This window comes from Acartia tonsa, chromosome 5 (genome assembly GCF_053477335.1).
Source record: "Acartia tonsa isolate MP-2025a chromosome 5, ASM5347733v1, whole genome shotgun sequence".
In the NCBI taxonomy this organism is placed as follows: domain Eukaryota; kingdom Metazoa; phylum Arthropoda; class Copepoda; order Calanoida; family Acartiidae; genus Acartia; species Acartia tonsa.
In genome coordinates this window covers 42,048,940-42,337,297 of record NC_137264.1, presented here as the reverse complement: position 1 = coordinate 42,337,297, position 288,358 = coordinate 42,048,940, and the positions used below count along the sequence as shown (strand labels likewise).

Below are 288,358 nucleotides of genomic sequence, written 5' to 3'. Positions count from 1 at the left end.
CTACCCTTTCAGTGCTTCGCTTTTATGGATGTTGTCATCCTTGTTTATAAATGTTTCCAGAAGAAAGTAGTCTTACAGTTCAGATTGTTGTACCTTTATTGAAAGTTATTGGTATTTCTACATTCAATGTAAAGATTTTTTTTGAAAGATACCAAAACTTGGGATAATTAGTGACACAACCAAAAAGATTTCACCCAATTATCTCTAAAACTAAGGGAGTAGCACCCAAAATAAAATTGCTGGTATGTCGTGTCACGTGTGACGAGTCACCACATTTCTCCCCCCCCCCCCCCCCCTTTTGCAATTGATTTATCAATTACATAACACTTGTTGCTTCGCCCCTCGCCTCAGGAAAATAGCTTAAAACCAACCAAGTTTTTTATGAGCTTAGCTGAAAAGTATAACCGATTAGGACCAACATACTTTTGGCTTTGGAAAAACAAACTTACCTACTACTTATATTATAGGATAAAAATTAAACTAAAAATAATCGTTCATAAAATTGTGGCTAATCTTCCTTTGAATCATAATTAAATCATACTGACAATAATTATAAAGTATCTAACGGTTTCGGACATCATATAATGCAGTTTGAAAACAATAGGACAACTTTAACATACCTAAATTATCGTCAAGAGCTATCCGTTACGTACGGACGGACATATATGAGAACCTATTTACAGAAAAGCAGCACTTAAAAAAACTCCCAGCTGTAGTAAAGGTAAACAATATACTGACACTGAACATAACCTGTCGCGACAATATATTGACGTAAAAAGTATAAATTGAACATACACAACTTGAAATAGCGCAGCTACTGTCTATATGAAAAATGTTAAAAATGCTACGTACTTTCTAATCATAGATAGGCTGGTTTTAAGAATTTAGAATCAATCGTATACTATTGGAATGTGTCGATCTACTTTAAATAAATATGCCATATCTAGTATATCAGTTTTATTTCAGTATTTAGTGTTATCGCTGCGCTGCATACTTTTGGACCGGATTGTCCTATATATGAACAACAAGGATGACAACATCCATAAGTAGCGAAGCACAAACAAATAAATAAGAATTTAGATATTAGTTGTTTAAAGCATGTATATTAGGAAAAAATCACGAAACCTTTTCAACATTTGTTTTTAATTTCTTAATATTTATATTTCAGTACTATGACTAACAGACTGACGGTCAAAGTAAATTACACACTGGATGCTTAAACCAACGGGAAATTTAATTTTGATATATTTAACTACAAAAATTTTTAAAAACGGACCATAAACACCAAAGATAGGAGGAAAAATGTGAAAAATATAAAAATAGCCAAAAACCTGCAAAAAGGCAGTCTGACCGCTATTGATGTTTTCTTGAAACGACAGGAAATTTAATTTTGATATATATAACTGAAAAACTTCGGAAATCGGGCCATAAACACCAAAGGTATGGAGAAAAATGTGAAAAATACAAAAATAGCCTAAAACCTGCTTAAAGGCAGTCTGACCGTCATAATTGTTTTCTTGAAACGACAGGACATTTAATTTTGATACTATAACTGAAAAATTTTTGGAAATCGGACCATAAACACCAAAGATATGGAGAAAAATGTGAAAAATACAAAAACAGCCTAAAACCTGCTAAAAAGCGGTCCTACCACCATTGATGTTTTATAGTTAATTGTGCTCCTTAATAATGGGAATGTTGTCTAAAAATTTCAGCCTTTTATCTTTTATAGGAGCCGAGAAAATCACGTTTCCTCCAACATGACATACGGACAGACGGACATTTCAAATTACTGATAGCTAACCAACATTTTAAGGCCCTATAGTGTTTTAAATGCTTGCTATTTCATACTATTTTGTTTAAAATGCATACTATTTCATACTATTTGAAATATACTATTTGAAAAGTTGAGTACGAGACGCCAAGAAGGAAGGTGTTCTGTACACCTCTCCTGTCTTTGCGCAGTCTCGTACAAACTGGTTTATACCCTGTTGGATCACCGACACGCATTTTATAGGCGGACACCGTCGTGTTAGGTTATACAAATTATTTGTGTGTGTGTGTGTGATAATATTTATAGTAATCTCCTTATAAAGTTTTGTCGCTTAAGTTTTCTTCATAATTCAAACATTTCTTCTCGTCTTTATTTCTCTTTTACTGAATTTATTTTGTCCGCAGGTGGTTTTTGTACGGAATTTGTTTTGTATGGAGTTATGAAACAATTCCTTAACTTATACTTGTTTTTGATTGATCCAACATGTAAATAAGGTGTCATCGTGATTTTTATAAAATTAAATGTTTTTCATCTACCCCAAAATTTACATTTTTAATCCCCCCCCCCCTCCATATTTCAAGTTGAATAACCAGCTACAAAATGTACTTTTTATTCGATACCCACGTGTATGCGTCACCTTATACTAATGTTATTAGGTTTTTACTGGATTTTCTTACTCGAATGCTTAAAGTTTTGAATGATTTTTTAATAGTCTATGCTGGCTAACAGCTGTATTTAAATAATGAGTATTAGTGGATTACCACGTGCAATGCAAATAAATATCATGGACGGATTTTATTAAATATCGGTATAATTTTTTATTTATTTGCTAAGTTTTCATTAAATACTTTTTTTCTAAGTTACTTAATTTAAAACAATTATTATATTATTACTGGTATAAATTGAGACTACATATTTTCTTACTATTCAGTGGTGCTACAAATAATGCTAAAGTTAAAGTTTGCGAGGGTAAATTTGTGAAAGTCTGTGTTGTTTTAAACTCTTACATTAAAAGTTAACATATTTGTTATACTCTTGTGCTGTTAAGAATAATTATTACCTTATATCATGTCATTAATGTGTGTTATCTACAAGAGTGAGAAGGGGGGAGGTCATTTTCTAGTAAATTCCGTAAAAGTGTGTAAGGGTGTGTGTGTTATGGGGCCTAAAAATAGTAGTAGAACGATAAGGTGCTCCCTATTGTTCTATTCAATAGGGAATACAAATATATAGAGCACCTTGTCGTTCTACTGCTATTTTTGGGCCTTATAACACACACACCTTTGCGGAATTTACTAGAAAATGACCTCCCCCTTTCTTGATTATTTTTTATGGCTTGTACATAAAATTATTATACCTTCAGATGAGTTAGTTCTAAACAAAGAATACACATTATTTTATATAAATTAGGTTATGTTATTTTTGTTGTTAATTTGTAGCACTACGATTGTGTATGTGTGTGTGCGTGTTTTGGTGTTTTCTTTTCTTTAAATCTAAAAAGTTAGGTTTCGAACTTTAGATACATTGATTCGATTATAGTTATGGACCACCATTTGTTAAATAAAATGCACATCTTATTAGTATAAAAATGAAACTTTACCTATTTTGATATGTTCAGGAAACATCCTTAACTTACTTTAATTATAGGCCTTAAATTTAAATCTGTAATCTTATGTTTAACTACGAATTTTCTTTTTTATTAGCCTTTGTTTTAAATTGGTCTTTAATTCACTTTAGGAAGGGCATTCATACTTTTTAACGTAATCGTTTTAGTTTTATAAATGTAGGTATTTAAATTAGAACTCTATTTTTTACTTTGTACTGTCGGTAAAAAGAGAATTAATAATTATTGGTAATTGTTTTACAAATCACTGGTAAACTACAATTCAAGGTAGATCTGGAATGTAAAACAAAATGTCATTAATATTTGGTCACTTAGGCCTTTCATTCTCTTTCATTTTTGTTTCATTAGTCTCTTTAGACTATAAAATCGGCCAATAGGCCTAAAGAAAGGACTGATTTTTGGCAAATTTGATATTTAATGTGACTTGTAATTATTTAATGTTATGATATATTTTAAAAATGAATTGTAATTTTTGGACACTTTTAAGTCTTCAAATAAAGTTTGCTTTTCGGTATTTTTGTTACTATGGTTTGAAAACTTTAGAGTGTCCTTTATTATTATTTACAACTTTACCGAAATAATGCCAAGAAGATTGAGGATTCCTGAAATCAAGATTTGCTGGAAATAGTATTTAGAAGAAACCGTCGAGTGAATCATGTTCTTATTTGATATACCTATTAGATCTATTGCTATTATTACATTTTTCTATGCAATATTTGTTTATTCTTCTTGAGAATAGCTCTGTACTTTTTTGTTACACTTAATAATTTTCGACTTCTCCTTCCCATCCCCATTTACTTGTGTTACTTTATTTTATAATTAATTGATTAACCGTGTATTCTTATTTTATAAGATATCATTGTAATTATTGCTGTTATTGGATTATTTGTATGTTCTTTTCATTTTTTCAGGCATAGTTATACCAGTTATACCCTTATTATTACCTCGTTAAAACGTCATTCTTAAAAATATTGTTAAAATATATATTTTGTATGCATAAAACTTAAAAAACCCAATAAATAATTAAACCTTATTTCATACTATTTCATACTATTTTTTAAAAATTTGCATACTATTTTTAAAAATTTTACATACTATTGCATACTATTTACTTTTTTTTGCATACTATTTTATGCTATTTTGAAAAAAAATCTGTGGCCACCCTGAAAGTAGGAAAAGTAACGGCTGGCGTATCAGCCGTTTAGCCGGCCATTTTTTGGCTATTTTCAATGCAAATCCATCACGACATCTATCTCCACATAATACTCTTTACTGTTCCAATACGTTTTCAAGCGATTCTAGCCGGTAGTTGCTGGTACTAGAAATCTCAAAAAATGTTTTTGTATCATTTCACAAGATTTAAAGCAAAACTATGTTTCAAAAAGTTGATTTCTACGTAATTTTTGACAGATTTGCCTTAAAAATAGCCAAAAAAACGGATGAGCCGTTAGCCGTTACTTTTTCAACCTTTGTTCGATTTTGGGAAAAAAAGACCTACCAAGGATTACTCATGCAAAATTTCAGATCGAAATACGAATTACCCCCTCCCTTATTGTGCTCTGTTACAATACTTACATAATATTTTGTAGTTCAAATAGTTGGTATATTATTATTCCCTGAAAAGTTTAACCTTATTGGTGTCGTATTTACCCAGATTTTAAGGTATTAACAATTATTCTACTTTGTAACAAATCTTACTATTTTGTAGATCTGCTTGACGAAGCTCTGTGCAGTATTCCCGAGGAGGAGGAATGTGAGGACAAGGAAGAGTTCATGAAGGAGACCATGGAGGCTGTTGAAAGGGCTAAGAAACTCTTACCAAAGGTATTAAATACAACATTTCAGCTGTTTTATAAAGTGTTGCCTATATAGAATATTATAAGCGGATACGCCCCAAGGTGTAATAAACTGTGTTTGATCAGTTTATTAAATTTGCAGGAAATTAAGATGCTTTCTAATGAATTTTTTGTATACACACACACTGTTTTTTTTTAAAATATACAGACTGATTTTGTATTCTAGATAATCCACTCCATTCACTATTGCAATGCCTAGGTATATCAATTACCTTACCTAGAATGAATACTTGCACCTAAATTAACTTTGGGTAAAACCACTTAACTTCAAGAATTAAATATAAAAATACTATAGCTGTAAACCACCTCATGACCTATGTGAAGCTTCCCTTAAATGGAGAAATCAATAGGTTCAATAGGTAGCGAAATTATAAACAGACAAAACACCTTACTTCGACATTTAAAAGGATATATTACTATTTTAGGAATTCCCATTCACAGCACACATGAGTGAGGATGAATCTGTTCTAGACAAACAAGTTTTCAAAGATTATACTGGTAAATATTACTTACGTATTTTACGTGATTGTAAGTCGGGAAATGAAATGGCATTAAACGTTAATAATAAGTCATTAAATTTTTTTTGATTCTACTGTCATGATGGTAAAAATATATTTTTTCACTTTTCATAGTAGCTTCTTCCATGGCCCCTAGGGCTTTTAGTTTTGACCCAAGAGATTTAGATGACAGTCTCCCATATAGTTATTTTGATAATTAATTTTCTCAAATCAAGAGGAGCATGAATTATTTAACAAGAAATTTTTCTTATTTTTTTTTTTGGGGGGGGGGGAATTAGTTAGTGTCGGGATCAGCATGCATTCCCTGTAAAGAAGAATCCAATTGGGTCAGCAGTTATCAAGATCTTAAGGTTCATCCGGACACGTCTAGATATTTAATATGCTCTACTTATTTAAATTGTAGGTGATGTTTACTGGAATGAATGTGGCAGAGACTTTATTGTTGACCCCAACCAGCCCAAGGAGAACTTTAAGCCTGAGAATATGGCCAACCTTGTGTATCGCAGCCTTAAGCCTTTGAGGTATGTACTGTGTACTTAACAACGTAGCTTCTCCATAGGTACTTTGAAGTTGTTGTTCAATTTTCATACATCATAATGTCATACAAATGTAGCCATCCCTCTCAATACTCGTAGACTACACATACATTTTTAACTATTAAAACTATGCCCGAACATGTATTTAACAGTGTCCAAAGTTAAAAATGTTTTTTTTTCTCAAACTTTAGTTCTTATTGAATATAGTTCTTAGCATTTAGAGACTCTGCATTCGAAGTAGGCATTAAAATAGCTTAAACCCAACCTTCGAAGTATACTAAAAATAACTTCCTATCAAAACCATTATTTTTTAGAATTTTCGAGGGTGGAGAAAAGGCCATGACTGTACGCAGCATGTGTGAGGGTATTGCCAAGCTCAACTTTAAAACTGGCGGCTGCAACTTTTTAGAAAATGTGGATGTTCAGGTGAAAATTTGTTTTTAATATAGAATGACTATTATGCCATAATGCAAGCTAGTAATCTTAGGGATAAAGCAAAATTTACCCTTTCTTTAGATTAAAATTATTGGTTTAAAAGTTTAAATATTAGGTACTAGTTTAGAACTAATAAAATCAAAATCTTTAAGTACACATTTTTTTGACCAACAATCAACATAACGTGGTTATTAAACTTTTGGAACTTTGTAATTTACTGCCTTTTCTCTATTTCTTATGATAGCGCAGCTAAGACAAGCTAACAAAGGACAGTAAGGAGTTAAACAGTAAAAGTGATTTTTAAAATATCACAAAAAATATATAAAACTGATCTTTCTAATACCTTTTTATAGAAAGTTATATATTAATCTATAACCTGCTAGGATGTTTATGAAATCTAAATTAACTTAATTTATAAAATTTCAAAGTAGACCCCTTACCCCTCCCATTTTTTTTTGTAATAGTTGATATATTTTAGTTGCGCGAGATTGACGGGAAGGAAGTGATGACAATTGTATTTTTCTGTGGATTTCCTGACGACAATGAAGCTGAATAAAATATACCTATAGTTTATTTTCTTTGACTTGATCAGTATTTTTTTATTTTTTGATAGATTTTTATTTTTATACCTTAATATCTAACTAAATAGTACAAATATATTTATGCATTTAAAAAAATATATTATACTAAGAAATTTCAATCTTCATTCGATTTAAATATTTTGGTAGGGTAGCGAATCTACTCTATACGAAAAAGAAACCGTACAGGATTCTGGCAATAGAGTTACTCAAGAAACATACTGTCTGATTCCACCAATAGGAGAATACAAAAGGAACATACAAGATATCTCATTGGTTAAAATTATGTATACATTATATTAAGTAAGGGCATAATTTTTTTTATTTAGCTTGTATTATAAGTCTACTATAAATTGTCGCATATTTTAGGATTAGGCTTTTCCTGGGTAAAATTCTTCCCTCGCATAATTTGAAACGTATATTAAGTTAGTAATAAAATTCTTTTAACAAAGTTAGATAGCTTTCTTATACAAATTATATCGTCGAATAAATTCATCTAAAATTTCGTCGCCCGTATCTAGTACATAACAAAATGTAAACAAAAGGTATATCTGCAAAAATTCTTTCTAATTTTGATGAAAATTGGGTCAGTTGGACTATCTAGATGTATGATGTCTTTTATTTTGGCAAATATTCAAAGTAAAATATTTCTCCAAATAATAGAAATATAAGAATAGAAGCATATTCTGAACCCTTTTTTCGTCAAATATAAGAAGGAACATTTTTAGCAGACAAAAGTATTGTTTACTTTCGACTCAAGTTGAAGTGGATTCTTAAATGAGAGACTCGCTACTCGATAGTGAGGCAAAATTATTTTTGTGAAAAATCATCCAAAAGCACATTAAAAATCTACTAAAATTAAACAAAATCATATGTTAATAACCCTTTTAAAATTTTATTTAATTTTGTAAATTTTTTTATTCGATTTTGGAGGATTTTACACAAAAATAATGTTGCCTCACTATCGAGTAGCCAGCCTAACTTTTTTTTTAAAGAATCTACCTCTGTTCGAAGCTTTCAAAGGGGGGGGGGGGCGAAAATGACACTTTTTGAAACCAAAACTAAAAGTCAACAAAGGAACTCAGCTAAAAAAAGAGTTACAGGTCTGAGATTTTGCATGGCAGTTGCTTTATAATGGTAAAATATGGAACTGTGAAGAAACGGCGGCTTAACCGCCGTTTCCCGCCGAAATTTTTTTTGCCTTTTCTCGGCGGTTTTCGGCGGTTGCGACGCCGTTTCTTCACAGTTCCATATTGTACCCCTATAAAGCAACTGCCATGCAAAATGTCAGACCTGTAACTCTTTTTTAGTTGAGTTCCTTTGACTTTTAGTTTTGGTTTCAAAAAGTGTCACTTTCACCCCCCCCCCCTTTAAATGAAATTTTTGGGCAATTAATTTTGATTCCGCAAAGCTTTCTACTAAGAAACTATACTGTTTACAGCTGACTTTTATCTATGTATGAAATAAAAAAAAACACGCGTTCGTAACAAAATGTGTACAAAATTTCAACCAATGAAATTAAATGTATGTACCGATGTGATTCTCTTATTGGCTCAATCAGACATTACCTCTCTTTCTTAGTACCTTTATTCTCCAAATGTACTTCCCATATTTTCCCCCTTCATTTATACCCACTTTCCTTTTGGTAACATACCAGAATTACTTCGAATTTGTCCTGACAATCCTAATATTCAGGTTTTTCCAATTTATAAGTTATTTATCGCATCGTAATATAGACAGCTTTCTGCAGATATTAAAATGAACAATTAATGGATTTAAACCAATTTTGTTATCCGTTAGGGTCCAGTCTAATAAAACTGGTAGGATTATACTTGGATATTGTGCTAATTTGGAAGCCATTTATTAATCAGGGAATGGGGGTATCGTTTATTTTAGCCCGCTGCATGTTAAACTTTATTAGAGAACATGAAAATCTGATGCAAGATCCAAGTAGTGATAATCATATCCACTGGAAAAAAGAGCCGTTGGCGACTCCAAATTCATTTGGGGTGGTAATCACCCCTTAACCCCCACCCCCCTTGGACGTCCTAGGAGGCATCTCTATATTAAAATCCCAAAAATGAAAGCATGTCCCTTTTACTGTATCCTGTTTTTTCGCAACATTGCAACAAATATAAGTACAATTTAGTTTAGACTTTTGATTGTAAGGCTTCGCTTTTATGGATGTTTTTAACCTTGTTTAACAAAAAAATACATCGGAAGTCACGAACAATATAAACAGTAAAATGTTTTATTACATGTAATTGAAATAACAAAAGAAAATTAACAAATATTTGGTTTTATTAACAATTTATTTTAACAAAGTCACCAGGATAAGTTACTTGTATAGAGATAAGTTGGAAAATATTCGAATTTGTTATGTTTGTGCTGTTATAATATCAACATAAGATATTTAATGTCTTTAAGATTTAAGTGTTGGTCTTATTTTGTCGATGTAAATATCAAGAAATTTTTCCTGAAAGGGGTAGTTTCACGAAATGCATTTGAACTTAATTTAGTGAACCGCATATTTTTTGCTAGTTCATGGGTTTAACTATATTTATATGCCATTTAATAAGACGATTTTCAAGTCTTGATATTTTAAAAACTACGTGGTAGAAAATTAAAATTCTTTCAAATATATGCCATATAAATGTAGTTTAACCAATTAACCAGGAAAAAAATATGCGGTTCACTAAATTAAGTTAAAATGCCTTTCGTGAAACTACCCCTTTAAGCTAGTGCAGTCAACTTACAAGTCATTCATGTCAAAGTCAGTAGTCTTGGGAGATAAGACAATGACGATAAAGGAATAACGCTACATCCCTATTATTTATGAAAAAATACCCCCTTCAGGGGATTAATTAATTCGTGGAAAAGTTTGAAAACTGTTAGTTAAAGAATTTAAAAATTTCTCGTATTCATTCGAATCAGGTGAATAGGAACCGGTTTCATCCATACGAAAAAACTATGTCTAGCATCGTATTATATCCAGCTTTCTATGAATATAAAAATGTACAATCATAAAATTAAAACCAGTTTTTTTAGTCCCGAGGTGCAAGGGCTAAAAAACTGGTTTTAATCTTATAATTGTACATTCTATATCTGCGGAAATCTGTTTATAATACGATGCGAGAAATAACTATAATCCAACCAATGATACATAATTTTATAAAACTTTGGGTACCAGTAGAATCTATAATCCAATGTCCCCTCCCTCCCTGAGTCAATGTATTGTAAGGTATAAAAGCACAAATAGATCAAATTCGAATCACAATAAGTGGAATGTGTAAATTCATAGAAAAAATGCAAATTAATTTTTATGTAAATTTAGCTGTGTTAATTAATAAATATTTAAAACTAACACAACATGTAAATTTTTGTTTAAAAGTAAACATTTATAAAAATAAGGGAATAAAGAAAATGACTTAAATTTTTTTGAGTAAAATAAAATGTAGCTAATAGATGGAAAGAAATTATAATTTTAGCATTGAAAGGTTTAAATCAAATAATATTTGCTTGTTTTTTAACTCCTAAAATACATAAAGAAGATATTTAGCTAAAGAAGTTGTATCAACTTTTTTTTTTATAGCTAGCCGGTTCTTTTAGTAAGCAGTAGATGTAAAATTTTTCATAGAATTCAAATATGCAATCGGTTTTTTTGTAGACCTCTTATTTTTTAAGTAATTTAAGTTTTTAAAAAAATAATTAAGTCGGTTTTAAGGTACTAAAACGCAACAAAATAAAAGAAGAAAATGGTCAGTAAGAACAAAAATAGTAAGATCTTTAATTTGACACCTTACTTTTAAAATTCTGTTGAGTAATTATTGAAAAAATCTATTTTTTTAACCTCGGTATAATAAAAACTTTAGACCTAAATATTTTCTCAAACAGACATAAAAAACATGGGTTCATATATACCATTAGAATCAGAAAAATATTACGAATCCATTGTAAGCAAAATTGAAAAAAATTAAAAAATTACAGAAATGGCCAATTATTTTTTTTGTTCAGACAACACTATTGTCTTCCCTTTTTTACCCCCTCTTTACCCCCTTCCCATTTTTATACTCAATTGAAGAATTAAGACGTTGCCTGTACAACATAATATGATATTTTCATATAATTCCTTTTATTGTAGTTTATATACTATATTGTAAACTTTTTTTTCAATTTTGCTTACAATGGATTCGTAATATTTTTCTGATTCTAATGGTATATATGAACCCATATTTTTTTATTTGTGAAATAATAAAATTAAGTTCAAAGTTTTTATTCTCGTGGGTTTAAAAAAATCGATTTTTTCAATAATTACCTGACAGAATTGAAAAAGTAAGGTGTCAAATTAAAGATCTTACTATTTTTGTTCATAATGACCATTTTCTTTCTTTTTTTTGTTGCATTTTAGTACCTTAAAATCGACTTAATTTTTTTTTTTTTAAACTTAAATTACTTAAAAAATAAGAGGTCTACAAAAAAACCGATTGCATATCTGAATTCTATGAAAAATTTTACATCTACTACTTACTAAAAGAACCGGCTAGCTATAAAAAAAATAGTTGATACACCTTCTTTCAAACAAACATAATATGATCTAAATTTTTTTTTAAAAAAGCTAGGATCTAAAGTATCTAAGTAAATTTTGTAACATAGCATTGGTTCTATTCTATATTTGTAAAAGATCCAAAGAGCAGCCAGGATCAAGTGGTGTGTCTATGTGAAGGTCCCAACAGAAGGAGGAGAGAAGTAACATTTCCATATCCTGAAAAATAATAAATTAATTACTTCTTAAGTTAAATGATGCAAAAATCTTTTTTCCAGTATGGCTTTCAAACTGATTAATATCCGCCGAATTAGAACCAGTACTGAAAAATTATAAATAGCATCGTATTACATCGACAATTTTCCACGAATATTAAAATAAAAATAGTAAGATTATGCCAGTTTTGTTAGCACGGGTCATTAGAACGTCAATATTGTATCAACCATGGCCACTTTTCAATAAAGCCATTTAGTCGATTAACCCTTAAAATTGCATAACGATAGAATGTTAACAGTTTTGATAGGGATATTTTAGAAGGTTCCTCCGTTTTATGAAAATCCAAATCAATTGATTTTTAAATAAATTGATTCCTAGGACCATCTCTATAATCAACTCTTAAATGTAAGTATGTCTATTTTAATCATCATGTGTAATTTTGGGATACATTTATATGAAAGTTTTGTTCAAACTTCTAAGTAAGTTTGTCTGATATGTATAGAGCTTCGCTTTTATATATAGGTTATAATTCTTGTTTTTTTATATATTAACTAAATTTTGATGATAAAAGCATTACATTGCATTTAATATAATTTCTTTGTATATATTCTAAATGCATAAAAAAAGTATAATTTCAAGGATTAATGGATAAGTTAATGAAAATAAATTATATTTAATATTTAAAATCTATTATTTTTTGCATTTAATACAGGGATCTAAAGGGATAAGACATTGAACGATAAAGTGATGTACATTACCATTGATGATACACAAAATTACCCCTTCTGTAGCGTAAAATTAGTGGTTGAAACGTTTGAACACTCAACTTAATAAACCAACCAATCAAAATTCACTAAAGTCCCAAAAGTTTTTAAGCCAACGAATTAGAAAACGTTAATATACAACTTTGGGGACAAGAGTAATAAATAGTCTATTGTCCCTTCTCTTTCTGATTCAATAGCTAAGAAGGATTTATTTATTATTCAATAACTTATCCCCCAAATCCCTGGTTTGGTCCAAATGCATGCGGCCCGACTTTTTATAGAGCTGACGCTTTTTATGCCTATATGAAATATATGTATAAAAAGGTATCTATGTTAATACATAAATCTTATCATAAAACATGACAGAACACTTTTTGTTAACACAAAATACAAAAAAAAGGGGAGTTTATTTAAAACTACGTTTTGTGTAAAATTAGCTTCTTGACTAGGGATATAAAGTGATAAGACAATGGCCGATAAATTGATGTATATCTCCAATGATGATACACAAAATTACTCCTTTTGTAAACTGAAATTAGTTATTGAAACGTATAAACACTCAACTTAATAAATCAACCATTTAAAATTCACCTAAGTCCCCAAATTTATCATCCGACTAAGAAAAAGTTATAAAAAACTTTGGGGACTAGTGTAATAAACAGCCCATTGTCCCCTCTCTTTATATCTTACAAAGTTATAGTTTCTTTACAAGTGGTGTATTATTCTTCTAAAATTCAATAAAATCTGCTTCGTTATAGAAGCACCCTGTGAAAAAGAATATATGTATTTAGTTAAAAGGTGGGAACACCCTGTAAAAAATTGGTGCATTGAACGAGCTGGCTTTTTTGCTCAGCCTTTGTGTCAAACTTTATTTAGAAGGACTCAGTGACATGTAATCTGAAAATAAATTTATCTTCTTCCCCATGACAAAATTAAGGGGAGTGGTTACACCCCCCTACACCCTTAAGTCAAAATATTCTAATAGATTTAAGGGGTATAGTCCTTTTCACGACATCCCTCCATAAGGAGCGATTCTTCGTATTTTTAAAATGGCTTTTAATAGGTTATTTTAGGTTAGGTTAGGTTATATTGTGTTATGTGATTGCCCCACAGGGTTAGGTAATTGGCCCCGCAGGGTTAGAGCCCCCCGCAGGGGCTAGAAATAGGAGAAAAGCTACTGTGAAAAATACGAAGAATCGCTCCTTATGGAGGGATGTCGTGAAAAGGACTATACCCGATTTAAGATATGTAAAAAAAAATTATAGACACTTCCATATTATATGTTATAAAAAATTTTTTTTGATTAAAAAGTACATTTAGTAAAGTACATTTTAGCAAAAAAATCATTTATGAAGCATTGCTATTGAAAAGCTCGTATATCTTAAATCATTTATTTATGTAATAAACACCTGTCAACAAACAAAGACTCTCCGAGTAACAACCTAACGTACAAATTTAGATATTTGGAGTAGCTGCGCTACTTAAACTAGTCGTCTGAATAATGTTTCCCTATTGGACGTTAATTAGATGAAAACAAAAAGATGATTAAAATGTCATTAAAAAGACATAAACTTTTTGTTTCTCTATTAGAGTTAATCACTTTTCAATTTTAGGAAAAGTAAAAATGTGGAAAACAAATATAAATTTAAAACAAATTCATATCTATAATACAAAGTAAAAAAAATGTCCGTCTGTCTGTCTAAAGCTAAATATCTCGGTAACCGCTGAACCGATAGTGCTTTACTCTCCAGGAAAATAGTTACTGGCATTGTGGTGGTTTTAAGCTATTTTCGTGAAGGATGGGATGCCTTTCACTTTCTTGTAAAAAAAACTTTGGAGAATGATGTGGTCTAACTTCCGTTAATTTATCCTCTCATGGGGTGAAGCCACTAGAGGCTAGAGGCGAAGCTAGTAGTATATTTATAAGTAAACTTAATACAGATAAAATTATTTTTTGGGAGTTGGGGTAGAGTTTAACACGTCTCTATAATTATCCGAAACCTTCCTCGATTAACATGAAACTTCTCTGAAAATTAGAACCAATATAACATCTTTTATATTGGCAAATAAAGATTAACATTGTTTGTAAGATTAAATATAACAAATAATAATAAATTAAATCTGTAACAATCCTGCCTTTTTTTTCTGTTGTCCATTCATCTGTAGATCGATTAGTTTCTTGATGTTGTATTATTTTTATGTTTTTAAATAACAAACATATACAAGAGAAAAACTTCCTTTAAGTCTATGTCAGGCTAAGGCGACCCTAACTCCTAGGATACCCTAAAAAGTTTTGCAGGATTTGGTATCATAAATGATTTTTTTTGTAAAAATAATGCCAATCAGTAATAACCCTCAAAATTTGGCATTTAGTGATAAGTTTTTACATTTTATGTGTATAATTTCCAACAAAAAATGTTCTTTTAAAAAAGTAAGTCAACGGCCGTCCTTATTTCTTGCTTTCAACACACACACACACACACACATAGAAAATATCTGGCACAAATATTGATACAAAAAAACTTTTCTACACTTTTTACCCATCTCCAGCGCTTTTTTCCCTCCTCTAGCTGTCCAACTTTCCACACTAATACATTATGCTCCTCTCAAGTTCCACAGGTTTTTTTTGTCGCACAAAATTGGGTTAGATTCATGCATGGATTAATTTGTTTTGGCAGTGCTAATCAAATTTGTAAATTGGTTTTGTATTTGATTAGTATCTACTCTTATTCATTATTAAAATGAGAATATTGCTAAATAATTTTTAAAAACATTTATTTAACTTTTGCATGGTTAAATACATAAGGTAAAAGGATGATAATTATCTATCGTAACACAAAAGTAAGGTATCAAAAAGTCAACTGGGCCGTACTAATGCAAAATCCCTAATTTGTTTTTAAGAATAGTTATTGGTAAAAGTTTTTAGATTATATTTATTTCAATGTTTTATTCTTAATTTAATATACTAAAAAGAAACCTAACCCTTGCTTTTCAATTAAAATAATCCTATAATATAAAGTGGTAAGGTTTTTTATCTGAAGCTAAATCTCGGCATACGCTAATCCAAATTGGTCGTATTGTATGGGAAGATTGAGATTCAAAAATATCTTTTATCTTCCTCCCTTGGAGGCTGGGGGCGAAGCTAATAGTACTTATAATAATACATTTGGAAACATGATAAATAAGAATCTTTTTAGTGACAGAGTTCTACCAATTCACAGTAATCCAAACATGTAACTAACCCCAATTACTTTTTCTCAATCATGGTGCTAAAAAGTTAGCCGCGTTTTTTACCAGATATTTTCTTTTCCAACTTCTTATAGCGTCTTTGTTTTGGATTATATATATTTAGATGTGTGTGTGTGTGTGTGTGTGTGTGTGTGTGTAGAGTTGTGTGTGTGTGTGTGTGTGTATATGTGTAGGGTTGTGTGTGTGTGTGTGATGGTGTGTTTAGTTATAAAAGCCTCATGGTATTAAAAACAAGGACATTTTTATCTCAAAAATAACCGAGCAAAAAAATGGGTCATATATCATTGGCAAAGAGAATATATAAGCTAAATATCTAGAAAATGGCTGGTCTGATTATTATGTTGTGCCTTTCTGAGAACATTTATTAAAGACTTGGAGTGGTTTTAGGCTATTTTTTGCTTCAGGTCCCCTAGAGTTGAGGGGCGAAATAGCTTTTGACAATTTTTTTATAACCTTTACTTGAGAAAAAGTAACAAATAAACAAAAATTACTGACGTACAGACTGTTATAATGATGTGCAAGCTTCGCTCCTATTAAAAAGTCTGGTTCTTGACCGGATATAAAAAGTCTTTTATCGTTCACTCTCCTGGAACGTTATAAAAATGTTCAACAAATAAAAAGTATTTTTTAGCAAAAATTTATAAAAAACGAGATGGAATTTTTTTAATAAAGCTAAACAACCATAGCATTAGAATTTTTAAGAAACAATTTTTAAGGATATTTAAAAGATTTTTAACTTAGAGATTAAAGTTTTGAAGATCTCATTATTTACGTCTTATTTCAAATTAATTTTCAAGAAAGAAAAAAATTAAATACGTAAAGTTTCTTGTTTTTAAGAGATTAAACTTAAGTACCTTTATAAAGACTTAATAAGAATACAATTCTGAATTTGAAGTACCTTTGTTCAATTATGAAATTAGAACACGTACTTTTTACTTATTGAATATTTTTTTGTGATAACATCGTGTAGTTTATAACCAATGACATCGTGTAGTTTCCTGACCAATAACATCTTGTAGTTTCCTGACCAATAACATCTTGTAGTTTCTTGACCAATAACATCTTGTAGTTTCTTGACCAATAACATCTTGTAGTTTCCTGACCAATAACATCTTGTAGTTTCTTGACCAATAACATCTTGTAGTTTCTTGACCAATAACATCTTGTAGTTTCTTGACCAATAACATCGTGTAGTTTCTTGACCAATAACATCTTGTAGTTTCCTGACCAATAACATCTTGTAGTTTCCTGACCAATAACATCATGTAGTTTCTTGACTAATGACATCGTGTAGTTTCCTGACCTATAACATCGTGTAGTTTCTTGACCTATAACATCGTGTAGTTTCTTGACCAATAACATCGTGTAGTTTCTTGACCAATAACATCGTGTAGTTTGTATGTGACCGAGCAAGCGCTGTCTATCATTTGTCAGTTCAATTATTGACAAGAACATAACTAATGATAGACGGCTAGCTAGGTAACTATATGTTTTCCTGACTGGCTAGATGGCGGAATAACTTGCTGAACATGGACATCTAGGGTAGATAATGAAGACATCCAAAGTCAAACTGGTTCAGTTACAGATTTATTTTATTGCAAGAACAAACATAGGCAAAGTGTCGAAGCTAAAAAAGTGAAAAAAATAACTCACCAATAATTCAGGTAGCAGAAGTTGATTGTCCGAGTACTCGATTAGTTTCCTACTTTTGAGGCTGCAATTTGAACAGATCTTGGAACTGAAATATGAAAAAATAATCATCTTTTATAGACTTTAGAGTTCTGGCTTTTAAAAATAAGCTTCGTCTACTCGAAGGATAACTTTAAAACGGCATTCTGCGCTTGTAACTAAAATTTTAAAAGTTAGCAAAAATAAGAAAAGTTTCAAAGCTTTTAGTACCCAAAGTCAAAAAAAAAGACTATAATTTAGATCTAATAAATTCCTATATTTTAAACCAGAATAATTATGTTCATAAACAGCGAAGCAATAACCAGCGATAATTTTCGAATTTAGAAAACAAAGCCATATCAGATAATATAATCAGAAAAGACTATCTTGATGAGACAATATTATACAAATGATCTGAAAATAAAAAGGAGGTCTTCCCTAAAGGCTAGTAGTGCAGCAATTAGAACATTAAATTAAAATATAGCATGTCCTAAATACTTAATTCTCCAATAAAAAGTCTTATAAAACAAAAATCCATAATAATTCATCACAAAAAGTAAAGCAAATAATTTTTTTCTGATCTTTTTACCGCTGAAAAAAAAGTTTACACTTTTTGTACTCCTAATAATGGAACATATATGTGAATGTGAGTGTGTGTGTGTGTGACTGGGTGTGACTCTGTGTGTGTGTGTGTGTGTGACTATATGTGTGTGTGTGTGGTCTAGTAAACCATTTGGTTAAGCACTTTTTAGATAGAATCAAGGGTTTTATCATTATTATAAATAAAATCATGTATTATTTTTTTTTAAATTTTCATAATGTTTCAACTTTTCAACATTGCCATTATAAAGAGAGGGAGGGTATAATGAACTTTAAATGATTTAAAGTTTCTGCTATTCGTTGACTTCCATAATTTTGAGGTTTTTATTGAATCTGATTGGGTGGTACAAAGTAACAGTATCCAATATCTAAGCTTTTCGAACGGCGGTGGGAATTTGTAACCATAATCGAGGGTAAATTAGTTCAACGTCCATTGTCCTATCCTATAAGATCCATTTACATTTTGCTTGTTATATTCGCGACTGCTCTGCCTATGGAATTAATTATCCTTGTGAAGATTTAAAAATTTATTTAAAATTGTAATCCTTATCCTTACTTCCTGAATCTTATTTACTTTTGCAACAATAAGGAAAATTGTTTGATTAATTGTCCGAACCTTTTTAGTTGTACAGCTACTCTATAATTTTAGTCTATTGGTCACAAGGTACGAAAATTGTCCGAATTCAGATTGATTTCAAAAAGAATTGAATTTGCAAGAATTTGACGCACTATTCCTGATAAACAAAATATTTTCTGAATTGTTGCTGTGCTACTTCTGGTGGATATAATTATTCTTGAATCAAAAAAATCATTGAAACTATTAAAATTAATTGTTAAAATGTAACTTAAAGTACAATAAAGCATAAATAATGTAAAATATAACATAAGTTTCATAAAAATTGAATTTCACATATTAAAATTTTAATTAAGTTAAAACAGATTTAGAAGAAAAAAAAATTTTCAGGATAAAAACAAATTTGGTTTTATAAAGTTTTTTAATTTAGTACTTAGAATTTTAGTTTTTATTTGATTAAAAAAACGTAATGCTGGAAATCTTTCCAGTTTTTTTAAACATTGAAAAACTAAAAATATCAAGCATGCAATAAGTAATTTCATAAAGAGCATTCTAAAAATTGCAAATTGAATAAGATGAAATTATCAACCAAAAATATTTTAGCTACTAAAGACAGAATTTCTGACCCAGGCAACGTTCATTAAAAGATAGAATTAACTTTCTCGTATTCATTTAAATCCGGAGGATAGGAACCGGTTCTCATGAATACGAAAAAACTATGTCTAGCATCGTATTATATCCAGTTTTCTACGAATATAGAAATGTACAATCATAAGATTAAAACTAGTTTTTTTAGCCGGTGCCTTCGGCACCACGGGGCTAAAAAAACTAGTTTTAATCTTATAATTGTACATTCTATATCCGCGGAAAGCCGTTTATAATACGATACGAGAAATAACTATTCCTTAATATAAAAGGTAAGAAATTGCTGGGAAGGAGAGGACACTAGGCTGTCTATTACGCTAGTCCCCAAAATTTTATAATAACATTTTCTTCTTCGTTAACTTAACAACTTTGGGGACTTTTATTGAATTTTGATTGGTTGGTGTATTAAGTTCAGCGTCAAAACATTTCTACAGAAGGGTTAATTTTGGGTATCATTATTGGTTATATACATCAATTTATCAGTCATTGTCTTATCCCTTTAGATCCTTGAAGAAATTGTGTATCCCTTTTCCCTGGATTTTCTAAATATAATTTAGTTTCTGGTCTGATGGTCAACAGATAGCAGATACACAGTTAGTGACGTGAATGGATTTATGTGAATTGGTAAAGCTTATCACAAGTCATGCAAGGGTTAATACAACCGTAAAAATAAAGGTGTTATTGTAGGGTAGATGTACCCCTCTCCCCTTCCTTGAAGTGCCCCCCTAGAGGCCTCTAGGGGCATATCGGCTAGCATTTATAATCTATTTGAGTATCTAACTGATACAAGTATGTAGTGAGTCATCAACCAGTTTAAACTGAATTCTGTAATATTTATGGCTAACCATTACGAGGAGGGATAGGCAGCTGCAAGATAAATTTTTTTTTTTTGACATTTAAAGATAGAATTTAGTACTTTCTTATCAAAGAAAAGAAGGAAATTATTTTATGTATCTATGGACAAATAAAGATTATGATCATATCAACTATGATCACTGTAAAATCTCCATCATAGAAGCTAATATACATCTAAAAAAAAGTATTTCCATACGTCTCATGGTAAAAAAAGTTACTGGATAAAACTTTTCTCTTTTCTACTTCATTTTGATTCTACTTTGCTACTTTTGTTGATTTAGGATTATTCTTGTCTAATTTTAGATTTAAAGGAAATAAAAGAGAAGAATTTTAATTCGTGAATTAATTAAATCTGTTAAAATAACATGGGATTACCAGAGTTTTTAGCAAGGCAATATAAAATGTCTAAAATCTTTAAATTTATGTTGAAATAAATTTTAATTTCTTACAGGCGGGTAAATTAATCTCCCCCCCCCCTTTGTCCTTATCATTCATTTTCTACTCCAGACGGTATAATTTTAAAAATACGATTGGTGGGGGGGGGGGGTGGCTGAAGATTGATTTATCCGCCTTGTATGTATCACTGAATAAAATGTTCAAGCTCTTTACAGTGCCTATAAAATGACGTCTTACAATACATATGACCGATGATAGGCCAATACACAGAATATATTACCAATGGCGGGCCAGTATACATTTTAATTGACCAATGGTATGTCAGTAGGAAGTCATTTTTTGTAGACACTATAAATAGCTTCCTGAATAAAACTATACCTGAGAAGAAGGCAGGCAGCGGCCAGCAGCTGGAGCTGGTTCCTGTTCACCTCGGTCATGGTCAGGAACCTGGTCAGGTAGTGTGAGCCAAGATAATATACTCGTTCATCTGCACCAGTAGTACACACTTTTACAGTCAGTTTCTTTCAACTTAAACATACTTTTTGGCGCGAAAAAAAGTTTTTTGTTCAATTACTTTATTATGTTTTAGGGTAATTTTAATGTGGAAAATGCGAGGGTTTCGCTTTTTAATAAACCCCGTATCTGTCATTGTGGATTTTTTTTTAATTTCTGAAATATTGGATATTTTAACAGTTTGAAATGTGATTCAAACTACTTTTTAATAATTTTCTGATAGAACTAATAATAAATATTTCTCGTATTCATTCGAATCCGATTAATATCCGGTGGATAAAAACCGGTTTTCATCCATACGAAAAAAATGCATCGTATTCGTATTATATCCAGTTTTCTACGAATATAAAATTGTACAATAATAAGATTAAAACCAGTTTTTTTAGACCGTGCATTCGGCATCTCGGGGCTAAAAAAACTGGTTTAGATCTTATAATTGTACCTTTTATATCCGCGGAAAGCTGTTTATAATACGATGCGAGAAATAACTCTTAACCTCTTAAAATCTGAAAGGGAGGGGGGAGAACAATTAGAAATGTTTACCAAACTTGGTAATATACAAAATGTAAATTTTAAAACAAGTAAACATAAATTAAGCAGCATTACCTATCAAAACAAAGAACCTTAAAAATTGAAGGCCTTTTAATGATATGTTAATTATGTTTGATACTTACTATAAAATTTAAGGTAATCCTTGAATATAATTATTTCCTATTTAGATTTTAAGTAGCGCAGCTTCTCTATATAACTAGTTTTATATTCTAACTATAAAGACACAAAGTTACTTTGAAAATTGAACTGAAGAAATTTTGTGATTTTTAATTTGTGCCGCCTTGACGAGCTACAAATTTTGACTACATAAATTTCCCCGTGCGCTAAGAATATATTCTATATGAGCGTGTGTGTGTTTGTGTGTGTGTGTGAGTGAGTGTGTGTGAAGCAGCGTTTTTGTCTCTTTGTTTTTGTTCCATACACCTTACTTCCTCCCCACTCCCCCTCTATCCCAACCCTCCTTTCATCAACGCCCCTCCTTTTTCTAAATACGGATTTTACCGTAATATTTTCCCCAAGGTGAATTACTAATCAATCCCCCCCCTCCCTCCCATACCTCACCCTTTTTAAATTTTACCACCACCGCCTTCCTCCCCTAGTTTTTTTTGCCGCCCCCCCCCCCTCTTTCTCTTCCGTTGACCTTCCCCCGAGTTATATATTCTAGTTTCCATTAATACAAATCTTTGTTTGGAAACAAAGAAAATTTTTCCGGAAAAAGGTTTCCAGCACGGCTTCGAAACCGATGAATATCCGGTGGATTAGAACCGGTCCTTAGCCATACTGAAAAATCATGTATAGCATCTTATTACAGACAATTTTCCACGGAGGCTAAAACAAGAATCATAAAATCAACAACAGTTTTGTTAGCTCGGGCCTTCTGCCCATCGGGACTAACTAAACTGGCGTAAATCTTATGATTTTTAATTTAAATATCCGCGGAAAGCTGTCTATGACACGATGAGATAAATAAATATTTTAATATCTAGTACATGCTATGGTATATATTTATACTATGGCTGGTTAATATGTTTGCGAATAATGATAATTTATATATACTAGGGGTGCATTATTCTGACTATTAAGCAAGGGTAAAGAGATATGAAAATGGGCTTAAAATTCATTATTCAAATTTTCTAATTTTTAAAGCTACATATGTTCCTAGTATTCTAATATCTATATATTTTTTTGAAATATTATAAGATATAATATTACTTAAATTAAGTATTTAAAAGCTAATGATCTAAAATTATAGTTTTTTATTGATGTGCTACTTATGGACAAAATTATTCTTGCTTAAACATTACATTTAATAAATATTATCACATCTTATAACAGTTTAAATTACTATTTGCGTAACTTTTGTACAAATTACTTTGTGCCTGAATGTTGCCACCTTCCTGCTGCCCCTGTGCTAATTATATACGCTGACACATCATTAACACTTTCTATACCACTAGCGGATACGCCCCTAGAGGCCTCTAGGACCACATAAAGGGGGGGGGACGATGAACCTCCAGCCCTTTATTTTAGTTCAAAATAAAAAGTAAAAAAAAGTAGGGGGCTGGGTAATTTTTCTCAGGGGAATTATCTCTCAGGAGGGTGTTGGTACCCTCTCCCAAAATAGTTTTAAACCTTCCCAAGATCTCTGAGATTCTTTATGGTAAAGGAGAACCATATCGGATAAGCGGTCAGCGAGATTCTTCGGTACATATAGACAGACACAAATACGAACTACTTTTTAATATTCTCTACTATGGAAAATGTAATGGTATATTCAGTGAAAGTAATGATAATTAACGGAAGTATATGTTAGTTGCACTACTTATTTAGAAGGAAAGACAAAGAAAATGCGGTGAAATGCTGATAAATAATGTTAGGTGTGCAATTACTTCCCCATATGATTAACCCATAAAGCATTTCCTTCGCGCAATAATAAACAAAGGTGGGAAATCTTAATATCAAACTAGGTGTATTTTTGTCAGGTAAAATATGTTTATGCTAGTTATAAAAGTGTAATTTTAGTAGTGATTGTACTTTTGTAAGTTGCATAAATGGCAGCACCCCGAGTAAAGCAATCAGAGAGGGCAGTTTATGTAATAAATTGCGGTTTTGATCATTTGTTGTAATTTTGTTGTGTAAATGAACATACACTATTTATTTATTGGTATGACTCATTTTCAATATATCATAAAATAAATAAAGAAATATTAATATAGCATTTATTTGTTAAATGTAACACTTTGAAACCAGAAAAAGAAGGAGGGGAATATGTGGTCAAATAATTTACATTCCTATTTTCCCCTAAAATTTAAGAGATTCTAAAGGCAGAATTTTTTAAATATAATTTTGAGTGGGAAGATATTTTATTGTCCATTGTCCCAGAGAGAGAGAGATGGAAAAATTGGCTGTTATTACACTAGTCCCCAAAGTTTTAAAATGCCGTTTTTTATTCGTTGGCTTAACAACTTTGAAGACCTTTGTGAATTTTGATTATTTGCTTTTATAAGTTGAGTGTTCAAACGTTTTGACCAATAATTGTAATCTAAAGAAGGGGTAATTTTGTGTATCATCATTGGGGATGCACATCAATTTATTGGCCATAGTCTAATCCCTTCAAATCGCTTCCATTGTCCCATCTAAGAATCCCTGCATACACATAGAGCAAATAAGCATTTATTTCAGTAAGACAAAAAATATCAACAAGAAATAAACTTTGTTTTATTATCAACAAGAGTGGCCTATTCTGCAGGGAGGGAAGGGACATTAGACCATATTTTATTCACACCCTCTCATTCGTTGGCTTAAAACTTTGGGTACTTTTTAGTTTAAACTTGTAGTCCAAACTTTTAAACCAATAAGTTTAATCTATATCAGGGAAAATTTTGTTGTTATGTATTTTTTTAGGCTACTAACTTAATTTATCATCCATTGTCTTATCCCTCATGATTTTTTTGTAAAAAAAAGAAAAAAATCAACTTTAGATTCGTTCATATTAGTGATTTTTCCCACTTAACGATTCTACAAGAAATTGTGGTATGAAGTGTTTTTGGGATTAGCTGCTTTTTGTCAATTTCTTTACTTTGTTTAAAATAAAGTAATTAGTTGAAAAAACCTTTTTTGTATTCTATCTTTTTTATATTAAACTAAAAGTTTTCTAATCCAGTGCTATAGGATATGTGTCTGTTTTTTGTCCAGTAACATCCCGTAAACGGATGGACTGAGCATTCAAATTTTTTTCGGAAGTTATGTATTAATGAAGGTTTTTGGCTATTTGGGGATAGAAAACGCCCCCCCCCCCCCCCCCCACCTATTTTTTATGAAAAAAATAGTTTTTGAGAACAAAGTCTAATTGTCTAATTTGATTCTGCTAAAAAAAAATTAAGTTAAAAATTTAAAAATCCCCAATTTATAAATTTTAAGTATGTTGTCCTTAACCTTTTCTTTATTTATAAACAAACTAAATTAGGCATACAGGGATAGGCAAGAAAAATAAATTAAACTTTCCTTTAATAATTGTTTGTAACGATTAATAGTTAATATTCTTTTTGGGGTGAGATTAATTTTTACGTCTCTAAAGTTAAAACACAATACAAAAAATTGCTTATGTTGCTTTGAAAGAAATACAAAATATTATAAGTTGCTTTTCGCTAGTCCAATTTACCTTTTTGTTTGCTATAATTTTAAGGGAATATATTAAACCGACGGAAAACTTACAGGCTTTTAGTAGATGTAAATATATTTCGTTTTAAAACTAGATGCATTATGTCGACTTAAAATTTCAATGATTTTTTATTTTAAAGTGGTTTTTGCTGACATATTTGGAAAATGTGAAGCTTTTTATAGTGCCTATAAAAAATGACATCATACAATACAAATGAACAATGATAGGCCAATACACAGTGAGACTAAATTACCAATGGCAGGCCAGTATACATTTTATTTGACCAATGGTAGGCAAGTATGAGGAAATTTTATATGGGCACTATAAAAAGCTTTTGAACATCGCATTGTAAAGCTTATTTATTTATCGACAATATGACCAAAATGAATTTATTAATAATTATTAATACATCCCAAATCTATCGTATAACAATATTCAATACTAGCAGCTACGCCCCTAGAGGCCTCTAGTGGCACTTTAGATGTTTTTGCTTGTTAAAGTCTCTACGTTACTTCTTTATGTTACGATACCTCTTTATGTTACGTTGAAGTCTCCGATATATTTTAAAATTTTTCGATTTTTTTTGTCATTTCTCTTGGGAGGGTGGTTGTACCCTCCCCCAAAATAGTTATAAACCTTGCCAGAACCCATGAGAATCTACCCTGTTAAGGAGAATCCGATCGGTTCAGCGGTTAGCGAGATCCTTCGGTACAGACACACAGACAAACAAACAGACAAACATCCTGTTACTTGACCCTTACGTTGATATGATAACAGTACAAACACTAGACAGGGTAAAACTAAGGCAGAGAGAGAGAGAGAGGGGACAATTGGCTGTTTAATGTTTATTACACTAGTCTCCAAATTTTCACCCTATAACGTTTTCTTATTTGTTGGCTTAACAACTATGGGGTCTTTTTAATGGATTATGATTGGTTGGTTTATTAAGTTGATTGTCCAAACGTTACAACCATTATTTTTTATCTACAGAAGGAGTAATTTTGTGTATTAACATCAATTTATCGGCCATTGTCATATCCCTTTAGATCCCTGAATTTAAGGACACATATAAATAATTATTTTCCCATGAATGTGAAAATAATTGTATTACACAATAATAATAAAAATGAAAACAATAGAAAAAAGTTTTTTAATACATAAATTAGCACCCCTCGACAATTAAAACTTTGAAGGAAAAACACTTTGAAAATATTTCTATATTCAAGCACGAGTCAGCTGCTTTTAAAAATTTTCCTTTGCTAGTAGAAAACAAATCTTAATTATTTCTTATAGTTATCAAAGATAGCCTTCTAATATTTTTCAAGATGGCTGCAAACAAATGCTTCATCAAATTTCCTGCAATAGCTTTTTAACAGTTTATTAAATATTAATTTCTACTTTTTATTAATATTTAATATTACATTTTATTAAGTTTCATCTTGTACTACATTATAGTTTATGCCTATACTTTTTCAATACAATATTTCCTGTCAAATACACTCATGAGTATTTTTATACTGTTATTGCTGCGCTCCTTTTTAGACAGTAATATCCTTGTATTAATTAATCATATTAAGACTGTAAAAGTGCCTTGCCTATGTTTTCCATGTGAATAATATCCTTCATCCAGGTATGTAAGGAGTCCACATCTGACAGTAATCTAACAAAATAACAAAAATCCGTCAAACAAGAAAAATAAATAAAACCTATGTAGTGAAATTTAACAAACTGTAAAAAAATCACGCTACCTTATAAACTAAACTGTAAGTCAAACGACCAACAAAAAATCACGAAACCTTGTAAACTAAAGTAGTATATATTTTGTGACGGAGTGACATACGTGCTAACATGCCCTAGTTATAGAGTGGCTGTACAACTAAATAAGATCTGAGTGGATAAAGGTCTAGGGATGGGAAAGGCTCTCAATGAACAAGAATAATTGCAAGACCTTTGTCTAGGATATGTTTTGGGTAATTGGTATTGTTACGCGTCTGACATAGCAGCCGAAGAAACAATTTTTAACGTCTTCTGTTATAACACGGTCATAATCAGGCTAAAGTGTTTGGTCTATAAAGATATGAAAAGCTGTAATAATATAAAAAGATAAAAAGCTTTATTAAGATAAAAAACAAGAAGATAATAGGTCATAGACGTCCAGGGGGGGGGGTAAAGTGGAGATTACCCCGAGGGTAAATTTTTGGGGGGGGGGGTAAACAAAATAAACGATTTCAGGGGGGGTAATTACCCTCCCTCCAAGCAAATTTTACGCCCGGGGTAAAAATTTTGGGGGTGGTAAAACGACATTTTACCTCCCAAAAAACGAATTACCCCCCCCTTAAAAAAATTTCCCCTCCCCCCCTCAAAAAAAAAAGGTTGGACGCCCCTGTAATAGGTATATCATATTATTTAATCAATCCTAATTTTTACTTTTAAAGCTTATAACAATTTATTTCAACTAATCTTAACCCTCTTCACTTCATATTTTAACAAATATCACTTATTATGACCTAGATAACTTAATCTGTTTACAAGAAAAAAGATTATTTAATTTTTTTTTAAAACAGAAAAGTTACATTGATATTTATATTGAGAAATATTTATAAGGAACAAGGATGATAACATCCATAAAAACGAAGTTCTGAAATGGGAGGTCAAACGAACATATTAACACTTGTAGAGTGTCAGAACTGAGTAAGCAGAATTTTAATTCAAAAATCTAAACAAAATTTTAAGTAAATTTATTGCAAAACTGCTTAAATACATGATACTGGTTTGAGGACAGACATACATTTTTCGGACTTGATTATAGAGATGCTTCGCTTATAAAATTGTACCCAGTTGTAATAGGAATCAGTATACCAAAAAATCAAACGATTATTAAACGGACAATTTTAATATACAAAAAAAATTTGTCAAAAAAGTAAAAATCAGCATGTTTTAAATGGACGTACGTACTTTCTGGTAACGATTATTGTTGCTGCGCTTTCTAAGTCGTACCTAACTGTTAAAGAAATCACCATGCAAAGTTTGAAATTGATAGGACAATTCTAACCTGTTTAAATTAACGAAAAGAGCTATCCGTAACGGACGGACCGAACCTAATTATAGAAAAGCTTCGCTTTTAATAATATAGGTAACCTTTTTTTGGGAATATTTATACATTTATTATATTTTGTATATCTTTTGATAACAATTCTACTAAGATAACTTAATCAACCTATGTTATAGTGTATTAGGAAAAACCTCTCTGGGAGATAGGTATACCATCCATTGAGATAGAGATATACCTAAATATTTGGCGCCGAGTATAATATAATTTTACTTTATTGTAGGTTGTAAAAAAGTTATTTTATATTAAGTGACCTGAAAAAGGCCTAAAAAGGGCCCATAAATAAAGATTACCTTTTTGGTTGTTCTCTGTGCTGTTTTTTGGCCAATTCTTTACTAGATCTAGGATCTAACATTATTCTCATCTTATAGATTCAGAATTATACAATGTAAATTTATTATCACTCAACTTTTTGGTAGATTTTTTACATTATCATGTCTTAGAGATCCGTCTTTTCACAAAGACACGACAAAATTTCTTTTACTGGAGCAAAAAGTAGCTATATAGCTCCCCTCCTTTTTAGAAGCTTAACTAAGCTTTAAAAGTACATATATTACATACACACACACACACACACACACACACACACACACACACACACACACACACATGCACACAAACATACACACACACACACACACACACACACACACACACACACACACATACTTCCTCTCTTTCCTATAATAAAACGGTTTCATTCCATATATGATTTTGAGGGATAAAAAAACTATTTTTCAAAACTAACTTCAAATTAAAATTCTAATTATTTTTCTAAATCATAAAGTCATATATATTTTTATTGGGGGTTAAAATGCAATATTTACCCTCATGTATACAATGAACAACAAAGAAAACGCACAGTTTACGTGTAGGTGCGTGCGCGTATGTGTGTGCATGAGAGTGCGTAAGTGAGTGTGTGTTAAAAAGCGAAGAGAGAGTTTTTGATAATCTAGTCTTCAATGTATACCTACTATTGCCAGTGTTAATGTCCTATAAATAAGAGATAGTACATTACAATAAAGCATCAAAGTAAGCTGAAATTGTATTGTTATTTTAATTTTAAAAGCAACTTCAGAAAGTATTTTAGACGCGCAGCGCTCAAGTCTGACCCACATTTACCCTGGGGTGAAACATTTTCCCCCGGTGGACTCTCCCGCCCGTCCTCCCCATTTTGGGGGCTCTCAATGTCCTAGAAGCCCATTGTCCCCCAAATTATTTTTTTCCTCCTTTAAACTCCTTTCTGTCTGAAAGTACAAAACAGGACTCCTCAATTTTGATAAGAAAATGTCCAAATAGAAATTTTTTTCTAATAGATTTTAAGGACTCTAAATTTAAAGGAGAAGAGAAAGGGGTAAAAATAGCTTAAAACTAAGACTTAAATTTAAAAATAAAATAGTCGAAAACCAAGTCTTATGTAAAGCTTCGCTAAAATTGAGAACTCATTCAATTCATTGTCTAGCGATTTCTTTTCAGACAAAAAAACCTTGGCCTTACAAGTAGGAAGTAAAACTAGAATTTGAAAAAAATACTCTAAAAATCATTGAAATCTCTTAATCATACAAAGACGGAGCGTGATGCTAAGATTTAAAGAAATGGGGAAAAAGAAAACCATTAAAAAAAAAGACTTTACTGAGCAAAGCTAAGCATCACATTTTAAGGCCTTTGTTTCACTAATTATGCCAAGATAATTATTTCCTAAATCTATCTATCTATTCAATGTTAATTATACCTATATAGTGAATACATATCTGTTATATATATATATAACTATAGCGGCTTCGCCCCTAGCCTCTAGGGGCTTTGCCCCAAGAGGTATAATTACATCTTTTATTACCTGGAGATCCCCCACTCCACCACTATTTTATTTTTTTTTTTTAACAGGACCAGTAGGTATATTCCCTGAAGAGTAGAATCCGATCAGTTCTGTGGTTACCGAGATCTTAAGGGACAGACGAAAAGACGGACAGACAGACAGACATCGTTCTACTTTGTATTATAGATACTAATTAAGGCCTCTAAGAGAAAGTTTAATGTATATGGTCCGTGTACTTGAATAAAGAATTGAATATTCGTTTAGAAGCGCAGCTAGTCTACGATATTCTATGTACGCAATAAAATGACTTATAGCAAAAATGAACATAGTGTCCATTTGAGGAATTGATCATAGTATTGATTATATTAGGTTGTTTTAGTATCATAAGAAATTATTATAAATCTTGATCTAAAAGTCCTAACTATGTGAGTTAACCCCGTTTAAAGGCCATGACGTTCCTGCTAGTCTAAAATATAAGATGTACTACTCTAAAGGTGTTTGTGGCCTCTTTAGCTAAAAAAAACCATGCCCTTCCGTTTCCAGGATAGAAGAAAATGAAAAATGCTCAAGATGAAATGCAACAAGGATGACAACATCCATAAAAGCGAAGCACTGAAACGGTAGGACAAACGGACATTAACACTTGTATAGTTTTAGAACTGAATAATCCTAATATAAATGTATAAGAGTCAAAGCAAAATTGTAAGTAAATTTGTTAAAAAACTGCTTGATACAGGATAATGTTTATGGACATACTTACATTTTTAGGACTTGATTATAGAGTTGCTTCGTTTATTACATTATACTTTGTTGTCCCAGGAATCAATGTACCAAAAATCAGATCAATCCGATGATTAGATCACATAATAATTTGATGTTAAAAAAGTAAAAAAATCAACATGTTTAAAATGGACGTACCGACATTTTGGTAATGATTATAGAGTTGCTACGCTTTCTAAATCGTACCTACCTGCTAAAGGAATCACCATGCAAAATTTGAAATCGATAGGACAATTCTAACATGCCTAAATTAACGAAAAAAGCTATCCGTTACGGACGGACGGACGTACGGACGGACCGACCCTAATTATAGAAAAGCTTCGCTTTTAAAAAGGGTTACATTATTAATAAAAAGAATACTAGAAAAAAATGTCAGTTTTATTTCATGAGGAATATAAAATTATTAAACCAATTGATCAGGGATCTAAAGGGATAAGACAATGGCCGATAAATAGATGTGCATCCCCCATGATAAAACACCAAATTACCCTTTCTGTAGATTACAACTGTCGCCCCAATTAAAGAACAGCGTTGCAAACTGTAAAGATTTTCAAGGTTCTACCTTATAATAAAACTAGCGGCTACGCCCCCTAGAAGCCTCTAGGGGCACTTATAGTAGGAGGGAGAAAAGTTGACCTCATACTGTTCCATACCATCTTAAATTTGAGCTTCAAAAGAGTAAAAAATATTTTTTTGGGGGGATGGGGGTGAATACACCCTCCCCAAAAATGGTTTAAAACTTTCCCAGGAAACATAAAAAGCTTCACTGTAAAGGAGAACAATATCGGTTCAGCGGTTAGCGAGATCCTTTGGGACAGACAAAAAACGCTTACTACTTTATATGATAGGATTATAAAAGAAAATGTAAAAATTCCCCTTTTTCCAGTAAAAACTAAAAAGAAACCCGAAAAATATTGCCATATGTAAAATATAAAAAAAGATAAGTTCTGACAATGTGACAACAAACAAAATATACAATAATTGGGTTTTTGTCAGAGTATATAATAATTGCAAGAAGTTCTTCATTTATTTATTACGTAAATATTTAATTTTTGTCTAAATTTATTTAAAAGTTAGTATGTTTTTCATCTTATTTTTTTCAAATGCACTATTTTAAGACATTAAGACATATTTCGATTTCAGCAATCATTTTTGATTCATTATGTCTAAAAAATATGGATATGAGACAAATATGATTAGATTTAAAGGGCGAATATAGGTTTGATATGATATGAGCTTATATCAAAGGTGCCATTGCATAGTTTTAGAATATCTATGTTAAATTTAAAAATTCAAAAAAATCCTTAAGTAGATTTTACAATTTTCGTGTTTTCTTCAACATATAATAAATGAGATGGCCTACAAAATCTTTTATTTTAGCCCTTTACAAGACTTTTTTTGACTAGTTTTCTTAAGTTTAATTGATTATTTCATTGGCATGCATCTTAAATGATAATTAAAATGTTTATTTTATTTAATTATATAGTATTTTATTCAAATTTTAAATAGCGTCAAAAATTTTGCTTCATAGTGCATCATAAAGATAAATATTAAGTTTTTAAATTTATTTTCTCTACTAAGATTTTAGATTTATTTATGATGAATACAATTTATTAATATAAAAATATATAATATGTAAAATATATTTACCCTTTGTAGCCTGGGTAAAGACACAAACATGATGCAACTTTTAGCAAACAAACATAATATTTTAACTTTGAAAATTTTTTTTAAAATTAGATTTCAGCCCTCCCTTTTTCAATGTACTTTTACAAAATTATGTTATGAAAAATTTATTTGATCAAAAGTAAAAGTTGCAGCATCCTTTTTTTCCCCATTCCTTTCATCTTCATTATGACTATGATTGAACAAAAGCTTTATAATACAACCTTCCGACGCAGCCTTGTGTGATGCAGGGATATTTGGATTTCTTAGGGAACCACACAAGTTACGCGAAATGGCGTAATTATATCAACGAATCAGTTCGGTTTTAGGCTAGAAACGGACTTATACAGTTAAATATGTCAATGTCTTTAAGTTACTTATAATCTATATAATTGCACGCTTGAAATAAGCCCATATCATATCAAACCTATATTCGCCCTTTAAGAATCTGTAATTGAATCATAATCATATAATTTTTTATGAAAAATTAATTTTTATACTTCAGTATCTAGGAATTGTAGTCATAATAGCTTCAATAGGCGTGTGCACAGAGAATTTGCTAGTGGATTGTCAACGATGGCGTGCAAAGGGATTTGAGAGGGATGAAAAAGGGAAAGGCAGGACTTTTTAATTTGATTGTAATAGGGGCGTCGACACACACCTTTTTTAAGCATGATAAAAAAAGGGCTAAGGCTGCTATCATCTGATTATTTTGGGTGGTGTTGACACCCCCCTCTCACATTCCCCTAATGAAATGCAGCAATTCCCGCAAGACTTTAAATTGGGTATAAATTTGCAAGTGGTAATTTCGTCCTGACAACACAGAAATGCACGTGGCTGTCCACAGGAACACAAAACAAGCAAAGGGGGCAGAGGGATAAACTCATTTATACTTTACACATTTGGAATACATGCCACTTGGTGTGTCCATCTGATTTGGATGTGCAAGAAGGGAGGTTACATTCGACTGTTTATTACACTAGTACCCAACGCTTATAATAACATTTTCTTATTTGTTGAATCAACAACTTTGTTAACGAATTTTTATTGGTTGGTTCCAAAGAAATAATCTACATCTAAAGAAGGGGTCATTTTGTTAATCATCAATGGGGATGTACATCAATTTATCTGTTTAGATTCCTTCTTTTAGGGTTACTTCATAAATGTCTTAGGGTGGTGTTAAAAGTATAATTTTTAATTGTGTGTTTTAATTAAAACTTGCCACGAAAGACAATTTTTTATGTTTCCGAGTTAGATAAATAATCAATGTGCTTAGAGAAACTTAGTAGTGAGAAAAACATCGATATTGTTTACTTAACTTTATCATTGAATGACATATGAAAATATCACAGCATTAGAAAAGTTTCGCCACTGAAAGTCCAAAAATGAATTTCCGACACATTATTTAACGACTCTAGTATGACAATATCCAACCTGGTGCCGTCTATATGTCTGTACATTCTTGTAAAGTGTCTAATGTGTTTATCTAGGGCTGAGCATAGCATGGAGGGGTGTCTCAAGGTCGTTCTGTTCTTCATGCCACATTTAATCTTTCAACCCCTTTCAATATTTAGTCTGGACTTAGCATACAAAACAACGGAAAATTTGCAAAGATTTATTTATTAAAATCTAAAAGGTAGTACAAAAATAACAAGACAACAAAATATTTTACAAAGTAGAACAATGTCTGTCTGTCTCTCCGGCCAATCTTTATATCTCTCTAATCGCTGGACCAGTTTGGCTCTGTTTTCCAAAATAGTTTTTTGAAAAAAGATTGTAAGTAAAAACAAAAACAGAAAAGCAAAGAATACAAAATATGATAAGTAAGTGTTGAAACTGAAATCTTTGTGCCGGCCTAGAATCTTATTAGTTATCTGGCACATCTATTGAAAGTGGTCATAAATGAAAAATAATGACCAGTGGTTAATTCTAAGCTTATGCAAGCAATAAAATATTTTTTCTCTTCAAATCACGACCTTTTATCTTCCCCCCAAATATTATTTTAGATTTATTTCGCTTGTTGGCTAAACCTTATTCATGAGTTTTTCTTGACATTATAAATGTTAACGTAGAATTAACCTACATACATATAATGATACTATGACAATGTTATTTTTCATTTTAAAAAATTCTATTAATAATTTTTTGCTAATATGAAGGAACGCCAGAATATATTTTACATCTTTACAAATTCAAAGCTTATTTTGTGTGTGCAACAAAAAAGCGGTAAAAATGGGCAGCAAAAATATACGGACCAAGTAAAAATATGTAAAGGTAAACTCTAATTGGTAATTACCTTCCAAAATAAGTAAAAAAGAATTGGGATAAGTATTTCGTTTTTTCGTTCAAAAATAATCGAATTTAATCTTTAGGTGATTTACGGTTTAATTAAACTTTCAGCTGCGCCCCTAGCCCTGTATTCGAAGGAGTAAGAGGGGACCAGAAAAGTAGCCCAAAACCAATTTATATGAAAGCTCCCTATACTAGAGAACTCGGACCTGTCGTTGGCGAGATCTTAACTTACGACGACAAAAACGTTATTATCTTATATAATAGGATAGGGAGATTTTTCAAAGGCTCCTCAGTGGCCAATCGTTAGGGCAGGCAGCTAACTTTATTGGCAGTATATAGTGCAGCTTACTTGTCATATATTACTGACTTAAATAACATACACGACGTTGATTGGGTTTATACAAATCCTCGGTGCACATTTTTTCTAGTGAATAAATTTATCGTCCGTTGTCTTATCCCTTAGAAAAGCTGAAAATGTTAAAACAGTTGTTCAGCCGAACAAGAATTTAGATTATAAATCGAACATTTCCAATGAAGGCTAGCTTAATTTGACTTTACAGAGTATCTTCGCTATCCTTTCGATAAAGTAGCATGTTATACATGTGTCTTTGTGTGTGTACCAAAGGATCTTGCTAACCACTGAACCAATATGGTGCTCTTTTACATGGCAACTTCTCATAGGTCCTGGTAAGGTTTATAACTATTTTTGGGGAGAGTACCACCACCATATCAAGAAAATTCACCTCTAGAAAATAATAAACCCTCCCCCCAATTTAAAAAACCTTTTTCTTTAAAAAACTGTAATTGCAAAAGGGGGTTTCGACTTTCCCCCCAACATAAGGGCCCCTAGATGCTTCTAAAGGCGTGATCGCTGCTAGTTTAAGATAAAATAACTAATGAATATTGAAAAAAATTTATTTTTCTGTCTTTTGTACTAAATTTAACCTAACAAGACTTCAAAATTGTGCAATAGTAAAAAAGTACCTTTAGTTTCATTTTTATTAGTACAGAATTTTTTAGGTTAACAATTGAATTATTATCAATTAAATTCATTGTAAATCTAATGAGGTTTTTTTATTTTATTAAATATGATTGAAATGAAACTAAGGCACTTGCAAAAATGTGCATTGATAAAGGCAAAAGCTAAACATTTAATAATTTATCAGGTGCGTGCGAAGGAATTTCTTAGAGGGTAAAAAAGCTTCTGATACAAACAACGATATTAATTTTTGGGGAAAAATCACGAAACCTATACGTGATTTTTAGGTGATTTTTATTCCTGGTAAAAAAGGATTACTTTCCAATTTCTATACTTAGGGACTGCTAACATCCCTCCTCCGCAACGCACGTCCCTGATCGATTTAATTACTGTTAATCATGCATATATTTAATTTCCATTTATTGTTAACATTTTATTTTTTCCCCTGATTAGGGAAATTGGAAAAGTATAGATTAGCAATATATTTAGATTATTTATCATTTCTATATATTGTTTATTAAGTTAATTTAATAAAATAAATAAAAGTTCTTAAATAAAAATATTAAAATCAAGGACGTCCAAGCTTTTCTAAAAGGTTTAAAATGGACGTGGAATAATTCAAGTTTGAAAAGAGGGGAGGGGAGATTGAATTTTTTTTTAAAGGGATGGTGGGGTTGTACAATACATCCTTGAATAAGATACTAAAAACAAACTAAGAGAAAATACAATAACTAATACTTAAAGTAAATAAATCTGACCATTTTAAAGGATTTTTAGGTTATTATTTGTAATATAAAAAAAAGGATTTTAAGATATTTGGATATGTTTTCTTCTAATTTGGAGTAATTTTAATTTTTCACTGGGTTTAGGTGTTGTTACTATCACAAAACTAAGAAAGAAATTAGGGGTATAGTCCCTTTCGTGGCAACGCTCCTTAAGGGGCGATTCGTCGTATTTTTAAAATGACTTTTGATAGGTTAGGTTAGGTTATTTTGGGTTAGGTGATTGCCCATAAGGGTTAGGCAATTGGCCTCGCAGGGTTAGAGCCCCACACAGGGGATAGAAATAGGAGAAAATGTACTGTGAAACAACGAAGAATCACCACGAAGGAGCGTTGAAACGATAGGGACTATACCCGAAATTAGTTTTTAAAACAATTTAACAGCAGCATTAAAAGAAATAACAAATTAATTATAAATAAAAAAAGCATATTTAACAAAAATTCCATTTCAATTTGCGCGCTCAGTTTTGCCGCGTTACTTTTTCTCCATCATTTCCCGCCTCTTTTCAACAAGAACCTGAAATGGTACATTTGTAAATAAATTTATTTTATATCTTCATGTGTTGTTAATTATATCATTAAATGGTATAAACAAGGATGCGGCATTCCAAAGTAGCGAATAACAGCTAAACAGTCAGTCAATAATGCCCATTGTTCAGGGGAATCTCACACGTAATTTTAAACATCTTTCAGTTCTAGTGCATATCACCCTTAAAATTCTATGTCAGACTGACAGACGGATAAAAAGAATAAAAAAGAGTAGAAGTTTATTTCTTGTCGACAAAATAAAAGTGTAGCAGTTTTTCTCTGATGACAGTTCAGTAAATCATATATTTCCTTCAGACATACAGACAGACGGTAAATGTCGTGTGTTATAGAGTAGCTTCTCTGTTAAACAGAAACAAATGATATTGAGAGAGGAAAATAACATGGAAAATCAATTAATTAGCGGAAAACTTATTTAACAAATTACAGACCATGAGATAGCACTTTCTTTTTACCAAATAAAGATTTCAAAGTTCAATCTTTATGTAAAAAATGTCTATTTTCGCAGCAATTAACTATATGGAAAACAATTACAGAATTAGGAGGAGACATTTGACTGAAAAATCTACTGTGATACCCACGTTTTTAACACGTTCTTAGTTCGTTTGCTTAAAAACTTGGGTACTTTTATTAAACCTTGATTGATTAGTTAAAACCAGCAGTGTTTAAACTTTTCAATCAATGATTTTAATATACAGAAGGAGTAATTTTGTGTAACACACCACATATCGTTCACTATATTATCCCTATAGATCCATAAAATATCATTTCTAAACATTGGAAGATTTTTACATTTAACATTTGGGTGATTTTCAAGGAAAAAGAAGACTTACATTGAAAAAGAAGACTTACATTAATAAAGAAGAATCTGCCATTGAGCTGATATCTCCCAAATCTTTGTCATAATTAGTAAAACGTAAAAGCGGCTAAAAGCAGTCAGACCGCTATGGATGTTTTATACTTAATTATGCTCCATATTGATGGGAATGTTGACAAGAAGTTTCAGTCGTCTATCTTTTATAGGAGCCTAGAAAATCACGTAATATTGTTAATCCAAAAAAATATCTCACATCAACAACGGAAGAATCTGCCATGGTGCTGATATCTCCCAAATCTTTGTCGTCATTGGCAATCTTCTTCAGTACACGACGCATAATCTTTCCAGACCTAAGATAAGCATTTTGTTAGTTAGAATGTGCACAACTACATCAGGAATAAGGTATACCCAACATGCGAAATAAATCTAAAATAATATTTGAGGGGCAGATAAAAAGGTCATCAATTTTACTTTGTGCTACCCCCAACGACAGCTGAAATCACGTATAGGTTTCGTGATTTAGTAAAGAATCTTTCGTAATTGGTATAAGCGGCAGCTAAATTCATTTGTTTTAATCTTTTTAATCGCCCCCTTTCTCAACAAGAGGGGAAAGGTAGAGCTCGACCTATTAAAATGAATTTTTGTTTTCAGAAAAATAAAATTTTCTATTTTAAGATTTTTTTTCTAAGGGCCATTTTTCATGGGACGGTGGAAGAGGACGGTACCCTAAAAAAGTGGTATTTATAAAAAAAAAGACCATCTAAAATGGTGAGAAATATCGATCAAGCGATTCGCGAGATCTTTCAGTACAAACATCATGTTACTTTTACATAAGGTATAAACTTGAAAGAACTTTACCTAGTTTTGGGAAGACCAGGTGCTTCTTGGATAAAATCAGGGGAAGCAAAAGGAGCAATTTTTTCTCTAAAATATTATTCTAATATTTAAGGTACAAAGGGTTTTTGCCAGCTTAAGATCTCAATAACTACTGAACTGATTGGGTTCTCTATTTAAGTTAAGCTTTACATAGGTCCCGAGATGGTTTAAGGCTTTTTTATTTTCAGATTTAAGTCTTAGGAGGTTTTAAAGGGCGAATATAGGTTTGATATGATATGAGCTTATTTCAAGCGTGCAATTATATAGATTATAAATAACTTAAAGACATTGACATATTTAACTGTATAAGTCCGTTTCTAGCCTAAAACCGAACTGATTCGTCGATATAATTACGCCATTTCGCGTAACTAGTGTGGTTCCCTAAGAAATCCAAACATCCCTTCATCACACAAGGCTGCGTCGGAAGGTTGTATTATAAAGCTTTTGTTCAATCATAGTCATAATGAAGACGAAAGGAATGGGGAAAAAAGGATGCTGCAACTTTTACTTTTGATCAAATAAATTTTTCATAACATAATTTTGTAAAAGTACATTGAAAAAGGGAGGGCTGAAAACTAATTTAAAAAAATATTTCAAAATTAAAATATTATTTTTGTTTGCTAAAAGTTGCATCATGTTTGTGGGCTCCATAGGGTAAATATATTTTACATATTATATATTTTTATATAAATATATTGTATTCATCATGAATTAATCTAAAATCTTAGTAGAGAAAATAAATTTAAAAACTTAATATTTATCTTTATGATGCACTATAAAGCAAAATTTTTGACTCTATTTAAAATTTTAATAAAATAGTATATAATTAAAGAAAATAAACATTTAAATTATCATTTAAGATGCATGCCAATGAAATAATCAATTAAACTTAATAAAACTAGTCAAAAAAAGTCTTGTAAAGGGCTAAAATAAACGATTTTGTAGGCCATCTGATTTATTATATGTTCAATTGAAACAGAAAATTGCAAAATCTACTTAAGGATTTTTTTGAATTTTTAAATTTGGCATAGATATTCTAAAACTATGTAATGGCACCTTTGATATAAGCTCATATCATATCGAACCTATATTCGCCCTTTAAGCTATTTTTTTAGCGCGTTTGAATACAAAACCCCTAGATGCTAGAGGCGAAGATGCTAGTCTAAAATAATACTAGCAGCTACTCCCCTAGAGGCCTCTAGTGGCACTTAAAATGTTTTTTTTTATATTTCAAATATGTTTATGCTGCGTTGATGTATATTGTCAATGTATATGTTGCGTTGAACTCTCCACATAAAATCAAGAAAAGTAATAGTTATTTCTCGCATCGTATTATAAACGGCTTTCCGCAGATATAGAATAGCTGGATATAATACGATGCTAGACATAGTTTTTTCGTATGGATGAGAACCGGTTCCTATCCACCGGATTTGAATGAATACGAGACAATTTTTTTGTGATTTCTCACATTATCCTGTATTTATGCAGTTTTTAACAAATTTACTTTATTTTTTTCGACTTTGATAATTTAGAAACTGATTAATGAATTCTGACACTCTACAAGTGTTAATATTCGTGAAAGTGTACATGCATTAGCGTACATGACACATACCGTTTCAGAGCTTTGCTTTTATGGATGTTATCATCCTTGTTATAAAATGCAAAGCTTGTTATTTCTGAGCTACGTAAATGTATGAATCTGGCCACTAAAAGCCAGACTAAAATATAACCTGATCATATTCCTAAGCTTGGTAACCAGTTCTTGTGTAAACTCCGCATTTTGATTCAATGTAACAAAGCAGTACAGAGCCTCTCCCTGCACAGATATTAGTAAGAGGACGTGTGTCTGTCTGTGCTTAAGAATTCGCTACTGTGAACTTTATAGGTCCAGGGGTTAATGACTAAAATCTCCACTGAATTTAAAAAAAAAAATTTTTACCAAAGAAAATGAAATTTGGAGGCTACCCCCTTACCCCCCCCCCCCCCTTCAATGTGCATTTTTTTGCATTTTCTTTTTGAAACCTTTGTGGTTGTTTAACCATAGTTTGGAACCAAGTAACTACTAGTAGGCATTGAGTAGGAACATAAAAAAAGTAAAGGGTCGAATCCCTTCCCCTTTTCTTAAGTGTCCCTAGATGTATCTAGGGAAGTAGCCGCCAGTATAATATCTGTATTCCTTGATGTTATGAGGAATGGGAACGACAGCTGACTCTGCAACATCGGGGTGCTCAACAAGCACGCTCTCAATCTTAACATTAAGGCGAATTATTTACTATAGTTATGCCAATAGATTTATTATTTACTTGGATCTTACACCAGATCATCATGTACTCTCTAATAAATTGAAACTTGTAGCTGGATAAAAAAAATTAAGATACTACTCATACCCCCTTTGACCCATTTACTTTTCTGGGTTTTCTGTGCTCAAAAAACAATTTAAAAGAAAACGCCAAAAGACGAAAAAACGTACGGTTTTAAGTTTGATTCCTATGTGTACAATTTAACAATTCAGAGAAACATGTATGATGCGGGGCCAATTTATTGTTTAAATGTTTTTTTTTTTAAAATAATTATTGAATGTTTATACCTGCGCAGTTGACATAAGATGACCAGAGCAATTAAGCATATCATCAATTCTTCCAGTTATCCAAATATAACCATCCTGAAATTTAAAAATAAAGACAATCTAACATTTAAATAGGTAACTTTTCACAGGTATCTATTTTAAAAAGTTAATGACAGTATCACAACAAGATAAAATAAACTTGTGTAAAAGAATTTGTTTTGGACAATAATGTAACACACTCATTCACGACGAAAAAACAGCCTAAATTCTTACTTGTAAAGTTTCACTATATTAGACAGTTTTTTCTGCAGAATCGTGTAAAATATTGCTAGGCTCAAACCCTATTTTTTTCATTTTTAATATAAAATAGCCAGTGCCTATCAAGGATCTCATGCTGGGACTGAGCTTTTCAGGGAATTATGCGGGAGTCCTGGGGTTGTTATAGGCTGAAAATATTCCTTGAAACTACTTAATAACAGGGAGGAAGGGGACATTGGGGCGTTTTATTATACTAGTCCCCAAAGTCTTTTCTTCATTGTTTGCTTAACAACCCTGGGGACTTTTTTTTTGAATATTGATTGGTTGGTTCATTTAGTTGGGTGTCAAAAAATTTTAACTACTAATTTAATCTATAAAAGATGTACTTTTGTGTATCATCATTGTGGATGTACATCAATTCATCAGCCATTGTTCTATCCTTTTAGATCCCTGACTTAATAACCTCATAAGCTAAGCTTCTGGAAGCTTTAGTCGTAGAAGTCACATAGAATGTTAAAGTCTACCTTATCTCTCTTAGCTCCGTCTCCAGACATATAGTATCCAGGAAACTTGGAGAAATATGTCTTCTCAAACCTGTCATGATCACCGTACACAGTTCTCATTATACCTTAACACAGAATTTATGTAATGCAGCAATAACAAGTTGATAACTATGTGATATATTTAAGGATAACAAAAGAAAATAAAAATAGGAAAATTTTACCTACTGTAAATAAATGTCGAAATATGACATATTCGATAACATATTAAATCTAATCTTAAGCTTTTTTTGAAAACAATCATTAAGCAAAAGTAACAAGCAGTTTTTAATATGATTGGGGTGGTAATTAGACAGTAGTACACAAGCTAGTTATAGAGCAGCTGCAATACAAATAATGAACTTTACATTTCTCTACCTGGCCAGGGCTGTTTGAACACAATGTAACCCTCTCCCTCGCCCTCTATCACCTTCCCCTCCTCATCCAGAATCTCTGGCACAACCCCAAAGAAGGGGAAGCAGGCCGAGCCTGGCTTGGTGGGGGTGGCGCCAGGTAGAGGGGTGATGATATGACCGCCAGTCTCTGTCTGCCAGTAGGTGTCAGATATAGAACATTGGCTGTTTCCCACAATTCTGGATAAAAATTTATTAAAAATAATCTATTCTTTGATATATTGTTATTTAATCAAATGATTTCTCTTTAACATTAACATAGTTAATAAGCTAAACTTACTTATGGTACCATTGCCAAGCCTCAGGATTAATTGGTTCTCCAACAGTACCCAACACTTTCAGGCAACTCAGATCATAATCCTAATAATAAGGGAAAATGAATTTAATGATCTTAATAATAATAAATATCAAACCTGATTCACATCTTTAGTCCAGATTTTGCATAATAAAATCCGTATTATATACGAAAGTAACAGGATGTCTTTCTGTGTGTCTGTTAGTTCCTTGATAATCGCCCCTAGAAAGAAATGATCTCCCTTTTTTTACTTAAAAAAACTAAAATTGAAATGGGGGGATGGTCTGGTCGACTCCTACCCTCCTTCACATGAAGTGCCCCTAGAGGCCTATAGTGCGCCTTTAGAAATGCAAATTGGATAATCTTACTATAATAAAGTAACATTATCATATCTTAATATCTTTTGTATAGGTAATAAATACCAAAATCTTTAGTTATGACACGGTTTAGGCAAAGATAGCTCTGTCAGTCCATTTTTTCAAAATTTTTTATCTGCTTTCTAATATCTAATCCTACCTTAGTTTGGTCATCGCCAAACTTCATCAGGGCTCTAATAGCAGTGGGCGCGGTGTAGAATTTGCTGACTCTATACTCGTTCACTATTTCCCAACATCTAAACATCATAGGTAATATTTCAGGGATCTAAAGGGATAAGACAATGGCCGACAAATTGATGTACGTTCCCAATGCAATGTTAATACACAAAATTACCCCTACTGTAGATTACAATTAGTGATTGAAACGTTTGGATACTAAACTTATTGAACCAACCATTCAAAAATTCACTGTTGTGTAAGTCCCCTAAGTTGTAAAGCCAACGAATAAGAAAACGTTATTATAAACCTTTGGGGACTAATGTAATAAACAGCCCATTGTCTCTCTCTGGTAATCTCTGTTCCAGATTATTACAACTTTCTATGTACACATAATGTCTCCAGGAGAACTTGATGTGAAGGGAGGAGTCGGACCTCCCCATTCCTGTGGTGTTACTCTCCCCAAAATAGCTATAAACCTTTTCAGCACTAATGAGAAGCTCCACTGTAGAGAAGAACCATATCGGTTTCGATGTTAGCGGGATCCTTCAGTACAGACAAGATAGACAAAGATCCTATTATTTTTATTAATTTTGTTTAACATTATTGGTGACCACATGCACATCAATCTATCATCAAGTGTCTTATCCCCTAAGATATATCCCTACCTTGTATCATAAAGGATAGGTCGTATGTACGAACATAAAGACCTTCATTTTTATTAATGTTCTTTATAATCAAAACTATTATTTTAAATTACCTTTTATGAGTTGGATGAAACGGGGTTCCCTCAAAGAGCACAGAAGTAGCAGCATTAAGAAGAGGTCCGTACGTGACGTACGAGTGGCCGGTGATCCAGCCAATATCAGCTGTGCACCAGTACACGTCATTGGCGGGCTGGTGGTCGAATGAGTACTTGAAGGTTGTGGCGGCATACAGCAGGTACCCAGCCGTGCTGTGTAATACTCCCTTGGGCTTTCCTAAAAATTACGTAGATTTATTATTCCTTTATTCTAACTACTAGAGGTTACGCCCATAGGGGCACGTAACATTTTTTTTAAATTTATGTTCAGATCAGCTGTTTACCAAAAAATATTTTTTCGGGCCCTAGTTAGGTATATTTGTTGGTTTTTTTTGCGAGGAGGGCCGGGTGGAGTTAGCCTACCCTAAAATTGCTATAAACCTTTCAGGGATCTATGAGATGCTACCTTGTGAAGGAGAACCATATCGGTTTAGTGGTTAGCGAGATCCTTTGGTACACACAGACAGACACACACATTCTTTATTATAAGGATTGAAAGCTATCAATTTATTTAGCTATCCTCTTTTTAACTATCTATCTATCTAGCTATAAACTATCTATCTAGCTATCTATTATCTACCTGTAGAGCCAGAAGTATAAAGCATGAAGAGAGGATCCTCCGCATCCATCCAAGCACACTCATGCTCAGTGCTGGAATCTCTCATGACTTCGTGCCACCAGAGGTCTCGCTTGTCGTTCCACACACGGGCTATTGTCTCCTCGTTCTTCTGCTGTTCTGCATCAGATCCTGAAAGGAAAGCCTCTTAATATCTTCCCTTTTTATTTTAAGCTTTTGCAACGGCCAACCCAGGTTATGAAAGTACCAAACCAAGCATAAAATTATGTATATATGTGTAATACCAGTATTTTTTTTAAAAGCGAAGCTTTTCTATAATTAGGGTAGGTCCGTCCGTCCGAGATAGTTAGCTTTTATTCGTTAATTTAGGCATGTTAGAATTGTCCTATCGATTTCAAACTTTGCATGGTGATTCTTGTAGTAGTTAGGTACGATTTTGAAAGCGTAGCAACTCTATAATCGTTACCAGAATGTCCGTACGTCCATTTTAAACATGTTGATTTTTTTTACTTTTTTAATAACAATTTTTATGTGATAAAATCATCCGATTGATCTGATTTTTTGATTACTGATTCCTATTACAATAAGGTACAATGTTATGAGCGAAGCATCTCTATAATCAAGTATTAAAAATGTCAGTATGTCCTTAAGCAGAATTCTGTATTTTTGGAAGTTTTGTAAATTCAGTTCTGACACTCAACAAAAATTAATGTTCGTCTGTCATATCGTTTCAGAGCTTCGCTTTTATGGATGTTGTCATCCTTGTTTTTGTATGCTTATACAGGAATCTGTATTACCTACCAGTCTTCGTACAAAAGCGTCGTAGATAGTGGCGTTTTCCCTCAAAGTATCTTGTTAAGGATCAACCACCCTCCATCCCTCCCCTATTTTTAAAATAAAATGAAAACGTGGAGCGTAGTTTTCGTTTATCACTGTAGATAAGGTTAGGTTAGGTACAGGCCCCACAGGCGTTAGTTATAGAGAAAAAAAACTCTCCCACTCATTTTTTTCATTATTTTTAAAGAAATATGGGGTTGGGGGGGTTAGGAGGGGTGACAGTGCTCGAAAAGAACTTTTAGGGAATGCATTGCACAGACACGGCATTGCCTAAGAATTATACCTGTTATTCTAGGAATATGAGATACACAAACATGGTGAGTTACTACTTGGCCTTGCTCTGCTGACTAACAACAGAATTATACCTGTTATTCTAGGAATATGAGATACACAAACATGGTGAGTTACTACTTGACCTTGCTCTGCTGACTAACAACAGAATTATACCTGTTATTCTAGGAATATGAGATACACAAACATGGTGAGTTACTTCTTGACCTTGCTCTGCTGACTAACAACAGAATTATACCTGTTATTCTAGGAATATGAGATACACAAACATGGTGAGTTACTACTTGACCTTGCTCTGCTGACTAACAACAGAATTATACCTGTTATTCTAGGAATATGAGATACACAAACATGGTGAGTTACTACTTGACCTTGCTCTGCTGACTAACAACAGAATTATACCTGTTATTCTAGGAATATGAGATACACAAACATGGTGAGTTACTTCTTGGCCTTGCTCTGCTGACTAACAACAGAATTATACCTGTTATTCTAGGAATATGAGATACACAAACATGGTGAGTTACTTCTTGGCCTTGCTCTGCTGACTAACAACAGAAAATAATATTGTAAATAGATATACACATGAAAATGATTATGTTATAAGGGGGGGTTTTAATGCAACCATCTCGTAATCAGTGAGCAAATGGCACTTAGAATTCGAATTTTGATCTGGAATTTTGCATGAGTAATCCTTGGTTGGTCTATTTTCCCTAAATCGAACAAAAAGTTGAAAAAGTAACGGCTCAGCCGCTTAGCCGTTTTTTTTTTGGCTATTTTTAGGGCAAATCTGCCACAAATTATGTAGGAATCAACTTTTTGAAACATATTTTTGCTTTAAATCATGTGAAATGATACAAAAAAAACATTTTTAGATTTCTAGTACCAGCAACTAGCGGCTAGAACCGTTTGAAAACGTTTTGGAGCAGCATAGAGTATTATGTGGGGATAGGTTTCGTGATGATTTCCCTTGAAAATAGTTTTAAAAATGGCTAAACTGCTGAGCCGCCAGCCGTTAGCCGTTACTTTTCCAAATTTTTGTTATAGACCTACCAAGGATTACTCATGCGAAATTCCAGATCAAAATTCGAATTCTAAGTGCCATTTGCTCACTGATTACGAGATGGTTGCATTAAACCCCCCCCCCCTTTAAAAATCAAAATTAAAAATGATTAGTTATAAACTTTTCTAATTAGGTAGAAGGTTAAATAAACTCCTTAGAAATTTTCTTTTTGCCTTATGCTAACAATTTTTCATATACAGGTCATTTGTTGCATAAAAATCCAGGTGTGGAAGAAAAAAGTTTAAAATATAGAATAATATTCAGACTTTAAATCATGAAAATTAGGTTACCTTTTCCATTGCAGACACTGCAATTTCTAACAGTTTGATCATCTTTGTCCCTCGGTAGACGCCTAAAAATTTTCAAATTTAAATAAACTTGTTGGTGGTTTTCTTAAAAGGGCCTGTCGAAAAAAAGGGGGGAGAGTATTTTTCCTCTATGCCTAACCACTGCAGGACTACCCAGTGCCCAATGTAACCAGACCTAAGGAAATGAACAAACAAAAAAACTAGGGTTAGCAATCCGGATCCGGAATCCAGAATCCGGAATCCGCCCAATTTTTGGGCCAATTTTGGAATCCGAATCCGGAATCCGTTTTTTAATAGCGGATTCCGGATTCTTAATTGGTAAGCTAAAAATTATCATCTTGAGTTTTTTCTTTCAACTCCCTTTTTTTGAAGTCAAAGATCACCCCCCCCCCCCACACACACACACCACCATCCCACCCCCCATCTCTTCGCACATATTCCACAAAGTTGAGAGATCAGCTGGTAACGCAGAGCTCTCATTGTCCAGCCAACGATCTCGTGATGAGCTGTTGAATCCAAGAGCTCAGATTGGACAGCCAACAATCATGTGATGAGCTTGTAATCTACTCACCGTCAACTAAGCCCTCTAATTGGCTGTACAGTGTTCACATTACATCAAAATATATTTATTTTCATTTCACAGCTTTTCATGCTTCATTTATTTTTTTTAAAAAGCCTTTTAAAATACTGCTAGAATCCGGAATCCGAATCCTGAATCCGCCCAAAATAAGAATCCAGAATCCGCAAGAAATCCGCCACTTTTTTGATGGATTCTTTTAAGAATCCGGAATCCGAATCCGGCCCAAAAATTTGACGGATTGCCATCAATAAAAAAAACCTCAAAAAGAAAAAATGAAAACACCGATTTATTAAACTTAATCTTTCCTTGCTCAAAACAAAAAAAAAACGGTAGAAAAATAAACAATGAATATTAAGAAATGTACCTATCAAAAATAGGAGTATAAGAATACAATTATTATTTTTTTATCATTGAAAACCTACCGTCAGCGGAGATCAAAATTTTAGCGCCGGCGTCACATATTCTCGTGGCAAGGGAGTCGGCGGAGTAGCCGCCAAATACGATGGAATGTACAGCACCAATCCTGAATAATAACAATAGTCAGCTGATTTGTAGCTATGCGTGAGACAACGTCGCATCGAGTCACAAAATGATAACTTGTTACAAAAATGGATACACAAAAAAACAGTAGTATCTCTCTACAATTCCCAGGGGGGGAGTGGACATTGGACTGTAAGTTAAACTGGTACCTAAGGTTATCTTATTCATATGCGTAAAAACTCTGAAAAGTTTCATAGCTAGTATAATGATTAATTGAGTCTAAACTTTTCAACTAATATTTTTTATCTACAGAAGGGATCATTTTGTTTATCATCAACTCATAGTCCCATAAAATCCCTGGCAAATCCTATTAAATATATCTCTTTCTATAACCTAATTACCTGGCACAAGCAAGCATAGCGACCACAAGCTCTGTGATCATGGGCATGTAGATGGCCACACGGTCACCCTTCTTCACCCCGATATTCTCCAGGGCGTTAGAGAACTTGCACACGTCGGCCAGCAGCTCAGAATAGGTGATCTTAATATCAATATAAATTAGATGCTTAAGAGTTGAATTTATTTTTCATCCTATCCTATTACATACCTAAAGTAGTAAGGTTTTTATCTGAAACTTAAGATCTCAATAACTTCTGAACTGATGAGATATTAGGTAAGCTTCACGTAGGTCCTGTGATGGTTTTAGGCTATTCTCGAGACCATAGCCGCTAGTACTACATATAAAGTAGTATGTTGAATATGATATATTCTAAAAAAAAACGGCTAAATCGATTATTACACAAATTATTTGACAAAGAGATACAAAAACAATCCCATTTCCAAAAAATGGTTCCATTAAATAAATATTCTTCTTTATTTAAGACAAATATAATGTTGGGGTGAAAGCTCCTACAGGTTAATAGCGAAAACTTTAGTATTTTTTAAAATGATATAAAAAGTATATCAAATATTTTAAGATTCCAATCAATGTCTCAGTATCCCAATAAAAGTTTATTTCCATCACTTGATTCATTGAATGTGCTAAAATCCTTATTGCAAGAACAATTAGGCTATAAAAATGCCACGCTTAAGTAATTTAAAGGGATAGTTGCACGAAGTGCATTTTACGAGTTTGGGTAATTAAATGCAAATGTAACTTTTACGAAGCGTTTTTCATCTAACGTCCAAAAATGTCTAAGCTGTGATGAGAAAAGTCACATTCAAATATATAATATACTCTATAGATGTAGTTTAAACCATTGAACAGGAAAAAATATGCCCCTAACTTAATTAAAGTTAAAATGCAATTCGTGCAACTACCTAGTTTAAAACACACACACAGACAGTGTCACACACACACACACACACACACAAAGATTTTATACCTGTCCCTTGTCTTCGGGGTTATTGCCAACCCAGTAAAAGGCAACTCTGTCCCCAAGACCATTCTCTACGTTTCTGTCTACAAATTACAACAAAAATATGACAAACAAGGACAGTTATTTCATATAGAGCATAACAAGAATATTTTATACGAAATAAATAACAACTAAACCTTATGTCAAATATTTGGTCAATAAAAAACTACGCTAAAATCAAATATATTCATTGATATAGTACCTCCCCCCCCCCCCTATACCCCCCTCACCTCCATAAAGAGATTGGATAAACTTTCATTCCTAAGTATGGTCATAAATAGAGCTAAAACGTCCCCAACTTTATTATAAAAATTTTAGGTAGGGGATAAAAAAATGGATGATAAATCATTACCTAAGTATACAATACACTCTCAATAATGACAAACAAAATTACCACTCCTGTATTAAAAAAATATTGGTTGAAAAGTAACAGTTTTGTCACGGCCAATTTAACCCAGCAAATAAAAGAATTAGGTAATAAATGTTTTTATGAACAAGAATGAGAAAACGTATTTTAAAAAACTTTGGATACCATTATTATTTACAGTCTAATGGCCACTTTCAATCATGATCGAAACGGACCATTTAACTTTTCGACAACAAGCGGATGTCTTCACATGAATAATATGTTTACCTAAAGCGTTGTAGCAAATATTGGTTTGAGCTCCTGACATCCATTCAATCTTGATGGGTCCTTCAGTCACGTTGAAATTGTACTTCATAAAGTCATTCAGATCTAAAATTTGTTTGAAACATTATTCTATCTAATTTAAAGGATTGAACCAATAAAAGTACCTTTTTTACCTAAAATTTTTTTAGCCTTTTAGAGGAACCCTGCAAGAAATACACCGATCTAACTGCTGAAAGACTGCCACAAGTGAACCCAATACCCGAAATTTGAAGCCTTCTGCTTAATAATAAAAAAGTTGTTGGCATTTTAAAATGACATTTTAGGTATATGAAACTTTTGAAAGTTTTTTCAATCCTCATGATAGAAAATAAATAACGTAGCCTAAGAACAAAATTATTTATTTTCAGCATTACAACAGTTAAAGCGGTGTATTTCTTGCAGACTTCTTTAAGGGGACCCTAAAGGGTGGCACAAACGAGAACAAGTGATGTTTAGTATTTATTTTGGATAAATATGCTTAGTTATATTAACGAGAAAATATAAATTTGTCTAAAAAATACATATCACATGTTTTGTTGAGTTCAAAGTGTATTACAACGAAAAATCACTTAAAAATACAAAAAGAGGAAAGCAGTACCTAATCAATGTAACGAATATGTTTACAATTCGCATTAATAAAAATATTACTATGATCAGGAATGCCATTTTATTCTATATTGAAAGGGCATAGAATGATGTACAGGTAGGAATTTAAGGTGAAACCGAATTAAGACATTTCAAATCTAAAACTACGACACTAAAGAAGTCAACAATAAGTCATAATAAAAAAAACACTGATTAGACAATTTTACATAACATGATCAATATATTGGTAAATTAAACTCTAGGTAAGTATTTAGGTTCTTACTTCAATATTAGAAGCGTTTTTTCTATATTTTTACTATTACCTGTAGGTAAAGGCTTCTTCCAGAAAAACTGCTCAGCAATTCTGCCCCAAAACCTAAACAAAAAAATCATTTATTTATTTGAAGTAGAGAACATACATAGAGCGGGGATGGTTATTTTTTTTTTTTTTGGGGGGGGGGAATGGAGAGGTATTTTTTCCAGGGAGGTTCAAGGGACCCATCACCAAAATAATTTTAAACCTTCCCAAAGCCTCTGAAATGCTTCATTGTAAAGGAGAACCAAATCAGTCCAGCGGATAGCAAGACCTTCAGTACACAAAGACATCTTGTTACTTTCATAAGTACTAGCGGATACGCCCCTAGAGGCCTCTAGTGGCACTTTGAATGTTTTTTTTTATTTAAAATATTTAATTACAGAAATGATTGGTTTATGTTTAGTTCAAGTCTCTTTTTCGAGAGGGGTAATTTTTTTCTAGGGGCGATTTCTCCTGAGAGGGTGGTGGTACCCTCCCCCAAAATAGTTATAAACCTTCCCGGGACTTATGAGAAGCTACCCTGTTAAGGAGAACCCGATCGGTTCAGCGGTAAGCGAGATCCTTCGGTACAAACACACAGACAAACACACAGACATCTTATTACTTTAAAAAGTACTAGCGGCTACGCCCCTAGAGGCCTCTAGTGGCACTTTAAATGTTGTTGTTTGTTAAAGTTAATTTTTTATGTACGATACCACCTTATTTGACGTTGAAGTCTCCTCTAAATTTGAAATTTTTTTGTCATTTCTCTTGGGAGGGTGGTGGTACCCTCCCCCAAAATAGTTATAAACCTTCCCGGGACTTATGAGAAGCTACCCTGTTAAGGAGAACCCGATCGGTTCAGCGGTAAGCGAGATCCTTCGGTACAAACACACAAGAAACACACAGACAAACACACAGACATCTTGTTACTTTCAAAAGTATAAATGATCAAAAAAGCTTACTTGTGTGGTTCCTCCACACTCTCCTTGTACATGGCCTTATATGTCTCCATACCCCTGCAGTGGGACTCCACAGCCACCCTCTCGGGCGGACTGTACACGTCAGACATTGCAACAGCTATGAAAATAAAAATATTTTCTTCATTACATAAATTACATAGAATTGCACCCATACGAGATTGCATTCATAAAATTCAAGAGCCAATACGTAAGTTTAATGAAAATATGTTTAAAAGTTTAATATCCCGGCCATGCATTTGGGAGTAGGTGCAAACTCGTGTGTGTGCTATTGCAATAAAAATATTAACTATTTGAAAAATAATTACATATAATAGAATCATTCATAAAAGAATTCATATCACATTATGCTTTTAAATAAAATAATTTTGTACTTTTATGTTTTATTTATACTTTTAAAAAATATATAGAAAGGTATACAGATTTTTTAACATTTAAAATTATTTATTTTATTTTGCTTTCATTATCCTTACAAAATTCTGAAGCTAAAGTAAGTTTTAGATTAATCTGGTAAAAAAGTAGTAAGCGTATCGGTAAAAAATATCACATGTCAATTTGAACATAATTAAATTTTAGTCATTCAAGCGTAAATTAATGAAATCACAATGCCCTATTTTTGTTATTATGAACAATAAAAATTATTTTGTTATCTCAGGAATATTGGCATGAAGCATTATATATTAAGAATTGAATATTTTAAAATCAGTCTTGTCCATTTTCCCTGATATTTTTCATCGGGGAATCAGGGATAAACCAATGAAAGATAACAGCTGCAAAAATACAAAAATCTAATGCTTGAGAATAGGGAATAGAAGTTACCGTGAAAATCTGTGTTGTAAGGAAAACAGGGATAGTACAATAGACGGTAAAATAATCTTCTGTGTAAAATTCTACAATAAGCAGCTTGAAAATAAAAAAAAGAAAGAGCAGATTAATTTGACTGCAATTGTCTTATACCTTCCTCTATGTAATATTTTATAGAAAAATTGATAAAATTCAAATTAATCACTAGTTAGGGATTTTTAGACTTGAAAAACTTTCTGATATCGGCCAGCACCGGACCAAATTTTGGTGGAATTTTGACATGGCGGCTAATCCATCCTGGCAGCTGGCTCTGTACATTTGGACGGCTATACCTGCAAAAGGAAAACAATTATGTCTTTAATAATAACAACAATTATGGGCTATTTTATTAGTAATAAAAAGAGGCAAGGTGCATGTTTGTCTGTCTGCACTAAAAGATCGCGCTAACCGTTTATTATGTTTTCTATTTATGGGTACGTCAACGAATCATGAGACTTTTTCTTCGGCCTTTCTAGGATTTACAAATAGATTTTTAATATTCTCAATTAAGTAAATACTTTAGGTATATTAATATTTTCGACTTTTTTTCTGGATTTTGAGAGAAAGGAAGAGACATAAAAATAGCATAATACCATCACAAGACTCTTTGATTTAGATTCAAATAGCTTACAAGCACTCGCTAATTCGGCGAGAAATGCAATAATTTTTTTGCGGCGGCGGCGGTAGTGGCGGTCGCGAAAATTTTAAAAGTAACTTTGGCGCTATAGAAGCTTAAATCCGAAGTTGGCTCAATTTTGGTCAAAGGATTTTCGAGTCCCCCCCCCCCCCCCCTGTCCAGACCATTCTTATTCACATCCTCCTTCCTTTTATTAACCAATCAATAACCAAAGTTAGGTAACTTGTTCAAACGAATATACCTAACATATTTGTAGATAAGATGTGTTCCTAATAACTTATTAAAATAGATATATTTTCATATAAGTAGAGTTTTGACAAACGTGACACTTAAAAATTGCAAAATAGTGCAAAAATAAATTCTGCAATTAATACGCATTTAATGTTATCACTTAAAACATTGTAATAATACTAATACACTAAACAGAATTAGCTTACATAACATTTCATTTGTTAGAGTTTAAAAATAATCACTGAGAACTTTTTTAACAGGGGGGCTTTTAGAGCTAATTTATTCTCAAACAAGGATGACAACATCCATAAAAGCGAAGCTCTGAAACGATATGACAGACTAACATTAACTTTTGTTAAGTGTCAGAACTGAATATACAAAATATGAAAATATAAGGTTTGACAAAATTATACGTAAATTTGTTGCAAAACTTCTTAAATACAGAATTCTGTTTAAGGACATACTGACATTTTAATAATTGATTATAGAGATGCTTCGCTCATAATATTGTACCTTATTGTAATAGGAATCAGTAATCAAAAAATCAGATCTATCGGATGATTTTATCATATAAAAAATTGTTATTAAAAAAGTAAAAAAATCAACATGTTTAAAATGAACGTACGGACATTCTGGTAACGATTATAGAGTTGCTACGCTTTCTAAATCGTACCTAACTACTACAGGAATCACCATGCAAAGTTTGAAATCGATAGGACATGCCTAAATTAACGAATAAAAGCTAACTATCTCGGACGGACGGACGTACAGACGGACGTACGGACCGACCCTAATTATAGAAAAGCTTCGCTTTTGAAATGCTACTCAATTTTCAATGGCAATTTCTCCAAAAGCATTTCTGTGCATCCTTACTTAAATATGTCATAAGTAGATAACTCAAACAGATTTACTCAGCTGGTATGTAAAATATATGTTTTAAATAAGAGGCTGAAACGGCAATTTAAAGTATTTTTAGTTACTTAAAAAACATAAAAAAAACTTTTTTCATCTATAGATGAATTTTTATTAAACCTGTAGTGTTTTGAAGACTTTTTAAATGTGTTAAGTCACCTAGAAAGCACTAAATCATCATGTATTAATTAATAATGAATTCTAAAGTATCAAATAAAAAAGGATTTATCACTATGTAGCATCTAGGGGCCTTTAATTCAAAGGGTGAGAGAGAGAGAATAAAATTAGCCTAAAACTAATTATAACTTGATATAGCTATCCTATAAAGATAGTTAGTTCCCAGAGATTTTAAGAATTAAATAAGAATTCATAAATAGCAATCACTTTTTAATTATTTAATAAACATAAACTTTAATGAATAAAATAATTTAATAATCAAAACTTTTTTATCATTGTCTTAATAAAGTTTTAATTTCTAATAACACTTTTAAAATCCGCAAATAAATGACTAAAACTTAATAGGTACTCTTTTTACACTAGTACCTATCACAATTAATAAAAACACTATTTAAGGCTCTAAATCAACTGTGATTTTAAAATATTATTACCCAAAGAACCACCTTTAACTAGATGTGACAAGGTAGAATTATAAACTGAATTGTAGAAAATTTCAAGTGGAATGGAGAGAAACTACAAATATATTTGGACAATGGTTTTGTCAAGGATAGGAGATAGTTTTTATAAAAAAAAAACTCATTTTTTTTCGAAGATAAGGGTCGGGGTTGTTAACATGTATTACTTTTTGGGGGGTTGTGCAAGAAAACCTGCCTCAGGCCAATATAGAACTACCCATAAAATTGCGGAACGATCGGCTTAACGTTTACGAGATCTTACTTGAAATATTTTATATACAATAAATTTTTGTTAAGCTTAAACAAAATTGACCTTTTTAACAGCAGAAAACTATATTTAATATTACAATATTAAGCTTAGCCTTTCTTTGTTACTTCGAAACTGTATTAATTCTTTATACAAATAAATTGCCGTGTCAATGTTTTTAACCTAAAGTCACAAACAAATACATAAATAACAAACAAAAAACTCACCTAGTACGTAAAATACTACTAATTCAAAGAAACAAATAAGCTAAAGAAACTAAATTAGGTGCTAAAATTTTTTTTTGATCAAAATTTATAAACTCTTCTTGAATTTAATCCTTAAAAAAAGCCCTTAATGCAAAGCCCACACGTGTGTAAGATAGTGTAACTCGGGCATTGAACTAACTGGTTGGAATTTGAACGCAAACTTTTACCCGGCCTTATCAAACCATACCATCAAAGCGTAAGCCTTCAGGGATGGAAGGGACATAGGACTGTAAATTATAATGGTACCAAAAATTTTCTTATTCTTTCAAGACTTTTTATTACATCTTGATTGGGTTGTAAAAGTCTTAAAAGTGTCTGACATTCTCCACCAATGATCCAACATAGGGATATGAGAGTGTACATCAATTTATCATCCATTGTCTTATCCCTTGAGATCCCTGGTAAGCTTACAAGGCCTACATGTAATTCAGTGCTAAAAGGATTTTAAAAGTAGCGCAACAAATATACGCTCTAACAATCTTACGTATCCTATATTAATATAAGGTTTAAGTCCCGGGATGGCTTTAAGCTATTTTATTTCAAAATTTTATATCTTGGGATGGTTTTATACTATTATCTGCATCCGTTTAATTACCCCTTTGAATTAGATCAAGACAATAAAAAAATTCAAAGCTAGCATTAGAGGTTAGTTTGTATCCTAAGTTAAGTAAAGAAAATGTGCCTTTTTGGGGTGTGAGGCGTCAATTTTTTTAATTTCCATACTTATTGAATGCAAAACAATTGAATTAAAACATGTTTAGAACTGGTCATTTAAAATATTAAGCCTTGAAATTAAGTTTAAGTTACAGTCTATAATACACATTAACGCACAGTAATTCATTTTACTTAATGTTTAAGAAAACCGTCAAATTTACTTGACCTACCAACTTGCCAAGGTCGTTAACTCTTTGAGATTTCCTGCTACGCAAAGTGAATGCTCCATTAAGGGTATTTGGCAATCTACCCTAAAAGTCTTCGTTGAGCATAGAACCCACCATCCTTCCTTATTTAGAAATAATTTGAAAATTAGCAGGGTTGGTTAGTTTTTCGTTCGTTTGTTTATTATTTAGGTCAAGTGAGGTTAAGTTTTACTAGCTTCTTGGTAGTTCCGCAGGGTTGAGGCACCACATGGATAGGCAAAGGAATAAAAACTAACCCAACCCCTTATTACAATTTATTTATAGCACCATTAAATCGTATTATCAAGTTTCTAAAGCACCTTTTCACGTAACTTTAATGCACAATTGTATGGTAGATTATTTATAAAAAAAATCAAAATAAAAAATTAAATAAAAGATATAAAATATCAATAGTCAATTAAAAATTGTTTATTTTGAAACTAAATACACACAATTGCTTACATACTTTTTAATATTTAATTGTTATTTTTAAACTTTTATCTTTATTGATTGAAAACACACAAGAAAAATGAAATCACGTTTTATATGATTTCAGTAGTGCAGCCACTCTCTTATATTGCATGTCCGTCCGAGGGTCTGTTATTACAAAAAATTAATACGTCTAAACAGTAACCAACGTCTATATTATTCTCTTTTTATTGTTATTGCTGCGCTTTTTTTGTAATAACTGTTTTAGTTTCATTAACAACATTTATACATTTTAGATGGTTCCAAAAATTAAAAGCAACCTTATTCCAGAATATTAGTAAAGAAAACGTACAAAACTTAGGTTTTCACTTTTGATCATTTAATTATCATTTTTAAATTGCTAGGGCAACTAGTTGTGTACTAAACTGATACTGATAACAAACTGAAAATATATTTAGTATTTATTAAATTATTTTTATTGCCCAGAGGGAAAGGAACAAGCATTATAAAAAAATAACAAGGACAATAATGTTCACTAGCGAATTGTCCCTAACATCTAAGTGGGATGAATTGGGCAGTTAGATTATATAGCTTGAAACCACCTTGGGTCTATATAAAACTTCAAATTCAGTGAATAGCGAGATCTTGACGGAGAAGCAAAAAAACTTATTATTCTAAATAATAATAGGAGTATAACTAACACAAATATGGGAAGCTAAAAAAACCTGTTAAAATAAAACAATAATTTGACTTATATTTTCAATAATGAAATTTGCCAATAATATCATTTTTAAATGAAGATAGGTAGTCAAATTTGCGCAAAATATAACGGACGGTTATAGCTTAGTTAAAGAGAAACTACGCCAATAAATGTCATTTTCAGTATCAGTTGTTTAAAAAAATATTCTACTTGTTGAATGTTCTAATTTTTGTTTTCAATTTGTGTAAGCATATTATGATCTACTAAAAGCTGTAAATTTCGTAGAGATAAAAAATACTGAATTTTATATCTTAATATGTGATAATACTCAAGTAAATAAACTACTAGGGTTACTTAGGCCGAATATCCGGCCGTTTTAATAGTATACCAGATATTGATACTATCCGTCCGAATATCTGGAAATATAATCTTTTATATTATACAATAAAAATTTCTGTTAACAAACAGCAACAAGCATTATTTCTTAAATTCTTGATACTAAATGACAATAAATAAATAACTCAAGTAAGTCAAATAGTTGTAATAGTTCATTAGATTTATTGCATTGATGTAGGATCAACTTAATAAATACTTAATTTTTTTTGGTTTTAACCTCCTTTTATATAATAAAAAAAACATCATTTTATAAAGAAATTTTTTTTGCTATTTCAATATCCAGCCAAATATTTATCCAGCCCAACCCTATAAACTAAACAATAAAATATAATCATTGTGCTACTTTATAGGTAAAACTAGCGGCTACGCCCCTAGAAGCCTCTAGGGGCACTTAAGGTAGAAGGGGAAAAAGTCGACCTCATCCCATTTTAAATTTGAGATTCAAAAGAGAAAAAATAATTGGGTGGGGAGGGGGGTGAAGACACCCTCAACAAAAATAGTTTAAAACCTCCCCATAAAAGTTTAAAACCTTCCCAGAACCTGTAAAAAGCTTCACTGTAAAGGAGAACAATATCGGTTCAGCGGTTAGCGAGAACCTTCGGGACAGACAAAAAACATTTACTACTTTATATTACAAGACTAAAACCATCTCAGAGCCTATAAGAGGCTTCACTGTAAAGAAGAACTATATCAGTTCAGCAGTTAGTGAGATCCTTCGCTACAGACAAAAAAAATCTTGTTACTTTATATAATAGGATAGTTGCTGGGCCCCAAGCCTTTAGAATTATAATGAAAATGACGATACAATTCTACCTTGGACATATAAAAGGCTTCCCTTAATAGGACAATACATTTCAAAACTCAAGTAAACCCTTTTAGACAAATTTACAGATTTCTAAACATCCTATTTCTTTTGTATTAAGATTCTCAAAAGTAAAGGCATTACAATAAAATGTCCAAGAAAAAAAGTAGTCAAATACAGGGATCTAAAGGGATAAGACAATGGCTGACTAATTGATGTACGTACATCCCCAATGCTAATAGACAAAATTACCCCTTCTGTACAATTAATGGTTGAAACGTATGGACACTCAATTTAAAAAAACAACCAATCAAATTCATTAAAAGTCCCCAAGATGTTAAGATGTTAAGAAAAAGAAAATATTATTTTAAAACTTTGGGTATTGGGGTGCAATAAACAGCCCATTGTCCCCTTTCTCTCTCTCTGAGTCAAATACCTGTGATCAAGAAAAACAATGGCCGCATAGTCCCCTTTGTGTCTGATGGCTCTTCCAACTGATTGGTTCACTGCTTTCATGCATAGGTTCTCATAGTGCACTTGTCCTTAACAAAAATATTGTATAACAACATCTTGGAAACTTAGGACTATGATTTACATTTTATCCATTTTAAGGTAAAATTTCGTTAAAGTTATTTGGAATATGAAATCGAATTCCAAGGGGATTAGACATGTCGTCGGCAGTTTGCCCTGTATCGCATGTGGACCAAAAACAAACAAAAAACGATCATGTTGACGTTTAGGTTAACAGAAGGTACCGCATGGACAGTAACACGTAGAGATGGGACCTAAAAGGGTTAAAATGCTAAAATCATATCATTAACAAAATCTAAATATGCGAGAGGTGGATTTCGGTGGTCCTCCCGTAGATACGAGTGACAGCACTGTTTTTACCTGCTTGTTTTCCATCAATCATACCCACATGGGTGTTGAGGAAACTCATCTTTTCCTTGAGCTCTGGCGTGTTCATGTTGGGGTAGGGCATTCCTACCATAATCACACAGCGTCCAAGTTCATCACTATATTAGTTAACATATTAAATTCAGGAATATTTTAAGATGGCTCATATAAGTCTATCATAAAGATAATATATTAGTACGGAATCAGAGGGTCCATCCCTCAAAAACGGTTAGCAAGATTCTTCGGTGCATAGAGAGAGACAGACAAACATTCTGTTACTTTAATAGAAGTAAAATATGTAAAATAGAGATGCGACTAAATCTGTTTATAAATTATGTGTATTAACTGAATAGAAATTAAACCAGACTCCGTCTGAAGAATTTTCAAACAATTACCTACACATATTACATTTTTGCAATGACCCGAATAAAGCAATCCTTGTAAAGTAACAGGATGTTTGTCTGTCTATCTGTTTGAGTTTAATTTAGAAACTCGCTGGTTCTCCTTTACAGTCAGTCTCATATAGATCCAGGGAAAACTATTTGGTGGGAGGATAATTTTGCCCTCCAAAAAGAATCGCCCCTAGAAAATGACGTATCCGCTAGAAATAATACAGAACACCTAAGGTCATTCTTACCTGAAATTAATGCCTTCAGACATTTTCCCCCCGACCACGGCCATAAGAATAGCACCAGTCTGCTGTCCGTTTGTACCATCTTTACTAATCCTAAAATGAATCATAATGATATCTAAAACAAGAAATACAATGTCAAATAGAAGCGAGACTGTTAAGCACACAAGTGGGAAAGGAAGAAAAAAAGAAAAAAATCCGAAAGAAATTAAGTGATGTGGAATTGAAGGAAAGCACCCTATCTGCAATAATCTTAAAAATTAGGGAAGGCTATCATAACTCATCACTGACGTAAAGACAGAAGGACAGTAAGACACGCACACTCGCAGAGTAGCTTTGCTGTTATAAAACCAAACTAATCTAAGGCAAATAATCATCTCTAAAGGTTTTAAGAAATGTGTTAAATAACTTTAGGTAACAGTTCATTTTAAGGCATCAACAAAAGTTTACCTGACCGCCCTTGTGTATTCAGCCAGAATCTTATCAGAATCTCCGGTACCTTTTGGCTCTCGAAATATGCTTTTCTTCTGCTGTAGTCTGTAACATAAATACATGATAATTGAAGGGAAGGAGGGTACATTGGGCTGTTTATTACACTAGTTCCAAAGTTTTGTTTTAAAGTTTTCTTATTCGTTGGCATAACAACGATGGGGACTTTTGTTGAATTTTGATTGGTTGGTTCATTAATTTAAGAGTCCAAACGTTTTAACCAGTAATTATAATCTATAGAAGGGGTAATTTTGTGTATCATCATTATGTGATGTACGTCAATTTAACGACTAATGTCTTATCCCTTTTGATCCCTGTGATTATTGGCACTTGATAACACTGTTGTCCGCATATAAGTATATAAAAAAACAAAAGTTTAATGAATTCTCCCTGAAAGATCATCCTGGGTTAAAAAAATTATCGTGTCTTGTCCATGCCCTGCCCACCCATGAAATTAAGTTTCTGTGGACATTCTGTAAAACAAAGGAATAAAAGCATATCTAGGCCGTAAAACTGATGTCATTATTTTACCGAAAGTTGATAAGAAATAACATTTTAAATCAAGGACGTCCAAGCTTTCTTAGAGGGGGGTAAAATGAAGTGTTTCAAGGGTTTCAGGATGAAGGGTAATAGATATCTGAAAATAGAAATGACGCAAATGAGTACAAATGATACGCAAATTTTGATCACAATTCTCACGTTTATCTAAAAATGCAACATATAATAATAGCTATTAAAACAATTTTCAAGCACAACTTTTATCTTATTAGGATAACAATTGATTGATTGATTGATTAGCCATAGTTTCTTAGGGTTTGGGCCTAAGTAGTCATGGAGTAGGCTGAGACACTTTTGTCTAGTCACTAGGGCTATCAAGCTCCACGTTCAAGCACTTTACGACTTGACCCGCTGTCTCATGAGAGCTACTCATTATTACCTCACCCTCGCCGAGTATGGCAGGTGTCCCAATTTAAGTCACCGCAATGAATGACGCTCTCCGCAGAGGAGCTTGGGATAAGGGTAGTACTGATATTATGTACGTGACTATTGAGTATCCAAACTTACTCAATAATCCCCTTCTAACACAACCAGGGGAAGTTGCGTGATTTGCGAATGAGAAATTCAAGTCAACACACGGGGAATTGAACTCGAACTCTCACCACCGTAGCTCAGTGTGTTACCACTGAGCCACGGCGCCCCTTTAGGATAACAATTAAATAAGAAAAATATTTTTATCATATGAAATTCGTGATCGCCAACTTCTAACATCGGTTTCAGGGGAGTAAAATGAGGGGTTTCAAAGAATTGAAGGGGGTAAAATGAGAGGTTTCAAAGATTTAAAGGGGATAAAATAAGGGTTTTCAAAGTTTGAGGGAGATTAACACCCCCTTACCTCCCAATGACGTCTATGTTTTCAATGACTTAAAATTCGGAGGGGACATTGGGCTGTTTATTGCACTAATGCCCAAAGTTTTATAATAATGTTTTCTTATTTGTTATCTTTTCAGCTTTGAGATCTGAAATTAATTTTGATTGGTTGGTTCATTAAGTTGAGTGTCCAAACGTTTCAACCACTAATTACAATATACACAAGAGGTAATTTTGTGTATCATAATAAGGGATATACATCAATTTATCGGTGTTTGTCTTATCCCTTTAGATCCCTGGAAATTACTTACTTTTCTAGAACTCCTATCTTCTGTAAGTGTCCGTAAACCTTCTCTTCATAATTGTAGGATGGAAAGAAAATTACTATTCCTATAATAATAAATTAAAATCAAGATATAGATATGTTTTTAAAATAAATTTCTTTTAGGGACTGTAAATTATAATAGTAACCAAAGTTTTACAGCTACATTATCTTATTTGTTGGCTTTAAAACTTTGGATACTTTTGTTAAATTTGAATTTGATTTTTTAAAACTAGTAATGTCAAAAACTTTTAACCAAAAATTACAATCTTTAGAAGGGATAATTATAACACTGCGATTTCTATCCTTTTATCGTCCATTATCTAATCCCTCAAATCCACAGTGAAGACAGTACTTAACTAATCTAAGGTAAATATTAAGTAGACAAACTGTCGGATAGGGTCTGAGACATTAGTTTTACAGGAGCTACGTTGCTAAATCTCCACTACATTTTAAACCTTCTATGTATAATTAAATATTGAGTTTTGAACATTAAACTTACCCGCTGGAATTACAGAAACAAGGTTTTGTAAGACTCTTCCAAGTTCATCTAATACCTTAATATCAAGTTTAAAAAAAGCATTTTTTATTTCCTGGAAAAAGCTAAATTCTTTAGGGAAGCTTTGTACTTGATTATGATAAAAGGATATTTCATTGACAATTAGGAAACCATACAATGCATACAATAAGATTAGTTGGCATTAAAATAGTTGCCTTTTAGAACACTGCCGTTTCGTGTAGAGACATACAAATCTCGTACAAAAAGCCTTTGAATTATTTTCTAACACTTTAATTCAAAAACTTGATTGAGATCATTGTTAGCGAGGTCCCTAGAACCATTCAAATGACGAGAAAGTATTAGAATAACTTTTAATTGGCGGAAAAGGTAAAAATTATTATTTTCTCATAAAAATCCTTACCTGTGGTGTATCTCTGTACTGAAAACTGAAATCCAGCTTTGTATTTGTAGGTCCCTGACCAATGACCAGGGGCAACAAGTGGTCTCCAGGTACCACGTGGTCACAAGAGAAATGCATGATCCGAGATTCTTTAGCGCCAGCAGCTAAACCGGTAAAATTGCATTAATTAACAAGAATGATTAAATTCGAATTATAAGTATAAAATGAAAAGATTATGAGTCTTAATAAGGCTAAATAGGAAAAAGGAGAGGCGATATTGAAATATTTACAGAATGCAGAAAAAATTTTAGTCGCTTCGCGCAACCATATAAAAAACGTTTAATTTTTTTCAAAAAAAAATCTATTTTCATTTTACATTTTAAATTCGTATACCTACGTATTTTTATTGTTTAAAGCAAAGGAATAAAATGTAAGGCTTACCAATAAAAAGTTGTTGTTTGAATTCATCAATGGGCTGCATGGTACCTCCTGCCACTATTACACTATGGGCATCACGAACAATCTCCTAAATATTAGGATTGGCAATCCGAATCTGAAATCCGCCCAATTCAAATTGCGGATTCGGGTTGGTAATTTTTATGACTTTTGTAACACTTATATTTTAGGATAGGTTAAGTAAAGGTTAAAAATGACCGCTGTAGGGACTAGAATTTTTTATTTATAAAAAAGACCTTTAAAATACTGCTAGAATCCTCAATCCACAAGCAGCCATCCGCAAAAAAAAACAAGAAACCGCCATCCATGGATCAATCCCCTTTTTTTTTGGGGGGGGGGGGCGGATTTTAGTAAGAAGATTGCCAACCCTAGTTTTAATATTCCTATAGAGACGGATATAAAATGATTGTTTGATTCATAAAGTTAAGCGTTCACACGTTTCAACCACTACTTTTAATCTACAGAAGGGGTAATTTTGTGTATTAAGGATGTACATAAATTTATTGGCCATTGTCGTATCCCTTAAGATCCTTGGAAAATAAGGTTTTTAATTAGACAAACACATAAGTGGATGCCAAAAAAACACGTAAACAAGGATGACAGCATCCATAAGTAGCGAAGCTCAGAAATTATGAATATATATTATGAATATATTTACAATATACCAGTGTCATCCTATATATTTGATGAAATAGGGAAATGACAAAAACTTCAAAATCACGCAACCTTTCAAGCACGAAAAATGAAAAATCTAGGAATCGATCTAGCACCACAGTTTATAAACAAATCTATATGAAACTTGATGGAAATATGTAGAATATGAGCATATTCATTATTCAATCTCTAATAATTTTAGCCGCAAATCCTGAATAGGAATTGAGAAAAGAATAGAAAACCTAAAAATCTAGGAATCGATCTAGCACCCCTATTAATATAAAAATCGTAATAAAACTAATGTAAAATATGTAAAATGTAAATTTAAGCAATCCCTGAAAATTTAAGCCCATTATCTTAAAAAGAAGTTGAGAAAATCAGAAAAACATGAAAATGTAAGAATCGATCTAGCACCCCAAATAACAGACGGATGGACAAAACAATGTATAGATTAGATGTGCATATGTTATAAGAATCTTCACTAAAAATTTCAGCTTTCTATCTTTTATAGGAGCCGAGAAAATCACGTTTCCCCCACTTTGTCTCAGACGGACAGACGGACGGACAGACGGACGGACATTTCGAATTATAGAGTAGCTTCGCTACTAAAAAATATTTGAAAACTACACGGTAGAAAATATGCTTCTTTTTTATAATATCAGGGGTGTATTTTCAAATTTGACCCTGCTGAGGGAGGGGGGGGGGGGGAATAATGTAAAAATTAAGAGAACTGAAAGCTTTTTTTTTCTTATTTTCTCACCTTTTTGGTGAAAAAAAACTAAACGAATATGTCGGAGGGGGGGTAATGTGAATAAAATAAAGAGTTATTAAAATATTTTTCCATTTTATTTCCTTCCTTGCTGGAAAAAACTTGGAGGGGAAAAAAATAAAAAATTTTGCAGCAGGGGGAAAAATGAATCTTGTGCAGAATATACACCCCTGTATAATATTTTATTGCTAAAGAGGATAATGCTATATACATAAACTAGACAGTCAATAACTTGTCCTACCTTAAATTGAGAGGCAGGGTCCAGAAGTAGAAATCTAATATTGGCCCCAGATAAAGTTGGCGTTTTTCTAACCAAAATCCTGCAAAATAAAATAAATTAACAGATAATCATGACATATAATATATAAAAGGCATTTTAAAAGTTGATAGAGTAGACTGATTTAAGAAGTATGTTTTAAATATGTATAGGTAGATGTGCAGCCATATCTGAGAATGGTTGAATTTTTTTGTACAAGTTTTTAAGTAATAATTCTCTATTTTAAAAAGCGAAGCTTTTCTATAATTAGGGTCGGTCCGTCCGTCCGTACGTCCGTCCGTCCGAGATAGATAGCTTTTATTCGTTAATTTAGGCATGTTAGAATTGTCCTATCGATTTCAAACTTTGCATGATGATTCCTGTAGTAGTTAGGCACGATTTAGAAAGCGTAGCAACTCTATAATCATTACCAGAATACCCGTACGTCCATTTTAAAAATGTTGATTTTTCTACTTTTTTAACAACAAATTTTCAAGTGTTCTAATTATCCGTTTGATCTGATTTTTGGTATATTGATTCCTGGGACAACAACGAACAATATTATAAGCGAAGCAACTCTATAATCAAGTCCAAAAATGTAAGTATGTCCATAAACATTATCCTGCTTCAAGCAGTTTTTTCAACAAATTTACTTACAATTTTGCTTTGACTCTAATACTTTTAAATTCTGATTATTCAGTTCAGATACCATACAAGTGGTAATGTCCGTTTGTCCTACCGTTTCAGTGCTTCGCTTTTATGGATGTTGTCATCCTTGTTCAAAAATCTTTCTCATGTTACTCCCCAACCCCCCTATCCCACCCACAATTTAATTGTCAGTCTCTAGCAATGAATTATATCTCTGTTAGAAGTCACCAGGGGGCACCGTAGCTCTGTGGTAACGCACTGAGTTACGGTGATGAGAATTCGAGTTCAAACCCACTCGTGTTGCAATCACAACATGTTGTCTCAAATTCTCCAATGTGTATTCACGCAACCTCCCCAAGTTGCATTAGAAGGGAAATTGTTAGGTAGTTTGGATGCCTGATAATAAAGTGTATAATACCAACACATCCCTTAATCCCAGGCTCCTCTGAGGAGAGTGTCATTTATTACGGTGACTTAATTTGGGACACCTGCCATACTCAAAATCGGCGAGGGTGAGGTAATAACGAGAAGCTCTCATAAGACAGCGTGTCAAGTCATACTTGAACGTGGAGCTTAAGTTGGCCCTGGTGGCTATACAAAAGTGTCTCAACATACTCCAGGAGTCTTAGGTCCAAACCCTAAGAAACTATGGCTAATCAAACAAACAACTAGAAGTCACCATGTATTTTTCCCTTAGCCTGAAGTACACATTTATTACCTAGTATGTTAAAAAAAGATTTACTTACTTTGAATCCGCAAAATTAGTTGCCAGTGTGTTTAAGAACTCCACAACACCCATCAGAGGACTTGAACCAGGTTTTCTAACATACAAATAACATTAGAAAAAAATTTTTTCAATTGTTTTAAGCGCTGCTACTCTATAGGTATCTATTAAAATATTAAAGAATAATCGTTATTGCTAAGCTAATTTTCTATACAAAATATTTCTTGATTTACTGCCTAATCTTTTTAAATAAAAAGTTTTTATTAAAAGGAATTAGAGCTAAATTGTTTTAATTCAAGTATTTTCAAAATCTTTTAATTAAATAAAAGTTTTAATGTTATTCTGCCTGTTTTCATCCATAACTTGTTTGTTTGTTTCATTTTCTTTTGTGTTAGTATTTTCATTTTTCTTGATATTTTGTAAAAATGCGCTAACTCCAGTTTTTGGTTGATCCTTATTTGCTCCTTCATCTGTTTTGTACTTTTCAGAGAAGCCTGAATAAATATCACATTTATTTTCATGTTAAAACATTTGATTTTACTAATTTATAAATTTTTTAGTATCTTAGCCACTCCATTACAATGTTATTTTCAGGCTGGTATGGGACATTGGACTGGGAATTATACTAGTACCCAAAAACTTTCATTTATTTGTTAAAAATTTTGAGAACTTATATTAAATCTTGCTTTATAGGTTTATACCAATTAGCAGTGTATAAACGTTTCAACTAATAATTTTAAATACTACAAATGTGGCAAATTTTGTCTAGCAGAATTAGGTGTTTACATCTATCTATTTGACTGATTTGACACAGACACAAACAAGTGACAAATATAACAAAATAACACACACCTACCTTGAAGTTTAAATGGTATTTGGCTAGTGTTGCAATATTTCACTAGCTTTATAAGGTTTTGGTTGTATACATCTGTGTCCACTAAGAATTCAGAAACGTCCATCATTTTTGTCTCTTCCCTGAATTAAATGGTATAATTAATATCTAATTCTAAATTAAGAAAATATAAAAATCTCATTTATTTTGCTTAAACCTTAAAATTGTCTAGTGCATCTAAAATTGTACCTCCAGCTTCTATATCAAGTGCGTGAAATTTATTATAAGAAACATTGTAATGCCTTAAGAAACTAATCACAATCGACTAAATACAAAAAACATCCAGACAAAAGTCTTGAAATCAAAAAATATTTTAGGTGATAAAATAGCAATTCCACCTGACATAAGAGGTGGGTTGTCCAGGTTCTTTACCAGGGGTACCACCCAAATATTTGATGAAACTAGCCAGCACAAATTGGATTTGCTTAATGTACAGCAGATTACTAGCCTAATTTAGAAAAAATATAAATCACATATTTCTGAATTTCAAATTCAATAAAAAAAATATAAATTAAGAAAGCCGGTTGGACAATTTTGGTTGAAGTAGTTTAGTTTAATAAGATATCCATTTAATGTATAAAAATCTATAAAACAAACTAGTGATGTTTATGAACAATTTAATAAAACAAGAAATAGTTAGGTAACTCACCTTTAATCTGGCTTTGTATTTCTGTTTATATTGAGTTAGTTGAGAGTAAGCAGAGGCTAGTTGAGACCCAGATATACTCACACTGTGAATACCGGATATTGTTTCTAAAAAAGGAAAACCTTCATTGAGATAGTCATTTTAGAGATCTATACCTAATAATATTTCATATATTTTCTTGGGATTTTTAAGATTTCAAGTTTTTCTTAATTTTGACAAACTAGTATTTCTACTATCTATAGTATAATACATGTCAGATCTTGGTCTTAAAAACCTAAATATGACAATTTAATCATTCAAAATATTTTTTCTTCTTTGTGGTATTCATAGAACAGCCTACTTACTAAAGTATATCTTTACAATAAACTGATATACAACTCCAATTATGATAAATAAATTTAACCTTTATGGATTCTAAAATTGTTGGGCCTACACGTGAGATAGTGATTATAAAATTTTGTGTACCAATGTAATTTACAGTCGAATGTCCCCTTCCTCTTTGTTATGATACAGACTACATATTTATTTCTACTCTTGGCTGCGTGGCTGTATGTATCTTGTCTATTAGATCACTAGAGTAAACAAGCCAAAAATCCTACCTAGTAAATTATGAGCTTCGTCAATGATGACAACACTATTCTTGAGATTAATTCCAATAGCTTTTCTTGTAGCAGCATGAAGTAAGGTATTGTAGGGCAGAACAATCATCTCACAGAGTGGCACTGCTCCTCTAAATAATAAGATCAAACATACAATATAAGGTAAAAGGTTTACATTTTTTTTTAAATCAAGAACAATACTTAATGTACCTAAGAAGCGTAACAATCTATGAATCAATAATTTATTTTAATTATAGCTAGCCACATAATATGATAAGAAAAAACATTCCTAAACTAGATGGGTAGGTAGGTACCTTTCTAAAGAAAAGAAAAATATTTTTAAAAAAACATGAATTATGACAATTGTTTGATAATCTCATTTTTTTCCCACTGTTTTTTCATCCTATTATATAAAGTAGTAAGCGGTTTTTGTTTGTCCCGAAGGATCTTGCTAACCGCTGAACCAATATTGTTCTCCTTTACAGTGAAGCTTCTTATAGGTCCTGGGAAGGTTTTAAACTATTTTTGAGGAGCGTGTCTTCACCCCTCCCCCCCCAAAAAAATATTTTTGTTTACTCTTTTGAAACTCAAATTTAAAATGGGATGAGGTCCACTTTTCCTTCTCCTACCTTAAGAGCCCCTAGAGCTCTAGGGGCGTAGCCACTAGTAGATTTATAAAGCTATTCTATAAATACATTTTGTCAGTCCGTCCGTCCGACAGTCAGTCAGTCCGTAACGCCACAAGGAAAATCTGATTTGCTCGGCTGCTATTTAAGTTGGAAAGCGGATATTTTCAGTGATGATTACTATGACCTGTATATACTAATCTAGTCTTTACATTATTTTGTCCGTCTGTCTGTCATCCATGTTTCAAGAGGTGAAAAAATACTTATTTCCTAGATAGGTTTTTGTGATTTTCTTTGATTTTTTTAAATGTCCCTTTTTTTATGACAACGGAACATTTGTTCTAAAATTCAATTTGTGCATACATGTTTTTATTTAGCTTCGCTTCATATGGATTTTGTCATCCTTGTTATCGTAATTAACCTGGATGCATAATAAGGACATGATTCTGACTTCTTGCCAGCCGCCACCAGATCTTCAATATCATGAATACCAAGGATAGCATCGTCTCTGAGGTCTTCAATTCCGTTGGCTCTGTTATAGGGACAACCACCTACAATAACATCATTGATATTAAATCAGGGTTTTTCAAATAGGTGGTTCATTAAATTCTTTAGAACAGCAACTACATTATATTTTGTGAATGTCCATTAACATTACGTCACTTAGTTAAACAGTTACAATATGGCTGATCTACTAATGTACGATTAAATAAATGTCAATATGGCGTCATAATATCAATTAGACATAACATACCTACCTGATTTTGATTTCTTTACTGGTTTATCATCTATATCAAGTTTTGTAGTTTTACTCTTCTTCTTTCCCAGCTCCAAACATTTTTCATTGATAGCAGCCTTAAATACAAATATGGAAACTGGTGTATAAAAGAATCGTCTAATACTTTTCAAACTTGAGTAATAACTCTATCAACATTGTCCAAAAGTCAGTATGACCATTTTAGAAGACATAATAATTTTCTTTTAGAATAATGTTTAATCATGCATTATCATGTAGGTATCTGATTAAATCCTATGACTAATAATCACATTGTTACACGCGAAGCATCTCTTAATCAAGTCTTGTATGTACTTATTATGAATTTTAAGAATATTTTTTAGGATATAATGGAAGCGAGTCTAAAATTTAATATAATTTGATTGGAGGCTATGCATAAAAAGTTCACCTGAGAATTCAGCTTGTTGACATTTGGATTTATACACATGACATTTCTGCTGGCTAAACTCACCAAAGACACGTCATTACCAAAAGGACTTTTCTTTACTTCTCTAAAATACAACAATTCTTAGAAGCGAGGCTACTGTCTGACAACCTTTGACTCACGCTTGTTCGTCTGTCTTTAGTGCTGTATTTGAGGTAAATATTCCTTTGGGGAAATATGATTGTACTCAGATGCTATAAAAGACAAATGTTTCAAATTCCATGAAAAGATTTCACTGAAAAATCTACTTTGCTACTGGTGAATATTGACATCAACACAAGTTTGGCTGGAAAATCCGTTTACAATAGGTTTTACATCAAATATAGTTTGTTTTAAAAAGTTCAGCATCGATATTGTAAAAAACTATAATCTATATTATTAATATTAATTTTTAAATCTTAGGAAAAGCAGAAATGAAAAAGTTACAAATATACCGCAGTAACAGAGTACCTGCACAAATAAAAAAAAATAAATCCACCTACCTAACAAACTGGGTTAATTGTGAATGAGTTCTGGAACAAAAAATAATTTTTAATCTGTTGTCAGCCTCCTCTTCATCCTAAAAATAAAGTGTAAAAAATCTTCTAGTTGAATAATGGGGGAGGAGGCAAAAATCACCATCTTTAGCAAACTTTATCTTTGGATTAAATGATTCTTAGTTACATCGATGATTAAAGCTCATGTAAAATAACTATTTTATATCAGTGACATAAAAAAAAACATATATCTACTATAATTTCATTGAAGAAAAATCTTAATTTAATTTGAACGTACTAAAATACCAAAAATTGGATAAAGTTTATAAATTTCAGCTATCTTTCCGGTTTTCGCATAGTAACTTCACAGTACCACATATGTCTTACCAAAAATAACTACCAGGCAAAAATACGACACCTGTACTGTACAGTAATATTTTCTGCTTTAGAATTAGCTTTAAAGAGTGCACAATCGCCCTACGTTTAGAAATACTTATTATGTGATTTGTTAATTTGTTACCTTGTAATCATCATCTTTGTTTTCACTGTCACTTTCATAATCGTCCAACAAAAACTCTTCATCTTCGCTTCCATCCTAGGTTTAAAAATATATATTTTTAAAGTCAGTCTTGTAAAGTGTGGAAGGTTTTTTTTCTACCTAGAAATGATGCTTAAAGAATTCCTGGTTTTTATCTAGTGTTCTTCAAGACAAGCAAACAAGTCTTGAGATTTTATTTATGTACCAGCTACTGAAAACTTGCAGCTGAAATATTGTAGGTAATATTTTTAAGTTTTGAGGTAACTCAAAAATGAATATTTCCTCTATAATCTTTCAATATCAGTAAAATTTCAATAATACCTTGGATAAACCTTTATCAAGGACTTTTTTCATCCAATTTACTTCTTTGAATAGTTGATTGAATTCATCTATATTCTTCTCTTCTGCTTGTAAATTCAGAGATTTTCTTCTTTCCAAAATTTTATTGATCTATATAGAGAAATATAGTTTAGGTATGCACAAAATAAATCTTACTGGAAAATGAAAAATAATAATTGCTGTATAGTTTGTGAATGTGACAAATTAAGAAGCAAATGCGATCATTCAATTCTTTCAAATCCTTTGATGTAAAGTAGAGGTTTTTATTTAAAGCTAAAGATCTCGTAAATTAATAATACGGATGGGTTGTACTTTTTTATGGAAGCTTTTTATATGTCTTGGGGTGGTTTTAGGCTATTTTACTGACATTCCCCTTAGGTACGTAAGTAAGTAACTTATGAAGTACATGAATTAGATTTATAAAACTATTGTTTCAAAAGTTGCAGTATTTTAACAATAATTCAATACCTTATCTTGGCGTTTCTGAACGGCATCCAACTCTTGTTTTGCCTGGAACCTTTTGTGATTGTGTTCCTGTTTTTTACTTGCAGCCGCCAACCAATCATCTTCAGGCTAAAACAACAATTTATATATGCTATGTTCTAATTATTGCTGGCTTATATGAATTTTAAAAAACTAAACTATATGTCTTTCCTCACATTATCACCCAATCTTAAAAAGTAAATATTGACCGATTTCTATTTTCTTTAAATTTTTTGTTACTTGAGTTTGAAATTTTAAATAATCACTTAGGTACCTATATAGGTAGGTAAATATTAAGGTAATTTATTTATGTAAAATAAGGAATAGGTACCAGCTTCTACCAATAACGAAATTAATTCGGGGAAAAATCACGGAACCTATACGTGTTTTTCAGCTGTCGTTGGGGGGCAACACATCGTAAAATTGACGACATCTCAATTTGCCCCCCCAAATATTATTTTAGATTTATTTTGCTTGTTGGCTATACCTATTCCTGAATAGGTACATACAAACTTCGTAAAAATTCTGAAATTCTTTATTAAAGATCTAAATTAAGAGTTTATCTATAGAATTATATAACAAAGAACTTAAAATATAAACAGAAGACAAAACTCTTGAGAAAAATAAAGATTGCAATATTGAAATTACCTCGTTTGTTTTGTCATCTTTGACAAGCTTTTCAAGCGCCAACTTCCTCTGTTTATTATACTCAATGAACCAAGTCAAGGCTCCGCAGATCAGCGACAAGGATTTACCCGTCCCCGTTGGTGACTCAAATATTCCAAGCTGGCCTTTATTTAGGGCATTGAACAGGGCTGTCATAAACTGATGTTGGATATCATACGGAGGGAACGGAAACTCAAACTTTTCCGGCGTCCTAACGGCCTCCGAGATATCAACTAACTTCAAATTGTCCTCTGACGCAAATGTCATTTTTTCACTTTCTACAGCTTTTACGCTTACGAAAAGAAACTTTCAAAACAGTGTTAGTATTGCATGTTTCTTGTGTATACAACTAAAACTGACACACACACACTTTTCATGGCAGTCTCATGACTTTTTCTCTCTCTTTCTCTAGGGGAGAAGAAATGTAATTTTTGGCCTCCAATTTAATCCCACTCATGGCATTTATAACAACACAAAATAATCACTTTTATTAAAAAATCTTTTAAAATCTTCATAAGTTTACTCTATTATCTCATAAATATAATAATTAAAAGTTACAAAATTGCGGTAAAAACAAAAAATGTTCAAAACTTTCATAGAAAAAATCCGCTTAACTATTGACCAATGAAAGCCGGGAAACTGTCTGCTAGAAAATGATTGACCAATCACAGAGCCCAAATCCGTCTGCTAGTTAAATTCAGCCAATCAGAGTGTTTCTTTGGTCTGCTAGTGAAGCAGTCAGCTGATTAGATAAATATGAATTATTTAAAAGGTGTGTTGGTATGAATTTTCAATGATTTGGCTTCGATGTCCTATAAACTGTGTTATGAACTTATGTTTCTTACTTATAGTATCTATTTTCGATTTTTTGTTATTTTTTCCCCACAGTTTTGAAGAATGTAGGTGATTTTATATTGTTTCATCAAAATCATTTGTATATTCATGAGTATTAATTAAATTTGAAAAATGCAGTCCTATAATGGCCGACCTTCCCCTTTCATTTGTGATTTTCTTCTCTTCTCCAACCACCCTCGTTAGGTCGTTCCTTCCTCCTTCCTATTTTCAAGTTTTCAACGGTTTTGTGCGATGACGAGTGAGTGATGTGCTTTAACTTTTTAATTTTTGTGCCTTAAAAATAATACATTATTTTCTAAAAGTTTATTTGTGAAAAATGAGCCTAATTTTTAGATTATATAGCATTTATAGCCAACATTACTTTACAGTAACAAAATTTTTGTTAAAATTCGCGCCATTCATTTAAATTTTGGCACGGAATTCAAAACTTATTTTCAAGTTTTAAACTTACTTTAAATACCTAAGTTTGTAATGAAATATTAAATTAATTTAAAAATAATTGATAATGTTTTTGAAAAGCTCAGAGCTACATGCAGCGTGCTACTTTACTTTAAAACAAGTATACGTAATTTTTTATGCATCGATCCAAGAAACTAATTCTTAAAATGTTACAAGGTGTTATAAAAATGTAATTTTAAGATGTCTGTAACAGAAAATTTCTAATTATATCTCTGCTCTGCTATTCGATTGCTGCCGGCTTGTTTTGTGGCAGCGTAACTAACAACTTAACTGAATTTTTAAAAAAAGTTTTTGATAATTAATTTTTAGCTAGCTGTTTTTTTTCGTGACTGGGGGGGGGGGCGTGGGGCGACGCTCCGTAGTAAATATGACCTTTTTATACGCCCTCCATATATCATTTTAGTTTTAATTTGCTTGTTGACTAGGTGTACCTTATTCTTGGTAGGTACTGTGGCCATTTAGAGCAAACTCGTTTCCATAGTGCATGCTACTAATAAAACATTACCTAGATTCGAAACTTTTTTTTAGACATTTTATTTAAAATATGATGAGCAGTAGTCGTGATCCGTTGACATCCAAAGAAAATGCGCCGACAGCTCCTGTGCGGACTGCGGGTCCGTTGAAGCTTCCAGGACAGGACTCTGGCTCCAAGGTGCCTCTGGGAGGCCCTACCGCTTCCACCGGAGCTTGCTCTGGACAAAAGATTGATAAATCAAGCTTTCCTAAAGGTGATATTATATTTTTTTATTAATAGGTACCTACTACTGCTTATATTTACCTATGGTATTAAGCAATAATTTTCCAGTGTGTTGGTATCATCTTAGTTTTTTGCTTAGGAGGGAAGGGGCTCTCCCTTTATTAGAATAACTCTCACCAACTCCATTCTTAGATATTTTTTTAAAAATTTTTATTTATTCAGGTGGAAAAGAAAATCCTTGGACACTTTCTGATTTTGAGATTGGACGTCCACTTGGCAAAGGAAAATTTGGAAATGTATATCTTGCAAGAGAAAAGGAATTTTGTCAATACGTACTTATATGTTAGGTAGTTTAGATACTTAAGAATTTAGATAATAATACAAAACAATTTTTGAGTTAAAGAAGAATAACTAAATTCTTTAATATTACCAACCTAAAATATTTCCTTTGTAAAGCGTTTTAGTTTACCCATAAAAATAACTAGATTTAAAGAAAATTAAAGAATTATTTTTAAATCCATTGTTCCATCCTTATATCCCGGATTACCAGTTTATAATTGACAAAATGGTTACAGAAAAGTAAATATATTGTTGCACTGAAAGTTTTGTTTAAAAGTCAACTCCAGAAAGCAAATGTAGAGCATCAACTTAGGTAACAATTTATTAAATACTTAAAACATACAACTAAAACTGCAATGGAAAGGGAAGGAGGAAACGGTACTACCTTCGAAAAATCTATATTTCTTGATATTTCACCAGTGCAATGGTGGATTTAAGCAGAGAAGGGAAAAAAACAGGTTTTTTTTTTAAAGATCAAACCAGTGCAGTGTGGTTTTTTTGTTTTTTTTTAATAATATCCAAATTAAAGTATTCTAATTTAGTATAAAGGGGTATTTTCAAAAAATGCATTTGAACTTAATTTAGTGAACCGCATATTTTATCCTGGTTAAATGGTTAAACTACATTTATATGGCATATATTTGAAAAAATTTCAATTTTCTACCACATAGTTTTTGAAATATCAAGACTTGAAAATTGTCTTTTTGTGATATATGCAATTTAAATTGCATATATCACAAAAAGACAATTTTCAGGTCTTTATATTTTAAAAACTACGTGGTAGAAAATTGAATTTATTTCAAATATATGCTATTTAAATGTAGTTTACCCCATTAACTAAGAAAAAATATGCGGTGCACTAAATTAAGTTCAAATGCATTTCGTGAAACTACCCCTTTAGTATAAAGATTTAAACTATTAAAAGAATTTTGAATTAGGTATTTATGTTTTTGACTGTATTTTTTACATTATAAAAAGACTAGCGGCTAGGCCCCTAGAGGCCTCTAGGGGCACTTGAGGAGGAGAGAGTCGAATTTAATAATTGAATTTTTTATTTTATATTTTGTAAGAAAAAGTAAAAAAAAAAATTTGGGGGGGGGGGCGAACATTTTTTTTGAGGGGGGGTTGCCCCCCCCCCCTCATTTTTAAGTTTAGTTAAAAAGTTTTTTTTTAAAATTTTTCGGAGGGAGGGTTGGGGGTGTCCCACCACTAAAGAAAATAGTTATAAACCTTCCCGGGACCTATGAGAAGCTACCCTGTTAAGGAGAACCCAATCGGTTCAGCGGTTAGCGAGATCCTTTGGTACAAACATACAAACATCCTGTTACTTTATTATAAGGATATAACTGGAAAGATAGGCCTTTGTATTAAGAAAACCATTTAAACCATCCCACCTTGGTTTTTTTGTTTTTTTTAGCTTTTTTTTTGGTTTAAACCACTTGATTAAAACCACGTGGTTTTTATTTTGCCATCCCTGGTTTTAAGCCATTTTAAAGTACATTCTTTCCACATGATGTAACCTTCCATATTCATATTTGTCATGTAAAAGTAATTTTTATCTAGGAGAGAGATTGAGATCCAGTCACATTTACGCCACCATCATGTTTTGAGGTTTGCTTTTCATTTTAAAAAGACAAAGTATTCAATTTCGAAATTTTTTTACGTTTAAGCTCTATCGCGTTGACGTCAGATACAAAAGAGAGGGGTAGGTTTCTGGTAAATCCGTAAAGGTTATGTGTTATAGGTGAAAAAACAGTAGTAGAACGATAAAAATTTATGTTAACTATTTTAAAAATAAATTTTTGTCTAAAGTTCTTTTCAATAAGAAATACACATTACACATATTTAGTTAATATTATCGTTCTACTACTATTTTTAAGCCTTAAAACACACACCTTTACGGATTCTACCAGAATCCTACCCCTCTTAGGTACGTCGAGGCTACTCGTAGAATCGTTTACGAGATCTATCTACACATACATACAACTTACTATTTTATAAAATCGGATATGCCTCAGTGCCTTGCTTACCTATTTATTGATTATTATTTTATTTTACTGTTTGAAATTCATATGATCTTGATAATTACAGATGTAATTTTTCAGACTTTTTGGATATTTCTACGACGAGTCACGTGTCTATCTAATCCTGGAGTATGCACCAAAAGGAGAAATGTATAAATCTTTGCAGGTAATAAATAGTTCAATAATGGATAAGGGGGTTCGAGTTTTATAGGACTTTTAACATCAAAAAAAAAATTTTAATACTGGACGCAAACTATCTAGTATTTGCTGATATCTTTTGCCCTAGGCGGGCATAGCCAGGAAGTAGAGGAATTTCTTTAATACAGGAAATGCAAATTAAATTTAAAAAATATTTTAGTGAAAGATTTTCAGATTTTTGGATACCTAATCTGAATCCGCCGGAAAAAAAAGTTTCATTTTTAACTATCTAAATAACTACCTAACAATTTTCTTATTTTTAAACGGATTAAGATTTAAGTTTTTATAAAAAAAAACATTCAGTTAGAAATCTTGATCAACCTAAGTTTTTATGATTTAATTGAAAAAGTTGTAAAATCTTATGTAAGGTGTTGACAGAAGCACTTATTTTTTATTTATTAACTAGAAATCGCCGAATGGGAGATTTGATGAGCCAAGAAGCTCAAAATACATTAGACAGCTTACTGAAGCGCTAATCTATTGTCATTCTAAAAAGGTGATTTTTTCTTTATTTGCTCTTTTACACTAACAATATGCACTTTGAATTTTGGATCTTTGTTTAAAATTATCAATGATTGTACTTATTTTAACCCGTGTGCTTGCCTTATTTTCTTTACAACGCTCCGCTTTGTAACTTGTGTTTTTCAGAAAAGGTTTTTTTGGCTTGGGGGTGGGGGAAGGGGAGGTACGAGAAGCATCTTACTAAATGTCCATGTAAATTTTCCAATATTTATTTCTTGCAAAGCTAAAAAGCTAATCAGGACAAAGGAACAATGCATCATATTCGTTTAATGAATTAAACTTTCTTCTTATATCTTTTTTTAGGTTATCCATAGAGATATCAAACCTGAGAACTTATTATTGGACATTCAAGGTAAAACTTACTTTACAAATATTTAGGTATTTAACTTTATTTTTTATAAAATACTTAAAAGACTATCAGTCAGGAAATGTAAGTGGAAGATAAATTGATCATATTCCCCCAAAAAATATCAGCATACCAACTCTAAAACACATAAGAATTGGCAATGATCAATTCCTTCTTCTTTCCCTGAATACCAGATTTTTTAGACTGACAGCAATGATAACAGATCTATAGTATAGATGTACATTGTACATACAGACAACTACCTCCATTCATTTTTCAAAGACCTATTTTGTCTGCTTCTAAATTATTTTCTGCTACTTGGCTGTGGTAATATAAGCGACACCATTGGTTGATTTTCAATGAACCAATAGAAAGGTTGCACAAGACGGTTGCGATGGGGAGATACTGTTATTTAACCCTTTCTCCCTCTAGTGTTTTACTCTAATGCAAAGATGGAGACGAACTAGGTAGTTATTGTTTGGATTTTATAAAACTTTCTTTTATTTCAGGTGATTTGAAGATTGCTGATTTCGGTTGGTCTGTTCATGCTCCATCCTCTAGGCGTGGTACCATGTGTGGTACTCTTGATTATATTCCTCCAGGTATTATAATATCCAGTATCTTAATAGTATATTCGCCTACCCTATTCAATTCACTGAAGAAGAAGGATGTTTTGCTTTTCTTTATGTATGTTCTCTTAAGTTCTGCATTTTTCAGAGAAGTTTGTTATTGGTTAAGTGAAGGTTTTATGCTTTTTGCCCTGAGATCCATCCCCTTATTATGTTTTTTATCCTTTTTTTGTTTCTAGAAATGATTCACGGTGAGTCCCACGACAAGAATGTTGATTTATGGTCCTTGGGTATTCTTTGCTACGAGTTCCTTGTTGGCTGTCCTCCGTTTGAAGTAAGAAATTTATTTTCGAAGATTTTTCACAAAGGTTATTTTTAGAAATGCTACACACAAATTCTTTTTATCTTGCATGGGTGATAGAAATAGTTCTTGTTGAAATAGGGTGTAAATTTAAAAAATAATAATGTCTATTCTAATAAGTAAAATAAATTAAGACAAAGGTGTGAGAAGAGGGCAGTTTATACTATAAAAATGTTATGCTTTATAATTATTTGATTAAATAATAAATATGATATGTGAATTGTAAACGCTAAAGTCAAAAAGGGAATAGCAGCTTTTGCAATATTTTATAAAATAGTGAGCAAGCTTCCAGTCAAATGCGCTTATTAAGTCTTAACTGTTCTTAATGTTGACCAAACAGTTTGATCTAATAAGCGCATTTGACTGGAATCTTAGTCACAACTTTACAGAATTTTGCTACTATTCCCTTAAATAGGTACAAATACAAAATTTAAGAAATTATAGTTCTTCTAAATTTGAATATTTATTTTAGTCAACAGATCAGAATACAACATATAGAAAGATTATCAAGGGAGAATACTCCTTCCCTCCTCATGTTAGCTCAGGTCAGTAAACTAACTCCTTATTATAAAAGTAATAGAATCCGAGTCTGTACCGTAGGATCTCGCCAACCGTTAATATGACATTATTTTTCTGAGTCCTATATGCCTCTAGGTGAGTAGACGCTTGTATTCACTTAAAGGAAATAGTCAATAGATTAGAATTTAATTTAGTTAAGATTCAAATAAGGGGGGGGGGGGAAGTTTTGACACATTTGCGTAAACAGGGAGTATAGGCTTTATCTTTGGACTGAGAGTATAGGTTATTAGGGATAAAATCATTCTTATATGATGAATTTTCCCAAGTTTTAAGATTTTTTGGATAGGCCTCCAGGTTCCGGAGCTCCAGGCCTCCAGGTCCTCTCTGTACAGGTAAAAATGAAAAAAAAAATTTTTTTTTTGAAGAGTTAGAAGTCAACTTATGAAACAAAATATGCGTTTTTTTCTTCAAATATGTGAATAACATTCAAAAATATGCATATTTTGTTTCATAGGTTGACTTCTAACTCTTAAAAAAAAAAATTATTTTTTTTAATTTTTACCTGTATAGAGAGGACCTGGAGGCCTGGAGCTCCGGAACCTGGAGGCCTATCCAAAAAATCTTAAAACTTGGGAAAATTCATCATATAAGAATGATTTTATCCCTAATAACCTATCCTTTCAGTCCAAAGTTAAAGCCTATACTCCCTGTTTACGCAAATGTGTCAAAACTTCCCCTCCCCCCATATTTATTAAGAAAGAATCTCTGGTCCTGTGACTGAGTAATAGTTATATTACCCTAGATGGTCTATCAGACACAGTAATACGTCCAACTTAAAAAGGAATTTTAAACATACGAAGATTTTTTTCATAATATGTATTCAATCCTATAATAAGAGCGACATTGAATTATTCTACCTACATACTGGCCCCTAAAACAGCGTTTTTGAGCCGGGAGCCGTGGAGCCGCAATATTTTGCTGGAGCCGTAATTTTCGTTAAAAATTGGCTCCGGGTTAGCTAAATAAGAGATTTTTTATTAATTATAATTTTGTAACTCTGTTTTGTCATGTGCAAATGCCCTTTTAAGTTTTTCAAGTACATTTACATCAAAAATTTAACTTTTAAAACCTTCAAAAGTTAAAAATTAGGTCGGAGCCTGAGCCGCACCAAATTCAAACGGCTCCGCAACGCTGCCGAAAGCTTGAATCAAATAATAACTTACATTAGTTTCTTAAATTTTATTTGAGTGGCACAAACCTTTAGTGTTCATACTTTTCCACCAATAGTTTTACTCTTCAATTGTCGTTGGTTGTCTGTCCGTAAATCTAGGGAGGGAAAAGTGTCTCTCAGCTGCTAATTAAAAGATAGAGCTCAAATTTTCAGCGAGGATTACTCTAGTTTATCAATGCCGTAATTTTGTTTATCGTAAAAGGGGTTGTACAATACATTTACATTTGAATACATTATACATGACTAACACATGAATAAATATTTTTAGGTGCTCGTGACTTGATTGGCAAACTTCTGGTTAAGAACCCGGAAGAAAGATTACCACTTGAAGAGGTTAGAATTATTCATTTTGTCAGCATAGCCTCTTTATTTCTTACTTGGTACGTTTAAAGAGGGAAATACTCCACATTTTTAGTAGCGAAGCTACTCTATAATTTACAATGTCCGTCCGTCTGTCCGTAATTAATGAATTGGGGGAAACGTGATTTTCTCGGCTCCTATTCAAGACAGACAGCTGAATTTTTTAGTAAAGATTCCCCCTATATATGCCCATCTAATATATACATTGTTTTGTCCGTCTGTTTGTTATTTGGGGTGCTAGATCGATTCCTAGATTTTTACGTTTTGTGATTTTCTCAACTCCTTTTCAAGATAAAGGGCTGAAATTTTCAGGGATTAATTAATTTTATATTCTACATATTTTCACCAAGTTTTATTATTATTTTACTTATTAATTGGGGTGCTAGATCGAGTCCTAGATTTTTTAGGTTTTCATGGTTTTCTCAATTCCTATTCAGGATTGACGGTTGAAATTATCAGGGATTGAGTATGCTCAAGTTCTATATATTTCCATCAAGTTTCATTAAGATTTGTCTATTAATTGCGGTGCTAGATCGATTCCTAGATTTTTAAGCTTTCATGATTGTAAGGTTGCGTGATTTTAAAGGTATGATGATTTCCCTATTTTACCAATATTAATATTTTTTATATGACACTGCTTTATAGTATTTTTTTCCTGATATACAATTATAATTTTTGAGCTTCGCTACTTATGGATGTTGTCATCCTTGTTAAAGAACATATCGACTTATTAGAAGAACCTTTACTTCTTTACATAAAGATATCCTACTAATTTTGATTGGTCAACATTATTTTCTATCATTCAATGCCGTAATAATCAGTATAATTTTTAGACTCTTGTTGCTAATAAGAATATATAAAAAATGGAATAGTTATTTGTCGTATCGTATTATAAACGGCTTTTCGCGGATATAGAATGTACAATTATAAGATTAAAACTAGTTTTTTTAGCCCCGTGGTGCCGAAGGCACCGGCTAAAAAAACTAGTTTTAACCTTATGATTGTAATTTTCTATATTCGTAGAAAACTGGATATAATACGATGCTAGACATAGTTTTTTCGTATGGATGAGAACCGGTTCCTATCCACCGGATTCGAATGAATACGAGAAAAATTATTCTGATTCATTAGGACCGGTTTTTATTCAGCGGAAAACTAATCGGATTTGTAGCCATGTTGGAAAACTAATTTATTGTCTATTTTAGATTCTTAAGCACCCGTGGATAATTCAGCATAACGATAAGAAAGCTGAACAACAACCAAAAGACAAATAAATCAAATGATGGAAAGTTGCAATACAAGAAAACATATCATAATTCAGAGACACATTTTTATTGGTTTTAATTCATTTAAATCAATCGTGTACAGGGGTCTATGCATGAACGTGAGCAAGTGATGTTAAGCACATTTATTTTAGCCTAGGTATAGGTGAATGCTTTAGGTTTCTGTAAAAATAGTACCCTATTAGTTTTAAAAAAATATGTTCTAGTATAGTTTTAAGAAAATTAAAAAAAGATTTAGTATTTTTTGTTAAAATAACATTAAGTGCTTTGTTGAGTTCAATGTGTAATAAATATGGCCAAATATAATCGAATGCTATAAAAGGCAAAAATCGACATCCTCCTATTTAATTTTAATTTTTAACTAAAAAGTAAACATCAATTGTTTTCGTTCTTTATATTCAATTATGAATTATGAATAAGTGTTGAGATACCCATTACCCATCCAAAAAAGTTGAAAACATCACGACAGTTTCATAAATAGCATAACAACCAAAAAGTTTCTTTTTAATCTATGAGATAAAAAGTAAAATGTGACAATAGACAGTTATTGCCCAGTTTAATGATCTTACAGCACATCAAAAAAGGAAATTTTAAATCATTCAAATAGAAAAAAAAGTAGATTTAAAATATTACCTACATGATATAGGGGGGGGGGGGGGAGGGTTAATGCAACCATCTCGTAATCAGTGAGCAAATGGCACTTACAATTCGAATTTCGATCTGAACTTTTGCATGAGTAATCCTTGGTAGGTCTATTTTCCCTAAATCGAACAAAAAGTTGGAAAACTAACGGCTGGCGGCTCAGCCGTTTAGCCGTTTTTTGCCTATTTTCAGGGTAAATTCATCATCAATTACGTAGGAATCAACTTCTAAAACATATTTTTGGTTTAATTAATGTTAAATGATAGCAATAACCATTTTTAAAACTTCTAGTACCAACAGCTACCGTCTAGAACCATTTGATATCGTTTGGAGTGGAAAAGAGTATTATGTGGAGATAGGTTTCGTGACTAATTTGCAATATAGATATCCAAAAAATGGCAAATGGCTGAGCCGCCAGCCGTTAGCCGGTACTTTTCCAACTTTTTGTTCGATTTAGGGAAAATAGACCTACCAAGGATTACTCATGCAAAATTTCATATGGAAATTCGAATTATAAGTGCCATTTGCTCTCTGATTACGAGATGGTTGCATTACCCCCCCCCCCCCCCCCCCCCTTAATTAAAAACAATGTTAAATGTCCCTGATAACAAAATTGAAAAGTGTACGCTTATAAATATACTGTATTTTTAGAGAAATTGACATAAAATGTCTTAGTACCTTATTTTTTTTTTACGTATATATGTGATTATTATGTATTCATTTTTTTGAAGAGTTATTATATTCCCTTAAAGTGTACAACGAGCACAGGATCCCCCTTTTGAAAATAAATTAAAATAGGATGGGGGTCATTCATGCCTTTGCCTAAACCCCTGTTGCGGTGCCCTAAACATGCGGGAATACATCGCTCCCAATATAACCTAACATACCCCTGTGAGTTAAAAAAATACACTTTGAGGGAAACTGAAAAAATATCAATGTAACATTAATTCCATAAATACTTTTTTTTATTTTTACTTTTGATCGTTTACAGTAATAGTAGGTATTGTTTACAGTAATAGGCTTTTGATAAAAATAAACTATTCTCAAAACACTAGTATCAAAGTTTGGAACATATAATACTAGTGCAGAAAGGTTCCTCTCTATATAAAAAGCTTTTAAAATAAGAATTTTCGTTGAACGTTATGCCTAGTTATTATTCATTTTTGTACTTGCAATTTATCAGTGGATTTGTTTTTATGTATTTTAGAAAGACATTGATAATTTAAATAAATATTGTAACCCAAAAAATATAAAATGTTTTCTCGCATTCATTCGAATCCGGTTGATAGGAACCGGTTCTCATCCATACGAAAAAACTATGTCTAGCATCGTATTTTATCCAGCTTTCTACGAATATAGAAATGTACAATCATAAGATTAAAACCAGTTTTAATCTCATAATTGTACTTTCTATATCCGCGGAAAGCCGGTTATAATACGATGCGAGAAATAACTATTCTTGTTTTATCATCTTGAATATTTTTTTCAGATACATCAATTTTTTGATTCTTACATTTTCAAGACAAATTATAAAGATAATTTTTTCCTTAAAAGGGGGGGGGGGTAAAATGTGGTGACTCGGGCCACGACATACCAGCAATTTTATTTTGGATGCTACACCCTTAGTTTTAGAGATAATTGGGTAAAATCTTTTGGGCTGGGTCACTAATAACCCTAAGTTTTGGTATCTTTCAAAAAACGGCGGCGGGACCGCCGTTCCCACCGCCAGCCGCCGTTTTCCGCCGCCACCAAAAAATTTTTTTTTTGTATTTCTGGCCGAATTAGGCAATTTGGAATCAAAAAAGATTTTGTTCCAATATCTTCAAAAGCACAGGGGAAGTACTGAATTTAAGATATACCTTGATAAACGAGAATAAAGTTCCCCCACGGGGGTGCTTGTAAGGGGAAAATTTTTTGAAAAAAATAACATGGTCTCAAATGATTCCAAATTGCCTAATTCGGCGAGAAATGCAATAAAAAAATTGTTTTGGTGGCGGCGGAAAACGGCGGCGGTCCCGCCGCCGTTTTTTTTTTTAAAGATACCAAAACTTGGGGTTATTAGTGACCCAGCCCAAAAGATTTTACCCAATTATCTCTAAAACTAAGGGTGTAGCATCCAAAATAAAATTGCTGGTATGTCGTGGCCCGAGTCACCACATTTTACCCCCCCCCCCCCCTTTATTTATAAATGTTAGTAGATAATTCTGTGTGGGAGGGGGGGGGGGGTCATGTCATTCTCCTACCTTTCCTTCTCTGATTAACTCGCCACCATGTAAAGAAAAGCTTCATTTTTAATATGCAAAAATTTTGAATTTTATAATTTGCTCTATTTTTTAGTGTAACTGTAGTCTGATATTTCGAGAAAACGTACCTAATATTTTTTTATTTTTCAAGAAGGAAAAAGTAATTCCATAGAATATTTATTTTACGAGTTATTTATTTCTTAAGAAATGTTTACATTAATTTTTATCTTTTGTTTTTCTTAGATTTGGACGTTGATGCAACTTCTTTTATTTCCACAGTATGATATCTGGCTTTTACTTCATTCTTAAACTTTCTGAAGATTTTGCTGTTTTCATTGTTTTGCTTGACCCGCCAGTACGGCTTTTTCTAGAAAAAATTTATATTATTCTTTTAATTTATAAGAAGACTATAGGTTAAGGTGTTTTCACACAAAGTTTTGTCTAGCAATGAACATTTCCCCCCCCCCCCTTATCTTATAAATAAAAAGAAAAATAGAGTTTATTATTTTATTTCTATTTTTTATACCTTCGGTGTCCTAATCATTTATTACCAAATACAACCTAACCTAAAGTACCTAATAAACAAACAAACTTACCCCCCCCCCCCCCTACCTTATTTTTTATTTATTTAAAAAAAATGGGATATTGGTTAGTTCTGCTTAACAAGGCCGGACCATAACTACTCCCCCTACTAATTTTAGAATAACTTTTCCAGTATGGCTTCGAAACCTATATCCGGGTGGATAAGAACCGGATCTCAACCACACTGAAAAATTTATGTAATGCACGCATTATATCCAGTTTGCTACGAATAAAAAAATGTTCAATCAACACTGGTTTTAAATTTATAAATGTTCATTTTTATATCCATGAAAGTTGTTTACAATACGATTCGATAAATAACTAATATATAGCCCCTGCGGAACTCTCCTGAACCGTAGCTTAAAAAAATGGAAGAACGAAAAGGATAACGAATGCTTCTTACCTTACTTATCTTAATTCCTAAATGTACAAGGTAGACAGGACTGAGAACTTTAAAGCTCCATCCCCCAACAGACAACTCGTAGGTCTAGAAAAAAACTCCATCGTTATGTCAGTACAATCCCTAGCTTCCAGGTGCTTTGTATTCGAAGGGGGCAAATAATTTACACAAAACCTTTGTAAGTTTGATTTTTATATAAAAGTAACAGGATGTCTGGTTGTACCAAAGGATTATGCTAACCGTTGAACCTTTTTGATCTAGTTTACAATGTTAGTAGCTTTTCATAGGTCCTGGGAAGGTTTAAAAACTATTTTGGGGGAGTGACCACAACCAATTCAAGAGAAAGAGCCTATAGGGGCGTAACCGATAGAATAGCAATTAACAAGCATAAAATTTTACACACTCAGGGAGGGAGGGGGCAATGGAATGTTAATGACATGGGCACCCTGCATTTTATTACCACGTTATTGTCAAAGCTTATCCCTCACGACACCTGAATTTACTACAAAATAATTAGCTTGCCCTTGCTACGCTTCTTATTGACATACTTGTTCTCATTTTATTAAGAAAAATCTAAATTTATAATATTACTTTATTGTGGCAGTTTCAGAGATTTTTAGTTTCTAACTTTGTTTTAAAATACCTGTGTATTTCTTGTGAAACCATAACCAAGAAATCTTTCTTCATATTTTGGCACTAAATAGGTTAAATTTTATTAGTTGCTCTATCATTTAAATTTCTTCTGTCATTCTTGTATTGCTCTTGGGCACATCAAATTCTATGCTTTGTTTCAGAGCTGATTACATATATATATTATATGTGTATGACTGAAACTTCTAGTAAAGATTTTTATGGCAAATATCTACTCTAAGCTAGGAAAAATAAGGGATAAGCCTATGGCCGGTAACTTGATTTACATGATGATACACAAAATTACCCCTTCCGTAGATTAAAATTAGTGGTTTAGAGTTAGACGTTTGGATACTTAACATCATGAACCAACCAATCAAAATTCACTAAAGTCCACAAAGTTGTTAAGTTAACGAATAAGAAAACGTTATGATAGGATTTTGGGGACTAGTGTAATAAACAGTTCATTGTCTTCTCTCTCTGACTCTAAAAAGAAGATGATGTCTGTTTGTCTCTCCATGATTTTTGTGTACTTTGCTAGTCCTTTATGGTTCTTACAAAACCAATGGAAATTTATAAAAGTACCCGAAGTTTTTTGAGCTTTCGAATAAAATAACGCTGATATAAAACTTTGGGTACCAGTATAATTTAGAGTCCAATGTGCCGTCCCTCCCTGCATGGTATGGTACCTGAGTTTAGAGAAAGGTAGAATGGTTCATAGAGAAATTCAAATTCAGCTGTATGGATTATTTCTACAGATGTTGAGTTAGAGTTCTTGCGTAAGCTTTCCTCAAATCTGAAATTTTATTTTTTTATGTTGGAATATTTGTGATTGTTGGTTCTGCTGTATTGTAGATATAAAAGAGTTGTCTGATTTTCATAAAACTGGACATTAAAATGGTTTACCATGATCTTAAACGCTAAGCAACTTATTCATCGTAGCCGAAAAGACCTGTAATTACTTTTTGTACAAGTCTCAAATATTTTCAGCAACTTCAGACTTGATTAAAAGTAAGATATTATTGTATTTTTTTGGTGGAAAAATATGATATTGTACTCATGTCAATTTTTCAACAACACTTAGTTTTTAAACCCCCCAATTCTCAACATGACACCTTCTGAGAGAAGGATTTTTAAAGTTATATGTTTAGAATGATCCAGTTCAGCTTATTAATCAAACTTGTTGACAAGTTGACGCCATATTACTTACAGGGTAAAATTAGTAGCATGCTGGCAAGATTTATTGATAACATGATGGAATGGTTGAGCTCGTTGCTGCTTCAGTAGAAATAATAGTTGATCCTGGAAAAAGATGAAAGTTAGTTCCTCACTGTCTGCGTAATTCTCACACTACTCAAACTCAATTCTAAACAAGATTTCAAATGATTTCTATATCAACTGCACTAAAATTTTGTAAATATTATGATTTAAGTTTACTATTTCCGCTTGCAAAAGAAACTTTTTCTTTAATTAAGGTACAGACTGGCCAGAGTGTACGTTTTGTACGTTACGCATCGAAGCTGTGTACGTTCTGGACGTTATTTTGATATGTGTACGTAACGTATTTTGAAATTTGTATTTTTGTACGTTTTACGTTTTTTTAAAAATAATAAGAATCAAATATTAGCAGAAAAGTAATTTGTATGTTTTGTACGAAATTTTTTGCAAAAACAATAGGTGTATTATTTAAATAAATTCAATAATATCTTCAATTTTCATAGAACAAAAATATGTATGTAAATTATGCATATATGTTATTAGAACTTACAGTTTAAATTTATGGATTTGAAATATATGTCCTATAGATATAGTTTAAACTATTGAACAGAAAGAGATATGCAGTTGACTAAATTCAAGTTTAAATGCATTTCATGCTACTACCCCTTTAATAGATTTTACGATAATTTTTTTCAAATTCTTTATATACTTGGGTAAATTTTCCGAGATATCATATAGTGCACAGTGTAGGATTAAGAAGTCTTATTTTTTGGTATCTTAAGTTTTTAAAGAATAAGAATAAAATATAAGTATAAAAGTATTTGTGTATTTATTTGTATTTATTTGTACAAAAAGTATTACAAAAATAGTATATTATCTATAATGCAAAGTAGAATGATGTCTGTCTGTCTGCTTGTCCGTCTGTATATCAGAAGCTTAATATCTCAGTAACCACTGAACCTATTGTGCTCTACTTTTCTTGGAATATACCTAATTGTCCTGTGATGGTTTTTGCTATTTTCTTTGGGGGAGGGACACTTAAAGCTTTTTACTTTCTACTAGGATTAGAGGCTTCGTATCCCTCTTTTATAGAATCGTTTGTTGGAAATTTGTCAAAAAAAAATATAAAAAAAGATTGTGATTATTTTTTTCATTTAGGCTTCGCCCCAGGGTGCGGTGGGGGTTCCCCCACCCCGCTGATTTGCATTAGTTTACAAAAATAAATTGAGGGGTGGTTGATTTTTTTTTTGGGGGGGGGGTGGGTTTCCCACACTCTAAGAAAATAGCCTAAAACTACCACAGGACTAGTAGATATATTCCCTGAAGATTAGAATTTAGAACCCAATCTGTTCAGCGGTTACCAAGATCTTAAGCTTTAGACAGACAGGCATTGATTTACATTGTATTAAAGACTAGTATTTTCTGAGATCTTTAGCAATAGACAAAATAACCCTATATCCTATTATATGTTTATCCTATAAATCCTTTTTTTTCTGTAACAAAGAATCTCGCTAACTGCTGAACCGACATGATCTTTGTGAGGTTGTAGGCTATTTTCTCTGTCCTTCCATATCCCTTCAAGAACCTGTATTCAAAATGGTAGAAAAATAGCCTAAAACCATCTCGGTAACTGTGTGAAGTAGTTATGAAAATCTTAAGCATCAGACAAAAAACTTACTACTTTATTTAATAGAATATACTTAGTACGTAATAACAGGATGTATGTCTCTGTCAGTTTATTTGTACCGAAGGGTCTCGCTAACCGCTAAACCGATATGGTTCTCTTTTACAGGGTAGCTTCTCATAGGTCCTGGGAGAGGGTACAACCACCCTCCCAAGAGAAACTACTCTTAGAAAAAAATCACAACCCTTCCCCTATTTTTTCTTTCTTTTTAAAATTGAAATCAGAAATGGGGGTGGTCTACTCCCCCTTCCCTCACTAAAAAAATTATTAGCGAAGCTACTCTATAATCACTTTGTCAGTCCGTTATGCTATCGGAGAAACGTGATTTTCTCGGCTCCTGTTTTTTGATTAAATAAGTTCACATTCTACATATTTTCATTGAGATTTGCCTTTTGGTTGGGTGCTAGATCTATTCCTAGATTTTCTTTTTTTCATGGTTTTCTCGACTTCTATTCAAGATAGACGGCTGAAATTTTCAGGGAATAAATAAATTCACATTCTACATATTTTCAAAAAGTTTCTTTAAGGTTTGTCTATTTGTTGCAGTGCTAGATCGATTCCTAGATGTATAGGTTTTTGTGATTTTCACAACTCATATTCCTGATAGACGGTTGTAATTTTCAGGGATTGTATTAGTTTTCATTCTTAATACTTCCACTAAATTTCATTGAGATTTGCTTATTGGTTTGGGGGCTGAATTTATTCCTAGATTTTCACGTTATTATATATTTTTAAAAGGTTTTGTGATTTATTTAAATAAGTTAAATGCTTATTTTTTACGACACTACTCTATAGTTTATAGCTTCGCTACTTAAGGATGTTGTCATCCTTGTTTTTTACTTTTTATTTTTAAATAAAAAAATGGGTTTTTGAATTCAACTCCCCCCCCCCTAATCAAGTTCCTCTAGAGGCCTCTAAGGGCGTAGTCGCTGGTCCTTATAATAGGATATACTTTGTACATAATAAAAGAATGTCTGTTTGTTTGAACCAAAGAATCTCGCTAACCACGGAACCGATATGGTTCTCCTTAACAGGATAGCTTCTCATAGGTTTTTGGAAGTTTTATAACTATTTTGGGGAAGAGTGTCACCATCCACCCTCCCAAGAGAAATTGACTTTAGAAAAAAAAACTACCTCCTCCCCCCAAAAATGAATTTTAATTGCGATTTTAAGTTAATTTTTTTCCAGATGTCTATAAATAACTTTTGAGCTTCGCTACTTATGTATGTTGTCATCCATGTTTTTTTTATTGAATTCAACTCTCCCCTCCTCAAGTGCCCCTAGAGGCCTTTAGGAGCGTAGACGCTAGTTCTTTTGAATAGAGTAATAGGATATCTTGTGTCTGTCAGTTCGCTATGGTTCTCCGTTACAGGTAGCTGCTAGTAGACTTAAATGTATTGATAATAGGTAACTAGGAAATTATTTAACTTATTTTTATTAGGAATGTACGATTTTTGTACGTTTTTTTACTTTTTTTATGTACGTAACGTATTTTTTTTGTGTACGTTATGTACGTTTTTTATTTTCAAAATTGGCTGGCCAGTCTGAAGGTATGTACGCTCGTCCGTACTTAATGGTTAGCTCTAATCGTTTATTTTTTGTATATAAAAATAGTTTTACTGTCTCTCTTCAGCCTGATAATCTATAATCCCTGAACCGACATGGTTCTCCTTTACAGTGAATCTTATTACAGGTCCAGGGAAGGTTAAACAAATTGTGGGGGGAGGGGGGCTGGGTACCTATACCCTCTCATCTCCCATGGTATCTCTCTAACGCTGAATTGATATGGTTCTCCTTCACAGGAAAAATACCCCCAGATGATAATTTATATTTTAAAGAAGATCGACTTTTTAATTTGCTCACCTTATTTTTAGGTATTCTTTCAACTTCATAAGCAGCTAATGTAAAAACACACTGATAAAAAATATAATATTTAGATAAGGATTAACCTTTAAAGTATGAAATAAGTTTAAATGAGAAAGAATATGCAATTAATTAACCTTTTTACATTTTGCCTCGTCTGTTTTGACAAAATCACTACAAATATAAAAAATATTTATTTATCTTTCAACAGCTTTGTGTATTGAGGGTAGCGAAGCTACTTTATAATACAGTTTGTATGTCAATCAGTCCGTAACGTTATTGGGAAATGTGATTTTCTCAGATGCTACTTAAGAAAGATTGCTGAAATTTTCAGTCAAGATTCTCATGATCTGTGCGAATCTAGTCAATACTTTTTTGTCCAACTGTCTGTCGTTCATGCTTTAAAAGACAAAAATATTCGTGATTTCTTTGATTTGTTTGCATAATCTTAGTGCTTCTCTAGTTATGGATGTTTTCATCCTTGTTTATGGTGTTTTGAATACCTCAATTGTTGAGTGGCCCCTGGTGAGAGAATAATATCCACGTCTAGAGACATCGTATAGGCCGTCAGACTTGTTTCCCTGGCTAAATTCCTACAATTATTTTTATTATAATAATATTAGACTGGTCTATTATTAAAACGGCAAAATCTTCTATGTATATTAAACAAAAACAGTTATTGCAGTATGGCCACGAATCCGTCTTATTTTTATGGAATAACTAGGCCCGTGAGGGGGGGGGGCTAATCCGGTAATTTTTCGGTTTTTTTTGAAAAAAATACCCTTAAAATTCATCTCATAAAATGTTATACTTTTTTGTAGGCAATTTGATAACGAACAAATTTGCTTTGAGGTTTTTTTCTGTCATTTGAAAATAACATGGAGATAAAGGTCATTTTATGAAGATAGGTCGAAAATTACCGGATTAACCATTTCTGGTTATTGCAAGATAACAAGAACTTAAATGAACAATATCACATCCCATGTTTGATCATTTTTTAAAATTCGACTGAACATATTTGTATGTTATAAATGAATTAATAGTTATTTCTCGCATCGTATTATAAACGGCTTTCCGCGGATATAAAATTTACAATTATGAGTTTAAAAATAGTTTTTTTAGCCCCGAGGCACCGGCTAAAAAAACTGGTTTTAATCTTATGATTGTACATTTTTATATTCGTAGAAAGCTGGATATAATACGATGCTATCCACCGGATTTGAATGAATAGAGAAAATTGTTTACCTTAAATGATTCTGTGGATATTTATATTTATCTCTCCATTTCTTATATAAAGGTGTAAACACTTTTCTAAAAAAAAAGTTAAAATGCGTATCTTTAAGTAGTGCAGTTTCTCTAATAGTAATGGCTGTCCGTCCGTCTGGGTTGCTTATATAACAGATTCATTACAGTCCGGTACAGTTTCATAGTTCAATTTTCATTATAGGTAGCTACAGAGAATTATTGTATTACATTTTAATGTTCTTAGCGTAAATTATACATTCCTTCATATGAATTTTGCTACACTTTTACTATTTTTTTAATATAGATTTCTTTAAAAAATAATATTCAATATTGTGCTTACTTTTGTAATGCTTCTACAAGTGGTTTTGGATTGGCACAGTCAGACAAATAACTTTTAACAACACTAAAATCCTAAAAATAAAAAAATACTTAAATTATTGTCATTTTTAAAACATATTCTAAATATATGCTTTTGATATCTAAATCCCTCCAATGTCTACTTAACCCTTTAAAAGAACTTTTCGCAATAAAAATAAAATAACTTTTTTTCAAAATCTAATCTGAAACTATGTTCTCTGTTCAATTTTAGTCCTATTTAATATTTTTTAGAGTATCATGATCGAAGCCCATTTTGACCTCCAATAACCTTTCGTAATTGCCTGTGGAATTTTTGCTTATATTTTTGCGGCTCTTTCTGCTGACACTGCGATACGCCATGGGAGTAAGAAAGGTGACAATGGATCGAATATTCAATCTTTAGGAGTCTCGGTCTTTGGGTCAGGGGCGTCCAAGCTTTTTTATTTAAGGGGGGGGTTATTTTTTTTTTGTGGGGGGGTAACATGGCGCGCGAAGCGCGCCACAAATTTCCCACCCCCCCTAAATTTTTACCCCGGGAGTAAAATCCCCACTTTACCCGCCCCCTTGGACGTCCTTGCTTTGGGTACTGCCTTAAAGGGAATGTGCAAGAATTTAGCAGGTTCTGACTGACCTTGGGTACTACCGCATCATTGCCGCTAACTCGCTAAGTTTTGAATAAAGCACACAAGTATCAATAAACTTAATTTCTAGCAGACAGAAAAATTTGTGATGAGATGGCTTGTTTTAATTTTTTTTTTCTCCAAAAAATATAATTTCATACATTTCATGTAGAAAAAAACTTTATTGTGATATTTGTGTAATAATCAACCTAAAAACCCTTGTTCAGAATGGAGGCGGTGGGGAGTTTGTGAGCTGCGTGTGGTGGCCAATAAAATTATACGATAAATACTAGAAGATTCGCCCCTAGCATCTAGGGGATCGGGAGGGAATTAAATTAGACTAAAACTAACCCAAGACTTAAATTTAAAATAAATCCACGAAGGGACGTATGCTTTACTTGAATGGAGATCTAAAGCTTTCAGTGGGATACGAGATCTTAATGTACAAACAAAAAACCTTACTAAAAAAATAGTTACGTATAACCTTTATAACAGGAGGATGTTCTAATGGATATATAAAACTGAAGGCAGCATTTTCCCGAAGATTTTTATGGCATTCTCGCAAATATTCTATCAGAACCTTTAAAAAATATAAGAATTTGTGTCCTTTTGACTTTAACAAATCGTTAAACAACTAATAAAATTTCTGGAAAGGTTCAAGACTATTTCGTACCAACAATATCCCAAGAGCAATAATAATAGTAAGAATGTTACAAAGAAAATATTAGAAGTTTTTTTTTCACTGCGATTTCGAATCCAACTAATTTTCGCTTTATATAAACAGCATAGATAAAAAAAAATATTTCTCTAAAACGATGTACAATTTAGAATAAAGTATACGCCCGTTTAGGTTTCAATCTATTGGTACATATTTATTGACACCTAAAGTTTCATTCAATTCCCCTTTTAAAATCCATATGTTTTACCTTAATTGCAGAGAATTCAATATCAATGATGAAAATTGCTACTGACATAGGTCCGTCCCAACTTTTAGATAACTACAAATATATACTATATGTCAATCTTCTGTTAAAATTTAATTTATATTGTACTCTTTAATAACACTTTATAATTATAAGCGACTTTTGTTTAAAGCGTAAAAGTCTCTTTTATGAGTTGGGAGGCCGCTGAGTTCAATTCTCAAAAAGTAAAAAATTTATAGTTTTTATACAGTGCCTATAAAAAAAGACTGGCCATTTGTCGATTAAAATGTATACTGGCCTGTCATTGGTCAATTAAAATTTATTGGTAATTTATTTGTGTATTGGCCTGTCATTGGTTTCTTGTATTATATGACGTAATTTTTATAGGCACTATAAAGAGTTTCTTTCATTGGTAATTATGCCGCTATGTCAAATGAATTAATATAATAGTGAATGTCTTGGCCCATAAACGGTATAAAACAATATTCTTATATACTTTAAGATAAAAACCATGCAGTCAATGCTCTCTAGCATCTTCTATTTTGCCTGATTTAAATCTGAAATTGGTTGAAGGTTGAAAACATACCTGTATTATATCAATAAGCCTATCAAATGAGGCTTGAGTTGCTACTGTAATATTGTATCTGTCCCCCAACATTCTAAAGAAAATATCCTTATATAACAGTAACAGTGTGTTTTTACACTAGCAGTCTATGAAGTTGAAAGAATTCCTAAAAAATAAGGTAATGTGAATCCAAGATTAGATTGAAGTTTAACGGAGAAATGCTAAAATGTAATACAAAGTAGAATGATGTCTGTCTGTCTTTTTTGTCTGTCTGTTTGTTTGTAGCGAAGGATCTCGCTTACCGCTGAACCGATCGGGTTCTCCTTAACAGGGTAGCTTCTCATAAGTCCCGGGAAGGTTTATAACTATTTTGGGGGAGGGTACCACCACCCTATCAGGAGAAATCGCCCCTAGAAAAAAATTACCCCTCCCGAAAAGAGACTCCAACGAAACATAAACCAATTATTTCTGTAATTAGATATTTTAAATAAAAAAAAAACATTCAAAGTGCCACTAGAGGCCTCTAGGGGCGTAGCCGCTAGTCTGTAATACAAAGTAGAACGATGTCTGTTTGTTTGTATCGAATGATCTCGATAACCGCTGAACCGATCGGGTTCTCCTTAACAGGGTAGCTTCTCATAGGTCCTGGAAAGGTTTTTAACTATTTTGGTAGAGGGAACCACCACCCTCCCAAGAGAAATCGAATTCAAGTCCCCCCTCCTCAAGTGCCCCTAGAGGCATCTAGGTGTGTAAGCGCTAGTCATAAGAAAAATACGATATTTAATAATTATAAACCTCTTAGCTTCTATATTCACTTCTAGCCTTTTAAAAATATTTTCCAAAGTGGATTATCCTATAACTTGTAGAATAGCTATGCTTCTAAATAAAAGTATCTACAATGAAATATTTTACCTGAAATTTTCACCCACTATAACGTGGTCGAAAATAGCAAATTGGCCAGAAAAATCCCTCCGACCAAGAGAAAAATCCTTAAAAACAAGCAGAATTTTATTTTTAAAATTAATAATTTAGTGAATTTCATGTATATTTAATAGTCTGGTATTGCAAAATTTTATAATTCTTAGTTCCAAATATTGCATTCAAAAAAAAAAAGTTCATGAACTGTCTATACATACATTTTAACTATCAAAGCGTGTACTAAAAGCTTTGATTCCGGAACGGGAAAAGCACCTACCATATTTATAATTTCATTTTTAACTTCTGCAGGCGGTGAAGTTGCTTTTGGTGATATTTTCTGTAACTAAAATTTTATTTAAATTGTTTGAATTATTCTACAGTAAAATATTTTTTTTGTAGCATTTACAATTAAATTACATAAAAAAATATATTTTTAACTTGTTTTGAATTTGACAGCATTTTATATATGTACATAATTATTTTTTTAAATATTATTGCTGCACTGCCTATGAATTTTTTACAAAAACAATTTTGCCTCACTAATAATTTTGCCTTTCTAAGCGACCCTAGTTTTTTTTTAAGAATCCACCTCTAGTGTATTTTATTTGCATAAGTCCTTAAGCCTAATGATATGTTTAATGTTTTGGAATATAAAGATATAAACATTATCATGCTCAAATATTCAACATTATGCTAAGTTTGGCTTATTACAATTATAACTATTTATGCTAGTAAAACATTTGCAAAAAAATTATTCATTTATTGTATGGTTTAAAAAAATAATACCTTTTTTGGTTTTTCTGTAGAAGTTAATACCTTTGGAAGAATTTTGATATTCTAGGCACAGAATTTTTTTTGTTTTATTTGCCATCATTTTCATTAAATATTAATGCTTGAACTAGCGACTATGAACCTAGCTTCTAGGGGAACTGTATTTGTAGTGGAAGAGAGGGGCTATAAAATAGCCATAAACCATCCCAAAACCTAAATCTATAAATATGATAACATAAAACCATCAAAGGACCTTATTTGAAGCTTACCTAAAACAGGTTCAGAATTTATTGAGATCTTAAGCTTCAGACAAAAAACTACTTATATATATAATATGATTGTGCATATAAAATGGATAAAAAATACCTTATTTTCTACTTTTTCTGTGGTAGTTACCACTTTTGGAAGTATTTTGGTATTCTATACAAAGAAAAAAAAGCTTTCAATACGTTGATTTTATACTTCTGTTTATATTTCTGTTATACGTCTGTTAGTACGTCCACAACGTCAGTTCAATTGGGTATAGTGTCTGCAAAATTGCGGGTCATCTTACAGTGTAACATAGAATACTCCAAGCTGTACGCGAAGCTTACCAATCTAATGTTAGCCAAAAGATGCTCACTTCCAATCTTTATGTGCATATGAATCCTAACTTTAGAGAATCAGGGCTCAGAGAGGGAGGGGACATTGGGGTGTTTATTACACTAGTCCCCAAAAGTCTTATGATAACGTTTTCTTATTCGTTGGCTTAACAACCATGGGGACCTTAATTGAATTTGGTTGATAGGTTTTTTTAGTTGGGTGTCCAAACGTTTCAACCACTAATTGCAATATTCAGAAGTGGCAATTTTAAGAATCATAATTATAGATGTACATCAATTTATCGGCAATTGTCTTATCCCTTTAAATACCTGAACAGGGCTACATAATACATTCATACTGTTAGCTCTAATGTATTTTTATGCAAGAAAATTTTATCCTATCGCACTAAAACTACTAATATTAAATAATCAAAAAGGTCAATTTATTTGCGCCCTTTTTGTACAATTTTGATCCTTTATAAGATTTTTATAATTTTACAATATTTGGAGCAAAGTTACTCTACAAATCAATATATTTAAGGTGTCTAAAATAATGTGCTTAATATTATCTTTTTGTTTTAGTTTTGCTTTAATGGATGTTGTTATCATTACTTTGGAGCTTGAATAAATAAATACAGAAATAAGGTAAAACCAGCGAGCGAAATAGATCTAAAATAAAAGATAAAAAGGTCGTCAATTCTACTAAGTGTTGTCCCCCAACGACAGCTTAAAAATCATTCATAGGTTTTGAGATTTTATTTGGAATTGATTTCATTGTTGGTATTGGCTGAAATATATAACTTATCACCTTTAAGAATACAGAATCATCTACCGAATAGCTTGTGTGACTAAATAAAAGATTTTGTTGATACAATTTAGTATCATATTGTTTGATAAAATATTCTTCTAGTTTGATTTCTAATCTGATTAATTTCCGCTGGTTTAAAACCAGTTTTAAACAATACTAAAAACATTTTTATAGTAAAGTTTTGTATGGATTGTCCACGAAAAATAAAATAGAATTCATGAAAAAAATTTTTGTTGACCAAGACGTTCAGCTCCTTGGGCAAAATAAAATAGGCTCTATAATTTTTCATCTTGCTATCCTCAGATAACTGTCGATAATGCCATAGGATAAATATATAGGTTACTAAGGGAAGTTGAGGTTATTGAGGGGGGAGGGGGATGTCTAATCTTTACTTTCAATTTTAGTTTTAAAAGGGGAAAAAGGATGGGATGCTATTTTTTTAAGGGGCGATTTCTCCAAATTTTGTGGAGGCAACCTTCCCCCAAAAAAGTTATAAACCTTTAAGAAGTTTCACTGTAAGGAGGTCCGTATCAGCTCAAAGGATAGCAAGATCCTACGCCTTACACACAATGTCAAGACAGACAAAAATCTTATTACTTTTATATAATAAACTAGCGGCTACGCCCCTAGAGGCCTCTAGTGGCACTTTGAATGTTTTTTTTATTTTAAATTTCTAATTAGAGAAATAATTGGTTTATGTTTTGTTCAAGTCTCTTTTTCGGGAGGGGTATTTTTTTCTAGGGGCGATTTCTCTTGGGAGGGTGGTGGTACCCTCCCCCAAAATAGTTATAAACCTTCCCGGGACCTATGAGAAGCTACCCTGTTAAGGAGAACCCGATCGGTTCAGCGGTTAGCGAGATCCTTCGGTACAAACACACAGACATCCTGTTACTTTAATATAAGGATAAAGGAGATAAGATTAATTATACCTTAAAAACATAACAAATAGAGACCAACAAGTTAGGAAGGATGAAAACAAAAATAGTCTCGCTGAACTCACATACATCTTTAATATTTCTGCATAATAGTTTACTGTTCTGATACTGGATTAGTATTGATTACTTCTATAGTTAAAGTCAGGGATTTTAAGGGATAAGACAAAGAAATATTCATCCAATTATATAAAGTAGTAAGGTTTTTTTTGTCTGTAAGATTTCTACGACGAAGACCAAAATACATAACTTTTGCACTACTTTTGACGTCATATTCTCCATCTCTTTTTTAGGGGTTTTCTTTTCCACTTCTCCTCTCATCTTCCTCATTATATGACGTCACGGGAATCAAAAGTGACACAAAAGTTATGTATTTTGGTCTTCGTCATTTCTACAAATACTGAACCAATTCAGTTTTTTTTATTGTAGGGAACCTTTACAGATGGTTTTATTTGAGTCTTAGAAAGTTTTCATTCTATTTTTCAATCCTCGAATAGAGTTCCCAAAGTTGCTTGGGGCTCAGCCACTAGTGTATGTACAATGTACATTCTCTATTCACAAGTTAATTTACCTCTCCTTTGAATGGAAGTTACTGGATGAAAAGTTTGCACACTGCTAGTTTTAAGTTTCACCAAACAATCAAAATTTCATAAACGCAAGTGAATGATAGAACGTTTTAAACTTTGGACACTAGTTTAATATATATTTCAATGTCTCTTCCCTCCCTGAGATGAATTAATTTTAAAAATTTGGATATTATGCTACGATAAACATTGGGAGATGGCCCGATCTTTCGATTTCACTTTTACAATACAATAAAAATTCTACGCTCAACTTTATATAAAACCAAACTAGAAAAATATTTAAATAAACAAATATCTATCATTATAGAAGTTTCTTTGTGTTACTAAATAATTTATTTCTAATTTGAACACAATGAAAATATTGTTGACTTTCTGACGCCTGTATTTACACTAATCAATAATAAAATATTTATTAATTTATTCTGTTCAAGTCTACAATATTACTCAGACAGGGAAAGGGCACTTATGGTTAAATTATCCTACAACCCTTTTTTCCCCAGTACTAACATTGTATGGTATTATTATTAGGAATTGTGGTGCTCATTAAAATTTGTCGCCCATTATCCTATCCCTGACTATACTCAATTATTTACAGCAAAGCCTTTCTTTAATTTGTTTAGACGTCATTTAGTTTTTTGCTTTATTTTAATGGGCCGAATACAGAAAACTTTGCAATTATATTTAGGTCTTCGGTTTGCAAGATTTTTGCAATTATGACTTATAAATATGTATAGAAATTTGTTTATAACACATTTGGTTGAATGGTTAAGACTTAATAAAAATATATTTTCTAGAGTTTATTTAATACATGATTTAATGATAAAAGTTCACAACAAATATATTTATATACATCATCACAATGAGTAACAGTTTTACTTTTAGTAACGCAGCAAAGTTAGTTAACTAATTAGCGTATATCACCCCCATCTTATAAATAAGAGCTACTTTGATTTGATACCAAATGCGTTTGATTTTTTTACATTTGCTAAATTTGCTCTTATATTCATTATATTTTCTATTTCCTATTACTGTATACCAGTCTACTGTTAAATTTTAATCCAGAATACAGTGATATTTTTATTGCTTCGCTACATATTATAATACTAGAGTTGGCTCGATATAATTATCTCCCTATTGGCTAGTTTTCTATATGCATATCTATTTCTCAATAAATCTATTTTCCTCACCCGGCATTACTATCTAAAAGAAAGTAAATATTTAATAATTTAAATGATTTTTAAAAGATTTTTTTGAATTATAATTTTTTCTTTACATTACCATCACCAAAGGGTTAATGATGATGATTACAATTTTAGTTTAATATTTGAACACACAAAATGTCGCCACAATCGAATTCTTTTAAAACATAGTTTTCTTAAATTTATCATATTATAAATTTAAATTTTCTTTTTTATGATTAGAAATTAGATACATCAATATAAGGTAAATAGCAACATGAAATGAAAAAAATGAATTTATTTTTAATAAAGTAAAATAATGGGTCTTATCGTTCTGGGCAATGAGAGTTTATTATGGATTATTGGAGCACTATGAGTTTTAATCGTATATTCCTTGGAAAACTTGAGCTCGTTTATAGACATTTATTTCCTATATAGATCTGACATGGATCTTGAAGCAATTAAGCAGGCCGTTTTGTACATGTTAAAAATTGGAAGATTTCATTAAATAAAAGTAATCGCAAATATACTTAGTAAATAAAAGACATTGTTAAAAATTTTATTTCCATAACGTAAAAGTCAAATTGTTGAATTTATTTTACAGTTAAAATCACATAAAGCTGTAGCTGTTTGCTAGCCGCCTTAATTTGATAAAAGCACCAGCAGCCGCCAGCCGCCCCCACAGCCAGCGACTGGACATCCCTGCTAGAAAAACTAAAGTGTATTTTATTATATACAAAGGTATGAATGGTTCATTTTCATATTTTGCTTGGATCTCTTTCTTAAACTTTTTGAAGAGTTTTGAGTTTTCACTGTTCTGCTTTGCTCTCCAATAGGGCCTTTCCTACAAAAATACATATGTATATAAAAGTATTTTTGAAAATGTAGATTGAATAAAATATTTCTTAATGGCTTTAACTTGGATTTTGTAATATTTTGTCAGTAGACCCTCACAAACAAAATGTGTATAATTCATTTCTGGTAACCAGAAAATCATACAAAATCTAATTTTGAGAGAAAATTAAGCTCAAATTTCTTATCCAAAGAGCTGATGATTGTTAATGTCAAAGGGAAAAAATATTCTTATTTTTCAATTCTTTAGGTACAAGTTTGCTTTTAAAGTTTTTCATTAAACCATCGCGTATATGATTTAATAAATGCTGAATTTACTCCCATAAGGAGCCTTAGACAATACTTATTTCTTTTAAACCCATAATAAAAGATTTACCAGGAAATGTGTAAGCATTTCTAAATTTCCATTAAACTAGCTACTATTAAACTCCACCCATTATAAACAATATTATTGGAAATTTGTAATTATTTCTAGAACGAGTTACTTTTAAACTCCACCCATATTAAACAATTTACCTGAAAATTTTTTATCATTCCCAAATGAACCAGGTAGACAGGACTAATAACTTGGAAACTCCACCCACCAATGTAAAGTTCATATGTCTTAATAGCAATACATTAATTAACATTAATTAGAATTAAATATTCATAAAGAGAGCAATTACAATAAAAATTAACTAAACATTTTATCAATATTTTATTTCATAATAATTAGTATTTGGTTTCTATAATTTATTTTTTACCCTTGATTAAAAAACTTTATTGGTTGTGAAAATGGGCTGTTTATTACACTAATCCCCAAAGTTTTTTCGTATTCGTTGGCATAACAACTTTGGAGACTTTAGTGAATTCTGATTGGTTGGTGCATGAAGTTGTGTGTTTAAACGTTTCAACAACTAAATATTAATCTACAGAAGGGGTAATTTTGTGTATCATCATTGGGGATGTACATCAATTTATCGGCCATTTTATTATCCATTAAGATCCCGGACTATCATGGACATCTCTTTTCAAATTATTAAGTGAACCTGTGAGTTTCTTGTATATCCATAACCAACAAATCTCTCTTCATATTTGGGTACTAAATAAAATCCAAAGCTTTTTATAGTCATACCAAAGACGTCAATAATGCTGACATCAAAAAGTAGAGTAGGGGGCATGCCTTGGCCCCAAACAGACGCAACTCAATACCATGCACATTGCACAGTTAGGATCATCAGACAAAGATCGTGCAATTAAAGGGTTGGTTGTCTGTAATGTACTGTACTACGGGTATGAGGTGAAGGACCAAGAGTCTGGCCTTGAGTTGACAAGTTGACTGTTCAGTCCAAGTGCAACTCACCCATACGACATTAGCATAGTGTCAATAAAAAATGACTTCATTCTAGCCTACAATTGGTCAATTAATGTACTAGCCTGCCATTTATAATTTAGTCTGTGTATTGGCCTGCCATTGGTAATTTAGTCTGTGTATTGACCTGTCATTGGTCATTTGTAATTTTTTTATAGGCACTATAAAGAGCTGTATAAAGTCAATGACTTTGATAGGCAAGAAGACTTGAATCTTGATCTATTGTGTCAACTTATTTAATCCAGCGAAACACATCCGTTTAGTTGCTTAACCTTTGACGGAAAGTTCTAACTGTATAATTTGATTAGTTGCGCCTAAACTCTAACTATTTATGTCAATGGGCCAAATCCTATTTAATGCCCTAGGCTATCCTAATAGCTTACACTTAGGCTAGCCAAAGAAATTTTATAGGATTTTAAATATGAAGAAACGGAATAGGTGCATTTTTTAACATCTTTAGTGATGTTGTTGTATTAGCTGACTTTTGAAACTTCCACTTTAACAGACAAAAACTGTACCTGAATTTAAGGAAAGATAGAAAGGTTCATAGAGATTAGCAAAGTTAGCTTCATGACTTATTTGTACACTCGAATTTTCTGAGGAGTCGCGCAATCTTTTCTCAAATCTAAATAGATATATTTAATATGGATACTGATTTGTCTTATTAAACAGTATACGGATACAAAACCCTCAGTCTATATTTAATTTTCGCAAAAAGTTGGATCTTGAAATGAATACCCGAAAGTTGTTGGCTAAAATCTCCCCCTACCCCCTTCCAACTTTCTCAATAATGTACCTTTAGGTCCAGTGGCTTATACCAGACAACAAACTTTGTTCTGTATCATGATTTACCTTGCATAGTTGGTTCCTTCTTGGCACGGTTTGTTTATAATATCATGGAATGCTTGGGCTTTGTTTACCGATAATAATTCCAATAAATCATCCTAAATTTCGAGGTAAATGACTTTTTTTTATCAAGGCTTCTATATAAATCACAATGTTTGTATGTTCGCCAGTCTTTAGCGGAGGATAATTGTCATGCTTGGCAGCTGCCTGTAAGTCTCAATTAAATCAACCTTTTACAGTTCTAGAAATCAGCTGGAAGTCTACACCAGATCCAAATATTGCAATCAATCTTTTCAAAAGTAATTTTTAATGCATCCAAACTAGTTTAAATTTGAGGCTTAGTCACAGCTGCCGAGCCATGTAGACTGTAATATACTGCAAATTTCCGAACATCAAGTAGTTTTTAACACTTACCTTATTCTTAGGAATTCTTTCTACTTCATAAGCAGCAAAGGTAAATATACACTAAAATATAAATTAATTTATTATGGACTATTAATCATTTTTTTCAATGTAAAATGTGAAAAAATGTCAATAAGAGAAAACAAAAAGAAATAAAGATTTTTATGCATTATTTAACAGTTGAAATAAAATCACCTTATCACATTTTGCTTCGTCAGTCTTAATAAAATCACTAAAAAAATAGATCAATATATTGAAATTGTTTATGAAAATAAAATTAATAAAAATATCAATAATAAAGTTAAGATCTCTGAATATCTAAACGCTAAAAAAGACCCTTTAATGGTTTAGTATCATTTTCGGGTTCTATTCCTAGCTTTTCTATAATTAGGGTAGGTCCGTCCGTCCGTACGTCTCAGACAGATAGCTTTTTGCGTTAATTTAGGCATGTTAGAATTGTCCTTTCGATTTCAAACGTTGCATGGTGATTCCTGTAGTAGTTAGGTAAGATTTAGAAAGCGTAGCAACTCTATAACCATTACCAGAATGTCCGTACGTCCATTTTAAACATGTTGATTTTTTACTTTTTTAACAACAAATTTTTATGTGATCTAATTATCCGAATGTTCTGATTTTTGGTATACTGATTCATGGGACAACAAAGTACAATATCATAAGCAAAGCAACTCTATAATCAAGTCCTAAAAATGTAAGTATGTCCATAAACATTATCCTGTATCAAGCAGTTTTTCAACAAATTTACCCACAATTTTGCTTTGACTCTTATTCATTTATATTCTGATTATTCAGTTCTGACACTGTTATTGTCCGTTTGTCCTACCGTTTCAGAGCTTCGCTTTTATGGATGTTGTCATCCTTGTTAAAATTCAAATATTTGCAAAGGGTCCAAGTTATATCATCTTGAGGGGGGCATAGGGCTCTATGTACATGATCTAATCGTATGCATTTAAGTCATTTGAGTTTTGTCGACATAGGATAATTATAGAGTAGTATCGCTCTCCAAGGTTCACCCCCCCCCCCCAAACACCCCCCACCCACTCAAATATGATAATTATACCTGAGCTTTTGTGTAGCTGAGGGGGATAATATAATATCTACATCTAGAGACATTGTGTATGCTGTAAGAGATGTTTCTCTAGCTAAATTTCTAAAATATAAATTATATAGATTTTTAAGTATAATTATCTTTCATTTCAATGTCTTTGAAAATTACCCTAACTTTTAAGCAGCTGTTATAAAACTCTATTAGCATTCATTGGATTTCTTTGACCGTCAGTCTGTCTAAAAAAATGGTGGAAAAGAGTTTTTTTTTGATAATTTTTGTGAACATTAGGCTCTATACATTGTTCTTATTATTATTTACAGAAGGTGTAATTTTGTGTATAATCATTGGGGATGTAGATCAATTTATCGGCCATTGTCTCACCCCTTATATCCCTGAGTTTTAACACTTATATCTATCTTTTACCTTAAATGGTTTTGTGGATATTTGTATCTATCTCTCCATACTTTATAATTTGGTGTAAATACTCTTCTGAAATAGTTTCACTTTTATTTTAATCTTATTTTCCTTGAATTTTAAGTGTGAAAGAATTATTGTGTTGTTAAACCAAAACTATTACAGCAACTCTTTAATTTTTGAACAGAAAACCCTCACCATTAAAAAAAATTGAAAATAAGAGGGAAGGGTTTTCTTTCGTTTGTTTGTTTGTTACTTCAGATCTGGTTAGGTAAGGTTATATTAGGTACTGTGTAGCCCCGCAGGATTCTGGCTCGGCAACAGATATGGCATAGGAAAAAACTTAACTTCAATTTTTTTCTTCAAAATAAGACGGGGGGTGTAGTTTTCTGTGCTCGACAGGCACATTGAGGGGTAGCACGAATTAAAGCTACTCAATAAATGAATATCTATGTTACAACTTCTTACTTTCTAATAGCTTCCCACAGAGACCTATGGTCTTGACAGTCTGACAAATAATCTTCAAGTCCATTGAAATCCTGCAATATAAATGAAAATTGTATCAATTAGATCTTTTTAAAAATAAGGATGAAAATGTGGTAACACGGCAGCATACGGACGGGCATTACACAGAGTTGCTACGCAGCGGCTTATCAAATCAAGCCTTCAGCGCTAATCCTATTATCACCATTTCACCCCTGCCCGCTGAGACCCCACAGGCAGCGTTCAGATCGGACTGTCTAATAGGGGGAGGGACGCGGCCACTTTACATCCCCGCGCCCCAGGCAACTATCCTACCGGGAGGTGGTTACCTTCCCCTTGACTGCAGCTTACCCCACAAATGCCTACCGCCGCAGGGCTCCGCCCTTGTCTCCCCACACCCCCTTCAACCTAACCTATTGTTATCATCTATTTTTGTATATATAGTAATAACCCTATTGTAAATGTATTCAGTTTTAAATATATCTTTGTAGTAGTAAATACTGCTAGTTCTTTATTGGTAGAATTCTTTAAGGCTAGGGGCTCGTTTGGGATTCGAACTCGCGACGGTAAGCTGAAACGCTTCAGCTTACCACAAAACATCAATATTAATTGTCAACACTTGTAGGGTGTCAGAACTGAATAAGCAGAGACAAATGTATAAGTAGAAACAAAATTGTAAGTAAATTTGTTGCATAACTGCGTAAACACAGGATTCTGTTTCAGAACATCCATTTTTTGGACTTGATTATAGAGATGCTTCAATTAAACATCGTACCTAGTTGTAAAAGGAATCAGTAAAAAACAAACAAATAAAGAGGATAATTATATCACATAGAAAATTGTTATCAAAAAGGTTAAAAATCCACATGTTTAGCAGATAAGAAAAAAAACTTATTTTTGCTATAGAAGTACCTCCCAATGACTTATGGTCTATGTAAAATATAGAGTAATTGCTTTGAGAGTTTTTTTTTTATTCCAAAGTTTAGTTTGCTTGATGGGGAGATTAATCAGACAACATGAAGAATAACAAAACAAGAATGACAACATCCACAAGTAGGAAAGATCCTTATTGATAATTTTAATAGTTATTACATAATAGCAAATCATAGAAGGTATCAAAAGCATAACAGACAGATGGACATGTTAAATTGTTTATAACTTGCGGATGTTAGGGAAAAAGGCCGTTCCCTTCACCATGCTCAATTTTATTTTTAAGAAGAAAAAGTAAAAAAAAAAATGGTTTGGGGGGTGGAGATATACTCCCCCAAAATAGTTTAAACCTTCAATTGACCTATAAGAAGTTTCATTTTAAAGGAGAACCAAATCCGTTCAGTGGTTATCGGGATCCTTCGATAGAGACAAAAATCTCACTATTTTATATATAATGAGATACCATACGATATAAGTATAATTGCAAATGATATAAATTAAATTTATTTTAAAAAATCCCCTAAAATAATGATAGAAAATCTTCGAATATTTTTAACGAATCAACTAATCTTTAGTTCAAATTAGATATTTGATAATTACAAACGTACAAAAAACTTAAATTTTCGTAATGGCCAAAAGTGTTTCCAAGAAGACAGGAAAAAGGAGGTCTAAAGCAGCTCCAAAAAGATCAAATAGACCCATGCTTGCTAGAGATTCCAAAGGAAGATTTATCAAACAATCCCCAACCAAAATGACAGAAGCAGAGATGTCCAAAGGATCGGCAAAAAAATCAAGTAGACCAATTCTAAAAAGAGATTCTAAAGAAAGATACATGAAACAGACAATGAATCTGAAGAAAGCTGGTCCTTCAGGCCGTACTGTAACAAAAGTACGCCATCAAACTAAAAATAAAAACATTGAACATGGCATCAAGCGCAATAACACTAAGAAACATGTGGACACCAAGCGCAAGGATTCCGTCAGACAGAAGAGGAACCAGCACGTCAAGACCAAGAGGAGAACCAAGGGAAAGCACGAGGAGGAAAGAGAAATGACCGAGGAGATGTAAATAAAACTTTAAATATCCTAAATTGCCAATAAATAATTTTTAAAGAGAAAATATATATTTATTTTTATTACCGATAATATTGATGAAACATGATCTGTAAATAATTATTTATCAAATTAAATATCGTATTTAGGGAAAAAGAAGTCAGAAAGTCTAACAAAGCAATGATTAAATAATGAATTATTGTAAATTATTAATCGACAAAAGTATTTATTTTTTCCTCGCATAATGGATAAAAAAATCAACGAATTTCGTTTTTTAAATAAGTTTACCTGGATTACTGGAGGATAATCAAGTGGATAGAGAAAGCTGAAGGATGTATTTTCACGTAAATTCTTGTTACATCGTCGCAAATAATCAATAAATATCTAAATCAAGAATTGTACATTTTAGGCTCAGATTGAACTTCCTTGTTAATTGGCGAATTTGAAATATCTATAAACATATGTTACTTAAGATATGTGCGCCGTATAATATTAAACTTTTATGTGCGTGCGCCGTATAATATAAAACTTTTAAAATTCTAAGAAGAAAATTGTCCATGTGTTTTTAACTGTTGCTACTAAGCTGTTGTGCTATTTTTAAAATAAACTTTAAGATAATACTTGTTGATTGATTTTCTTTAGTATTATGTCATTTTATGTTTGTTTGACTTTAACAAAGCATTTAACGCTAGTAAGCCTATATTTTTCTAGGGTTCTCATGGTAATTAAGAAAACATATTTAAACTTCTAACCTAGACTATGTTAGTCAAATTTCCAGAAGTGCAACCTGAATGCATTACTGACAGACCAACCAATTGATGTAAATTTCGAGAAAAAAAGTTTACCTTAACTGCTGAAAATTCTATGTCTATGACAAACAGCGCAACTGACATTGGTCCATCCCAACTTGAGGATAACTGAAAAGAAATTTTAATCCTATATGTTAAAGCATAGATGTCCAACTGCATGTATGTATGTCTGATCTCGAAAACGGGTTGGAGAGATTGATTCCCTATTTTCAGAGAAGTTTTTAGGATATTTGTCGAGGGGGTACGACACTCCCCCTGTCGAATAATTACCCTCCCTTTTTGGGTATAATAATCTATATCAGCTCTAATCCTTTTGCTTTTTTATCTAAAAATCCAATCACTAGAAAAAACATATTTGAATAAAAAAAATTATTTACTGAAATGGTTATAGCATACGTGGATATTTTGACAGGTAAATTTTGGTCGTCAATTGAGGTTGCTGAACAGTCTTCAGATATTGAAAAGTACGTTCCTCCAGGGTCAGAAGAGAGAATGGTATAGGTTTATAATATCCATTCACAATATCCATGTACTTGATATCCATTATTACTGAATACCTGAACAATATCCACAAGTCTATCAAAGGAAGCTTGAGTGGCTACAGTAATATTATATGCATCTCCTAATCTTCTGTAATAAAGTTTTTAATAATTCGTATCATGGAAAGAAAACGAAGAAAACCCAGCGGGGCAATCATTTACTAATACCTTACCTAAAATAAACTATCAACAGTTACTGTGAAAATACGAGGAAACCCGCTGCTTCGTTTTCTTTTCATGATCCAATAATTCAAATCAATTTAGAATATGTTATTGCCCTAGTATCATTCTACTTTAACTAATTGTATCTTTATTTGATTTTTTACTTTTGCTCGTACTAAATATTAAATCTGATGTAAGATAGTTATAATTAGCTATGACCATAACTGTTTTTAAAAATAAGAAATTATTTTTACCTAAAATTTTTACCCACTATAACGTGGTCGTAAATGGCAAACTTTCCGTAAAAGTCCCTCCGCCCTAATTTTAGATCCTAAAATATTAATTTATTGATACAATATAAAAAAAAAGAAAAATAAAAGTATTTCTCTTTTTTGACATTTGACTTTACAAACATTTTTACCAATTTTAACATTTAGAGCAGGGATCATTTTGTTTATTCTCAATTGATTTTTGGATCGCTACTGATGCAAAATGTCTAATGTTTAAAAGAAATACTTTTTTTTAAATTCCTAAATCTGCCAAAAAACGGGTAGGATAAGTTTAAGATGTTTTGCGAAAATTTATTTCGTATCTATTTTTAAAAGCGAAGCTTTTCTATAATTAGGGTCGGTCCGTCCGTACGTCTGTAACGGATAGCTTTTTTCGTTTATTTAGGCATGCTAAAATTGCCCTATCGATTTCAAACTTTGCATGGTGATTCCTGTAATAGTTAGGTACGATTTAGAAAGCGTAGCAACTCTATAATCGTTACTAGAATGTCCGTACGTCCATTTTAAACATGTTGATTTTCAACTTTTTAAACAACAAAATTTGTATCAGATAAAATTATCCGATTGATCTGATTTTTTGAATACTGATTCCTAGGAAAACAAAGTACAATATTATAATCAAGTCCTAAAAATGTAAGTATGTCCATAAACATTATCCTGTATCTAGCAGTTTTTCAACAAATTTACTTATAATTTTGCTTCGACTCTTATATATTTATATTCTGATTATTCAGTTCTGACACTATAAAAGTCCTACCGTTTCAGTGCTTCGCTTTTATGGATGTTGTCATCCTTGTTCAAATACATAGCACATACCAAGTTTAAAATTTCCGTATCTTCTTTCAAACTTATTGTTTCATCCAAAATCTAAAATTCAAAGTTCTGATATGAAGTAGAATGGAGTCCGTCCGTTCGTTTGTCCCCTAATATCTCGCTAATCGTTGAGTCGATAAGGTTCAGCTTTAGTTGGTCCGTTGCTGGTTTAAAGCCACTTTACAGGGAGTGGGACCTAACTCCTTTTAAATATGCCTTTTAGAAACCCCCCCCCCCCCTCCAAAAAAATTGATATAACAAAAATAAACGTTGACCCTGTTATAGTTTTTTTTAATAGCTACAATATTTAAATTTCTATTATTCTATAATTATAATTTACTTAAAGTTGAACAATAATAAGATATCGTTGTTTGAAATTAATATTTGATGATTTAGCCAATTTTAAATGACGATTAAAGCAAAATAAAGGTCGTGTATATTTTCACAAAAACAATTTAGCAAAATCCACCAGAGGTTAATTATGACAATAATGTCCATTGTAGCACAGCATTAACAAGTGTAACAAAAGTGTGAGTAAATTTGTTGAAAAAAATATTAAATACATGATACTATCTCAGGACATACTTACATTTTAAGGACTTGAATATAGAGATGCTTCGCTTATAACATTGTACCTTGTTGTAATATAAATTAGTATTACAAAAAAAGTAAATAAGCAGCATGTTTTAAATAGACGTAAGGACTTTCTGGTAACGATTATATAGTTGCACCGCTTCCTAAATCGTACGATTCATATACAACTTTTATATAAAAAAGTTCATAAAATATTAATTTCTGATAGGTTAATTGTAGATTAATTGTAAATAATAAAATATTTCTTACCTTGGTATGGAAAGCATTAATTTCTCCTGCCGTTGAAGGGCTAAAATAAATATAATTATTGAGCTTATGATAGCAAGAAAGTTGAACAAATTTCAAATAAAAGATTTAAAATCAAGCAAAAAACTGATTTTACCCCTGCCTCTACAATTTCTATTGATATTTGTCGTCTATATATAAAAGTGGGGGTCAAAGCTGACAATTATCCACATGCCATTATTCTAATGGTTTTTGATGTAGAATATATGACATTAAATAAGGACCATGGCTTCCATTTTACCACTCACATTCAGGGATCTTAAGGGATAAGACAGTGTCCGATGAACATCGCAAATGGTTATACACAAAATTATCCCTCGTGTAGATTACAATTAGTGGTTGAAACATTTGGACACTTAATTTAACGAACCAATCGATCATCTTTACTTTACTATAAATTTTACCACCTTCCCCTCTCACCCCCCCTTCCAAGTCCTTGACTCTTTAGTTACATAATCAAATAGAACTGACCGTCCGACGGCACGAGTCATTTGTAAAGTAGGTGCCCTCCTATGAAATCAATAGCTCAATCTATTCTATAACTAGGGTTAATTAAAATTAGAATTTCTCTGAGGCTAAATTAGAGGCCTTATTTTTATAATGTAGATTTCCATATCAATAGGGTATAATTAAACTTTTAATAACTGCCCCTTGACTACTTTTTAGCATTTTTTTGTATTTTGCGTTTATAAATTTAAAAAAATTACCTGGAAGCTTCTACAACTATGGAATAATAGGTTAAGATAATAATTGATAAGAATAACATCACTGTTCTCACGTTCATTTTCAAGCATTTTTAGATCTATTTTAATAAAAGAATATGTTGTTGGAATAATTTATAAGTTTTGGTATACTTACATATATAGATTTCTTGAAATCCTATCCTCTAATATAAAGTAGTAAAGATGTTTTGTCTGGAGCTTAAGATCTCAATAACCTAAACTGGCGGTGTTCTCCTTTTTAGGGAAGCTTCACATAGGTCCTGGGATGGTTTTAGGCAGTTTTAATTTCAGATTAAGGCCTTGGGATGATTTTTCTGCTCCGTTTTTTCCCTTTGATTAGATCGGAAAAGGAGATTTTGTGATAATAAGAGGAAAATTCAATTTACTCAGCTGCTACTAAAGATATAAAGATTAAATTTCTCGACTTCTGTAACTACTAAATCTATAATATTATACAAGGCCAAATCGGTCCGTCGGTTATGCTATAAAGGACATCTATAATACAAAGAAGAATGATGTCTGTTTGTCTGTCCGTCTGTCCCTTAAGATCTCGGTAACCACTGAACCGATCGGATTCTACTCTTCAGGGTTTATACCTATTGGTCCTGTGGTGGTTTTAAGCTATTTTTTTTAGGGTTGGGACGCCCCCAACCCCCCCCCCTAAAAAAATTCTGGGGAAACTACTTCACATAAATTATTGGCGGCAGCACCAGAAATAGATTTTTTCTCTTGATTTAAATTTTTTTTAATTACCTCATGGGGCAAAGCCCCTATAGGCTAGGGGCGAAGCCGCTAGTGGATTTAAAAAGAAATACTGAAATAACTTTGGGTTTTGATCATCTACTCAACAAACTTCATTTGACAGTCTGTCTGTTAGACCGTTCCCATTGTTTTAGTAGTGTTTTTTTTTCATATTTCTGTGCCTTGCTTCTTAAATACCTAAATGTTTTTACGTGTACATGATATGTACTTCAATATAAAATGCATAACGTCGTTTGATGATATACTATCGTGTACTACCATTCTTAACTGTGTAACATTTTTAGAACAAGTAATCTGTTAGTGGCGAAACTACTCTATAAGTAATGCGTCTGTCTGTCCGCTAAATTCTCTATCACTATCTTACTATTGCTCTGTTTAGTATTTTGCATTCTTTATAAATGTTAACTTATCTCCTTTTCCTTATATCTCATTTTTATCTCTCTCTCTCTCTCTCTTTCTCTCTCTATTTTTCTCTTTTTTAGATAATCTTTTCAAAAAGCTTGGCTACTTATGAACGTAAACTTTATATAGACCAAGATTAAAAATATTGAAACATTTTTAGGATTATTTATCATGCAATTTTATAAAAGAAACAACAAGAATTGGTATGTTCTTAATCAGTGGTGGATTCTTAAAAGAACTTTTTGGCTCTTTGCCTCACTAAAATCAGTGATGCTCGTAATTTTTTTTTGTGAAAAATCATCCAAAATCGCAAAAAAAATCTACAAGAATTAATCAAAATCTTATGTTTGTGATATATAATTTTTGCAGATTTTTTATGCGATTTTGTAGGATTTTTCACAAAAATGCTTAGCGAGCCTCACTGATTTTAGTGAGGCAGTGAACTAAAAAGTTTTTTAAGAATCCACCTCAGTGCACTTATAACAATTGTTGTCAAAATATCTAAAACTCAACATGTTTGAAAGTTTCTTACTTATCGACAAAGTTATGTTATATCTGTGGGAAAGCCAACCCTTTAACTGTATTTCCTTTTTCTGAAAGTCCTATAAAACTGTGCATGGTAATGAGTTGTGCCTGTTTATGGGCCAAGGCATTCCCTTTTCATTTTAAAGTTCTTAAGTTTCTTTATAAAACAAGGAAGTAACACTGAAATATAAATCACTTGCTAATGCTAATGTCGTTTGGGTGAGTTGCACCTGGACTGAACAGTCAACTTGTCAACTCAAGGCCAGACTCTTGGTCCTTCACCTCATACCCGTAGTACAGTACATTACAGACAACCAACTCTCTGTGATGCACGACCTTTGTCTGAGAAGTCCTAACTGTGCATGGTAACGAGTTGCGCCTGTTTTGGGCCAAGGCATTCCCCCCACTCTAACTATTTACGTCGCGCATTTGACATAGTAGCAGTGGGAACCATTTTTAACGTCTTTAGTTTTGACGCGGTGTCGGACCGAGATTCGAACCTATCACCTTCCCGACGACGAGCGAATGCGCTACGTGTTGAGCCACGGTCGCGGGTTCAATATAAATCACTTACTATGTGAGTCAAAAACTAACGGACTTGCCTCTGTAAGACGTAAATAACCCATATGATATAGGGTATCTTCGCTACTTATAACTTTAAGCAAACTAGAGGTAAGTATATACTAATATACTATTTTCATTTGCCCGGCAACTTTCACATTCACATAGCAGACTTGATATTTATTTTCATAACATTGGAAATGCGCCAACTATTAAGAAATTCTGACCCCTAATAAGGATATAATGCTAGGAAAGTCGATTATCAATAAGACATTTTCAATTTGGGTGTGTGTGTTTCTGTATGTACTGAAGGATCTCTCTAAACACTGAACCTATATGGTTCTCCTTTACAATGTAGTTTCTTATAGGTCCTGGGAAGGTTTTTAATTGTATATGGGGAGGGTTCTACAACCCTCCCAAGAGAAATCGCCCCTAGGAAATAAATACTTACTGCACTTCCCTTCATGCAGGAGTGTCAAAACTGTTTCTTTTTAAAACTAAAATTTTAAGTGCCCTATTGGGGGCGTTGTCTCTTGTGTGTATATAAGGTAGAAATTTTGTAAAATTTCATTTGTATTATATTATCACCTCTCTATAACTAAAATAGTTACGTCAATATGTATCTCGGCCAGGGTAAGGCACAAAATACAATTGCAGGGAACTTCATAACTGCAAACTTAGCTGGATCTTTAAATGTTTAGAAGTTGCCGTTGCCGTTGCCAGAGGTACAGCCACTAACCTAATAGCGATATTTAAATCAAATTGGCTACGCGTGGCCACGGCTATATGCGATCTTTAAATCGCAACCACTTTTTGAATTTACTGTAAAAATAAAAAATAATAATAATAATACGTAAAAACTTCAAACATTTAAACATCCATGTTTTATTGGAAGCACTGGCAGTGGCGACGACTACGGCAACGGCTACACATTTGAAGATACAGCTAAGGTTTAGAATTAAACAGAATGACAACATTCATAAAAGCGAAGCTCTGAAATGGAAGTACAAGCGAAAATTAACACTTGTAGAGTATTAGAACTGAATTAGCAGACTATTTATATATAAGTGTATTCAAAATTGTAATTTCGTGACAATGCCTCATAAGACACGCTTCATCGTATTTTCACAGTAGCTTTTCTCCTGTTTCTAGCCCCTGCGGGGGTTTGTAATCCTGCGGGGCAATCACCTAACCTAACATAACCTGTCAAAATACGACGAAACGGCCCTAAAGAGGCGTTGTCACGAAAGGGACTATACCTAGACATTTTTATTCAGATTTCTAAATAACATTTGTAAATGTTCGTTTGTTTGACCTTCTGTTTTGTTGAGTTTCTCTTTTATGAATGTTGCCATCCTTGTTTGAATTGTATATGTATAGTGTATACTATGTTAGTAAGATATCTCATTACTTTGGGCGTTATCCTCTCTGACAGAGAACAAAATTTTTTACAATTAGGTTAGGTTAAGTTATAGACTAGAGGGGCGAGCTCCCGCGGCTAGGCAGGCTAGGGGGCCGAGCACCGCGGCCAGTGTTCATAGTTAACCCGGGGGGAGGAAGGGGTATAAAAATTGAAAAAAATATTTCTAAGAGGATAATACCCTACTTTGTTAATGTTATAATGTTGTCGGTACATGACTTATATTTTTTTGACAAAGACCGTCATTTTTTTCGCATAGTTCCGTAAAGTTAGGTACAAGCTTCCTATCAAATGCTCTAATTAGGCCAAGCTATCCTTAATTATGACCAAATTCTTAGTATAATTTAGAGCATAATTAAGAACAATTTGATCTAATAAGCGCATTTGACTGGATGCTTTACGAGATTATGCGAAAAAAATTACGCTCTTTTGAACATTTATAACAATGTATCTGAAACTGAAGCAAAATAATAATAATCTGTTATTTTTGCTATTGTTATACAATATGTGGTACCCTCCCCCCAAAAAGTTCTAAGCCTTCCCTGTAAAGGAGAACCATATCGGCTCAGCGGTTAGCGAGGTCCTTCGGTACAGACATACATACGTCCTGTTACTCTATTATAAGGATTTTAATAAATTGTTGTCCTCAATTTATTGCTACGCTACTTGTGTATCAGCTCATCCCAATAACGAATTTTTTTCGGGAAAAAAAATCACGAAACCTATAAGTGTTTTTCAGCTGTATTTTGGGGGCAACACATCGTAAAATTGACGACCTCTCCATTTGCCCCCTAAATATTATTTTAGATTTAATTCCCTTGTTGGTTATACCTTATTCCTGCTTGTGTATATAACTTGTTACTATATTAATATTTTACACGTTCATATTAAACATAATTTCAAAATTTTATTCACTTCAATACATTTTCTTTATTATTAAAAATTTTCATTATATTCATTTCATTCACTCAAAGGGATAGTTCTATGAAGTGTATTTAAAGAGTAAAGGTACTTAGAGTAGTGAACTTTTATATGTCTTAGTAGAATATATTAGGCATTGGATAGATATGATTATATGTTAAAGAATTTTTAACATTGACCAGACCAAACTTTTTTTATTTGACAATATCGAAAAAAGTTAAAGAGATTTGCCACATAAATTACATGAGAATGGTCTATTTTTTTTCCAAATATGTATAGCCAAAACACCAATTTTAGATAATCTTTTTCTACATATTTCACAAGAGTTATAAAAAAATTGAACAGGGGTTCCCCTTGGGACAAGTTACTTAAAAAACATAAAAAATAACGTCCGGTTCACTATAGGACAGGTTTTCTATAGATTCTTTTTAAAAAAATAAAGAAAACCGTCCGGTTTACTTACAATATACACATTATCTCTATCATAACTAACCATACAACATATATATATATATATAAAAAGACCATTCTCATGTAATTTATGTTGCAAATCACTAACTCTTTTAGATATTGTCAAATAAAAAAAGTTTGGTCAGGTCAATGTTAAAATTCATTATCACAATCATATCTATCAAATGCCTAATATATTCTACTAAGACATATAAAAGATCACTACTCTAAGTACCATACTGAATATTTTATTGGTCATTCTTTGTTGTTATGTGTATTTTGTTGTATAAAAAGTTTAAAGTTCTAATAACTAGTTAAAGCTATCTAAAGTTGTATTTATGACAAAAAAGTTTTTGCCATATATAACACGCAACGAAGTTGAAAATAAAAATGAAAAACTCATTTTTTAAGGAAAATCCCTGGTAAAATCTCTTAATTTTAATCAATAACTTTATATTATGCACTACTACGTTATTTAAAATAGAAAAAACTTACAGTTCACTATTTTTTTTTAAATGCACTTCGTGAAACTATCCCTTTCATTAAAAATCAATTTTTATTCAAATAGATTTAAACCTAAATAAATCAATTAACTTTAAACATTTTTTATCTTAAATTCTATACAAACTTCAATATGTAGAAAAGTAAAAAAGTCATAAAGTAAAAAAAGTTTATTTATAACTAGAAAGTATTTTTATACATTTGTTATCACAAAATAGTTTACATTCATAATATAAGGGCAATTAGAATACGTGGATATTTTTCACCAATTTAGATTGCTAACTATTAATAGTCCTCAGATATTGGTCCATACGTTCCTACATGGTCAGTGGAGGGTATGGGGTAAAGTTAAAGGAGGGGGGTATCATTATATTAGCCAGATGAGAAAAACATTTTATCAAGATATTCGAGAATCTCTCACAATATTCACGTATTCTATATTTTTTACAATATATGATAATAGTTTAATAGTTGTTAGAATTAGTTTAAATTAACTTTTAAGGTATTTTGAGATTTTTTTACTTGAAAAAAAATAAGTTGATTAGACTTTGAAAAGAAAAATTGGTATAGGACTTTTTAAAAGTATGTCAAATGTACTTAGTTCGTAATGAAATTTTCATAATAAAATACCGGGTAATAAATGGATCCTAAATTAAATCATGATATATGTATATTTTTGGTCAAAAAGAATATCATAACATTTACTTATAATGCCAAAAGTTTTCTATCTATAATACAAAGTAGAGCGATGTCTGTCTGTTTGTGTGTGTGTTTGTTTGTCTGTTTGTTTGTAGCGAAGGATCTCGCTAACCGCTGAACCGATCGGGTTCTCCTTTACAGGGTAGCTTCTCATAGGTCCCGGAAAGGTTTATAACTATTTTCTCGGGGGGTGGGACAATTTTTTCTTTTCTTTTTAAAACTAAAATTAAAGTAGGAGTTGACTAACCCCCCCCCCCCCAAAAAAAAGAAAAAAAAATTACCCCCCCCAAAATTTTTTTTTTCTTTTTTATTTTAAATCTAAAATACGAAAAATTGGTTCAATCAAAGGGCGAAGCCGCTATTAGTATTATAGTTTATTGCTATATTTCATCTGAAATGATTGAGATTGTTTTATTTTGGAGATTTGATTTATATGACTTGTTGTATTATTGACAGTTTCCCGAAGATAGTAAATAAAAAAAAATAAAATTTAATTCCAGTTTTGTTGGACCCGAGGGACCAACGAACCGTTCTAACAGAACAGGGAATATTTTTATAATTTTATTTTATCAATCAAGTTCACTTTAATACTACATATATGATACAGGATTTTCCATTGTTTCTTAAAACTGGTTCTAATCCAGCGAAGATGACTCGGATTTGAAGCGTTACTAGAGATTATTTGACTGGTTGACATAATTCTTTTGGTGGGGGATTCAATGGTATTCTGCCCAGCTCAAAACTTTCACTTTGGAATGCCTGAAATATAAAAAGCATCCATAAGCAGCGTAACACAAAAAAATCATGGATAAACATACGGACATAGTATTGAAATAGAAAATCACAAAACGTTTATATTTATATGTTAGTAGCATGACTGACAGACTAACAGACAAAATATATTATACACTGGATGTTGATGAGTTCAAATAATCTTTACAAAAAAATTCAGCCATCTATTTTGAATAGCAGCAGAGAAATTCACGCTTCCCATTAAACATTCAGACTTTAAAAATATAGAATTATTGAGAAGCTTCGCAACCAAAACATTAGCTATTTGAAAATCAAGTCAGGCTAGAGAAAAATACCTGTATTTCTACTTGACTTAATTGTTACATGGTAAAATATACACAACTGTCAAGTACCTGTATTTCTTCTTGACTTAATTGTTCCATGGTAAAATATACACAACTGTAAAGTACCTGAATTTCTTCTTGACTTAATTGTTCCATGGTAGAATATACACAACTAACAAGTACCTGTATTTCTTCTTGACTTAATTGTTCCATGGCGGAATTCACACAACTAACAAGTACCTGTATTTCTTCTTGACTTAATTGTTCCATGGTAAAATATACACAACTGTAAAGTACCTGAATTTCTTCTTGACTTAATTGTTCCATGGTAGAATATACACAACTAACAAGTACCTGTATTTCTTCTTGATTTAATTGTTCCATGGTAGAATATACACAACTGTCAAGTACCTGTATTTCTTCTTAACTTAATTGTTCTATGGTAGAATACACACATTTAACAAATACCTGTATTTCTTCTTGACTTAATTGTTACATGGTAGAAAAAACACAACTGTCAAGTACCTGTATTTCTTCTTGACCTATTTGTTCCATGGTAGAATATACACAACTAAAAAGTACCTGTATTTCTTCTTGACTTAATTGTCCATGGTGGATTATACACAACTAACAAGTACCTGTATTTCTTCTTGACTTAGTTGTTCCATGGTAGAATATACACAACTTTCAAGTACCTAAATTTCTTCTTGACTTAATTGTTCCATGGTAGAATATACACAACTGTCAAGTACCTGTATTTCTTCTTGACTTAATTGTTCCATGGTGGATTATACCATACTAACAAGTACCTGTATTTCTTCTTGACTTAATTGTTCCATGGTGGATTATACCATACTAACAAGTACCTGTATTTCTTCTTGACTTAATTGTTCCATGGTAGAATATACACAACTAACAAGTACCTGTATTTCTTCTTGACTTAGTTGTTCCCTGGTAGAATATATACAACTGTCAAGTACCTGTATTTCTTCTTGACTTAATTGTTCCATGGCGGAATTCACACAACTAACAAGTACCTGTATTTCTTCTTGACTTAATTGTTCCATGGTAGAATATACACAACTAACAAGTACCTGTATTTCTTCTTGACTTAATTGTTCCATGGTAGAATATACACAACTAGGATCTAAATCATCATCTCTCTGGCCAAACAAGGTTCCTAATATATATTTTTTCAAAAATAAGAATTCTGTCTGTATAATAAAGTATTCGGTTATCCAACTGCTTGAATATAATTAATTAGGGTTTACAATCCGTCCAATTTTTGAACCGGATTCGGATTCTTACAAAACTCCGCCAAAAAACGGATTAATCGTGGATTCCGGAAATAAATTAAGGGATTAAATTTTGTGGGTACTGGGAAGAATTTAAAGCGGCGTTTTATTCATGTTTTCACATCAGCTTTTCTCCTTTTTATAAACCCTACAGCGGCCATTTTCTAACCCTTACTCAACCTAACCTAACCTAAAATAAGCATGAAAAGCTACTGTGAAATATTCGGACAAAAAAACTCAAGACCCTAATTTTAGCCTAACAATTCAGTATCCAAATCCGCTATTAAAATTACGGATTTCGGATTCGGATTCTGGATTCCAAAATTGTCGAAAAATTGGACGGATTCCGGATTTCGGAATCGGATTGCCAATCCTATAACTAATTTAAAGTAATTCGAATTTTAAGGTAATTTGACTTAGCTACGCCAATGTAAAAGTTTTTTTTGTTCAATAAAAGTTAATTGACTGGCAAGAATAAGATAATTGTTGAACTTAGTGTTTGAAAGTTTTGGGAGAGTAATCTAAAGTATTTTCAAATATTAAGTTTTTTTTTTTTGGGGGGGGGGGTGGTTAAAATTCTATTGTTTTTGTTACCTGGAGTTGAATCAGTTTTCTGGCCAAATAAGTTTTCATTCTGTGCCGGCTGCTTAAACAAGTCACCTAAAATAGTACAAGTCTGTTAAAATTTGATGCTTGAAACATATCTTAATGTTGACTATTTTGCTATTTCATGTGTCCAGGGATATTATACGACCAACAGTTTTGATCGTATACTTGTTGGAACATTACCTCTACTGTTTAAAAAATAATCAAAATTAACTTTCTTCATTTTAAAAATAAGGTACAACCAAAAAGCGAAATAAATATAAAATAGTATTTAAAGGGAGTGTGAACGTAAATATTTCTCATCTGATTATCAAATCTTAACATTTTCTAAGCACATTTCACTACACTGATCAACCAAAAACGTCCTATTAACAAAAATATCCAGAAATAAAGCCTTGATTTTATGGTATTTTGGAAGGGAAAAAGGAAAAAATAGGGAAAATCTGAACGTTTTTGTTTCTTATAATGTTTGTAGGAATATTTAACTTGTCATATATAGTTGAAACAATTTACTTACTGTTAAGGATTTATTTTATGATATAAAATTGCCAATTAGATTTTTTATAACGTAGTAATTAGGTAATAAAGACCTATTTTAGATTCGTATTATTGACAAAAAAATACCTCACTGTCTACGAAGGGTTGAATCTCATAGGTTATTTAAAATAAGAATATCCCTTTTTATTGTGTTGGACAATAAATAACCCACTTTCGAGAATTAGTTTACACTTTTATCAGACTGTTTATAAAGAAATATTGCGTCTTTATTATTTACAAATTTGTAATTAAAGGTGGGCGAAAGATGGGCCATCTAAAGTTAATTGGATACTAATAAAATAACCTGTTTCTAGCTTTGTTATTGTATTTGGTTTTCAGTAAAAAAATATTGCTTATTTTATCAATTTCTAAGTAACTATACATTGGTTTAAAGCAAGGATTATGTTAAAAGTCAGCTTAACCGTTAGGAAAAATCCAGAACTATGTGAAAAAGTTTAATTTTAGCTATAATGGGAGAAAAAAGCAATTTAATGCACATTTTATATAATACGGAAAATTTCTTTCTTTCCCTTTACCTTATAAAAATCGTCGGAAAAGCCGTTTTTTAAGCAAACAAAAGCGCGTTTTGCTCTATCTTTGAGATATTATGAATGAGATAATGTTAAGATTTGATATTAAGATGAGAAAAATTTACGTTCACAGTCCCTTTAAGGAGCAGATGTAAGGGTCGTCAATTCTACTATGTGTTGACCCCCAACGACAGCACAAAAATCACGTATAGTTTTCTTGATTTTTTCGAATTAATTTCGTTTTTGGTATAGGTAAGCTGTCTTCATTTGCATAATAACCTTGATTTTATTCTGATTAGTTTCTCTAAATATTACCTGTACTCTCTGGTTTATTTCCAAACAGAGCGGCTCCATTTCCGGCCGAACTGCCAAACGGTGGAGCCGCCGTCTGATTGCTACCCGCTGTTACAGATCCACCGCCAAACGGCGAAGATGTGGCGGTCGTCGTGTTGTTGCTGCCAAATGGCGAGGCTGTGGTTTGGTTAGTATTGCTGCCAAAATTACTTGGCTGGCCAAATAATCCACCACCTGAATTTAAAGTTAAAGTTACTCATCAATTACTGGGATATTTTTTTTTATAAAAACAAAATTGTGATATTGTTAAATATCATTTATGGAAGAATCATCTACAAATCTAATACATATTCATTTAATATATGCGTTATACCTCAAAGCGCATTGTCTAACCCCCCCCCCCCCCACCACTTTATTTTGAAATATAATGAAAATAATGATTGGTGTGTAGTTTTCGTGTATTAGTGTTTACTTAAGGTTAGGTTAGGTTAAATTGGGTTCAAAATAGCACTCAGGGTTATAGTAACGCATATATAGAGCCTTCACCTCGCAGGGGGGTTTGGTATATGAACAAAACAAATACCCTCATATTTTTAACAAAACTATAGAAGTAAAACAGGGGGATTCGTTGCTCGATAGGCACTTTGAGGGAAAGAACCGGCAAAGTCAATTATTACATTGATAAATTACATTTTAAATATCACTAACCTTGTTGGTTATTCTGTTGTCCAAAGAGAGAAGCACCAGTAGTAGCACCAGTAGCTGTGGTCTGACCTGTATTCTGGTTACCAAACAAGGAGGCCCCAGTATTGCCCCCACCAAATATGCCCCCGCCTTGTGCTCCTGCATTCTGTTGGGGTTGGCTTCCGCCCCCAAATATACCACCGCCCGTTGATGTACTCGAGGAACCTTGAAAATAATATAGGTTAGGTATTAGTGTGTTTATATTTTACTTTATGTTAGGTTAGGTTACGTTTCATTGGGTACAGGTTTGCAGGTATAGGCCCTGCGAAGTTATTGCCCATCGCAGGGTTAAGTATAAAGAAAAAAAATCCATCTTATTTTTCAATTCTAGGTAATTTGAGGAGAAGCACCGAAAATTTTTTAATAATTAAAAACTTACATGTGTTCACTAAAAAATCTTAAAAACTTACCGCCAAAAATTCCCGCACCGGTATTACCACTAGTAGTAGCTCCCCCACCAAACAATCCCCCGCCAGTAGTAGTGCCGCTACTCCCGCCAAAAATACCGCCGCCAGCCGCTGCGCCAGTGTTACTACTGCCGCCAAATACAGAATTGCCGCCTGCTGCTCCGCTGTTTCCGCCGAATATTCCACCCCCACCGGTATTTGTGGTTGAACCGCCAAAAAGGCCTTTGTTTCCTCCACCAAATGCAGACTAAGAAAAAAGGAATATTGCATTAAATCGCAACTGTGGCGTATAACAAATCGCGCATCTACTAGTCGTCTCACGGTGATAGGTTCGAATCAGCGTCATAATTAACGATGTTAAAAGTTGTTCCCACTAGTGCTTTGTCAGATGCTAGACAAAAGTAGTATGAAACGAAGCAATGACTTGGCACAAATGCTGGCGCAAATTGCTATCCATTAGTAGCACAAAAATCATGATGGGACACATGAACAAAGTAATATATAGAGATGTTCAGTGTTCATGAAAAAGAGAGGAAAAATAGAAAATCATGAAACCTTTATAAAAAGTTTTCTTTTGTAGAATGACTAACAGACAAACAACGGCCATTTTAATATTTGCTGGATGATATGGATTCAACTTTACCAACCTGTGAACTATTTCCCCCGAACAATGAATTGGTCTGCCCTGTTGTAGAACCACCACCAAAAGTTTGGCTCCCCCCAAATATGCTTGTTTGTCCTTGTTGCTGTGGCTGACCACCCCCAAATAAACTGTTTGTGGGCTTGCTACCAAATAATCCTCCTAAATCAAACAAAATATATTATGTTAGGTACTTTGGGATCATGGTTTTAATTGTGTCTCCGTATATTAAGGTAAAGACCCTTTTTAGCAGGGATGGCGGGAATATTGGGCTTTTTTTACTCAACAGTAAACACAGTACCCAATGTTTTGCAAAAATATTTTCTTATTCGTTGGCTTAACAACTTTGGGGACTTTTATTTAATTTAAATTGGTTGGTCCATTAAATTGAGTATCTAAATCATGTTTCAACCACTAACCTATAATAGTAAAATGATGTCTGTCCGATCGTCCGTCTGTCTGTCCGCCTGTCCCTTAAGATCTCGGTAACCACTGAACCGATCGGATTCTACTCTTCAGGGAATATACCTACTGGTTCTGTGGTGGTTTTAGGCTATTTTCTTGGGGGGTGGGACAAACCCCCTCAAAAACAAAAATCTCACACCAATTTTTTTTTGATTATTTTAAACAGTGGTGGAGTGGAGGCATCTCCAGGTAATAAAAGATGTAATTTTTCCTCTAGGGGCAAAGCCCCTAGAGGCTAGGGGCGAACCCGCTAGTTGTAATATACAGAAGGGGTAATTTTGTATATCTTCATTGGGAACGTACATCAATTTATCGGCCATTGACATTTACCTTTTTAATCATCAAGACAGGGTAATAATAAGAAAGAATTTCAGACAGAATGCTGTACATTGAGCTCATACCTTAAACATACTTGCCTTCTGTATATTATTACAATTATTGTAGTAAAAGCTTGGAAACAGCTGATTTGAACCAACCAATCATTTCTTTAAGCCCCAACGAATTAGAAAAAGTGATAATAAAACTTTGGGGACCTTTAAAATTCAGTGTCCATTGCCTCCCGACCCTATATACATAAAAAAATAACATCAAAAATATTTCCTTGATTTTTACCTGAGTTTTGTTGCCCCCCAAATGCTTGTGTTGAGTTGGCAGATCCAAATATACTGGAAGGTGCAGTTCTAAAATTTTTAGGAAAATAATTATCACTTTACTTTGCGCGCACTAACAATGGATGTATAATATACGTGGATATTGTGACAGGGGAAAAATTGTCGTCAATTTAAGTTTTCCTTGTTATTTATAGGCCACTTCCTTTATCCAACAGAAGAGGGAAGGGGATGGGGTAAAGGGGGTGGAACGGGAGACTTGTTATTCTAGCCCGCGGTGTGTTGGAAAACATGAATCCCAGGTGTAAGATCCAAGTAATAATATATCCATTACGCAAACACACACACAATTAAACAATAAACATGGATTTTTAATGATAAAAGAAAAAAGGCCTTTTTTGTTCAATTTAGTTTAGTTATGGTTTTTTTTTTTTTTTTTTTGGGGGGGGGGGTTCTGTACCGCTAAACATCCTGCAGAAAAAAGGGATAAAGTTGGTGACAATTTAATTAATTTTTCCGATAACCAATCTTCGCTAATATTGAATGTTATCATCCTTGTTTTTTTTATAAGAAACAGCAATGCTCTTACCCTAGAACATAATCACCGATGGGTTGTCTGTTATAAATGTTAAGGAGGGCAGTTCTTAACTGAGGATCTGGGTTGGCAAGGAGAGCTCGCTTGCTTTTGTATTCCTATAATGAATTATATTAAACTAGCGGCTTCGCCCCTAGCCTCTAGGGGCTTTTTCTTCCCAAGAGGTAATTAAAAAAAATAAGTACTTCTGGTGCTGCAACTGATTTTAAAATAACTGCCTTAAAAATGGAAGGTTTTTTTTGTATTTGCGGAGTTTGTGGGTTTCCCACCCCCCAAAAAAATAGCCTAAAACCACCACAGGAGCAATAGGTATATTCCTAGATGAGTATAATCCGATTGGTTCAGTGGTTACCGAGATCTTAAGGGACGTACGGACAGACATCATTCTACTTTGTATTATAGATAATCAAATATACCAGGGAAAATGGGATATTGGTCGTAAGTTATTCATATTCTTGTATTAAAGTTTTATTATCACTAAGGGGGGGGGGGTTTTTAATGCAACCATCTCGTAATCAATGATTAAATGGCACTTAGAATTCGAATTTCGATCAGAAATTTTGCATGAATAATCATTGGTAAATATATTTTCCCTAAATCGAACAAAAAGTTGGAAAAGTAACGGCTAACGGCTGGCGGCTCGGCTGTTTTGCCATTTTATTACTATCTTAAGAGCAAAAAAGTCACGAAACCTATTTTCACATAATACTTTTTCTCACTCAAAAACCTTATCAAACGGTTCTAGCCGGTATCTGTTGGTACTAGAAATTTAAAAATTGGTTAATTCTATCATTTAACATGAATTAAACCAAAAATATGTTTTAAAAAGTTGATTCCTACGTAATTAATGATGAATTTGCCCTGAAAATAGGCAAAAAACGGCTAAACGGCTGAGCCGCCAGCCGTTACTTTTCCAACTTTTTGTTCGATTTAGGGAAAATAGACCTACCAAGGATTATTCATGCAAAATTTCTGATCGAAATTCGAATTCTAAGTGCCATTTAATCACTGATTACGAGATGGTTGCATTAAAAACCCCCCCCTTTATAATGACTTTGCTTAAACATTTCTTAAAAGCTAGATTGGTTGGTTCAAACTAGCACAGTCCCAAATTTTCAACCAATAATAATAATCTAGAGAAGGTGTATTTTTGTTCATCATCATTGGTGGTGTACTTTAATATTTCATCCATTGTCTAATCCCTGAAGATCCCTGCCAAACATCAAATAATTAAAAACGGCAAACACAGTAGCGCAGCAACTACGACCCACATTTTAAATAAGAAATAACATTAAAATGTAATACAGAAAAAAAGTACAGCATGACCCTCAAAAAAGTATTTTTAAGCATCTGCAGCCTTTATTTCTCAATGAATTATAAAAAAATGCATATGTCCTTGTTCTCCATAGTATTCCACATAAGTAGATATAAAAATATTTTTTTTTACCTCCATTAACACCGGAGATTTTTAGAGCTAAAGTTTTGAAACAGTGACTGAGGAAAAAGTAACTTTTAACATGAAACGACTTTTTTAGCAAAATTAAGGTAGAAATCCTTTAATTTTTGTTACTAGCAGAAACTTTATACAAAAATGAAATAAAAAATTTAGTTTTTGGGTAAAAAGCATTTTTTTACACATATTTTTTGAGTCTTTTTAGTTTAATGATATTTTGAAAAACTTACTTATTAGGCAAAATTGTTTAAGATTAAAAAACCAAATAAATCTTTATGAATATAGCAGGAAAATTGTTTTTGTTTCACAATCCTAACTTTAATAACAAAAAAGTTATAAAGAAAATAAAATTAAAACATAATGATTTTTTTGTCTAAAAAGCTTAATTAACCCCCTATTAAATTATTGAGATGTCAGAAAAGTAGGCGGAGCAACTGTCATAATTAATCCTTTTCTCAAATAAGGGTTAATAAATAACCTAAAATTTGCAAATAATCAATTCATTCAGTAGTATTTTTTGCCATTAAAAATTTATATTTTTTGGTGGAATAAAAAAGAAATAATTAGTTAACTTGTTTTTCTTTGTGTATCATTATTCAGTTTCCAGAAAAACATAATATAACCATCCAAAAAATAAGAGAAACAAAAAAAAATTCTTTTTCTCAGTCACTTTTTCAAAACTTTAGCTCTAAAAATCTCCGGTGTTAATGGAGGTAAAAAAAATATTTTTATATCTACTTATGTGGAATACTATGGAGAACAAGGACATAAGCATTTTTTTATAATTCATTGAGAAATAAGGGCTGCAGATGCTTAAAAATACTTTTTCGAGGGTCATGCTGTAGAAAACTTTTTAAAAGGTAAAATCTGCATATAGCTTTTTCATCAAATAAATGTAAATAACCTGAGCCAACTGAGAAACTTTGCCCTGATAAGCCGTGCTGTTTGCTTTTACATTTTCATAAGCTTCAAACCTGATAAAAATCATATTAAAAGTTTTTAAAATTTATTTAGGTTGTACAGACACAGAGTCAGAAACTCTCAACATTTAGAATTGAGCACTAAGCACTGAGAAGGCTTGAATAAAGCGAAATATATATTCTACTGGAGACGCCTGTTCTTGTTTGTGTAGTATAGATCTATGCCGCCGAGTTTTTAAAGACTTGTTTATTACCTAACAAATGCAGAAAGAGTGACTCTACTTATTTTAATCATTTTTATTTAAAATTATCCTAAGCTTTAAGTATCTAGGTGCTTTTAAATCATATATTGGTCAGATTTTTAAAATATTGGCGGGTTAAAATTCCGGATTTAATCCGAGTTGAAAATCAGGATTTTTACGGATTTCGGATCCGGATTCGGATTTACAAATTAATCCGAAACGAATTCTGATTATTATTGTTGATTAAACGTAGATTAACTTTCCTTAATACTTTCGTGTTGAATTCTATCTTTGGTAGCTTGTGAATGATAATTGTGTGTTCATACCTTAATTCTTCAGGACTGAGGTCTTGTAATCCAGGAATACTTATACAATCCTTGGCACAACTAAAATTATTTATTTTTATTTAGATCATATTGCGTGTTCCTCTTAGAAATATTTTTTTCAATTTTGAAAATTTTTATAACACCTCCCCCCCCCCCCCATTCCCGACAGAACTATGACTATGGTAGAGAACAACTATTTTAGGTTAAGTTAGGTTAGAGGCTAGGCAGAGTTCATAGTTCTGTCGGAGGAATGTGGGGGTGGGGAGGGGTTGATACAAATTTTCAAAATTGAAAAAAATATGTTTCTAAGAGGATTATACCCATATGTGGAACTATGCCTTAGTTGCCTGAGCTGGATCTTTAAATCATTTTAATGGTGATTTAAAGATCCAGCTCTGGTAAATATTAATGGTCAAAGAAGGGTTGAAAAAATTACCTTCTTCTTCCTGAATTTTTTTTGTAAATAATTATAATTTAGTTCTCGGATATTTTTACTGGAACAACACACTTTACTTTGTCACCAAAAATTATATTAGCCTAATGTTGCTGCGCTAATTATATACATAACTGTCCTCAAAAAGTGTGAGACTTTTAAATTACAAACAGACGCGCTGCCATTTCTATAACACGTCATTGTTTTTTTTTTGTAAATTATACTATAATAGTAATACAATACCTATTTTCTTAAAAATCGGCAAAATTACACCTATTGAAGCTGTGACTTTTTTGCTCCTGGTTGACATAATGCCAGGTATCCGACATACCTGTAGCAAGAAAAAATCCACTGTCCAGATTTTTCCCAGGCCTCCATGTCTTGTTTCACTGTATTGATTATTTGATTTGCTATGTCCTGGCTCTGACCTGCAAATAAAGTAGTGAGAAAAATAAATGTATTTTGTATGGATGTATAAACCAGACAACTATCTGGATCCTGTGTTGGGGAACTTATAAGTCTGCTAGCAAATTGCTTTCTGCTCTTTATTAGCGACTTGGCTATTTTAATATTACCAACGCTACTGGCTGATATTCAAAGACCCAATTGAAAGTTGGCACAGGGTCCACGGGTTGGGGACATACAGCTAGTATAAAACTTTGTTATGACGCTGTTTGGGCCGAGAATCGAACCCACCCTCTCCCCTATGACTAGCAACAGTCACGAGTTATAAACCATCCTGTACCTTTAAAACTTGCCTTCATAAGGTACGCGTTAAACATTACACCATCTCTGAATTTAAGTTCTAATAAACATATAAACCTTCTGGTAACAAGTATAGTGACACTATGCTTCTTATATATTATCTTATCGTTACAGTAATCTTTATAAAAGATTTAAAATTGAATTAACCTTTTATAGTCACAATAGTTACATAGCACAGACACATACTTACTGAAACACCATAACTATAGAAAAGCGTTGCTTAAAAAATTAAAATAAATGTACCCAACGTAAAAAAAAAATTTGCAAGTGTTTTATTTTATTTTAGTACCCTATTTGTCATTGTTATTTTATACATTATATTATTACCTAACATCCTCTTCCATTAAAGTATTTCTAAAGGTATGACATAGATAATATTCATGAACGCGAAGCTTTTCTTTAATGGGTCAGTTCGTCCGTCCGTAACAAATAGCTCTTAATCTATAATCACAACCAGAAAGTTTGTAGATCAATATAAAAGAAGTTGATTTTTGGAACATTTTTCACAGCTTTTTTAATGATATATTATAATTATCCCATTTATCTGGTTTCTTTTAGATTTCTAGTACAATAAGGTACAATATCATATACAAACAAGTGTTAATGTTCGTTTGTCATACGGTCTGATTTTAGAGGTTCGCCATTATGGATATTGTAATTCTTGCTACACTATTAAAATTACTGACGAACATCCTATTGCGTAAATTATTTAAAAAGCAAAGTGAAGCTTTTCTTAATTAGGGTCGGTCCGTCCGTCCGTCACACACGGATAGTTTTTTTCCGTAAATTTGGGCATGTTAGAATTGTCCTATCGATTTCAAACTTTGCATGGTGATTCCTTTAGTAGTTAGGTACGATTTAGAAAGCATAGCAACTCTATAATCATTACAAGAATGTCCGTATGTCCATTTTAAACATGTTGATTTTTTTACTTTTTTTTAACAACAAATTTTTATGTGATCTAATAATCCGATTGATCTGATTTTTGGTAAGTTGATTCCTGAGACAACAAAGTAAAATGTTATAAGCGAAGCAACTCTATAATCAAGTCCTAAAAATATAAGTATGTCCATATACTTTATCCTGTATTAAGCAGCTTTTCAAGAAATTTACTTACAATTTTGCTTCGACTCTTAAACATTTATATTCTGATTATTCAGTTCTGACACTATATAAGTGTTAATGTCCGTTTGTCCTACCGTTTCAGTGCTTCGCTTTTATAGATGTTGTCATCCTTGTTAAAAATATCTTACATAAGTCATGATTTGTGTTATCAATACAATGCCTAATAGTAATTTTTTTTATATTTTTTGTCCCTAGCTTTGCCTATAGTAATTGAAATAAACCTTATTTAGAAGTTAAAGGTAATGGACGTATCTCTGTGTGTCAAACCGATTTAATTTACTAAATGCTGATCCGATATAGCTCTTCTTTACAGTAAAGCTTCTAATACAGGGTGTTCCGCGCAAACCGTTTTTTAAACGCTTATTAATATCTTGATATTTAATCTATCTTTGACCGTTTTATGGGATAAAGATGAAAAATCTGCATAGCTAACAGAAAAAAAATCTACAAGATAAATACATAACGGGTTGATTTGTTTGAATTTAAAGGGAGTGTGAACGTAAAAATTTCTCATCTGATTATCAAATCTTAACATTTACTAAGCACATTTCACTACACTGATCAACCAAAAATGTCCTATTCACAAAAATATCCAGAAATAATGCCTTGATTTTATGGTATTTTGAGAGGGAAAATGGAAAAAACAGGGAAAATCTGAACGTTTTTGTTTCTTATAATGTTTGTAGGGATATTTAACTTGTCATATATAGTTGAAACAATTTACTTACTGTTAAGGATTTATTTTATGCTATAAAATTGCCAATTCGTTTTTTTTATAACGTAGTAATTAGGTAATAACGACATATTTTAAATTCGTATTATTGACAAAAAAAATACCTCACTGTCTACAAAGGGTTGAATCTCATAGGTTATATAAAATAATAATATCCTTTTTTATTGTGTTGAACAATAAATAACCCACTTTGGAGAATTAGTTTACACTTTTATCAGACTGTTTATAAAGAAATATTGCGTCTTTATTATTTACAAATTTGTAATTAAAGGTGGGCGAGAGATGGGCCATTTAAAGTTAATTGGATACTAATAAAAAACCTGTTTCTGGCTTTGTTATTGTATTTGGTTTTCAATAAAAAAATATGCTTATTTTATCAATTTCTAAGTAACTATACATTGGATTAAAGCAAGGATTATGTTAAAAGTCAGCTTAACTGTTAGGAAAAATCCAGAACTATGTGAAAAAGTTTAATTTTAGCTATAATGGGAGAAAAAAGCAATTTAATGCACATTTTATATAATACGGAAAATTTCTTCCTTTCCCCGTACCTTATAAAATTCGTCGGAAAAATCCGTTTTTTAAGCAAACAAAAGCGCGTTATGCTCTATCTGTGAGATATCATGAATGAGATAATGTTAAGATTTGATATTAAGATGAGAAAAATTTACGTTCACAGTCCCTTTAAGTTAGTTCCAAAAAGAGCCTTGGGGAACTTTTACAGCAGCTGGTGGTGAAACAGTTGATCATAATGACTTACTCAAGACAATATTAGAACTGACATTGTAGGCCAACAGAAAATCTGATGTAGTCCAGGTTCTTGGATGAAATTCAAGTTAGCTAAACATAACAAATTAACAAAAAAGATTAATTTTATGGTTATTTATACATTTTATTTTTAGTACCCGTCCTATTTCTTAAACATTTGGGATTTTTTTTTGCACTGTTAAGTTAAAAAGTCGTTACGACCTGCAGTTTCCAAAGCCAATATTTTCTTGTAGTCTAGTCTTAAATTCAAATATACCTATCTATTTTGTATTTTTTTGTTTATTTAGCGGATTTTTCATCATTATCCAATAAAACGGCCAGATAGCTTATATAATAGTTTGCACGGAACCCCCGGTGTGTCCCGTGGAGTCTTTTTAATAATGTATTTTAGGATAGCGTACCTACTCCATCCCATACTATTTGTCTCAAAACTTAAATTAAAGGTAGAAGGCGACCTCATGACCCCCTCCCCCCCTCACCCCTTCTGTTTAAAGTCTTCGATGTTTCATTTAGGATAAAAAATAAAAACTTTAATGCATTATATACGACCAGAAGAAAGCTTACTTTTTGAAATTCTGCAAACTTAAAGAATTGCTAAATCACCGTGAAAAAGATTCATAGACAGAAAAACTGAGAAGTATTCATGATATAGTATGATTCATTTCAAAGAAACTTTGTATGAGTCTCATAGTGTCTTTAGACTATTCTTTAATTTCTACGGGAAAAAATATTCTTATATAAGAATAAAACATTTTTTGTGATATTTTTAAAATGAATAGATATCATATTGACGTTATTAAATAGTCCTTTATTGCATAAGCCTTTGTCTAAATATCATAAAAATATAATTTTCAAATAGATAAAAACACTTGTAATTATAAAAGAACAGGTATAAAAGCAAGGTACATGCCATTGCAAAATCATTCCAATCAAAATGGTAAAAGTAACCGCTTTCATTTGCGCCCTAGGTAAGTTTTTATTACATCATACTACAAAAACTTCTACATAATTAAAGCATTTTAAATCGCGAAGCTTTTCTACATTAAGGGTCAAACAGTCCGTAACATATTATAGTTCTTAAAGTTGATTCAGTCATGTTAGAATTGTCCTACTGATTTTAAACTTAGTACAATGATTGTTTAAAATTCTAGATATTTCTGAATATTGAATGGGTTATTACTTCATAAATGTCAATGTTTATTTGTCCATCGCTTTGAAAGATATTTTATCCTTGTTTTTAGATTTTGGGTAGGTAATTACTTCAGATAACATGATATTGAAATAATGAAACACATACACGAAAAGGGTTTGATGATATCATAATATGTCAAGTAGGCTATGCTTTTACTTAAGTAATCCTCTTTATAAATTATTATTTTTATTTTCACTATAATTTTTTCAAATAATTTCTATTCTCTTGATACAAATAGAAGAGAAGGGGTTCAATTGTACAACAAAAAGTGTTAAATATTTTATTTTAGAGAAGAGGAGTTGGGTATTTTTAAAATATTTTTAAAATTTTTAGGGAGGGTGGAGGTACATTTCTCCAAAATAGTCAAAACCTTCTGGGACTTTAAAAAGCTTAACTATAAAGCGCCACATCAGTCCATTAGATGGCACGATTCTTATCTGTAGACATACCATACATCCTGTTGCTTTTTATTTAATGATATAAAACTTCTAGGTGTTCTTATTTGTGCAAGCTATGTTCTTGGCGCCGCAGATACTGAGGGGGTGGAGAAACCTTCTGTGGAGATTGCAGCAAATCCTTACTTTGATAAATGGTGCTGGTGGAAAAATCCTTGCTACAGGTTATCAAGTTTAGCAGCGTAGCTACTCAATAAATAACCTTGATGAACTCATGATTAAGACAAAGTCCCGAAAGTTTTTCCCATATAAATAAAATATTTTTCCATAAATACAACTAGGTACATACCTACTAGAAAATATGAAAATTATATTTAGGTGTCGCATTAAGCTTGTTTGTAAAATATTGTCTATATTAATGCATCTAATGTAGAGCAAAGCTAAACAGTAAACATATTTTCAACAAAAAAAGATATCATTTTTGGCAGATATTGTACTACAATCACTAATATGTAAATAACTTTTACAACATTTTCATGGTATTTTTTCTTCACAGGACTTGTCTCAAGGTTGTGAGTAGTTTGTGTGCCCTGGCCCCTCCACCCGCCCAACCCACCTGCTACGCCAATGGATACAAACTGTGTCGCAAGTACAATTGTAAATACTTTGCCACTATTGGTCCTGCCACAGTTGGTCCTGTTACAAAGGGTCCATCTGCACTGGCAGAAAGGGCTTATTGGGGTTAAAAATTTCTTTGTGACTGGACTTATATGGATTTTTGGATTACAATGCTGTTTATCTTCATTTAATAATTATTTTATTTGAATATTTGGTTTGATATTTTGGCAAATAAATATGCATACTATTTTTTACTTATTTCTATTCATTAGGAAGGCTGTCAGTGTCTTCATATATTTTTTGTTTGTTTGTGTGTGTAAGATTTTTGTTGGAAAAAGAAAAAAACTACAAAGAAACTGTATTCCTAATGATCTTTAAGTAAAAGGGATGGCGTACAAAAATATAAAAGATCATTAGTTGCATCTTGCATGTAACATAAAAAAGAAATCACTTAATAACCTGTATTAATATTGTTTTGTGTTTGCTGTTTACTTGCAAAAACATTGTTGGATGCAGTAAAGCCGCCTCCACCAAACATTTTCCAAGATTTTTGTCTGAAATTGTGACATACTTTTGTTAATATAAATAAAAAGGACATTAGGTATAAAATTATCATTTACTTTAAGCTTCCTACAAATTAAAACTTTACTAAGTAGGTAATATACATATTTCATATTTCAGAATTTAAAGCAGATAATTATTCTAATACTTAAAATAAATACTTAGTTGTCAAAAATTAAAAGTTAAATCAAAGCTTTTGGCAGTGAGGTTATATTTTTAAAATAATTTGAAATTTAACAAACTTGTTTTAAACTATCCTAAAACATTAAATAACATATTTTATTACATGCATACATATTACATATCTACTCTACATTCCTTATCATGCTTTTAACCATGTTATTGCTAAACAAAAGTTTAAATTCATTTATTATCTTAGATAAATTTAAATTAAACGAATAAAAAAAAAAAAATATTCGCATCACCAGAAAATGTTTTAAATTTGTCATTTTGTACTAAATAAATCATTTTATCAAAGTATACCTAGGTACTTTTTTATTTAAAAATGTTTAGGTAGTTAGGATTTTTTTTTTATTAGTTTTGGATTTTTATTAAGACAATCCTTATTCTTATTAAATATATATATATTTTTATACAACCAAAACGTTTGTTGTCTATAGGTAATTATAATCAATTAATTGAGTTATTAACTGAAATCCTCGATACATAATTCTATGGTTTGAACTTTACAAAAGGAATGTCCTTTGTTTGATGGCATTTGTCGCACACCCACTCGGCGTAGATTTCCTGGGTCAGAGAGTGGAAAGCAAATTCTCCAATTCCTAAAAATAATACAAATTAATTTCAATACAAATTTCTAATCAACTATCAGGGATTTTAAGCTATAAGATAATGGACGAAATATTTATATACGTTTGAATACTGCTATTTTATGAACCAACGAATAAAATTTAATAATAGTAGGTACTAAAGGTTTTAAGTCAACGAATAGAAAACGTGATTATAAAACTTGGATGTTGGTGTAATTAAAAGTCTGATGTACCCTCCCTGCTTGTAAATTATAATACATTGTCCTGTAAATGATTAACAAATGGTAATATGTGCTTGTCTGTTGAAAATATACCTGTGCAAACTCGATGGAACCAGAAATTACATCCAGATTCACACAAAATAGCCTGATCATTGTCATGAACCTCTCGATGACAAACACCACAGGGATAAATGGGAGGAGCATTGGGATTTTGCGGATTAAACACCATGGGCTGATTGTCGGGATACACTTTCTCGGCGGACATGGACAACGGGCTAGGACCACCCATGCCAGGATGAGAGGACGGTCCCATGGGGATAGTTTGTCCTGGGTGAGAGCCCGGGCCCATAGGAACATGTGATACTGGTGTGCCTGGCCCACTACCGTGACCAGAGCCGTGAGGACTGTTAGAACCAGGACCTGCATTAATAGTCATCCCTGAGGATGATGAGATGGGCATCGGTCCACTGCCACCCATAGGAGACATTGACGACATTGGACTGAAATGACCGGACATGGATGTCATCGGGCCTGACATTGACATTGGTGGACCACTCATCGACGACATTGGCCCGTTAGGACCCATGGGTCCCATGCCAGGATGTCCCATATGGCCAGGGCCCATTGGTCCCATCGGTCCACCGTGTCCCATTGGACCGCCCATTGGTCCACCTGGCCCCATTGGCCCTCCCATCGGTCCGCCATGACCCATAGGTCCATTTGGGCCCATTCCCATAGGGCCGTGGCCCATGGGTCCACCCATGCCCATAGGTCCTCCCGGTCCCATACCCATAGGCCCACTTGGACCCATACCCATGGGGCCATTAGGTCCCATTGGGCCCATCATACCATCCGGTCCTCCCATTCCCATCGGTCCGTTCATCATGTGACCATTTGGTCCCGGTCCCATGCCCATAGGTCCGTTTGGGCCCATTGGTCCACCCATCATAGGGCCGCGAGGGCCACCCATCATACCAGGACCGCCCATAGGCCCCATACCACCAGGTCCATCGTCAAAGGGATTGTTTGCAAAGACTGTGTCACCTCCCATCATTCCATGCATGCCATCACCTGAAAAAAAGAACAAATGCTTTTATCAGGTTCTCAATTAATAATATTACTTTAAATAAGAATAAGATTTCTTAGAAAATTTAACTAATTACGAAAGTTGAGTTAACTGTAGCTAACATGTCATAATTAAATGCATGAGTTTTAAATAAATATATTTATATATAATAAATATCTATACTACTTTTAATATTGACCTTTAGATCGAATCTCTTCAAAATCAATGCAAATCAAAAATAACAATATGTATGATGAAAAATTATCTACCCATGCCTGGTGAGGGTTGGTTCACTGAAACTGAAGTATTCTGACTTGTTCGTCTCTTTTTCTTTGCATTCCCTGAGGAAGGGGGAGGTCCACCTCCTGGCCCCCCACCAACTGGAAATTTAAAGTTACCCATTCCTGACATTTTGTATTAGTTTATTTTTGGCTTGATTCTGAAACATAAAAATAAATTGACAAAAATTATCAGCTCAACACCAAAAAGCCCATATTTTCTAAAATAAATAAATCTTTCATAATACCTAAATAAGTTAAGTTATGGGACAAAGGGGGTAAGAATTAATAGCTGTTGAACATTGATGAAAATTAATGTCTTAATTTATACATTTTAATGAGAAATATTATTTAATGCTATTCTAACAAACCAAGTTTTTATACGATTTATAATTAGAAATGTTATTGATTGCTAAGAGCAGATTAAGAATTAAATGTATATAAACAATATGTTTCCAAGTACAATAAAATACTTTATATTATTGAAAAGCAACAAGTTAAACGTACATACCTAGCTATACAATTAAGAAAACTCTTTTTACTTAAAATTAGGTAATTTTTTGATCTTGCAAATAGTGTACAAATTAAATTAAACTTTAAAATAAAAGAAAATAATATTGAAGCATAAAATTCTTTATTTTACAAGCTATTTTAAGTAAATTTTAACATTTTCTGAAAAAGAGAAACTTTGTGAGCAGAAATATAAATAATGGTTGTTTGTTTATGTATAAACAATTATACGCGGCAAGTGCGCACAGACATCACAGAGTTAACAACTTTTATATTATTTTTTTTTTATTTTATTTACTTTAAAGTCCTCTGATTATTTTAAAAAAAACAATATCAATTTCCTAATAAAAATAAATTTTTTTTTACCACATTTACTATTAAAATTGATGAAAATAAGCATTTGAAGAAAACTTAAAAATCTTAATATAAAACTTTGTCAATCCTGTTTATATTTTCATTCGTATTTTTCTAAACAGAAACTTGAAACATGGATGTAGGTAAATTGGTAATACTAATCACGTAGTGTAAAAGTAGATGCATGATAATCTATTATGCAATACAACGTTACGTTTATTAACATTTTTATTTAAGATTTAATAATAATAAAGAAACTATCTTCAATTTTGTGTAAAAAACAATGTAATTTCATGTTTATTATTTTTAAATATATTTTACATGCTTTACTTAGAAATAAAAACGATTACACAAAGTGCGTGCGTGTAAGTTTAAACGATTGGCAAATACGTTTTTTTTGTAAGTTGAACATTTAAAGCTACATAATTTTTATCCTCATAGTTTCCGTTGGTAATATATAGAAAAATCTTTTTATTGCATAACCTTTTTAATTCAGAACACCTTTAAATTTCAGAAGAAAAATGGATTAACAATTAATACATCTTTATATTATCTGTACCTAGCTGAAAAAGCTCAACTATGCCTGGTAATCCAGGCTTCCTGCGTCCTAAGGTAAATAATATTAAGATATTCCAGTCAGAATAAACTATGATTACGGCCGGCTATGCCCTTGCTATAGGATGGTGGGATGTCAGTCTATAATTTCTCATAATTGTTTTTAAAAGCAAGACTTTTCTATAATAAGGGTCTTTCCGTAATGGATAGGCATGTTAGAATTGTCCTATCGATTCCAAACTTGGCATGATGATTCCACTAGTTTTTAGGTACGATTTAGAAAGCGTAGTAACTCTTTGATCGTCACCAGAAATGTCATACGTCCAAATACAAACATGTTGATTATTAACCTTTTTAACATCAATTTTAATATAATTATCATATTCATCTAATTTTTGGAATAATGATTCCTGTCACAACAAGGGGTAAAATGCTGTAACATAGCATCTCTATAATTATGTCTTAAAACTGTAAGTATTCCCTTAAACATTATCCTGTTTAAAAGTATTTTTGTTTCGAATTTACTTAGTTTTGTTTACATTAATGTTTTGCTTATTCAGTTCTCACACAAGTGTTGATGTTCGTTTGACTTACCGTTTCAGAACTCCGTTTATATGGAAGTCATTCTTGTTTTTTTCTAGGATGATGATGATGAAACACCCGCATTTAAAATTGACCGACCAGACCTGAAACAAGACTCTCAAACAACTTTTATTTATAACAGAAATTCACGTAAGAATTATTATATTAATAATACAATCACTGTGCTTTCGCTTAAAATAATAAATTGCCTGTTGAGAAATGATATTTTTGAAATAATTGAAAATAGGAGGGGGGGGGGGGGGATTTCTTCTCAATCCGCTATACAATAAGGTAGCACCGTTTCTATCCGATTTCAATATCACATGGATAGTTTAATATGTTACAGTTTTATACATGTGCACAGTGTAGAACCTAATTCAACTGCTCTAGTATTTTGAAATAAACCATTAACTCCTTTTATCATTGACTCTAAATTTTCTTTTGCTTGTTACGATTTTAAGATTTAAAAAATAAGTACTTTATTAAAGTTTGTTTTAGAGCTACCTTTGGATGCCCAACGACGAAAGCTTCCAGTTTTCAAGTCGCGAGATTCATTTTTATATCTTGTTGAACAATTTCAGGTTCTTTTTCAAACTTTTCTGAAGATTTAAAATCAATAACTAAACATCAATTTAATTTTTACATAGATATGATACTTCAAGTTGAAGGTCCTCTTTATTTATTGCTAATATTTTGTTTTTATCAGGTTGTTGTGGTAGTTGGAGAAACAGGATGTGGAAAGTCAACCCAACTCCCTCAGTTTTTACTCGAATCTGGCTACTCCTCACAGGCGGGCAAGGTAACCAACAAATGAAATCTAGAGAAACAAGTTTTCCTTTTAAAGTAGCCAATTATGAATATTACAAAAAGTTACACGAAAAGAGGAAATAAAAACAATCCTTCTCATTTTAATCATGAAGCCTTTGAAGTACAAAAAAAGATATTTATGCTCTTAATTGACATTTTTAGTCGGATTAATATTTTTAAGATTATCTCGATTATAGATGATTGGAGTAACAGAACCTAGAAGAGTAGCTGCTACCACATTAGCAACGAGGTACCTATCTATTTATTAATATTTTACGGGAGTGAGAGAAAATTTCTAACATGAAAAAGATACTACCTAGTTAGATTAACAACAAATTTCTCTTGCAATTATTTCCTTTGTTTTAAAAATTACATCTCTAGCCCCCTAATAATGGGGGGTTCAAACTTTAAACTGCGTGGAACTTGTAACCTTTTTTTAAACAGTACCTGAAAGAAACTACAAAATACGTTTTTTCAAAAATCTTGTTTGTGGGTTAATTGCGATATGGGGAAACCAACAGCACAGCTTCACTAAGATTATAAAATATTTTATTACTTTTAGGGTAGCAGAGGAGAGAGATTGTCCTATTGGTACAACTGTCGGTTATAGTATCAGGAAAACTTTGTTGTTCTATTCTATTTTAAAGGGGGGGGGGGGCGAAAGTGACACTTTTTGAAACCAAAACTAAAAGTCAAAGGAACTCAACTAAAAAAAGAGTTACAGGTCTGACATTTTGCATGGCAGTTGCTTTATAGGGGTACAATATGGAAATGTGAAGAAACGGCGGCGCAACCGCCGAAAACCGCCGAGAAAAGGCAACAAAAATTACGGCGGGAAACGGCGGTTTTCGGCGGTTGCGCCGCCGTTTCTTCACAGTTCCATATTTTACCCCTATAAAGCAACTGCCATGCAAAATCTCAGACCTGTAACCCTTTTTTTAGTTGAGTTCCTTTGTTGACTCTTAGTTTTGGTTTCAAAAAGTGTCACTTTCGCCCCCCCCCCCCCCCCCCTTTTTTATTTTAGTCAAATTTGATTGGAAGTTTCACATAGGATTTTAAATAATCAAGTATGAATAAACAATAAAGTTATACAAAAATACAGATTTGACGAGAATTTTTCGCGGGAGTTGACAAAAATAAAATATTTGACTGAAGGAATATTAATTCGCGAACTGATGGGAGATCCTTTGCTCAATTCTTATTCTGCTATAATTCTGGACGAGGTAAAAAATAATATAACAATCAAGAAACGTTTTTTTTCTTCATACTATTTAATTTTGTCCTAAACTTGCATAATATAGTCTGTTCACTGCCGTAAAATGGAAATAAGATTTTAAAAGGGATATATCATATTCATTAAAAAAGCTATACGAGATTCCCATTGTGAGTAGGTAGGTATCTATTTCATAATTTTCTATTTTGTCCGCGTCTCTGTTGTGTATATTTCTGTTACTACCTATGAATGTTGTTATTCTTGATATCATTGCCTAACCAGAATCAATTCAAAGATATCCACCCCTGATATCCACGCATAAAACTTTTAAGGGTGTATGATTAGTCTGCATGGGATTCCTTGCTAAATGGGGGGAAAAATATGTGGGAGAGGGAAAAAATGAAGAAATAGATAGTCCTGAAAATATTCTTTCCCCTCCTTGTGGGAAAAAAAAAATATCTTGGAGAGGGGAAATTTAATAAAATCAAGAGAACTGAAAATATATTTCGCTATCCCCCCTCCTTGGGGAAAAACCTAGAAAATTAAATGTTTTGCAGAAGGGTAAAAAATAGATTTTTTGCAGAATAAACACCCCTACAAACTTCTAATACATTTATTTAAGGTACACGAAAGAACATGCCAAATAGATATTATAATGGGGCTTCTCAAGAAAGTTTTAAAAAGGTAAGTTAGGTTAGAGCATGTTTTAAACTTAATTTTTTAAATACATTTTTTGCTCTAGTACGGATTTTATTTATTATCTAAAATCTTATAAATATATATTGCTGCAATATTTTTTATTTAGGAGAAAAGATTTAAAATTGATAATATCCTCCGCTACAGTGGATGCTGAATATATCAGGAATTTTATGATTTTAGTTTTACAACTTAAAGATTCTATTTAAACCTTTTTATTTGTTGTAAGATACTTGAAATTAACGTCCCACTGTAAGCAAAAAGGGTGTTTTCATTTGCTAAGGTATTTGATTGCAGAGATTAGACAGTTAAGTTGATTGCAAGTTGATAAGTTGCAATGCGGAACTCTGAAGAAACGGTGGCGGAAATGCTTCTGCCTCAGAATTTTATGTCCTCTTTTTCGCAACAGTAGACAATTCTAAATTATTTGTGACAAACTAGTTTTTTCTTGCATTATTATTTTTGTTGTAGATGATTTTAAAGTCATAGAACACAACTTAAAAGGACATTTGCAAATGGAAACACTCCTCCTACCAATATGTCAATGCCACAAAATGATCACATATTAAATCATAAAAAAACATCACAGAGATTTTTTTAACCGTGGACAAGTGAAGAAAAAAGAGATAGCAACAATTTTGTCAATTGAGGGAAGACATTACAATGTTGATGTGCATTATTTGAAAAGGTACACAACAACTTTATTTTTGCTTAAAAAAACAAGGATGACAACAGTCATAATAATCAAAGCTTAACTAAAAGACAGACGAACATCAACCTTATGTAGAGTAACAGTAAGTGACAATATTCTTTTAGAAGTCTTAAAACGAAATTGTTTAGCGGCTTAGAAAGGTTTTTCATTATAGATATACTTTTCTCTTAACATGCATTCATACGGTAAATATTTTAAAGCTTTTGCCTACTGGTTCTAGGAATCACCTTTTAAAATAAAATAACCCAATGGACGTGCAGACTTTTTGTTAATAATTGTAAAGTTAGTAATCTTCACGAATTATGCCTCATCATTTGAGAAATTACAAGTAATCAAATACTTTAATTCGCGCATATCAAGCATGCTTAAATATGTGGGTTTTTGTGTTTTAAAGGTAAACTGCGCAGTGCGCGGACACTGTAATGCATGATGGACCGACTCACGGACATTAATATACACTGGGGGGGGGGGGGGGGTGGGGGGGTGGTTAATGCAACCATCTCGTTATCAATGTGTAAATGGCACTTGAAAAAGTTGAAAAAGTAACGGCTCAGCCGTTTAGGCGTTTTTTTTGGCTATTTCAGGGGTGTATATTCTGCACAAGATTTATTTTTTTTCCCCTGCTACAAAATTTTTTATTTTTTTTCCCCCCTAGATTTTTCTTAAAAAGTAGGGGGGGAAATAGAAAAATATTTAAAGAAATCTATATTTTATTTAATTTATCCCTCCTACCACACATTTTTTTAGTTTTTTTAACCAAGGAGGGGGGCAAAATGGAAAAAATGTTTTCAGTTTTCTTAATTTTTACATTTTTTTCCCCTCTAACCACTTATTTTTTATTTCCCCCCCCCCCCCCTGAGCCGGGGATCCCATGCAGAATATACACCCCTGGGCTATTTTTAGGGCAAATCTCATTTATTATCTGTCATTAATTACGTAGGAATCAACTTTTAAACATATTTTTGCTTTAAATCAGCAACTACCGGCTAGAACCGTTTGAAAACGTTTTGGAGCGGCAAAGAGTATTATGTGGAGATAGGTTTCGTGATGGATTTGCCTTGATAAAAGCCAAAAAATGGCTAAACGGCTGAGCCGCCAGCCGTTACTTTTCCAACTTTTTGTTCGATTTAGGGAAAAAAAGACCTACCAAGGATTATTCATGCAAAATTTCAGATCTAAATTCAAATTCTAAGTGCCATTTACTCATTGATTACGAGCTATTGAATAGCTTGACTATTTATTGTATTACATTTTTAGTCCGTGTGCTGATTATGTGAAGGGATGTGCAGAGGTTGCTACCAAACTTCATGAAAAAGAAACAGCTGGAGATATATTAATATTTCTAACAGGTATAGATATTATAGTTTTTCGCATTAACTTAGTATTTAGCATTAATTTAGCAATAATAAGTTAGTTCTATTTGAGGATTTATGTGAATATCAACCTCCTAAGTAAAGGTAAAGGTTATCCTTATTGTAAATTGAAAATAAGTTTAGCACCCCGAGCTAGAATATGTGCATTTATAGGGAGTGCATTTTAATAGATTTTACGCCTAAACGTGAAAAAATGAATGAAATAATAATTTATAAAACTTGTCTTAATTTTGGTTACAGTTTTATATCTTTTTATTTAAAATAGGAATGGACGAAGTAGATAGTTGTGTTGACCATCTTGAAAAATACAGGTGATTCTTTTTTACAGCTGATCATTGATCAAATATAAAGAACTTCTGTTATATTATTTTATTTGAGTTAATAATTAAAATTAGTGATATGATTTCAAAGTGAGGGAAGTGCCTATTCAAATCTGCTAAACTCTTTTTCTTTCAAGAGGGACACACTCTTCCCTCCCCCATAAAAAATAACTACTTTTTTATGAAGAACCGCTATCTTTTTATGTTGAATACTTGAATGAATTTAGTGAGAGAGCTGGAGAGAGTAGACATGGATTTAAAATGCTTGTTCTACCAATGTATGGAGCTTTGTCACCTGGAAGACAATTAAAAGTGTTCAGACCTGCCCCAAGAGGCTTCAGGTAGTAGGATTTAATTCAAATTATCGAAATTAGAACAATTAAGTACATCTAGCATTAACATCTAACATAACTGGTATTAAACATAAGAGAGAGAAATATTCACTCTGTAAAAGACTTTTTTCTCCAGTAAAATATCATTAAATAAGTAACATTTTAAACGCATCATTATTAGGTAAATCATTAAAAAATCTATGAAAAAACTTAATATCTTTTTTTTTATAGAAAAGTAGTTGTGGCTACAAACATAGCAGAAACATCCGTTACTATCGACGGCATAGTTCATGTCATAGATTCGTGTTTTGTTAAACAAGCTTGGTTCAACGCTGAAACTTTTACAGATTCACTCATCATATCTGAGGTAAATAACCAAGTTCCTTATGCTGTACTGAGGTCCGGTGCCCTGGGGTGTATATTCTGCACAAGATTCATTTTTTTTCCCTGCGGCGAAATATTTCATTCCCCCTCCCCCTACACACGATTTTAAGACTGTTAAATTCTTCACCCCCCCCCCCCCCTCCTACATATTTTTACCCCCCCTCTTTATCAGGGGATCCCATGTAGAAGATACACCCCTGCCGCGCCTGTGCCTTCGGTGACCTAATAATTTGACAAACATGAATCATAGAAAACTTAACCTAACCTAACTTATTGATGTTTATTTTGTTCAATTTCGTATTTGTTAAAACTTAAAAGAGGGCCAGCCGTTATTAACAACGATTTCATTAGTTTTCTGTTTGCCAGGTATCCCAAGCCAGCGGTGAACAGCGGGCAGGTAGGGCAGGAAGAACTGCACCTGGAAAATGCTACAGACTTTGCAGGTTTTGATGCATATTTGAATAAAACAAGGATGACAACATCCATGAGAAGCGAAGCTCAAAAATCCGGAAAAAAAATGAACTACAGAGCAGGCCATAAAATATATACACTAAACTTGATAAAATAAATCACGAAACCTTTCTTTAAATTCATTACGCGAAAATCTAGGAATCGATCCATCACCACAACTAGTTTGTATTCAATCGAGAAAATCACGAAAACTTGAAAAATCTCTGAATTTATCTAGCACCCCAACCAATAGGCAAAACTTAATGAAACTTAGTGAAAATTTATAAAATGTAAACTTATTTAATCCCTGAAAATAATAGTAGTCTATCTTGAAAAGGAGCCGAGAAAATCACGTTTCCCCCAAAACGTTTTAGACGGACATTTCAAAGTACAGAGTAGCTTCGCTCTTAAACACAATCTAAAAAAATTAAAGTAATTTCTAATATATTCTATAATCTTTAGGGAAGAGGATTTTCTAAAACTGCCTTTAAATACACCTCCAGAAATCCAAGTAAGTTAAATTTGAATAATCTAAATCATTAAAAAAAATAATATAAATATTACCTAGGTATTCTAGAACATAATAATATAAATTTTTTGCTCGTAGCGGACAGATCTTTCCCTAGCAATTCTACAACTGAAAGCACTTGGAATTGATAATATAGTCAGGTAAAAAATAGTTTATTTTATCCTTCATAAAGTGCGGGGTATGTCGGTACGTCAAAGGTATTTTTTAGATCTCTTTGCTAATCTCTGTATCCTAAGGATCGACTCATAAACCTTATTTTTATTGAATTTTTTCTATTTTTACTGCATGACAGTTTACTGCTGAAAATTTCTATTTCTGACGGTTTGGTAAAGATGAGTTAATATTGGATGAATTTGTTATTTTTAAAAGCGAAGCTTTCTATAATTGCGTGCAGCCCGTCCGTCCGTAACAGATAGCTCTTTTTCTTTAATTTAGGCACTTTGCATGATGATTCCTCCGACAGTTAAGTACGATATAGGAAGTGTAGTAACTCTATAATCGTTAATCCATTTTTAAAAAATGCTGATTTCAACTTTTTTAACAACAATATTGTGTATAATATAATTGATTTTTGGTAAAATATGTTAGGTAACGCTAAAAACTTTATTTGTTTAAGATTTGAGTTTCCAAGTGCACCCCCATCCAGAAACCTTATCTGTGGTATGGAACTTCTTTATGCTTTAGGTAAACTAATTCTACCTTCAAAATAAGTTTGAGCGTAGCTTTTTTTTAGTTCAGACAATTAAATATACTTCCATCGTATTTATATGAACTTGTTGTTTGCATTAGGTAATAACTTGTTTTATAGGAGCTATTGACGACCAAGGTGACCTAACCAAGCCCCTGGGGGAGCAGATGGCTGAGTTGCCCCTACCTCCAACCATATCCAAGATGCTACTCTCCTCAGGAGAAATGGGGTGTACCAAAGAAATTGCAACTATTGTCGCAATGTTACAGGTGGCCTTTTAATCATTACCAGATATTTTTTCAATTCACTAATTGCATTTTCCATGTATTTTTTATTTTCTAAGCTACTCTTTAATTCGCCTTGCATGTCTTTTCGTCCATAACGAATGTGGGGTATGTGCGATTTTCTTAGCTAAGTAATAAGCTAAGTATTAAGGACAGACTGATTTTATTTATAAAAATATTAGTGATATTTTTTTTATAAAGTTGTCTGTCTGAACTCAAAAATATGAAAAAATGTCAATTCTTACATATTTATATTTTAGGTCGAGAATATTTTCGCACAGGGAAAAAGTGACAAAGTCAAGGTTTTAAAACGTCAATTTGAGGTAGGTTTTATTTGATTTTATATAAATAATAATAATAATGATATTTTTTTCCTCATGTATTGGAATAGTATTAATTTTTTCTCGCATTGTATTATAAACAGCTTTTCGCGGATATAAATAAGATTTAAACCAGTTTTTTTTAGTCCCGAGATGCCAAAGGCACGGGCTAAAAAAACTGGTTTTAATCTTTTGATTGTACATTTTTATATTCGTAGAAAATTAACTGGATATAATACGATGCTAGACATAATTTTTTCGTATGGATGAGAACTGGTTCTAATCGGATATTAATCGGTATCGCATAAATACGATAAATTGTTTTTCTCATTTATTTTAATGCATTACAACAAGATGAGGTTAAATATCAAATCGATAAGGAGTTCATTATGAGAAATTATTCCTGCATTCCTGATTGGGGCTTACTTGTATAAATTAGGATTAGGACTATACACAAACCATGCTTTAGTTTTGCCCCAATTTTAAAACTGATTTATTTGACTAACTGCTAGTTACATATGATATTTAACCCTTTTTGAACTAATTTATAGTTATCAACAATTTTAAGGTAGAGGAGGGCGATTTCTTAACTTTGTTAAATGTTTTCTATGCTTTTGAGAAACAGGTAGACAAATTCAGTATATTCTACATTATATTTTTATTTATACGTCAAATTGTTTTCAGAAGTGTTTTAAACACAAATTCAATTATTAATTTATTTGGAATGTTATTTGATAAAGATAGATTGGTATAATTATAAAGAATGTATTTTTTTGAATTAGGGTGTTACATCTGATGGACAATTTCAGTTCTAATTGTCATTTCAATAAAGGGGGAAGTAGGTTGTGCTAAAATTCCGTAAAAGTGTGAGTTTTAAGGCTTAAAAACAGTAGTAGAACGATAAAAGGGGGGGGGTTTCTAATGCAACCATCTCGTAATCAGTGAGCAAATGGCACTTAGAATTCGAATTTCGATCTAAACATTTGCATGAGTAATCCTTGGTAGGTCTATTTTCCCTAAATCGAACAAAAAGTTGGAAAAGTAACAGCTGGCGGCTCAGCCGTTAAGCCTATTTTCAGGGTAAATTCATCATCAATTACGTAGGAATCAACTATTTAAAACATATTTTTGGTTTAATTCATGTTAAATAATAGCAATAACCATTTTTGAAACTTCTAGTACCAACAGCTACCGTATAGAACCGTTTGATAGCGTTTTGGAGTGGCAACGAGAATAAGGTGGAGATAGGTTTCGTGAATAATTTGTACTATAGATATCCAAAAAATGGCAAAACTGCTGAGCCGCCAGCCGTTAGCTGTTACTTTTCCAACTTTTTGTTTGATTTAGGGAAAATAGACCTACCAAGGATTACTCATGCAAAATTTCAGATGGAAATTCGAATTCTAAGTGCCATTTGCTCACTGATTACGAGATGGTTGCATTAAACCCCCCCCCCCTTTATGTTAACTTAAAAAAAAATTGTTTATAGTTCTTTTCAATAAGGAATACACATGGTATTAGTGAATATTAACGTTCTACTACTGTTTTTAAGCTTTAAAACTCATACATTTACGCAATTTTAGCACAACCTACCTCCCCCTTGTTGAATTTAAATGGATTAACAAATATTTTGATTAGGGAATGAGTAAGAAATGGTGTAATTCAAACGCTCTCAGATATAAAGCTTTAAAACGAGCATACGATTTGAGGTAAGATTCAAATTTTTAGGTGGGTAGGGGCTAGGAAACAACTTTGGGTTTTGATTTCCTTTGTGTTTTATGATTGGGTACTAAAAGGGGAAATATTATATAAGTATTTATGTTGTTTTGGGGCGTCTTTCCTTCCGCGATTTATTATTTGACTGGACGGATATAATTTTACGATTCTGGATAGTTATTGTTCTAGTTCTTGGTGTATTTTACATATTTTGTATCCTATTACATAAAATAATAAGGTTTCTTTTTGTCTAAAGCTTAAGATATCTACAACTTTTTAAGGAAGTTTTCATAGTTGTCAGGAAGAATTTAGGCTGTTTTATTAATAGATTTAAATCTATTGGTGGTTTTAAGCTATTTTCTGCGCCCTTATCGCTCTGAACACAGAGCCCCCCTAGAAGATAGTTCGATTGAATTATTTTTAAATACATTTTATTTTATTTTACTTTAGAGAACAACTGTTTAAAGTATTAAGAAGATTCGAGATTCCAATGGCTACTACGTCAGGTATATTTTAAATTCATAGGTATGCATTAAGTTGCAGATAGTAAATGATTTTTATATATTTTTTTGTTATTTATACATCTGGACTGCTATTATCTTAAATGGAAATTATATATTTTCACAAAGGGTTCACAGAAAATTAATTCCTTCTTATTAGGTATTATTAAATTAAACAAAAAGTGCATTTATTTAGACAAAGAATCTGTGTTGAAATGTATTGTAATGGGATTATTTCCCAACGCCGCATATCTACACCCTTCTGGAGAATATAAATCGATAAGGAATATTTTACTAACAATTTTAATTAGTTACCTACTCAAATCTGAAGTTAACTATCTTTAAAATGAGTACTAAATTTTTTTTTCACATTTCCTTTTTTAAATTTTACCACATTAGTTATTTTAGCGTTTTTTGTAAAAAGATTCACTCATCTCCTTTGCCTAGCTATGGCCCAAGTGGTGGAGACTCTTTTCGTCTGCTAGCAAATTGCTTTCTGTGCGTTTGTAGTAACTTGGCTATTAATTAGAAGAAAAAAACCCATTTAATCTGTTAAATTTTAATACAATATATTTGTTTGTTAAAATACGCCTAATATTCACAATTTACAAAGCAACATTAAGCAATTGTTGAGAATATGGATGAAATAGGGGCGATGTAACACTAAAAGTTCATCCTACTAGCGTTTTATACACAGGTTAGTTAATAATATTTTACCCTCATTTCAGTTTTAACTTTTAAAATCAAATTTTTTGTATCATATAGTAATGTACGTTACTTCCCAGTTTGAGGAACATTTTATATCATAATAGTTATTTCTCGCATCGTATTATAAACGGCTTTCCGCGGATATAGAATGTACAATTATGAGATTAAAACTAGTTTTTTTAGCCCCGAGGTGACGAAGTCACCGGCTTAAAGAACTAGTTTTAATCTTATGATTGTACATTTCTATATTCGTAGAAAGCTGGATATAATACGATGCTAGACATAGTTTTTTCGTATGGATGAGAACCGGTTCCTATCCACCGGATTCGAATGAATACGAGAAAAAAAATTAATTCATCTATAATGTACATCTATAACTTTTAAAAGTTAGTAATAGTTTTATAAATTAACTTAATGTTTAATATCAAAGGGCAGTTCTATAATTTTATAATAATAGCTTTACCTCGATCGTTAATTCTTTATCATGAACTAGCAGCTGCGCCCCTAGCATATAGTAGCTTTATTCGCAGTGGCATAAAAAGCCTAAAACTATCCAAGTACTTAAATCTAAAATTAAATAAAATAAAACTATCCCGGGACCTATGTAAAGCTTCCATAAAATGGAGAACTAAATCGGGTATGCAGTTATCGAAATCTTAAGCTACAGACAAAAACAAAGCTTACAACTTTATACAAAACGATATTTTTATCTTTCATTTCTTTTAGAAAAATTATCACCGTACCTGATATACAACGAAATTAACCACACCAAGGTAAAATGCTTGTTTATTGTTTAAACTTTGCAACCACTAAATACTTCATAAGCATAGATGACATTTCAAAAAGAATACTTTTAACGTGTTATTGCATTAGTTTTAGACTAAAGAATTGTATAGTCTAAGAAAACTATAATTACAAAACTTTGTTTTACGGTTTCTTTACGAATTATAAGAAGATTCAAATTATTTCAGCATATTTACATGAGAGACGTGACCTCTGTTGATCCTGTCTGGTTGGAGGTTCTAGCTCCACATTTTTATGAAAAACGACGTGTTTCTGAGAGGGTGCTCTTTTAGATTATATCATGGCTTATCACAAAATCAAGGAAAATTTAGTTTTGTGATTATTAAGTTTTCTAGGTAGAAAAATATAGTGCAGTTACAGTAAAATGTTACTGGTAACGATTATATCCAAAAATCTAATAAACGGCCAAACGGTAGAACATATAGATTATGCTCGCACAAAATTTTAACCCACAAAAGAAGGCTTTTAAAATATCTGGAATAGGCATTACTCAGTAATGCACAGATATATAGCGGTGCACTTAAATGCGCGGAAAAGACTTATTTTACGCGTTTCTTCTTTATTGGCGCTTTCCCTTGCTTTTAGCCGTTTGGTAGCTGCCTTTAATGTTTGTTTAGTGAATAATAAACACCTTTGAAAGTCAGAATAGTACATGTTAAATGAAAACACTATTAATGTTAAATTGTAAAAAGACAATTATCTGTGATATTTTGTTTTTGTAAGTTATATTGTATTTTAATTTTTCAGAGATTATTTGAAAATGTTGGATAAGTCAATTTAAAGCATAATGAATCCAACAAAAACTGAAAATCAGGTAGATTCTATTTAATCTCCTTACGGCTAGGAAACCGTTATTTATTAGATCATTAATCATTATATTAATAGATTAATTTTTTTTTAAAACAACTTCGGGGTAATTTATGGAATTTTGATTGCTTGCTTCCTTAAGTTCAGTGTTCAAATGTTTAAACTACTAATTTTAATCCACACTAGGGATTATTATGTGCATCATCATCGGGATTTACGTCAATTTATCGATAATTATCTTTTCCCTTTAGATCCCTGAGAAATTATCCTATATTTCAGACATCGATAATGTAGTTTTAGTCATAATGCAACCAATAGCATTAATACAAGAAAATTAATTTTAACGCATTTTGAGTATCTCATATAATTATTATTCCTACTTTAAAATTAGAAAAAAATTGTTAAAATTCTACCTGTAAAGCAGTTTAACAATATCACGGAAGTTCCGGTTACGTCGTACGATCTTTGAAAAAAATGCAAGAATCTAACTCTAGAAATGTTTTTTTTTTTTTTTAAGGATAACATAGCTGATGTAAAAGATATTGATTGTGAGTTTCTACCCCTTGTTTATGAGATAGTCAAAAGAGTTGAAAAGGACCCAAACGACGCATCTGCCAAGAATAAGGTAAATTATAATTTAGATTTTGTTTGCTACGCCCCTAGCATCAGGGGTGCTGTATTCTACGGGACAAAGAGAGTCTACAAAAAAAGCTTAAAACTATCATAGGATCTATGTGAAGCTAACCTAAAATAGAGAAACCAATCGCATATATTGTTATTGAGATAGTAAGCTTCAGACAAAATTCCTTTTTACTTCATATAATAGAATTATATCATATTATGATTATAGGAAAGTCTTGAAGTAGCAAACAAAATCCAAGAGCTGAATAAGAAGCTAGAAAAAGCCAAAGAGCAAGTTAGAACATTGAGAGGTTGGTAACAACAACATTTATGAAATAACATTTCATTAGTAGCATTAAAACATTAGCAATATAAAAATACTACTAGTTGTAATATCCATAATTGACCTTGGGACAACTTTAAATTTTTTAGGACAAGTTGATTGCTTAAAATAGTCAAAAACTTTGTTTGGCTAAAGGGCTAGTTTAACGAAAGGCATTTGAACTTAATTTAGTGAACCGCATATTTTTTCCTGGTTAATTGGTTAAACTACATATATAGAGCATATATTTGAAAGAATTTCAATTTTCTACCACGTAGTTTTTAAAATATCAAGACTACATGGTAGAAAATTGAAATTCATTCAAATATATGCCATATAAATATAGTTTAACCCATTAACTTAGTTAAACTAGCAAAAAATATGCGGTCCACTAAATTAAGTTCAAATGCATTTTGTGAAACTACCCCTTTGATCCGTTTTTGATCCAGCGAAAGTTAATCTTAATTTTTAAAACTTTTTTTCTAGGCATAGATTTAAATCCTGAAGAACAAAAGCAACAGTTGGCTGCACTCAAAAATCAACTAGCATTGAAAAAGGTAAGATACTCACGAAACTAATTTAAATTATTAATTTACAAATCTATGTTTGAAAGCTAAGCTGTAAGGCAGGTAGAGAGAGGTTTATGGTGCTTTAACTGAACTATATCTTCTTTAACAATAACACCAAGAGAAAGTTTTTTACTATTTCTTAATCAAATTTACCTATCTTTATTTAGGAATTGATCCAGAAATACAAAGGATTTGCAACTGTCAGCAACTTCCTGGAGGCCCAGAATCCAGGTGCTGGTGGCAACCTAAATTCTGGCAGTACGCCCATCAACGGCGGTACCGGAACAGGCGGTATTTCTGCCCTTAACGGCACGTCAGGCGGACAGTCTGAAAGTGATATCTAAAAAAATTTAACAATTATCAGTGAACTTTGAACAGACAAAAAAATCCATTAAAATGTCGACCCCTCAGTATCAAGCATACGGCGGTACAACCGCTAGAACTGATTCCTCACCTGCCTCTAGGCTTGATGTCTTCAAGAAACCTATAGATCCGGATTTGTTAGCTAAGGTAAATGGTATAAGATTAGCAAATTTCTGTTTAATTACTAGTGTTTGTAAAATACATAAATATACGAGTTTACGTACGTACAAAGACTACTACACTTGCAAATGAATACATTTTATATGTACAAGCAAATACTCCCCTAGATGCCTCTAAGGAGCTGGGGAGTTGACTCTACAACTTCCATTTTAGTTTTATATGAAAATACAAATTTTTGGGGGCAATTTCTAAAATATTTGTAAACCTTCGCTATGACATCGGTTCATGCATGGGTAGCTTGATTCTTTGCTTCAGAAAGACAGACACATAGTAGACATCTTATCACTTTTATGATAGGATAATTGAATGCCAAATTAGAAAAAGATGTTTTTTAGGTGCGAAAGCGAAAAGTAAAAGTTCTGGATGAAGATGAATTTGTGGAAAAAGTTGAAAAAATCATCGAACGAGATTTCTTTCCAGGGACTAATCCTTAAAATGTTTTTATTTGATTTTACATTAATCACTATTACCTAGTTTTTTTCTAGATATTTTTTTATGTACAAAAGTGGAAACAAATTCGTTTCCTAATGTCCGAATAAAACATTATTCTTCATTTTTTAGCATATACGGCTGAATTTCTTATGAAGATTCATCTGACTAATTACAATCTACTTTTTATCTTATTTTGTCCACCTGTCAAATTACTAGATTTGTTAATACAATTGTAGTTTATAAGACTGATATTGTTAAATGACGGCTATTTTTTTGTTAAGAGTCGAGTCATTTTTAGGGAGTTTCCTTGACAAAAAATTATTATCTTCTTCTGTTTTCTCGATGTTTTAAATTATGCATTTGTGTGCTTTGCTATTAAAATATTGTCATCCTTGTTTGTTCTTCAAATAATTTAAAGATTGGTCCTAGAATTGGAGAAGTTGAAAGCGCATAATGACTACCTGGACGCCAAAGCTAAAGGAGACTTTGCCACAATGAACAGATTACAGGTTTCTTATTTTCACTTTCAGAAGCCAATTCACTAGGAGTTTACAAAATGATTGACAGATTTATCGGCGGTTGCCCTTAAAGTGCAATGCGAGCAAAAAACCTCCTCCCCCCTCCCTTATTTAAAAAAATTGAAAATAAGGGGTGAAATGGGGTAAAAAATAATAAAAATATGTTGTTGAGGGGGGGGGGGGGAATGAAAAAATTAAGTGAAATGAAAACATTTTTTTCCATTTTTCTCTCATCCTTGGTGAAAAAAAATAATGTGTGGGAGGGGGGAAAATATAAGAAAATAAAGAGTTTTGAAATTTTTTTCAATTTTACCCCTTCCTTGCTTGAAAAAGAACAAGAGGGAAAAAAATATAAAATTTTGCAGCAGGGGAAAAAATGAATCTTGTGCAGAATATACACCCATGAACCAGTTAGAAAAAATTAAGTTAGAAGTAGAAAGCTAATTTTATTTGAGGATAGATCAAAACATTTGTTGATTTTGCATAGTTTACTATTTTAAAGTTCTACTTAGCTAGGATCAAATAGTAGAAAAGGATTTATTAATGGTAAACTTTAAATTTATTTCATATTCATATTAAGGCTAAATATAGTGGATGCCGCCCAGGTACGGGCGACTCCACCTTCGGAACAGGACCTGGCGGTCGCAGGATGACCAGTCCTGCCACCTTTGAAACACCAGAAGAACCTAGACGCGAAAATGATCCTCGACGGCCTGAATCTTCAGGTACATTATAATTTACTAGCGGCTTCTCTGTATAGTTCTCTGTGGGCACTTGTGGTTTGGAGAGGGGGCGGGTAGTGACCCCCTCCCCTTTCAATTTTAGTAAAAATTTTTATTAATATTTGATGTGGTAAAATTAGGTTTCAATGTCCATGAATAAGATAACCATTTCTAGGTTGAAATTTAGTAGAATAAGATTATATATGAGATGATTTTATGAGCAATTCGTTATAAACATGCTTTTCGGTTTTCCTGTTGTAACAGTAAATAGTGTCCAAACCAAAATTAACAAAAAATCTCCATTGTTTTTTTTTAAGTAGAAGAAGGGTAAATTTTTTAGAGAAGGGGAGCGGGAATTAATGGGATCGTTTATTTTTTATGGAACAACAGTCGCGACGATCATTGTAAAAAATCTTAAGATTAAAAGGAACTATCCACGATTCCGAACAAGAGCAAGTGATTCTTAGCACCTTCCAGCATTGATCCATAGCATTTTTTTAGTGAATATACTAGATTTATGTGTAATATTTGGTTTATCGACTAAAAAGTTAGGTTTCACCATATTATTATATGGAAAAAACTTTGAAATGTTAGGCATCTTTTAGTGCAATATCATCAAATGTTTTGATGAGTTCAAACTGTTGTTTAAAAGCTCTGACACAAAAGTATATTATTTTGATTGAAAATGTATATTTAGAAAAGGGTTGGTAGCTTGTAATATTTTAAACAGTTTAATTAATGTACTTTTACCATTTACATCATTTGATGCTTTTCTTTTATTTCGTTCTTTGAACTCAACAAAGCATTTGATGATATTGCATAAAAAAATGCTTTACATTTCAAAGTTTTTTCATATAAAACCAAGGTGAAGCATAACTTTTTAGTCGATATTATATAATATTAAACATAAACCGAGTATATACACAAAAAAAATACTATGGATCAATGTTGGACGGTGCTTAGAATCAATTCGTGGATAGTCCCCTTTTTCTTTTTTGTAACGGAACTTGTGATTAAACTTGTAAGTTACATAAATAATTCTATAGTTCCTTTTACAACAACAGTATAACTATATAATCTTAAAACTAACAAAAAATATGTATCTCAAAAATGTTATCATGTGCAGGTAGCAGTGGAACCTCTTCTGGAGAACATGACACCACCAACAAAGAGAGCGAGGAAGAAAAGGATAATCTAGACAAGTTCCTTGCTAACCATACCTCGGAGGATAATGAAAGCTTTTATGATTTACAGAGAGAATCTGAAATCAAACACAGGTATTTATGCAAACTTTGAAGATTAAATAATGATTTAAAACTCAAAAGAAAATATCAATATTATACCTATTATAAATATTATTTATAAGCTAATTGATAAATTCCTGTAACTTACTCCTATATTCTAATTCTACGTTAGACTTCATGAGAAAATAAGATTCTATAGCTGATCTATCAGTTTCCTATTTTATTACAAATACATTACATGCAATGAATATGAAATATGCAGGGACAAGCGACCAGGATCAGGATTCTGACAAACAATCCTAAGTGAAAATTTCACCACAACCTACTTCCTTCTTTTCTCTCTCCCCCTTCCCACTTCCTTCTTTTCTCTCTCCTTCCCCTTCCCACTTCCTTTTAGTTACAGAACAAAATAAGTTTTATTACGTCAGAAAATTCATAAAATTTCAGCAATTTTATAATGTAATTAATTTGCTGAATCACGGCCGCTGTAAATATGTATCTATACTTCATTTCTATGTAGGATAAAGAATGCCTGGATGTACAAGGATGAGAAACTGTTTCTGGAGAACAAAGCAAAAGAGATGATCCTGCCGTCCATAGAGGAACAGGCTGCATTAACTGAAAAACCTGGACAGGTAAAAAAAAACAATTTAGGGCATTGCGTCTAATTGTTGCAGTCTTTCAGCAGTTAAAACGGCGTATTTCCTGCAGGCTTCCTTTAAAGGGGGGGGGGGGGGGGCGAAAGTGACACTTTTTGAAACCAAAACTAAAAGTCAAAGGAACTCAACTAAAAAAAGAGTTAAACAGGTCTGACATTTTGCATGGCAGTTGCTTTATAGGGGTACAATATGGAACTGTGAAGAAAAAAGTTTTGGTTTCAAAAAGTGTCACTTTCGTCCCCCCCCCCCCCCCTTTGTAAAGCTTTATATAAATATGTATAGGCATTATAATTTCGCCAATGCAATGTTTATTACATATCTAAATAAAGATAATTTTTAGTGATTGAGGTAAGGATGGGTGAGAGAAAATTCTACCTTTCACTTTTGATTTATATTTTAAGTAAAAAGAATTAATTTAGGGGAGATTATCTTTTGAGTAAAATAGTTCGAAACCTTTCCTGGACCTATAATAACTTTCCTTTAAAGTAAAACCATATCGGTCCAGCTTTTAGCAAGATTCTTTTCAATAGACAGACACACATCCTGTTACTTTTATACAATGGTTAATACATTCTAGTTGGAGACCTGGACGTATCAGAATATCAACTCTGTGTTCCATAATCCTGACACTCTGGAGCTCAGCTACGAGGAGAAACTAGAGCTGGCAAAGAAACAGAAGGAGATCAAACATACCAACACAAGGCTGTCCAAGGTTCCATGGAAGACAGACAAACAGGTATAATGAAAAACCTTGATTTCTATCCGTATGTCAGGATAATTGGAGTCAAGAAGTTCGTGTCTGATATTTACTTATTCTTTCCATGGCACCTGAGCAATTTCTTTTTAACTCACTTGGTCCTTCTGCCCGTCCATAACCTATGCTATGATTGAAGGATTACTTATGGGTTAAATGTGAATTCCTTTGCTTTTATACCTATAGATTAAAGTTTTTAATTCATGTAAAGACTCTTTTAATTAAAAAAAACATCAGATATTTTTTACTGCTGTTCACTTGAATTATATTTTACAGGCTGAACTTTTGCGGCGAGAATCCGAGCGACAACGCGACATGGCTCTAGGAAAAGTGGGAGCCGACGGCAAAGAACTTGTCCGTCCAGAAACCCCAATGGTAAACGGCTACAAGCTGATGTCCATGGCGCCCAGTCCTGCGTTGGGCGTTGCCGATTCGCCTCTGATGACATGGGGAGAGGTAGAGTCGACGCCTTTTCGCCTAGAGGGCGGCAATGAGACGCCACTGTTTCCCATTGCTGGAGCCGGAAAAGGATTTTCCATCAAGGATGTACCTGAGAGAGATAGGATAGCCAAAGAACTGGCAGATAAGAACAGCAGATATTACAGGTAAAAGAACATTTAAAATAGTTTTGGAGAGGGAGAGGGAATACAGGGATATCCTAAAAAAAAACTGTTAGTCGCTACGTGTCATGTAAAAGATAGTAATAATTTTATTATTTTAGAGAAAGAAAGTTAAAGGCTTTGGAACAAGCAAAGACAAGCATGAAGGTTGGACGGCCAGGCACAGGTGGAGTGGCCAGACCTGGATCTGGACTACCTAACCTCAGTCCTGCGGCTAAACGACTGGTCAGTGGCAAATTAGGTACGTTAGTTTTTTACCTACTCCTTTTATGAAAGAGATTGAATTTCTATCCGTTTTTTACCGAATAATTTACTAACCATTGTATAATTTTTTTGTACTCATCATAATAGATTTCTTTATGTCCGTCTGTCCATCAGAAACGTTTTTAGACAAAAAAGTTTAATCAGTTTCTAATTAAGATGGATAGCTGAATTTTGTTCTGGAGATTTTCCATAAGGGTGTCGTTTTTTTGTATATTCGTCATCCAAATAGTCACGTGTCTTTTATGACCATTGTACATCTTCTTAAAAAATCACTTTGTCTTTAACCACCACTTTGGTTTTTCGCTACATTTTAATGTTATCATCCTTGTTTTCATCAAATTGAAAAATGGTTCATTCCACATAAGTAAATACAGGGTTACAATAAAAACAGTTTTAGACTTTTTTGGAAGTGGCTTATTTAAATTCTATATTATTTAAAAGATTGTAATTCATGTCACGTGTTTTAAAAAAAATATCATTACAGGAATTCGTTTGGGAACAGATCAGATGTTACGGGCCAGCTACACCCCCAGCCCAGGACGATCACTCAGCAACACACCCACACCATACAAGTTCAAGTCCTCCACTCCCACACCCAAGAAAACGCCGGGAAGCCTGCGCAAAAAGACGCCCTCTACCAAAAGCTCTATCGTTCTTGCCGGCGGCGGCACGCCTGTGGCGGGTGCAAGCAGCAGGGCGGATGACGGCGATATCACGGATAATCTGTTGAATTTGCCGCGGCGGAAACCGGCCACCGCCGAAAAGATTGATCTAAACACAGACAATTTGTTGAATATTAGTGCAGGATCAAGTAAGCGTGCCCGTGCTCAAGATTTTTTCAAAAAATCATAATTTCAACATCACAAGTGTTTTGTTTTTATTTTGTAAGTTAAAATGAAAAATTTAAATTTTGTTTGTAATATAGTTATATGTATTTATTATGCATAAGGAATGAATAAGATAAACATAATTGTATTTTATTTTTAAAGTTTTGTCAAAATATCAGGATTGGTGGGGGGAGTTATTGGTAGAAATTTATTTGAATAAGCACTCATAAAACATTGATTTTCAAAGTAAGGCCTGTTTTCGGTTGTGTTAAGTGCTCCATCGTGATTTATTACGAGTTCTCTGTAATAGCCTACCTTCTGCCCTTTTTTTTTATATTTTTAAGTAATTTGGTTGTTAATAATAATAATATTTTCAAAAAGTAATATGAGTATCAAATAATGAAGATTTGTTAAAAAAATTATGTTAATCCTAAAAATATAATGTAATAATTCTTTATTTCAGATGATTTCACAAAATGCTAGAATATTTAAATCATTAATATTTAATAAATCCTTTATAAGACAATGCTCAAGTGGCAAAGAAAAGCCTGTTTTAACCTTATTTACCAAAGAATGTTGTCAGCTATGTGATGAAGCATTAGGTATAAAAAGATACTCATCAGGGGATCCCCTGCTTAACTGGGGGAAAATGAAAAAATAAAAAGTAAATTTAGCCATATGTTTTTATATTATCATAAAAAGAAAAAACTTTATTTAACTGAATGCTTTTAGGAAATGGGTGGTCGAAGCTACTTCAATGATTTTCCATTATTTACATTAGGGAAAATATGAATATGAAAGGGATGAAAAATAAAAATAAAAGAAGAAATATTGACAAAAATTTCCACCATTTCCCCCCCTCTTCAGAAAAAAATGAAAAATATATGGAAGGGGGAAATATGTATAAAATTAAGAGTAGGTAAACATTTTCCCTCCTCTTTGGGAACAAACTAGGGGGGGAAATAAATGAAATATTTCTTGTAAGTTACTAAGATCCATTAATAAAACCTAATACTATGAATTAATATTTAGAATCTTTGGGTTCAAGACTAGAAGAGGTAGAATTAAGAGAGGTAGATATAGAATTGGATGAAAATGAGAAATGGTTTAATAAATACAGATATGAAATTCCAGTTTTCTACCTCAATAAGGAAATTGTCGATGATAATAATTTTTTAAAGCGTGCCTTCTATAATTAGGGTCGATCCATACGTATGTTCGTAACGGAAAGCTCTTATCGTTTATTTAGCTATGTTAGAATGGTCTTATCGACTTTAATTTTGGCTTAGTGATTTCTGTATTAGTCAAGATACTACTAAAAAGTAATAAATAATTACCAGAGTGTCCGTTTGTCCATTTAAAACAAGGTTATTTTTAACCGTTTAGACAACATTTTCTTATGTGTTATAATTATCCTATCCATCATATTTAGATTTATACATTTATGTTCTTCATATTGAGTTCTGACACTACAAGAGTTACTGTTCACTTGTCCTACTGATTTAGAGCTTCGTTTTTACGGATGTTGTCATTTTTGTTTATTAATGTAGCACTCAATCGTCCTTCAACAAACACACACACACACACAACATATTACCTATGTATTCTGAATATTATATGTTGCTTTAAGTTTACCAGGAAGCTTTGATGTTGAATGTTAGTCCCCTAATTAAACTGGCAAAAATTAATACCTATATTATTGTTATGTGTTGAAAAAAAAAATTTCTTATCTTTCAGGAATTTTTCAAAACATATGTAAAATGTTTTTAGCATGGTTTTGACAAAGAAAATAATATCACTAACAATTTAGAAATTCTTGTGCAAAAACAGAATAGATTTACAATTGTTTGATGCTAAAATGAAACAATTGAGAGAAGAAAATACTAATTAGTGAAAGATTTATTTTATTTAATACTTAGTAAAAAAATAAATTACTTGTTATTTAATATTATCAAATGGTCGGCCTAATCAGTGATCAGCCAAATTCACTTCTGCTAGTACCCTTTGGACTGGTCTTATTAAATCAGTTGCGACCCTAGCATCTGAAACCACAATGAGACTTCAAATAATAAATAAAATAGCCTAAACCATACCAAGATTTATGTAAAGCTTCCCAAAAACGGATAGCTCAATCTGTTCATTGGTTATCAAGATCTTTTGGGTGAAACAAATAAAAAACTTGTTACTTTATAAAATAGTATTGAATATTTCAGAATCCAGAAATGGTTGAGGAAAATGCGACTCTTGTAATTCGAGTGATAAGATCCTTTCCCCACAGAAATATTAGGAACATTGTACTCAAATCAGTGCCACTCAAAACATCAGGTAATTGAACCGGTTTAAAGCAGGTCAACATATACTGTTATTACCCGGAGGAAGGAGACAATGGGCTGCTTCTTACGCTATTCCAAAAGTTTTGATAACGTTTTCTTATTCGTTGGCTTAACAACTTTTCATCCAATAAAAGAGGTAATTTTGTGTATCATCATTGGGAATGTACATCAATTTATCGGCCATTGTCTTATCCCTTTAGAACCCCGTGTTATTCCAATCTTTGATGAGAATAATAAGTCAGTCTTCATTATCACTATACTTGAAACATACCTGTACATTATACAATGTTTATATATAAGCATTAAGTAAAAAGTCTAAAGGTTAAAGCAAAGATTAAGAAGAAGCATGTAGCATAGTTTTTTTCAATTTGTTCATTGAATGCTATTGCAATGTTTAACTTTTAAATTCAAATGTCCGTTCAGAAAGATCAAAAGATATGAAAGATAGAGTAGGTACTATTTTTGTGAAGATTCCCGCGACAAACTACATAATCTGCCTTAAATTTAAACAATATTTTTCAAATGGAATTTATAGGCCAGAAATGGGAATAATTTACTGTACTAATACTAATATATAGACTTTTTAATAATTCCCTACCATGAATCAAAGACCTTTTAAATAAATTTTTTTAAGGTGCTGAACTACTGGAGCTTTCAAAACAATCTGTAGCCACAAGTTCTACTCTACCCCCTCCCTTCAGGTTGGAATTTCATTAATAACAAACAAACCAACAAATACATTGAAAGAATAAAATTAATTCTATAGAATTAATTGTCTATGAACATTAACAAACCCAGATATACTCTCTGGAACAAACCTCATTTTGTTGGAATAATAGAATTAAACAAATTAATAATTCGACCTTTCATTAAGAGTTTCAAGATATACTCTATGAATAAGTTATATTGTATCAAATGACATTTTAAAGTCTGAAGTACATATATTTGTAACTAAAGAAATAAGATCGTGATAGGCATAGATATAATAATTTTCTTTTGTGACCTATACTTCAAAAAATGTCTAAACTTCTCTTACACTTTTTTTTCCACATTCCCCTGATTAAATGGAATTCATATACCTTACAACTCATGGCCCAAGTCCGCCTTAGCTTAATTCTATGTTAGGAAATGGGGAAAATACAATAAGAATTAGGAAAAACACACATAAACACACTCCTTCCCCCAAACCCCCTGTATAAAATTCAAATGATTCAAAATTGTCTAATTCGAAGAGAAAAAGCATTGTACTTTATTAAAACAACTGCCAAACCGAATTTTAGTGCTGTAACTCTTTTTGGTTAGTAAGTTTCTTTGTGTTTTAATTTTGGTTAAAAAAGTGTCTTTACCGCCTCCCCCTATTTAGGAAGTATGATTATGACACACTGAAGATCGAGCACCATGCACATGGAGCTAAGTCTAATGATCCTGTTATCAACAAACACGATGATGATAAACTTATCATTAAGCCCGATCTTCCATTAAGGTACACACTGCACATACTGTTAGTTTATATTATTTTCATGTGGAACTTGGAACTTTTAAACATAATATATAGTATATACAATAATCAGATTTATACATTTAGCGAGTGTGGAGTAAAAAATGAAACAGAAATTTCACTTTTCAAGATGTGTGATTACGAGGTAATTTTATTATTACTTTGGCAACGCTGCCATGCAATTAAAGGTCATTAGCTATTCCTTCTTTTGACCTATTATTAAGGCATCTTGATTTGCTTATTATTTTTAAAAGCGAAGCTTTTCTATAATTAGGGTCGGTCCGTACGTTCGTCCGTCCGTCCGTCCGAGATAGATAGCTTTTATTCGTTAATTTAGGCATGTTAGAATTGTCCTATCGATTTCAAACTTTGCATGATGATTCTAGTAGTAGTTAGGTACGATTTAGAAAGCGTAGCAACTCTATAATCATTACCAGAATGTCCGTATGTCCATTTTAAACATGTTGATTTTTCTACTTTTTTAACAACAAATTTTTATGTGATCTAATTATCCGTTTGATCTGATTTTTGGTATATTGATTCCTGGAACAACAAAGAACAATAGTATAAGCAAAGCAACTCTATAATCAAGTCCTAAAAATGTAAGTATGTCCAAAACATTATCCTGTATCAAGCAGTTTTTCAACAATTTTACTTACAATTTTGATAAGTGGAAAAGAAAATTATTTAAAATAATTATTAATAGTTTTGAAAAAGAAAAAAAGGGGTAGGCAACATTCTTAAGTAGTGAAGCAAATAAAATTTTGGATGGACAAATTAGTTATAGAGCAGATGTCAGATGGTAAAAAAATAGATAATTTGTAAATTATGAACTGGATGCTCTTTCATTTGGTAAAGGGTATCTTCACTAAAAAATCAATAGTCCATCTGCAATAGAAGCCGAGAAAATCACATTTCTTCCTAGCATTACAGATGGAAAGACGATCGGACGGACATATAGAGTAAATAATAGAGTGGCTTTGCTATAAAAAGTAATTTTTCTGTTTACTTTAAAATAGGATCGTTTCTCTCACAAAAAAATTTACTTTTTATGTACTTGATGGTTTAAATAAACTTCAAAAATGATTTTATTTTAGGCATATAAAGCGAACAGCGAGACTACGTGGTAGATGTAGCAAAGATGTAGCAATTTTATTTTTCATATCAAATAAACCTACGGGGTTAGGGATAAGTCTTCTGAAAACATTCTGTATCCGCAGTTTTATAAGTTTCAAGAATGCTTTCTCTCTCCTTGCTAAAAATCAATTCAGGGAAAGGACAGTTGCAGATAGGTTAATCTATAACTAAATATTTTTAAGAATATTGCAAGTTTCTATGCATATGTTAGGGGAAGATTAATAAATCTGCCATTTTCCTTTCCCTGTATTCCTGTATCAACGAACCCTGATGATCTCAATGTGATGATTTTATATTTTCGTATTTAGTTTGAAAATAATGATTTTTATAAACAATATTTAATCAGGAATTAGATCTTTGAAAATCAAATATAACAGCATAAAAGTCAACAATTAAAACTAAAAAAAAAACAGGTCATATAGCCAATAGGGTACATGGAATTTCAACTGCAAGGGATTACTTACATTGATCTAATATGTTGGTTAGATCACCCACCAAGTGATAATTTGAATTAGGTAAGCCCAGGAAAGCAGTTAAGCTCCCACAAAGATCATTTGAGTTTGGTTTCAGATAATTGGGGAATAATGTAATATGAAAATATTGGCTTATTTCAACAACTCCTGGCATTAAAAAAATTTTATGCTAAAATAAATTTTTGTAATTGTATTTGTAATGAAATAAATATTTTGTCTTTTTGGACAATTAAAATTTGTATTAAAGGATGGCAATTAAAAATTTCTAAATGTTTTTCCTCCCAAAAGTAAAGATATTGCTACAAAATATTCATTTCTTTACCTACTAAATCATTTAGTTTGACTTATTTGTTTGTTTTTCATATATCTTGTCCCTGCTAATAAATATTAATTAATTTATTTTATTTTAAAGCTTGCTAGCGTTTTTACATTTAATTTCATGAAATCTTCATTGCTCATTTGTTTTTAAGAAATTTCGAGAACTTAAAAATGCTTTCATATGAAACATATAATGGAAATTTTTATGTTTGGATATAGTAATTAATTCTTTGTGCTCAAGTTATAATTTAATTCATTATCATTATCATAAATGGGGACTATTCATTAAGATATATAAGTTGGAAAGAATTTTAATGTTAGAGGTAGTCTGTAGATTTGAAATCTGTTTCTAATTTTAAGGATTTTTTTTATAAAATTCGTTTTTTTTAAATTCTTTATCTAAAAGCGGAAATACAATTTAAGTTAATTAATTTTTACATCTGTGATTGGTGGATTAAAAACCATTTGCGCTCTGATTGGAGAAGCTTAAGTGTCGTACATCATTCAACCAATTAAAGCGCAGGTAGTTTTTCCACCTATCACGAATGTCAAAACTAATTAACTTAAATTGTATTTGCACTTTTAAGAATTATACAAAAAACGAATTTTATAAAAGATCCTTAAAATTTTATGCAGATTTGAAATCTACCTCTAACATCAAAATTCTTTATAAAAACTTATATATCTTACTATTCATGTACAAAATTGGTAGGTAAAATATTTGCGCCCAAGTCACAAACATGTCTGTAACAAAGGGTTATACACAATGTATGTACAGACACCATTCTCGCTGAACCCTCTACTACACTCCCTATAATCGTAAACAGAATTTGTTAATATCCCATGGCAAAGGTGTTGTATATTCTGCAAAATTGACCCTGTTAAAGGGGGGGGGGGGGGTAATTGTGGTTGGGAGGAAAAATGGAAAAATTAAGAGGACTGAAAACATTTTTTTTCATTTTCTCCCCTCCTTGGTGAAAAAAACTAAAAAATAATTTTGGGAGTTGGGATAAAATGAATAGAGAAAGAGTTCTTTAAATATTTGTCCATTTTTCTCTCCTCCATGGTGGAAAAAACTAGGAGGGGGGAAAAAAATAAATAAAAATATTATAGCAGGGGAAAAATGAGTTTTGTGCAGAACATACACCCCTGTGCCATGGAGATGATAACGTCTAAATTATCTTGTATTGTAAAACTTCTTTTCATTCTCTCGCAAGACTTAATCAATTGGGGTGTATTCATACATTAAGAAATAAACTTTTATTGGTCATAGGTACAATCCCTGCTCTTTGTGACCAAACTCATTAACATATTTTATGAACAGTCTCCTTTATTTAAAATACTATGTTATTGCTTATGCTTTAGGTTTTAATTATAATATATATTTTTAGTAAAAAATAACTGTTTCCCTTTATGCTTCAGATTATCATAAATAATAAATCGTAATATAATTATTATGACTAGATGTTTAGACCCAAAAATAAAAATGTAATAAATATATGTATATATCTTACCAAATTCTAGATGTGATATTATTATTCCCTGCCAATTTTTTAGCAAAAACAACTCCATGCTTTGAGTGTCAATATTTTTAATATTATCATTAGCATAATTTTTTTTATATCCCTTTGTATTTTGATAAATTAGATATATTATTAAGACAAATACAGACTAGGTACAGTATGGCCACATAAAGAAACTGTAGTGGGGGATACGATATGTGTGTTTAAGTCTTTCCTGTAAAAATGGTTACAGAATACGTGGATATTATGAGGGGTAAAGTCACCAGAGGCGGAATGGAGGGGTGGGGGGTATTTATATTAGCCAGTTGGGAGAAATAATTTATTAGGGTATGCAGGAATAACTCACAATATCCTCGTTTACTGTATCCACCATTCCTGTAAACTAGCTATGTAGATATTATTATGGTGTTCTTTGGGATCAAATAAGATGGATAGTACTAGAGAATATTGTTTTGCAGACCCTCCTTAAAAATGGCTAAGCGCGTAGCTGCTCGAGAATTGAACCACGACAACTGGGACCAAGAGGAGGAGGAAGAGGAGGCTGGAACTTTTCAAAAGGTAAAAATATTAGGGTTGGCAATCCGAAATCCGTCCAATTTTACCCTAAATTTTGGACCCATAATCCGCAATATGCTATTTAAATCGCGGATTTGGATTGTTGATTTTTATGACTTTTGTAGCACTTTTTAAAAAAAACACTAAAAAAGTATATGGGAGGAGGGATAATATGAATAAAATACCTAAAGAGTTTTGAAAATGTTTTTCCATTTTTCCCCTTCCTTGCTGGAAAATATTCGAAGGGGAAAAATGATTATACACCCCTGTTATGTTAGGCAAGCGAGGATGAAATTAAAGGGCGTGTAATCAAGAAAGCCAAGAGAAGAAACCTGACACAAGATGGAAAAACTAATGTATTTTCAGGTAATGTACCTAATACAAGAAAAAAACATGTTCGAGGGCGGTTTCCCTGTAAACTCCTAATCGAGCACAGACCATTTCTCCCTTATTTTCAATGTATTTCCAAAATTAGAGCTGAGGGTTGTTTCTGTGCTCATTAAGAACTTTTGGGGAAAGCATTCAACTTTGTCTAAAAGTAGCTCATTAACTCTTGTCTCACAAAGTTATAAACGAAAGAACAGTAAATGGCTTTAACTACTCTAGAGAGAAACTTCGTAGCAAAGTTGACTGGACTTAAACATTTAACATCATTTTAGGTTTTTCCTTTGCCTCCAGTGCAGCAGCTAAACCTACTGAGAGTTCGTTCAGTTGGCTCAAACCTGACGCCACGACTGATTCATCCGCCAACAAACCGTCCTTTGGCAGCTTTGTTTTTGGTAGCACTGTCAAACCCGCCGAAGAGTTGGCGGCAAAACCGTTTGGCGGTTTTGTTTTCGGTAAACCTAAGCCTGATGAATCCAGTGAAAAAAAAGATGAAGAAGTAAAGAAAGTAAATGGAAGCACTGACGATAAGAAGAATGGCGAAGAAAAGATAGATTCCTCAAAATCAGTTGATTCCGCGCCAAAAGCAAATGGCGGGGGATTTAATTTTGCTGGAACAGCTCTTGAGAATAAGACCAGTGAAGCTAAATGGTCCTGTGATGTTTGTATGATTAGTAACAATGCTGAAAAAACAAAGTGTGCTGCTTGTGAGACCCCAAAACCTGCACAAAAATCTAAGGTAACAATATTTATGTTAAATACCTATATGATTTTATGTATTTTTCTGTTTGTATCTGAAGATTTTTCAATCCGTATAGTATGATTGGTTTATTTTAGGGAAGCTTAATAAGGCCGTGATTATTAACCATATAATTTCTGATGGTAGATAAAATCGTAAAAATAATTCATCAATTCTAATATTCATATTGAATGAACATCTTATCTACATCTCATTATGTTTGCCTGTCGTACTCTAAGGGGGGGGGGGGGGCGTAATGACATAAGCTCTTAAACCGTGAGCAAAATGGTCTAAATATTGAGCTAGACCCTTCAAACTTGGTATATAAGCCTAGTCCTATAGGTATTACATCTAAATGGCAAAAAAATCCAAAAAATTTTATTTTTAGGTTAGGTTAGGTAAGAAAAACCCTGCGGAAATGGGGTTTTTAGGCTTTTTTTGGTCTATTTTGATGTGGAAACTTGCCTTAAATTGTTTTTTCTTAGGGTTTTAACTTAAATACACTGTATTTATTCATATGGACATTATTTAAGATGATTCAGCAAGTCGGGGACCGACCCCAGGGGGCTAGGTGGGTGGCCCGCAGGGGTTAAGTTCATTTTTCCCAATACATTTGTTGTGATACATCAAATTATAGGTTTTTTAGGTCAAGGAACTCAAATTCAGAGCTAAAATAAGCATTAGACTAATCTGAAGCTAGCCCCAGCGGGCTAGGTTGGTAGCCCGCAGGGGTTAAGTGCATTTTTTCTAATATATATCTTGTTATATATCAAACTATAGGTTTTTTAGGTCAAGAAACTCAAATTCTGAGCAAAAATTAGCATTAGACTGACTTGAAGCTAACCCCGGGCCCCCCGGGCTAGGTTGGTTTTCTGCAGGGCTTAAGAGCATTTACCTAACCTAACCTAGAAACTTACTTATATTTTCACAGGTTTTTTTCTTGAATAAACTGTGTCTATTAATGAGGACTTTATTTAAGATGATCCAGCAAGTCGGGGACCGACCCCAGCGGGCTAGGTGGGTGGCCCGCAGGGGTTAAGTGCATTTTTTCCAATATACAGGGTGCGCCACATAAAACCGGACTTTTTTAAAACGGTCATAGCGTCAAAACTACTTGACCAATCAGGACGTATGACCCCACTATAAAAAGCTTAGGCAATGACCTTTTAGCACAAAAAAATCTTTGGACGAAGATGGGCTCGTACTCTGAGCTGGCCGCGCTTATGTTCAACAAGGCAGATTCGAAATGCGCTGGTGATATAATCTGGAATCTCGACCAGAGCCCACTAAATCGGACCTCAGCCCATCTGTAGATGAGGTAGAGTTATGCAACTTGCTGGGGATACTGTTATATACATAAGTAAGACACTAGAAAAGACTAGAGCTCTCTATCTACAATGGCTTGGCTGTAGTACTCTGGCAAAGTGAAACGTGGCAGATTTAGAGATGTCAAAAACGTCAAAAATCGTGTAAAATCGTGAAAATTTCTCGGTTCTCGACGTTAAAGACCCATATGGAACTTAAAAACTCATTTAAGACTATGGATTGTGCTGACAACCCTAGCTGAATCTTCACGCAATTTCCAAAAAGGTATAGAACGTCGTTCTAACTCAACTGTGGTCCAAATAAAGGCCTCCGTGTCAAAGGGTAGCTTGAAAGTTGGGTGAATTTGGATCCTGCGGTTACTCACAATCCTAAGAAAATTTGACCTCCCAGCAGCCCGATCTTAATTCAATGGACTTTTGGGCCTGAAGCTACTTTGTAGCATGCACCAATAGACGTGCTCATACCACAAAGACCCCCCTCATTGCCACTATCAAGGAGAACTTCGCCAGGTTGGACAGGTACATTTTGACCTGGGACTGCCGGCGGTTGAGGAGGCGGGTAGAGGCGGTGATTGATGCTGGCACCGATTTTATTCAATGATCTAATAGTCATATACCTAGTTTGCTTCCCAGTTTTTAAAATTTGATAAAATCTTTAAAATTGACGGTTTTATGTTAATTTGTTTACAATTTAGAAAAAGTCCGGTTTTATGTGGCGCACCCTGTATATGTTGCGATACATCAAATTATAAGTTTTTTAGGTCAGTTAACTCAAATTCAGAGCTAGAATTAGCATAAGACTAATCTGAAACTAGCCCCAGCGGGCTAGGTTGGTGGCCCACAGGGGTTAAATGCATTATTTCCAATATAGATCTTGTTATATATCAAAATAAAGGTTTTTAAGGTCAAGAAACTCAAATTCAGAGCTAAAATTGGCATAAGACTTACCTGAAGCTAACCCCTGCGGTCTAGGTAGATTTTCCACAGGGCTTATGTTCATTTTACCTAACCTAACCTAGAAACTTACTTATTCTTTTTTGGTTTTTTCCTTGAATAAACTTTGTCTATTAATGAGGACATTATTTTCAGCGTGGCCATATTCTTCAGTATACTGAAAATCTTCAGTATTCTTCAGTATTTGGAAATTGGGGCTTCAGTATTTTCAGTAAATACTGAATATTCAGTATTTGAAAATTTTATTCAGTATTTTTCAGTTTTTGGAAGTTTTAATGATTCAGTATTTTCATTATTTCTTAAATTCCAAAATTTTTTGCATAACTAAAATGTTTTTTCAAGTAGTTGATGTCAGATTTTTTTCGGCGCTTCGCGCCTCACTTTACTTTCCTTTAAATTACCCTATAACTTTGTACATTAATTTTTTTTTTTTTATGGTAATCATAGACGTCCAAGGGGGGGGGGGGTAAAGGGGCGATTACCCCCCCAAATTTTTCATTTTACCCCCCCCCCCCCGTTTAAAATTTACCCCTAACCTGGGGGTGCTGTAGGCACCACCAACCATTAAGGAGGGGGTATTTACCCCCCCCCAAACAATTTTGTGGGGGGTAAATACCCCCCCCCTCCAAAATAAAAATCTCTAACAAAAAAAATTTGGCGCGCTTCGCGCGCATTTTTAATACTAAATATTTGATAAAATTAAAATTACCCCCCCCCAAAAAAAAATTTTACACCAGGGTGTAAATTTTGGGGGGAGTAAAAAAAATTTACCCCTACCAACAGATTTCAGGGGGGGTAATTAACCCCCCCCCCCAAGCAAATTTTACCCCCGGGGTAAAAATTTTGGGTGGGGTAAAAAAAATTGCGACGCGCGAATTTTACCCCCCCCCCAAAAGCGAATTACCCTCCCATTAAAAAAATTTTACCCCCCCCCCAAAAAAAAAAATAAAAAGCTTGGACGTCTATGATGGTAATATACATTTTTTTTTCAATTTCATCTCAAATATAAATTTTTTAGATATTTGAGATGCTTTTATACAGTATTTTTTTCAGATATTTTTTTTGTCTATTAATAGAATGAATAATCTAAGGTGAGTACTTTGCATGATTATTAAAGGTAAAGTTTTTTAGCATGCTCTTAAATTAACTAAAAAGTATTTAAGTTTTGTAATCATTTAAAATATTTATCAGTCATTTTCTGCTTAATTGGTGCAAGAAAATCTAAGAGGCAAAATTAAAAGGTCTTTAAAATATCCCCCAAATTATAAAGGTATGATATATGAAATTTTGAAATGAGGAATCATATAAAAAAAATTATTACTTATTCAGTATTTGTATTTTTTTGTTCAGTATTTCAGTATTTTTTCTTATTTTAGGATTCAGTATTTTCAGTATTTCCTTTTTTTTCTTCAGTATTTTCAGTATTTTTTCTTATTTTAGGATTCAGTATTTTCAGTATTTCCTTTTTTTTCTTCAGTATCAGTATTTTTTTGGTTGTGGCCACACTGTATTTTAGATTATCCAGCAAGTTGGGGACCGACCCCAGCGGGCTAGGTGGGTGGCCCACAGGGGTGTAGTGCATTTTTTCTAAAGTATGTGTTGTCATACATCAAATTATAGGTTTTTTATGTCAAGAAACTCAAATTCAGAGCTATTTTAAGCATTAGACTGACCCAAGGCTAACCCCCGCGGATTAGATGGGTGGCCTGCAGGGGTAAATTTTCCAAATTATGTGTTGTTATACATCAAACTATACCTAGGTTTTTTAAGTCAATTTGGAGCTAAAAAAACACAATAGCAACCTGATGCTAGTTTTTTCGTGGTATGTGGTATACATTAACTTAAAAAATTGTATCCTATTAGCATATTAAATTCTTCCACCGCTAACATTGTACTATCAAAATTTAAATTCTTTCAAATATATGCCATATAAATGTAGTTTAACCAATTAACCAGGAAAAAATATGCAGTTCACTAAATTAAGTTCAAATGCATTTTGTGAAACTACCCCTTTGAATTTCTGGATCTAAAAAACCTATAATTTTATGTATGACAACTAAAAATGCACTTAACCCTTGCGGGCCACGCACCTAGCCTGCTGGGGTCTTAAATCTTAAATAATGTTCTAATAAATAGACACAGTTTATTCCAGAAAAAAACCAATAAAAAACAAGTAAGGTTCTAGGTTAGGTTAGGTAAAATGCACTTAAGACTTGCAGGCAACCCACCTAGCCCGCTGGGCCTAGCTTCAGATTAGTCTGATGCTTTTATTAGCTGTAAATTTGAGTTTCTTGACCTTAAAAACCTATAGTTGGATGTATGAAAACACATACTTTAGAAAAAAATGCATTTAACCCCTGAGGGACACCCACCTAGCCCGCTTGGGTCGGTCTTCGACTTGCTGGATCATCTGAAATAAGGTCCTTATGAATGGACAGTTTATTTGAAAAAAAATATTAAACGTAAGTTTCTAGGTTAGGTTAGGTAAAATGCACTTAAGCCCTGTGGGCTACCTATCTAGCCCGCTGGGGTTAGCTTCAGATTAGTCTAATGCTTATTTCAGCTCTGAATTTGAGTTCTTTGACCTAAAAAACCTATAATTGGATTTATCACAACATATATATTGGGGAAAATGCACTTAACCCCTGCGGGCCACCAACTTAGCCCGCTGGGCTCGGTCCCCGACTTGCTGGATCATCTTAAATAAAGTCTTTATTAATAGACACAGTTTATTCATAAGGTCCTCATGAATGGAAAGTTTATTCTAGAAAAAAAACCTAAAAAAAATAATAAATGTAAGTTTCTAGGTTAGCTTAGGTAAAATGCAATTAAGCCCTGTGGGCAACCCAGCTAGCCCGCTGGGGTTAGCTTCAGATTATTCTAATGCTTATTTTAGCTCTGAATTTGAGTTCTTTGACCTAAAAAACATATCATTTGATGTATCACATCATATATATTGGGGAAAATGCACTTAACCCCTGCGGGCCACACACCTAGCCCGCTGGGGTCGGTCCCCGACTTGCTGGATCATCTTAAATAAAGTCTTCATTAATAGACACAGTTTATTCAAGAAAGAAACCTGTAAAAATATAAGTAAGTTTCTAGGTTAGGTTAGGTAAATGCTCTTAAGCCCTGCAGAAAACCAACCTAGCCCGGGGGGGTTAGCTTCAGGTCAGTCTAATGCTAATTTTCGCTCAGAATTTGAGATTCTTGACCAAAAAAACCTATAGTTTGATATATAACAAGATATATATTAGAAAAATGCACTTAACCCCTGCGGGCCACCAACCTAGCCCGCTGGGGCTAGCTTCAGATTAGTCTAATGCTTATTTTAGCTCTGAATTTGAGTTCTTTGACCTAAAAAACCTATAATTTGATGTATCACAACAAATATATTGGGAAAAATGCACTTAACCCCTGCGGGCCACCCACCTAGCCCCCTGGGGTCGGTCCCCGACTTGCTGAATCATCTTAAATAATGTCCATATGAATAAATACAGTGTATTTAAGTTAAAACCCTAAGAAAAAACAATTTAAGGCAAGTTTCCACATCAAAATAGACCAAAAAAGCCTAAAAACCCCATTTCCGCAGGGTTTTTCTTACCTAACCTAACCTAAAAATAAAGTTTTTTGGATTTTTTTTGCCATTTAGATGTAATACCTATAGGACTAGGCTTATATACCAAGTTTGAAGGGTCTAGCTCAATATTTAGACCATTTTGCTCACGGTTTAAGAGCTTATGTCATTACGCCCCCCCCCCCCCCTTTTTCCATAAATCTGCTTGCCTATTCTTCATACTTTAACATTTATGAGTTCTACTAATTATAGCTGTTTTCATCCTTATTTTTGACCCAGGAGGAGCCTAAAGCAAATGGCGGTGGCTTCAACTTTGCTGGAACAGCTCTTGAGAATAAAACCAGTGAAGCTAAATGGTCCTGTGATGTTTGTATGATTAGTAACAGTGCTGATAAGATAAAGTGTGCTGCTTGTGAGACCCCGAAACCTACACAAAAATCTAAGGTAAGTTATTCAACATGATAATGATATGAATTTTGATTGTCTATGAATATTTTGAAATCTGTATGGATTAGACAATGGCCGAAAAATTGATGTACATCCTCAATGATGATACATTCAATTAACCCTTCTGTAGATTACAATTTGATGTACAATTTACATTTTTCATGCCACATTTTAATTAGGAAGAGCCAAAAGCAAATGGCGGTGGATTTAACTTTGCTGGAACAGCTCTTGAGAATAAATCAACCGAAGCTAAGTGGTCATGTGACGTTTGTATGATCAAGAATGGTTCAGATCTTACTAAATGTGTGGCCTGTGAGACTCCTAAACCTGGTGCAGCTGTTAGCTCTGAGAAGGAAAAACCAAAGGTGATGTCATTCATTACAGTGACTATTAGACTATCTATGGGTGTTATCTCTTAAATATTGACAAAGGCCCTAATGACTAGGTACGTGAGTCAGGTCTTAATTCACAAGAACCAAAAAAATCTGTATTTTTTATAATTTTTTTAATTGCCTCCAACTATTTCGTCGGTCAATAATAGCAGTTCTATTAGAAAACTTTATTATATGGTAAAATTTGGATGAGCCTGGAATGCAGCGGATAAACAAAAATGATATTTTGACTGTCAAAAAAGTTGTAAGCAAAATATTTATTCCTTTTAAACATATAAATTATGTATGATGATTTCAGGTTGAAATGGCTTTCGGTGCCAACGGTGGATTTAACTTTTCTGGGACAAATCTTGACAAGTCAGCAGCAGCAGGAGCTGGAGCAGCTACTAAATGGACATGTGATGTTTGTATGATTAAGAATTCAGAAGATGTTAACAAGTGTGCAGCCTGTGAAACTGCTAAGCCCGGCGCTGCTCTTCCAGCAAAGGTAGTACTTTAACAGCCTTTTCTATAAGTAGATTAGCAACAAAAGCTAGGGTTATTATAAACTACTTGTGGGTTTAGATGCCTTCATGAACATTTAAAAAAGGGGGTAGGGTAAAGCGGGGCGAACTCGGTCTTTTTTTCGGTTTTTTGAACCTGCAAATCGTAAAAATTATTTTTTTTAAATGGGACCAAGACCAGTAGAAAGATCTCGGAAAAGTCGATCAGGTCCTAAAAGGACGTAAACCTAGGACTTTGGGAAGTTTGTCAAAATTGATCTCTAAAACGGCACCGACTTCGCCCCGCCTTGAGGCGAAGTCGGTAGGGCATTTTCAAGCTTCGAAAAATCGATGACGTATTGATTTTATTACAGCATGCCCAAAAGGTAAAAGTTGCTAAATGTAATAAAGAGTATGCACAAAAAAATTTATTAAGATAGGTCAATTTTTTCTACCACAAAAAATAATTTTTCCGAAGTACGCGAAATTTTACTTTTTTTTCGAAAATTTTTTTGATAAAAAACATAAAAATACTACTAGAAAAAATAACTTTTTATGACTTTAAAGGCCTGATCCTTAAAATTCAGGCAATTTTGAATAGATTTGGCCAAAAAAAAATTAGTTCTATTAGCAAAATTTCCTAAAAAAATCAAGTTGAAAAAAAGAGAAAAGTTTGGCAAAGTCTGTGGTCGATTTTCCAGCTTCAAAAAACCTATGACATATTGATTTAATTACAGCATGCCCTAAAGGTTAAAGTTGCTAAATGTAATAAAGAGCATTCACAAAAAAAAATTATGAAGATCGGACAATTTTTTCTACAAAAAAAAAAAATTTTTTCTAAGTACGAGAAATTTGACTTTTTTTCTCGAAAATTTCACTTTTTTATATAAAATTGAAAAAGTTAGTATAAAAAGTGAAAAAACCGAATTCGCCCCGCTTCACTTTTAGTCGATTTAAGAAAAAACTATACAAGCTTTTTTAAAGTTTTAAACGGAAATGGATAGCCTATTAGATTCTTAATAAGTCCCCTGAAGACGTCTAAGCTCTAGCTCTTACCAGTTTTTGTCCAACTTACCGTTTTTCCGACCGAAGCAAAAAAATCGAAAAAAAAATTTTTTGTCGTCCGACTTTAAGACCCAATAAGTACCCAAAAAATTCATCTCACAAAAATTTTATACTTTTTTGTAGGCAATTTAATAAGGAACAAATTTGATTTTATGTTTTTTTCTGTCAGTCGATTAGAACATGGAGAAAAATGTCATTTAATGAAGGTAGTCAAAAAAATACCGACTTCACCTCAAAACCGAGATCGCCCCGCTTTACCCTAGGATTTTTTTACCTAACCTATAAACAGAAAAAGGGAAAATATTTTTTGGAGGAGGTTTCTTATCTTGAAGTTGTATGGGTTCACTCCTACCTATATTAATCAAAACCGTTTTGGGATTTTTAAAAAGAACCTTTATATAATAAAGAGGAGAGCCATATCGCTCCAGTGCAGTGCAGCGGTTCACTAGACCTTTTTGTACTGACAGACAATAGATTCTTTTTATTTAAACTGCAAACTTTTACACAGTAAGATCTTGTGACATGTTTAGTAAATATAATATTAAATAACAAATTTGGTCAAATATTTGTTTTGTTTATTATTAACCCTGATTCTCTGTAGTCGGGATTCTATGGACAATATTAGATTAACAGCGTTGATTTTGGTGCGGCTCCGGTTCTGGCTCCGCGGAGCCGTCTGTGATGATGGCGGCTCCGGCTCCGACCTAAAATTAAGAAAAACTCGACATTTTTTTTTGTTCCCACGTCTATTTTTTACTTTTGAAGGTTTTAAAAGTTCAATTTTTGATAAAAATGGATTTGGAAAAACTTAAAAGGGGCATTTGCACATGACAAAACAGAGCTACCAAATTATAATTTATAAAAAAATCTCTTTGTTTATCTAGTCCGGAGCTGTTTTGAACGAAAATTACGGCTCCAACAAAATATGGCGGCTCCCGGCTCCGCAACACTGTATATTAATATACCACCCCATTGATAATTGAGACAACGAATGAGATAACGCGGTTATAAACATTTGGGTACCATTTTAATTTACAGTCCAATGACCCTGCCTCCATGGAATTCAGTTGAACATGGAAAATGAAAGTAGAAATTGATTAAGGATTAATAAGCTTTTTGCACAGCTAAATGGATTCAATGTTTCATTACAAGCTGATCCTCAAATCCCTTTTATTACATAAATAGGAAAACAATAAAAAAAATTACCTATTGTCTCTTTTAAGGAAAATTCTCCAGTGAAAATAAGTTTCGGTTCTTCTGGCGGATTTAAGTTTGGTGGTGGCTCGGCCAATGATTTTGCTCAACCCGCCACCGGCGGCTTTACTTTTGGTTCTGGGTCTGCAGCTGCACCCTCTTGCACATCTACAGAGACAGGAGGTAGTATATTTAGGATATTTTCCCCTGCTTCAAATAATAAGCAGATTTACAGTACAATAAATACAAACTTGTAACTTTACTGGAATCCTGGAAAATGACATGCTTTCAGCCATATCCTTCCATCAGTTCTAATAGCAACAGTATAGAAGGGATCTTAAGGGATAAGACAATTAGATCATATTTTATGTTCAAAATAAACCCTTTTATGAGCGAAGGTGTTAATTAAACTCCCTGATTTAGTGCTAAACTTGGAATTAGTTGATATGCAAATCTTTATTAAACAATAAACAGGTAAATACTCAAGGCTTTTCGATTCAGGTGGATAATTGATTTATTAATTACTGGGATAGTGCACCAGATTTGTATATACTCTGATAAGATAAAATGATACTTCCCAGCTGGCTAAAAGGACCCCCGATCCACCTTCTTTACTCCATCTCTTCCCTCCTACTGGATGAACGATCTTACCAACATTTGGGGTCCATAATATATATAGAAACCTAAATTGCGGACAAATATTTTCCCTGTCAATATTTTTTCACATATTCTATATCCATTAGGTGGATTTAAGTTTGGTGGAAGTACGGGTGGATTCACATTTGGTTCCACAACTGAAAAAGAACCAGCCAAAGAAAGTGGAGGAGGCTTTAAGTTTGGATCCACTGAAAAAGAATCTGAAAAGCCTGCATCAGGTAATAGGGTATTCTAACAAACATACATCCTTATAATAAAGTAACAGGATCTCTGTCTTTTTGTCTGTTTATCAAAGGATCTCGCAAACCGATACTGTTATCGTTTACAGTGTAGATTCTCGTAGGTTCTGGGAAGGTTTATTGCTATATTTTATACTACACCATCTACATCTGTAGTGGCAAAAACAAATTTTTTGAACAGCTGATCTTAACATAGATTGAAAACAATTTACATGCCCCTAGAGGCCTCTAGGGGCGTAACCGCTAGTAAAAATAATCCAGTAAAAAACTACTATGGTATCGATATTAAATAAGAGTTCTATGTTGTGTGTTGTGTGGTAAAAAAGTATAAGGGGGGGTTTTTTAATACAACCATCTCGTAATCAATGATTAAATGGCACTTAGAATTCGAATTTCGATCTGAAATTGTGCATGAATAATCCTTGGTAGGTCTATTTTCCCTAAATCGAACAAAAAGTTTGAAAAGTAACGGCTGGCGGCTCAGCCGTTTAGCCGTTTTTTTGCCTATTTTCAGGGCAAATTCATCATTAATTACGTAGAAATCAACTTTTTAAAACATATTTTTGGTTTAATTCATGTTGAATGATAGCAATAACAGTTTTTTAAATTTCTAGTACCAACAGCTACCGGCTAGAACCGTTTGATAAGGTTTTAGAGCGAGATAAAGTATTATGTGGAGATAGGTTTCGTGACTAATATGCTCTTAAGATAGCAAAAAAATGGGAAAACAGCTAAGCCGCCAGCCGTTAGCCGTTACTTTTCCAACTTTTTGTTCGATTTAGGGAAAATAGACCTACCAAGGATTATTCATGCACAATTTCAGATCGAAATTCGAATTCTAAGTGCCATTTAATCATTGATTACGAGATGGTTGCATTAAAAAACCCCCCCTTAGGGGTTGATGTTATCCATTATGCTAATAACTAAATGATTAGATTGTCAAAAACCGCTTCTTAGAAACCTGTGTGAGTATTATACAAATAATAAAATATTACGGATTAGATGTAGTTTACGGTAAAATGTTCCTCTAAAAATCATGAACTTTAAACTTAAAGGCCGCTAGTGGCCTAATGGCTGAACGTATACATTAATTATGTACGCACAAAATTTGATCGATAAAAGAAGGCCTACAATCAGGTTTGAATACACAAAAAAGACTTGTTACGCATGCTTTCTTCAGCCGAGCTTTTCCTGTTCATCATTAAATCATTAAATGTCGCTTATAACAATGTGCGCTCAGCCGTACAGCAGCTGGCCTCAGGAGATAATCGATTCCAGGAACATTTGATCTTGAACTGCACTAATTCCAATATTCCTATTATAAATATAATATATATTACGTGTTTGTTTTGGTATAGAAGCTACGCGATGTTCTTGAATAATACTATATAGGCAAAAGACATTTCATTTTCTATTATTCAGGAGGATTTAAGTTTGGCTCAACTCAAGATTCCAAGGAAACTGATAAGACCCCTAGCTCGGGAGGATTTAAGTTCGGCTCCAGTGCAGCAGAGCCAGAGAAGCCAGCTGCAGGATTTAAGTTTGGCTCCAGTGCAGCAGAGCCGGAGAAGCCAGCTGCAGGATTTAAGTTTGGTTCTGGCAGTACCTCACCCAGCACTCCTTTAGGTACACGTTTAACTCTGGACCCAAATCCAACACTGAAAAAAGTTTTATTTATTAGCAATAACATCCCCTCTACAACTACCTACCAAAAAAGCCTAAAATCATAGGTAGTATCACTGTTTAAAGAAACAATTTGTGATCAAAATTTAAGAACCTTGCTATGTTTCAATTTGAAAGAAGTCTTTAGCTTTGCAACTTGTATTCGTTATTACTTTTCACTATTTTCTATTTACTAGGATTTAAATTCACAAACACAAGCAACACAAGCTTCGGTGCTCCCCGTGGTCCCTTCGGTACCCCTGCTGGGGAGAAGACAAGTCAACAGACTCCCACCAAGTTGGCAGCTGGTTCCAAAAAAGCTGAATACCTGGGTCAAATTAAGGCTTTAAACCTCCAGGTATATTAATTACAACTGTAGAATCAAAACCTATCCTAATTCATCAAGTAGTAGGGTTTTCTGTCTAAAGCTTAAGATATCAATAACTTCTGAACCGATTGAGTTATCTTTTTTACTTAACTCCTGTGATGGTTTTAGAGCATTTAATTTTCAGATTTAAGTCATGGGAAGTTTTTAAGCTATTTTTCTAGCCCCTCTCTGATTCTTAGAATACATAGCCCCTAGAGGAAAGGAGCCTGGAAGTAATATTTTAATGGCCGATTATAAGAAATATTAATGATGTCAAAAAAAAGGCATTTATGTAATTATGATCCATTTTTTTCGAATTCATAAATAGGAACGGATATTCATTAGGTATAGAGTAGCTGCTGCTGCACTACCAAAATTTGACTGATGTTATATATCATATGGTCCACAAGTGAAACATTAGAATTAGCTGACTATTAGTAGCGATGCTAATCTATAATTTACTTTGTCTGTAAGTCCGCTATTCAGTCAGTCCCCATAACGCTATATTCTTTACTTATAAGCAAGGGCGTCCAAGCTTTTTCACCCCTTTACCCCCCCCCCCCCCCCCCCCAATTGGACGTCCTTGCCAATAAGCATCTAGTAATAAGCTTTGTCAATCTGTCTGTCAATCATGCTACAAAATAAAAATACTAAAAAATCTAAAAAAATACGTGAGAAAAGTATTAAATATACCAATAAAAAATACTCTTTAAAACTATGTCCGTGCTCCCGTTCATTATTTTTGTGCGTCGCAGCTTATGGATGTTGTCATCCTTGTTTCTGTTTAGGTTACCAGCCTGATCAACAAACACATAAACACGAACGCTTTAGTTGACCTCTCCCCGGTTTTCCAGGATTATATGAAGCACATTAATAACATCAGAACTAAGTACGAGGTCCAGGTAAAATGTTTTAGATGCAGAAAGGGAGGGGACCTTGGGCTGTTAATTACATTAGTAAATATTTTTTAAAAAATGTAGGGACTGAAAACATTTTCCCATTTTTCCCCCTCCTTGGGGAAAACACTAGGGGGAGAAAATTAAATATTTTTTCTGCCGGGTGAAAAAAATAAACACTTTTTCTGCCGGAAAAAATGATTCTTGTGCAGAATATACACCCGTGCATACTCTTATTGGCCTAAAACTGATAAAGATTGTAATTTAGAATGGTGAGAAAGAAAATGAAAGTGGGGGAGCAGGGGAGGCTGAGGAGACATTTGAACACAAAGAGGAAAATTCATTCTTTTCTACCAAGTGCAAACTATTCCTGAAAAAGGTCAGTAATCTCAGCACATATACCAACAACGAAATTGATATGGGGAAAAAAATCACGAAACCTAAACGTGATTTTCAGCTGTCTTTGGGGGTCAACACTTATTAGAATTGACAACCTTTTTATCTGCCCCCCCACCCCCCCCCCCTCCCCTCAAATACTATTTTAGATTTATTTTGCTTGATGGCTAAACCTTCTTCATGCAGTAATCTACAGTGATTTTTATGGATGAATGACAATGAACGATAAAAAAAATCAGACAAAACTGAAAAACTGAAATACATGAAAAATTCAATTTAGACAAACAAATCGCTTCGTGTTGTGAGAGAAGGTGCAAAAGAATAGCCTATACAGGGGTGTATATTTTCAAATTTGACCCGGCTGAGGGAGGGGGAAATAAAAAATATGGGGGGGGGGGGGAATGTAAAAATTAAGAGGACTGAAAGCATTTTTTTTTTTTTTTTTCCCCTCTTTGGTGAAAAAACAAAAAAAATACGTGGAAGGGGGCATAATATGAATAAAATTAAGAGTTGTAAAATATTTTTCCATTTTATCTCCTTCCTTGCTAGAAAATTTACTTCTTTTATAGGATGGCTTCAGCTTATATTCTATAAATGTAAATTCATAAAGGATTAAAATCTGTTATAGATTTTGGTATCTTTAAAATCACAGCTACCCGTTTCGCTGCAATATGGACGAACACATTATAAAACAAATGTGAATAAGATTGGGTTGTTACAAAATATTTGTATAGGTTATTATAGTAAAACACTAGAGGGAGAAAGGGTTATATAACTGTATCCATCGCATTGTCCTTGTGCCGACTCTTAATTGGGTCATTAAAAATCAACTAATGATGTGGTGTGTATTAACACAGCTAAGTAGCAGAAAAAAATTTGGTCGTAGACAAAAAAGGTCTTTAAAAAGGGAGGGAGGTAATTATCTGTATATACAATCTAATCTATAGATCTGTTTATAGGATAACAAGTATGATGACAGAGGAAAAGGGTTTATCCATTTAAAGAAGTGTGGCGACTCTGAAAGCAAGACTCAACTTGTGATAAGGTACATATTATTTGTTTTAGTTTTATTATTTTTGTGAGAGAATTAGTTTAAATAATATACTTATAATAACACAATGTCTGTTTTTCCGTGTCCTAAGTTCCAGAATAATTCTAATCTGATATGCTTTTCTTTTGAGGAAATCATCATATTCTTGGGTTTATTAAGATGTTTTCAAATAGCCTAAACCAGCCCAAGACTTGAATTCAAAATAAGATAGCCTAAAACAATCCATTTACCTATGTGAAGCTTTCCTAAAATTGGAAATTCGATAAAAGTTTAAGCTAAATAATAAGGAAACTATTATAGAATTATGAAATATTGCTAACATTTTGTTGCTTTGCTTCATTGTGGACCAAATTGTCATTGTTTCAAATATTGATTTGTTTGATATATGGATATTATATTACTTGGATCATACTCCAGATTTTCATGTTCTCTAATAGAGTGAAAAATGCAGTGGGCTAAAATATTGATCCCGCCTCCTTCCACCCCCTTGACCCCATTTCCTCCCCTCCTGCTAGTTGAACGAACTGACCAATAAATGTGTCATGTTAGCAAGCAAAATTGACGCCAATTTTTCCCCTGTCATAATATCCACGTATATTCTACATTCTTTGTTTGCTAGGAGTGATAATGCACTGGGAAGTATCCTGTTGAACATTATGGTGGATACTGCCAGAATTGATATGGTTGGAGACAACAACATACTTCTGGCCACAGTTCCTAACCCACCCATTCCAGGTTTATACATTTTAATTGATACTTTCCCTTAAAGTGGCTGTCGGGCACTGCAATCCTCCCCCCCTCTCTTCCAACCTTTCTTATTTTAAAAATAAAACCAGGGAGATTATTTCTTTTCTAGGGCTTACACCTGCGGGGGGACCTAAACTGGCCTAAAGAAATAAACATCTATTCCCTCCCATTATTTTCCATTAAAAACTGGGGGGGGGGGCGGTTAGTTGTGTTCCACGAAGTACTTTGAAGGATAATGCCTGTTAACGGTGTATTGACTAAAAGTGTTCTCATGTACAGTGATAGAATATAATTATAGGGAATAGAACTAACCAAAACAATTGTGTCCTACTTCTACAATATAGCAATGAATTAAACAATAACTTTAAAAAGTTAAGGGGGCAAGGTTCTGACACTTTTGCGTAAACAGTGATTATAGGCTTTGTCTTTGGAGTGAGAGGATAGATTATTTCACAAAAAAATTTCCTTTTGTGATGTAGTTTTCCTTTTTTTAAAAAATTTTGGATTTGGCCTCCAGGTTCAGGTGCTGCAGGCCTCCAGGTTGAATTTTTTTGTGAAATAATCTATCCTCTCAGTCCAAAGACAAAGCCTATAATCACTGTTTACGTAAAAGTGTCAAAACCGCTGCCCCCCTTACCTATACTAATTGAGAATGAATGTTTTAGCTCTAAAAAAATTTATTCATCTCAAAACAAATTAACGATTTTATGTAGGAAAACTTTTTTTGGCAATTTTAATAATTGTTTTGTGATGTATTTAGGTGAAGAGTCAGGCCCTGCAACATTTCTTATCAGGTAAAATCATTTTCAAGGGGAGTATTTTTTGCATGGGATACCCTGCTACGTTGGGGGGGGGGGGGGTAGGATGAAAAAATATTTACCTGAACATCAGCTGATACTGTTATCAAGAAAATTTTGAACCAACCATTTAAGATTTAACTAAAGTTAATAAACTTTGGGCACCAATATAATTCACAGTCCAATTTCTCCTTATCCCTAATGACAACCCTGACTGTTTTATCAATCTATCTTGAATTTGTTATTTCAGAGTAAAGACCGAGTTAAGAGATGAGCTGTATGACCATCTACACAAACAATAAATCGTCAAAACTTCTAGGATTATTTTCATTTTAGTTTTATATGTGATCTCCTTAATTTGTACTGGTAAATGCTACACAGTCAGGTGCATGAATATATTACTGAGTTTTAGGAGGGCGTAAGATGTTATTTTTAATATACAACAAAGATTTTACAAGCGGATTGTTACTTTTATTCCTAAGTATTATAGTTCATCATCTCTCCAATTTATAGTTGTCCATTTATGCATCCAACTGTTCAAACAATTTGCATGCTGTGTATTTTTTTTTCTAAAAAAGTTCCTTGATCTTACCGACTTTTTCTCTCATATTACATATGGACCACAAACAAACTTTTTCAAGTAAAAAAGGCGATTTTTTATGTCAATTTTAGGTTAAGTTAGGTTAAGTAATGATAAGTAGAGCCATGAGGACAAGGCCTGTTGGAGTTAGAGCTCACTCTATTGGTTGAAAATAAGATGACAATTTCTGTGGTTCATTTATATTTATGAGTAAAAGCATCATTATCTTATTTGTCCAAACTTGAGTCAATTTTTTCTAATGATAAATGTGATAAAATATAAATAATCCTGGTTTTATGTTTAACATAAATTCTCTGTGATATAGAGAAGTAATAATAATATGCTGTTATCACCAATCTTAAATATTTTCTAATGGCATTAAAAGATTTTATGTTATAAGTTTAGATAGGTTTTATTTTTTTTAAGCAACACGCCCAAAGTATTACGTTTACTATTTCATTTTTTATTTTTCTGTATGCTAAAAAATTCATGTTTTTTTCCGAAAATTAAATCTGTTTTAAAGAATGAATTTTTTCACTAAAAAAATGCATTTTAGCGGATTTTTTCTCTTTACAGATTTAGTTAGTTAGATATAAAGTAAAAATGACTGAAGTCAAGAGTGTGAAAGATAAAGGGTTTGGTTGGATTTCAACAGTAAGGTAATAATCATAGCATTTATTATTCATTTATTAATCCTTACATAAAAGTGACAGGATATCTTTCTGTACCGAAGGATCTCGCTAACCGCCTGAACCGATATGTTTCTCCTGTACAAGGCAGCTTCTACCACGACCCTCCCAAGAGAAATCGCCACTAGAAAAAAATCAACCCCAATTTTTTTTATTCTAAAAAAAAATAGGGTGAAGATATACAGCTGAAATTTTTGCATATTCTCTCTTTTTGCTCTTTGCAAACTGAACATCTGCTCTATATCTCACTTTATCCGTTTGTCCATTCCATGATTTTTATGTGCTTCGCTACATAGGTTGTAATCCTTGTTTTTTTTGTGAGTACCTTCCGTCCAACTGTTTACTTTATTATAAAATTATGTATTTTAGCCAGAAAATGCGGACATTTTTAAAATTGAAATTGCGCGGCTTGTGTTAATAGTAGAAAAATGTTACGAATATCGTTAGAACCGTTAGGAAGTCTATTTTTAGGAAATATAAAAACAATTCCTCTGCTACGCATAGTTTAGGAGCTACGTGTTAAAATGTCCCAACTGACTTAAAACTTGACTTGCGAGTAAATTTTGGGACATTTTACCACATAGCTCCTAGATTATTTGTAGCACAGAATCCGTTCTTATATTTCCAAAAAATACAGTTCATAGCGGTTCTAACGGTATGCGTAACATTTTTCTACTATTAACACAAGCCGCGCAATTTGAAATTAAAAAATGTCCGCATTTTTTTGCACACCCTTTAATTCTCTTTTATGGAATTTGATAAAATGTGTAATTTTAAATTTAATTGTAGATATGAACATTTAATAGCTGGTTTAAGTGGTGGAGCTGTTTCTACACTTATTCTACATCCTCTAGACTTGTTAAAAATTAGGTAATACTTAATAGATCATTCATTTTTGTATATTATTTGTACTTATTAAAAACTATAGATGGTTAGGTTAGGTTAAGTCAAGTAAGATGAGAATGCAGAGCTATAGCCCAGCAAAGGAGCTAAAAATATGTATTTTGTATGTTTAAATTATAAAATAAGGGCGGGGGGGGGGGGGGGAGGGGTGTATTTGGTATTAAGGACATATGTTTGAATGAAATGTCCACATTGTCAATAACTAAGCCCAAAATTCTTCATTGAAATTGGCATTTGATTTTTATTAGGCTGTAAGTCTACATTTACCAAACGGGAATTATTATATATTTTTACGGCATGGAGGGATGGGACATTGGACTGCAAATTGCACTGATACCCAAAGTTTTAATACAACGTTATCCTATTAAAATCTCTTGGTACGGTATTTTGTAGAATTTGGTTGTTTTTCGAGCAAGAAGTGCCAGAACAGTAATTACAATTACAGTTTTTTGGGGAAGTATATAAATTTATCTTCCATTGTCTTATTCCTTAAGATCCTTGTCTGACTGTTTAATAATTTAGATTTGCAGTAAATGATGGTAAAACTGTATCAAGACCATCTTATGGCGGCATCACTAGTACAGTTAAAGCTATAGGTATGTTTAATCAAATATAAGTTTTCAAGAGCGAAGCTTATTTAAATTAAGATTTTGTCCGTACATTACGGATAGCTTTTATTATGAATTTAGGCATGTCAGAATTGTCCTTGTTTTATTAAAATAAGCATGGTAATTCCTGTAACAGTGAGGTACAGTTTAAGAAGCAGAATAGATCTCTAAATATTTCTAGAAAGTCAGTATGTTCATTTTAATATAATCTGAACCGTTATTCTCTGAACCGATATAGTTCTCCTTTATAGAGTAGCTTCTCCTGGAAAGGTTTACAGCTATTTTAAGCGGAGGGTACCACCATCCTTCCAAGAAAAATCGCATAAAATATTTATAAATAACTCAATCTAGCGGCCTTGAGGGGCGTACCCGCTGGTTACTAATATAGAAAGGAAATTATTAAGCAGATGATTTGAGTATAGCAGGCAATAAATGATATGGGGACATAGAGAGTAATCATCTAATAGTCAACTTTTTAAAATTTTCGCAAAATATGAATTTATTCACAGTCACACACAAATTGAATTACGTAGTAAGCTATAAAAATTTTAAGGAATTTTTATGAATATAATAGATTTGAAATCTGCATAAAATTTTAAGGAATTTTTATAAAATTCGTTTTTTGTATAATTCTTTATCTATAAGCGCAAATCAGGGTTTCGGATCCGGATCCGCAAGGATCCGCATATTTTGAGTCCAAGGATCCGGATCCGGATCCGCAAAAAAAATGCGGATCCGGATCCTTAGACTCCAAAAAATGCGGAAAAAATGGAAAAATCTACCTAAATTTATATAAAATCTCAGACATTCTCTTGATGAGAGCCAATCTTTAAGGTTTAGGTTCAGACTTGAAAATTAAAAGTATTTTTGACTTCGAATTGAAGAATAAATTTTTTTGAAAAATTTGGTGATTTTATTTTTATTGTCAAAGATCCGGATCCGGATCCGGATCCGCACTGACCAAATTTTGAGGATCCGGATCCGGATCCGCATAAAATCAATGCGGATCCGAAACCCTGGCGCAAATACAAATTAAGTTAAATGATTTTGACATCTGTGATTGGTGGATTGAAAACTATCTACGCCCTGATTGGAGAAGCTTAAGTGACGTACATCATTCAACCAATTAGAGCGCAGGTAGTTTCCAATCCACCTATCCTATTGGTCAAAAGGGAGGGGGCGAAAATGACACTTTTTGAAACCAAAACTAAAAGTCAAAGAAACTCAACTAAAAAAAGAGTTACAGGTCTGACATTTTGCATGGCAGTTGCTTTTTAGGGGTACAATATGGAACTGTGAAGAAACGGCGTCGCAACCGCTGAAAACTGCCGAGAAAAAGCAAAAAAAATTTCGGCGGGAAACGGCGGTTTTTGGCGGTTGCGCTGCCGTTTCTTCACAGTTCCATATTTTACCCCTATAAAGCAACTGCCATGCAAAATCTCAGACCTGTAACTCTTTTTTTAGTTGAGTTCCTTTGTTGACTTTTAGTTTTGGTTTCAAAAAGTGTCACTTTCGCCTCCCCCCTTTATTAACTTAAATTGGATTTGCGCTTTTAAATAATGAATTATATAAAAAACGAATTTTATAAAAAATCCTTAAAATTTTATGCAGATTTCAAATCTATTATATTCATTAAAATTCTTTACAATTTTTATAGATTATTACGTAGGTATAGTATAGAGTTGATGATGCTTAATGTTTGTTTTATTGAATCTTCACATAGAATATAAGAAGCCAATTTTTATTTCCACCGTGTTAGGGATGGATGAATGAATGGACAAAAAAGACATATTGAGAAGATAAAAATCAGGGCTCGGCAGCTGCGCATAATCCTTAAATTAAAACCTGCTTGTTTGCAACAAAAAAAATTCCGAAAAGATGGATTGTCTGTTTAGGAATAGTTTTAGGCATCAAGCTGAATTTTAAAGATTTGTTATGTTTTTTCTGAGGCTTACACGCGGCTGCCGATCCCTGATAAACATTAGTGTAGGAGTTCTTTGTAAAAAATCAACTGTCTTCTTTGAAAATAGTTCCTGTATCCCCTAATATGGAGAATAATATGGTTTATCTTAACAGATCTATAGTATAGATATATATACAGATAACTGCCTCCCTCCCTTTAAAATGACTTTTTTTGTCTGCTAACAAATTGAAATTGTATTATGCTACTTAGCTGTGTTAATATAAGCGACACCATTGGTTGATTTTCAATGATCCAATTGAGAGTCGGCGCAAAGACACTGCGATGGGGAGAAACAGTTATTTAACCCTTTCTCCCTTTAGTGTTTTACCTAATGTTAATAAAAAATTTTAGTTGGGCAGGATGGAGTGCGTGGTCTGTATAATGGTATGTCTCCTAATATTGTTGGTGCTAGTGCCGCCTGGGGATTCTATTTCTTCTTCTATAATCAGGTCAGTTTACTTTTATGTCTTTTTAAAAAATAGGCATCTAGTGTTCACTTCTTCCACCGATTCCAAAATGTTTGCAATAGAGTAGTCCTTAAAAGTTTTCCTATTGTTTGTGTGTGTCCGTCACACATTTGGAAGTCTTGACACGAAATAACAGTCCTCCTTTTTTTTATTTCAAAAAGGCATCAGTTTCCATCAGGGTTGTGCAAAACCCGGGTTTTTTAGGTGGATTAAAGGGCAAAAAACCCGGGTTGGTTTTGGAGTGGTTTTTTTGTCTGCCAACCCTGGTTTCCATGGAACCTTATCTTGTTAAAATTGCTTTACATAGACAGAGTGGTCTTTGGACTGTGAATTATTATGGTACCCAAAGTTTTATAAACTAACTACTCTTTTATTTAATTGCTTAAAACTTTGAGCATTTTCGTTTACTCTTCAATGATTTACAGAAAAGATAAGGGGGCTGACTGAGGTGGCACTTTTTTTTATTTAGCCACGACTAAAACAAAGGAACTCAACCAAGAAAAGATACGGACTGAAATTTGACAGTGCAGTTGTTTTCAGGTAGTAGAATATGGAACGGCGGCTAAACCGGCGCTCCCGGCAAAATATATTTTTGACATTTTTTCGCCTATGATCGATTCATTGATCGAATAATTTGAGACAAACTTATTTTTATCTTCATAAAAGGTGACACTCGTAATATTTCGAACAAGTTTTTACTCAACAAAATAAATTAATTGCGCCTGGCCAACCAAAAGTAGTTAGTTGACCTGCTATTGACAATAAGGGTGAAAACAATGGGAGATGGGGTAGGTTTTGAGTGTCCCAAATTAAAACTAAATGCACATTATCATATTTATTTAAGGGAAAAGTGTTCTTCCAAGGTGGAGACAAGAATAAACAATTAGGAGCTTCAACTCATCTACTCACCGCTTCTACGGTAAGTTTGATCCTTGTTAAATATTATTTTCCAGGAATATACCTGTAAACCGATTGACTGGAATTGTAGCTACTGTTTGAATTTAAACTAGTGGCTGCCCCGCCAGTGACTAGGTGCTTTGTATTCTAAGTTTGCGAAATATAATCTAAATCTGATTTCCCCTTAAAATTTCTCTAAGGTGAAAACATTCGGTTAGCGAAATATTGCGGATAAAACAACAAACATTTGAAGATTATATAAAATGCCCGTGTCTTTTTTAGCAGGGTGTCGGAGCTGTTTAATTTTGATGCGGCTCCGGCTCCTACCTTAAAATTAATATATAAATTTTTGTTCATTATTAAATTTATTAAATAAAATAAAATAAATAATATAAAATATTTTGCTTTTATTTGATTAAAGCTATATAAAAGTAGAAGGATGTGTGTCTATTTGTTAAGTAACAATAGTTTTTCAGTTTATTATAAGGAAATAGACCGTTGCCAAATTATAATATTACTTTAAAAAATCATTTTTAGCTAACCTCGAGCCGGAGCCGTTTTTTACGAAAAATACGGATCCGGCTCCGGCTCCACCAAAAATGTTGCTGCTCCCGGCTCTGGCTCCGAAACACTGTTTTTTAGTTTTACATTTTCTATTAATACTTCCTCGTCCACATTTGCATGGCTCCATGGACCTCTGCAACAATGGTCTCCCAACAAATTTCATTTGTCCGCCATTCTCGCGGATACGCCCCTAGAGGCCTCTCGGAGGAGTTGAATCCGATAACCTAATTTTTATTTCTAGATCAAAAAGAAAAAGTAAAAACACGATTTCGGGGTGAGGGGGGATTCGACTATCCTCCCATTTTTATTTCAGCCTTTAAAAAAATATAATTTTTTGAGGTGGGTTAATTTTTTTCGATTTTTGAGTGGGAGGGTTGTGGTATCCTACCCCAAAATAGTTATAAACCTTCCCAGGCCCTATGAAAAGCAACCCTCTAAAGGTGAACCATATTGGTTCAGTGGTTAGCGAGATCCTTTTTTACAAACAGTCATACAAAGATCCTGTTACTTTATTTAAAGAATTCATGAACTTATCTTGTTCAACTTAAACTTTTTTATAAAAGAAAGCAAAGTGTAGAAGTTCACAAAAAGCATTCTAAAGATACTGCCTGTTTTATTTTAGGCTGGTATTTTAACACTTACAATGACTAATCCAGTTTGGGTGGTGAAAACAAGATTAATACTCCAGTCAAATTCTGCCAACACCTCTGCGGTGAAATATAAAGGTAGGTATATATATGTAATACTAGCGACTACGCCCCTAGAAGACACTAGGGGCACTTTTAGGTTTAGGGGATTAGTCGACCCTCCCCCCCCCCCTATATTCATTTTAAGATTTAAAAAGAAAATTTTTTTACACCTCACAACTCAGAGTGAAATTGCCCCCCTACACCCTTATTGAAACTTTACTCTTGCCCCCCCCCCCCATAAAAAATAAAATAAAAATAAATCTTGGGAAAAACCTCTACTTTATATACTTACCTAACTCAGAAATATTTATATAACACCTACAATACATGGTAATTTGTTATGATTTTGATTATGTATTATTATGAGGACTAAACCATGAACTATTTTTTTATAGGTTTAATAGATGCACTAGTAAAAATTGGAAGAACTGAGGGAATTAGAGGATTGTATAGCGGGTAAGACAAATTTTTCTTTTATAATGATTTATATGCGTTTTGATAAAAAGGCATACAGTTTTCACTTCTTCCAACAATTCAATAAAATGGTGCTTTTTGTATATTCTTTGGTATATATTTATTTTACAGAGTCTAACCATCCTAGGACACCACCTCTCAAGAGATAGCGGGTCAAGTCATAATGTGCTTGAACGTGGAGCTTGATAGCCCTAGTGGCTATACAAAAGTGTCTCAGCCTACTCCATGATTACTTAGGTCCAAACCCTAAGAGACTATGGCTTATCAATCAATCAAACTACAGACGTCCGCCGCTCCTCCGTTTAAATTTCCGACCGTTTGTACGTCCGTCCGATTAAATAAGTTCACGAAAAAATTCAACTTTGGCTAGACGAATGGTTCTTACAGTTTTTTTAATCGTCTAACCAAAAACAATCCTAATCAATATTGGACACTACGGACGGTCACACGTTTGCACGTTAAGCAAGTTCACCAGTGCAGCTTGAAGAATGTTTTTTTTTCGTCCAGCTATAGAATTGTCAAACCGAATCTAATCAATCTAGGACAGTTAATGCAAAAAGCGCAAGTTTTAGTGAAAGGAAATGTTGTTTCCTTTTTAGATTTGTACCTGGATTATTTGGTGTCTCACATGGTGCCATTCAATTTATGGCGTATGAAGATCTCAAGAACAGATATCTCAATTATTATAATCTTCCACTATCTTCTAAGTAAGAGTTTTAAACTGTACATGTGACGACGCAGTGCATTCGTTAGTATTTTGGTAGGTGTTACACCTACTGCGTCATAACCAAAGACATTAAAAAGAGGGACTAATACAGTTTCAGAAAGGGATGGAGGAGGGGTCATTAAGTTACCAGAAGCTTTATTGACAGCTAGATTTAGGTTTAAGCATTTATTAACAATTTTTTTCTTTCCACATAAATAGCGACCTATGAGCAATCATTTTCTATTCTCGTCGATTGGAAGCATTTGAAGACATATTTTTTAGTCTTTAATATTATTGCTAGCGGCTACGACCTTAGCTTTTAAGGGCTCCATATTCGAAAGGGGATGTAGAGTGGAAAAAGTCTTCAACTGCAATGTATTACTTAAATACAAGAAAGCCTATAAAAACCTGTTAGATTTTTCCTTAACTGAGAATTAATAAAATGTTTGTTTAGATTAGGAAATACAGAATATTTATTGTTCGCGGCCTTATCAAAGTTCATTGCGGCCTTTACTACTTATCCATACCAGGTTACAATTTTACTTTTAAAAAAATAAAATGATAACAATTTTTTTGGTTTAAAGTAGCTGGATCTGTGTATTTGTCAGGGTAATGAAACTGTAGATTTGACAGGTACCCAGAGTTTTTTAACAACATAAACTTATGCATTGGCTCAAAACTTTTTTTTATTCAATTGCGAACAATCGATTTGAACTAGTTGTGCCCAAAATTTTCAACCAATGATTTGAATCTAGTTGAACGGTAAATTGGTTTAAAATCATTTGGGATGTACATCGAATTTATTCTCCTTTGTACCGTCCCATAAGAGCCATCCAGATATGAAGGTTTTGTGTGCTTCTTATTTGCAGATAGGCTTTGTGAGTCTTTGGGTTTGGTTAGGTTTCGTGACTTATTATTATATTATCCATTTATTGTTTGTTCGACTTTGACAAGACCTTTGATAGTCAGTTGATGTTTCTTCTTGGTTATCTTATACAAGAAAACATTGCTGATTAGCGAAGGTTGTTTCTGAGAATGGGTATTTTGAAAGCTATTCCAAGAGATATGTATTTGGCAAATAATTGCAAACGATTTGCATTAAACTATCTTTCATGTATTTACAACGTAAGTAATTTATTTTTCAGTATGGCTTCGAAACTGATTAATAACTGCTGGATTATAACCGAAAAATCATATATCGTATTGAACTAAATAACTATTATAAGCTTTTTGATTTTAGGTTATAAGAGCTAGATTGCAAGATCAAGAAAAGAAATACTTAGGTAAACTTAATATTTAGGTACCTAGTTGAAAAGCTGGATCATGTCAAGAAAACGAAGTTTTCCAAAAAAAAAAAGGCTGAAATTACCATCTTAAGATTTGACCTAAAATGGGATTTCTCATCTTGCAGTCCATATACAATGTGTTTTTTTTTTATGAGAACTTTTTTGAAAGCAATTTTACCCCACTTATAGTTATCAGAATTTAATGATTAATGGCTTTTTTTTCTTCGTTTTTTATAACCATTTATAGAACATCAAAAAATATTTCAGTTTTTATTTAAAAAGTGCAGTAAAATCAAAAATTCAAAACCTAGGTGTCAACATCTAAAAATGGTTTTAGCGCATTTTTCTCATGCTTAAATCTTCTACCCTTTGCAAGAATGGCTGCAAAACGCTTCAAAGCAGAGATACAGAGTTAAAAATTGATACAGATACTTTTGGGGACATGTACTAGAACATATCAAAGTTTGAAGTCCATATCTCAACCAGGGAAGAAGTACTGGCCCCCTAAAGTTGACTATTGAAAATCCAATTTTTTTCTTGCAAAGGGTAGAAGATTTGAGCTTAAGAAAAATGCGCTAAAACCATTTTTAGATGTTGACACCTAAGTTTTGAAATTTTGATTTTACTGCACTTTTTAAATAAAAACTGAAATATTTTTTTGATGTTCTATAAATGGTTATAAAAAACGAAGAAAAAAGCCGTTAATCATTAAATTCTGATAACTTTAAGTGGGGTAAAATTGCTTTCAAAAAAGTTCTCATAAAAAAAAAACACACTGTAAATTTACATTTTACATTGCATTTACTAATTTCCTAAGATTTGGTTCTATTTGGGAATAATTCACATTATTAATGTTACTTAATGATATTAAAGTTTAATTTAAATGCTATTTTTAGGATCTTTAGATTGTATATCAAAAACCTTTTCTGGAGAGGGGTTTAAAGGATTTTACAAGGAAGTGTGTCAATGGTTATTTATTTCATCGTATTATGGACAGCTTTCCACGGATATTAAAAAAAATTGTAAGATAAAAACCAGTTTTGTTCAAAGTTCAAAAAAAAATTCCACAAAGTTGTTGAGTCAGCGAATAAGAAAACGTTATTATAAAACTTTACATGTGTAATAAACAGCCTAATGTCTCCTTCCTCCCTGATATCGACCCGTTAATAGGCTACAAATTTTTGTTGTTAAATATTTTTGATTGACACACACTGAAAAACCACAGGGCTTGGTGCCTAACCTGCTGCGAGTGGTTCCTGCAACTATGATCACATTTCTTGTCTACGAGAATGTTTCTCATTATTTGTTGCAACGCAAAGCTGATCAGAAAGTTACTGGGGTCATGGACCTTACTAAGAAAACGGACAGCTGAAATTATAAGAAATTTGCATTATCACCTTCCTAACCCCTTCTCAATCAAATAATATTTATTCACAAATAACCCAAGCTAATATCGCTTGATTCACTTCTACAAGAGATGCGATTGATAATGAGTATTTTTTACTTGAAATATATTTCGGAATGATGAAGTAGACTTTTTTCCTTTTAAATTGGGTTGAGAAAGATTTATAACTGAATAGTTTTTTCCAAAAATGAATGTACTTATTTAATATTAATTCTTTTAACTTTTGGGGGTACCATATGTTTTTCCTTTTAACTACACTTCGTGCAACTTTTTTTCATTTGTTTACAAGAAACACTGTGTACTTAAAATTTTGGTCCTAGGACAAATGCAGGAGTGAAAAACATCGATGTGGACACTTAATCTAACCTGACCTATTATAAACCATCTCATATGTTTTTTAAATGCCTAACCCCTGCAGGGGTCATATTTGTAAAATCATATCTTAACCTAACCTAACATGTTTAGAATTACTTAATTAACTTAATATTTTAGATACCTGCGTTTGTCCTGGAACCAAAATTTCTATACAATCCATACTAGTTTAGTCAATTTTATTTTTGTAATTATTGTTACGTTGATGAGCTTTTTAGAGGATTTATATTTTAATTTATGTGATTTTTGTCACTGTTTATTTTATTTTCTTACTTTCACTAGCATAATTTAAATTATTGTAATCTAGTCTAAAAGACATATCATATTATTTTTTTAAAATAATACTTTAGTTATTTTTTTTTAATAATTGGTGCTCAAATATGATCTGTTATTTACTTTTTTTTTACATAAAACTTATTTTCTTACTGTAATTTATAAATGCCTATCATTACTACTCATGATTTAAAATTTGATATAAAAAAATTGGACCAAATCAAAATACAAAGGAAAATTTTTTTTCGGTAGCAACCAGGGAAGGAGGGTACAGTGGGCTTAAAATAGATTTTACAGGGTCTGAAAGTTTTAGAACTCGAACTAATATTAGTTGGCTTAAAAATGTTGGGTGTCCAAACAACCATTTATGTTACCGCCAAGAGCCTCAATAACTTCTTTATAGCTTCCTTCTTATTTTGACCCATGAAAGTTATTTATTGTATAAAATTAATATAAAAGACATTATATTCAGTTAATCCTAAAGGGGTAGTTTCACGAAATGCATTTGAACTTAATTTAGTGAACCGCATATTTTTTTCCTAGTTAATGACTAAAACTACATTTATATAGCATATATTTGAAATAAATTCAATTTTCTACCACGTAGTTTTTAAAATATCAAGACTTGAAAATTGTCTTTTTGTGATATATGCAATTTAAAAAGACGATTTTCAAGTCTTAATATTTTAAAAACTACGTGGTAGAAAATGGAAATTTTTTCAAATATATGCCATATAAATGTAGTTTAACCATTTAACCAGGATAAAATATTCGGTACACTAAGTTAAGTTCAAATGCATTTCGTGAAACTACCCCTTTAACAAAAGAAATTTTCAGAAATTATCAAAAATGAATGTAAAAAAGGAGAAAGAAACTGAAGAAATTAAGTCTGAACCAGGCAAAAAATATTTGTATTCTTTTAAATTAGATCTTCATCAATATACTTTTATTTATTCCTACTTATTTATAAACATAATATATCTAGATGGTCTATCTGACCCAAAAACAAACCTATGTTTATTTTGTGTTTATTCTAGAAAACTAACTTTATCCGAAGGAATTCAACTAATCACAGCTTATTTATAGGTTTTGTCATTTTCTTCAAACTTAACTGAGAAATAATTTTTTATATGATTTAACTTACTCAAGAAAAGCTTTATCTCAAGAAATTACTCATTATACGAATGAATTAAAAAAAAATATGCCCTTTCCTGCCAAAATCTGTAAACAATTTCAACCAATGCCATGGCCAGGTTGTTCTTTTACTTTGATCCCATTGGCTGATTTAAGAGAATATGTTTCTAGATTATTTCCATTACCTTACTTAACCTAAGTCTTTAAGGACAATTTTGTCACAAAGAAGAGCAACAACAACGAGCTTAATTTAGATAACAGAAGAACTGTTAACTTTTGTATGAAACAAATTAATCTTTTTTTGGGAATCAGGTATAAGGCTTAGAGAATGCCTTTTTTCAGGTACCCAGGTTAGGTCTGGGTTTTGATTAAGAAACTTGGGTTTTAAACAACTCTGTTGTAAATTAATATTTTTTGTGCTGGCAGATGGTTACAGGAGCAATCAAGTGAAAAGAGAATGGGAGGATTCTTACAATTCCAGCAGCAGCAGCGCTGGACCCAGAACCAAACTCGAACCAGAAGACACCTATATAACACCTTTGTTTAATAATGCCACCAAGATTGAAGGTGGGTTTCATTTTAACAATATTAAAAAAAGTAAAGATTCTTTTTAATTCAAGGATTATCTAATAAAAAGGTTTTCCAAAAGGAAGAATTTAAGGGTCAGCGGTTAGCGTGATCTTAACAATCAACTTTAAAAAAAACCTTGCAACTCTATATAATTGGATATAGTTAAAATTCATTGTTGATTGACCCAATTGATTGTCTTTCATTTATAAATATTTTATTGATTGTTATAACCTGTAATTTAACTTTTGTCTAAGGCTTTGAAGAAGATACAGAAGAATTGACAGTGCTAGCAAGTATGGGACTACCAACAGGATTTACCAATGGTCCAATGCCTGGCAGCAAATCCAGTAAACCTGGCAAGAAGAAGTTCTGGTGCCAACTGTGCGAGTGTGAGTTGACATCTGTCGTTGCCAAAGATAGTCACATCAAAGGAACTTCAACATTTTAGGGTTATCCAGGGAGAGAAGAGACATTTAGATTTGATTTTAAATTGGTTGGTGCAAACTAGCAGTATCCAATCTTTTCAACCAGTAAAAATCTACAGGAGTAGGTATTTGTTCTATATTATTTGATAGCGGCTATGGGGGGAGATTTTATTTTTTTCGAGGGGTGATTTCTCTTTGAGGGGGGGAGGGGGATTACCCTCCCCCAAAATAGACATAAACCTTCCCAGGACCTATGAGAAGCTACCCTGTAAAGGAGAACCATTTCTGCGGTTAGATCGTCCTATCAAACAGACAGATATCCTGTGACTTTAATATAAGGATAATATTTTTCCCTAATAATGTTGAAGTATTGTTGTAATAGGAACAAAGCATCAGAAGCTCTTTAGTATCAAGAAGCAGAAAATGGTGGACCAGGGAGATGGGTACAGTGGCCGGGAACCAGAGGGGAGCAAGGGGTGTAAGAAGAAAATACCTGTCCGTCTGGCTGTTAAGATTGCAGAATCCCAAGAGCCCGTAGTGGGCTTGAATTTCATAGTGGAATATATTGCTGTATCTAATACAGAGATGGAGCCAATGTATGAGTGCAACCTATGTCCAGGATACAAGGAAAGAAAATATTATTTCAGAAAAATAACTAAAGTCTATTTTCTGTTGTGGAACATACCTACCTAATTTTTATGCATATTATGCTTTTTGGGAAAAAAGGCATATTTAGTTTTATTTCAAAAGGCATCAGTTTTAATGTAAACTATTCTTGTTTTAGTTTGTGTTTGGTAGGTACCTGAAAGTTTCTGAGAACCTTGTGGTTTCAGAACGTGTTAAATTGGGATTCCCTTATACTTAATAGATTTTATTATACATCTTCATCACTGAAATCAATCATTTTAGGATGTAAAATAATAATCATTTTCTTCATGAAATGAGAAGGAAAAAATAGTTAACTTTTTAAGTTCAAATAATTTATTTACTATTACTAGTTTTATGTAAAAAAAAACCCGAGTTTTATGATATCATATACATGTGTAAGTTACATTGGCTAGATAGTTATTTTTGAAATACCAGAAAAATTCAGTCAAAATATATTTTCTTCAAAAATTAGGGCATCGCCAACGGCATGTTCTCCCATCTAACTGGAATCAAACACAGGCAGAACTTTGTTGAGCATGAAAACCCTGATGATCCTAACTTCCTTTGTTTGTCCCAGAAAAAGTGCTATGAATATGCCCGAGCACATATGGAGAATGATGACATTGATGGCAGAATTACCACCAAAGAGAGTGATTCTGAATATCCATGGCCTAAAGGATTCGAACCCTGGGCACTCGAGAATGAGGGTACGGATGTAGCACCCCCGTGTGCCAAGGAGAATGTGGGAAAATTTATCAGCACAATTGCCAAGAGAAAAGAAATTCTACCCCACCCCACCGAATTAAAGGCCCCCCAGAATGCTCAAGAGTATGAAAAATTGCTCGTGTTCTACACTGAACTAATGGACAAAGTCACTGATTACGTTGATGGTGATAAGAGTAAGAAGTTGAAGGATGCTCATCTTAAAGAAGTTGCCATGATTCGAAAGAAAAAAGGTCTGCCAAATCTTATGAACATGACTGAAGCATTGAGTGATCTTCTTAAGAAGGAATAATTCTTCAATATCATGAATCACTGCCACAAGTCCCCAACAAAACATCCAAAACGTCCATATGTACATATGTACCTAATCTTAAACAGCATTTCATAGTATACCTTTTATGTCTTTTTTTTATTATATGTTGAGAATAATGCAATCTTCTTTGGCTTAAAGCATGAACTTCTTTCTAATTCAAATACCTGATATACTAGGTTTTCAAAGATACATGTTTCATATATATATAAATATATTATATTTATATTAAGACGTTTGTTGCAAAAAATTTTTACACTTTTCCAAGATATCCCTCTCGTTTAAAATAACTAAAATAATGCATGTTTCTTAGAGCAAAAATTGAAGTTCAGCCATTTTAAAAATTTTAAAGTGTAGGTAAATATTTGCATTTGATAATAATTTGTATGAAAATTCTAATGTGATATTAATGTATGTATATGATATATTTTCAGAAACATTGGATAGAATTATTTTTTTTCTGAAAATCATGAACACAAGCTTTAAGAAAATTGGACCAGTTGCTGTTATTTTTAGTTTAGCCGCTGGATTTCATTTTTTCCCAGGTATCTAATTATCTAACTGTTACTTAGTTACTCTCATATGTTTGAAATCAAAATCAGGACAATTATGATCATAAGTAACGCAGAAACAACAAGCTTATATAGCTTTAAACAACCTACGAATTTAGTTTTAAAATTAAGGAGCAATTAGACATACATTTGGATTTTGATATCCTACTTACGTGCTCACAGACTTTGATTTTGAAAGAAAAGTTGAATGGCAGCAAAAAAGTTTTAACTTTGCGTTGGACCGAAATATTATTTAAGTTTATTTTTTTTAGTGTTGTTTAAGAAGCCAGAACAAGAAAAGGCGGCAACTCTTTCTGAGCTTATTAACAAATCAAAGTCAGAATAATATTTTTCCATTATCAAGTAAAAATGCTACAAAAACAGATGATGAGAAGTTTTAGAATTAGCTGGCGAAGCTTTGATGTAAAAACAAATAAACCATTGATTGATATACTTGAACCTAGCAAAAATATTTATAATTCATGGTTGAGTCAAACTTTTTGTACCATCGGGCAAAATCAAACTTTGGAGAAATCTGTTTCAGTCAATACTACACAATTTAAAGATGAACAAAAAACAGGTTTGGTTTTTTTCTCCATTTTAGTGGCCAGGAAGGAAGGGGACATTAGGCTCTTCATAACACAAGTCCCTAAAGTTTTGTGATAACGTTTTCCTATTCTTTGGCTCAATAACTTAGACTTTTAGTGAAGACTGATTCGTTGGTGTATTAAGTGTCCAAAAGTTTCAACCACAAAATGTAGCGTAAATTGGAACAAAAACACACCTTGTTTTATGTGAAGATATAGCTTGACCCAACACTGTGTGCTTGCCTCTGGAGGATCAGTACTTCCTTCCGCTGGCAGCACTACTGTAGGTCTTAGGTCTTTCAGATTAGAATAAAGTGATACCAAACGCTCAAACATCCGTTATCATGATCTGAAGTGAGAGAGACCCTGTTACCAACTGTACATAGCCAATGAGAGAATATACATCTTATGGACAATAGATGGATACAATCACAATAGGACATAGTACAAGTAACAGAGGCTCTCTCACTAATAAAATGTTTATATTAATATTCAAAATTGATTAAGAATAATAAAAATTTTTTTTCACTTGCTTATGCTAAAATGTGAAATGTGTAAAATTCTCAATAAAAATAGATATACTGTATTTTTATAAAAACATAAAATAAAGAGTTTTAAAAGCCATTGTTAAGAAAGTTAAAAAGCCATTTGAATTAAGATTATAAATAATAAAAAGTCTTGGATGTCCCAATATTAGTTCTGTAGATATGTTTCTTTAAATGCTAGGACATGAGCAATGGTGGGTAAGATTCGGTGCTTTGTTGTATGTAGTTTATGACTTTATTTTCTTTGGATTTGTTCTGGCAAATGTTGATTTTCCATTGTTGACGGATAACCTAAACAATGGATTATTACGTAGTATACAGAAGGGATGAACAATAATTTATCGGCCATTGTCTTATCCCTTTAGATCCCTGTCACTCTAAAGTTAATATGAATTTAGTATTGAAATTAATTAAAATTCATGAAAAATGCATAATTCTTTTGTAGATGAAATTCTCGAGAAGATATTCGTGGAAGGAAGTAGAGAACTATCGAAGGGTAGAAAGAAAGGAGACAGTGACTTTATTGACTGGAACAATTCTATGCAGCTTATCAAAAGGCAGGGATACAGTAATCGATATATTATTACTTTTATGCTAAACCAGATTTTCATGTTCTCTAATAAAGTGAAGCTCATAGCTTGCTAAAATAAATATACTTATCCCTGCTAAATAAAAGGTCTGAAGAAGTGTTACCTGACATAAAACCGACACCAGAAGAACTTGAAAATATTCGGGCCACGAAACCGGTGGCTAGTTTAGCCAGTTTAGTCAATGAATCCCCAACTTTGCAGGTAGAAAACCTTATTTTTCCTCCACAAAATAGGTAAATAATCATGCATAAAGTAGTGTGGTTTTTTATTGTCCGTTTAAGTTCTCGCTTGATTTAAATTTTTGTCTTGGGTTAAGTAGTTTAGGCTATTCTCATTAGCTGGCTCAAAGCTTTAGGTACTAGTGTCTAAACTTTTCAACTAATTTGTTTAATTTTTATTATCAGATGTAATTGTATATATAATTATTGTTTATTGTCTTATCCCAAAAGATCCATAATCTGTTTAGAAACTAATTGACCTTGGCGTGGGCCTGTGGAGCTGGGAGAAGCAGGGTCAACTCGGTCTGGCGGTCAAACTTGACTTCCAACAGGATGTGGTCCCATTGATACAATTCTTAACAGATCTGGGCGTCCCTTCTGATCATTTAGGTTTGGTTTTTTTGAAGTTGCACAGTTTCTATACAGCTTGGGTAATGTATGTCCGTTTGTCATATGCACTTCACTGGAGCGCACTAACAAACATTTAAGGTTAAAATCGAGTAAGCCCCGATCAGATATTCGAGTCTAATATTTTATGTTGATTTATCCATAAGATTGAAGGACTTGCAAGCTTATGATGATTGATATTCCCATTTTATTAGGTATTATTTATCGCATGGTATGGGGGCGATAAAACAGTGATTAATGCTATGTTTCTTTTACTTTTATTTTTTTTCGTGGATGATATGATACGATAAATATTTTTTTAAGTATTGTGCAGGATTGGCCTTAATCCGGATAAGGAGCCATTCTGGAAAAAAAACAATAAAACACTATATTCCGTAAACATACAATAAGCTAATTAATAGGTTTTGATTGCAGGACTAACATTGACAAGATCTGCAGAACTACTGGAACAAAGTATACAAGATTTAACTACACGAGTCGACTATTTGAAATCTAAGAAGCTGACTTCAGAAGATATATTAAATATTGTTGCCAAGACGCCCAAGTGGTTAACTTTCTCAGTTAAAGGAATAGATGGACGGTTGGGCTTTCTACAGAAAACTTTTCAGTTGTCAGGTTTGTAACTATTATAAAAAAGAAACAGGAAGTCAGTCTGTCTCTCTGTCTGTGTGTTCTGGCTGAAGCTAAAGATCTCTCTAACTACTGGACTCATTGATATGGTCCTACTTTACAGTAAGGCTTCTAATTCTTTTAAGGTGAGGAAATTTTTAAAACTATTTTGAGAAAGGGTAACCTTGGTATTGATAATTTTATGAAAGGTCTGAATAAGTAAATTATGGAAGAATGTTAAAAAAATCTACATGTTAGAGATAAAATTATTTAATTTTAACAATGAATATTAATTTAGGAGATGAAGTAAGAATGTTAGCAGTGGACAGTCCTGACCTTGTGGTGAACAAAAATTTAGTTGAACGTGTTCAGAATATTAATTTTTCCCTCACAGAGGAAATGGGATTCAGGAAAGCTTTCAATAATATCATCTATTTCAGGGAGGAGAGGGGACTATATATTATATTGGTACTCAAAGTTTTAAAGACACCTTCTTGATTCGTTGGATTACAAACTTTTCAATCCTTAATTTTAATCTGCAGAAGGTGTTTTTTTACAATTCACAGTCCCTTGTCTTATCATTTTAATTCCTGGAAATTTAGGGATGCGGAGCTGTTTGTTTTTTGGTGCGGCTCCGGCGTAATCTACAGAAGGGGTAGTTTTGTGCATCATTACTTGGGATGTACATAAATTTATCGGCCATTGTCTTATCCCTTTAGATCCTTGATGATTTCTAGTTGAGCTTATCATTTCTAAGAGCAATGATTTTTTTTTGATCTTGTTACTGTTGCGCCCAGGGAGGGATGGTGCATTTGGCTGTTTATTACACTAGTCCCCAATGTTTTATTATAAAGTTTTTTAATTCGTTGGCTTGATAACTTTGGGGACTTTTATAGTGAATTTTTATTTGTTGCTTCATTAAGTTGAATGTTCAAACGTTTCAACCATTAATTTTAATCTACAGAAGGGATAATTTGCTTATCATCATTGGAGATTTACATCAGTTTATCGGCCTTATCCCTTTAGATCCCTAAAAGATTTGTTGATATATTTATTCTAAGCTTGTGATGTTGCAGTGCTAGTGAAATAAAATCCATGTTGTTGTGTGATGCAAGAATATTTCTAGTTGGCAGAGAGAGGCTTACAATCACATTTGATATATTACATAACGAGGTAGGCATTTGACCGACTCAGAATTACCACTTTTTTAAAAATTCAATGGGCGCGCTATTCTAACCCATTCCTTATATGATATAATGACTTGACTATTGATGCTAATAAAAATGTTCTGACATATTGCTGAAAAAAGCTACCAGAACACTTTTTTTTGTATATTGAGTCGGCTTGGTAGGCATTGGTTGTTCAGTAGCCAAACTTTATATTTGAAATGTTCGTTTGTCTGTCTGCATGCTACTTTAAAGAAGAAACGCCATTTTCTTGGCTTCTATTTAAGATAAATAAAGAATTGTATTTTTTCTAGGCTGGAATACCACACAAGTTGCTATCAAAATTTCCAGAAGCTTTATACAGACATGGTTTCAGAATAAGGTGATTTTATTTTAGGGTTGGCAATCCGGATCTGGAATCCGTTTTTTAATAGCGGATTCCGGATTCTTATTTGGTAGGCTAAAATTAGCGTCTTGAGTTTTTTCTTTCAACTCCTCCTCTTTGAAGGCAAAGATTTTCATCATTATATATAATATCTTTTAAAATCTGTGAATTATAGAGAACACCAAGAACATTGATTTTAAGGACATATGTAGCACTTAATTTAAAAAAAAATTAAAGATCCTTTTAAAATATTGCTAGAATCCGGAATCCGCAAAAAATAAGAATCCGGAATCCGCAAGGAATCCGCCACTTTTTTGACGGATTCTTTAAGAATCCGGAATCCGAATCCGGCCCAAAAATTCGACGGATTGCCATCACTATTTTATTTAAATATTGTTGACTTCTTATTTTGTAGCACGCCTGAATTTTTCTTTTACAAAGCTAACTTTATTCAAAGAATCTTTTCTCAAACTGATTAGAAAATGTAAACATCCAAAGTATTATTGTTGAATTATCTATGTTATGAAATAAAACAAACAAACTCTATTAATTACAGAATTAATTTCATAGATTAACTAATATTGATAAGTAATCTTCCTAACACGTGGTTACAAGTCTTTAGGTTGGAGCGCAAATGCCGCGTCGAGCAAGCAAAGACACGGCAGCTCTGGTATAAAGTCAATCAATCAACCAAAAACCTATTTAGGCATCGTCACCAGTTCTTGTTAAAGTTGAAGAGAGCCCAATATGACCCTAGCCTGCCCAACTATGTGAGCCCTGCCATGCTTGCAGATCATACCCCGGAAGAATTCTGCGAGCAAGTGGCTAAATGTGATACAGAGTTGTATTTTAAGTTTTTGAGGACCTTATGATAAATTACATATATTAAGTTTTTATACCTATGGAAATATGATTTTTAAGATTTTTAATGGTTTACTTGTGTTTAAAGGAATAGGCAAAAATACATAAACTACTGTTTTTACGTTCATCTAAAGGGAATAGGCTCAAAAAATAAATGGAAATCTTCAATTACTTTTAGTTAAATGAAACAGACACCTTTATTGGTGGGTACAAGCAAGTAGTGGCTTTTTTACTCTTGTAAACGTTGTTTTACAAAAAAAAGATCCTATTCAAAGGGGGGGGGCGAAAGTGACACTTTTTGAAACCAAAACTAAAAGTCAAAGGAACTCAACTAAAAAAAGAGTTACAGGTCTCACATTTTGCATGGCAGTTGCTTTATAGGGGTACAATATGGAACTGTGAAGAAACGGCGGCGCAACCGCCGAAAACCGCCGAGAAAAGGCAACAAAAATTACGGCGGGAAACGGCGGTTTTCGGCGGTTGCGCCGCCGTTTCTTCACAGTTCCATATTGTACCCCTATAAAGCAACTGCCATGCAAAATCTCAGACCTGTAACCCTTTTTTTAGTTGAGTTCCTTTGTTGACTCTTAGTTTTGGTTTCAAAAAGTGTCACTTTCGCCCCCCCCCTTTTTTAACATTGATGATTATTTCTGATGAAATTATTTATTTCAGATGTTTGCCAGAATTGCCCAAAATGCTTCAAGGTAAAAATAATTTTTAATGTTTATAAAATCATTAAAGTCACAGACCGATTGATGAGAAAATTAAATGTGGATTGGCCTTTATAACCCATGGATTTAAAAGTCTTTAACAACCTGTCATAAAGAGGGAGGTCATTTTCTAGTAAATCCCGTAAAGGTGTGTGTTATAAGGCCTAAAACTAGTAGTAGAACGATAAGGTGCTCTATATATTTGTATTTCCTATTGAATTGAACAATAGGGAAGAAATTTTTTTTTTTTTTTTTGATAACCGTACCTGGAATATCTAAGAAATTTCTATCAAACGCTTTGTTTGGCTCAAACTGACACAAATAAAAAAAAATATAATTATAATAAATCAACCTGTAAAGAATAACTTCTTCCTTTGTTTAATGGTATAGATTGTTCTTAACCTTACCTTGTACCTATAGAAAACATTATTATCATAATTATATATTTTTTTAATTTTTGTCAGTTTGAGCCAAACAAAGCGTTTGATAGAAATTTCGTATTTTTTGAAGATATTCCAGGTACGGTTATCAAAAAAAAAAAAAAAATTCCCTATAGTTCTATTCAATAGGGAATACAAATATATAGAGCACCTTATCGTTCTGCTACTATTTTTAGGCCTTATAACACACACCTTTACGGGATTTACTAGAAAATGACCTCTCTCTTTCTCGAAATAAGAGAGAGAGAGGGGGGGGGGGAGTTTTGACACATTTGCGTAAACAGTAAGTATAGGCTCTATCTTTGGACTGAGAAAAGGTTATAAAGGAAAAAATCAAGAGACCAGCTGGAGGCCAGCAGCTCCTGAACCTGGAGGCCTATCCATATAATCTTAAAACTTGGGATAATTTATCATATAAGAATGTTCTTATCCCTGATGACCTATCCTCTCAGTCCAAAGATAAAGCCCCCCCCTCTTTTTATTCCTCAAAATTTCGTCTTGGGAATTGATTAATGACATAATTATTCTTTTTTAATAGGTTGACCCCTAGTCTGACCCGCAGCTTTTCTGCTGGAAACTCACCTGTTTGGAAACTGGGAAAATTAAATCATGTTGCTATTGCTGTAAGTATTTAACAGAAATATTTCATTGCTATTAAAAGCTTAAAAACCGCATCTTTTCAACAACAACAATATTTCTGTCATCTCTCCTTGAAGAACACTTGAAAACAAAACAAAGTCTTAATGAACGTTGGGACTTGAACCCAAAGATTTATAAACACTTTATCTTATCCATTGGTTCATAACTTTAGTACTTATATAGAAATTTTTGTTAGATCCACATTTTTCATCCAAAAGTTGAAGGCGTAGTATCATTGGAATTGTTAATCAATTTATTATCAATTGTCTTATCCCTGCCTTTGTCAGGTTCCAGACTTGGAGGCTGCCACAGCTATGTACAGAGATATTCTTGGTGCCACAGTAAGCGCTCCTCAGGTAAATAATGATAGTAGTAAGATAAAAATAGACCACTTCCACCCTAACCGCATTCAAAACAAAATATTGTCGAAGAAATCAACTAATCACACTAACAGATCTTTTCAACCATATTGGGATATTATGATATAGATTCATAGAATCATCTTTAAAATTTTTCGATATTTCACAGGCTTTACCTGAACATGGAGTAACCACTGTTTTTGTGAACCTAGATAACACCAAACTAGAACTTCTGCATCCCTTAGGTAAAATTAAACGATTAATAAACGATTACCATGAGTAGTGAAGCTGCAGCTATCTGCGAGAAAACAATAAACTGCAATGCAGTAGAAATAGAGAAAATGTAGTTGTATTTTTTTTAATTGAGATATTTTAATGTTAAGCACGTAAGCCTTTTATTTGGCGAACTCGGTTAGTTTGCAGTATTTGCTCTTTATCCACTACACCAAATTAAATAGTATTAACTATGTCCTGTATGTATCTATATTTAGAATTATAAGGCAAATTTTAAAATGCATTTTCAAGTAACTGATGGAAATGTATTCCTCTTCTGAGCTCTGTGTTTTTTTGATAGTTTTCTTCTATAACAAATTTAATTCGTAACATGTATTTATTTTTTGTAGGTGACAGGTCTCCCATTGCTGGTTTTCTTATTAAAAACAAATCAGGTAATAATTTTGGTTGTTTTTACAAATTGAATGAAGTTATTAATGCATTTGTTAAGTGTTCAAGCCAGACAAAACAAATTTTCAAGTTGATTGGACTATTTCTTTGAAATATGTTTTACACCTTTTTGGTGTTATTAATATCAAAATATAACTTAGAACATGTGATTTATGAAATAAGCAGGGGTGTATATTCTGCACAAGATTTATTTTTTTTCCCTGCTACAAAATTTTTTATTTTTTTCCCCCCCTGTTTTTTCTCACCAAGTAGGGGGAAAATGGAAAAATATTTAAAGAACTCTATATTTTATTTATTTTATCCCTCCTACCACACATTTTTTTAGTTTTTTTTTACCAAGGAGGGGGGGGGGGGGGGTGGGGGAAATGGAAAAAATGTTTTCAGTTTTCTTAATTTTTACATTTTTTCCCTCAACCACTTATTTTTTATCCCCCCCCCCCCCCCCATGAGCAGGGGATCCCATGTAGAATATACACCCCTGGAAATAAGTAAATTTCATCTAATAGCCACAAGAAGTTTTAAAATGGTTGTTTGTTTTTAGGAGGAATCCACCATATATGTATTGAAGTTAATGACATAGAGGCAGCCGTCAAAGAATTAAAGGTTTTTATATTTTTAACTTAACTAAAATGTTGCAATGTCCTTAGTAAGAAGTATCTAACTTTTAGCCAGAATTATTTCCAAATCATACATCTTATATTTATAAAATTAGAATATATAGGGTAGCCATTTATTTCATAATCACATTGAATAGATAGTAGGTTTACCAGTATGGCTTCGAAATTGGTGGATTAGAACCAGTTCTAAGCAGGGTTGTCATTTTGGGCGGGCGCTTTTGGGCGGGCAGTTTTGGGCGGGCGGTTTTGGGCCGCCCAATATAAGGTCCTTTTGAGCAGTTTTGGGCACCCCCATTTTAGGGGGAGAGAAAAAGGGAAGGGGGTTAAAAAAGAGGGGGGCGTGCTTATTTTTTGGGTGATATCCTTATCTATAATACAAAGTAGAACGATGTCTGTCTGTTTGTTTGTCTGTGTGTCTGTTTGTAGCGATGGATCTCGCTAACCACTGAACCGATTTGGTTCTCCTTTACAGGGTAGCTTCTCATAGGTCCCGGGAAGGTTTATAACTATTTTCATGGGGGTTGGGACACCTCCAACCCTCCAAAAAAAATTAAAAATACCCCGCCCCCCCCCAAAAAAAAATTTCTTTTTAAAACTAAAATTAAAACAGTAAGGACGAATACCCCCCCCATGAAAAAAAAATTCCCCCCCCCCCATTATTTTGGGGGAGGGTACCACCACCCTCCTAAGAGAAATCGCACCTAGAAAAAAATTACACCTTCCCAAAACCTTTTTTAAAATTTTTTAAACTAACAATAAAAATGGGGGGAAGAAACCCACCCGCCCCCCCCAAAAAAATTATTCCTGCCCCCCAATTTTTTTTACTTCTTTTCAAATCTAATATAATAATTGGATTATCAAAGGGGGGGGGGCGAAAGTGACACTTTTTGAAACCAAAACTAAGAGTCAACAAAGGAACTCAACTAAAAAAAGGGTTACAGGTCTGAGATTTTGCATGGCAGTTGCTTTATAGGGGTACAATATGGAACTGTGAAGAAACGGCGGCGCAACCGCCGAAAACCGCCGTTTCCCGCCGTAATTTTTGTTGCCTTTTCTCGGCGGTTTTCGGCGGTTGCGCCGCCGTTTCTTCACATTTCCATATTGTACCCCTATAAAGCAACTGCCATGCAAAATGTCAGACCTGTAACTCTTTTTTTAGTTGAGTTCCTTTGACTTTTAGTTTTGGTTTCAAAAAGTGTCACTTTCGCCCCCCCCCCCCTTTGAATCTCCCCTCCTCAAGTGCCCCTAGAGGCCTCTAGGGCCGTAGCCTCTAGTTAACTTTATAAATTAGTAAGCTTTTTTGTATCTAGAGAAGGATTTCGCTAACTGCTGAACCGATATGGTTCTCATTTCCAGTGGAGCTTTTATAGGTCCTGAGATAGTTTTAGGCTATTTTATTTCTAATAATAAGTCTAGGTATGGTTTTAGGCTATTTTATATCCTTTTTATATGCTTTTTACGACATTTGCCCAAAAAGGGTGCCCAAAACCACTTTTGGGCGCCCAAAACCCTTTTGGGCAATTGGGCCGCCCAATATCAAAAAAAGTGCCCAATTCGACAACCCTGGTTCTAAGCCATACTAAAAAAACTTGCATTACTTTCGATTTTCAACTAGTATTAAAAATCCTAATATTAAAACCAGTTTTGTTAGCCCAGACCTTCGGCACATCAGAGCTAAAAAAAACTAGATTCAATCTTATACTTTTTCTTTTTAATATCCGCGGAAAGTTGTCTATAATACGATGCGATAAATAACATATATTGTATTTTTAGGCTAAAAACATTCGATGCTTAACTGAAAATACTAGAATTGGTAAGTTTTTAATTTTCAATGACAGGTTGTTATATTTATGCAATGCATATTTGTTTGACTAATTTGTTTGGTTGATTAGGCATAATATATATATCTTACTTAGGTAATAATGACAATTTTCAAAGATTTGATCTTTTAGAAGAGGTGTTCATACATTCTGCACAAGATCAATGTTTTTTCCCCAGCTAAAAAATATTTCACCCCCCCCTCCCACCCCCCCCCCCCCCCCATCTAATGCATTCAGTTCATTCAAATTTTCTTCTTTATTTAATCATATATTGCACACATATGGCTCAATTTATTCTATCCCCTACATATTTTTCATTCCCCCCCCCGCCCCCCCCCCCCCCACCTTAGCATGGAATCCCATTTAGAATATATAACCCTGTCTTTAGGTTAGAAAGGTTTTTCATGAAGGTACAGATAACCTGTTTTTATATTCCCAAATCAACGGTAAAAACTATTAATGAAATTATAATTGAAGGTGCCCATGGGAAGCCAGTCATGTTCCTCCATCCTAAAGACTGCAACGGTGTCCTTGTTGAGCTTGAACAAGAATAAAACAATCAGAAGTATCTGCAACTTAATATGTTTAATAGTAATATGAATATCAATTTAGACTAAAAACTACAAGATTTGCCTCCAAAATGTAGTTTAAAAAGAAAGGATTTTTATTGAGTTTAAAGATTGCATCTACTGTTTTTTAATGGATTTTTTTGGTATTAGGGACAATCAGAAAAATCATAGAAAGCTTAGATATCATTCATAAATAAAGGTATTATAGGTATGGCAAAATTGTATTGAAAATATAGAAAATTAATATTTTAAGTATCATCAAGTATAAAAAAAGATATTTTTATGCCTCCTAATAGGTATATCTTTAATATTTTCTTTAATACATCGGTTGCGAGACTTATTCAAGATATCAACATATGTGCTAAAAAATCAACATTAATCATCACTTTTTTTTCATAACTTTAGAGCATTTGATATTTTTGTAGTTATTTTAGACATTAAAATTAGGCCAGGATAGGACAATTGTCAATCAAATAATCTATTTGTGAAGTTTCGATGTCGATATTTTGGTGAAGGTTTAGTTTATTGTCTATTGTCCTTTCCCTTGCTGAATTATTTAGAATGAATTTTAAAAGTAATAAAATACCCATGGTGCTATTAGTTTGTAATTATAAATAGATGTGATATTATTTGATTGCTTGTACAATTAAAATCTTTATAGTTAAACAATATACGAATTTAGATAAAAATATATATTTTATTATGCAATGTTTGTTTCATAAATTTAAGATAAAATAAATCTAATATGTTTCAGATAATTCAGTTTTGAATCGTGATTGGTTGGCTCAAACTAGTGGATTCTAAACTTATCAACAAATAATTTTAATCTACAGAAGGGTTTATTATAGGATGTGTATTTTATCGTCCTTTATCACTTCCAAATATAAACCCTTTTTAAAAGCGAAGCTTTTCTATAATTAGGGTCGGTCCGTCCGTCCGTCACTCCGTACGTCCGTCCGTCCGTAACGTATAGCTTTTTTCGTTAATTTAGGCATATTAGAATTGTTCTATCGATTTCAAATTTTGCCTGGTGATTCCTTTAGCAGTAAGGTACGATTTAGAAAGCGTAGCAACTCTATAATCATTACCAAAATGTCCGTACGTCCATTTTAAATATGTTAATTTTTTTACTTTTTAACATCAAATTTTTATGTGATCTAATCATCGGATTGATCTGATTTTTGGTATATTGATTCCTGGAACAACAAAGTATAATGTAATAAACGAAGCAACTCTATAATCAAGTCCTAAAAATGTAAGTATGTCCATAAACAATATCCTGTATCAAGCAGTTTTTTAACAAATTTACTTACAATTTTGCTTTGACTCTTATACATTGATTTATATTAGGATTATTTAGTTCTGAAACTATACAAGTGTTAATGTCCGTTTGTCCTACCGTTTCAGTGCTTCGCTTTTATGGATGTTGTCATCCTTGTTTTTAAAGGCCTTATCACCGAGAGGAAACGTTTCTCCTTATTCTTACACTGCATTATTGGGTAAAACAATGAAAAAGCCAATAAATAAGAAAAAGTAATTAAAATACTTTGAGGACTAGTGTATTAACAGAGCTATATCTTTAAATGTGTAGCCGTTGCCGTAACCGTCGCCACTACCAGTGCTGCCAATAAAACATGGATTTTTAGAGTTTTTACGCATTATTATTATTTTTTTTCTTCATATTTTTTACTGAAAATTCTAAAAGTTGCTGTGATTTAAAGATCGTATATAGCCGTGGCCAATTTGATTCAAAGATCGCTAGGTTAGTGGGTGTACCTCTGGCCACGGCAACGGCAACACATTTAAAGATCCAGCTCAACACAATGTCTCCTCCCTCCCTGCCACAGAACACTGAAATGGATTAATAGTATTTCATTTAATAAAAATAATAATAGTGACCATTAAGCAGTCATGAAATGAATAATTTTAATAAAGGGAAGCTTTTCTATACATATATGAGGTCGGTCCGTCCAGAACGGATATCTAATTAATCGGTGATTTTAACAAGTTCGAGTTGTCCTGTCGATTTCAACCTTTGCATGGTAATTTCTAAACAATAAGGTACGATTTAGAAAGCAACTCTATTAAACAATACTCTTTTTTTTTTCTTTTTTTTAAAGCAGTTTTTGAAAAAACTTACAATTTCGTTTCGATTTTTATACAATTGTATTCTGATTTTTCAGTTCTGACACTCTACAGGTGTTAATGTTAGTTTGTCCTACCGTTTCAGAGCTTCGCTATTTATGGATGTTGTCAGCCTTGTCTTATTTTAAGACCTTCTAGCAAAAGATTTTTTATATATCCTTTCTAGAACGGTAAAATCTTTAGCAAATAACTTTTCTTATTATTTCAACTACCAAGTCTGGGACAATTTTTCAGACAACCTGAAAATGTCGGATGTACCCTACAGTATGACTACGCATGTGGCAAATTCATATCATAGAAATATTTATGTGAATGTTAGTCTCGAGAAAGCCAAGTTCACAGGTATATTCCAGGGATCTAAAGGGATAGGACAATGGCCGATAAATTGATGTGCATCCCCAATACTGCTACAACATAAAATACCTTTTGAGTTTTGGTACATTGAGTAGTGAACCTTAAAATATTTTTCATTCATAATATTTATGGGTTAACACTAAGATATCCGAAAAAAAAGTAACTTTTACCCGATAATTATTGATATACACCAAAAAATGTATAATTTGTGACTTTCATGTTTTGATATTTTGAAAACTACATGGTAAAAAGAACTTAGTTTTTACAACATTTATATCAGGAAAAAGGGAATGTGATTCTGACAAACAATTCTAAGTGAAAATTTGCCAACAACGCCATTCCTTATCCCCCCCCCTCTTCTTACCCACTTCCCTTCAGTTAAATAAACAACAAGTTTTATGCCAGCTCTAGACCAACAAAATACATAATTTTCGGCAATTTCAAACGAATTCAATTGGCTGAATACCAGCTGCTTCATTTATATGCTTTATAAATGCATAGGATAAGAAAAAATACTGGTTTTACCAAATAAATTAATCTTATCTTATTTTCAAATTTTTTTTAAGTGATGACTTTTGATTCCAAATGTGAGGTTGGTCTGTGTAAAGAAGGACACTCTGGACTTATCAGAAACCCAAAAGAATATTCACAGGAGAAGAGATTTTGTGATTATATTTTAAGTAATATGAAATTTCTAACAACAATTTTATTGAATTCATTTATATCGTTTTAGCAAAGGGAATAGTAGCTTTTGCAATATTCCGTAAGATTGTGAGCAAGCTTCCAGTCAAAGGCACTTGTTAAGTCTAACTGTTCTTAATGTTGACGAAACGCATATTTAAAAACAATTTGACCTATTAAGCACATTTAACTGGAATATTACTCACAACTTTACGGATTTTTGCTAAAGCTACTATTCCCTTTTATCGCGTAAATGTTTAAAGCTAATGGTTATAAGTAGCGAAGCTACTCTACAATTGGAAATGTCCGTCAGAAACGGAATTGGGGTAACGAAATTTTTCTTGGGTCTTTTTCAAGATAAATGGTTGAAACGTTTGGTCAACATTCTTATTACTATGAAGCATGTTTAAGAATAAGAAAAACCTATATGAATTGCTTATAAGCCGCTTTTTAACTGATTTCGACTTGATTTATTTTTTGTCCGATTAAAAAAATGTATTGTGGATTAATACCTAGTAATGATATCAAAATTGAGTATAATGTCATTCTGAGGAATTTTTTGTATGACAAGTAGCTTAATTCAATTTTTTTTACTTATCTCCATATGAGTATGGTGTTTTTTATTTGTCCAATTCTAAATTTAAATATTGAAATTCAAATTCCCAACAGTCTAAGGGAAATTACGTACAATAGATGAAAAGACATGTTTTTTTTTTTTTACAAAGCTAATTTGGCCGTTTTTTTGTCCTATTTTAAAAGTAATGATTGAGCCACTTATGTTTATTTGTAGATAAAGGGTAGGTAGCTTTTTTTCCAGTATGAAATTCTTTTCTTATTTTGATGTTATCCTTCTAAGTTTTGTATTTTTAAAACAGCTTAATAGACCGAGCACTCGACGTATTGTACACGTACAAGATTTATTAATGGACTTTTGAATTTAACAAAACATTTGACATTTTTTTGGATTAATGCCAGAATCTAATACCATACAGGCCTTGACCTTATTAAACTTCCAATCCCCCTTGATACTAATATTTGACATACTCGATGTCAGAGTATTGCCAAATTAATTTGTTTGTAACGAAGCTTCCATATAAATCACTTTGTCTGTCTGTCAGTCTGTAACGTTGTGGGGGAAATCCAATTATCTTCGATGCTTACCAAGATAGATGGCTAAATTTTTTTGTGAAGATTCCCTTTACCAATAAGCATCCAGTATATTTACCTACTCCGCCAATCTCTGTGTCATGCTACAAAAATTAAATATTAAAACTTTTGAAAATCATAGGTATGTGAAAGGTTTCGTGTTTTTTTTCTGTTTTATGACTAAATCACTTTATCAATATTTTAATCGATTTTTAAAGCAAAATCTCCACCTGCAAGATTGCTTTCACCCCAATCAAGGCCGGAGGAAATTTTCTAGCTTTTGATACAGGATACAAGAGGCAGACTGTTTATGTTACAATAATAAAGGACTGTGGATGCAGGATTGTACTCAAATATTTTATTGGTTTCAGTACTCTGAAGTTTTTTTTGCAATTCTTTATACCAATGAGCCTCCAGTGTATAGGGGGGGGGGGGGGGGGGTGGTTGGGTGTTGGAGAGATATTTACAATAATATGTAATATAAGGTATTACTATTCATGCAGGAATTAGCTGTAAGGCTAAAAACATTTGAATTTTAAAAAAATGATTTTTCAAATTGTCTAATTGGAAATAATGAAACAAGGATGACAACTTCCATAAAAGCACTGAAACAGTAGGACAAACGGATATTAACACTTGTATAGTGTTATAACTGAATAATCAGAAAATAAATGTACAAGAGTCGAAGCAAAATTGTAATTAAATTTGTTGAAAACTGCTTGATACAGGATAATGTTTATGGTTGAACATACTTGCATTTTTAGTACTTAATTTTAGAGTTGCTTCGCTTATAATATTGTACTTTGTTGTCCCAGAAATCAATATACTAAAAATCAGATCAATCGGATAATTAAATCACATAAAAATTTGTTGTTAAAAAGTAGAAAAATAAACATGTTTAAAACGGACGTACGGACATTCTGGTAATGATTATATAGGGTCATTCAAGAGAAATGATTTTTAAAAAAACTTAATAATGCTTAGAAAATAAAACAATTATGTAAACTGCTTTATATATTTGGAAAACCTATTTTGAGACATTTATGATTCAAATATTTAAAAATGATTATTTCAACAAATTATGCCCTAAGAACTAGGGTTGGGCCGGATATTTTTTTGGCCGGATACCGGATACCGGATATCCGGCTAATTTCAAATGCCGGATATCCGGTATCCGGCCGGATATCCGGTCAACGCCGGATATCCGGCAAATATCCGGTTATCAGGCCAAATTACCGAAAATCCGGCCGGATAACATATAATTTTTGAATTTACATGCAAAGAAATGGCTTTAAACAATTTACTGTCAAGGCATGACAAAAAAATATGATGAACAATATCATACAAAGTAGCAGCTGAAGGACCACCTTGAGGCGTCCCTAAAATGATATCAATAAACTCAGACACACAGTTGTTAGCAATTGCTCTAAATCTACCCTTAGAAATCAAATTAATCCATGAATCAGCAAAGTTTCCACTAGGAAAGATATGCTTAAGTATTCTATGAAGCACTTCCGGTAAAACACGGTCAAAAGCACGTTGAATGTCAAATGAAACTAATTGTGCATTTATTTCGTGTTTTTTGATGTAGTTCATAGTAGCAGTCATTGAAACGCTTGCTGTGTGCATATGTCTTCCTGGTATAAAACCGTGTTGATCAGGGTGTACTATTTGGTCTAAATAAGGTTTAACTTTACAATTTAATGATTTAGAAGAAATCTTATACATAGTTTCCATCATGCAAATACCTCTCAGATTTTTTGCCAGTTTTGGATCAGATCCTTTTTTGTTGATAAAAACTATGTTGCGATCTTTTATACTTGAGAAAGGTGATTTATCAATGTCAATACAATGAATGTGGTTAAAGGCTCTAGTTGAAAAGTTAGGGACGAAATTAAAAAGAAATTCATAAAGAATTTTTGGTTCAGTGGAGATTCCTGGACAGCTATTGTTTGACATTGATTTTATCACATCTCTAGTCTCTTTAGTTGTACATAGAGGAGAAGAAAGTGTTGTTATTTTGGGGTACATTTCATCTAAGCTAATGTCAAATTCTGTTAATAATGTATCTAAAGAAGAGATAGGAACATTAGAAGGTGCAACTATGTCTGCATGCATTTTACTTAAATGTTTTACAATGGTTAATGGATCATTTGTTAGTACATTATCAATAATTAAGTTATGCTCATTTTTAGTTTTTCTACGACAATGACTGAAGGTGTAAGAGTTATTATTGCCATCTAATATTAAACCTCGTAAGAAAGCAGTTTCTGCTCTTATAAAGGATAAGTTTCTAAAAAATTCTTGCTGTTGGCTAATCAAAATTTTGATTTCATCAATTTTTTTAAGGTTTTTATATTTATCTAGATCTGCATAGAGCTTTGAAATTTCTTTGTCAAAATCTTGTGTTTTGTTAAAAGAATTAAACTTCAGTTTTGAGAAAAATTTATCATGATGAATTTTTAGGTGTTTAAGTAAAGCAAAAAGTACTGATAAATCTTTATATTCTGGTTTGTTAAATGAGAAATCTATGTCTACATTTTCCTTATTTTCAGAGTAAAATTCGAATTCTTTTCTTGTACTTTCGTCTGCATTGTCAAATAGAAAAGTAGCTGTTTCTTTTTTCATAAGCTCTATGAAATCAGGGATTTTAAAAAGATGCTTTTGCCAGCTGGGGGGGTTATAGACATACTTTTTTTGTACACCAACAGTAAGGGTTTTATGATCAGAGAAGGAGTTATATTTAAAGCTTAAATGATTGAGGTTAGTATTGTTAGAAAAGCAGTAATCAATAACAGACATGCTTGTAGATCTTTCCCCCCTCCCCCTCCACGTGCAATCAGTTTGCATGTTCAGTTTTTTAGCAACATCAAATAAATTGTATTTATCTACAAAGTTTAGTAAGGCACGTGCTTTAGTTCTATGCTCTGGTCTAGTAAAACTAATATTCATATCACCTATAAGTGTAAAATTGGTAATATTTCTTTTTAAAAGAAAATTGTCTATTTTTCTTAGGATTTGAATTGTAGATTCTGTATCACAAGGCAAATAAACAGTAATAATTTCAAATTCAGATCCTTTAGAAATAACTTTAGCATACATAGAATGAGCAGAGGAGATGACATGAATATTTGTTTTATCAAAAGATATACTTTTGTCACAAAACATGAAAATCCCTGCCTTTGGTTTAGGTGAACATGTTTCACCCACATAATCCATATTTGGAGGAAGTTTTAATTGTTTGTGATCAGCATCTAATTTAGTCTCTAAACATATGTATAAAGATGGAATATATTTAGCACTAGATACTAGTTCTCTAATTTTGGTGGGAACGCCTTTCATTTTATTTTTGCTCCTTGAATGAATGCCTAACCCCATAACATTAGCACAAACAATGTTAAATTTTGCCATAATTTCTTATTGAGAGATATGGCGCCCTCAAAATCTATCGTATATAGACCCTTAGTTCAATTTACTATAAAGAATAGAGAAGCCTTGAACTGTGGCAAGTAGTGTGAATATGATAATACCAAAGCCCAAATATCGGACTATAATACACAAGTTTAGTATAATGTAAATAAAAGACACAATATTGTGTTCATACAAAACAGGAACAGTGCGATATTAAACATTACAATATTAATTTGAGATTTTTATGTTAATATTTACTTCTTAGTAGATAATACATTATTTACCTTTTGTGTTTTGTATGAACACTTTCATGACGCATTTATAGGATTAAATAATCAAATAAAACAAGGATGACAACATCCATAAAAGCGAAGCTCTGAAATGAAAGAACAAACAAACATTAACGCTTGTAGAAAGTCAGAACTGAAGAAATATTAAGTCTATACAAAATTGTAAGTACATTTGTTGCATAGCTGATTAAATACCAATTACTGTTTAAGGGCATACTGACGTTTTTAGAACTTGATTATTGAGATGCTTCGCTTATAAAATTGTACCTTGTTGTAATAGGAATCAGTATTAAAAAATAGATGAATGGGTTAATTTTCTAAGTTGTACCTAACTGTTAAAGGAGTTAGCATGCAATGTTTGGAATAGATATGACAATTCTAACCTGTTTAAATTTTTGAAAAAGCTAACTGTTATGAACGTACGGACGGACGGACGGACAGACCCTAGTTATAGAAAAGCTTTGTCTTTAGAAACTAATGGCAGGAAATTAATATGGTGCATAGCAAAGCTTTATCGAGAAATACGTTTAATAGATTTATCTAACATTTTCATCAGAAATTAAAGGTTTTGTTGTGAGAAAAAAGAGAGAAAAACAGGACAGATTAATTTCCATAAGTTGTAATGTTTAATATTATTTTAATTGAACTAATTAAGTAAATTTTAGAGTAGCTTTACTTTTCTTGTTGGAGGCAATAATTCTGTAAGCTGGGCTGGAGCAGGGGGTGTGCCGATCTGGGATGGAGATACTGCAAAGGGTATGACAGGACATAGCATAGGTGGCACAATAAGGGTTATTTGGTTGTGCATGATTGAGGTCAGATTTGTGGTTGGTGTTACAGGGAGGTTGTCTAGTGCATGATTTGGTGGTATTGAGGTTGGATAATCATGCATATCTGTACCCTCCGACCTGTAACTCTGGTCTGGTGTGCAGGAACCTGAAAAGGAAGGCCTAGTGCCCTTAGCTAAGGGTGTATTAGGCCTAGAATCTTGAAGTGTGTGTGTTGGAGGTGAGGGTTGTCTGTCTGTGTCCGGCTGTTCAGTCTCGTTCTTATCTCTATCATTGGGCGGAGGTGGCAATTTGTCATACTTGTGATATGACAGATTTTGTTTTCGTTTTCTTCTATGCCTCCGTCTACGCCGCTTAGATTTGTTAGGAGTACTTAATGTATATTCTGTACTTTCATTAGATGTTGAATGTGCAAGTTCCAACACATGATTTCTAACAATGTTTTCTAGCTGCAAAAAATATTCAGATTTGAATTCTGTGTCATTTAGAGGAATTACAAAGCCTCTCTTGTATAATTCTACGCATTTTGCGTCAGTGAAGCTAGAATAACTGCTATTTGACGCAAGTTGAAGGGAATATAGGGGCCCTAACTTTTCATCAAATGTAGTACAAAGAAAATTGTTTAGACTATATGAGTAGATTTGACCTTCCTGTTTGAGCCTAGTCAAAATGACAGAGAGACATTTCACTTGATGTCTCAGAATTGGGTAACTGTTTAGGCAGTATAGTATAGGAGGTGCATTACTGCCTAAGTTGTGCTTTGCTATAGCAACTCCTGCTTTTCGGCATTCAGGATTGTAAAAATAGATGTTAGCAGCATTAGTTTTAGTTTTTATCACTGTTTTCACTAATCTAGGTCCACCAAAGGCGTAGCCAATAGAGGTGATGCTAGTGTTTTTAAAAGATTTTAGGCTAGGTATGTGTGCCGAGCTGCCTACATCATATAAGAATGGAGTTAGAGTGTCACTATCAAGTGTTACAGGCTCTGAGGGAAGATCATATCTTATGTTAAAATATCTGGTTGTCATTGTAAACTCGGCTTCTTGTTCTATAATGATATGTCTTAAGTGTGTGTTTTCGAGCTTCAACTGTTCCAGCTCTGCAGACAAACTGCTCGCCATTTTTATGTAGATTTGTTAGGGATCTCTTTTGCAAATAACTGTTAATGTATGGGGGAAGGATATGCGTTGAATGTAGAAAGGGTTGGGTGTGAATGTTGGATGAGGGAATGCAGGAATATCAAGTTGACCGGGTTGGAAAGTATTAAATTACAAGCTAAATGTAACATATAGATGTATTTGAGTTTTTAAATTAACTGTTTTTTGTTGTAAAATAAGCACTTTTTACTTATGTTTTTGAAAAATTATTGTTCACTAATTAGCTTTTGTATATTAATTTTCACGTTTGGTCATTTTCTTGTTATTTTAAGTGTAGTATAGTCCTAAAGTGGGCTCTAGGAGCTAAGATATGTCACAAGAATATTATCATGTCTTTACAGGGGGAAAGACAAATTCACACTGTTATTTCGCCTTTTAATAATGTTGAATATTATATTACATGCGTTGTTTTTATTCGTTCACCTAACCGTCTCTGATATGCTATTATGAATGTTGCCATCCCTGTTATATTAATATAAAATAGTGAGCATAGTTGCTCTGTAGAGTGAGTGAGAACTATCCCCTGAAGGGAAACTACAGCTGTATTGTGGATGAAGAAGGTTTGGGGATTCCCCTCAAAGTGTTTGTTGAACAATGAACCCCCTCCCTTATTTTTGAATTACTTTTATAAATACCTGCGGTTTCCCTACCATTCGAGGCTATCCAGTGCCCATATATGCCCAACCTAACCTGTCCTAAATTAATAAACAAACAAACGATAAATTAACTCCTTGCCTTATTTTAAATTATGTTTTAAAGTAAGACTGGCACAAAAAGACCCAATACCACAAATTTGAAGCGTTCAGCTTAAATAACAAAAAAGTTATAGGCATTTAAAAATGGCATTTTAGGTATTAACAAATTTTGAAAGTTTTCCATTGCTCAAGATAGAAATTTCAAAAAATTAAGTCGCCTAGAAACAAAACTATAAGCCTATACTAGTAGGGGGGGGGGGGGATCAATGGATTCTGTGCTCAACAAGGGACTTTGAGGGAAAACCTTTGAAGGTTTTCTTGTTGAAACTCTGCACGGATCTGTATTCAAGGATAGAAATGGCAAAGAACACTTTGGGTTTGAACGATACTGGTAGCAAAATTACCTACCCTATCGTTCAGATATTAAAGCATTTAAGAAATTTATCAAAATATTGTGTATTTTTCAGATAAAATGACTGCAATCTGTCTAATCTTTAAGGTAAACTGACTTTTTAACGGCAAAGCTTCAAATATTTAAAGTAGGTTCGTCCTATGTAGATCTGATATAAATTATTTATGAATTATTTTGGCATTAAGATTCCTAGAACATTTAGGAATAATATTATGTTATTTTATACCTTAATATAAACATGTTAATTTTATAGATTTTGGCATCAATAGACTTTTTAAGTGATATTATTATCTTATAATCTTGAATTTTGGAATGTGAGATTCCCATAGGACGATAACCAAGAGTAAAAACGTAAGTTGGTCAATATTAAACATGGAAAGAAAACAAAGTAGCTGGTATTGTCGTATTTTCACAGTAGCTTTTGATAGGTTATTTCAGGTGTGGTAAGTGTTACAGATTGCCCCGAAGGGTTAAAGCCAGCGTTGCGGAGCCGTTTGATTTTGATGCGGCTCCGGCTCCAGCTCCAGCTCTGAATTTGGCTCCGGCTCAGACCAAAAATCAAGAAAAACTCAACATTTTATTGCCAAGTCTATTTTTGACTTTTGAACGTTTTAAAAGTTAAATTTTTGATAAAAATGGACTTGAAAAACTTAAAAGGGGCGTTTGCACACGATATATAACAGAGTAACAAGGGGTAGCTATTCTAACCAACAACTCTACAAAAAATCACGAAACCTTATAAAGTATCTGGTGGTACATTTTGGTTTTGTCATGTATCTGAAGAGGGGTGGGAAAGAAGGAGATTAAAAGGGGAAGGGGGTTGTGGGGGTATTTTCCTTTAGAGTTGTTTGTTAGAATATCATTCCCTTGTCCCTGAGAGTAACCAAATTAAAATAATAAAAAAATCTATATTTTTAGCTAACCCGGAGCCGGAGCCGTTTAACGAAAATTACGGCTCCAGCTCCTGATCCAGCAAAATATGGTGGCTCCCGGCCCTGGCTCCACAACGCTGGTTATAGCCCATCACAGGTTATAGAAATAGGAGAAAAAACTGTTAAATAAGATGAAACCCAATACTACGTTTTCTTTCCATGATCCAAACCTTCTGTTTTCCAGCTTCTAAATTAAATAAGAATTTCTTAGTTTTACAAGCTTTATCTCCGCCAAATAATATCTTTTGTCGACGACAGTCTTTTGTCGTCTTTGTATGGCAGGATGCAAAAATATTTTCACAGATTTTCTCGTATTCATTCGAATCCGGTGGATTAAAACCGGTTCTCATCCACACGAAAAAACTATGTCTAGCATCGCATTACTTCGGCACCTCGGGGCAAAAAAACCCTGATTTTATTCTTTTAATTTTACATTCTATATTCGCGTCAATCTGTAAACGAGAAATAACTATTCTTTATCTTTATTCTGGGATAGGACAATTGAATATTTTATCAACCCTCCAAGTATTATTAAAAGCTTGAGCGATGAGGTGGGGAGTAAGTCGTTTCTCCACTTTCATTTTAGTTTCGAAAAGAAAAATTATTAAGAACATTTCGGGGGTGAGATTTTTTTTGTTACGATTTCTTTGGGCGGGTGGAGACACCTTCTTCTCTGATAGTTATACCCTGGACCTATAAGAAACTTCACTTCCAATTTTCAAATTAGTTTTGAAAAGAAAATTTTAAAAAATCTGGGAGGGATTTTTTTTATGGGGACAAAGTCTCTTAAAATAGTTATGAATAAACTCTAAAACTATAAGAAGCTTCACTGTAAACGAAAACTATATAGATCAGCGGTTAATAGTCATAAGCTATAGACAAGTAGACATCCTGTTACTTCAAAAGATTTATGCAGTTTAAATGTGTGTGTGTGATCATAGTTGCCAGACTTTTTTTTGATCAATGTGTACAAAAGAAGGTGTACATTGGGCCTTTGATGTGTACATTTGTGGGGGAGGGGAAGGAAAAGGGGAAGGGGGAAAGAGAAAAGGGGAGAGGGGTGGGGGGGCGTACATTTACTTGCTAATGTGTACATTACTTATAAAAGTCCATTTTCCAAAAGTTAAAAATGCGTACATTACGCACAAAATGTGTACATCTGGCACCATTGTGTGTGATGTATTCCTGTCATAGAAAATGTCTAATCCTATTATGGTTTATTCTCTCTATCTCTTTCATTTTCTTTTTATCTCTCTTTCATTCCTCTCTATCTCTTTCTTTTTTTCTCTCTTTCGTTCTCCCTCTTTCTCTCTAACTCTCTTTCATTCTCTTGTGCCTTGCCTTACATACTCTCAATGTAAGAACATTGATTTTATCCTCGAATTATTGTGGCCAACTTTTAGAGTAACATTTCCCCATTTTTAATATCTAAAAATTGTATCACGAAACTGTTATATATATTTTTGTCTTTTGTAGCATGGAACGTACCATGTAATGTAAATTGATGCTCATAAATAAGGGGAATCTCCACAAAAAAAAAATCAGCGATCTTTATTGAATTTTAAAAAGTGTCAAACACACTTCAAATTATAGATTAGCTTTGCTTACTAAAAACAGCGTCAACATTATGAATTTATAATTGGGGATTCTTTATTTTCTAAGTTGGCCAACTCCGAAGCAGCAAGTCATACGTATTGAATATATATTTTCTCTCTCTCTCTCCCCTCTCATTTCTCCGGGAAAATTTCTGTATTGAAAGTCTTTACGTCATATTACACACACACACACACACACACATATTTGTAGACAGAAGAGAGAGAGAGAGAAAAAAGACAGTTGTTCTAATGTTGTTTAGTATAGTATTAGTTTAGTTCAGTTTAGTTACAAGTGAAATTTATTTTACACCTCTCAATGTCAAATTATCAGATATATCAAATTTTTGAAGTAATTTTGATGAAGCAAAGTACATGAATTAATATTTTGCAGATAACAGCAACTTTTTCTACACACTATTTTTAGATTTGTGTATTGGGCAGTCTTTTTTTTAAAAGAAATATCTTTACTTATTAAGACACTTTTTGATAATTAACTATTTAGCTAATATAACATAATAAAAATGTAACTTCAAAGTATCCCCTTTTTTATTACTTTTTTGGACAATACATGCTACTTTATTGACAATCATATCTACTATAATAATATAATATATTTGTAACTTAAAAATAACAAGTTAATATTGAAAACTGACAGAACTTAGAAAAGAAATATTGAAATGTTTTTAGGCTAAATTTTACCATAATATTATTATTTTGAAATGAAATTTACTGTAAGGAATTGCCAGGCAGTGTCAGAAAATGCCAGTTTCATTTAATACATTTAATTACATACATATATCAGATGGATTTTATGACATGTTACACAGAAAATTGTCAGCGTTCTTTCTCCCCAAACCAATTTTGCCCCCCCCCCCCCCTTAAAAAAAGATTAATTTTTGGACGTGCTTGTTTGTTAGTATTCTTATAATTAAATTACTAATTCTTTCAGACAAAACCAAACTTTCCTAATGAATTCAATGCAATGTGCCACATTTAGTTTGCGGGGTTGTCAACTTTAGAGCAAAAAGAATCTACTGTGCTACCTTTTTATTTGTTGTAGACTGACCGCCTGTCACACACTAGCCGTGTGTGGCCCCAAGAAGAAAGAGTTCATGTCAGGGGGCAGCAACACTTCACAACCTTCTTCTGTTCTCAGCAGGTACATCAACAAATATGCAAATAAATGGAGGGGGGGGGGGGGGGTAGTACAACCCACCACGGCGCTCAGGATATTCATTTCGATCTTCAGATTTCGCTTGATGGGGCAAAAAGTAGGTAATAAATATTTTTCCCAAAAAGGGGCTGTAGATTACAATATCAAAAGCTTTGTTGATATCTGAAATTGTCTTTTTTATGATGTAATTATTAGAATACTATTATGGTAATAATGTTTGACTTAACTTGACGTAAATATATGTCACATAGTGTTTTCATTTTTTGATGCTTTCCCTCAAAATACCTATCGAGCAATGGAATCCCTCCCCATTTTTGAAATAAATATAAAATAAGATGGGAGGATTAGTTCGGGGAGGCCCTAACCCTGCGGGGCTTAAAGGGAAACCACGGCATCAACATTGAAACCTATATCTACTATGTAAACCTTTTCTTAACTTAAAATTTCATACTTAAGTAGTTTTTAAAAAATATTTTACATTTGTATGTATTGTATAGACAATATATTTATGTAAATTCAATATAAGATTTTCAATCCAATATTTCTTTTATCGTTTTTTTTAGTATCGCAGCTACTCTTTAAGTTGACAATAATCCTACATTTGGCCTACGATAAATATATAAGGATTGCTTTAAAAATTAACATAACTTCTTTGTTTATTACTGTATTTTATAAATAAAAACTTTTTTTCCTTAAAATTAAGTAAGGATTTTCTAAATTAGATTGTTATTGCTGCACCTCTTACGGACCTCTTACGTTTTACTAATAAAATAATTTTCATTCTTCCTTATAAAAAAAAATCAATTAATTTTCTTTTTTTCCGACGATTGATAGTATAATTTTCTAATTAAGTTCCTAACATTTAAGATGGAAAATTTGGATAAAGACGGATATGCGAAGGAAGGTGTTTTTTTTATATAGCTGCTTGCGGTCAAATGGCTGACCACACAGCCTATAGGTTCGTACAAACTTGGAACCAGCAAAACATAGCTTAAAAATATAATCTGTAAAAGTCATGACAAAATAATAAACAGGTTGCGTAGGGCTAGAGAAAATGAGCATAAACTTCTGCCAGCCACTCGTTTGCCCAAAACAAGCCTTCAAAGTTATTATAAATACCTACATTTCTTCGTATATCCGACAATCTATAATACAAAGTAGAACGATGTCTGTCTGTGTTTGCCTGTCTGTCTGTTTGTTTGTAGCGAAGGATCTCGCTAACCGCTGAACCGATCAGGTTCTCCTTTACAGGGTAGCTTCTCATAGGTCCTGGGAAGGTTTGTAACTATTTTCTTGGGGGGTGTCCCACCCCCAACCCCCCAAAAAAATGAAAAATCCCCCCTCCAAAAAAAAATTTTTCTTTTTAAAACTATAATTAAAATAGTGGGGTCGACTACCCACCCTCCCTAAAAAAAAAATCCCCCCCCCAAAATTTTTTTATTTTATTTTTCTTTTAAATCTAAAATACGAAAAATTTGTTTGATCAAACCTCTTGTGGCAAAGCCCCTAGAGGCTAGGGGCGAAGCCGCTAGTTAAAAATAATGTAGATACTCACTTTAGTATGTTCTTAGTATTGGAACAAGTAATTAAAATAACTGAACAATTTTTCCAGTTAGCCTTGAAAACGATAAATATCCGGGGGCTAACAAAACTGGTTTTAGTCATATAGATCTTTGCGAATAATACCTAACCAGTATTAGTAGATTTTTAATTTTTAAAAATGTCATAATAATCAATTTCGGACCGACACAAATAAACAATTTTGGTCATCTTATAGAAATCACATTAGAAGATTAGAACATGAAAAACATAGAAAAGTCTCATTTGAGCATCAAGAGGGACATTGTAGTTGTACTTTAAAAGTACCAGCGGCTGTTATGTAGGACACGTGACATTAATTTGAAAAAAATATCTAGAAATGTTAAAGGTGCTTCTAGACGAAGGTTTAGCAACCAAAGAATTGGTTGTCTGTTATGTAAATAATATTTCTGTTCAGGTATAGAATAGTAGTGCTGGGAGACGGAGGGGTGGGTAAGAGTGCCCTCACACTACAATACGTTCAGCATAATTTTATAGGTAACATAAAGAAGGAGGGGGGGGGGGGTAGGTTGTGCTAAAGTTCCGTAAAAGTGTGAGTTTTAAGTCTTAAAACAGTAGTAGAACGATTAAATTTATGTTAACTTTAAAACAAACTTTTGTTGTCTATAGTACTTTTCAATAAGGAATACACATATTTAGGGAATATTATCGTTCTGCTACTGTTTTTAAGCCATAAAACTCACCCCTTTACAGAATTTTAGCACATTCTAACTCCCCCTTTATTACAATGGACAATCATACACTTAAAACTATTCGCTTGCTGTTGCTGCGCTACTCATATTCACAGGGGTGTATATTCTGCACAAGATTTATTTTTTTTTCCCCCTAGATTTTTCTTAAAAAGTAGGGGGGGAAATAGAAAAATATTTAAAGAACTCTATATTTTATTTATTTTATCCCTCCTACCACACATTTTTTTAGTTTTTTTAACCAAGGAGGGGGGCGAAATGGAAAAAATGTTTTCAGTTTTCTTAATTTTTACATTTTTTTCCCCTCCAACCACTTATTTTTTATTCCCCCCCCCCTGAGCCGGGGATCCCATGCAGAATATACACCCCTGCATATTCATAAATGTTCTTGTTTAATAAAGAAGAAATATCTTCCAATAAATTTTATATTTTTATAAGAAATAAAGCTAAACCAATTAATCTGTCAACCTTTCTAGAAAGAAAAGATAAATTGTTTAATATCAAATCGAAAGTTAATCACGTAATAAACTAATATATTGACAAGGACAATTATGTATATAGCTAGGTAGCTATATATTACCGCCCCCCCCCCCCCTTCATTAAATGTCACTAAAGGCTTAAGTCACGGCCCATATCAATCAAAAATCAAAAAGAGTATAAAATATTTTCCACTATGGCATCGAAACCGATTAATGTCCGGTGGATTAGAACAGGTTCCCAGCCTTACTAATAATTCTTGTTCGTATAGCATTGAATTACAGACTATTTTTCTATAAAAATTTTAAAAAAATATATTCACGGAAATTGTCTATAATACGATCCCATAAATAACTATTCTTTGTTTAGACTACCATGATCCCACGATCGAGGATGCTTACCAGCAAAGAACAGTCATCGACCTCCAACCATGTCTGCTGGATATCCTTGATACAGCTGGACAGGTATATATTATCTATCCAACCTTGTCTGCTAGATATCCTTGATACAGCTGGACAGGTATATATTATCTATCCAACCTTGTCTGCTAGATATCCTTGATACAGCTGGACAGGTATATATTATCTATACAACCTTGTCTGCTAGATATCCTTGATACAGCTGGACAGGTATATATTATCTATACAACCTTGTCTGCTGGATATCCTTGATACAGCTGGACAGGTATATATTATCTATACAACCTTGTCTGCTAGATATCCTTGATACAGCTGGACAGGTATATGTTATCTATACAACCTTGTCTGCTAGATATCCTTGATACAGCTGGACAGGTATATATTATCTATCCAACCTTGTCTGCTGGATATCCTTGATACAGCTGGACGGGTATATATTATCTATCCAACCATGTCTGCTAGATATCCTTGATACAGCTGGACAGGTATATATTATCTATACAACCTTGTCTGCTAGATATCCTTGATACAGCTGGACAGGTATATATTATTTATCCAAACATGTCTGCTGGATATTCTTGATACAGCTGGACAGGTATATATTATCTATCCAACCATGTCTACTGGATATCCTTGATACAGCTGGACAGGTATATATTATCTATCCAACCATGTCTACTGGATATCTTTGATACAGCTGGACAGGTATATATTATCTATCCAACCATGTCTACTGGATATCCTTGATACAGCTGGACAGGTATATATTATCTATCCAACCATGTCTACTGGATATCCTTGATACAGCTGGACAGGTATATATTATCTATCCAACCATGTCTACTGGATACCCTTGATACAGCTGGACAGGTATATATTATCTATCCAACCATGTCTACTGGATATCCTTGATACAGCTGGACAGGTATATATTATCTATCCAACCATGTCTACTGGATATCCTTGATACAGCTGGACAGGTATATATTATCTATCCAACCATGTCTACTGGATACCCTTGATACAGCTGGACAGGTATATATTATCTATACAACCTTGTCTGCTAGATATCCTTGATACAGCTGGACAGGTATATATTATTTATCCAAACATGTCTGCTGGATATTCTTGATACAGCTGGACAGGTATATATTATCTATCCAACCATGTCTACTGGATATCCTTGATACAGCTGGACAGGTATATATTATCTATCCAACCATGTCTACTGGATATCTTTGATACAGCTGGACAGGTATATATTATCTATCCAACCATGTCTACTGGATATCCTTGATACAGCTGGACAGGTATATATTATCTATCCAACCATGTCTACTGGATATCCTTGATACAGCTGGACAGGTATATATTATCTATCCAACCATGTCTACTGGATACCCTTGATACAGCTGGACAGGTATATATTATCTATCCAACCATGTCTGCTGGATATCCTTGATACACCTGGACAGGTATATATTATCTATCCAACCATGTCTGCTGGATATCCTTGATACAACTGGACAGGTATAAATTATCTATCCAGCCTTGTCTGCTGGATATCCTTGATACAGCTGGACAGGTATATATTATCTATCCAACATTAGAAAAATGAATGAAATCAAGAGGGAGAGGACATTGGACTGTTAATTTTACTAGCCCCAAAAAGTTTTTGATCACTTTTTGGCTTTCACACTTATAGGAATTATCTAAATCTGGATTGGTTGGTAAAAACTAGCAGTGTCCTAACTTTCCGCTCAGGATTTTGATAAATAAAAGGGATAATTTTATTTCACATATTTTTGTTGTACATTAAACCGTCCATTGTCTTAACCCTGAATAAAAATCAAGGTTTAAAGAAATAGCTTTCTTGTTATTTTTAATCAAAAAGTTTAAATATTGATAAAAGTTTATTTTATACCTTTTTCAAATAACGGACGGACGGAGTAAGGAAGGACCGTTCCTAATTATTGAAAAGCCTCGCTTTTAAACCAACTTTTATAGATCCTTATTGATATTACGTTTTTTCTACATACCATTACTTTCCAAATTAATCACTAATCAATGTTTTTGAAGGACATATAATTGCTTTTTTATATGTTTGGGTAAGGATTTATTTATAATGTATATTTAACTATTATTAGAAGATCTTGATATTGACGTTAATCAGTTATATCTAAGAACACATCACTCTTTACTTCTTTTTAATACATACAAAATACTAATATTTTACATTTTTTAACATAATACCTATCTTTTTAACAGTATACCTAGTTCCTTTGAGCCTTAAACTTTTGAAAACTAAATGGTAGAAAAATTGAAATTCGTTCAAATATCATTTAAGGTTGAATCTTTGGTAGTAACCAAGGTTTTTACGTCTGTCCATTTTTACTATGCTAACAACGGGTCCAATATAGTTCTTAATTTCAGAGCAGCTTCATATAAATTTCGGGATAGTTTTAGACTATTTATTTGTAAATTGAATTTTTTTTATGATTTTATTAATTTTTTTTTGCTGGATTACGTTTTCTGAAACATCTTTTTGGTTGTAGTAGAATACAGTATTATGATGTTGGAGCTAGCTGTTAAATGTTTAATGTGTAAATGTTATTATAACAAGATTGTTGGTAGATAGGTTTATAATTGAAAAAAACAAGGACAATTAGATCCAAAAGGTATGCTGCTTTAAGTGGATACAATATTTTATGAAAAAAGAAGAAGCTCTTCATAGTGTCTTTATAGTCCAATACAAATGACCAAGGATATACCAATACACAGACTAAATTACCGATAGCAGGCCAGTCTACATTTTAATTGATCAATGTTAGGTCAGTATGACTTAATTTTTTACAGGCACTATAAAAAGCTTTAAAGAAGAACTATGAAGTGTCACACAGATTCATTAGTCATAATGTAATAGTACAATTTACTGCAGATTTTTAGTCATCTATAATACAAGCTTTTTTCTTGGGGATGGGACACCACCCCCCAACAAAAATTTTTTTTCTTGTTTTAAACAAATAAAGGGGTTGGTGAAACACCCTGAGGCGTTGAAAAAATTCCCCTCTTAATTTTTTTTCTTTTTCTATAGGTGGGGGACTTCATAATACCCCTTGAGACGAAGCCCCTAGAGGCTTTGGGCGTGTCTGCTAGTATTTTAGAAACAGGACCAGAGTCACCTTTTACCGGCAGCAAAGGGGAAGGAGGAATGCAATGGACAATGTATTTATGCATACATAGTTAAGACTTATAACAATGGTCATGAAATCAAAGGGTCGATCTAGTGTCTTTTCAAAAATCTTCTTTACCTACTGTGGAAGTTGACCCTATGTAGTTGTTAACAAATATCCCTCAAGATTATTATGAATATTACACAAAAGATAAAATTTTTGTTGAAAGCCCTGTATTTTACAATGGTAAATGAAATATATTATATAAGTTAAGTAAATAACATAATGCTCATTCGATCAAAGCTATACAAACACACACTTACACATACACACACACACACACACACACACACACCGACTCACTGATAAAACAAATATTAAAAGTTATTCTTTCTCTTTGTACTTTAGATTAGGTTGTACTTTAAATAAGGGGTAGGACAATTGATGTTAAACTGCTCCAAAGTCTCATTAGTTTAATTCATCAAAATGATGAAAAGAAAGAGGTGTAGATCAATTTATCCTTTATTATTATTACAGGTTAAAGAAACTAGAAAAAACCTGTTTTGCTTCAAGTTTTTTTTTATCTCTGAAATAATCAACGTAGTTTGTCTGTTTCATTTGTAATATAATATAATACTTATTGTTCATTCAAAAGGAAATTTGCGGACGTGATAAAGCACCCAAAGACCCCCCCCCCCAAACCAGCTTAACCAACTTGTATAAGCCACTGCAATTTCATTACTGCAGTGTTTTAATCAGCATTCTATATTCAAGCTTAAAATTTTTATGTTTCCCTTGGTCAATCAGTTTTTACTGTAATTTGAATTAAACCAGAGGCGTGCAGAAGCGGGTGGTTGTACCCCCCTGTTGAATCTCTGTGCACGCCACCCCAACCCTAAACCTACAGATCAAAGCACAATGCCCTATGCCTATTGGACAATATCTTTATGCATAGAATTACGTTTGTTTTTCCTACACAAAGTTCTTCTGAGGTCCATTTACGAAATAAGGGAAAGCATGTTACATATGATTTTACCTTTTTGTCATACCTTGTAGCTAGCTTGAACTATACTAAAAAATATTTACCATTTTCTAACGAAAAATTTTACCTTTTTTTCAGAAATTGCTGCTTTTAATGTCCTTGTTATGTTTAGGTTGAGTTTACGGCCATGCGGGAGCAGTACATGAGATGCGGAGAGGGCTTCATTATTTGCTACAGTATTACAGACAGGTGATACATCTTTTCTGGTGTTCTTTGGCCGCTGGTTTATTCAGCATTCAGGGGTATTTTACATTAGAAAATATTTTTGCTTTTGCCCAGTCTCTTAGTTTTTTCCTGCTTTTTGTTATAAAACGGAGTTTCCGAATTGTTACGTAATTTAGATTTTTTGATCGAAGGAAAAGAATTCGGCCTTACCTTTTCAACTAAGAAAAAAATATGGATCATGGATAGAAAACGAAGTAGTTTCGTTATATTTTCAAAGTAGCTTTCGATAGGTTATTTTAGTTTAGGTTAGGTAAATGTTAATAATAATGATTGCCCCTCAGAGTTAGAAAATATTGTTAAAGCCCCTCGCATAAGCTAGAATAAAAGCTACTTTGAAAATACGACGAAACCCACTACTTCGTTTTCTTTCCATGACCGAAAAATATTTTTTTATTGGTACACCCTAATTTAAAAATTATTATATATTTTCATTTTTAAAATTCTGCTCTGGTTAAATGCAGAAAAAATCTCTTCTTCGAAAGTTTTAATTTCTCTACAATTTTAATTTTCCATTTAATTAATTTTCTGAAAGGAACTTTTATTAAATATGATGTTTTATATAATTTGAAACTATTTATATAATTCTTTATTAAACAAGAATAGTTTTATTAACTAGTAACAAAGATTTTTTAATCTCGTGGAGCTTTAAGAACAGTGTTTTCTTGCATTTTATGGAATTTACCATATCTTAGCTTTTTTTTATGGCATTTTCAATCTCTAAAAATAAGTAATATCAAATAATTTCCAGTCGTGCTACAAAGTAGCAGTATGTCTGTCTGTCTGACTGTTTGATATTTGGCCAATTTTAATATTTTTCATAAGTTATACTATTATTTCGTTCTTTTTATTGCTTTTGTGCGTCTTCACATGAAGGGACAATAAGCTGTTTTAATCAGGGATCTAAAGGGATAAGACAGTGACCGATAAAATGATATACACCTCCAATGATGATACACAAAATTACCCCGTCTGATTATTAACATACAAGTGTTTGAAATATTTGAACACTCAACCTGAAGAATTGGCCAATTAACATTCACTAAAGTTCCCAAAGTTGTTAAGCCAACGAATAAGAAAACGTTATTTTAAAACTTTGGGGACCAATGTGTAATAAAGAGCCCATTGTTCCCTGTCTCTCTGGAATGGATACAGAATATACATGGATATTATGACAGGAGAATAAATAGTCGCCAATTTGGGTTGCAAGTTACCCCCATATTTATTTATCGGGCCGTGTATCCAGTTGGAGGGGTTGGGATAGGGTAAAGGAGGAGGATGGAGGAGATTGTTATTTTAGCCCGCTAAAAGGTTCACTTTATAAGAGTTCATGGTAATTTGGTGTAAAATCAATGTAATAATAAATCCATTTCTTGTTTAGACACAGTTTCAACGAGGCCCTGGAGTACCGCAACCTAATTACAAAAGTTCGTGTCACAGAAAATGTTCCTGTAATCTTGGTCGGCAATAAGGTACAAACTAAGCAATCTATGCTCTATTAGTGGCTACGCCCCTAGAGGCCTTTAGTGGCACTTTAAATGTTTTTTTTTGGGGGGGTTCAAGTATCTATGATACCTCTTTATGTTGCGTTGAAGTCTCTGGGCGAATTTTTTTTTCTCGTTTCTTTTCTGATTTCTCTTGGGAGGGTGGTGGTACCCTCCCCCCAAATAGTTACAAACCTTTCCAGGACCTATGAAAAGCTACCCTGTTAAGGAGAACCCGATCGGTTCAGCGGTTAGCGAGATCCTTCGGTACACACAAATAGACAGACAGACAAAGAGACATCCTGTTACATTATTATAATTATTAGTGGCCACGCCCCTAAAGGACTCTAGAGACAATTGAGGGTATGGAGGAATATGACCATTCACTTTCAATTTTATTCAATAACTACTGAACTGATTGAGCTCTCCATTTAAGAGAAGCTAAACATAGGTCCTGGGATGGTTTTTAGACTGTTTCATTATTAGGATTTAAGTCTTAAGATGGTTTTATGCTATTTTTGTCTTTCCATTGTTTCCCTTTCGAGTAAGAAGCCCCTAGATGTTTGGGGTAAAGCTGCTATTAAAGTAGAAAGGAAAATAGGAAAACTACATCCCAAAAGGAAACTTTTTTGTGAAATAATCTATCCTCTCACTCCAAAGACAAAGCCTATAATCACTGTTTACGCAAAAGTGTCAGAACTTACCCCCCCCCCCTCCCTTATATGCATCTTTTAAAAAAAAATTCCTTTTTATTGGCCCTGAGAATTTTATATTAGTCTTTTTGCGACATCAATATTTTTAAATAAACTTTTGAATTTAAATATTTTTCTTGCTTGATTTTTAATATACAGGTGTTTTTTTTTAAATTTGATTATCCGTTTATTAAAATATTAAGGTCAAAAGTAAAACAATAAGTATACAGGGTGGGGCACATAAATCCGGACTTTTTTTAAACGGCCATAGCGTCAAAACTACTTGACCAATCAGGACGTTTGACCCCTCTATAAAAAGCCTAGGTAATGACCTTTTAGCACAAAAAAATCTTTGGACGATGATGGGCGTGTATTTCGCGCTGGCTGCGCATATGTTCAACAAGGCAGATTCGAAATGCGCTGGTGGTTTAATCTTGATTCTCGACTAAGCCCACTAAATCTGACCTCAGCTCATCTGTATGTGAGGTAGGGTTATAAAACTTGCTGGAGATACTCTTAGATACATAAGAAAGACACTAGAAAAGACTAGAGCTCTCTATCTGAAATGGCTTGGCCGTAGTGCTCCAGCAAAGTGAAACGTGGCAGATTTTAAGATGTTAAAAACGTCAAAAATCGTGAAAAAATGTGAATATTTCTCGGTTCTCGATTTCAGGAACCCATATGGAACTTTAAAACTCATTTTAGACTATGGACTGCGCTGACAACCGTATCTGAATTGTCATGCCATTTCAAAAAAGGTAAAGAACGTCGTTCTAGCTCAACTGTGGTCCAAATAAGAACCTCCGTGTCTAAGGGTAGCTTGAAAGTTGGGTTAGTTTGGATCCTGCGGTTACTCACGTTCCTAAGGAAATGTGGCCTCCCAGCAGCCTGATCTTAATTCAATGGACTTTTGGGCCTAAAGCTACTTTGAAGCATGCACCAGTAGACATGCCTATACCACAAAGACCTCCCTCATTGCCACTATCAAGGAGAACTTCGCCAGCTTGGCCTTGTACATTTTGACCTGGGCCTGCAGGCGTTTGAGGAGGCGGGTAGAGGCGGTGAATGAGACTGGCGGCCATTTTTTTGAATAATCTAATAGTCATATACCTATTCTGCCTACCAGTTTTTAAAATTCAATAAAATCTTTAAAATTGACGATTTTATGTTCATTTGTTTAAAAATTTGAAAAAGTCCGGATTTATGTGCCCCACCCTGTATATAATTAAAGTACATCAAGTTGAAGTTTATTTTATTATTAGCGGTAGCGCCTCGAGCCTCTGTGCCTCTAGGATATTTTTAATTCTTTAATTTATTTTAGGATCATTTGACAAAACAGTTTGCTAAGCTTTTATAAAATTTTTAGAATATAAAATAAACGTCTTGCCTCTTAAGGAGCGATTCGTTGTATTTTCACAGTAGCTTTTGAGAGGTTAAGTTAGGTTAGGTGATTGCCCAGCAGGGTTAGGTATTTTGCCCCGCAGGGTTAAAGCCCCCCTCAGGGGCTAGAAATAGTAGAAACGCTACTGTTAAAATACGACGAAACGCCCCTTAAGAGGTGTTGCCACGAAAGGGACTATACCCCATATTTTAAATATGCCTACGGACTTCTTTTAATGATTATAGAGTTGATACGCTATCTAAAGCTCACATAATTGTTACAGGAATCATCTTGTCAAGTTTAGGATGGATGGGACAATTCAATCATTCTTTAAAAGAGCTATCCGTTACAGACGGACTTACAGAACCGAAGTTAAAGAATAGAAACCATATGAAATATTGTATCTGATATTGGATTATTTGAGATATTTGCATATTTTAACATATCTCAAAATATCTCGATAGTTCAAGTGCTTATTAAAAGCGAAGCTTTTCTTAAAAGCGAAGCTTTTCTATAATTAGGGTCGGTCCGTCCGTCCGTCCGTACGTCCGTCCGTCCGTCCGTCCGAGATAGATAGCTTTTATTCGTTAATTTAGGCATGTTACAATTGTCCTATCGATTTCAAACTTTGCATGATGATTCATGTAGTAGTTAGGTACGATTTAGAAAGCGTAGCAACTCTATAATCATTACCAGAATGTCCGTATGTCCATTTTAAACATGTTCATTTTTCTACTTTTTTAACAACAAATTTTTATGTGATTTAATTATCCGTTTGATCTGATTTTTGGTATATTGATTCCTGGGACAACAAAAAACAATATTATAAGCAAAGCAACTCTATAGTCAAGTCCTAAAAATGTAAGTATGTCTAAAAACATTATCCTGTATCAAGCAGTTTTTCAACAAATTTACTTACAATTTTGCTTCGACTCTTATACTTTTATATTCTGATTATTCAGTTTAGACACTATACAAGTGTTAATGTCCGTTTGTCCTACACTGTTAAAAATATTTTTTTTATTTAGTATCAATTGATACTCTGGAGAGTATTGGACCCGTAAGTACCCTACAACTATATAATTAATATATAACACTATGTAATACTATATAACACAATAATTATTACTATACAAAACCCATACATTTTTTTAGTATCGATTGATACGCTCTAGGGTACTATAGAATACGCTGTAGAAAAGTTTATAAAAATAGTAATATTTTATACGTTGTAGGGTATCGGAAAATACGCTGTAGAAATGTTTCTTGATTTAGTACTATTTCATACGCTGTAGCATATCAGACAATACGCAAGAGAATGGTTTATTAAAATAGTAACTATTCATACATTCTAGGGTACGAATCTGTACTGTAAAGAATATTGAAACAGACACCATTCGTGCACACCTCTCATGGAAGTGTTTCAATGCTTGGTCGTTTTAGACAAAGATGAAATGTTACTATTTATGCTCAGATTTATAGTTTTGTTTTTTAGTAGCGAAGCTACTCTATAATTTGAAATGTCCGTCTGTCCGTCCGTCTGTCCGTCCGTCTGTCCGTCTGTCTGTCCGTCTTAGTTTGGGGGAAACGTAAATTTCTCGGCTCCTATAAAAGATAAAAGGCTGAAATTTTTTGACAACATTCCTATTATTAAGGAGCACAATTAACTATAAAACATCAATGGCGGTCGGACCGCTTTTTAGCAGGTTTTAGGCTATTTTTGTATTTTTCACATTTTTCTCTATATCTTTGGTGTTTATGGTCCGATTTCCAAAATTTTTTCAGTTAAAGATATCAAAATTGAATTTCCTGTCGATTTAAGAAAACAACTATGACGGTCAGACTGTCTTTAAGCAGGTTTTAGGCTATTTTTGTATTTTTCACATTTTCTTCCATACCTTTGGTGTTTATGGTCCGATTTCCAAAATTTTTTCAGTTTAAGATATCAAAATTGAATTTCCTGTCGATTTAAGAAAACAACTATGACAGTCAGACTGTCTTTAAGCAGGTTTTAGGCTATTTTTGAATTTTACATATTTTATTCCATACCTTTGGTGTTTATGGTCCGATTTCCAAAATTTTTTCAGTTAAAGATATCAAAATTTAATTTTCTATCGTTTAAAGAAAACAACTATGACGGTAAGAATTGCCTTTTTCTCAGGTTTTTGGCTATTTTTATATTTTTTACATTTTTCCTCATATCTTTGGTGTTTCTGGTCCGGTTTTTTTTAAATTTTTGTAGTTAAACATATCAAAATTAAATTTCCCGTTGTTTTGAGCATCCACTATGTAATCTATTTAACCATCAGTCAGTTTATCATAGTACTGAAATATAAATATTAAGAAATTAAAAACAAATGTTGAAAAGGTTTCGTGATTTTTTCCTAATATACATGCTTTTGACAACTAATATCTAAATTCTTATTTAATTGTTTGTGCTTCGCTACTTATGGATGTTGTCATCCTTGTTGTAATTATGACTGACCATAGTTTTTATTTTTAAGGATAATGTTTAGTCCTAAACATCTTTAAAGTAATTTTTTTACTAATTTTACATTTAAATTAATGTTTTATGGCTCTGCTTGGTATGTTTGTTGATATAACAAAATGTATATGTACATATAATAATCATATATTATAAACTGATCTTTCATACAAAGTAAAACAGTTTCATACTCTCTAAAGTATCAAAAATTATGATAGAGGGTAACAACAATTGCGAAGGAGGGTAATGAAAAATTACTTCTACTGTACTGAATTTTATTCCCAAGAGCGTATTGGATAATACTATACAGACAAATACATTATTAAGTACTACATGTTACTTCACAGAACATTACCTAATACTTAATACAGCATTGAAAACTTCCTTGTATCGTAATGAGTTTTTTTTCCTAGTACGTACGGATTGATACTATACATTAATGTGAAGAATATAGAGTATCATCTGATGCTAAAAAAAAAATTATTTTTAACAGTGTACCGTTTCAGTGCTTCGCTTTTATGGATGTTGTCATCCTTGTTTTTTCCCAATATTTAATGTAAAAACATTTTATTTAAATAAAAAATATCTATATTCAGGTATTTGCGTAACCGTTCTGGTACCCAAAGTTTTATAAACACATTTTCTAATTCGTTGGCCCAAAAAATTTGGATTCTTTTATATTCTTGATTGGTAATTTTGTTTATTATCATTTGGGATGTACATTAAATTATCTTCCATTGTCATATCCCTTAAGATTTCTGTATGCAAGCAAACACCAACTTACCGGGGATTTAAAGGGATAAGACAATGGGTGATAAATTGATGTACATCCCCAATGATGATACACAAAATTACCCCTTCCGTAAGTTAAAATTAGTGGTTGAAACGTTTGGACACTCAACTTAATGAACCAATAAATCAAAATTTATTACAGTCCCTAAAGTGTTAAGCCAATAAGTAAGAAAACTTTATTATAAAACTTTGGGGACTGAGTAATAAACAGTCCATTGTCCTCACTTTCTCCGTGTTTAATATTGTTAAAATCAAATTATTTTTTTTAGATTGATTTAGAGAGTCAGAGAGTAGTTACAGCTGAGGAAGGAAGGGCTTTAGCAAACACTGTAAGTATATATTAAACTGTAAATCTAACTGTTTATAGAGAAGCAACGCTCTGGTTGTCTGTTGTTACTAATTCACGTACCGTTGGAAATAACAAGAAACAAGGATAGCAACATTCTGTAGTAGCGAAGCTTAAAATACTAATATATAAGTAACAGGATCTCTGTCTCACTGTTTGTACTGAAGTGTAGCTTTTCATAGGTCTATGAAAGGTTTCTAGCTATTTTGGGGGAGGGTAAAACCACCTTCCCTAGAGATATCGCAAACAAATCCAAAAAATATATCTTAGTACATACCGACCGACAAAGTGAGTTATAGAGTAGATTTGCCACTGTCCAAATGTAATTAATTATTCTAATAACAACCAATATAGATACTAATAGACTAAGAACAACCAGTCAGACTCGACAGACAGGCAAATAATAATTAATGGATACCCAGGGATCTAAAGGGATAAGACAATGGCCGATAAATTGATGTACATACCCAATGATGAAGCACAAAATTACCCCATCTGTAGATTAAAATTGGTAGTTGAAACGTTTGAACACATGTAATAAACCAACAAATCAAAATTCAGTAAAAGTCCCCAACGTTGTTAGGCCATCGAACAAGAAAACGTTATTGTAATACTTTGGAGACTAGTGTAAGTCCTAAAAAAGATAGAATGCTGAAACTTAATTAAAAATTAAATTAAAACAAAATATATTTGAATATTTGCATCGTTCAATGCTTTGTTAATTATAAACTAACAAAAATATATGATATATTATACCCAGCAGAAATATATTTATATTTAGTTTTTGTGTCCGTTCTTTGAGACTAGTGCTACCCAGCAGATTTTTGATATATTATACCCAGCAGATATATGATATATTATAACCAGCAGAAATATATTTATATTTAGTTTTTGTGTCAGTCTTTGAGACTAGTGCTATGATATATTATACCCAGCAGATATATGATATATTATAACCAGCAGAAATATATTTATATTTAGTTTTTGTGTCCGTTCTTTGAGACTAGTGCTACCCAGCAGATATATGATATATTATACCCAGCAGATATATGATATATTATACCCAGCAGATATATGATATATTATACCCAGCAGAAATATATTTATATTTATTTTTTGTGTCCGTTCTTTGAGACTAGTGCTACCCAGCAGATATATAATATATTATACACAGCAGATTTATGATATATTATACCCAGCAGATATATGATATATTATAACCTGCAGATATATGATATATTATACCCAGCAGATATACGATATATTATACCCAGCAGATATATGAGATATTATACCCAGCAGATATATGATATATTATACCCAGCAAATATATGATATATTATAACCAGCAGATATATGATATATTATACCCAGCAGATATATGATATATTATAACCAGCAGATATATGAGATATTATACCCAGCAGATATATGAGATATTATACCCAGCAGATATATGATATATTATACCCAGCAGATATATGAGATATTATTCCCAGCAGATATATGATATATTATACCCAGCAGATATATGAGATATTATACCCAGCAGATATATGATATATTATACCCAGCAGATATATGATATATTATACTTAGCAGATATATGATATATTATTCCCAGCAGATATATGATATATTATACCCAGCAGATATATTACATATTAAACTCAGCAGATATATGAGATATTATACCCAGCAGATATATGATATATTATACCCAGCAGATATATGATATATTATACCCAGCAGATATATGATATATTATACACAGCAGATATATGATATATTATACCCAGCAGATATATGATATATTATAACCAGCAGATATAAGATATATTATTCCCAGCAGATATATGAGATATTATACCCAGCAGATATATGATATATTATACCCAGCAGATATATGATATATTATACACAGCAGATATATGATATATTATACCCAGCAGATATATGATATATTATACCCAGCAGATATATGATATATTATACACAGCAGATATATGATATATTATACCCAGCAGATATATGATATACTATAACCAGCAGATATATGATATATTATTCCCAGCAGATATATGATATATTATTCCCAGCAGATATATGATATATTATACCCAGCAGATATATGATATATTATAACCAGCAGATATATGATATATTATTCCCAGCAGATATATGAGATATTATACCCAGCAGATATATGATATATTATACCCAGCAGATATATGATATATTATACCCAGCAGATATATGATATATTATACCCAGCAGAAATATATCTATATTTAGTTTGTGTGTCCTTTCTTTGAGACGAGTGCTGCCCAGCGGACACATGTCGACGATGTCTTTCACACACTTGTCAGAGAAATAAGGTAACTTTGGATTTTCCACATTTTGCCTGTTTTTAGGATAAATTGAAAATAAGAGAGGGGATTAGCTTTTTTCACGTATTTCTACAATTCCTTACCCCTGCTCAACAAGAAACTTTTAAGGAAAAGCCATAATTTTATCCAAGCAGATATTTGGTATTTTGTGAATACATAATGAATACCTACCTAGTACATAAAGCCTAATGGTAGTCGCTTTATAAATTTTTTAAAAGTAAGATAAGATAATCAGTTCGAGCCTTACCCTTTAAAAAAAAGATATGTGGCTTAGTAAAAGTTGAAAAATGCTTGGTTCATTGCAGGCGCAAATATTTGCTATTGCAGTTAAAAGTTGTAGACTAATGTCATAATGTCAAATGGCTCTGTTGGTTATACGAACTTGCACTTTATTTAAATGACCTAATAAAACTTTTTCTCGTATTTATTTGAAACCAATTAATATCCGGTGGATTAGAACCGGTTTTAATCCATACGAAAAATCTTTGTCTTGTCGTATTATATCCAGTTTTCTACGAATAAATCAATGTACAATAATAAGTTTAAAACCAGTTTTTAGCCCATGCCTTATATCCGCGGAAAGCTGTTTATAATGCGATGCGAGAAATAACTATTCTGTTCTATCAAACATTTATCTAGAATTATCATTTCGTATAATTTGAAGGACGCACAATGCAGAGTCGGGCAACAGCAAGTCGGGCAGCGGAGACGCCAGCGGTCATTCCAACCAGTCATCAAGATGGAAACGGGTCTGGGCCAACATATTCAAGCGGGTTAAAAGATCCACCAACAAGGCAATCTAAATTTGTCATGCCCTCGAAATTATATTTGGCCTTACTGCCATTAAAAACATTCAATTATAAGAGCGTTTTAAAGAACTATGGTTACCGAATTTAAAAAGCCTCTGATACAAAAAAATCCAAGATGATTTTTTCAATCCCTGATTTAAAAAAAAATGAGCTGTCATGATACCAAAGATTGAAACAAAAACTATGTCAATGCCTGTTTCAAGGCACCGCACAAAATGTACATTAGTGTTGTTTTATTTTTCATAATGGGGAATGTTTGAAACGCATTTTTCCTATAGGATTTCTTTACTTTTTCCACTTTCTTGACCTTTTTTTCTCTTTTTTTTAATCATCTGAGCAAAATATAAGGCTACATTGCCATGCTTTAAATCTGAATAGTTTTATTTGTTAAAAATGTGGTTTAAACATCCCTTATCCATGTCATTTAATACAAAAAAAGTTTTATGGTACCAACGTACCTATATATATATATATATATATATATTACTTTTTAAAAACTACAAAAAGTTCGGAACTTTTAATTAGTTTTAGGAAAATTTAAAAAGCTTTTTTTACAAAACAGAAATTTCTGAACAAAATAGTGCAGCTTATTTTTATTATTTTCAATTATAACTAATTTAGAAGCTCCTTATAGTGCCTATAAAAAATTAGAACTGACAGTCCAGTATATATTTTACCTGACCAATATGGTAGACCAGTATGGCGTCATTTTCTATAGGCACTTCTAAAAGCTTCCTTAGTTAGGAAAGAATTTTAAAAAAATATTTTTATTTTACGATCAATTTAAATCATGTGTAGTGTGTATTATATAGGATAATTGGTAAGAAGAAGAAATGTGGACATGTAAAAGAAATAAATAAGTGGAACTCGTGCAGTTGACGGTATAATGTTCCTGGTAACAATTTTCTCAAAAAAATCTATGAACTTGAAAGGTTGTAAACGGCTAAACATACATGTCATGCCCGCACACAATGTTAAGCGGCATGACATGGCCTATAAATAATCTGGAATAGCCAAGATCCAATGATGCACAAGGAAATCTTCACTAAAAAAAAACATCTAAAATATGTATTTTTCGTGCATTTTTGTGCATTGCGAGAAAACTGTGCATTATTGAATAATGACTATTATAGATTATTTGTAGGTCTTCTTTTGTCTATTTAAATGTATGCGAACATAATCTATTCACTCCACCGTTTGGCCGTTAGATTTTTTGAGATAATCGTTACCAGGAACATTTTACCGTGAACTGCACTAGATCCAATTATATAAATTTATAGTATGCAGAAACGCAAAGCAACATTTACATGATTTCATTTTAAATATATTTTATTGAAAGGTTTCGTGATATTAGAAGATGAAAAAATAGATCATATTTCTTATTAGAGCAAACTTTATTTCTGATTTTTACTTATGCTGATAATGCAATTATAATTGATTTTAGATTTAGCCATTGATTTAATTTTGCCAAAACTAAGAAAATAAATGCCACATAAAACTAGTCTGAAAGGCTAAAAAATTAGTTTGTGTGTCAAAAAAATTCATGCATGTAAAGTAGATTTTCTTTTGGAATTTATATTTTAGTAGTAAAGCTATATAGTATAATTTTTTTGTATTTTGGTCAGTTGTAGCAACTTTTTTTGTCATTTTATGCCAATTTTTCTTTTATTTTAGCGCTGATTTTTGATGTAATTCTTCTGAAGTTTCCCTAAAAGTGCATAGAAAACTTTGGTTACATTGGGTTCTTGGTAGTCCCGCAGGAATAGGACCTCCCCCTAGAGACATAGGGAAAAAACTACTCCCCCCTCAATCTTATTTTTTCCAAAAAAATAAGGGGGATAGGGGAGGAGGCTAGCATCGTTTTGGTTACACACTAACATTTGAAGGAAATGTCCCAATGGTTCTAATATTACTTTTTACAGAATTTTAAAAGGTTTTATATTTCTTTTGATGTCATATTCAATTTAACTTTGGTTGCCAAAGAAATGTATTTTTTTGCAAATTGAAACTAAAAATATAAAACAAGGATATTACATCTATTTGAGGCAAGATTTTCAAAAAGAGACAGTACGATAGTTAAACAACTTTCCTGGCTTTAAAATTTTTAGCTAATTTAGCTCTGAAAACGTCATTTTTTTATAATGGCTTCGAAACCGATTATTATCTGGTGGATTAGAACCGGTTCTTGGCCATTTAGAAAAATCATGTATAGCATTGAATTACAGACAATTTCCCACAAATATTAAATTAAAATCACAAAATTAATACCAGTTAATCTTATAATTTTATTATCCACGGAAAGCTGTCTATAATGCGATGCTTAATTAATTAATTTTAGCGTGTAAAGTTACTTGTAGATTTTATTATTTTAAACCCTAAGAGTGATACAATTTTAGATATTTTATTTCCAATAAATATATTTATTTAGAAGCTATATTAGATTTTTATCATAATCCCAACCAAATTTTAGAAATTAATATTAGAACAGAAATATAGGGTTAGTTTAATCAAAGATAAATTATTATTCCTCCTAAATTAGAGTAAAATTAAAATAATTTAGTTTTTCAAGTTGTTTTTAGTAGGCACATTAATTTATCTTTAAATAATTTATACCTCTATTTCTATATGAAAACCTAGATATATATTTATTTTTAGTAATTTTAATTCTAGTACCTTAATTAACCAATTAAATGGAGAAAACCCCATATAGATATTTTTGTTGAATCACATAAAAGTTATGTTAGGTATACCAACCAATCAAGATAAGTATACCTTATGTATGTGATAACTATTATTATTTCAAAGTTTACTTGTTCTGTTAATATGTACTTAAATTTTATAGTAGTATTTTTATCTTAATATTATTTTATATATTTTAAACCTGGTTTTATATATTTTACATATCTTTAACATGTTAAATAAACCATAACCATAAGTAGCTCAACAATAACAAGATAATTAAAAGTTAAGAGTATTCAATTAATGGTTTTATATTGCTGCGATGTTAAATAAAATCAATAAGATAGGATTTTTAATTTTTTAGTAGGTATTGTATGGAAATCAGAATTTCCTCAACTTTCTCGGACGCAGTAACGTTCGGACATACTTAAATTAAATGTTAGCTGCGCTGCTTGTAATCATTATAACTTTTCTTTGATAAACTTTTTTCTTGTGTCTTCTTAACAACTTTTTAGGAAGTCGAAACAAGAATAGTATTATATAATCGTATTATAGACAGCTTTCCGCGGATAATTGAATGTCAAAAAAATAAGATAATGCCTGGCCCTTTGTCCTTTTATTCGTGAAAAATTTCTATAATAAGATGCGATACATAATTTTTCAGTATAGCTCAGACCTGATTCTAATCCAGCGGATAAAAATCGGTTTCGTAGCCATACTGGAATCATTAATTCCATAGAATCATTTTGTATTTACAGCAATCACGATGCAAGGAACAGTGAACAATTTTAATTTCTTTTTTTATAATTTGCCGCTAAAATAAACCAATAACCTTTATGCGTTTCAAAAATTAATCAATAATATACTTGCATTGCATATTGACAAGAATATTTATGATTGGTTCATTTTAGCGGCAAATTCGGAAATTAAAAATTATGTCACCATTATAACAAAAACTTTTGTGTCAGATTTAAAACATCACCTTTTTCTTGTCAAAATAAGAAATATTTATATTATATTTAACCTTTCTGTTTTATTGTTTATTTATATGTTTTGTTTATTATATAAGGGGGGGGGGCGTAATGACATTTATTCGTAATCCGTGAGCAAAATGGTCTTAAAATTTAGCTAGACCCTTCAAACTTGGTATATAAGCCTAGTCCTATAGGTATTACATCTAAATGGCAAAAAAATCCAAATTTTTTTATTTTAAGGTTAGGTTAGGTAAGAAAAACCTTGCGGAAATGGGGTTTTTAGGCTTTTTTTGGTCTATTTTGATGTGAAAACTTACCTTAAATTATTTTTTCTTAGGGTTTTAACTTAAATACACTGTATCTATTCATATGGACATTAATTAAGATGATTCAGCAAGTCGGGGACCGACCCCAGGGGGCTAGGTGGGTGGCCCGCAGGGGTTAAGTGCCTTTTTCCCAATCCATATGTTGTGATACATCTAATTATAGGTTTTTTAGGTCAAGGAACTCAAATTCAGAGCTAATATAAGCATTAGATTAATCTGAAGCTAGCCCCATCGGGCTAGGTTGGTGGCCCGCAGGGGTTAAGTTCATTTTTACCAATATATATCTTGTTATATATCAAAATATAGGTTTTTTAGGTCAAGAAACTCAAATTCTGAGCGAAAATTAACATTAGACTAACCTGAAGTTACCCCCCCCCCCCGGGCTAGGTTGGTTTTCTGCAGGGCTTAAGAGCATTTACATAACCTAACCTATAAACTTACTTATATTTTTACATGTTATTTCTTGAATAAACTTTGTCTATTAATGAGGACTTTATTTAAGATAATCCAGCAAGTCGGGAACCGACCCCAGCGGGTTAGGTTGGTGGCCCGCAGGGGTTAAGTGCATTTTTCCCAATATATATGTTGTGATACATCTAATTATAAGTTTTTTTAGGTCATGTTAACTCAAATTTAGAGCTAGAATTAGCATAAGACTAATCTGAAGCTAGCCCCAGCGGGCTAGGTCGGTGGCCCGCAGGGGTTAAATGCATTATTTTGCAATATATATCTTGTTATATATCAAAATATAGGTTTTTAAGGTCAAGAAACTAAAATTCAGAGCTAAAATAAGCATAAGTCTTACCTGAAGCTAACCCCCGCGGGCTAGGTAGATCTTCTGCAGGGCTTAAGTGCATTTTATCTAACCTAACCTAGAAACTTACTTATTTTTTGGTTTTTTCCTTGAATGAACTGTGTCTATGAATGAGGACATTATTTTAGATGATCCAGCAAGTTTGGGACCTCCTTGGGTCAGCCTCCTTTATGAAGAATCTTTTAAATGATGGCTTTAGGACTGAACACTGTGTATCTAAGTGAAACCTAGCCCGCCTGGGTCAGTCCCCGACTTGCTAGATCATCTTAAAAATTGTTCTCATGAACAGTTTATTCAATTAAAAATCTTCAAAAAAGTAAGATTCTAGGTTAGGTTTGGTAAAATGCATTTAAGCCTTGCAGGCAACCCACCTAGCCCGCAGGGGCTAGCTTCAGATTAGTCTAATTCAATTATTAGCTCTAAATTTGAATTTCTGGACCTAAAAAACCTATAATTTTATGTATGACAGCACATACTTTTTAAAAATGCACTTAACCCCTGCGGGCCACCCACCTAGCCTGCTGGGGTCGGTCCCCGACTTGCTTGATCATCTTAAATAATGTTCTCATAAATAGACACAGTTTATTCCAGAAAAAAAACCTAAAAAAAACAAGTAAGGTTCCAGGTTAGGTTAGGTAAAATGCACTTAAGACTTGCAGGCAACCCACCTAGCCCGCTGGGGCTAGCTTCAGATTAGTCTGATCCTTTTATTAACTGTAAATTTGAGTTTCTTGACCTAAAAAACCTATAATTTGATGTATGATAACACATACTTTTCTAAAAAATGCATTTAACCCCTACAGGCCACCCACCTAGCCCGCTGGGGTCAGTCTTCGACTTGCTTGATCATCTGAAATAAGATCCTCATGAATTGACAGTTTATTTGAGAAACAAAACCTAAAAAAATAATATTAAATGTAAGTTTCTAGGTTAGGTTAGGTAAAATGCACTTAAGCCCTGTTGGGAACCCACCTAGCCCGTTGGGGTTAGCTTCAGATTAGTCTAATGCTTATTTCAGCTCTGAATTTGAGTTCTTTGACCTATAAAAACCTATAATTGGATGTATCTCAACATTTATATTGTGAAATACACCTAGCCCGCTGGGGATAGCTTCAGATTATTATTATGCTTATTTTAGCTCTGAATTTGAGTTATTGACCTTAAAAACCTATATTTTGATATATCACAAGATGTATTTTGGAAAATAATGCACTTAACCCCTGCAGGCCACCGACCTAGCCCGCTGGGGCTAACTTCAGATTAGTCGGTCCTCGACTTGCTGGATCATTTTAAATAAAGTCCTCATTAATAGACACAGTTTATTCAAATCAAATCAAATCAAATCAAATCAAAACCTGTAAAAATATAAGTAAGTTTCTAGGTTAGGTTAGGTAAATGCTCTTAAGCCCTGCAGAAAACCAACCTAGCCCGGAGGGGTTAGCTTCAGGTTAGTCTAATGGTAATTTTCGCTCAGAATTTGAGTTTCTTGACCTAAAAAACCTATATTTTGATATATAACAAGATATATATTGGAAAAAATGCACTTAACCCCTGCGGGCCACCAACCTTGCCCGCTGGGGTCGGTTCCCGACTTGCTTGATTATCTTAGATAAAGTCATCAATGATAGACAAAGTTTATAAAAAAAACATGTTAAAATATAAGTAAGTTTCTAGGTTAGGTTAGGTAAATGCTCTTAAGCCCTGCAGAAAACCAACCTAGCCCGGGGGGGTTAGCTTCAGGTTAGTCTAATGGTAATTTCGCTCAGAATTTGAGTTTCTTGACCTAAAAAACCTATATTTTGATATATAACAAGATATATATTGGAAAAAATGCACTTAACCCCTGCGGGCCACCAACCTAGCCCGCTGGGGCTAGCTTCAGATTAGTCTAATGCTTATTTTAGCTCTAAATTTGAGTTCCTTGACCTAAAAAACCTATAATTAGATGTATCACAACATATGTATTGGGAAAAAGGCACTTAACCCCTGCGGGCCACCCACCTAGCCCCCTGGGGTCGGTCCCCGACTTGCTGAATCATCTTAAATAAAGTCCATATGAATAGATACAGTGTATTTAAGTTAAAACCCTAAGAAAAAACAATTTAAGTTAAGTGTCCACATCAAAATAGACCAAAAAAAGCCTAAAAACCCCATTTCCGCAGGGTTTTTCTTACCTAACCTAACCTTAAAATAAAAAATTTAAGATTTTTTTGCCATTTAGATGTAATACCTATAGGACTAGGCTTATATACCAAGTTTGAAGGGTCTAGCTAAATTTTAAGACCATTTTGCTCACGGATTACGAATAAATGTCATTACGCCCCCCCCCCTTAATCAATTATTAGGTTTAAAACAGCAGTTATAGAAGATGTAGGTAGCACAAGAAAGAAATAAATAAGTTTTAATAGGTACATATAACACGCAACCTCGCAACCGCTATAAGTTTCCTTACAATTAACAAAATTAATTTTATAATATTTAATTGCCAAATTTACATAGTTTTTTCCAATATTGTTTTTAGATTTTTTTAGAATATTTTTCATAGTTTACATTTTCTTATAGTTTTCTCATATTTTACTTAATTAGATGGAAAAAATTGATATTAAACTTTCTGAAACTTAGAATCCCATTAAATAGACTTTTTAAACTTTTAACAAACCATTTCATAATCATCAATATCAAGTTTATTTTACAATAAGTATAGGTATCTAAAGAAGTTTTTTGTAATGTTTTTTATTGTGTGTTTGTACCACGAGATGAAATTAAGAGCTAAAACCAGTGAGATATGGATAGGGCAGTTGACGGTAAATAAAACTTACCTCAATTTTTGAGTGATAATAAAGAGGGAGGTCATTTTCTAGTAAATCCCGTAAAGGTGTGTGTTATAAGGCCTAAAAATAGTAGTAGAACGATAAGGTGCTCTATATATTTGTATTCCCTATTGAATAGAACAATAGGGAAATTTTTTTTTTTTTTTTGATAACCATACCTGGAATATCTTTAAAAAATACGAAATTTCTATCAAACGCTTTGTTTGGCTCAAACTGACAAAAATTAAAAAAAAAATATAATTATAATAATAATGTTTTCTATAGGTACAAGGTAAAGGTTAAGAACAATCTATACCATTAAACAAAGGAAGAAGTCATTCTTTACAGGTTGATTTATTATAATTATATTTTTTTTTATTTGTGTCAGTTTGAGCCAAACAAAGCGTTTGATAGAAATTTCTTATTTTTTAAAGATATTCCAGGTACGGTTATCAAAAAAAAAAAAAAAAAATTCTTCCCTATTGTTCTATTCAATAGGAAATACAAATATATAGAGCACCTTATCGTTCTACTACTATTTTTAGGCCTTATAACACACACCTTTACGGGATTTACTAGAAAATGACCTCCCTCTTTATAGTCCATTGTCCTTTCTTCCCTGGTTACTACTAAAAAATACATATTATAATGAAAACAGTGTATCCAAAACTAAACAGTGAATCATTTAAATAACATTTTACATTAAATAAATAATTGTTAGTTAATAAGATTTGATTTAATTTATATCTGTATCTATAATACAAAGTAGCTTGATGTCTGTCCGTCCGTCCCTTAAGATCTCGGTAACTACTGAACCGATTGGATTCTACTCTTCAGGGAATAAACCTACTGGTCCTGTGGTGGTTTTAGGCTATTTTCTTGGGAGGGGGGGGGGGCCGGGGGCTCTAAGAGCCCCCCCTTCTATCTCGGCTCCTGTTACAGATAGAGACAAAAAAAAATTCTAGTGGTTCAGAGAAAATTACTTTTTCTGGTCATAGCATCAGACCGCTCCTTTGCCGCTTTTTAGCGGCCAGCCGCTAAACATTAAAACAGCTGTAGAGCGGCCAATTTTAAAGCTAGGATTACCAAATTTTATTTACGAAAAACGGCAAATAACGGAAACCGCTATTTTCGGCGACTACGGCGGTAAAACGGCAGTTTGTGGCGCCAATTAATAATTTTATCCGTTTCTTATTGCTTAAGGATTTACCAAAAAATATTATAGGTCTCTAGCTGTAATAGAAGCCACAATATTTATGATATATGTCTATAGTAAAAGCCGGACAAAAAATCGGTTAGGGAGCGGTCAAACGGCCATGACACCACTTTTCTCAGATGTTCATTGATATCTAAGTATTCACCAAAAACATTTTAGGTCTCTATCTTATACACAAAAGTCATAATTTAGAAATTAAGATTTATTTAGAATTTTTTAAAATTTTGATGCCACCCAACCGACTTTGACCAGACACCAATACGACCGACACATACCAGATATCCTTATAATATCAACTCTTGCCGACGTATAATTACTTAAAAAGTCATGAAGTCACAGCTCTGTATCTTACCTACAAAAAAATGACATTAAAAAACTAGAGGGGGGGAGGGCTCTTAGCCCCCCCCCCCCATCTGTAAGGGTTAATTATTTGAAATAAGTGGTGGCAACTCTAAAGGTTCTTAATTTTTATATTCAATGGCTCAAAAACTTTGGGTTCTTTTAATAAATTTTGATTGGTTGGTCTCAAAAATATACAGTAAAGGTAATTTTGTTTATCATCATTGGAAATGTATATTAATTTAGTTTATGAAGTATGTGGAACAATCTTAGTGCTTTTAATGTGACTTATTTGGATTGGACAGACTAGCATACTAACACGAGTTATGGAGTAGCCATGCTACTAAAAATTACACATTGAATTGCCGTACAACCTAAAATTTTGGAAAAGATTCGTCAAAAATAATATTTCATGTAAAAAATTGGCGGGCTTAGCCAAAATTGAGCATTTGGTGAGGGGATTTAATGTTTCAAATACATTTTATTTTAAAGCGCCACAAATGTAGATAAGGTAATGTCGTGTTTTCAATTTAAAATGGCCAAAACATTGAATTATTTTACTCAATTGTCTGTGCAAGCTTTAAAGATTATATATTTTTGTATGGTATAGAGATGAAGAGGACATTAAACAAGCTAAAAATTTTATTATATTTATCATCAGGGAGGGAGGGACATTGAGTTGTTTATTACACTAGGCCCCAAAGTCTTATTATAACGTTATTTTATTCGTTAGCTTAACAACATTGTGGACATATATTGAATTTTGGTTGGTAGTTACTTACCAGTTGAGTGTTCAAACGTTTCAACACTAATTGTAATTTACTAAAATGGTAATTTTTGTATCAGTATTGAAAATTTATAGAAAATTACGAATTCTTTATGAAAAAAGTAATTTTGATCATGAAGCATTACCGATGATCTATGTATGGGAAATCTTGGCTGTATCTTAAAAAGTAACCCAAAAAATTTAATTTTTCCCATATTATTATAGACAAACGGACGGACAGATAAATTAAATTTTAGAGTAGCTTCGTTATTAGAAAGATACAGTTTCCAACATCCGGAAATGTACCCATCCTTTAGTGCCTGATGGGAAGAGACTAGCTTCCCATTTACACCCAAATTATGTTGTACTGTCCCGACAATTTAGTCTGGTAGTCCACAATTTTAAAGGTTTTTCCAGCATGCCTTCGAAACAGATTAACAACCACTGGATTAAAACTGTTTTTATGTAATTGCATCGTATTATAGAAATTTTTTTCACAAAAAACTTTTAACTTATACATTTTGAATGATTTCAATATTATCATAAGCGTTCGGAAGAGGGGTATAAACACCCTCTTTAAACAAGTTATTATGAAGAACTGCCTCCTCCTTTTTTCACCCCCTAAAGGTTTTACACCCCCCTGCTAAAACATAATGCACGCCACTGATTTTAACACTAAAATAAAGTCACATCCTAGATCAGTTTAACGTTGTCGTAAGTAAAAGACTTTAAACTTTTGGCCTTCCCTCAAAAACCAAGCACCCTCACTCACACACACACACATACACTTAAAGCATTTATGGCATATATATACACACATAGTATATACTATAGAAATTCCTAATTATAGACTCTCCCATCTTAAAACTTAAACATTTTTACACCTGGTTCATATTTGGCTCATTTATTGAATAGAATATTAAAATTTGAGTTTATTTTTTTCTACAAAATGTTTGTTAAAGTATTAACAAAAGATCCATTGTAGTTAAAATCCCAAAAATGTTTTTTTAAAGAAAGTTATTGTTATTTTTGTTGTGCAATTATCTTAACATTGACCATTAGTTAGGAAAAGGGAGGGGGGGGAGTATATAGGGTGGTTTAAGTTTAGGTTTTAGAGGTCATTTCCTTGAACCCTTGCCGTTATTTATAACAGTTGAGAGCCTTAAAGTATTTTATAATTTTTGTTTCAAATCAAAGGGCTATAATTAGTGCTGTTATTAAATCAAAATAAGACTGTTTAGAATAACGCTATATCGAATGTTTTATTAATAACTAGTGGCTTCGCCCCCTAGAGGCCTCTAGTGGCAAATTGAGGGGGGAGTTACATCCCAATACCCATTTTTTAAAATTTAGATTTAAAAACAAATTTTTTGGGGGGAGGGGTGTTGTCTTAACCATGACACTTTGGTTAAGTGTGACTTCCGAATTTGCGGGAAGTTCTAGAGATCTTAGTCTTACGGACAAAACCCCCAACACCAGGAACCATCAAGTTTCAACAGCAGGTTTGAGTATAGATTTATTGACACAAACTATTTCAAAGTCCTGAAATTACAAAATCAATTAATACAAAATTCCAGTTTTTATAACCACGTAATATTATTTGCTTTTTAAAATCTTTTTTTCTACGGTTAAAGAATCTTTGGTTACTTTGGCTTTAAAGGAAAATTATTTGGTTTAATAGATCATTGTTACATGCATATATATAAGCACATAAAAAAATTACTAAAACATAATATTTGAATCATAATAAAGTTTCACGTGTAGCTGGCTAAAGCTTTTAACTTAATAAATCCGTCCTATACGCCATACAACTATTTATAAATGAAGAAAAATCTATCTGAAGTTCTTATGGTTAAAGCACCTGGCATACTAGGGTTATTCACGCACTATGAGACCAATGATAGGCCCGACTTTATTCTCCGAAATCTTTATCCACTCACATATCATTCAAAAGTAATGTGGAGAGACCCCAAACAAAACAACATTCAAATGCCGCGTCTCTTTAGGAAAGGAAAGTCAAACAAAGACGACATTTTTTCTGAATTTGGAATTGTGAATAAGGAAATTAATTTCGATCTTGATAAACACAAAGCTTCCTCGAAAAGAGGTTAAGACACACCCCCCGTTTGAAAGTCAAATTAACTTCCTTAACGAGATTCAAGATTTTTTGCGCTGAGCACTAGCAACATTTCTCACTAAACTCAACTCACCATAATCACATGAGAATGGCCACATCCCGAAAAACATGACAATTTTTGCTCCTAACTAATGAAACCCCGTGAAATGCATACACAATATTATACTCCTCAATAGGACTCATAATACCTCACATTTAGGATAGAAGGATGGGGATTGGTTTGTACCATACAATATTCCAGGCACATGACACTCACAAGATCACATACACAAAATCCTAAAATGGACAATCCTATTAATCATGATGTTATAAATATAACAACTTATACTGGTTAATAATCATTTCATAACCAATAGGTATTAAATCATTATTAATAAATCAATAAGTACCTACGAAAGTCTGGTTGAAATGTAAACAAATAATGGTAAGAACAATAACGAAATAAATCTTAGACAAGAAAATTAAGATTTATAGGTACTTAAAACTAAATTTGTTAAGCATCAAAAAGAGTAGTTTGAAAAAAAATTCAAAATCCTTGGGCAGAAAGTTTTTCAAACTCAATGAATAAGAACTGTAATTATCTTAATCAACAATAAAACTTTTCGATACTTAGATAATAGCAAACTAATAATATTTCTGTTAGAATTTCCATCGAAATTATGATAAAATACCAATTTTAATCTTTGTAAAAAAAATGAGAATTTAAATATGAATTTTCAATCATTCCTTGATCTGAATAAAATGTTTTACCTGATTGAAATTCATATGTAATTTTTTTTAAAGAAAAAATCTGCTAAAAAAAATACTTGATTTTTTCTTAGAATAAATATCGAATCATGCAACCTCGACACATTTATTCCTTTTTGGTAAACTTTTCAGGTAAGTTTTATGATGAATTGTACTTTTGAAAAGAAATTAGACTCAATAAAAATAAATTTGAGCATATGAAATAGAATAAAAATTAATCGCATTTCGCTTGATTCTTATTTTAGGCATAAAAATAGGCATATGAAAATGTGGCTTTTTACTAAAAAAAATGTTCTCAATTTTCATAAAATAAGAATCAATTATTAATCATAATTTTTAATAACTGCCTGACTGATACAGCATGTTCTTCCAGGGGAGATTTCTCTGTCAGCCTGAACAAGACTCTTGCAGTCTTTCTCCCATCTTCAATCCTTGTCACACGGCCCATCCGCAGACATCTCATCAGCGGATTTGTACTCGTAACCAGCACTACATCTCCGTCAGCTAGCTGCTCCGCCATTTCATCTTTCCACTTGGACAACCTCAATAACTTCGGCAAAATCTCCTGGCGGTAGGAAGTCCAAAACTGGGCAGACAAATCTTCTAACAACTTCAACCTGGAGGAAATTTGGTCCTCTGGTTTCATCGCCACATTGCACAACGGCTGGCGGTCTACATTCCCCAGCAGCTGGCCAGGGGTAATCAACCGCCAATTTTCCGCATCATTCGCAGCTTCTATCATCAATGGCCTGCTATTCATTAACTTGCTAACCTCTGCCAACAGAACAAGTAGCTCATTAAAATTAACAGTACTATTCACCAACTTCTTGGACAGCAATCTCTTGGTTAATCCCACCATTTTCTCAGCTTGCCCAATAAAATGGTGGGCACGGGCTGGAATCTGGGACCACAAGAACTCTACCTGGCTGCCCAACTTCTGCTCTAAAACCTTGCGAGCAGCGGATAATTGTGTGCCCATGTCGCTTACTATAACCTTCAGCAGACAATGAACAGCCTCCAACTTGCGCAGGGACAACAGGATACTGCTGGTATCATACTTCTCCAAGGCATCCAGCCACAGCGCCCCCGAGAACCTGCAGACTACCACGAACACCCATACCTTCTTCGTTGCTGTCTGACTCCTCGTTTTGGCGGTAGCTCTCCTCGTAACCAGCGGACCCATAAGGTCAACTTGCACAGCTTCAAATGGCCTGCTCGGAACCAACTTGTCAGGTAAGACATCCTTCATGGTAGCACAACATTCCTTGGCCCTCTCAACACTGCAGGGCCAACACTTCTTAACCTCCATGATGGACAACCTCCTTGCCTTCACAATCCAGCACCAGCTAAAGTTCCACGGACACCAGAATGAAGCTCAACATGCGCCTCTCTCATAATGACAGAAGCTAACCAATTACCAGGCTCCAGAATCACCAAACCTGGCATGTCTTCAAATAGCATTTTACGGCCACCAGTAATGTCGTCAATGACGGGCTCGCCACGACCAACCATTTTTAGGACACGCATGTGTGTGCGAATGGGGCGTTTGTCCAAATTTAGGTATGGAGACCGCTCTTCTATGAGTACTACTAAAAACCTACATTTACTGTAATACACATAGACATTCTCATCGTCGGTTCGTTTGTTTAGAATGCTTAACCCACTATTCCCACAAATATAATACGAATTTGGTTGAGCTGGTGGAAGCTCAACAAAAGACCCACGCGAAGTACTATGTTGCTTTAACCTAAGAATAGATGGTTGGTTTTGATATTCGATCAGAATTATATAAGTATATTAAGTATTAAGGAAGGAAAATGTTTTTATAAAGTGTATTTATATTACAAGTGCATAAGTTAAGTATGAAAATATTTACAGGATAAGTGTTAAAATTATAAGTAGAGTAGGACAGAAAAGTCCCAAGCAGTGAATTGTGCTAAGTGTTAGAATTCTAACATAAGGCCTGAGCTCAATTCATGCTAAGTACTAAGGGGCCTAAATTTAAACTACAATGCATGCCAAACAACTAAGTCATTACCTTTTAAAGCCAGAAAGAGAAGTTGATGGTAGGGGAGTCAATAAATAACTGAATAAATTCAAGAGGTACATGCTATAACATTAGCTCTGGACCAGGATTTTAGTGTTTGTCTGTACAATTAAATGTCTGTGTGTTAATATGTGACGTAAATCAGGTTGTAGGCATACATATTTGTACTGATTGTTTATATGATTACATTAACAATAAACATAATATCTTTAATAAACATATACTATTAGCAAATCACATACAGATTACCATGAATAGGCTAGCGTTACCCATATATGGTGTCATATAGGTAAAGATAGGCCTATGAATGCATAAATTGATACAAATAATGCCTTGGGCCTAGCTAAAGTAATTGTGTCTTGCCCCTGAGTGCTACTAGATAATTGCAGGGCACGTGTCAATCAAATATTCATAATCTGCTCTATAAAGTGTTGACTTTATATCAAGCATAGATAGATAGTTGTGGATGCGAAGCATTTCTGTAAAAGTCTCATATGTACGTTCAAAAAATTTGAAAATTGAGGATCGCATCTCCAATGGGGGTAAGTTGTTAAAAAAGAAAAAAGAGAAAAAGAAAAAGTTTAGTAGTCCCAGTATAGGCATATATAATAAACTATAAATGTATTCCAAGCTAAGTTAAATACGCTTTCCATTAAGAAAGTAAGCTTTGCGTATTTTCATAGCTGGGTATACATGATGATAAACCTCCCAAATAGAATACATTCTTTTCTTTAGGGGCTTAGTTTTATCTAACATTGTCACGTCAATAAATGTTTTTGCTTTGGTTAGTCTGGATAGTTCAGCTTCTTCTGATGATGAACTAGGTGGTGAGATGCTCTCTTTCGAAGTGTAGACTGAGGTTGGGGGTGAGGTAGATATGTAGCTAAGGGCGTCCACTTGTGCTACCTCGTTGCCATTCTCGTCCAAGGTGATTAAGTGATTTTCCAGGTCATAGTAGAGTTGGTTGAGGTCATTGGTAGAGAGGGATAGTGTGCTGCTGGAGCTAATGTCACTATCGGTCTCCACTCTACTATCTTCTCTGGTATTCAGGGCTGTATTTAACAAGAAATTCCTGATGGTGATGGACAGGTTCTCTGAGAATCCATCGTACTCTGGTGTGGTGATAATGTTGTTGTTCTCGTCTATAGCGTCAAGGTGTTGACAGGAACACAACCGCAATCCGTCCAAGGTAGGGTGGTGGTAGGGCTCCAATACTCCATGATCATCTAGGTTATCTCCAGGCTGGTCCATGGTAGATCCTAAAAAGAGTTAGTGCGCGTGCTCCAACCGGTTCCTTGGGGTATCTGGCTATGGTAATCTAAACAAAAGAACTTTTAATAATCTTTTATTAATCATTTTATCCCTGGGATATTCTAGAAATTCTTTTCGTTACAGATAGACCTATAATGGATTGATTAGTTATCTCTATTTCTGTTAAATATAACTGTTTCCTGAATTTAAAACAATATTTTTATATAAAAATTATAAGTACAATTAATATTTACATATCGTATTAATTTCTTTGGTTACATTACTCGTATATATGTATAAGTATAAGGTTTTACTAACAATAGTTGGTAACCCTTGTTTGTATATTTTGTATATGTACATATAGCTTATACCCTTATTGGTATTAGCTGTATTTCATTTTATTTTTAACATGAATAAATTTTAATCAATTTGAAGATTAATATTTTACGTTACATTGCTGTCAAGTATACCTTTTAGACTTAATATCTACAAAATATATCGTTCGACGTCCGTAATTAAATTTTACGTAACAATAAGTTGTCAACCCTTTGTTTATGTTTGGGCGGTCAAAAGTGATAGGGGTTGGATTTGAGCGAGGTTATAAAAAGCTGGCGGCCCAATAATTATGCTCATTTTATCAACAATTGTCTTTGCGAGCGGAGCTTGCGTTCGAGTGTTTAATTTTACCGCTAATTCCAAGAGAATTTATATAAAAGTGATAAAATATAGTAACCCGTTTGTTTTATATAAATGTTTTTATGTTATAGATTGTTGACATGCCCATTATTGCATTCGTTAGCCACTATTTAAGACTCAATAATCCCATTTTCTTCGTCGATAAGGCCTTTATCACTATATTTTTGATCAAAAGTGGGTTAGAAACAATTTGGGTATATCTTCAATCTACGACAATTTTGTTTTATATAATATTTGTAGTTTTGATAGGACATATCTGAATTATCAGGTAGATTGACGTACCTTGTTTTGTTTACGTTTTCTGTCTGCAAAAGTTAAATTTGTTCATCGTAAGCAAAACTTATATTAACACAGATATGTTCCATCACTTTATTCGTTTTAACTTTTGATTACAACGCCCCTTTTTTGTAATCAAAATTTATTGAATATTGACTTAAATCTTCTAAAACAATTTTTCTATAGATTTAAAATAAGATTTTCGTTTTACTTAATTCAATCATAATGACGTTTAATTAATAGGTTATTTACGTTACATGTAACTCAACCATATTTTTTTTAAAATGGTCACTTACAAAAATTATATTTAGCTAGCTTTATCGTAGGAACTTTTAGAACGTCATTGAAAATATTCAGATTTAGCTAGTACATAAGTTTTAGTTGCTTGGTACATCATACTGAAAATGTTTTGATAGCTCAGCGATAGCTATTTTTAAACGTTGAATCATGTAAAATTAATTACACATTCTTTAACTTAATTGAATCTACTTTTAAATAATAAAACAAAGTTTTAATGTTTGAATAGCTTAACGATAGCTATTTTTAAGCGTTGAATCATGTAAGATTAATTACACATTCTTTAACTTAAGTAAATTTACTTTTAAATGATAAATCAAAGTTTTAATGGTTAGGTAGCTCAACCATAGTTGCTTAAAATACTGAAAAAAAATATTCGTGTGTACAGTCTTTTTCATAAAATTAATTTTACTATATTGCCTTTCAGAATCACTAGTCCTCTATTTTAAATTTACATCCGCTCATTATGTATATTCCGGACAGCCTGGACGCGCATCAGAATATTAAGGAGAGATTCGAGGAGTCGATGAGAGCGGCTGCGGCCACTCTCGCCAATTCCTCGCTTCTCGAAAACTCCTTAGACGACTCAAGTTCAGTGTACAGCGACGCGTCTGGGATGCCAAGCCTTGCTGACGTTGATGACTATGGGAGTACTTTTGATACTGTAGAGTCCGAAAGGGATCAAGGGGAGATGTTTGGCAACGAGCATCTCTCACTGATGCTTAGTAGAACGATACAAATCATCTGGTCTCTCCTCAATTCGGTGATGCAGAACTCCTGCGGTGACATTGGTGACGATGTTGCCGGAGGTGATTCTGGGTCTGCCGAGTCGAGGAGAGACCAGAAGACGAGTCTGGACGCACTCAACATGGATGGCTTGTTCAACATGTTGTTGGGTTTAGGCTTATTTTCTTGTGCTCTCTTAGTTGTCTTCTTCGGCGCTGTAGGGCTTGAGACTCTAACTCGTTTAGATAACACCTCAGACAGGTCGCTGGCTCGCTGGATAAGAGATGTATGTACGCGCCTCCGTGATATAGGCATCCGGACCATTGAGCTTCTTCACTGCGGTAACAGGACTAGATCTGGAGTTACGTCGCCAACCGTGGAGCCGTCGGATACAGGCATGTATGAAGCCGCGTCCTCTGTGATGGATGATATTCTGTCAGATACACAGGTGAGTTTTCTTCTTTTGTATAATTTTTTTTTTTCTGTTTTGTATTCTTTTTTTTTTGTATAGCCGCCCGTTTTGTCTAGTAAAGCATCATGTTGTTGCAGGATTGTTCTGTCCTATTCTCACTTCCTCAACGTTGACTATCGGCTCTTCCATATATATCGCTCACCGTTTGTCGTCGTTTTATGTCACCAGAGAAATCCGCTCGGTTACCGCAATCAAATTGAGATACCAGTTAACATTTACTAAAATCTTAATTAGCAAACTAATATTATTTCCCTCTGGGAAGGTTGAGAGTCTGCTCGTGCCGCACGTTTCTCATTGGGGTTTTAAATGTTAGATCAAAACTTTAATGTTTTCTTTTTGTTTTAGGCTCCCTCTGCTAGTCCATCAACTCCAGCTGAGGTGAGATCCAGAGTTGGGTTGTTTGCTGTACACCGCCTGTCTGCCACTGAGGATCGAGTTACTGGAAGTAATGTGCTTGCGGGATTGGACACCCCGTCGGGAAGTCCTGGCTTCCGTCCATTGATATTTGATCAATCAGAGCGTCTTCATGTAAGTATCCATGCTTTAGTTTTCTATATTAATTTTCAGAAAGAGGCTGTATATTTGTACACGTATCTAGAGGTATTTGCAACTAAAATTCTTTTATTGGTAGAATATTAATCTTAAAATGTATGGTTGCATAAGCATTTTTGAACCGTTTTAAGATTTTAATTCTATTATAAAGTGGGTTGAATCGCTACCTAATCATATAGCTTTACAGGATTTTAGGCATTCTCATTTCCTGATTTTCCTAGATTCTATGTTGGTGTTGCGATTAAACTAATAAAATCTATTATATTTTAGGCGACAAATTCAGCTAACCTGGAGCAGCATTATACAACCATGCTAAGGTTTAGCCCGCCCAGTACTGGAGGGTCTGCAGAGGGATCCAGCTATAGTTCATCTCTATGCCTTAGTCGCATTGATTCCCCATCTGCAGCAGACCTTTCAGCGGTAAGTTTGCTAAATTCTTTTAATATTATTATTTGCCAAAATTACGTGAATTAAGGTAAAGGATTTGGTGAGTTTAGCTATGCTTATATACAATAAGTTATTTTAACTATAGTGTTTATCCCTTTCCAATGGTTAGCATTATGACTTTAGAGGATTTATAAAAAATTTTTTTTTTTTTCTAAAAGTATCAGGATTGCTCAATTATCTATATGGGTAAACATTATTATATTTCTCCCTGATATTTGTTAAGACTTTCTGTTTAACTAATATTTACTTCCCTATTTTAGGAAGCGGAAAGTACAATTCCTCTGGTGGACGTTTTCGAGATCGATATACCATCCAGCCAGTTCGGTTCTATGGGTAGTGAGATTCGGTTCCCATTGCAGGAGAGAATTGTTGGAGGTTTAGAACGGCTGCGTCTTACAGTTGAGACCCCAACCCCATCTCTTCCGCCAGAGACTGCCTCAGAGACGGCTAGCCTGACTTCAGTTATGCGTTCGTCAGATAATAGCAGGGAGGAGTCCGATGCTGAGGGTGTCCCTCGGCGACGGGGTTCTGCCGGCCCTAAGCGTACGCGTTGAAGTGGTGATTGTTAGCTTGGTCGTAGACATTGTAATTTTATTAGACAAAAAAACTGTTCAGACATGTGTGACAAAACTCTTAATCTATGTAACTAGTCAAATAGTGATCACTATTTAGTAAAATATTAGACGTTATGACTTTTATACTGTACAAGACCAAATAATTTACACCGTTGCTATTTTGTTATATATGTACATGTTAGCTTGTAAGGAACTTAGTATGTAAGGAAATAATGGTATAAGGTTGTATTTTCTTTTTCCCCTAATTTAAAACTTCGTGTAGTCTCAATTACTTTCTTCATAAGTGAACTAAATTTCTTTTCTCAATAGTATATTAACAACTTTAATTTCAGCCTTGTATCACAATTTATTCATTCTTGTTAGCTTTTAAGGGTTATGTATATAGAGATATTTAGTCGAACTTGCGCCTCAGTACCTTTTCTCTAATCTTTCATTTATATCCATCCCTGTGCATTAATCGTGAATTTTAATTGTGCTGTGATATATATAGAGGACTTGTAAATAGCATATATATTTTTTTTTTTTTTTTTTTCCAATATCTAAGTAGACTGAGAGACTGACGTTAGACAAAGCTATTTAAATACGCTTATTCAAGTACCTTTAAGAGATCTCATGTAAAAACTATTTGTAAGTGTAGTATTTGAGCAATTAAAGTAATATCATTGATCGGGTAATCTCATTAAGGAAGAAATGTTTAAAATTAGTAGGGTTTTGGGTAAATATCACTTCTCTTCAAGACTATTGAACTTAACATTCCTTTAATTCTTGCTAAAAACCGTAGAACTTAAATTTCGGGGTAAAATTTTCTTAGGTCTGTCATTAAAGCAAAATCTAAGTTTTATTTCCACCAAATAGAATTTTCCTGATTCGAATAGAGTCATTGATAGGCTATGTACCAATATATATATATATGTTTTGCATTTATTGCTCAATTATTTTTAATGATCTCGGAATTTTTCTTATGTGCCAGTGTACAGCTTAAGTCCAAGAAAAAATATTAACTACATTTGTTAAAACTTGTCAGAAATCTTTCTTATTATCGCAGTTTTTGTTTCCAAAGATTTGTTAAATGAAAGTTTTATATTCTGTTTTCGAAGTTGTTTTAACTTTATAATTTTCACCAAAGAGAAATATTTGTCAAATTTTTTTTACCTTTTTCTAAAGATTATCTACTTTTGTTAAAATAAATATAGAGATTTTTAAGTAACATATATACTTGTTAATTACTGGTTTAATATATGTTGTGTAAAATTCTATTTACGTAGCTACTCTATAAGCGTTACTTGTTCGTTTGTCACGTTAGTAGTGATAATAATTAAATTAAATTGTTACCTTTATGAAGCGTTTAGCCTAGTTTTAAAATTTGCTTATTTTATAACGATTAAATGAGTAATAACATTACCTACTATGTTCTTTTGGTATCATAGTTACTATATATGTGGTTTATTTTCTTACCGTTTCTATCACTACCTTTTTTAGATAAATCATATAATAATAACGTAGAGATTTTTATAAGAACGTGCAAGAATATAAGTACAATATTGTATAGGTAAGTACGAGAGTATTATATTTTCCGTTTGGCAAAGTCTTTTATATCATTGGGAATGTCCGTAAGTCTTTCCATCTGGATACATTAGAAATCAAGTCATAAGAATCAGGTTAACTTGTGTGTTTATCTGACTATTCTGTTTGAGTTTCTAGGTCGATAACTAGCGGTAGTTGCAGCGGGGTGACCTCTCCTGCCGTAGATTACCGTTAGGTTATGATGATGTGCATCTGGTCGTTGAGGGATAAGCGTTCTACCGCGTATACGCAAACTCCTCTGAAATACTCTTAATATTCTTTTCAAGAGTCTGACTAGGAATGTAGTGACCCTGTCTAATATTATAACCATGATAATTGTTATCGACACGTATATAGCTATTTCTTCTATATGAGCGAAGATAGTTCTAATGGTCAATGGTTCTTTAGGTTTAGGTGGGCACAGTGATTCCGATGCAAATGGTAAAGTTCGTGCCGTGGTCTGTCGGTCATAGCCTAGTGCGAATTGTGTGATCGTATCTCCCAATGTGAGATTATATGATCCTCCTGTTATAATAAAAGGAGTGGATGTAATAGTTATTGATGCATTCTCTAAACTGTGATTAGTATTCTCACTCAAGCTAGTAAAGACAATTCCATCTTGCACATAAGCATAGGGATAAGTCTGTTTCGCCAAAGGACAGTGCTTGGTTATCAATGTTTCATTAACGCCAAGTAGTCCCTTAAGGCACTGGTCAGCTTCAACCGGTAGATAAGCGTTATAGTAAGATTGTCTGTATACTCTTTTGGTTTTATCCAAATAATAAATGGAATCGATGTAGCATTCATCAAAAGGAATTGGTGCGTATCTGTAGATTTTTATTGGCTCAGAACTTAATTCCATGGATAGTATAGTGGTGAATGATTTTGTACCACCACTTAAACGGCTTTGGACTTCCAATCCAAGATTATGAGTATAGTCCAAGTTAAGCTCTTGCCTTACAAAAGTTTTAATAGAGTCTGTGATATCCGTCTTTGCAAGATCTTGAATTAGAGTAAGTCTGAAATTTAAGTCTGCTTTAAGCTCTTCTAAGTTCGTGATGGCTAAGTTGCTCAGGCTATCAACATAAGAGTATTCTGCTGTTTGCACAAAGTTAGCTGCTTTGGCATGAAGAGTTATACCACTTACGATTTGTGGTACTATCTCCGCAAGCAATAACTGTGTAAAATCAAACTTATCATGATCTAGCTTATAAGAAAGTTTATTTACGTTATTAGTCACTTCAATGCGGTTAGAACTTATTAAGGGAGTTACTGTTTCAATAGCTTCCTTGATTGTGCGGATAAGTTTCATTACATCAATAAGCAAGTCCTTAATCTTTTTGGTATATAACTTGCCTATAAGTTTAGTTTGTGCTGAAGTGAATGTGCGTCCATCGTAGCTAATGTCTAATTGAGTCTTCAGGCCATCATAGATTGCTATTTCAGGCGCTGTATTGCCTACAGATATATCAACTTGAATGGATTGAATTGCTACAGCTGTGTAGCCTATATACTCTCCACTTTGATAGTGAGTGGGTATCAAGTCTGTCATTGTGTTTGCTGTTGTACTATAGTAGTACATACTTAGTATTATTAATATTATCTTAGGATACATTGTTAAACAGCTAAGTTTATTTAATAAATGCTTATATCCACAATCAAAAGTTACTTTTCTGACTGATACACTTACACTAATAAATAAGGTCTTCACTGCTTGGAGTTCTATGATAAACTAATTTATTTTTCCAAAATCTATTTATTATCCCACTTTCGCTACTGCTAGATCCTGAGTGGGCGTTTCCGGTTTCTAACTATAATTAAAGTTTTGACATATTTTTTGTATGTAGATTGGTTATAGGCTTAATAACTAATCAAGTTCATCTCAGTTCAAGGCATATATATATAGGTTGTCTAATAATATTGTTATGTCTGTGTAATTTACATGGTTCATATTAGGTATTTCAACTCAATTCTGTATATATTGGTTATGTAGTACCATGCGTATATTTGTACAGTTTGTATTACTCGTTTGACTCTGTTTAGACTATACAGATTCAAAACTTATACATATACAATTTTCCTTTTATATATTTTTGTGTATAAATATTTTTGAAGGGATCGACTTATTTAGTCGACGTGTATTGTATATGGTTGGTCTCCCCCTGTCAATAGAGAAGACGTAAATTTTACCACTGGATATATAACCTTGAGTGGGAAAATTCTACATAAATTATGATATCTCTGTTATCAGATTAGAATAACATACTATTATATTGTTCCCGAGTTTACAGGGTAAACGGAAATGCAAGTAATTGTTATTGGGATAAACTTATATCTCTTGATATGTGATATTTATAATTTATGTTCAATGTTTTTATAGATATGAATTCTGTACGTGTCCAGAATTATAGGTTTTGTATTAATTAAATTTGCATTTTGTTATAATGGTAATTATTCCGCTGTTTATTTGTGCATAAAGGGATGACTGTGCACATATTTCTGGTCGCAGATTTTGCTTTAGCCGGAATTATAAGCGGAAACGTATTCGTTTAGTTAATTATCTTTTAGTCCATGAGTTTATTGTAAGACTTTATAATTATTCTTTTGTATACTCTATGAAAGTGTCAAAATATTAGTCAATTGGTTTGAAATTCTTTGATTTTGAAAGGGTATTTAACTTGTCTGTATTTATATCAGATCTCCTTTCAACCATGTTTATTTTGAAAACTTGCAATTTATTAATACTGTGAGAGGATATGTGTGATGTTAGGACTGGTCATATGTGGAAAGTATTGCTTTAATTAATTCCACGAACCTTCTGTAAGTTTACCTTATATTTTTGTGTGATTTTAGTTGTAATTGTATCTTTAATTAGCAACTAAGGCAGGTTTTGATATGTTTTGGTATCTCTTAAAGTAGATCTAGGGGAATTTTATTATTTAAACTTTTAAATGTCCCTGTTTATCAGAAATTGCGTACAGCATATAATATCGCTTAAGGAAAGAAGAGCAAAAGTGTTCTCTTCTTATAGTATGAGCTATAATTTAGCTCATATGGTTTATAACTTAAATATTTTATGGCATTATTATTAATTGGTTGTTGATATAACAGTTCAAACTTACTTTGGTTAGAAATGTAATATACCTGTTATTTATTTGTCGACAAGATGCATTGGTATTTGGGTTATATTATAGTTCTGAATGAATTTTCGCATGAAGTTTTAAAGTTTTTTTTTTTTTTTTTTTTTAAAACGTCTGAGTACAATATGCAAAAAAAACTATTTTTGTTTTGACTGAAATTCTCTTTGAGGGTAGGCAATGGATTTTGCCTAATTATTAGATCTTTAAATGGAATCATTGACGGGTGAAATTGTGGCATATCACAATATATACTGTTGCTGTGTTCTCATAATAAAAGCATGAAAAGTATAGTTTTGTTCGTACAGACCTTAATCAATAGTTTTGTCTTTATCACTATTATATACAAATTAGATATACTTTTGTCGCAATACGGTTTTGGGCATATATTTCAGGCATTATTATAGGCTGATAGGTTAGGTATCCGAGATGTTTTCTTAGACCTAATGTTAACCACAAGGTTACTTAAGAATTATAATTCATAGGGTTTTTAGGCTAACAAAAATTTTAAGTTCAGGTGGTCCAATACTATTTTCCTTAGCTTGCAAATGCAACGATAAGTGTGGTATCTTATCACCAGGAACGATATAGTATTGTATGATCATGTAAGAATTAGATCAGGTGATAAAAGTGGTTTGTGAGTTCTGGCAATGCAATTTATAATAAGACTATTGCATAAAAGCTAGGAGTGGTGCCAGCTTTATTTGACAGGTTATTTTACAGGTTAATATGCTAGTTAAACTACCAAAATTGGTCCGGCTGCCAAAACTCTATTAATGTCCTGTAAGCTTCACCCTTGTGCTAGCATTGAGACAAAAGCTCTATTTAACCTGAGAATATGAGTGAGATCGAATATGCTATTGGTTCGTTTACGCATACTGTTGTGAATATGCTCATAAAAAGTCTTATTTCAGTATGATCTGTAAGTCCAGACATCTCTTGAAAACTTCTATGCTCGCTTTCAATTTATACTGTGATAGGCGTGTAAACTTAGAACCAAGGAAAAGTCACAACCTTTTTAAGCAAGTGAAATTTTCTTAAACTAGTTTTCTCTCTTTTATGTGCGTATTTCTCAGAATATTTAAAACGTATGCTCAACGATTCAGATTTCGGTCTTAGAAAGTTCAATCAATTTAATGATATTCCCTAAGTATACCGGCTCCTGGGGTGGAGGAGTGTACTATCTAGGTTATGTCCTATATATATTTTTTTTTTTTTATACAATTTTGTCTTGTCTGTCTTAGGTTGAATTTTAGTGTAAGATTTGCTTCACAAGTAATAATAGTCTTTAGGCAAAGTCCCAGTATTATTTTGGCACTGTTGATTGTCCAGGATTTTTCTGTCTACTTGTGAATGTATGAAGATTCTAGAACTATGCCATAAAACATTAGCTATATTACTATTCGAGTTTTTTTTTTTTTTTATTGATTTGAAATATTAGTGTGTGAGATTTTCAATCTTGACCATACACCTTAACCCAAACTCTACAACATCATTTATGTTTTCAACGAATTTACTGTATTCAGGAATAGATGAGACTAGAAATGTTATTAGCATTAAGATGATAATCAGATTAAAATCACTCATGATATGTGAGTGCCCTGTTCGATAGCTGTATGATTTAAAGTGTATCTATCAGCTTGATAAGTTAATCAATGTGATTATTGATTTTGTGTTTCAGATTGGTATAAGAGTATTATTGGGTTGGTTACTAGTAACTAGAGTGATCTAATTAATAGCTGGTGTGTTTCGGGCTATGGCAAGTTGATCCAATTCGTCATCAGATTCGTCTATTTCTGGTAGCATAGGTAGTCCATATATGAATGATCCTGTGAAATCGAAATCAACGACTACCTCTCTGACAATAGATTGGTCGCTGGACTCTATGTAACCAGTGATAACTGTGTTGGTAATGGTGTGATTGGAGTTGTTGATTATTAGAGCTCTGCCACTGAGTTGTCCATCATCATTGATAATGAGTTGTGTTTGTCCAGGCAAGATTTTAATGCCTGCGTTTTCGTTTGAAATATGATCGTCGCTGAGGATCACTTGTGTTCCAGGTGCTAGGTTGAAAAAGTGGTTGATATTCATCACTATCACTTGGGTTTCTTTAGCTTTGATCTTTTTAACTACTCCTGTACAGAGCTGGAGCTCAAGTTCAGAACAGAAGATACTGCTCAATGGTCCTTCAGGGTGAAGAGTAGAATACAAACACGGTGCTAACCGGTACTTATCTGTGACAGGAGTCCATGTTAGCTGTAGACTTCTAATACCATTCAGTCCAATTATCATAGGTGCAACACCCTCATGGTCTTCAGCTACAATTGAGAAAAGAATTGGGTAATGACGGCTTGAAAATGATGTGGGACGAATCATGAGAGTTACTTCTCTGGGTTCGGGGATCTTGTGATCTGCACATGTGACTGGCAGCTCATGACTTTCTTCCAACTGATTTTTATCCTCATTCATTACTATGCCAAACAACTTGCTATAGTACCTGGCTGATATGATGTTTTTATCCGTTGCTGAGTCAAGTAAGGCTGTCATGCGTACGTCATAGTCATATTTACAATCTATTTCTTCTGGCATACAACCAGAGCAATGAAGGTACAATTTCCTTTCTTCCTCCTTTACTGGTGTAATGTTGTCTCCTACTTGATCGTTAGGCTCATTGGGAATTATTTCCGCTGTGGCAGCTTTGATTCCACTGAGGTTACAATCTTTAGATGATTCCTTAGCATTGGCTTTAGCCCAGTCTTCATATGTTTGCCTGAAGACACCACTAGGTTTCACCTTACCACTATGGTACAATTCCATCATGGCTGGCCTTCCAGGGCATAGGTGTCGAGAATGGTATAACTCTTTACCATATGTCTTATAACAGTTTGTGCAGAAAGCTGATGTCAATACAGTTGGGTATAACCTTCCTGTATCGTCACATAATAATCTACATCCATCAGATATGTTGTGAGAATATTGTCCACATGCTACACAGTAGCGTCCGGGTGATAATCTATAAGAAGCCTGATAATCCCGCTTGGTATTCCTTTGAAACTGCCTATCCCTGTTATCCCTGTGATAAGGTTTGGGATTGGGTGATTTTGTAGCCATTTCTCTAACAGTGGATTTTCTTTTATGATAATTTGAGATGGCCTCTATTTTGGCAATTTGTCTGTCTCTGTAGTTACCTCTTCTTTCTTTAGATTTCGAAGTGTTGGTGTTGTTGGTTCTCTTGTGCTCTACACTCTTTGTACAGTTTGTGCAGAGATTCCTCCCAACTTCAAGTGAGCCACTCGTGTTAGGTCTACCAAGTTGTATTGTGTTCAGTTTCCGTGAGAGTAGAAGTTCTTCTGCTGGCTCTGCTACTTTTGTCCGCACACGGGAAACAGTTTTCCACAAGTCTGGTAAGTTAGCTTGAGTTGATAATGAGTCCAGAGATATCGCGTTCAATTCAGGTCCCATATTTCTCTCACCAATTTGTTCTGGTTCTTCTAGATTGGATATTTGTATTTCCTCATAAGCATCAGAGTCTCTAGTGTCTGTATTGGCTGAAGGGGTTTTTGAACCAGGTGTTGTCGAGCGTCCCCGACAAGGAGTGGTTTCCTTATCAGCTTCATCATCCTTCTGGCCTTGCTTGCGGGAAGATGACATGATAATGGTTGTAAAGTCTTAGAACTATTTGTAAGTTCTTAAAATGCCTGTGAGATGTTGTACTATTTTTAAGATAAAAATAGCGAAAGTTCGAGAGGAGTACAAATAATGGGTATAGTTTAAAACGGTAAAGAATCTGTTTAAACTAACAATTCTTTGCTTTAAAATGTGTTTAGCTATAGATGGGTGTGGTATCTGCTTCACCTATAGTTGTTTCTACGTCGTATATACTTGCGTGTGAGCTTTGATTGATATTCTAAAATGTGCGCTAATGCACCCTTATCCTTAATTAAGCTCAACTGTAGAAACACTCCTACTTAACTTTTATATATAGGTTTATTTATGGAGTCAATTTGAGCTAGTTAGCTATTCAAATTGGTTATCAAGTTAAGTAATGTTTGCAGCGGAGTTAATTTGGGTATGCTTATATACTATCACAAATTAACTTTAGTTTGCCTAGGAGTCGACTTTCCTAGCAAATTGTTGTAACACCTTTTAAGTAAAAGTAATAAAATTTAAGTATTAAAATTGTAGATAATTGATGTGAACTAAATAAATTTTAATCTCTATGACGTACATAATAGATATTACCACACTTGTAAAAATGTGATGTATTATTGTAATATTTTGTATTTGGAGAGTTAGATTATAACCATAAAACAGATTACACTGAAATATAATATAGAAGAAAATTATTTGTGTTACCTTCATAAGCGGACTTTATTACAGATTGGCAACCACATTGGTCAAGAATCAAGGAAAATTTCTTTTGGACTTGGTAAAATTTTATTTTTTTCAAAATTTTTTAGTCGGATGAATGGTAACTTTTAATTAAAGTAAATCTAAGTTATAATTTCAAAAGATATCTAGTTGGTTGCAAATAAAATTTGTGAACAAAAATCTAATTCCTTTTTTTTAACGATAATATTGTCTGATAAAGGCAAAAAGATAATAAAAATAAAGTTTTGTCTACTAAAAATAGAGGCAAAAAGATAAAATCTAATTACGGTAAATATACAAAAAAGATAATTTGGTCTGATAAGGACTAAAAGATAGTAAAAACAAAGTTTGTCTACTAAAAATAGGGGGCAACAAAAATTAAATTTATGCTCCATTACGTTCTAAGGTTGATAATCAACATTTTTGAACTAGTTATTATTAAATTTGATGTAAAAAAGAAAACCTTTAATCAATCAATAAATCAAGATAATAATTTTTATGTTTATGAAGCAAATTTCTCATTTAAAATTGGGGAAAATTTGAAAATTATATATTATGCAGTTAAAAGATTAATTCAAGATAGATATAATTTAATAAGACAAGGTAATACAGGTATAGGAGATAGAGGTACAGCGGAAAATCTGGATAATAATTCATCATACAATAGACAAGAAGTAGATCAAGAAATAGCAGGTCCTTTCACATTTAGTCATTTTGGAATAAATAGAACTTTAGACAGGTTTCCTGAGTTTAGAAGATATTTAGGTGGAACGATAATAATTGGAAACAGTCAAATTGATAATATCTATCATTCGGATTCAGAATAAAGTTTTAAAAATATACGTCATCAAAATATAAAAATATTGAAAATTTCATGAAAATTGTTGTATAAAAGTGTAAATATTTAAAACACAAGTGTTTACACCGGACATACACTGTAATTATAGTAATTATATCATTTCATTAAAAAGTTGGGAAGTTGAAAATTATTTAATTACCTAACATTTTTAAATTGTTAAGAAAATAATATTATAGTTTTGTACTTTGGACACAAAAGAAAAGTCTAAATTATAAAATTAAATATAAAGATAATTAAAAAAAGGTAAAATAAAAGTTTGTATATTGAACACAAAAGAAAAGTTTAATTTATAAAGCTAATAATTATTGTAAAAGTAATTAAATGATAAAATTTTGCTTAAATATTCTTGGTTTATGGAAATTAAGAATTCTATGTTCTGAAATTAGAGGGCAAAATTGGACTGAAAAAATTCGAAGCTGTCAAATTACTCTTGGTTCTATAACTATTATAAGAATTAAGTTCAAACAAACATTGTAAAATTTTTAGGTAAAGGTAATTTTAAAAAATAATTCTACTTGTTAATCTAAAAATTGGTAAAAATAATTTTGAAAAATAACTCTACCTGATTTATCTGGAAAGTCATCAAAACATTGTTCCTGTTCAGATTTCATTAAAATCTAAAATAAAGATAGTCTCCACCAAGAAAATTGTTCCTGAATTATAATTTGGTAAGCTAAAAATAAAGAAGGTATTAATCAAAATAAAAACTTTCAACGGTAATCAAGTTTTATTTTATAATACACTGTAAAAAAACATTTTCCTTAAAACATAAAGGTAAAGAAAATAAAAGATGTCGGACACAGAACAACAAAATGATCCTTACTTTGCAGGTGCCAGACGAAGAAAGTTTAGTAATTGGTTTATTAAAAATAAGGAAAAATACTTAGAAAGGCTACAAAAGTATAAAGATAACTTGGAAAATTTAAATGGAGAAGATTATAAAAGTGTACGTGAAAACCATGTAGATTTCAATACAGAAACAATGGATTTATTGCGCAACAGAGAAGCAGAAAGTTATGTAACAAATTTTACAGAACTTACTGATGATATTTCACTTAGAAATCTCAGGGATGAAAGGGATAGAGAAATGAACTTTGAAAGAAGCAATTTTAATCAACATAAAGATAATTCTAACCAATTTAATTTTGATAGAGAAAATTTTAACACAAATGATCATGATAATAATCAACATCAAAATCAGTGGGGTGAATTTAGAGGTTTTAATTATAAACAAGAACAAAGATATCCAAAAAATGAAAGATATTTTGAAAGAAATGAAAGAAATTTTAGACAATCCAGAAGAGATAATTTTCAAGAAAATAGAGATTCTTATCTAAATAAAAAGTATATGGATGATTTGCAAAAGAAAATTGATAATTTAAATATGGAAATAAAATATTTAAAACGAAAACCAGCTAGGGGTGAGAAATTTGAAGCTAAAACAGTATATAGATCTGCGGAAAACAGGGATTCTAGCCCTGCGGGACTCTCGTTGACCCATGCAGCAGAAGCTGTAGAACTATTAGAGGAATACTTAGTATCAAATCAAGCAGAAAAACAAAAAATGAAACAAAATGTTATTAAACAATTATCAAAAATTGGTAAAATACAAACATTGGAAAATAAATATAACTCATCAAAGTATTATAATTGTGATGATTTCACACCCAAATTTATAGATACAAGTCTAAGATATTACAATGTTGAGAAAGTTAGTGATAAATTAAAAATTATAAAAAATCAACTCCTCTCACTGGAAAATGTAGGACTGATCCATTACATCGACCAGTTCTGTGAATTCGACTTTGATGGCTTTTCACAGTTTGAATTCAATGTGGTTTTCCACAATTCTCTCCCAAGGGATACTAAAGATAGAATTGAATGCAAAAATATAAACCCAGCAAAATTGACTACCAAAGATTATCTTAACATTGTCAGTGACATTGTTAATAACGGACGTATAGCAAACCATAACATTGATTATATGCTTGAAACATTTAAAACATCTAAAAGAAACATAGAGGATATTTATGATGAGTATAGAAGGAAAATAAATAATTTGCCTCCTAATATTATGTCTGCTGGTGAAAAAGAAAGAAGGATACATTCACAAATGATGAAATATCTACCAACTCAACTATTATCTATTTTGAGAATAGAAGAGGCTAAATTAGGTAGAAATCTTAATAGTGAAACACTCCATGATTTTATATTGCTTAATAGAGACCAAATAAATAAATATCTCAGATCTCAGAATAAAACCCTATAATGAAGAAACATGTTCTTGTTTACAAATGTAAAATAAGATAAATTTCCATAATAATATTGAAGATAATTTTGAAAAATAATGAAAGTCTGTGTTTACTGGCCTAACATTGGTTGGAAAAATGATAAAAAATAATGAAAGCTTCAAAATGATAATTTCTTTGATAAACAAAGAATAATGGTACTATTCATTGATATTTTTACTGGCCTAACATTGGTTGGAAAAATGATAAGAAATAATGAAATCTAAAAAGATAATTTTTATGATAATTAAAATGATGAATAAAATGATAAATTAAAAGGTAAAGAATTGAATGTACAGTAATTAAAAAGGTAATAAAACAGTAAAAAGAACACTTGTGAAAGAAAATTAGGAAATTGAACGTACTTATAATTGAGTGTTAATGCTTTAAAATGATAATCATCAGACCATAAAAAAAAAGGACACCTGTAAAGTGGACCTAATAGTAATTAGGGGTAATTAAATAAAAAATGTACACTAGTTGATAAAATGATTAATAAAAACACTTGAAAAGGTAGATGATTCATAAAAATTTGAAAAGTTTTGAGGTCATATTAAAATTAAAATGATAAAATAAACAATTAAAAGATATATGATTCATAAAAATTTAAAACACTTGAAAAAGTATATGATTCATAAAAATTTAAGAAAGTTTTGAGGTCATATGATTAATTAAACAAAAATTATATTTTAAATGTGTAAAGTTACCAATTATAGTTTTGAAATAGGAGATATTTGCTGATTATTTTGAATAGTCTAATCTAAAAATAGTCTAAAATTTGAACCTAAAATGTATGGCTAAAAAAGATATACAAACAATTATGTGGTAATTAAAAAGACAATCATTTCTTCTAAAAAATTAAAAATTGTACATAAAGAACCATAGAGTAGGTTTTGTGTGTAAAATGATATTAAAAATGAGGTTTCATAAAAGTGAAATAAAATCAAAAATTTTTCATGAAAACAATAAAATTGGTTAGAAGGAAAAAATGTTTAAAAAATGAAGTGTCCAATACATTATAAATAAAATAGGGTCAGGAAAATTAAAGTGGAGTCTCTAATTAAAGAAAAGGACACTCTTTTAGTAAAATACAAGTGCAAAATAATTTACTTTGAATTAAAACAAATGTTGGGAAAAGATATAAAGATAAAAATAAAAGGTCAAGCGTTACACACATAACACCACGAAAACTAAAAAACAACACCCCCCCCCCAACTAACGGAAAAATTTAAAGATAGAAAATTATAAATACCAAATAAATAAAACCAAAAACACCCCCCCCCCCCTAAATTATTCATTTTAAAGGGGTGACATATTAAAATGATTATTTAAGAAAACATTAAATAAAAGAATGTCCTTTTATAGACTAACTTTTTAAAAGGACACTTATAAAGGAAAATTTATAAGTAAAATAATGTGGTTTATGAAACATGATAAAAAATAACTTAGGTTATAAAAATGAAAGATTTGTAAATTATTTTTCATAGAAATAATGTGATTTATGGAATATAATAAAAAATAACTTAAGTTATAAATATGAAAGACTTGTGAATTATTCTTCATAAAGGATAATGTGGTTTATGAGATATGATAACTTAGGTGATAAAAATTTGTTAAAATAAAGTTAAAAATAAGCTAAAAAGTCAAAAGAAAAAAGAGACTGTCCTTTCACAAATTATGCTTTAAAAAGGGACACTCGGTCAGTTGATATATCAATTTAAAATGAATATTGTTAAAAAATCATTAAATAGATTATTAACAAAAAATAGCAAAAGAAATGTAAAAATCTGTTTAAAATTGAAATAATAAATGACAGAAAAAACTTTAGAAAAACAAAGATAAGATGGTTCTTTTAAATGAAACATCTTTTTAAACAAATATAAGACTGTTCTTTTATAAAACATCTTTTAAAACTGGACAAAAAATTGTCAACCCAAAGTAAAGTAGCTAGGTATGACATTAGTTCATTAAAAATACTCTAAAAGCAAACATATCTCAAAATTAAAACAGTTAATCTCAGTTACAGTTTTACAAGAATTCTTGGTTTAATTTATTTTGAAATGTGAAATAAATTAAAATTATAATTTAATGTGAAATTTCAGAGAAGAAAATGGATCCAGGGAGAGATAGAGACAGGAAAAGATATGATAGGTAAAAAATTATTACTTGAATTCCTCTTCATTAGATGGGTTTTTTTCTGTAGCACGCTTTCTGTCGCAGTAATCTTTCAAAGTTTTATGTATCCACCTAAAGAAAGTCACCAGATAGACTAGTGGAACGATAACCTAAACAAAAAAAAAGTCTATGGGCTCAAAGATATCCCTCAAAAGAACAAATTAAAATGGTAAACGTTCAAGAAATGTCTTTATTTTCCATAGCAAATTTTTCTTTGAATTAATTGATTTACGGTAACATTAATTCGAAGCTAGTTAAAGTTATGAAGTATATGTTAAAAGTAACTTTAATTAGATTACCCTTATTAAGTCAAGGGTAATAACACTTTTAAAATGAAAAGTAATAATGGTAAACTCATTTTAAAAGGGGTAATTTTATATGGGGTTCATGTAAAGTTACCTGCAAAACCATAACACATGAATAACAGATAAGTAGGTAGCGAAGAATAGCTACGTTGATACCCAATAACTGTGTACACAAAGTGGAGACAAGTGTTCCATCCTAGAAAGAAAATTTTTCTTCAGAATTTAATTTCACACATTGTATTAAAAATTCTTACGCTTATGGTATTAAAAAATGCTCAATTTTCAGTGATATTTTTAATTAAATACTCAAAAAGAAATGTTAATACTCAAATCTCCTGTGATTATAAAATACTCATTGAACTTTTTCTCAAGATTTTTGTCAAGCTAATTAATGCCATACCTTAATTTATGAAAGTTAACTTTAATGAAAAGATATTTAATATTGATAATTAAAACTATATAAGAAAATAAGATAAATTAGTATGAATGATAACTCACGTCAGTATTCAATAAGTTTATAAGACCCAACTGAATCTTGTGCTGAGATAGTAATGGGTTCTTCTCCCAAAACTTAGCGAGAGCGTCGTCGATAATGTGGGGCTGCTGTTACATAATGCTATATTAAGGGGAAAATTTTTCCAATGATAATCAACAAAATTTTCTAAACGCTTAGATTTAAATTTCTCCAATGATAATCAACAAAATTTTCTAGATACTTAGGTTAAGTTTTCTAATGATAATCCAAAAAATTTTTTCTAAACGCTTAGATTTAAATTTTTCCAATAATAATCAACAAAATTTTCTAAATGCTTAAATTAAGTCTTCCAATGATAATCTACAAAATTTTTCTTTAACGCTTAGATTTAAAATTTTTCCAATGATAATCAACAAAATTTTTTAAATGCTTAGCTTAAAATTTTATTATGATAACTATTATAAACTATTATATCTATAAAAAGTATTAAAAAGATATTACTTTTCTTGGAAGATTTATGATAACCATGCAAAGTTATTGAAAGTTTAAAAGATAATTTTATGCAAAGTTATTGAAAGTTTAAAAGATAATTTTAGGCAAAGTTATTGAAAATTTAAAAGATAATTTTATGCAAAGTTATTGAAAGTTTAAAAGATAATTTTATGCAAAGTTATTGGAAGTTTAAAAAGATAATTTTATGCAAAGTTATTTTAAAAGATAATTTTATAAAAATTGAAAGTAAAAATGATAAATTCTAGTAGACGTGTATGATCACTGGCCACTGTAAAACTAATTATTATAACATTATAGGAAATTGGGTGGAAACCAGTAACAACAAAAAACCTGAAATTAAAGAAGCCAAAACGAACAAGGATAAAGAGATATTTAAATTGATTTCTTATTTAATTTTTCATTGCAAATTAAATGTAAAAGTAGTGGTTTATTTTCCTTGTTATCGAAAATAGAAAATTTTATTATTAAAGAAATTTTTACAATTTTTGTTAAGGTCTCCTCAGAAAGTTTTCAGTAAAAAATTTTTATGAAAAGTAACAAGCAAATTAAGATTTTTTTTTGTTGTTGAAAAGTAAAATTACAGAAGACAATTTTTTCCATTTTAATCATTTGAATATTATGAATAAGCAAATTAAAATATTTTTATCTTTTGATTAACAATTAGAACTTAAAAAATTTTATATATATATCGCTTTTGGAATTATTATTGATACAAAAAAAAGAAAAAAAAATATTAAAGGGAAATCACTTATACCTGCCTGATGAGTCAACAAGTTGTTCCGGATACGAGTTCAACAAACAAGAGCAAAGAATTCACCCATCTGCTGAGACAATAAGCACATCCTTCTCTCCCTGAAATATGGAGAAATGTATTCATTGGATATTTGGAATATCAGGAGCTGATGATCCGCAACTACACATCCAGCCAGGAGTGCCTACAACTAGAATTACTGAAATAACAGCTGCCATCAGATGAATCCCTTATTAATCATTTTAATATTTCCAAAATGTGTTTAAATTTCTACAATTTTGAGTTCTAAATACAAGCAAAAATTCCTTTTTCTTTAAATAAAGCAAAACTACAGTATGATTTTGAAATTTTTTTTAGTAAACAATTAAAAAAATAATTTTTTTATTTTTTTACATTCAAATATTCAAACTTATTCAAAATTTTTTTTATCAAACAGTCTAAATTAAAATTTTGTTTTACCTAATTAAAAGAAATTTTTAGCTTTTTGAGGGCAGACTGTAACACCTTTTAAGTAAAAGTAATAAAATTTAAGTATTAAAATTGTAGATAATTGATGTGAACTAAATAAATTTTAATCTCTATGACGTACATAATAGATATTACCACACTTGTAAAAATGTGATGTATTATTGTAATATTTTGTATTTGGAGAGTTAGATTATAACCATAAAACAGATTACACTGAAATATAATATAGAAGAAAATTATTTGTGTTACCTTCATAAGCGGACTTTATTACATTGTGGTTGTCGAGAAAAAGAAACAGCAATTTATAATCCTTGTTGAATTCTTACTTCACTCTAAGGATATGTGTTTATAGCCTACGATCTACTTATTCCTGTAAGGCTATTATGAATATAACTTACTAAGGTTCACTCCCAAAGAATCGTCTATATTCTAATAATATTGCAACAATTTTGCCTGAATGTCAAAGATCTCGCCACCTCTTACTTATAGTTGTATTAGGGGTTTTCCTTCCAATCCTATAAAGTAATTTGCGCAAAATTGGGGCTTCACTTATGACTTCAATTCTTATAACTGTAGTAAGATATACAATTTAGATACACCTATATTTATATATGTAAAGATTGTTTTCAAAATTATCTAACCGGATGTAATCTAATTATAATTAGTAGTAATACAATATTCAAGTGCAAGTTTACTCTGAGGAAGTGTGAGATCCTACACTAGGTGGCCAACCTATAATGTGGAGGTTGTCAATCAAACTTCAAAGGAGCCTATCAACTTTGAATTAAACGATACTTATACTTTTGAAAACTAATCTAACTGGTTTTAGTGCACTTCTTTCTAATTTATCTAAAGGTAATCTGTTAGGTTATAAAAACTCTGGGCTATATGTAGACACACTTTTATGTTACTTGGTTATAGTCTGTGTGCTAATAAGCCTAAGTAAACATATGATTCTCGATATGTAAGAAAAAAATTTATGATTCCGGATATTTAAAGACAGTAGGGTACTTTCTGTAGTACTTCTGCTACTTCTTTTAGAGACGTCCTACTCTCCCAAGGTAGGCTGCTGCAACCTCCTGCTGCGTTTGGTTTATAGAACTTTGTCTCTTAAAGTGTGCTATTCAGTACATATAGGGCCTATATTGTTGACTATACTTTTATATCACTAATGGTCACTATCACTAGTAATTAACTTGTCTTCACTTTCACTGCTGAATCCTGGTGGTACATGAAATAGAAATGTTAGCATTAACAAAGTAAGTAAAAATTTAGTTTTCATGTCCTACTTATTGTTGAGTGAACTGTTTATTGCATTTATGTATGTGTTTGTAGGGAGCATACAAAAATTTTATAAGTTAAGATTGAATTAAGAACTTTCTAAGTCAAAATAAAATAGAATTACTCTAAGTCCAAAGTTGGAAAATTTTGACTAAGTCCAAAAAGTTTCTAATGAAATTATTCTAAGTACAAAGTCAATAAATTTTGGCTAAGGGGAAAATTTATGAAAATATCTTAAGTGCAAAATTAATAAGTTTTGACTAAGTCAAAAAAAATTCTTTTTTTTTTTTTTTTTTTTTAATGAAATTATACTAAGTACAAAATTAGTAAATTTTGACTAAGTCCAAAAAATTTTCAATGAAAATATGCTAAGTACAAAATTAGTGAATTTTGACTAAGTCCAAAAACTTTTCAATGAAATTATGCTAAGTACAAAATTAATAAATTTTGACTAAGTCCAAGAACTTTTCAATGAAATTATGCTAAGTACAAAATTAGTAAATTTATCTTAGGACAAAAGAAATAGAATCACTCTAAGTCCAGACGTGGAATATTTTGTCCGAGATGAAATTCCCTAACAGTTCATTCACAAAGCTACTTTTAGAGGTTGCCCTTAAGTCAAAAGAAATAGAATCACTCTAAGTCCACTATTGGAGTATTTTGACTAAGTGCAAATCTCGCTAAGTTAAGGATTTTAAAGTCATAAAGTATTAGAGTGTTAGAATTATCCTTCACCAAAAGAAATAGAATCTCTCTAAGTCCATAATTGGAATATTTTGGCTAAGACAGAAATACTCTAAAACAAAATTTTCTCTTAAGTGTGGAAAATGAAATTTGTCAATCTAGCTGGAAAAATTGCAATTTTTTTTTACAAGTCCAAATTTTGGTAAATTTCCAACCAAGTTCCCAATTTCATAAAAATTACTATAAGTCCAGAGATTCAAAATTCTCTCTGTAACAAAAGAAATAGAACGGTGCTAAGTCCAAAAGTGGAATATTTTGCTCAGAGCATCAGGAAATCTTTGGAATTATTGCTGATTGCATACAGTAATTTGTTTACACTTATATCATTCCAACCGATCGATGTTGAGAATATCCTTGAGACTTTGAAATATTTTGTTTAACTCAAAATTTTGGAGGCAATAGTTATTTTGATACATCCGCATATAAATCAGAATTACATTAGGAATATAAGGCCTAGGCATGTATAAGTAAGTGCAAATCTCAGAAAATCGGTTCTAACGGTACCAAAGTATTAGTACAGTTTAACTTGAGTATAAATGCTACAAGTTTGTAATAATCTTTTGGCCCTTTACTACGACTCAAGAGTACTAACTGCTTTCGGCATATTGTTTCAGAAACATGGCTCCAAAGACAATATGTATCCCAACTAACAGCGTTTCCCGTGTTCTATAAGATTTGCTCCTAAGTTTTCATTTAATAAGACAGTTCAAAATGGTCCTTTACAAATAGTATTTTGATAGCTTATAAATGAAAAGTTACTCCATGCTTGATTCTTAATAAGTTCTGGT

The 288,358-nt window shown here is 32.5% G+C and overlaps 19 protein-coding genes and 2 long non-coding RNA genes across 41 annotated transcripts in view; 12 read left to right on the top strand and 9 right to left on the bottom strand.

Annotated features, from left to right (window-relative positions):
- The window catches only part of LOC145319558 (uncharacterized), an 8,942-nt gene extending 1,505 nt beyond the window's left edge, over positions 1 to 7,437 (top strand). Inside the window, exons 2-6 of the mRNA XM_080161766.1 lie at positions 5,107 to 5,222; positions 5,680 to 5,752; positions 6,176 to 6,293; positions 6,623 to 6,734; positions 7,222 to 7,437. Coding sequence (XP_080017892.1) covers positions 5,107 to 5,222; positions 5,680 to 5,752; positions 6,176 to 6,293; positions 6,623 to 6,734; positions 7,222 to 7,299 — 497 coding nt within the window. The 3' untranslated portion in view covers positions 7,300 to 7,437. The remainder of the gene's footprint in view (positions 1 to 5,106; positions 5,223 to 5,679; positions 5,753 to 6,175; positions 6,294 to 6,622; positions 6,735 to 7,221) is intronic.
- A 4,440-nt stretch (positions 7,438 to 11,877) lies between these two features.
- Positions 11,878 to 29,199, bottom strand: LOC145319532 (G1/S-specific cyclin-D1-like). The gene is made up of 5 exons (XM_080161713.1): positions 28,960 to 29,199; positions 27,153 to 27,217; positions 21,210 to 21,318; positions 17,747 to 17,831; positions 11,878 to 12,083 (listed from the first exon to the last, which is right to left on the bottom strand). Exons 1-5 carry the CDS (start codon positions 29,028 to 29,030, stop codon positions 11,988 to 11,990), a joined length of 426 nt encoding a protein of 141 aa, XP_080017839.1. The 5' UTR covers positions 29,031 to 29,199; the 3' UTR covers positions 11,878 to 11,987.
- Positions 29,200 to 36,120: 6,921 nt separating this feature from the next.
- On the bottom strand, positions 36,121 to 52,875 carry AcCoAS (acetyl coenzyme A synthase). 8 transcript variants are annotated; one of them, XR_013879934.1, is made up of 22 exons: positions 52,694 to 52,875; positions 51,757 to 51,809; positions 50,813 to 50,914; positions 50,146 to 50,222; positions 49,162 to 49,301; positions 48,703 to 48,803; positions 47,683 to 47,744; positions 46,486 to 46,549; positions 45,205 to 45,372; positions 44,583 to 44,802; positions 43,806 to 43,902; positions 43,275 to 43,354; positions 42,960 to 43,174; positions 42,567 to 42,670; positions 41,806 to 41,880; positions 41,397 to 41,466; positions 40,949 to 41,036; positions 39,201 to 39,266; positions 38,596 to 38,692; positions 37,334 to 37,496; positions 36,589 to 37,087; positions 36,121 to 36,362 (listed from the first exon to the last, which is right to left on the bottom strand). XR_013879934.1 is itself a non-coding variant. In XM_080161725.1 (20 exons), exons 1-20 carry the CDS (start codon positions 52,873 to 52,875, stop codon positions 37,455 to 37,457), a joined length of 2,103 nt encoding a protein of 700 aa, XP_080017851.1. In that variant the 3' UTR covers positions 36,121 to 37,454. The 8 variants fall into 8 exon arrangements, 4 of the variants coding, with proteins under 4 accessions (XP_080017851.1, XP_080017852.1, XP_080017850.1 ...); XR_013879932.1 differs by having other exon boundaries at positions 36,589 to 37,496; XR_013879933.1 differs by having other exon boundaries at positions 36,121 to 37,131.
- LOC145319536 (ATP-dependent DNA helicase DDX11) lies at positions 52,809 to 74,962 on the bottom strand. Its single transcript, XM_080161718.1, has 24 exons — positions 74,283 to 74,962; positions 73,620 to 73,724; positions 73,134 to 73,262; positions 72,795 to 72,869; positions 72,281 to 72,357; positions 71,763 to 71,865; positions 71,337 to 71,433; positions 71,000 to 71,129; positions 69,953 to 70,083; positions 69,357 to 69,460; positions 69,046 to 69,155; positions 68,672 to 68,790; positions 68,162 to 68,309; positions 67,838 to 67,912; positions 66,429 to 66,507; positions 64,750 to 64,834; positions 64,330 to 64,472; positions 63,912 to 63,966; positions 63,399 to 63,477; positions 61,681 to 61,767; positions 61,237 to 61,326; positions 60,594 to 60,718; positions 60,139 to 60,244; positions 52,809 to 53,844 (listed from the first exon to the last, which is right to left on the bottom strand). Exons 1-24 carry the CDS (start codon positions 74,565 to 74,567, stop codon positions 53,721 to 53,723), a joined length of 2,661 nt encoding a protein of 886 aa, XP_080017844.1. The 5' UTR covers positions 74,568 to 74,962; the 3' UTR covers positions 52,809 to 53,720.
- A 1,151-nt stretch (positions 74,963 to 76,113) lies between these two features.
- On the top strand, positions 76,114 to 84,442 carry LOC145319553 (uncharacterized). The gene is made up of 12 exons (XM_080161760.1): positions 76,114 to 76,342; positions 76,534 to 76,628; positions 76,887 to 76,963; positions 78,214 to 78,261; positions 78,756 to 78,840; positions 79,279 to 79,368; positions 79,698 to 79,746; positions 80,250 to 80,342; positions 80,549 to 80,643; positions 81,143 to 81,215; positions 82,689 to 82,753; positions 83,986 to 84,442. The coding sequence occupies exons 1-12, from the start codon at positions 76,159 to 76,161 to the stop codon at positions 84,052 to 84,054; spliced, it is 1,023 nt and encodes a 340-aa protein (XP_080017886.1). The 5' UTR covers positions 76,114 to 76,158; the 3' UTR covers positions 84,055 to 84,442.
- A 2,682-nt stretch (positions 84,443 to 87,124) lies between these two features.
- On the bottom strand, positions 87,125 to 98,292 carry LOC145319552 (beta-1,4-glucuronyltransferase 1-like). Its single transcript, XM_080161759.1, has 15 exons — positions 98,231 to 98,292; positions 97,948 to 98,024; positions 97,057 to 97,129; positions 96,474 to 96,545; positions 96,032 to 96,127; positions 94,911 to 94,981; positions 94,571 to 94,636; positions 93,829 to 93,918; positions 93,463 to 93,499; positions 93,326 to 93,376; positions 89,771 to 89,862; positions 89,250 to 89,356; positions 88,574 to 88,626; positions 87,934 to 88,017; positions 87,125 to 87,315 (listed from the first exon to the last, which is right to left on the bottom strand). The coding sequence occupies exons 1-15, from the start codon at positions 98,231 to 98,233 to the stop codon at positions 87,172 to 87,174; spliced, it is 1,116 nt and encodes a 371-aa protein (XP_080017885.1). The 5' UTR covers positions 98,234 to 98,292; the 3' UTR covers positions 87,125 to 87,171.
- A 444-nt stretch (positions 98,293 to 98,736) lies between these two features.
- On the bottom strand, positions 98,737 to 101,152 carry LOC145319568 (uncharacterized). The gene is made up of 4 exons (XR_013879950.1): positions 101,043 to 101,152; positions 100,114 to 100,153; positions 99,091 to 99,144; positions 98,737 to 98,790 (listed from the first exon to the last, which is right to left on the bottom strand). It is a non-coding gene; the product is annotated as an uncharacterized LOC145319568 (long non-coding RNA).
- A 2,202-nt stretch (positions 101,153 to 103,354) lies between these two features.
- Positions 103,355 to 114,506, bottom strand: LOC145319531 (beta-1,4-glucuronyltransferase 1-like). The gene is made up of 17 exons (XM_080161712.1): positions 114,404 to 114,506; positions 113,661 to 113,700; positions 112,821 to 112,871; positions 111,969 to 112,045; positions 111,571 to 111,643; positions 111,050 to 111,121; positions 110,493 to 110,588; positions 108,207 to 108,277; positions 107,748 to 107,813; positions 107,337 to 107,426; positions 106,454 to 106,490; positions 106,271 to 106,321; positions 105,863 to 105,954; positions 105,529 to 105,635; positions 104,688 to 104,740; positions 104,176 to 104,262; positions 103,355 to 103,651 (listed from the first exon to the last, which is right to left on the bottom strand). The coding sequence occupies exons 1-17, from the start codon at positions 114,478 to 114,480 to the stop codon at positions 103,418 to 103,420; spliced, it is 1,374 nt and encodes a 457-aa protein (XP_080017838.1). The 5' UTR covers positions 114,481 to 114,506; the 3' UTR covers positions 103,355 to 103,417.
- Positions 114,507 to 121,023: 6,517 nt separating this feature from the next.
- Positions 121,024 to 138,042, bottom strand: LOC145319544 (uncharacterized). 2 transcript variants are annotated; one of them, XM_080161732.1, is made up of 13 exons: positions 137,886 to 138,042; positions 132,162 to 132,258; positions 131,398 to 131,457; positions 130,814 to 130,883; positions 128,451 to 128,554; positions 127,866 to 127,933; positions 126,796 to 126,950; positions 126,152 to 126,395; positions 125,706 to 125,906; positions 125,019 to 125,231; positions 123,625 to 123,690; positions 122,830 to 122,915; positions 121,024 to 121,418 (listed from the first exon to the last, which is right to left on the bottom strand). In XM_080161732.1, exons 1-13 carry the CDS (start codon positions 138,040 to 138,042, stop codon positions 121,338 to 121,340), a joined length of 1,602 nt encoding a protein of 533 aa, XP_080017858.1. In that variant the 3' UTR covers positions 121,024 to 121,337. The 2 variants fall into 2 exon arrangements, with proteins under 2 accessions (XP_080017858.1, XP_080017859.1); XM_080161733.1 differs by lacking the exons at positions 123,625 to 123,690; positions 125,019 to 125,231 and having other exon boundaries at positions 121,026 to 121,418.
- LOC145319563 (uncharacterized) lies at positions 135,907 to 137,675 on the top strand. Its single transcript, XM_080161771.1, has 3 exons — positions 135,907 to 136,189; positions 136,906 to 137,032; positions 137,365 to 137,675. Exons 1-3 carry the CDS (start codon positions 136,156 to 136,158, stop codon positions 137,552 to 137,554), a joined length of 351 nt encoding a protein of 116 aa, XP_080017897.1. The 5' UTR covers positions 135,907 to 136,155; the 3' UTR covers positions 137,555 to 137,675.
- LOC145319549 (uncharacterized) lies at positions 137,974 to 140,484 on the bottom strand. 2 transcript variants are annotated; one of them, XM_080161741.1, is made up of 3 exons: positions 140,314 to 140,484; positions 139,072 to 140,049; positions 137,974 to 138,769 (listed from the first exon to the last, which is right to left on the bottom strand). In XM_080161741.1, exons 1-3 carry the CDS (start codon positions 140,453 to 140,455, stop codon positions 138,660 to 138,662), a joined length of 1,230 nt encoding a protein of 409 aa, XP_080017867.1. In that variant the 5' UTR covers positions 140,456 to 140,484; the 3' UTR covers positions 137,974 to 138,659. The 2 variants fall into 2 exon arrangements, with proteins under 2 accessions (XP_080017867.1, XP_080017869.1); XM_080161743.1 differs by having other exon boundaries at positions 140,320 to 140,484.
- A 1,214-nt stretch (positions 140,485 to 141,698) lies between these two features.
- LOC145319541 (putative ATP-dependent RNA helicase DHX35) lies at positions 141,699 to 154,907 on the top strand. Its single transcript, XM_080161728.1, has 27 exons — positions 141,699 to 141,798; positions 142,383 to 142,473; positions 142,822 to 142,904; positions 143,030 to 143,122; positions 143,328 to 143,380; positions 143,693 to 143,746; positions 144,233 to 144,353; positions 144,966 to 145,027; positions 145,149 to 145,205; positions 145,629 to 145,727; positions 147,009 to 147,100; positions 147,390 to 147,435; positions 147,672 to 147,785; positions 148,008 to 148,143; positions 148,527 to 148,603; positions 149,073 to 149,121; positions 149,218 to 149,279; positions 149,756 to 149,823; positions 149,948 to 150,096; positions 150,372 to 150,438; positions 151,004 to 151,056; positions 152,070 to 152,140; positions 152,598 to 152,653; positions 152,844 to 152,932; positions 153,299 to 153,344; positions 154,082 to 154,128; positions 154,327 to 154,907. Exons 1-27 carry the CDS (start codon positions 141,766 to 141,768, stop codon positions 154,429 to 154,431), a joined length of 2,073 nt encoding a protein of 690 aa, XP_080017854.1. The 5' UTR covers positions 141,699 to 141,765; the 3' UTR covers positions 154,432 to 154,907.
- Positions 143,663 to 189,426, top strand: LOC145319537 (uncharacterized). 11 transcript variants are annotated; one of them, XR_013879928.1, is made up of 19 exons: positions 143,663 to 143,667; positions 170,801 to 170,901; positions 171,177 to 171,264; positions 171,558 to 172,021; positions 178,157 to 178,321; positions 178,504 to 178,689; positions 179,015 to 179,203; positions 181,487 to 181,640; positions 182,201 to 182,332; positions 183,776 to 183,979; positions 184,213 to 184,373; positions 185,171 to 185,284; positions 185,547 to 185,657; positions 186,634 to 186,719; positions 187,345 to 187,460; positions 188,233 to 188,266; positions 188,520 to 188,635; positions 188,783 to 188,846; positions 189,096 to 189,426. XR_013879928.1 is itself a non-coding variant. In XM_080161721.1 (18 exons), exons 2-18 carry the CDS (start codon positions 170,815 to 170,817, stop codon positions 188,569 to 188,571), a joined length of 2,295 nt encoding a protein of 764 aa, XP_080017847.1. In that variant the 5' UTR covers positions 143,663 to 143,667; positions 170,801 to 170,814; the 3' UTR covers positions 188,572 to 188,755. The 11 variants fall into 11 exon arrangements, 4 of the variants coding, with proteins under 4 accessions (XP_080017847.1, XP_080017846.1, XP_080017845.1 ...); XR_013879925.1 differs by having other exon boundaries at positions 188,520 to 188,654; XR_013879929.1 differs by lacking the exon at positions 188,783 to 188,846.
- MED9 (mediator complex subunit 9) lies at positions 154,879 to 156,867 on the top strand. Its single transcript, XM_080161769.1, has 5 exons — positions 154,879 to 154,973; positions 155,484 to 155,591; positions 155,817 to 155,898; positions 156,396 to 156,466; positions 156,646 to 156,867. Exons 1-5 carry the CDS (start codon positions 154,947 to 154,949, stop codon positions 156,820 to 156,822), a joined length of 465 nt encoding a protein of 154 aa, XP_080017895.1. The 5' UTR covers positions 154,879 to 154,946; the 3' UTR covers positions 156,823 to 156,867.
- Positions 156,854 to 163,525, top strand: Es2 (ess-2 splicing factor homolog). Its single transcript, XM_080161731.1, has 10 exons — positions 156,854 to 156,988; positions 157,357 to 157,441; positions 157,883 to 157,962; positions 158,552 to 158,696; positions 159,820 to 159,970; positions 160,458 to 160,572; positions 161,174 to 161,332; positions 161,627 to 161,955; positions 162,072 to 162,211; positions 162,719 to 163,525. Exons 1-10 carry the CDS (start codon positions 156,875 to 156,877, stop codon positions 163,084 to 163,086), a joined length of 1,686 nt encoding a protein of 561 aa, XP_080017857.1. The 5' UTR covers positions 156,854 to 156,874; the 3' UTR covers positions 163,087 to 163,525.
- LOC145319562 (UPF0538 protein C2orf76 homolog) lies at positions 164,866 to 170,207 on the top strand. Its single transcript, XM_080161770.1, has 6 exons — positions 164,866 to 165,386; positions 166,029 to 166,095; positions 166,758 to 166,877; positions 166,980 to 167,037; positions 167,990 to 169,672; positions 169,983 to 170,207. Exons 1-5 carry the CDS (start codon positions 165,284 to 165,286, stop codon positions 168,020 to 168,022), a joined length of 381 nt encoding a protein of 126 aa, XP_080017896.1. The 5' UTR covers positions 164,866 to 165,283; the 3' UTR covers positions 168,023 to 169,672; positions 169,983 to 170,207.
- Positions 189,419 to 199,559, top strand: LOC145319554 (solute carrier family 25 member 32-like). The gene is made up of 12 exons (XM_080161761.1): positions 189,419 to 189,508; positions 190,328 to 190,408; positions 190,964 to 191,037; positions 193,364 to 193,461; positions 194,324 to 194,398; positions 195,563 to 195,665; positions 196,025 to 196,085; positions 196,703 to 196,810; positions 197,264 to 197,339; positions 198,050 to 198,092; positions 198,992 to 199,051; positions 199,322 to 199,559. The coding sequence occupies exons 1-12, from the start codon at positions 189,453 to 189,455 to the stop codon at positions 199,465 to 199,467; spliced, it is 981 nt and encodes a 326-aa protein (XP_080017887.1). The 5' UTR covers positions 189,419 to 189,452; the 3' UTR covers positions 199,468 to 199,559.
- LOC145319560 (methylmalonyl-CoA epimerase, mitochondrial-like) lies at positions 199,546 to 216,421 on the top strand. Its single transcript, XM_080161768.1, has 9 exons — positions 199,546 to 199,575; positions 210,551 to 210,579; positions 211,564 to 211,648; positions 211,952 to 212,020; positions 212,193 to 212,268; positions 212,647 to 212,691; positions 213,249 to 213,310; positions 215,098 to 215,137; positions 215,622 to 216,421. Exons 1-9 carry the CDS (start codon positions 199,573 to 199,575, stop codon positions 215,696 to 215,698), a joined length of 486 nt encoding a protein of 161 aa, XP_080017894.1. The 5' UTR covers positions 199,546 to 199,572; the 3' UTR covers positions 215,699 to 216,421.
- Positions 199,551 to 250,088, top strand: Ric (Ras-related protein interacting with calmodulin). 2 transcript variants are annotated; one of them, XM_080161763.1, is made up of 10 exons: positions 199,551 to 199,574; positions 226,850 to 226,879; positions 230,380 to 230,478; positions 232,490 to 232,569; positions 233,628 to 233,722; positions 238,005 to 238,081; positions 239,496 to 239,586; positions 245,218 to 245,277; positions 247,590 to 247,672; positions 248,349 to 250,088. In XM_080161763.1, exons 3-10 carry the CDS (start codon positions 230,432 to 230,434, stop codon positions 248,485 to 248,487), a joined length of 672 nt encoding a protein of 223 aa, XP_080017889.1. In that variant the 5' UTR covers positions 199,551 to 199,574; positions 226,850 to 226,879; positions 230,380 to 230,431; the 3' UTR covers positions 248,488 to 250,088. The 2 variants fall into 2 exon arrangements, with proteins under 2 accessions (XP_080017889.1, XP_080017891.1); XM_080161765.1 differs by lacking the exons at positions 199,551 to 199,574; positions 226,850 to 226,879 and having other exon boundaries at positions 230,273 to 230,478.
- mTerf3 (mitochondrial transcription termination factor 3) lies at positions 204,385 to 209,898 on the top strand. The gene is made up of 10 exons (XM_080161744.1): positions 204,385 to 204,500; positions 204,779 to 205,086; positions 206,084 to 206,195; positions 206,315 to 206,429; positions 206,695 to 206,836; positions 207,269 to 207,469; positions 207,762 to 207,873; positions 208,540 to 208,636; positions 208,944 to 209,011; positions 209,721 to 209,898. Exons 2-10 carry the CDS (start codon positions 204,876 to 204,878, stop codon positions 209,884 to 209,886), a joined length of 1,224 nt encoding a protein of 407 aa, XP_080017870.1. The 5' UTR covers positions 204,385 to 204,500; positions 204,779 to 204,875; the 3' UTR covers positions 209,887 to 209,898.
- Positions 250,089 to 279,131: 29,043 nt separating the features above from the next.
- Positions 279,132 to 283,607, bottom strand: LOC145320353 (uncharacterized). The gene is made up of 3 exons (XR_013880168.1): positions 283,433 to 283,607; positions 283,025 to 283,143; positions 279,132 to 279,223 (listed from the first exon to the last, which is right to left on the bottom strand). It is a non-coding gene; the product is annotated as an uncharacterized LOC145320353 (long non-coding RNA).
- Between the last annotated feature and the right edge of the window lie 4,751 nt (positions 283,608 to 288,358).

What these genes read in the sequence shown, in the direction of transcription:
- LOC145319532 (XM_080161713.1), bottom strand. Translation starts at nt 29,030, where the DNA reads ATGAGAATAATGTTAGATCCTAGATCTAGTAAAGAATTGGCCAAAAAA. An exon ending in CACAGAGAACAACCAAAAAG is followed by an intron (nt 27,218 to 28,959) that starts GTAATCTTTATT and finishes TTATTTTGTTAG; the next exon opens with ATTACTGTCAGATGTGGACT. An exon ending in GCTGCCTGCCTTCTTCTCAG is followed by an intron (nt 17,832 to 21,209) that starts GTATAGTTTTAT and finishes TTCATATTTCAG; the next exon opens with TTCCAAGATCTGTTCAAATT.
- AcCoAS (XM_080161725.1), bottom strand. Translation starts at nt 52,875, where the DNA reads ATGCAATCTCGTATGGGTGCAATTCTATGTAATTTATGTAATGAAGAA. An exon ending in GAAGAAGCCTTTACCTACAG is followed by an intron (nt 50,915 to 51,756) that starts GTAATAGTAAAA and finishes AACAAATTTTAG; the next exon opens with ATCTGAATGACTTTATGAAG. An exon ending in TCATATTCCTAGAATAACAG is followed by an intron (nt 45,373 to 46,813) that starts GTATAATTCTGT and finishes CTTTCCTTTCAG; the next exon opens with GATCTGATGCAGAACAGCAG.
- LOC145319536 (XM_080161718.1), bottom strand. Translation starts at nt 74,567, where the DNA reads ATGACATTTGCGTCAGAGGACAATTTGAAGTTAGTTGATATCTCGGAG. An exon ending in GAATACACAAGGGCGGTCAG is followed by an intron (nt 61,327 to 61,680) that starts GTAAACTTTTGT and finishes GATTCATTTTAG; the next exon opens with GATTAGTAAAGATGGTACAA. An exon ending in ATTGTTTTTCTTGATCACAG is followed by an intron (nt 53,845 to 60,138) that starts GTATTTGACTCA and finishes TTCCTTTTGCAG; the next exon opens with GTATAGCCGTCCAAATGTAC.
- LOC145319553 (XM_080161760.1), top strand. Translation starts at nt 76,159, where the DNA reads ATGATGAGCAGTAGTCGTGATCCGTTGACATCCAAAGAAAATGCGCCG. An exon ending in AATGTAGAGCATCAACTTAG is followed by an intron (nt 76,964 to 78,213) that starts GTAACAATTTAT and finishes ATTTTTATCTAG; the next exon opens with GAGAGAGATTGAGATCCAGT. An exon ending in CTTATTATTGGACATTCAAG is followed by an intron (nt 79,747 to 80,249) that starts GTAAAACTTACT and finishes CTTTTATTTCAG; the next exon opens with GTGATTTGAAGATTGCTGAT.
- LOC145319552 (XM_080161759.1), bottom strand. An exon ending in AACATCCTCCTGTTATAAAG is followed by an intron (nt 94,982 to 96,031) that starts GTTATACGTAAC and finishes TTTTATTTTTAG; the next exon opens with GATTTTAGTGTTGTTAAAAG. An exon ending in TAGGAATTAAGATAAGTAAG is followed by an intron (nt 87,316 to 87,933) that starts GTAAGAAGCATT and finishes AATTTTTTCTAG; the next exon opens with AAAAAGCCGTACTGGCGGGT.
- LOC145319531 (XM_080161712.1), bottom strand. Translation starts at nt 114,480, where the DNA reads ATGAACGTGAGAACAGTGATGTTATTCTTATCAATTATTATCTTAACC. An exon ending in ATACGGAAATTTTAAACTTG is followed by an intron (nt 112,046 to 112,820) that starts GTATGTGCTATG and finishes TTAATATTTTAG; the next exon opens with GATCTAAAATTAGGGCGGAG. An exon ending in GAATGATAAAAAATTTTCAG is followed by an intron (nt 103,652 to 104,175) that starts GTAAATTGTTTA and finishes GTATTTTTGTAG; the next exon opens with GAAAGGCCCTATTGGAGAGC.
- LOC145319563 (XM_080161771.1), top strand. Translation starts at nt 136,156, where the DNA reads ATGGTAAAAGTAACCGCTTTCATTTGCGCCCTAG. An exon ending in CGCTTTCATTTGCGCCCTAG is followed by an intron (nt 136,190 to 136,905) that starts GTAAGTTTTTAT and finishes TAAAACTTCTAG; the next exon opens with GTGTTCTTATTTGTGCAAGC. An exon ending in TGGAAAAATCCTTGCTACAG is followed by an intron (nt 137,033 to 137,364) that starts GTTATCAAGTTT and finishes TTTTCTTCACAG; the next exon opens with GACTTGTCTCAAGGTTGTGA.
- LOC145319544 (XM_080161732.1), bottom strand. Translation starts at nt 138,042, where the DNA reads ATGATAATTTTATACCTAATGTCCTTTTTATTTATATTAACAAAAGTA. An exon ending in CTCAGTCCTGAAGAATTAAG is followed by an intron (nt 130,884 to 131,397) that starts GTATGAACACAC and finishes GATTTTTATCAG; the next exon opens with GTTTGAAGCTTATGAAAATG. An exon ending in GAAAACTGATTCAACTCCAG is followed by an intron (nt 122,916 to 123,624) that starts GTAACAAAAACA and finishes AATATATATTAG; the next exon opens with GAACCTTGTTTGGCCAGAGA.
- LOC145319549 (XM_080161741.1), bottom strand. Translation starts at nt 140,455, where the DNA reads ATGTCAGGAATGGGTAACTTTAAATTTCCAGTTGGTGGGGGGCCAGGA. An exon ending in CCAACCCTCACCAGGCATGG is followed by an intron (nt 140,050 to 140,313) that starts GTAGATAATTTT and finishes TCTTTTTTTCAG; the next exon opens with GTGATGGCATGCATGGAATG. An exon ending in GTTCCATCGAGTTTGCACAG is followed by an intron (nt 138,770 to 139,071) that starts GTATATTTTCAA and finishes TATTATTTTTAG; the next exon opens with GAATTGGAGAATTTGCTTTC.
- LOC145319541 (XM_080161728.1), top strand. Translation starts at nt 141,766, where the DNA reads ATGCCTGGTAATCCAGGCTTCCTGCGTCCTAAG. An exon ending in ATTCACTCATCATATCTGAG is followed by an intron (nt 148,144 to 148,526) that starts GTAAATAACCAA and finishes TCTGTTTGCCAG; the next exon opens with GTATCCCAAGCCAGCGGTGA. An exon ending in AAATGCTACAGACTTTGCAG is followed by an intron (nt 148,604 to 149,072) that starts GTTTTGATGCAT and finishes TATAATCTTTAG; the next exon opens with GGAAGAGGATTTTCTAAAAC.
- MED9 (XM_080161769.1), top strand. Translation starts at nt 154,947, where the DNA reads ATGAATCCAACAAAAACTGAAAATCAG. An exon ending in GCAAGTTAGAACATTGAGAG is followed by an intron (nt 155,899 to 156,395) that starts GTTGGTAACAAC and finishes CTTTTTTTCTAG; the next exon opens with GCATAGATTTAAATCCTGAA. An exon ending in ATCAACTAGCATTGAAAAAG is followed by an intron (nt 156,467 to 156,645) that starts GTAAGATACTCA and finishes ATCTTTATTTAG; the next exon opens with GAATTGATCCAGAAATACAA.
- Es2 (XM_080161731.1), top strand. Translation starts at nt 156,875, where the DNA reads ATGTCGACCCCTCAGTATCAAGCATACGGCGGTACAACCGCTAGAACT. An exon ending in GAATCTGAAATCAAACACAG is followed by an intron (nt 159,971 to 160,457) that starts GTATTTATGCAA and finishes ATTTCTATGTAG; the next exon opens with GATAAAGAATGCCTGGATGT. An exon ending in TAACTGAAAAACCTGGACAG is followed by an intron (nt 160,573 to 161,173) that starts GTAAAAAAAAAC and finishes AATACATTCTAG; the next exon opens with TTGGAGACCTGGACGTATCA.
- LOC145319562 (XM_080161770.1), top strand. Translation starts at nt 165,284, where the DNA reads ATGGTTGAGGAAAATGCGACTCTTGTAATTCGAGTGATAAGATCCTTT. An exon ending in AGTGCCACTCAAAACATCAG is followed by an intron (nt 165,387 to 166,028) that starts GTAATTGAACCG and finishes AATTTTTTTAAG; the next exon opens with GTGCTGAACTACTGGAGCTT. An exon ending in ACTCTACCCCCTCCCTTCAG is followed by an intron (nt 166,096 to 166,757) that starts GTTGGAATTTCA and finishes CCCCCTATTTAG; the next exon opens with GAAGTATGATTATGACACAC.
- LOC145319537 (XM_080161719.1), top strand. Translation starts at nt 170,815, where the DNA reads ATGGCTAAGCGCGTAGCTGCTCGAGAATTGAACCACGACAACTGGGAC. An exon ending in AACCTACACAAAAATCTAAG is followed by an intron (nt 178,322 to 178,503) that starts GTAAGTTATTCA and finishes CATTTTAATTAG; the next exon opens with GAAGAGCCAAAAGCAAATGG. An exon ending in GAACTAAGTACGAGGTCCAG is followed by an intron (nt 185,285 to 185,546) that starts GTAAAATGTTTT and finishes ATTGTAATTTAG; the next exon opens with AATGGTGAGAAAGAAAATGA.
- LOC145319554 (XM_080161761.1), top strand. Translation starts at nt 189,453, where the DNA reads ATGACTGAAGTCAAGAGTGTGAAAGATAAAGGGTTTGGTTGGATTTCA. An exon ending in CTCTGCGGTGAAATATAAAG is followed by an intron (nt 195,666 to 196,024) that starts GTAGGTATATAT and finishes ATTTTTTTATAG; the next exon opens with GTTTAATAGATGCACTAGTA. An exon ending in ATTAGAGGATTGTATAGCGG is followed by an intron (nt 196,086 to 196,702) that starts GTAAGACAAATT and finishes TTTCCTTTTTAG; the next exon opens with ATTTGTACCTGGATTATTTG.
- LOC145319560 (XM_080161768.1), top strand. An exon ending in TAAATCATGTTGCTATTGCT is followed by an intron (nt 211,649 to 211,951) that starts GTAAGTATTTAA and finishes TGCCTTTGTCAG; the next exon opens with GTTCCAGACTTGGAGGCTGC. An exon ending in TCTTATTAAAAACAAATCAG is followed by an intron (nt 212,692 to 213,248) that starts GTAATAATTTTG and finishes GTTTGTTTTTAG; the next exon opens with GAGGAATCCACCATATATGT.
- mTerf3 (XM_080161744.1), top strand. Translation starts at nt 204,876, where the DNA reads ATGCTACAAAAACAGATGATGAGAAGTTTTAGAATTAGCTGGCGAAGC. An exon ending in TAAAGATGAACAAAAAACAG is followed by an intron (nt 205,087 to 206,083) that starts GTTTGGTTTTTT and finishes ATTCTTTTGTAG; the next exon opens with ATGAAATTCTCGAGAAGATA. An exon ending in TCTATGCAGCTTATCAAAAG is followed by an intron (nt 206,196 to 206,314) that starts GCAGGGATACAG and finishes GCTAAATAAAAG; the next exon opens with GTCTGAAGAAGTGTTACCTG.
- Ric (XM_080161763.1), top strand. Translation starts at nt 230,432, where the DNA reads ATGTCAGGGGGCAGCAACACTTCACAACCTTCTTCTGTTCTCAGCAG. An exon ending in TCCTTGATACAGCTGGACAG is followed by an intron (nt 233,723 to 238,004) that starts GTATATATTATC and finishes TGTTATGTTTAG; the next exon opens with GTTGAGTTTACGGCCATGCG. An exon ending in GAAGGGCTTTAGCAAACACT is followed by an intron (nt 245,278 to 247,589) that starts GTAAGTATATAT and finishes ATCTATATTTAG; the next exon opens with TTTGTGTGTCCTTTCTTTGA.